We start from the raw sequence: 288,358 nt of genomic DNA, 5'->3' as shown, positions 1-288,358 counted from the left end.
AGGAAGGGATGGATACTTGGAGTACAGAAGACCGCAGGGGATATATCTCTTGAAACCAAGTTCACCCTCTTAGAAGTCGTTGGGACAGAAGACACTGCCAGTTTGATAGGCGGACAGGTCTGCGAATCAAAAATTGGTGTTGAAGCAAAGTTGAGGATTCAGAAATCAGACAGTGCCATGGTAGTGGGGGACTCCATTGTGAGAGTTACAGAAAGGGATTTCTGTGGCCACAGGCAGGATTTAAGGACCAATTACAGGGCATCCTCAAGGGTGAAGGTGAACAGTCGGAACTGGTAGTGCATGTTAGCACAAATGACACCAGGAAGAAGAGGAAAGAAATTCTGCAGAGTTACTTTAGAGAATTTAGAAAAAAGCTGAAAAGCAGGACCTCCAGGGTGATCATCTCTGGTTTGCTTCCAGTTTGTTGTGTTGGTGAAAGTCTCTTTGGCTCTGCTTCGCGGACGAAGATTTATGGAGTGGTAATGTCCACGTCAGCTGCAGGCTCGTTTGTGGCTGACAAGTCCGATGCTGGACAGGCAGACACGGTTACAGCGGTTGCAAGGGAAAATTGGTTGGTTGGGGTTGGGTGTTGGGTTTTTCCTCCTTTGTCTTTTGTTGGTGAGGTGGGCTCTGCGGTCTTCTTCAAAGGAGGTTGCTGCCCGCCGAACTGTGAGGCGCCAAGATGCACAGTTTGAGGCGAGATCAGCCCACTGGCGGTGGTCAATGGGGCAGGCACCAAGAGATTTCTTTAGGCAGTCCTTGTACTGCTTCTTTGGTGCACCTCTGTCTCAGTGGCCAGTGGAGAGCTCGCCATATAACACGATCTTGGGAAGGCGATGGTCCTCCATTCTGGAGACGTGACCTGCCCAGTGCAGTTGGATCTTCAGCAGCGTGGATTCAATGCTGTCGGCCTCTGCCATCTCGAGTACTTTGATGTTAGGGATGAAGTCGCTCCAATGAATGTTGAGGATGGAGCGGAGACAACGCTGGTGGAAGCGTTCTAGGAGTCATAGGTGATGCCGGTAGAGGACCCATGATTCGGAGCCGAACAGGAGTGTGGGAATGACAACGGCTCTGTATACGCTAATCTTTGTGAGGTTTTTCAGTTGGTTGTTTTTCCAGACTCTTTTGTGTAAAGTAGGAACAGGGAGATAGGGCATCTGAATGTGTGGCTGAGGAGCTGGTGCGGGAAGTAGAGATTTAGCTTCCACTGGGATCCACTGGGATCTGTTTTGGGGTACAAAAGAGACGGGTTGTCCCTGAACAGGCAGGGGACCAAAATTCTGGCAGGCAGGTTTGCCACTGCTACACAGGTGTATTTAAACTAAGTAGTGGAGGGGAGAAGATGAACTTGAAATATAAGGATGGAGTTAAAGGGAAAGAGAATAAGAAAAGTTAAGAAAGACAATAGAATTATCAGGGCAGAAAGCTCAGGAAGGGATCGGAGAGAATGCCCAAGTGCAATAGGAATCGATATGAAAGGGGAGGGGAGTAATGGTTTAAAAGTATTATAAATGAATGCATAAAGTATAACAAAGTGTTGAGCTTGAGGCACATTTGGAAATTGGCAAGTATCATGTTGTAGGAATAACAGACTTGGCTGCAAGAGGACCAAGGTTGGGAAATGAATATTCAAAGTTATACATCCTATCGAAAGGATAGACAGGTGGGCAGATGCGATGAGGTGGCTCTGTTTGTGAGGAATGAAATTCAGCCCCTTGCGAGGGGTGACGTAGAATCAGGAGATGTAGAGTCAGAATGGACAGAACTGAGAATTTGTAAGGGCAATAAGACCCTAATGGGAGTTATCTACAGGCCCCCAAACAGTAGACTGGATATAGGGTGAAAGTTGAATCAAGAGTTAAAATTGGCATGTTGTAAAGGTAATGCTATGGTTGTTAAAGGAGATTTCAACATGCAGGTAGACTGGGAAAATCAGGGTGGTAACATGATCGGTCCAAGTTAGCATGGATTTACGAAGGGTACATCATGCTTGACTAATATTCTGGAATTTTTTGAGGATGTAACTATGAAAATGGACAAGGGAGAGCCAGTGGTTGTAGGGTACCTGGACTTTGATAAGGTCCCACAAAGGAGATTGGTGGGTAAAATTAGAGCACATTGTATTAGGAATAGGGTAGAAAATTGGTTGGTAGACAGGAAACAAAGAGTAGGAATTGACAAGACCCTTTCAGAATGGTAGGCAGTGACTTGTGGGGTACCGCAAGGCTCAGTGCTGGGACTTCAGCTATTTACGATATACATTAATGATTCAAATGAAGGGATTAAAAGTAACATTAGCAAATTTGCAGATGATACAAAGTTGGGTGGCATTGTGAATTGTGAGGAGGATGTTATCAAAATGCAGGATGGCTTGGACAGGTTGGGTGACTGGGCAGATGCATGGCAGATGCAGTTTAATATGAAAAAATGTGAGGTGATCCACTTCGGTGGCAAGAACAGGAAGGCAGATTAATATTTGAATGGTGTAGGAAAAGGGGAAGAACAATGATATTGAGATGTTTTTGTTCATCAGTCACTGAAAGTAAGCATGCAGGTACAGGAGGCAGTGAAGAAAGCTAATGCATGTTGGCCTCCATAACAAGGGGAGTTGAGTTCAGGAGCAGAGAAGTCCTTCTGCAGTTGTAAAGGGCCCTGGTGAGAGCACACCAGGAGTATTGTGTACAGTTTAGGTCTCCAAATTTGAGGAAGGACATTCTTGCTATTGAGGGAGTGCAGCATAGATTCATGAGATTGGTTCCTGGGATGGTGGGACTGTCATATATTGAAAGATTGGAGTGATTGGGCTTGTATACACTTGAATTTAAAAGGATGAGAAGGCACTGGATTGAAACATATATGATTATTAAGGGGATGGGAAACATGTTCCCAATGTTGGGGGAGTCGAGAACCAGAGGCCCCAGTTTAAGAATAAGGGGTGGTCATTTAGAACAAAGTTGAGGAAAAACATTTTCACACAGAGAGTTGTGGATCTGTGGAATTCTCTGTCTCAGAAAGCAGTGGAGGGCAATTCTCTGGATGCTTTCAGGAAAGAGTTAGATGGAGCTGTTAAAGAGAGCGGAGTCGAGGGATATAGGGAGAAGCAGGAATGGGGTACTGATTGTGGATGATCAGCCATGATCATGAGGGAATTAAGAGAGTGACCTTTGTTATATATGAAAATTAAAATCTTTTCTGGGGGGGGCTGGGTGGGGAGGAGTTACGGTCACTGCGAAATCAGTTGACACTTGCGAGTGAATTCGCAAATCCAAATGGAGAGGGGAGATGTGGTTGCCCAACAAGGGATAAAGGGCAACTCAGGAAGGGGAGGGGATAGTGGGGTTAAAGAAATTTTAGATAGGAGAATAAGAGAAATGTTTGATCTTTTAGAAATGTTGTCTTATAAAGTGTTCAAAACAAGAAAGCAGAAATGGATAAGAAGGAAAGGTGATAATGACGAAACGGAAAGGAAAGATAAACAAAGTATGAAATGGCTATGTTGAACTATATGACTTTAAATATTAATGGAATACATAACCAAATCAAAAGGAAGAAACTGCTAAATTTACTGAAAAAAGAAAAAATTAATATAGCATTCGTGCAAGAAACACATTTAACTGAAATGGAGCACAAGAAATTAAAGAGAGATTGGATAGGACATGTAACAGCAGCGTCATATAATTCAAAAGCTAGAGGAGTAGCTATATTAATCAGTAAAAATGTACCAATTAAAATAGAAGAGGAAATAATAGATCCAGCAGGGAGATATGTAATGATAAAATGTCAGATATATTTGGAGTTTTGGAATTTACTCAATGTATATTCACCTAACGAAGAAGATCAAAAATTTATACAAGATATTTTTTTGAAGATAGCAGACACGCAAGGGAACATACTAATAGGAGGGGATTTCAACCTTAATTTGGATTCAAACATGGATAAAACTGGGGAAAAAACTAACAGAAAGAACAAAGTAACCAAATTTATAATTAAATCGATGCAAGAAATGCAACTTTTGGACATATGGAGGAAACAACACCCAGAGGAACAGGAATATTCATATTATTCGGGTAGACATAAAACATACTCAAGAATAGACCTATTCCTGTTATCAGCTCGCATGCAAGACAGAGTAAGAAAAACAGAATATAAAGCTAGAATATTATCGGACCACTCACCCCTGATATTGACAATAGAGTTAGAGGACATCCCTCCAAGAATGTATAGATGGAGATTAAACTCCATGCTATTTAAAAGGCAGGATTTTAGAGAATTCATTGAAAGACAAATTAAAATGTAGTTTGAAATAAATACAGAATCAGTGAAAGATAAGTTTATACTATGGGACACAATGAAAGCGTTCATCAGAGGGCAAATAATAAGTTATGTAACCAAGATGAAGAAGGACTACAATCAGGAAACAGAGCAGTTGGAAAGGGAAATAGCAAATATAGAAAAAGAATTAGCAATGAAGGAAGACACAACTAAAAGAAGAGAATTGGCAGATAAAAAAATAAAATCTGAAACACTACAAACATATAAGGTGGAGAAGAACATAATGAAGACAAAACAAATATTATGAACTAGGAGAAATAACGCACAAAATTCTAGCATGGCAGCTTAAGACAGAACAAACTAAGAGAATGGTATTGGCATCAAGGAAAAAAGACAAACAAATCACATATAATCCAACGGAGATTAATGAAAACTTCAGAGAATTCTATGAACAATTATACCAAACTGAAAACGAAGGGAAAGAAGACAAAATAGATGAATTTTTAACTAAAATTGAACTACCAAAATTACAAATAGAGGAACAATATAAATTAACAGAACCATTTGAAATAGTAGAAATACAAGAGATAATAAAAAAAAACTACCGAATAATAAAACACCAGGAGAGGATGGATTCCCAATAGAATTCTATAAAACATTTAAAGATTTATTAATTCCTCCCCTCCTGGAAGTAATCAGCCAGATTGATAAAACACAAAGCTTACCAGATTCATGCAAAACAGCAATAATTACAGTAATACCAAAGACAGGGAAAGATCCACTCGCACCAGCGTCATATAGACCAATATCTTTACTTAACACAGATTATAAGATAATAGCTAAACTATTAGCAAACAGATTAGCCGACTATGTACCAAAAATAGTAAATCTAGACCAAACTGGATTTATTAAAAAAAGACGAACAACAGACAATATTTGTAAATTTATTAACTTAATTCATGCAGTAGAAGGAAATAAAGCTCCAACAGTAGCAGTTGCTTTAGACGCAGAGAAGGCCTTTGACAGAGTAGAATGGAATTATTTATTCAAAATACTACAAAAATTCAGTTTACCAGAGAAATATATGAACTGGATTAAAGCATTATATAAGGGGCCATTGGCGAAAGTGACAGTAAATGGATATATATCAAAGCGATCAGCCATGATCACAATGAATGGCAGTACTGGCTCAAAGGGCCAAATGGCCTACTCCTGCACCTATTGTCTTTTGAGGTAGATAGGACCTTTTTCCACATTGGTAGTTTTACCCAGGCAGCGGGGGTTGTCGACTGAGTTGATGGATGGTAGGTTGATTTGCACGATGGCCTGAGCTGTGTTGAAGTTTATAATCATCTGACTGTACATATGCAACCAGACAAAGCAGCGTTTCTCCAAACCATGGTGTACAGACATGCGCACAATACATTTCTCACACTGCACATAATGATCAAAAACATACATATTTATGTATAAGTATTCTGGAATAATTTACTCAATTTCATTAATAAGAGACCCAAAGTTACAGCCTGCAAAAGTTATTTCCCAGCCTGGGAGGCCTAATTTTGATAATCCTGTACGTCCGACCTGATGGTAGGAGGTCAAAGATCTGTGTGATGGATGGTAGGGATCCTCGATAATTATTTGAGCTCTACAACATTCCCAATGAATGTCATCAAAAGAGGAAAAGAAGGCTGTTTTATGATCCTCTTTGTTGACTTTCAGGCTGATGCTTTTCAGCCACAACATCACACAAAGGTCCAGCCAGACAAGACACACTAATTTGTTCTCTAATAAAATGTTGTCAAGATGGGGGCTGGTAGCCTTGCCCTCCTCAAACTGTTACACCTTCCTGACTAATGAGGAGTTGTGGATCCAGGATAGGTTGTCCACTATATGTACACCATGGAACTTTGTGTTCTCAACTCTCTCCATAATGAAGCGTTGATCTGCAGTGGAGAGCGGTCAACCTTTATCCTGAAGTCCACAATCATCTCCTTTGTCTTACCCACATTGAGACTCAGGTTGTTGTTCTTGCACCATTTGATGAACTTACCAACCTCCTCTTTGTCGACTGACATTATTTTTGCCCATGAGGACAACTTGATTCTATTAGAACTGAATCTAGCAGTGCAGTCATGATTCAGCAGCATGAACCACAACCCAGCTCTGAGATGTGCCAGTGCTCAGTGTGATGGGACTTGAGATTTTGTTGCCAACCAGAAATGACTGGGGTCTTTTGGTCAAAAGTCCAAGATCCAGTTGCAGAGAGGGGTGTTGAGTTCCAGCGAGGACAGTTTATCCCCTTCTGCTCAGCCTCTGAGGTATGATCGTGTTGAAAGCTGAGTTGAAGTCAATGAATGTGGCATATGAGATTTCGTTCTCTATGTGGGTCAGGACAGAGTGGAGGGTCAAAGCTTTTGTATCATCTGTGGACCTGTTTGGACACTAGGCATACTGGAATGGGCCCAATGTGATCCATTACCAGGCGCTAAAAATACTTTATGATAGTTGAGGTCTCAACTCTCTGCTGTTTCTTGTGGTCTTGGGAGGAGTGGTTTCTTTAAATATAATTTGCTTGACTAATGTTCTTTTGCAGAAATTAGGATGGGATCCTAATATTTTATCCAAAAAAACCCATTCTGTTACAATGGTGTAAATAGGAATTTTATTTTGAAAGTTCAGAGTGATTTTTCAAAACATTTAAATCGTACAGTACATTTCCGATTATCCAAAAACCACTTACTGAAGTTCTCAGTTATTCGGAAAAAGATTTTGGCGGCAACATGGCGTCATAAGTCGGAAAAAAGTTGATTTATTTTCTACCTGCCTTGCTCAAGTGGGACGCTGACATGCTGATAGCACCATTTTGAATCCAACGGAATTCTCATGTACTCAAGTGGGACTCTGGTGCGCTGTTAGTGCCATTTTGAATGTTGCTACATTTATCTTATTTTTGTAAATAGAGATCACGTTGTGTTTTTTTTTTGGTAAGAATTACCTTTATTTCATGCTTGAAAAACCTTCCCTTATTTGTTGTTATTTTAACTGCTGATGCAAGTATTATGCTGTTGCTACTGGGCTGAGATTGGAGCAGAGACCTCGGGCTCCCGGTCAGGTTCAGCAAGAGCATTGGGAGATATAGGAGATAGGAGCAGGGACCTTGGGTTCCTGGGCAGGTTCGGCGATGGCAGTGGGGAAGTGTCGGGGCTTGGATCGGGGAACTCTCGCTCCCGAGCAGGTTTGGTGATGGCGGTGGGAGGTGTTGTGGCTCAGAGTGTGGAACTCTGGCTCCAGGGCAGGATTGGCGATGGTGGTGGCCGATAAAAGTATTCTGCTTAAACTGGGCTTCGTAGGGCCATTTCTCAGATATCTGGAATGTGCAGTTAACTGATAAACGTCCGTACCTGAGCATTTTAGATAATCAAAAATGTTCTGTAGTAGTAGTAATGACATTGGCACAAATGCAGTTTTTCTTGAATATTATTCTTGATCACACTTTGATTTTGGAGACATTTTCTCAAAATAAGTGCATGTGAATGAACATTTGAATGTGTTTTTTTTAAATTAGCTACTGAAATGTACAAGAATCATGTAGAGCTGTTACTGTTTGTCAAATGTGGTCCTTTATTCAGCACTGAATAATTGATGCAGTTAAATGAACACAAAAAAAGAGTGGGGTAATCTGATAGATCAGTGATTTTCAAACTTTCTTTCTAGTCACATACCACCTTAAGTAATCCCTATGTCATAGGTGCTCTGTGATTAGGGTTACGAGCCCAAAGAACCCCAAAACCCAGCAGCAATAGATATTCACCACGACAAATGGTTACTTAAACAAAAGTTGCTTTTAATTATCTTTAAACATGAAAACAGAATCAAATTTTAACTTATCTCTATTAACTTAACTAACTCAAATTAACCCCCTTCTAATTCTAAACGCAGGTGTATGATGTGTGTGTAAATTTAAGAAAAGTTCTTTGGTTCACAATTCAATCTCACTTCTTATTCTTCCAAATTCACTGGTTGCAGGCAATTCTTATACTGTGTACAGAATTTAACATGCATAAAGTTCACCGGGCTTTGGTGCTTGAAAGGTAAATGTTTACCGCTGAGGAAGGTTCTCGTAGGGTTTGCGGAGAGAGATTTATTGTTCCAGGATTTCCACCACTGAGGTACCACCATTAGTCACCTCAATGTCTTGCTGATGAAACTTGGCCCATCAGGGTTCTCCAGATGATAACCTCTTTCTTTCAGGCTAGCACAGAGTTCCTTTCTGTTCCCCTTATTCCAAGAGAAACATCAGACAGATAGCACTTCCAGCCATCTGCCGCTCTGGAGCTTTAGTCTTTTGCTCGCTCCCATCTGTTGTTTTAGGTAAACAAAAACCCAGAAGTGACCTTTCTGTGAACACTTTGTAGATCCTTGCAAACAGCCAAAGTGTCTCCAATCCAAGTCAATGGTCTACTCATTTTGTGACATCGTTTCAATTAGCACCGACATGTGAAAAGTGCATAGCATTCTCATGGTTTCTGTAAAATACACTGAATATGAATTCTTTAGTATTTCAAATAAGATCTGTTTTAAAATGTGTGTGTGTGTGTATGTAACCTACTCTAATTTTACCAATTTCTCCCAATATTTATCTACATTACATTAGTAAGGGATTACTTAAGGTGGTATGTGAGTGCAAAGAAATGTTTGAAAACTACTGCAATAGATGTTTATGTGGAAATAGTAATTGCAACCCCTTTGTCTTCTTTTCTAGAAAGATGAAGTGTACCTCAACTTGGTGCTAGACTATGTTCCGGAAACTGTGTATAGAGTTGCCAGACATTACAGTCGAGCCAAGCAGACACTCCCAACGATCTATGTAAAAGTAAGAAATTTAATGTTTATTAATTTGTGTCAAATTAACTTTGCGTTGGGGTGAATAACTTGATTGGTTTTCCCTGCAAGATGATGAGATATTCAGTTGCAGGTTGATCTATCTGGATATCCAGCAGGAACCCAAGTCTCTGAAAGATTGCAAGTTTTATTGTTGGTCAATGCTAGAAATGAAATGAAATTTCTGAACAAGTAAGTTCACTGGTTCTTGGGTAATGATATGTTCTGTCAATTTAATTTAAACTTGTTCTGCTTGCAATTCAATTCTCTTGAATACCTTTTCATCCCCCAATATTGATAATTTGTAACTGAAGAGTATAGATTTGAAAAGCAATTTAAAACTCTGGTTAAAAAAAATTGTTTTACTGCAATTGTGACATTATACACTTTGAAAATATAGAAACAGTTGCAGTTTTCATAATTTTTGTTATGCTTTCTGTAAAACTTGTGTCCTGCTTTTTTCACTGTAGTGAATTTTTGAATCCAACTGTAGCAAGCAATTGCATTATGTATACAGTAAAATTTGTGTATTTAAAACCATTGCATAATTGATCAATAAATTTGCAAAAATAATCAGTTAGTTTCTAGCTTTCATGGTTCTTCTCTCCTATTGTTGCTGGACTTTCCCTTGTGAACAGCAGTAGTTTTCTGATAATTGGTCAATGTTGCTAATCATCTTAGCATGCACTGCAGACATTTTTGTAAATGAGGTCAAAGCAGTCGAAAACAAAGCTTAAGTGGAAGAATGAAGGTTTTTACCAAAAATTTGGTTTCTAGCTTTTACCTGCCAATAAGAAAAATAAATTAAAAAAAATGCTGCTATTTTCAGTGTTTCTTTTCTGGGATCTAGTGCCAAAATAATGATATTTCTAGAAGTACTCAGTTCAAGCAGTATGGTTGAGGTTGTGTGTTTTATTGGGTTATATTTTTTTTTAATGAAAAGCTGCGGTAAAAAGACACTTGTCGGGCTATTTGTAAAAATATGTTGGTAATGTTTCAAGGAAGGGGTTTTCCTAAAAACAATGTCCCAAAAAGTAAGTGGACGAAAGGTGGGTTGTTGTATATAATGGCAATTAGATATTGTTTCATGCTGGGCAAGATGTGGGATGATTTGCATTTTTGTCTTTACGAATTAAGCTTTTAATTTAATTGAAATGATGCTTTTAAACTTAGCTTTGAATACTATGTCTAAACTTTAAAAACAATTATTTTTCAATTTGTGTAAATGTCAAAATGTCACAGTCATTCAGAATCTTTTGACAGCTTGTGTTTGAGGGTGTGATTTGCTAGATGTAAAAGGTATTTTTTTTGGGGTGGTGCAACACCATGTCACTCTAGACAAGAAAATAGTGTGTGTTGGTTTGCTACATGCTGAGGAAAACCAAAGAAAATATTTCCTGGACTATGTCTGCCTCCAGTGATGTATCTTGTTCACCATTGCAACAAAGAGATCTTGATTTAAAGGAAAACAATAGGTTTTGCTATTGAAATTACTTCTAAGGGAGGTCCTGAAGTAGAGAAAAATGGAGTTCTGGATTATGGGTACCTGGAATGCCTTGCCAGGGATGGTGGTGGAGGCTGAAACATTCTTAGACAGGCACATGGAGGGAAGAAAAATAGAAGGCTATGGGGTAGGTAGGGTTTAGTACTTTTTGTTTTAAGGAATATATAAGGCACAACATCGAGGGCCAAAGGGCCTGTATTGTGTTGTAGTGTTCTATGTTCTAATCAAATTCCTTTATGTAAACTATTAAAGTCCTGCATAAGAGGCTGTTACTAAAATTCAAGCTCATGGAACTGAAAAATCAATTTAGGAATTTGGCAATGGTATGCTGGATAAAATTGGCAGATTTTGATTAGTGACACCCAGAAAACAATATATCAACACTTCAACTCCTTGCTGCCTTGGGTTATGCTGTGTTTTTGTGACACAATGTAGCAGAATTGTATGCAGTACCAATAGAAACACAAAATTACAAAAATATTATTAATCAAGTCAATAAACAAGCTTTGAAAAGTGATTTTGGACCTAAAAAAAGCACAAGAAATGGTAAAAAATTGAAACAAAGGAAATCCAATGCAACTAAGATTATCAAAAATTCAATTGTTGACAATTCTATCGAGTGGATACAATTGTATAGAACTTGTTACAGCTGGTAAACTGAAATTCCATGAATACCACCTGGTCATGGATTTTGAAGGCCCTTCAGAAGGCTTTAAGTTCTTCAGAAAGTAATAGATTGTTGCTTTCTTGGCCATTAGAACTATATGATCATTAGTTATTCAGTGCTGTTCTATTCCCTTGGAATTATCGAGTGATGGGCTGAAATAGGCACATTTTACTTTTTAACTGAACAGTGATTAAATAGCATTCTTATTATTCCAGCTGAGATCATTTTACAACTCCCTGAAGATTAAACCTGGTATTTGACCTGTGACTCAACTCTCTGCCTTAACATGTAGCAAAAATTTGTAATGCTGGGTCAGGCACTTGAACATTTATTAATTACTTTAATCTGACATCTATATGCCATGCAAGTGATTGCATAAGATGCACATGTAGATACACACAATCTGGCTATTCAAAATTCACTTAGTTGATAGTAAACAAGATCCAATTGCCTGTGTGAAATTTCGTTTGATTTTGCTCATAGTGTTGCAGAACTTTCACGTTTAATCATTGCCTTTCAAGCATTTTTGAATGTTTTATTTCAAATATCAAGCTATAAATTAGAGTACATTGGGAATTATGTAGGCAAAGCTGATATTTATATTGCACACACGATTTTATTTACCAAATCGACCCTTTATCATAGTTTTTAGGACAGAATTCACTCACTTCATAAAAGCAATTAAGGGATTATTACCCAGACACAATTTTCATCTGAATTGTAAATGTAACTTCAGTTTAAATTATTCACTTGGTAGTTTTGCATTAATAACCCTGGAACGATTATGTTCCAATACCAGAAGTGGCATGAATCTGCAAGCCTTTTAATGAAGAAAGTGTACAATCGACAAAGGAATGAACTGCACGGTGCTTTAACTTGTCAATTAATTGTGCAATTGAAGCAGATCTGCCTGAGGTGCCCGTTTTGACATGTTAAATTGAGGCCTTATCTGCCATCCTGTATTAGAAGTAAAAAATGCATTTCTCTCATTTTAAAATTCTGTGCACAACCAGGATCTTCAAGAACAGATCAGCTGGCTAATCTTCAGTCATTAGTAGAATGAAGCACTTTTTTTTAAAAAATTGGCGGTCATATACTGTACATTTGATAATCAAGGATTTGCAGTACCATGAAAATACACATGTAGTTTTTCTAACCATTCCTAATTGGCCAATTCTGACTACAATTTTTTGAATTCATTTTGTATATAGTTGTATATGTATCAGCTGTTCCGGAGTTTAGCATACATCCATTCCTTTGGAATTTGCCACCGGGATATTAAACCACAGAATCTGCTGCTTGATCCTGACACAGCTGTGCTAAAACTTTGTGACTTTGGAAGGTGAGTGATTAAAATGCAGCTTTTATATCACTACATTACTGAACAAATTTTCAGCATTTTCTCCAAAATCCGTGAATCCTAATAACCACAAGTGGTATGCAAATTCTGTTTGTTTGAAAGAATTACTCCAAGTTTTACATTATCCTGAAGAAAACTGGTATAGTACTTTGCCACTGGGTTTAAGTACTCGAGAACTCCCTTTTCTATGCTAATGTGGAGAGGGAATACTCTCACCATAAATACTTAAATTGATTGTTCAGTGCTATCTTTTCAAAGATAATTAGATCGCCAATACATTCAGTCCTTTCCACCAAAATTCACCATTTGAATGAATAAAAATAGGGTTAGGGAATGATGCTTAGAAGAAGCCAGCCTTGGCTTCAATTTAATTTTTACGTTCACTAATAATTATAGTAAGTAAATGCATTAATTAATGTAGCAATGTTGCTTCAGATCGTAATTTTATTTTTCCTCAAGATATGTTTATTGCTGTCTGTAAGCCGTTGCATTGCTCTAGACTAAAGAATTTGATCTGCAGAAATAACTGCAGCATGTGCCTCCTGATGTACAATAGTATGATCACATTTCATCCCTTCTAGAGAGTTGTGTGGAATAGTGGTGAAATGGTGTTGAAAACAAAATCTCTATTGAGTTCGTCCTTGTATTTGTAAAAGTAACATTTATTTTTTTTTAAATCTTTTATATTTATAACTACAGGTACACGATCCTTTATCCGGAACCCTTGGGGGACAGTTTGTTCCGAATTTCGGATTTTTTCGGATTTCGGAAAGCCCACCTGAATTGTGCTGCCTTATCCACCCGCACCCCTTTCCATGCCCTTGGCCACCTCCCCCAACCGCCCAGCCGCCTCCCCCGACCGCAGTCCCTCGGCTGTCTCTCCCAACCACGGTTGCCCAGCCACCTTCCCCAACCGCAGTCCCTCGGCCGCCCGCCTGGCAGTCTCCCCCGACCGCCGGTCCTTTGGCTGCCCAGCCGCCTCCCCCAACTGCGGTCCCTCAGCCGCCTCCCCCAACCGTGGTCCCTCGGCCGCCCAGCCACCAGTCCCTCGGCCGCCTGGCCGCCTCCCCCAACCGAGGTCCCTCGGCCACCTCCCCCGACCACGGTCGCCCGGCCGCCTCCCCTGACCGCCGATCCCTCGGCTGCCTCCCCCAACTGCGGTCCCTCGGCCACCTCCCCCAACCGCCGGTCCCCACTTGCTGGATTTTGGAGCTTTCCAGATTTTAGTTGTCCGGATAAAGGATCGTGTACCTGTACCACAGATTATTTTGATTTTAATGTTTAATATTTGAAATATAAATTGTTTGATATTTTCATATTTCCATAAAGTTTTTTTCCCAAAATTTTTATTTCAGTGCAAAACAATTGGTGCGTGGTGAACCAAATGTTTCTTATATCTGCTCACGGTACTATCGGGCACCGGAGTTGATCTTTGGTGCCACGGACTATACCTCTAGTATAGGTAAGTTCTGTTATTTTATTAATGTTTATAATATTTGGTTCCTTGATTTGCAACATGAGAGAAATTTGTTTAAAGTTATGTTATTCTCCAATATATAGCAAATTATTGTTTGTTTTCCCAACTTGTATCGTGCACTTTGAAGGCATGATCTTTACAATGAGTAGCTTTGAAATTTTTGAAGGGATAAAAAGGCTAGATCCAAGAAATCTGAAATAAAAACAAAATATTCAGCTGTGGAGAAAGAAAAACAGTAAATGTTTGAGCCTTCCTTCATTAATTCACTAATTAAAATGTTATTTCTCGTTTCTTTCTCTACAGATGCTGCTTGACCATGCTATTTCCAGCATTTATTTTACTTTGAATTATCCTACTTTATGACTTTTTACTTTCTATATTGCCAATTTTAATAACAGTACCATGCTCCACATGTACAGTTATTTTGAGGAATAATGTATCATTTGCTGCTCAGAGTAAGTGGTAAATGGTGAGGGTGGTGTTCAGTGAACATTTAAGTTGTAGCAATGAGCAATCAGCTGTCAAGACAGTGTTATGCATATTGAAAATTAAGGCCAATACAAATTTAGTTTAGCTGGTCTGAAGAAGGAAAATTGATATATGATTCTCATTTGAACATTCAGAAATCAGTTTATTTAAAATATATTTGTCACATTTTATATAGAACAGTGAGAATAAGAATTCTTCTGTGAGGTTACTTCTTACATTCATATGGCTGTATAAAGTAGAAGAGCACAAATTACAGCTTTTAGAATGACAAGGGGGAAAAAGATCAATTAGCTTGATAGCCTCGTAGTGGGGTTCATTCAGAAACATGATAACTGCTGGGCAGAAACTGTCCTTAAGCCTGTTGGTGCACACTTTCACTCTCTTGAGCTATCTCCTGATGGAAAGGAGAAGAGAGCATGTCCAGGGTATAATAGTTCATCATTCTTCCTATTAAATGTGTGTGATTTGCAAAACACTTAAATTTCATCTATGTGTGCCCATTTTTCTAGTCAATTACTTTCTTACTCATTGTTTATTGCCTTATTCATTGTTTGAAATTATACTTTGTGCACAAAAGACTTTACTTTGTTCCAAGGAAGTGCCAATTGTGCATTAAGCCACCTTTTCACTTCATTGCGGGCAAGCATGAGAATAGCTCAGAGTATTTATCTGACACTTCTGAATTTTTGGTTTTTGGATTCTGTTAATATACTTGCCTTGCCTGGCAGTTTTAGATCCATTTAAAATATTGGTTCTAATCTTTGTCTGAAAAAGGGATATTAAGATATTTCTCCAATTCAGTTTTAATCCCAATTATCAAAATTGCTTTCATATTCAATAATATGGAATATAAGGCAGATATTATACCTTTATGAATGAATTGTAATTCAAAAGTTGATCAATAAAATTTGGATCTGGAAGAATTTGAAATGTTGAAAGCTTGGAACAAACTAAATGTCGAATTTGATAATACCTGAAAAAGTGTCTATTTGATAGATTAAATTTGATCATCAATTGTTGTAGAGATATGAAATGTTGTTGTATCAAAAGATCCTTAAAACTTTTAATGCCCAAAAGATTCCATTCTTGAAAACTACCATCTAAAATAGCAGGTTGAAATAAATGATTAGATAGGATAGGACTTGTGATTATAAATCCCATAATTCAAAAAAAATTTCTAACCTGACTCCAAATCTTCAGTGTATGTATCATTATTAAATTCTTTGACAATTTTCGAATAGAGAGAGAGATATAGGTGATCCAAAACTGCGCATAAAGAAGTGTTTTTAAGGGATTTCAATTCCATCTCAATCCAGTTAGGGCAGTCATCTGTCTTTTTACATTGCAACAACAATAACATATTCCTTATGTTCATAGCCCAGTAGTAAAATCTAAAATTGGGTAGCGCCAGCCCCCCATTAATTTTTGTCTTCTGGAGATATCTTTTATTTAGTCTTGGTTTCTTTTCTTGCCATATATATGACACAATGTATCAAAAAAAGGATGTAGAAATACATATTGGTAGTGATTGGAATAAATATAAAAATTTTGGTAAAATATTCATTTTAACCAAATCAATCTTAGTCAAAGAAAGAAAGTGAATTAATTGAGTTTGATTAACTAAGACTGTAAAATTTTCTTTGAAAAGATTTTTAAAGTTCTTGGTTATCATAATACCTAAATATTTAAATTGTTCATTCACTATTTAGAATGAATGGTTAAGAGTAGAAAACCAGTGGACTCTTCAATGGTAGTAGTTCGCTCTTAAGTAGGTTAGGTTTATAACCTGTGAATCTGCTAAAATGTGAAAGTTACCAACAATATGCTAGATATAGATATCTTGGGGATAGAAATAGAAAGTGGAAGATGATCCACATATAGTGATAGCCTATGTTCAATAGGTCCTCTAACAAACTCGTAAAATCTTGATTTGCTAGCAAAGCAATAGCTAGTAGTTCCCTCACTAAATCGAAAAGAAATGGGCTAAGGTGACCACCCACATTTGAGTTGTTGGGAATTCATGTGAATTGAGGCCATTGGAGATGAATATAAAAGTTTTATCCAATGGATAAAACCTGGTCCAAAATTAAATTTTATTAAAGTGGCGAATAAGTATTCCTATTCCACTCTGTTGAATGTTTTTTCAGCCTCTAAAGATAAAAAAAAAATACATTCATAATTATGAGTAGAGGGTGAATATATAATGTTCAATAATCTATGAATGTTGTTGTCAGAATGTCTGTTTATAATAAAACCTGTCTGTTCCAAATTAATTATTACTTGTAAGGTATTCTGTAACTGATATGTTAAAACTTTTGATATCTTAATATCTACATTAAGTAAAGAGATCGGTCCATAGGGTGCATTCTTCTGAATCTTTGACTTTTTTTAAAAATCACAGAAATATCTGCCTTGCTAAAAGGAGGTAGTTCCCCTTCTCAAAAAGAGTCATTCAATACCAAGCTTAGATGTGGGACAAGTTGTTTGGAAAATGTTTTGTAAAACTCCGCTGGATTTCCATCTGGGCCTGGGGCTTTACCTGGCTGTAACAAAGATATTGTCTTTTGCAATTCTTCTTGCATTATTGGAGCATCCAAGTTATCTTTGTTTTCCTGAGATATTGTTGGTAAATTTAAATGATCTAAAAAAAATCATTCAGTTTGGACTTCAATTTTGGGCTTGATTTACGACTCATCATTGGGTCGTAAAACATACATTTTTCCAAAGTTAAACTTGCTCGAATTTATCCAGATTATCAACTCGGACTGTGATAAATATTAAATTTACAGTATCTCTTTGATACATATATTTTGGTCAGGCCCTAAATTGCAAAAAGATTGAACTGATATTTTTAGAACTTTTTCGACCATTTTTGGGGTTAATTTGAATCCACGTCTGGTAATTGCAATGTTTGGCTTTTCCAGATTCCTAAACATAAAACTATTCACTAATCAAAGACAGGTTTTAGCATTCTTCACTTTTCTAGCAAGAGAGCGATATTGTTAAAACAGAAAGAGGAGTTTCTACCCACTCATAGACAGTGGTTATTATGTCCTTTTTAAATTTGCAGAAAATTAGGCATAATCTCACAGGTCAAGATTTCCTTTGATTAGGACCTGGAGTCCATTTGTGGCTTACTTCCACAATTGGATTAATTAGATGTGATGATGGTTGGTACTGGGTGTGCTTTGTTCAGATCTCCCGAGGCAGTTGCCTGATGTTATCTCTACTTACAATATGAATTATAAGCTTGGTTGGAATTTTTTTCTTCTTTCTTTTCCTTTTTTCTCTTTCTTTAATCCTTATAAAACTATAAATACATATTGGATTGGGATTTAAGTCCAAGTACTATTGTCTCTATAATATATGCTATTATCTTAAATGTGTAATCGTCTCAATGCAATTGACTTATATATTTGTTTTCTTTTCTGACAAAACTTAATAAAGATAACTTTAAAATAAAAGAAATATTGCTTCATTTTGCAATGGAGCCAAGGCAAGTAGCCATTAGGATTAACCCGACAGATGAGGATCTAAATTGTGGGTCTTTGTGATGAGATAATGAACAGAATTTTAGAATTAATTTGCCTGGGGCCTTGATTTCAGATAGAAATCTGAGAATGTGGATCCATGTGCTGCAATGTTCTATATTAATTTTTTATATTAATTCATTCCACATCTGTGATTGTTTTCTGCAGGAGAAAATAACTACAAGAAAACTCAGATAATCCAGAACTTTGGAACTCTTATGGTGCTAGACTGGCAGCTTTCTAGATATTTACTCTAACTAATGCACCAACATACTGTTAATTCATCTGATTTTATGTTGTTGTAGCATAACTTTTTTTAGCAAACAAAGTGAGTTTAAAGTAAGATTGAGAATGGGCCCCAATATGTTTAAAGTGAGCATGTGAATGGTGTCCTGGTGAACTGGTTGCTGAACTATTTGGAATTTCAAACAATGGGGTAGCAGATTATAGGAGTAGTACTCTATTTTGCTTAATATTCAATTTTGTGTATCTTAATCCCAAAACCACCTGGAAAATAATCTTATAAAAAGCAGTGAAGTGTCAATTTATCTGTACAAATGCAGACGTGTTTCCGAAATGAATATATTTGGCAAGATCAAATTTTTTAAAAAGAATCCTATTTGCTGTTCTGGATATTAACTGCATGACTTTTTTTTACACTTGCAGATGTATGGTCAGCGGGCTGTGTATTAGCAGAGCTATTGCTAGGGCAGCCCATCTTCCCTGGTGACAGTGGTGTTGATCAGTTGGTAGAAATTATAAAGGTATGTCATATGCTCTTCTTAAACCTTTGTGTAATTTCTAAATAGCCTGCTTTACCATTTTTCCCCTCTAGCTTGTATTCAATTCCACTACTCCAATGAAAGCTGGTTCAGTTTGATAATGGTGGATTGGAAATAATTTGATCTGAAATTCATTACTTTGTTTCTCATGACACATCTGGAGCCCAATGAAAGTTCTTAATTGGCTTGATGTTAAATGATTTATTTCATGCCCATGAATATACCCTTCATTATTTGAACATCTCTATCTAATTGTACCTTGTGAGATAAATCCAAGTTTTCTATTTAGAATTACTCTTTGTGTACCTTTTGAGTTCGAATTTACCAGGTGGAACATGGATAGTTGACAGATTATCCCAGACTCTTGAAGTTTCTATTTATACATGGTTGAATTTGTTTCAGAGAATGCAGTGATACCAATGATTGATTATTTAGAATACTTAAAACTCGATCCTTGCAACTTGGTGGCCTATGGTCATGTACTTGAGTGAGGATATGTTATGATCAACTTGCAAGTGATTGGATTCTTGTGCATTAATTCAGCGGATTATATAATGCATCTTGATTACATTTTTGCTTTCAGGTCCTGGGAACTCCAACAAGGGAGCAAATCAGAGAGATGAATCCCAACTACACTGAGTTCAAATTCCCACAGATCAAGGCACATCCTTGGACTAAGGTAAGCAAAAGAATATTTTCCCTGCACCACTGCAGAAATAGTTGGGTTCCATTTTCTGCCTAATATGTGAAAGAAATAACATTTTAGCCAAGCAATGTGCAGTTTTCACACAGTGAAAAGGTAAAATTTAGACTGTTTTGGCATTTAATTCCTGAACTATAAATTGTGACTTCCAGATATTTAAACTTAGTGGTTTCCTGTGAGTAATTTTTAAAAATCTACCAGTATTATAATAAAAAGAACTTTAGAAACAATTGCTGGGCATATTTTGAATCGTGTGCAAACATTTTACATGCAGTTTATGAAAGTAATGTTTTGTTGTTTTTCACTGCTGAGTGAAAAATGTCTTGGAATTTGGTGCCTGGCAGTGAATTTCCTTGCACCTCATCAACACTTGAGAATATGGGCTTTGAACAGCTAGTTATAATAACTTTAATCCCGTGCAAACTATTTTTTAACATAATTATTCTATTGCATTTTTCCATTTTGCAATTTGATAGAGTTAATAATTTTTGGATTAATATCACACCTAGAACTATGATAGAGGCCTGTACAGTATCGATTACGTCAGGAGACGACGGTTGTAGCAGCAACCTCTAAAGAGGTGACAGGTCTGAGGACTTGGAGAAGTGATCTGCAGCCATGGACCAGGTCACCTAGGGTTGAGCCAGAGGAACTTTGTTATTGGTGAGGCTTTGTGAGACCCACTGGGGTGCTGGAGGAATGGAGCTGGATTAGACTCCTCTACCTTGGGCTCAGTGGCCAAATACTTCCTGTCAGGCCACTGGGTAGAACCATAAAACAGCACAGAAAACAGGCCATTTGGCCCTTCTAGTCTGTGTTGAAAGCATCATACAACTAGTCCCACTGATCTGTACCATTCCATAACCCTCCAGACCTCTCCCATCCATGTATCCATCCAGTTTATTATAAAACTTAAAAGTGAGCCCGCATTTACGTCAGATGGCAACTCATTTCACACTCCCACCATTCTGAGTAAAAAAGTTCCCTCTAAATCTTTACCCTTCGACTATAAAGCCATGTCCTCTTGTATTTATCTCTCCTAATCTAAGTGGAAAGAGTCTTCTCATAATTACTTTGTCTATACCTTTCATAATTTTGTAAACCTCTATCAAATCTACCTTCATTGTTCTACACTCCAAGGAATAAAGTCCTAACCGTTTTAATCTTTCCCTGTAACTCAACTCCAGAAGACTCAGCAACATCCTAGTAAATCTTCTCTACACTCTTTCAATCTTACTGGTATCCTTCCTGTAGTTTGGTGACCAGAACTGCAAACAATACTCAAATTTTGCCTCACCAATGTCTGATACAACCTCACTATAACATCCCAACTCCTGTACTCTTTGATTTATGAAGTCCAAAATACCAAAAGATTTCTTCACCTCCCTGTCTACCTGTGACGCCACTTTCAGGGAATTATGTACCTGTATTCCAGATCCCTTTGTTCTTCTACACACCTAAGTGCCCTACCTTTTACTATGTATGTCCTACCTTTGTTGGTCCTTACAAAATACAACACCTAACACTTGTCTCCATTAAATTCCATCTGCCATTTCCTTCCCCATTTTTCCAGTTGGTCCAGATCTCTCTGCAAGCTCTGAAAGCCTTCCTCGTTGTCCACAATGTCTCCAATCTTAGTGTCATCAGCAAACCGTTGATCCAATTTACTACATTATCATCCACATCACGGATATAGACAACAAATAACAAAGGTCCCAGCACTGATCCTTGAGGCACACCACTAATACATGCCTCCAGTCTGAGAAACAATCGTCCACTACCACTCTCTGAATTCTCCCATTCAGCCATTTCAAATCCAGTTTACAACCTCTCCTAGTGTCTGAACCTTCTGAACTAGCATCCCATGTAGGGCCTTGTTAAAGGCCTTACTAGAGACCATATAGACAACATCCACAGCCTTTCCTTCATCTACTTTCTTTGTATCCTCTTCAAAAAACTCTACGATTCATTAAACATGATCTACCATGCATAAAGCCATGCTGACTATCCTTCATCAGCCCTTGGCTGTCCAGATCTCTCAGAATGCCCTCCAGTAATTTACCTACTACTGATGTCAGGCTCACGGCCTGTAATTGAGCTACCCTCCAATCCTCTGTCACCTCATCCGTGGCCAGTGACATTTTAAATATCTCTGCCAGGGCCCCTGGAATTTCTACATTAATCTCCCTCTCCATATCTGTAATGTACAAATCTCAGATTTCTGTCAATACATGCAGTCCTCTCATGGCCTTTGTCCTCCTTCACTTCACTATCTGCTCTAACACTCTAGTTTCTACCCTTCTGCCAATCTGGTTTAAACCCCCATGGAGAGCACTAGTGAACCTACCTGCTAGGATGTTAGTTCCCCTTCCAGTTCAGGTGCAAACCATCCAGTCGGAACAGGTCCCACCTTCCCTGGAGCAGAGAACAAATGTCCAGAAACCTGAAGCCCTCCATCCTTCACCATCTCTTTAGCCATGTATTTAGCTGCATTAACTTCCTATTTCTAGCCTCACTCACACGAGGCACAGGTAGCACTCCTGAGACTGCAACCCTGGAGGTACTGTCCTTCAACTTTCCACCTAACTCCTTAAACTCTCTTTGCAGGACCTCCTCATCCTTCGTACACATGTCATTGGTCCCTACGTGGACCACGACATCAGGCTGCTCACCCTCCCTCCTGAGAATATTGTGAACTCGATCTGAGATATCGTAGATCCTGGCACCAGGGAGGCAACAGACCATCCAGGATTTTCAATCTCTCCCACAGAACTTCTTATCTGTCCCCCTAACTATTGAATCCCCTATCGGTACTGCAGTCCTACTTTCCCTCCTTCCTTGCTGAGCTGAGTGTCCAGTCTCAGTGCCAGAGACCTGACCACTACAACTTTTGGGACCGGGGATTGCAAAGGTTTCATGTAAAGTAGCCTTCCTATAGGCTACAAGCACTGACAACAGTGTGGAAGAAGGGCTAGGTGTCTAGGAGGTCTGATGGATATCAGACAGCTTGAGCTCCACATCCGATAACAGTGAAGGGTTTGTCATATACATTGTCCAAGGTACATATGCACCAAAATTGTGGTTACAGCCGAACAGGTACCCTGTCAAGGATAATAAAACAATTACAAAAGTATGCCTTAAATTAAATCTAAAAAATAAATATGAAAGATTGTTAATAATTACTATAGAAAAAGAGTGGAGTTACAATAGTGCGGTAGCCCTTTTTGTGATGTTAGCCTGATAGCCTTTGGAAAGAAACTGTTCTTGAACCAAAAGATGATGGTCTTCAGGCACCTGAATCTATCTGGGGACAGGACTTCTTTGGAGGAAGCAGCGTGATCGTTTCTAAAGGTGCCATCCTTCCTTCATTTTAAAAAATGTCAATGCACGAGGTTGCAGCGGCCACTTCAGATCCTTACAACGATGAAATCCCTGACCTATTATGTAGTCTATGATTGTGAAGCCCTCGTAAAACTAAGAAATATGAATCAGACTTTCAGGTTAGTGGATTGAATTGCTGAGGGTTTTGACCTACTGAAGCAGGAAACAAAATCTGCAACAAACTGGAGACTTGAGGGAGATGGTTGGAGCCGTGGAAGACTGAGCGAGAAGGCAGAAACATGGGCAAGCAGGCTGGCATCAGGGTTAGACTGAGAATTGACCCCTTCAGACCTGCGCTCCCAATGATCTTACAAATGTAAGATCACTGGAGAAATAAATTGATTACCTGAGGTTGCATCCGAACCAGAAAGAACTGCTGTGCTCCGGTGATTACAGGACTCCATTCCAGACACAGCAATCCAGCTTGATGGCTTTATCTCCTACAGGGTAGACAGAGACTCTGCAGCTTCTGGCAAGATTTGGGGAGGGAGACTGTGCATTTGTATCAGTGAGAACTGGTGCATAAATGTCTTGTCAAAACTTTCTGCTCAGCAGAAGTAGTGTACTTATTGGTGAAATGCAAGCTCATCTACTTGCTTAGGGAATTTGCGGCCGTGCTGATTGCCACAAAATTCCATCTTCAGCTAATGAGGGTGAAGCCATGTATGAGATTTACAATGCCATCTCTGAAGCCCAGGCATCCCATCCTGACAGTTCCATGGTTGTACCGGGCAACTTCAACCACGCCAACCTGAAAACTGTCTTACCATGGTTTCAACACCATGTCATCTTCCCCACCAGAGGAGAGAACGCCCTGGATCGACTGTGCACCAATGTCCCTGGTGCGTATAGGGTTTCCCCTTGCTCCCACCTTGGATACTCTGATAGCATATCCATTCTGATAACCCCAACATACAGATCACTGACAAAATAAACTAAGCCAGTTCGCAGGGAGATCAGGACATGGCCAGGGTGGGGCCACAGCAGTGTTATTGAACTGCTTTGAGACCACGGACTGGAGCTGCTTCAGGGAGGCAGCCATCTGCCACAGTCGTATAAACATCGAGGAGTACACAAGCTCATGGCTAGATTCATGAACAAGTGCATTGCAATGTCCCAGAGATCCAATGCTTCACAACCAGGGCTAACTAAAACCCATAGTTGGAGGCAGAGTTCAGGGACTTGTAAGACCTTGTGATGCTGGATGGGGAGAAGATGGCACTAAGCTATCTAGTGAACTATCCTGTATAATCTGGAAGGCAAAGCATGGGTACACACAGAAGATCCATAAACAGCTGTGTGACACCATTGGCTTGGTGCGCATGTAGCAAGGGATCAAGACCATTACAGATCACAAGTCAACCTTGCAAGTTAAAGATAACGACACTTTCCTTTCAACAGTCTGATCATCTTTTATGTATGTTTCGATGAGGAAAAACATACTGATGTTGAAGAAAGCCCAATGTACCCCAGTGAATGGGTCCCCAGCATATTTTCAGCCGAATTTAGGAGAACCCTATCCAAAGGGAACCCACACTAGGCAGCGGGCAGTAGACCAACTGACGGAGGCCCTTACGGGCATCTTCAATACCTCACTGCAGCAGTCTATGATTCTCGCGGGTTTCAAGATCAACATTCACCATCATCCCAGTATCAAAGTGGGCAACAGTAATGGGCCTCAATGACTACTGCCCCATGGCACTGGCGTCCACCATTATGAAATGCTTTGAGAGTCTGGTGATGCATCAAAGAGCACTTCCCAGAGACTCTGGAGCTATTTCAATATGGCGCAAGACAAAACTATTCCTGATGATGCTGTAGCCTTGTCCCTCCAATCCATTCTGACCCACCTGGAGAATGACATCTCATACAGCAGACTACTGTACATCAACTTAAGCTCAGCGTTTAATATGATCATTCCCCAGTGGTTGGTGATAAAGCTGAGCTCGCTGGGACCATTTCAGTAACTGGATTCTGGACTACCGAATGGAAAGACCATAGACTTTCCAGGTCAGCAGCAGAATGTCGAGCACCGTCATGCTGAGCACTGGAGTATCTTGGGGCTGTGTTCTCAGCCTATTCCTTTTCATGCAACTGACTCATGATTGCATCATCACATACTGCTCCAACAGTGTCATCAAGTTTGCAGATGAAGCAACAGTTGTTGGTCTCGTTAACAATAACCATGAGTCGTACTACAGAGAAGAGGTGAAAATCCTTGTGATAGGGTGGTATAATAACAACAAGAGTCTGTGGCAAAGACAAAGGAGATGATTGGGGACTTCAGGTAGTCAAGGAACGACCACCCTCCACTACACATTGGTTACTTGGTAGTGGAGAGAGTAGAGCACACCAAGTTCCTCGGAGTTCACTTAATTAATGAATTACCCTGGATGCAACATCTCATCTCTTGTCAGGAAGACACAATAATGACTACACTTCCTGAGAAGACTGAGGCAGCAAGGTTACTGGCCACCATCCTGTCAACTTTCTCCAGGAGCTCCTTCAAGAGCTTCCTAGCTGACTGCATTACAGTGCTGCACAGTTGCTGTATTGGATTGGAGATCAATCCACAGGGTCATAGGAGCAGCAGAGAGAATCACTGGGGTCTCATTTGCTGACAGGAAAAAGATCCAGGAGGATCAGAGCCAGAACCACCAGGCTGAGGAACAGCTTCTTCCCACGGGCAATGAGAATGCTGAACGACTGAATGGACTGCTAATACAAACATTCTGAGACTATAATTTATTCAACAATATTTATTTTATTTCTGTACATATGGACTGCATATGTATTGTTTACCTTTCTGTGTGTTCTGGTTGGTTGTTTGCCTGTTTTTGCACCAAGGACCAGAAAATGTTATTTCATCAGGTTGTACTTGTACAATTTGATCATAATAATCTTGAACTTGGTACTTCCTGTTTTAGCAAAATTCTGAATCTTTGGTAGCTTTTGACATGCAAAGAAAGTTTTTACTGGAGTGGCAGGTTCGTGCCACGCAATTTCAATCCCCAGCAACCAGGATTCTTATCCAATGCTGTCTGTAATGAGTTTTGTACATTCTCCCTGTGTCTGCATGGGTTTTCCCTTGGTGCTCTGCTTTCCCCCCACATTACAAAGTACAGGGTTGGTAGGTTAATTGGGTGTAATTGGGCTGAGCATTTCGTGGGCCGGAGAGGCCTGTTATGATGCAGTATCTCTAAACTAAAATGAAAGATGAAAATGAAAAAACTGCATTAGTACACAACAATAAATTAATCTAATAGAAAAGGCTCCTGGTGTGTCCTTCTCTACATCAGAGAGTCAAGATGCAGATTGGGAGATCATTTCGTTGAGCCCCTATGCTCTTTCCGCAGCAACGTTGGGGATCTCCCAGTGACCAACCATTTCGATTCTACACCCCACTCCCGTGCTGACGTGTCTGTCCATAGTCTCGTACACTGCTAAACTGAGGCCACGCATAAATTGGAGGAGCAACACCTAATATTCAATCTGAGCACTCTCCACCAGATGATGTTAACATCAACATCTTGAGTTTCTGCAAGGCCACTCCCTTGTCTCCCCCTCCTCTTCTACATCCCCTGTGTCATTTCTTGCCAGCTCTCCATCCCCTGTCCTCTCCATTCAAAGAGCTATCCCCTCCCCCTCCACCTCAGTTTTTTTTCTCTTGTGCCCTCCCACCCATGTCCGTGTATGACCTCTTGCCTGTGGATTTGAGCTCCTCCCTGCCCCTCCCGCCACCATTTTATTTAGAAGCCTGCCAACTTTTTACTTATACCTTGATGAAGGCCACAGGCACAAAACATTGGTTATGTATCTTTATCTTTGCTACATAAAGAATGCTGTGTGACTTTGTTTTGTCAGAATTTAAAAATGGCATCTTGATTTTTCATTGCCTCGTTATATTGATCAAAGCAGAGGTGCACATGAGACATAAGTCATTGTTGGAGATGATGTTCTATCTTGTTATTGCCAATTTTTTGAAACCTAAATAAGAAAGATTAATGGAGTCTCTCGAGCTGTTCATGCCACATTTTATGTGGTCTTTGCTCTGTAGTTTACAGGCACTCAAATTGTGTTCTATTACTAAGGGATGAGGTAGCTGGTGAACAATCATTTTGCCCTGAAGTTCGTGGAATCTTGTATTGCATCTATACATTTTTCAAATTGTTATCAAGTTTGAATTTATTTCGGAATGCAATTCTCGTACAGCTCCCCAATTTTATGAGATCAAAATTCATATTTATCTTTTCATCTTGAAAATATGGAACCTTGAGTATGGTTGTTCTTTTTCTTTTGGTTTACTTTGTTATCTGTTGTAACATTGAGCTTCCCATTTTTCTATGCATTTCCCAAATTTAATTTTGAATAAAACTAAATTATGCACAATCAATAAGCAGGATAAAGGAAAGTATTTGTGAATTGAAAACGTTAAATCTTTGATCAAAATTCTGTGACTGAGCATACTTTAGCTCATTTCTGTCTCCAAATGCATAGCATATCTTGCCTTTCACACACCCAAACCACTATCTTCAGAATTCAAGAACTGCAAATGTTTCCTTTTTAGATGAACATCAACTACAGCTATTTGTATTTGTGGCATCTTTAATAAAATAAGATTTTTGGTCGAAAACTAGTTGACATTAAATCAAAAGAAAAGCTGGTTAGGAGAGATAAGGGAGCAATATGAAGAAAGGCTAGTGAAACCGTAGGAAATTCCAGAACTCAAGACACAGACCACTGTCGGCATGTCTGCCATTGGTGTATTAGAAGCAGCAGAGAGCTGCACAAGAAGCAAGTGTTGAAGGGTAGAAATATAGTTGGGTATGAACTTAAGGATTTTGGACCAAGAGCATCGAGGTGATGGATGAGTCTGGCTCAGTGAACGTTCAAGGAGGGCAAGAGAATTTTGTGCAGATTTTAGTTTATGCAGAGTAGAACACATGAAGCCAGCCAGTAAAGCGTTAAAATAATCAAATCCATCGGTGGATCCTGCAGCTGAAACAACATGACAAATAAGCAGTTCCTGAGACTTGGTGTTGGAAAATTTGCTTGGTCACCTTCGAAGCCAAGATAGTAATTCAGTTAAGCCTGAACCATTGGCCATGAAATGGGTAGAATCTGTAGCAAGGGGATAGAGAATTTGAAGCAGGAGCACAGGACAAATATTTTGGATTTCAGGATGTTTAATTGAAGGATTTCTTGACTCATTTGGGACTGGCAGCTTGTTAACAATTGCAGTGGAGGAGTTCACAAAATCTGTTTATAGCATAAGGCAGTGAATAATATAGAAAAGAAAATTGGTAGATCAGCAGTTGAACTTGTAAGCTGATTTTGAATCTTCTGGATAAAATGATCACTAAGAAAATCCTGAAATTAGTTTTAGGAAGGAAGAGCCCAGCACATTGGTGCAACAAGTTTTGAGCATGTAGATCAAGAAAGAAGAGCTCTGCCGGTTAATCATCATAATTTTTATGAACTGGAACCCATCATATTAACCTTCCAATTTGTTTTCTTGCATTACCAAGAAATTTAGCAGTTTTAATAGGAACAAGAGCATGAGATGTCGTGACTATGTTATTAAGCAAATTGAAAGCTGAAGGACAATTATGGTGAGTGGAATCTCAGAAGCTGGACTTCGCTAAGTTTTAATGTATAATTGCAAGTGGATGGAAATTACATTATCCATTAGTGCCAAATGCAAAAGAAATTACACCCCATTGTTTTTTGCCCCACTTCTAACTTGTTGATTCATTTGTGAAAGGTATGAAAAAGCAGTTGATCTTCTGTGAGGTCCTTTCCCAACCAGTTAGGAGATGAAGTATGCAAATATTTAACTGAGCTTTTATTATTAATTTTCCAGTAGTGTGTGTAAATTGAAGTTAAAAGTAGTAGAAACCTTGAATGACAATCTCATTTACGTTTTTGTTCTATTGAATTTTACACGGTGGAATCAACAAAAAAGCAGATTTTATGAAGAATGTGGTAGAAACATATATTTTTGACTAACTCTCAAGGATCTTCATCTTTCTTAACATTCAGATATCCAGAAAAACTTCTCATCAATAAAGCACTTTACAATGTAATCAGAAATGATTTGTGTGGTAGATAAAACCTGAATTTGTATAAAGTAAGCGGACAATTATTTACAATTATTGACTGTGAAAGCAGTCTGGCATACTTTTCATTTATAGCAAATGTAATAAATGCAAACAGTGAGGTAAATTTCCTTATTAGTGATCATATTTGCACTCTTGATCATATCCATAACTTATAATTACACAATTAAACTTCAATATTTTAAACGATAATAATTCTTTGGCCAACACCATACCATTTTTATAAATTGTTGAATCTACAGAGGCTTGTTTTAATCTAGACATTTTTAATGTAAATTAATTGGTTAGTTACAACATGAATAGGCCATCAAATAGAGAAGTTAATTCATGGTGACACTGAAAAAAATATAATTTTGAACTTGATCACAGATGAGAAAGTTCAAGGCTATTGTTAACTGATAAAAGTTAAGGGCTGACAAAAAGGCTTTCAGAATTGGTCTCAGTGCTCCACATACCAAGGATAAATTGTCTTAACTGCCTCTTGTCAAACACGAAATTCCAAGTTATCTTGGTATTTAAACAAAACATTGACCAGAGTGTTGGAACTTTGTCTGTGCATGAGCTTCTGCCTTCAGCAAAGGTACAGAGAACCTTGGATGAGGTAAAACTTAAAAAAAAACTGTTTGATTATTAAATACTTGATCTGGTTGTGCTGGTTGTTGACCTTGCATCAGGTGATAGTATATCTTTCTGATAGGATAAGTGTTCTTGAGGTTTTTACTTGTGATACTTTTACAGCAAGATGATAAAATTTAAGTATCCAATTGATGCAAATGGCATTTGGTTAAGTGACTTTTTTTTCTTCAATATTTATTTAAAATTTCGAATCTTCATAATTACTTCATAACCAGTAGAACATTTTGAAATTTGCTCATTGTTATGGACAAATGCTGACAGAACTGTTGCACAATGCAACATTGCAATAATTTCCTGGATAATCTGTTTTGTTTTGATGAAGTTATTGATGGTGAAATGGTTCAGAATGTACAGAATTCTCTGGCTCTTCCTGGATAGTGCCATATATTCATTGAGAAGATGGGAAGGCCTTGGAAGCATTTTGTGTTCCTTCAGTCCTGCACTTGTATTAAATAAAAACATGTATTCGAATGCCATTTGTTATATCAGATAACTGGAGAACAAGCGATCAAAGGATATAATGTATATGCAGACATTTTAAATTGTTTATTTTATTATTGTTTAAACCCTTTAATTTTTACAGGTCTTCCGACCCCGCACTCCCCCAGAAGCTATTGCGCTGTGTAGCCGACTGCTTGAATATACACCAACCGCCCGTCTGACACCTCTAGAGGCATGTGCACATACATTCTTCGATGAATTACGGGACCCAAATGTCAAATTACCAAATGGACGTGAGAAACCATTACTGTTCAATTTCACTACTCAAGGTGAGAATTTAAAAAAAAAACTGTCAGTCAAATCAGAAAAGTTTGTTTTATACATCTGCAAGCCACCCCATGTATATATACTCTCCAGTTTTTTTAAAAAAACAAAAAGTCCATTTGGGTTGAGCACAGGCTCAAATCCCTCGTGTTGGTGCCATTCAGTTCTGAGAAGAGGGGCTCCATGCCTGATGAATTCAGGCCATTGCTGGAAATTGACAATGCCTCCACCATGTCTATTGACAGATTACATGGGTTTGGTGGTCTCCCTCTCATGATATCCTGATCATTGTGGTGGACAATGCAGGCATCCCCTCTTTGTCTGCATCGCTCTGTGGTGGCTTGCACTTCTGTTACACTAAATGGTGTATACTCAACAGATTGTCAGCTCAAAACTTGTCATGTATGAAGCACAGTGAATCTTAAACCAAAGCAGAATGTAACCTCGTACATAATCAAATCAGTCACTTTACTATTACAATCGAGGCAGGAGATCAAGAGGTTTTAGTGAATAGTGAAGGGAATGTCAGGTGCAGCATCAATTACACAAAAATAAAGTGCCAATTTGGTGAACCTGTAACACAGGACTTGGTGCTTGGTTAACAGCTAATGGATCAGATCAAAGGTCTACACTCTAGTTATGTCAATCTGTGAAGTGGTGAACATTAAGGTAACTAAGTTGAGGTGGCTACAAGAACAAACCTGTCCTCAATGCTGGCTGTATTCCTAAGGTTCATAGTCATAGAGCATTTAAAACCAACCCTTTGTTCCAAATTGTCCATGCTAATCAAGTTGCTCATCAAAGTTGGTCCCCTTTACTTGTGCTAAAAGGCACATGTTTAAGTTGAGAAATCTAATGGAGATCTGATGGACAGGTTTTTCCTCTCAGAATAGTAGTTATCTGGAACAAACTGCCAGATGAAATGTTGGAGGTGGATACAGCTGCAATGTCTAAAAGGCATTTGAGGTTACTGGCAGGATGATGATGAGTTTAATGTCATGCACACAAGTACCATGTATACATGCTCCCAATTGTTGCTGCAGCCAAGCAGGTACTTTGTAAAGTATATAGCATGTCAAACTGCATGAGTTTTTCAAGCTTTGTTGGGACCAAGGAAAACTGCCTCAGGACTTTCGTGATGCCACCATCATCACCCTGTACAAAAACAAAGGCGAGAAATCAGACTGCTCAAACTACAGGGGAATCACGCTGCTCTCCATTGCAGGCAAAATCTTCGCTAGGATTCTCCTAAATAGAATAATACCTAGTTTCGCCGAGAATATTCTCCCAGAATCACAGTGCGGCTTTCGCGCAAACAGACATGGTCTTTGCCCTCAGACAGCTCCAAGAAAAGTGCAGAGAACAAAATAAAGGACTCTACATCACCTTTGTTGACCTCACCAAAGCCTTCAACACCGTGAGCAGGAAAGGGCTTTGGCAAATACTAGAGCGCATCGGATGCCCCCCAAAGTTCCTCAACATGGTTATCCAACTGCACGAAAACCAACAAGGTCGGGTCAGATACAGCAGTGAGCTCTCCGAACCCTTCTCCATTAACAATGGCGTGAAGCAAGGCTGTGTTCTCGCACCAACCCTCTTTTCAATCTTCTTCAGCATGATGCTGAACCAAGCCATGAAAGACCTCAACAATGAAGACGCTGTTTACGTCCGGTACCGCACGGATGGCAGTCTCTTCAATCTGAGGCGCCTGCAAGCTCACACCAAGACACAAGAGAAACTTGTCCGCGAACTACTCTTTGCAGACGATGCCGCTTTAGTTGCCCATTCAGAGCCAGCTCTTCAGCGCTTGACGTCCTGTTTTGCGGAAACTGCCAAAATGTTTGGCCCGGATGTCAGCCTGAAGAAAACTGAGGTCCTCCATCAGCCAGCTCCCCACCATGACTACCAGCCCCCCCACATCTCCATCGGGCACACAAAACTCAAAACGGTCAACCAGTTTACCTATCTCGGCTGCACCATATTATCAGATGCAAGGATCGACAACGAGATAGACAACAGACTCGCCAAGGCAAATAGCGCCTTTGGAAGACTACACAAAAGAGTCTGGAAAAACAACCAACTGAAAAACCTCACAAAGATAAGCGTGTACAGAGCCGTTGTCATACCCACACTCCTGTTCGGCTCCGAATCATGGGTCCTCTACCGGCATCACCTACGGCTCCTAGAACGCTTCCACCAGCGTTGTCTCCGCTCCATCCTCAACATTCATTGGAGCGCCTTCATCCCTAACGTCGAAGTACTCGAGATGGCAGAGGTCGACAGCATCGAGTCCACGCTGCTGAAGATCCAGCTGCGCTGGGTGGGTCACGTCTCCAGAATGGAGGACCGTCGCCTTCCCAAGATCGTGTTATATGGCGAGCTCTCCACTGGCCACCGTGACAGAGGTGCACCAAAGAAGAGGTACAAGGACTGCCTAAAGAAATCTCTTGGTGCCTGCCCCATTGACCACCGCCAGTGGGCTGATATCGCCTCAAACTGTGCATCTTGGCGCCTCACAGTTCGGCGGGCAGCAACCTCCTTTGAAGAAGACCGCAGAGCCCACCTCACTGACAAAAGGCAAAGGAGGAAAAACCCAACACCCACCCCCAACCCACCAATTTTCCCCTGCAACCGCTGCAACCGTGTCTGCCTGTCCCGCATCGGACTTGTCAGCCACAAACGAGCCTGCAGCTGACGTGGACCTTTACCCCCTCCATAAATCTTCGTCCGCGAAGCCAAGCCAAAGAAGAAGAAAAAGAAGTATGCATTAAATTACTGTACAGAAAAGGAGACAATAAGTATAAAAAGCAGATAATATTCACAATTACAGTGCAAGGAAAGTGGCATTTCAATAGTGTAGACAGAGCTTTTTGTGGAATAGGAGAAGTTTATAATTAAGGTAATAAGTGGATGTTCAAGAGCCTGGAACCAGTTGGAAAATGCTGTTCTTGAATCCAGAGACACAAAACTTCAGGCTTCTCTACCTTCTTCCCGAAGGTAGCAATGAGAAGAGGTTGTGACAGGAGAGATGTGAACTTTTATGAGACAGTGCTTCACACAGATTCTTCAGTGGATGGGAGTTTGATGAACAAGGCTATGTTTGCTCATTTCTGCAGCCTTTTGTGTTTCTGGGCATTTGTAATACCAACGCAGGCTGTGATGCAACCAGCCAATATAATTTCCATAGTTCACCTGTTTTGAGAGAGTATTCAACAGTGTGCAAAATGTCCTCAGACATAGAAAGGAGAGGAATCTGTGTGCTGTCTTCATGGTTGCCTTGATGAGCCAACTTCAAGAGATGGCCTGTGCTATTGTGGAATCCCAGGAACCTTAGTCCTATCGATGCAGACAGTTGCATGGTCCATCAGCCTAATGTACTAGAAAAAGTGAAATGGAACTCGGGCTGACTTAACCAAAGAAAGAAATATCTTAATCGAGATTTTTTTTTCTGGCGCTAAAACAGAAAATACAGGAAACACTCAGCAAATGATTTTCATTTTCAGTCTTTTTCTGATGATCCTTTTCATGAAACTCTTAAAATGAAATCAATTGTCGCCAACTCAGTTTTCTCGTTAATTTTAATTGTATCATAATTACTGAACTGTTCAACACGAAGCCCAGTCAGGGCTTCCACCCAGTCCTACTGACGGCTCTGTACAGGCTTTAAATGGCCTGTTAAAGGGGCCAGTGATATTTTAAAATCCTGCGACCATGGGATCTAGACCCAAGATGGTGGCACCTGTATTCGGCTACAGCCTCAAGGGTTGCTGACTCCAGGGGAGCAGTGGACGGTTGCAGGGCACCATTAACAAGAGAAAACTCTGTTAAGAAGGAGAAGCAGAGGAGACGACCCTAAGGAGGTGACCATGGTGGTGGTCCAGCGGGAGGGCTCTGCAGCCAAAGGACACACACAAGCAGCGAGCTGTTGGCAACTTGTGGGCAAGGAACTCACCTACGCAGGCTGCAGCTGCTAGGGACTTTTCCTCTTTCTCTGGCTGTAAGGTGCTAATGGTGAATCTTTCTCTGTCTCATGGCAGAATAAAGGCAATTTTGTCTAATATTGCATTTCTGTTTTATTCCTTCTTCTTTGGCTTGGTTTCGCGGACGAAGATTTATGGAGGGGTAAATGTCCACGTCAGCTGCAGGCCCGTTTGTGGCTGACGAGTCCGATGCGGGACAGGCAGACACGGTTGCAGCGGTTGCAAGGGAAAATTGGTTGGTTGGGGTTGGGTGTTGGGTTTTTCCTCCTTTGCCTTTTGTCAGTGAGGTGGGCTCTGCGGTCTTCTTCAAAGGAGGTTGCTGCCCGCCGAACTGTGAGGCGCCAAGATGCACAGTTTGAGGCGATATCAGCCCACTGGCGGTGGTCAATGGGGAAGGCACCAAGAGATTTCTTTAGGCAGTCCTTGTACCTCTTCTTTGGTGCACCTCTGTCTCGGTGGCCAGTGGAGAGCTCGCCATATAACACGATCTTGGGAAGGCGATGGTCCTCCATTCTGGAGACGTGACCCACCCAGCCTGTTTTATTACAGGACAATAAATAGATCGATCTATATCTGTTGTGAAAGGAACCTGGTGAATAAAATGCAATAACCACTTATCTGTGTTAACAGAACTGTCAAGTAACCCAACACTGGCAACAATCCTTATCCCTCCTCACATTCGGAATCAGGCTCCTGCTTCAACTCCAACGAATGCTTCCGCAGTGTCAGGTGTGTATCATTGAGCACATCATTCCATACATCAACATCATTAGTTGATGAGATTCTTCACCGTTCAAGTATTTCCTGAGAAAATATGAAAGAGAATGCATATAGAGGGTTATCGTTTTGAGGATTCCAGTGTTTTGTAAAAAAAATTCTCATCTTAGCTCCATGTTTAGAAGTAACATGAGGGGGGAACTTCTTCACAGAGAGTGGTGGCTGTATGGAATGAGCTTCCGGGAGCACTAGTGGCAACGGTCCATTTTGTCATTTACATAAAAATAGGATAGGTATGTGGATGGGTGGGGAATGGAGGGTTATGGGCAGGATGCAGGTAGGTGGGACTGGAGGAGAGGATTTGGTTCCGTGTGGGCTAGAAGGGTCGAGATGGCCTGTTTCCGCGCTGTAATTGTTACATGGTTATAATGCATATTAAAATGAAAATTAAACGATGCTAAATAGAATGATAATCTTGGGTGAAACTAGCAAAAAAATGCATAATTAGAATTCTGAAACCATTGAAGTTTAGAATAATCAGGTTTTCCTGCATTTGCATTGACCTTCCATAAATGTTTCTGGTTTACAAATTTGCTGCTTTATCTCAAGAACCATGGTTGGTGAATGTCTGTTTATTCAAAGTAGATTTCATTTGAAAAATAGTCTCATCAGAAATTTAAAATCCAATTGTTCAGATTCCAATGTGTCTTGATATATATTTTTATTGTTGTATTTTATTTACATAATTTCAACGTCGTAAAGTTGCACTCTGTTTCTACCAAGACTACATAAAACAATGAGATGAGGGTGAACTAGTTAATGGTAAATTTTATACTGCGAATTTTACAATAATGGTGCAGTTTTACAGTCTTTCTTAGCTACACTTTTAAGTGAATATATCAGCTGATATTAATAAAGATAAATGGGATATTTGGATTTGCTCATTGTATAATTAGGATTAAAACACAAAAGTTTGCAGACAGTGTTTGAACCAAATACTCAATGCTGGAGAAACCTAACGTTTCAGACTTGAGTTATTCATCGAGGTATGGACAAAATGTTGGCATGCACCAAAGAAAATGGTGGCGGGCGGGGCAGTGGGAGGAGCACAGTCCCACAGGTAGGAGGTAATAGGTGGTTAAGGGAGAGAGGAAGAGCACAGCAGCAAGTAGAGGGAGGGAGGATGGCTCTGTGAATGGAGATGGAAGGGGGTGGAGAGCTGGAAGAAAGATGGGGAAGAGAGGGAGAATGAGGAAGAATGAGGAAGAGAGGGAGAATGTGGAGGATGGGGAAGAGAAGGAGGATGGGGAAGAGAAGGAGGATAGGGAAGAGAAGGAGGATGGGGAAGAGAAGGAGGATGGGGAAGAGAAGGAGGATGGGAAGAGGGGGAGAATTGGGAGTAGGCTAGCAGAAACCAGAGAAATTGATGTAACACCATCCAGCTGGAGAGTGCCCAGATGGAAAATTAGGTATTGCTCCTCCAATTTACGGGTGGTCTTGGTTTGACAGTACCTGAGGCCATGGACTGGTGTGTAGAATTGATATGGATAGCCATTGGGTGATCCCTGACACTGATGCAGACAGAACAAAGGTGCTCAGCAAAGTGATCTCCCAGTCTGCGTCTAGTCTCTCTGATGTAGAGAAGGCCACAATAGGAGCACTGGATGCAGTAGTTGACTCCTGTTGATATATAAGTGAAGTGTTGCTTCACTTGGAAGAACTCTTTTGGGCCCTGAATGGTGGTGAGAAGGAGCTGTGGGCTCAAGTGTGGCACTTCCTGCGGTCGCAGGGGATGGTGCCAAGGGAGCGATTAATAGGAAGGAATGAGTGGACAAGCGAGTCACAGAGGGAGTGATCCCTACAGAAGGCGGAGAGGGGAAGATGTGTCTGGAGGTGGGATCATGTTGTAGGTGGCATAAATTATGGAGTTTGATGCTGAGGCTAGTGAGGTGATAAGTGAGGATAAGCGCGATCTTTTTTTTGTTGCGCCTGGGGGGGCAAAGGGGGTCAAGGCATATGAGTGGGAAATGGAGGAGATGAGGGTAAGGGCTGAGATGATGGTGGTGGAGGGAAAGCCACGTGTTTGGAAGAAGGAAGACATTTTGGATGATCAGGACTGGAAGACCTCATCTTGAGAACATAAACAATGGAGACTGAGAAATTGAGAGAAAGGAATTGAATCCTTGCAGAGGACTGGGTGTGAAGAAGTGTCGTCAAAGTAGTTGTGGGACTTGGTGGGTTTGTTTAAAAAAATGACTGGAAAGCTTGTCTCCTGAGATGGAGACAGAAATCAAAAGAGGGGAGTGTGTTGCTGGATAAGGACCACGTGAATTTGAAGTCGGGGTGAAAGTTGGCAGCAGAGTGAATGGAGTTGACAAGCTCATCACAGGTGCATGACGCAGCATTGATGTAGTCATCAGTATAATGGAGGAAGAGTTGAGGGGCATTGCCCATTGTATAATTGTACTCTATTTATATGTACACTTGAAGGAGCTATTCAATGCAATGCAACTCTCCTATAACCCTTGAAATTAGATGTTAGGAAGTTTATCCAATTATATGAGATGAGGTGAATTAATTTCACATCTATTTTATCTGACCTCTCATGTTGCATGTTGTTTGGAGGTGGTAGATTGAAGGGAATTCTCATTCCCTTCGAATAGCCCAATTATTTTAAACTTGGGTGTTTATCACCCACTTAATAGAGGCATCAGTGTTTTTTTTCCCCTACTTTACCATGGCCTCTCAATTTTGAAAGCTCTATTTAGTTCCTCATTAACATCTTTACTCTGAGATGGACAATTCCAATTTACGTGACTCTGGTGTATTGATCCTGGTAAATCTACCTTCTACATGACACAGATATTTTTCCAGAAGTGTGTTGATGCAAAGGTGTATCATGAGATGTATCCTGTAATCCATGGCGTTCAGGAATATTTCCTTATATTTTTTGCCTATAAATTCTACAGATTCCAAGGAGTTTTGTGACATCCTGTGTCCTGAATTGTGCTGTAGGGTGTTGTTTGCTGTTTTAAAAGCTAAAATGAAAGCTTGTTTGGAAAAAAAGCTGTATTCAATACAATAGTGAATTTGATTGGTCAGTTCTCTCTGTCAGCTACAGGTGTAGGCTATGTGGCACACTATGCTATGCACGTAATAATTTACAATTCATCAATTAAAGTCCTCATCAGGGAGCTCTAATAGCAATTCATTGCTCTATTGAGAAAAATTTTAAAGTATTCAGGGGATTTTAGAGCTAAGCTGTGCAAAAAGACAAAGTTCCATTCAACTGTCCTCTTGTTTTTCTGACCACCCCCCTTCTGGGTCCAGGGACATTCATGCAATTTAAAAATAATGGCTTCTCTCCAACTCACTAGCTGCAGCTCCTTACAGCAGTGATAGGAAACTGGAGCTGGATGTACTTTAGATCAGTTGAGAGGCAGAGGGCATGATAGAAGCTATAAGGAAACAGCTCCACCTTAGAGGTAAGAGATGGGTTACTGGGTGACTGTTAGGAGAAAGAAGGGGAATAGACAGTCAGTGCACAGCACCTCTGTGGCCATTCAACCAAACAACAAGTATACCACTTTGGATACTGCTGGGGTGGGGTGGGGGAATGCTGACCAGGCCAATAGCATTGTGGTTGACTCTGAGCCTCAGGAGGGAAAGATGAAGTCAGACAATAAATAGTCAAAGGGGACTCAATAAGGGAACAGATAGGAGAGCTCCAGGATAGTGTGTGGCCTCCTGGGTGCTTGGGTCCATATGTGTGTGCAGTTGCAGAATATTGTGAAGGGGGAAGAATGAACAACCAGAGATCATGGGATGTATTAGAACGTAGAACAAGGCAGCGCAGTGCAGGCCTTTCGACCCTTGATGATGTGCCAACCTATATATTCCTACCAAAAAAAATACAAAATGTTTCCTACTTTGTAACCCTCTATTTTTCTTTCATCCAAGTGCTCTTCTAAGAGTCTCTTAAATGCCCCTAATGTTTCACTCAGCCTCCATCACCATCCTTGTCAAGGCATTCCAGCTATCCACAACTCTTGTTGTGTTTTTTTAAAAAAAACACCCTGGTGTCTCCCCTAAACCTTCCTCCCTTCACTTTGTACATATGTCCCCTGGTGTTTGCTATTTCTTCCACCTTATCTATGCCTCTCAGAACCTTGTAGATCTCATCCTTCTTCGCGCCAAAAAGAAAAGTCCCAGCTTTGCTAACCTTGCCTCATCAGACTTATTTTCCAATCCAGCCAACATCCTGGTAATAATCCTTCCAATTAAATGACCAGAATTAACACCATAAGGGTATGCGCCACTTAACGTCCATTGGGTCACCGTCCAACTGCATGTGCGTCTATCATCCGTGGTCCCATAAGGTTATAATAGAGTTCAGAAATCCCGATCGGAGAACGGGACGTACTCAGCAACTTCCTGCATGTCTTTTATATATAAAGACCTGTATTCAAAGGCTTGTATGTAGGTACTGTACCTTCTATCCATCATGGCTCCCAAACAGCAAGACCAGTGCTAGTGATGGCAGCAGCAAGAGGCAAAGGAGAAGTATCGATTTGGAAGTGAAACAAAAGGTTATTAAACAGCACAAAGGTGGAAAAACAGTGAATGCTATTGCTCGCTATTTAGGCATGTTGCACTGGACAATCACGATTGTCAAAAACCAAGAAATAATTCTCCAAGTTGTTAAAGGATCGGTGAACATCTGGAATTTGCTGCCATGGGCAGCTGTGGAGGCCAGATTGTTGGGTGTATTTAAGGTATCTGAATAGTCAGGATATCAAAGGTTATGGGGAGATTGTGGGGAGAAGTAGGAGAATGGATTAGCTTATGATAGAATGGTGGAGTGAATTCAACAAGCCCAATGGACCTCTTTTGCTCCTATGTCCTATGGTCACCAATGTAAGTATTCTTCATAAATTGTTTCCTTCTATTCAGCATATCTGATTAATACAGATTTTATTCCATTTTGTATTTTTTTGTTTAAAAATGCTTTTATTGTTTCACAATTTCAAAGATTATTCTGTTTAATATATTTCTCAAACTTAATAACTATTAAATTTTTTAACACAATGTAACAGTTATGAAAAAACCACCCCCCCACCCAGCCTATATCCTGTGTTCAGAGTTCATACAACACAAGGCAGATTTGGTTGTTAAATTGTGCTGTGGCTTCCTTATTTAACTTAATGTTGATACTTTCGATATCCATTCATTTATTTAATTTGCTCCCTCTGCAGATCACTCCACATCAATGTGACCAGGCCACAAAACTGCACTGTTATACCTGCCATGTGTAGGTATACAGCATATCAGCAGAATGTGATAAATCTTGGCACCCACATTGAACCAATTGTACACTGTGTAATTAAAACATCCTGCTCTAGAGCAAATACTAATCAATTAGGTCTTCCAATTGGAGGGGGTTTGTATCATGGTGGAAAGCAAAGGGGAGATCTATAAAAGATTTTGGAGACTGGTCTCATCTCACTTTGTTTAAGGACCTATTTTTATTGAGAAAACCATAAAAGTGGCACATTCATATGGTCCACATGAATTTTAGCAAGGTGCTTATCAAGGTCCCACATAGTAGGCCAGGAAAGTCAAAAATTGAATTGAAAATTGAATTTTAAAAAAACTGGCTCAGTCAGAAAAGGTGAAGGCCAGTGTTCATGGGAATTTTATTGTTTGGAATACAGTGTGGAGTAGTGACTCGGCACTATGTTTTTGCTTTTTTGTGTTTATATTAATAATTTGGACTTGATTATGACGTCCTCATTTAAGAAGTTTGTCAATAGAACCAAAGTTGGTTGTGTTTGACTAAAAGAAATTCGTAGGCTGTATGAAGATGTAGTGGATGGAACAACTGCATATTGCATTCAATCTAGAGAAGAGAGGAAATAGACATTCTCTGTAGTGCACAGGATAGAATATCTTAAAGTACATGGATTACAAGGATGGCAGGATATATAGGCAAGGTGCTCAAGAAAGAAGTTTTTTGTAATATTGGCTATTCTGCAGAAACGTAGTACTAGATAATGGCTATAGCTTTGCCGGGGTGCTGCCTGGATTGGAGAACATTTTTTATAAAGAAATGGTGAGCGAGTTAGGCTTTACTCTTTGGAGTGATAGAAAGGCATCTTAATAGAGGTGTGTATGATTATGAGAGGCATAAGTGGAGTGGACAACCAGTACCTTGTGTCACAGGGCAGCAGTGTTTAATAACAGAGGACATTGCTTTTGGTGAGTGAAGGAAAATTTTGGGGAGATGTCCGAGATAAGATTTTTTTTTACACAGAGATAGTTGGGTGACTGGAAAGCATTGCAGTAAAGTAAGGACATTTAAAAAAAACTCCTGGATAGACACATATATGTGAAAAAAAATAGAGGGTTATGCCTATGGAGGGAAAGGGGGAGGGGTGCAGTGCTGCCAGAGCTCATTGGAGCGCTGATCCAGGCACCTCATGGGGCCGCTCCAGCTCCTCCTTGTCACCGTTTTTGGTGAGCTCCAGAACATAAAAAAATTAGCACCGCACCCCTGGCCATGGTGGGGGTTGGGGGGGGGGGTTGGTGTTAGGGAGTGAAATAGATTTACATTAGACAATACCACATACTGAGCCAAATAGCTGATACTGTGCTGTTCTGTTCTATGTTCTAACATGAGGCCATTGCAAGATTACTGTTGATAGTTCTTTCACCAAAGTGCAGAAAAGATGTGACTGTGAAGATATGGCAAAGATTTACAATGATGGTGTCAAGTGGAGTGACTCTGGGGCTTGACCTGCTTGCTTCAAAGGGGGTCGATAGATGAATTAATTGAGGTGTCTTAAGGTAGAGAGGTCAAAGCATGGTCAATCAGAAGGAACTTGGCGCAGGTCAGCAATCAAACAGCTGTAAGTTTAAGATAGAAAGATTTGTGGTAAGGAAGGATATTTGTGTTTAATATTCAAGGCTACAGATCAGGAGCTGGGAAGTTAAAACAGAATTCCATCATTGCCTCTCTCTCTCCCCCATCAGATGTTGATCCTTTGAATATTTCCATTATCTTCTGTTCATATTTCCAGCATCTGCTACACTTTTTGCAACATAAAATGCGCAATATTTTGGCTCTCACAATGGGCCAAATGGCTTCCATCTTACAGTAAACATTTCCATACTTCTGTTTAGGCACTCATTTAAATGAGTTTCTTCAATCTCTTTTGTAATGTTCGCTTGAAAATGTCATTAGGTCATGCACCAGGTTTTGCTGGGCTTGCTGACCAAGATTAAATGTTACCTTTTGCTAATTTAAATAATGTCCTGTCCCTGATGGTGGTAGCAAAGCACATCAAGAGGAACAAAGGTTTTGTTCTCATCACCCAGTTCAATTAAAATCATGGTGATGTTAATTTGCCAGTGTGGCCATGATGCTCTGTGGAATAATCTTAAACGTGTCTTCATTGGTTTGTGGTACAGACCTTATTGCATCACTGCACGTGTTCACCTACAGATTCTGTCATTAGATGTATTCTGTAAATGTACTGAAACTGTTGCAGATTATAGAGATAGATTGTGGGGGTTTAGTGTAGGTCGCTTCACAAACAGTAACACTTCACAAAAGACATCTCATTTAAAATGCAAAAGCTTTGCCGAAACCAGACATTAAGGTTTCGTTTGGCTATGCAGAAGCAGTAAAGAATGCTGATCTATTGTGTATGGTCAATAAAGTCCTGGCTCAAAGATGGTGACAAGAATGGGTTTGGAGCCTTTTAAGAAGTCATTTGATTTTTACAAGCAGAGAGAGGAAAAAGGAAACAGATGATTTCCCTTTTTGGAGAGAGAGTGGTCACTCTACAGTAGCAGTTGAGGCTGCAAAATGACAAGCTGGCAGCTTGTTGAAAGACCCCATTTTGAAATCAGGTCCTGAGTTCAGCCTGTTCAAAGCCCTTGTAGTCCTTACAAGAGGAAATGGCTGGCAAGAGTGTTTCTCCTGAAATAAGGGAAACAAGAGGAAATCTGTGGTGAGCTGGAAGAAGAGGTTATCATTTGGAAAACCCATGATGGGGCAAGTTTCTTTGGCAAGACGCTGAAGTGACCGATCAGAGGAAATCAGTTTGTATGTGTCCAACGTGCAACAAATCTCTCTATGAAACCAGGAATAACCTTCCTTAGCAGCAACCATTTAAATTTAAGCACCAGAGTCCAGTGAAATTCATAAATGTTAAATTCTGTGCATAGTATGAGAATTGCCTGATACCTTTAAACTTAGAGAAGAGAGAAATGAATGATTGGACTGTGAAACGAAGGACTTTCCTGGGGTTAAGTTAGCTGATGTTAATAGTAATAAGTTAAAGTTTGATCTTCTTTTCATGTTTGAAGGAAATTAAAAGCAATTTTTGTTTAAGTTACCATTGTCTTGGTGAAATTCTATTGCTGCTGGGTTTTGGAGTCCTCTGGGCTCGTAACAAAACACATTGATTATTGATGATGGCCTGTCTTACACACAATATTGCAGAGGTGAGCAGTGATGCAGCAATTTTCCATTGGTCTCGGTAGGAAAGTACCATTTGGGATAAGGCAGATTTCAATGTTGCAACAGACACATTAATATTTTCCCGATATTCATATTCATTTTAACAAATTCCTGAATTGGAAGAATCATTATTGCATTAACAGATGTTTCATTGTGATAATGTCATATATTATATAATGTACATCTGCACCAAAATTCTCACATGTTGCAGCCAAACAATTACATCATTAAAAAAAGTATATTGAAATTCATGAGATAATAAATACAAAAGAATATAAATATTCAATTATCTTAGCGCAAGAAAAAGGCGGCAGAACAATAATGCAGGCAGGCATTTTTCTGGTGTCAGAGTTGTTTATGGTTAATGTCATAAGAGGAGGTTCAAGAGACAGATCAGCGATGGAAAGAAACAGTTCTTGAATTTGGAGGCTCTGGTCGTCAGGCTTCTGTACCACCGTCCCAAAGGTGGCTGCGAGAAGATATGTCCAGAGTGATAGGGGTCTTGAATGATGTTAGCTGCCTTCTTCAAACAGTGCTTCACATTAATGTCTTCAATGGATAGGACGTGTCAGCCTCTGATGGGCTTGGCTATGATTGATACCTCCTCAAAAATGAAGTTTGGGTAGCATATCAAAATGAATTGCACAAATCAGCTGTTTTCTAAACTAGAATTTTTTCCCCACTTTCTTCCCTAGATACAAATGCTGCTGTGGACCGTGGACAGACAACCAATGCAGCTTCAGCGTCTGCATCCAACTCGACCTGAGAACGGGGAATCTCCACCTCATAGTTCCAGTCAGCTGTAACTGCTGGTCAAATGGAAAAACAATGTCATTACTGGTCATTTTATTTAATCTTGTTTTAAAAAAATATACAAATTAAATACAAACCAATCATTTATTCACTGAAGAGGGATTGAAAAGGAATGTGGGGCAAGGTTAACTCCTCCCTCGACAATCTTTTATTGAAGTCTGCCATAGCGTTTGATTTCCCTTACTTAGTCCAAACACATGAAACACCGAGGTGTGTTTCTCGCTGGTGTAGTGCAGGGTTTCAATTGGCAAAAAGGCTGCCATCAGATTCCTTTTTCAAGAATCTGAGAAAGAAATGGTAGAATTTTGGTAATGTTATTAGGCTTTATCTGTTCCAGCACAAATGGACAATACAGATCCACTCTCGTAATCACTGTTACAAAAATAATGGAGACTCTATGGTCATCATAATATTTCCCTGTATTGGCTGAGGTGAAGTTCAATCCACTCACTACCTATTTTGTCACTTGATTATTTCAGGGTTCAGGGCTAATGGTTATTTTTTTTGTGTGTGTGTGGTCCAGTGCACTCTGTACTGGTCTCATTTATTTAAAAAAAAAGACATTGCAAAATCATTGTCGTGTGTATACCCAAGTTAAATGTACAGGTAAATCCATAGATCTCAGTAAGTTTCTGAGCTACACCAACTGAAATACAGTCTTGAGTTCTTGAAGGTGTGTAAAGAAAAAAAAATGATCCAACTAATTTCAGACTTCTTCCCTCTTCTTCCCACCCTTTTTTATTTTTTTGTACATAAAGTATGTGGACCTGGGAACTGATGAGAGCAACAAACATTCAGGGCAAATTTTGTTAATTGTAGGAGAGCTTTTAAAGCCATAGTTTCAATTCTGTACTATAGATGTGGCTACAATGTAACAAGGAATTTAGTGCTGTATAGTATCTAGTTTGGAGTGCCTTTGCTTCCAACGTTTGAATTTTTTTTAATTGTCCCTAACTGAAGTATATTTGCTGTTTCTTTCATGTTTAACCCTTTATGTACCTTTTTAAGTTGACCTATTAATCAGAGAATTTTATTTTTATGGGTTATCAAATTCACCGCTGTTGGAAAAGAGTTGTACAGAATTGTTGAACACTTCAAAAGTTGCGTATTTTAGTTAAAATGTTTGGGCTCTCAACAGGTTATGACGATTTGAGATTTGAAGCTGGTGTATTCAACAAAAAAATAATTGTTTTCAGTTTATTTGGCAGAACTAATTTGAAAGAAATTTACAGTACAAATTTTAGTACATCATATACATGTATAACCAGCTATTTGAACATGTAATGTGCTATATCAACCCTTGTTTTACTCTGAAAGTTTGTGTAGGATATGAAATTAGGAATGAAAGTGAACCCGGCAAAGTCGCTACTAGTGAACCCGGCAAAGTCGCTACTAGTGAACCCGGCAAAGTCGCTACTAGTGAACCCGGCAAAGTCGCTACTAGTGAACCCGGCAGAGTCGCCACTAGTGCTGCATGAACTTAAAATTTTTAATGTACAAATGATATAATTATTTGACATTTTATAATGCAAATTTTGATTTTTTTTAATGAGTTTTGTTTTACCAAATGCTTTTATCTTGTGTGCACCGAGTTAACACTGGAGTGAGTGTCCCATTAGAAGGCTTATTTTATTTTGGAACTGTTGCCTTTATTTGGTCCAGTTGCAGCTTCTAAAGTTTCAAGTGGGATTTGTACTAAGGATGAGAGAACTATTAGGATCTGATTTAGTGCCTTTAAAGGAGGAAGTTCCTATTGCCAATTGAACTCTCCTTCCAAATTATCTTTCTGTGTTTAGAACAGTCATAGCCACAACTTCAATTAAAATACCACAGTGGAGATATTTTTGACAGTTTTCATATCCACACAAACTAGATGTATTGAATATGTAATGAGGAAATATAGCAGTGGAAAAAGTGGGCATTGAACTAGAAAGAAAGGGCTTATCTAATCAGAATAGTTCGGTCATCCTTAATGCACCTCTGGCTGCAGGTATATATCCTTTGCAAGCAACAAGGTATGGACTGGCTTCTGCATTGTACCAGGAGTGAATGATTCTCTGAGCTGAATCAAGCAGACTCCGCAGTTATTCCTGTCATGGGATGTACACTATCCACTTTGTCACTTTTTTTTATCCTTTGGAACTTGAATAGTATATCATAACAGTTCCATGCATTTTCAGGTGATTAAATATAATACTTAGTCTCAAGCTTTTATGGACTTCATTTTTTGAGATCCTGCATTACTATTAGGAAGAAAATATTTTTTCTCGCCATTTGTTATCGTGACACCCATTGAATGTAGTGGGCGGATGAAAAGTTTGGAAAGTGATGGCAAAGAAATTGCTTGAATTTGATGTTTCAAAACCTTTCAAATTATTTAATGTCTTTCAGTTCAGTTCGTTTTTTTTCTTACTAGGACCTAAGGCTCTGAGTCGACCATTAATGAGAAGATGAGATATTGAATTTTGTTTGAGGGTATGATCAAAATAAACAATTAAAGTCTCCACGTTCAGGAAGATAACTGAAAGTTCTTGTATTAATTTTATTTAAAATAAAATACATTGGGAAACTTGTTTCTAAGCCATGTTCCACTCTTGAGCATTATCCAGTACAAACTACAGAATCTGTTGAAAAGATGTGGAGCACGAGAAGAGTCCTGGTAGTTGGAACAGTTATTTTAGATTAGTTTAAATAAAGCGGTAATAGGTAGCGGTATGATTCTTTATAGTAGATGTAGCTGGGTTCTGCAGGAGAAGTGTTGTGCAGACCTGACTATTGACTTTGTATCCTGGACTGGCATGTACACAGAACCTTTGAGCTCTGGCAAGTTTGATGGCATCCCAAATTATAAAAAAGCTTTTGAGATTGGTTTATAGTGTTTTTGTTTATGTCTAAATCATTTTTAATAGCACCAAATATTTTGACAATATGGAAATGAATATTCAAACAGATTTATTGCATTTTTGAAAATAAAAACTTAATATTCCCCTGTTGTGAGCCACAAAAGGCTTAACAGGTCCTTGTCATTTTAGCCCAACAGTTATAAAATTCTAAATGGACCCATTAAAAATTTGGGATGCAGGAAGCAAAAGTCAAAGCAGATAATGAGTGAGTTATCATTGAAGTGTAAAGATATTTTCACTGGGATATTATTTATTCCACCACCAGTACCCATCTCCAAATACAAGTACAGGTACTGTACCCTGTATCCGAAATGCTTGAGATCAGACGTTTTTCCGATTTTGGGAGAATGGAACTAAGCACAGTAGCATCAGCAGAATCCCTGTATCAGTGGTTGAACAACATCACCGACGCTGAAGACTTGGACCCAGCTCCGTTTGGCATCTTCCCGGCTAGAAGCAAGGATTTTGGTTTTGTTTTACTGTTATTGTAATCAAACTGGCGCCAACAGAGCATCAGAGCCCCACATGGGCAAGTCAAGGTGTTGGGTTTTTTCCCCACTTGTGATGTTGCCATTGAAAAAAAGTTTGGTCTTTGGATCTTTCGGTTCTCGGATCTTCAGATATGGGGCACTCGACTGTATTAGTGCTCTTAATATTCCTATAGGGAGAGAAGGGAAGGAGAATGAGCAGACATGAAACTTGAGGCAATTTACTGAGAAAATTATTTTGAAATGTAGACATTAATGAAGCAATTAGTTCTTCATAAGCATTTTGCTAGCCAGCTGGAAATAAATTCAAGTCCAATTCTTTGGCTCCAATGATGTTTCAGTCCTTTTTTTTTAGTTATTGGGAGTATTGTCCAGTTCTCTGGTCCTGAATAGATTCAGATAGTGGAATTGAGAGAAGTACAGGAAGTGACATCAGAGTTGGCAGAATTTAGCTAAACATCGATTCAGTTTTGAGTTTGAGCTTTTATTTTTCCAGAAGTGGTGGGACCGGTTTCCAGTTGCTGCCTGTCCAGGTTGGATCACTAGAATGAAATGAATGATTACAATGTTGTAAAGACCAACCAAATCTTTGAAATTGTCCAAGGGTATATGTTGACGTCCTTGCCTATATCCTTGATTTTTATGTTGCAATTGGTACACAAAGGGTTAAAAGTGGTAATTTACTTGTGTGACTACCTGCTTGCCTGTATAATCCGCTTAGAGATGTTTTGCTATGCTTCACACAGCCTGTACACAAAAGCGTGACCACCTCTGTCAAAAAGGACTGTGGATACGATACAACCTTTGCATCACTTGTGAACTGTCTTGGTTTTAAAAAAAACAAAAGCAAAAAAAAAAATCTGTTTAACATTATTACTTGAAATGCTTCTGTTTGTGACTGAAGTTTTATTTCATTTTAATATAAATTTTTGTGACGTATGCTTGATGTTTATCCCTGTAAATACAATCGTTCTATGTGACTCAGTTCCGAATAGATACTGGTACTGTAATTTGCATTAAATAAAAAGTAGGATAAGGCCACAAACAATTCATAGTCCCTTCCTGTCTAATTTTGTAAGTCTTCCTTTTTAATGTGCAGTTGATTTTGATCAAGTAAAAATGGTTGATCCTTTCACAGGGATTAACCAGTAATGTAGGATTGCAATGTAGTCTGCCTTTTTGCGTATTTAATAAAATGTCTTAATTGTTAGCATTTTATGAAATAAATACATGTGAAACATAATTTTATCACAAGTAAAGAGCTACTGCAATAGCAACATTATGAAAGGTATACTTCAATGTAAACATGCCCATTTTATGGTCATCAAGCACTCAACCCAACTGCTTGAACCTCTTGGAGATGTCCACTTAGAGAAGTACAATTCGAATCATGTTTTCAAGACCAGTTTGGTGAGCAGTACAAGTGCTCACCCTTGACAGATACAAATGTTAGTGGCAAGAGAATTAACTCCATCCCTGATACCATGATCCACATTAATGACCCTGACAAGTTCACTGCTCAGTACTTAACTGCAGTTCAATATTCCTACATAAAAAGTATTCCTTCCCAACACTACCCCCATAGAATTTATCATGAATCAGCCTTAAAGTAGTACTGAAGTTGAAAGCTATTTGTTTCTTTTTAATCTTAAATATGATTCATTTTATTATATAATATGGTTTAGAGCCAATATTATCCATCTAAAATTGATCTATAATATTTTAAAGTGACCTTGACAAATACCAAGGTATCTTTTGCATTTTCTTCTGAAGTATTCAAGGTGAACCACTTTACAATGCAATTATTGTGAATTTAATCATTTTACTCAATATTTTATTGATACTGTGCATTCAGATGGAGATGTGATTATTGCATCTGACTGGTTAAACAATGTGAAGCTGAACTGCAAAATATATGGTTGTATATCGATACAAGTGAGCTACCAGAGAAAATAATAGAAATTGCTGCTGTTCTTGTTTTCCTCAAAGTGTTACTTGGCTTAAAACAATAAAATTATACCTAAATTGAAACATTGGTCTGAAAAATATCAGTTCCAGTGTCATGTAAACGTAATGCTTTTTTTTTGTCTCTGCATGACAAAAACCTTGGGTGATGGTGGGATGGAGAACGCTGTTAAGGGCTGTTAAAATTTGGTGTTAGGATTTTTTTTTAAAAACCGGTATATAAAAAGGATTCCTCAGAAGAACCGGCTGAGTTTTTTTAAACAATTTAAAAATGTCTTAATTTTTACGTAAAAGATAAAGGTGCTTAATTATTTGAATTGTATTATTCGCCATATATAGTTTAAGTAAAAGTGCTGCGAAAATATGGAGGTAATTTTTATTTCTATTGAATTTTCATCATGTTTTTCTGACTTTCCCTTACACAATTTTTGGTTCTACCTTTCATACATATTTGTACATTATTACAATAAAGTATGGTTTAGCAGCCAGTCCAGTGTTTAAAACTAAAAGTTCTTAATACAGAAAAGCTAATAATGGAATGTAATTTGAAACTTTTCAACCATTGTAATGAAAACAATTAAATTGCTTTTATAAAATGGCAGTAAGATGTTCAAAGAATTGTCTAATAATGTTAGTTGTACATGATGCTGAACTAGGCTAACTTTTAAATGCAGTTGAAAATAGATGTCCTCTTTTTGTTATTATAATTGAATATGCATTATTTATGAGACAAGTAAGAGTTTGTAATTGTTTACTACAGTCACCTTTCCATTGGCTCCAATCCCAAGTGATAGCTTGAAATAAGGGATGAGTTAAGGGCATTCCATGAAGTGGTGAGAAGCAGCAGTGTGTCAATAGTTGGCTGTACCATGAGCTTCAGTCTGGGGAAATTGAATGGAACCCAAGCATGAGAACGAGTCTCCTTGCCTTCTGGGAAGATCATTTTTGGATTGTTGTGAAGGAGAAAAATACATGAAGCTCCTTTGATACTCCCCAAGCAGATAGTAATCCAGAATTGGTTAACACAGATCTAAATTACAAGCTTTTTTTTAAAAAAATGGAGAATAAAACATGCAAATATGAGTTAAAATGTTATATTTTAAGTGGTAAAACATAATTTGTAGAGACAATTCTGTCAAGTGGAGAAAAAAATAGGTAATGCCAACAGTGGCAGAATGGACAATTGAAATGCAGGGCTGTGGAAGACTTGTGACTAGAAAGGCTTGTAAGGGCGTAGGGTAGCCTGAAGTTATATAGATCAATGTGAGGATGATGATTAGATAAGTCAAGTACTAGTAACTTGCCTTCAAATGTTTATATAAAGAAATATTGGCAAATTTCACTCTTGATATGCGGAGTAAAGCAGTCAACAATGTGGAAGAAAATCTGCCAAATGTGGAAACACTCAGCTGGTCAGGCAGCACCCGTGGCAAGAAAAACAGCAAAGTTCTTGTGTGTCCCATCGTCAGATACAGTACAGTTTGAGACAAAGGGACCAGGACCTGAATAAGTGAACTGTATCTCTTTCCAGAAATCCTGCCTGGCCTGCCGAATATTTCCCATCAATGTGGATGAGGTATCCAGTCCGAACCAAAGTGCAGTCCATTTATACCTCCATTAGGCAGTAGCACGGGCTGTTGCCCTTTGCTTGTAAGGAAACCCAACCAGTCCCCATTCGTGTACTTTCATGTACATGAACTTCCAAATGTGCCATTATTTTTTCAAAACTTGTTTGGGTGTTTATATTGCTTTTTTTTAAATGGGTGCATAAAAATCTTTGCAATGCCCAAAAGTGCTGGAGAAACTCATCAGGTCACAGCATCGTCCCTGACAAAGGGCTCTACTGAAATGTTGACTGCCTTTTACTTAGGCATGTGAGTGGCTACCTGCTTTTCTCCAGCACTTGTGTATTGCACTAGATGCCAGTATCTGCAGATTTTCTTTTTTAATTCCAAAGATAGTTGCCACAACCTAGAAAATTCATTCAATTTGCTTCCAATTTTCAACTTGTCTTTGAATTCCAGCTCTTTCACTACAATTTCTATTTCTCGGTTTCTGGGGATGACCTGCTTATGACTGTTTACTGTCTGCTTTTGCATGTTGAACTCCAACCTAATGCAACCCACCTTCTATTATAAACTCCTGCATTAGGACTTTCTCTATCCTGGCTGTTCTGATAAACCTATCTTCAGTATTGTTTTCTCTGGTTTTTTTCCAGTCCAAGGATATGCTGTGATCATTCCATTTCCTGTGCATCTGCACCTCTACCCATTTGTCCAGAACCATCATAGTATTCCCTTTCATCATCCATTCTCCATTGAATATTATGCCGCCACCATCTTTTGCTCCCATTTTGGCATTGAGAGAAACTTCCTTGTCTGGTACTTGGTCTATTTTATCACTCAGACTCAGTCCTATACAAGTGCAGGTGATGCTAAACCTAATCACCTCCTCTCTTCCTTTCATCTAAGGCCCTGAAATCTGAACAGATTTAGTCTCAATTTGGCATCTGCCATTTGCGTTGCAATCGTGTGGGCAAACCAAATTAGTTTGGTTAGTTGATTGACAGCACGCCTCTAAATACCTGGTTGATAATCATTTTAATTTCCATTCTAATCTTCCCATCCTTGGTTTCAAATATTTAACCAGATAAACAGAAATTCGCAAAGCAGCCAAAACTCCTTTTGATAGGACATGTGCATTCTGGAGGCTCAATGTTGAGTTCAGTTTTAAAACATAACCAATTTTTATGGGAATATGGTGGTACAGATTGTGCCATTACTTTTCAAGATCTTTTGGGTCTGCCTTTATATTTAGGTTTGCAGCAGCATCTCTTCTGTCATTTGGTAATGACCACCCTATCAGAGTTCTTTATGCTTGTTCTCTCCTGCTCTATTTCTTGTCCCTACTTCTGAACTTGAGGACTAGAACATCAAACATTATGAATTTTGATGAATAGCCGTCCACCTACATTATTAAAATCTCCACGAGTACTTCCAAAGCAAAGTATTTTGATTGTTTTTAATTTTCCTCCAATATCAAGGTATTTTATATATGTTTCTAATCAATGCTGTATTCCTAGGGATGGGAATATGGAATCTAATGGTCAAATATGGGTCTTGCAATATTTTTCACACATGATTCAATCAGCATTACACAGCAAAGGTGAGATAGGAAGGAAAATAACAAATCTGTCCTATTCATGTTTCAAAATTCAAATCTCATTTCTAAATTCTGAAATTGATTTCTGGGCTAGCATTGCTCATGTAACAATAAAAGTTTTGTGTAACACTTGTCAGGTTCAAGCACGTACTTAATAAAATCTTCTTGACTGGAGGCCCGTATGGTTCCATTCCCACTGACAGATGAGGGCAGCTGGAGACAAACACTAACTCCACTTTTATCCATTTCTTGATAAATAACTTGCAATTTGTGGTAACCTCTGCCAACAAAGTTGTAGTTAAATGAAATGTAGACACGGTAGATATTATAACGATTGTAATTAACCTTTTTCTTGAACCACCAGCCAGAATATGTGAGGAGGGAGCCAAGGACTGATTTTGAACTTGTGTTGATTATGTCGGCAAAAAAATATCAGAGAAGCTGTAAGGATGTGTTGTGTCATGCAGAAAAGGGATTGAGTAGCATAATCCAGACTCTTATGTAATGGGCTCAAATACTGTAGAAAACATACACTGGGCAGTCAGTGTCGCGTGTCATCCTGAGGGAAAGTTTCACTAAATGTGGCATGGTAAATAGATACTGTATTTTATCTTGTAATTACTAAAGAGAGCATGTGAAGAAAAAAGTAAAAATGCTGCAAATAAAGGATTTGACAAGATTATTGGAGTATTCATTCTGATTAATGCAAGTGCTGTATATGTATGGATCGACTGTGGCTCTGCAGCTTGTCAGACTTCCTGATACAGCATCTCATGTACTGTCACTGGATTCTGTTGATCTGTTTATTGATCCTTTGATTAGAGAGCCCATTAGCTTAAATTCACAACAAAACTATGCAATGGGTATAGTGGGGTTTTTTTAAAAAGTTTATCATGTTATTTGTATATAAATGTCTTTTCATTATTGAACTCAGTTTTAATAGAATTCTCTTGAAGAAATGGGCATTGAGATTAGACATCTTCCCCAGCAGTCAAGTACATGCTGGGAGACGTGAAAAATTACCTTAGCTAATAAGAAAAATGTCCAGAACTCCCTTCTCTCAATGGTTTCCAGGTAGTTTTCAAATGCCTCAAAGTATTTGACGTGTAATATTAATCAACTTGAGAAAAAAAATTTAAATGAATGTGAAAGTGTGCAGGCAGGATTTTTTGGCAGATGTTCAGTGAATAATTTGTACTTTCCAACAATTGAATTTCTGATAAATGATAAAACTGAAGTCAGAAACTGAATTTTGTTCATTCAAATGCTTGGCCCTGCTCAAGGGGCTGATCCAACAGCATCAGAATGTATCTGCTTTCGTACTGGTGTATATTTAAATCCATTTGTTCATATTAACCATGTGACATTATAATTCATCTAGTTTGCAAACCAGGCAACATTTTGTCCTCATGGAATACCACTTGCCCAGATGTATCTGGCAAAATGTGTCACACACAGATTTTGATATCAGCATTGATAAGAATGTAGCATATCTAAGTTAAACATTGGCAGTTTTGATGTATGTAACTTGCTGGAATCAATAGACTGTGAGAATGTGACATTTCTATTGCCAAAGCAGTGTTGACTGATGAATTAAAACTTAAAATAAACCAGTTGGAAATAGAGATGAATAGACTTGAGTTTGGAGATGCACAAACCTAATTGTCCTGGCAGACCCATCATTTCTGCATGCTACTACCCCACCGAACTAGTGTCTGCTTATCTGACTCCGTTTTGTCCCCCTAGTCCAGTCCGTTCCCACCTACATCCGTGATACTTCACGTGCTCTGCTTATCTGACTCCGTTTTGTCCCCCTAGTCCAGTCCGTTCCCACCTACATCCGTGATACTTCACGTGCTCTCCATCGTTTGAACAACTTCCAGTTCCCTGAGCTTGACCACCTTTATCATTTCCATGGATCCAATCACTATACACCTCCATTCCCAATATCGAATGCTTCAAAGCCCTTGGTTTCTTTCTTGACAACAGACCCAAGCAGTCCCCCTGGCTGGCAGAACTTGTACTCATCCTATTTTCTCCAGTGTAAAGGGGTAGCCTGCCCCTTTTTGCCTGCCTTTTTGTTGGCTACATGGACCAATCCATGGTACAAATTCTTCAGAGGCAAGATCATCAAAACTTCCTCCCCTACATCAATGACCACTTTGTTATCAAGCACCCATAATGAGCTTGTTGACTTTATCCCTTTTGCTGCCAACTTCCACCTTGACTTCACATTCACTTGGTCCATCTCTAGCAATGCTCTCCCTTTCTTTGATCTCTGCCTCCATCTTGGGAGATTGGCTCTCGATAGACATCCTCCATAAAGCCAGCAGCTCCCACAGGTATTTTTACACCTCTCACACCCTGTCACCTGTTTCCATTGTTTTCTCTCAATTCCTCTATCTCTATTGCATCTACTCCCAGGATGTGGTCTTTCACACCAGGCCATCAGAGATATCCTTCAAACAACTTGGCTTTCCCCTACCACCAGCCATGGCCCTCACCTGTATATTCTCCATATCTGCCCTAGGCCCCTCTGCCCCATGTCTCCTTGTTTTCACCAGCCTCTACATCCAACATAACATTTCTGCCACCTACTACTTGATCCCACCACCAGATGTATGTATATTCCCCTTCTGTAGGAACTGTTCCCTGTGTGACTCCCTTATCTATACCACTATTCACCCCAACCACCGGCACCTACCCGTATGAGGTGTTCCACTTGCACCCCCACCTCCTATCTTGCTGCCATTTGGGAATCCCTCACTTCATTTGTGAATTGGCATGGGTCATCTATTTAATCTGGTGCTCCCACTGTGGTCTCCTCTACATTGGAAAAACTGGATGCAGACTGGGAGATTGCTTTGTTGAGCACCACTACTCTGTCTGCTGCAACAGTATGAATCTCCTAGTGGCCACCCATTTCAGTTCCCTGCCCCATTCCCTCGCTGACATGACTGTTCATGGTCTCATGTACTGACACACCCACAAATTGGAGGAACAACACCTCATCTATCTGGGCACCCTCCAATGGCATTAATGCTGATTTCTCCAGTTTCTATTTGTTGCCCTACCCCATATTTCCCTGTCTTCTTCCACAAAGCCAAAAACAATCCCCCTCTCCCAATCAATTGTCACCTTTCCTTTTCTGTTAATTTTATCATTTCCAATTAACACCTTCTATCTTGGTCTGTACTCCTCCCCTGCCATTCTTCATTTTTCCCCCATCTTTTAATACAGACGCCTGCCTGATATTTTACTTGTACCTTGAAGAAGGGCTCAGGCCTGAAACATGAGTAATACATATTTACCTCCTACGGACACTGCAAGACCTGTTGACTTCCTCCAGCTTTTCTGCGTTTTTACTATAATCACAGGGACTGCGTTTCACCTTTTCTACTCTACAGCTGCATCTTTCTCCTTTTACCCCTCTCAAGTCACATATCTTGAAGGAGACTTGGGAGTGTGAACCTCATAGCTGCGACAAATATTTAGTAACTTGTTGGATAGGAAATTATCCACCTTTTTCCCTCAGACAAGAGTTTCAGTTTGGGAAATTGTGAGATATTGGTGAACCTCAGAAAAAGTGGAATCCAGGCAGCTTGGGCTTTTGTTACAACATTCTGACTGGTTATTATGAACAAAAGCGATCTCAAGCATTAAACTTGCATTTTTAAATTTATATGCCTGTAAAATGCATTCAGATCAAGTTTAACTGGTTTCATCTTTGTGTTCAAAAGGATGTAGTATTCAACTGAAATTTCCAAAATCCATTATATTAACTTAATGGATTTCCATTACTTTTCTAGATCAGTTTTGTGCAATAATACTTGGAAATGAACAGTATTTCTAGGTACTAGTACTTTAATTACTAAAAATAACGGTTGATTAATTGGTGCAACAACCTTTTCCATTAAATTTGATTTTTTTTTCAATTTAGGTAACAGGCCATTCTGGCCCATGAGCCCTTGCTCACCAATGAACCTACAAACCCCACATTTTTGAAGGGTGGGAGGAAACTGGAGCCCCGGGAAGATGCCCTCACAGGGATGGGGAGAACATGCAAACTCCTTACAGACAACACACTATTCAAACCCAGATTTCTGGTGCTTAATACTGGTGCACGAACTGTGCTACCCACAAACCACTCAAAATATTTCATATTTCCACTATTCCATTAATTCATACCTTAAATGTATGCAGAGTTTAACTTTATATATATTTTTAGTGACGTGTTGATGAATAATTTACATTGAGAAACAGAATTGATTTGCAGCCCATATTTCTATTTGCTACTACAGGTACCAAGGTTGGCACCAGACTCTCCACTCACATTTTCAATCATCCACAAGTTGCAAAGAGACTTAAAACATTTGTGGACAAAATAATAATGATTCTCATTGATCCTATAAACTGAATTGGTAAAAATAATCAATGGTGGACAAGCCAAGCATTTAAATTGGTTGATTAATAGAAAATGAAGCCAATGCAAAAAAATGAGAAATATAATACAATTTTTCATGACTGTGGGATCCAAGAATTCAATAGAATCAAAACATAGCAAATTCGATCAATTCAAATGGCATTTGTAAATCCAAAAGTATGTTAAATTACTTCACTAAAACAAAATAAGATCCATTTTAAAATGATCTGTGCTGTGTAGACTGGCTCTGCAAACTCGCTGCACTCTGTGGATATCCTTTTGGGAACCTATGGGATAAAACAAGCTCCAAACTTGGTAGTGAGATCCTCCGTTGTGACCGAATCCTATCACGACGAGTTGAATAAGCACTACAAAGTCATTGCTCCCCTGTTAATTTATTAAAATATAATTAAGCAATTAAAATGTAAAGATTTATATTTTAAAAAACCCAGAAAAACAAGTCTACATTTTGAAAAACAATGCCTCTTGTGGAGAGAGGACAAAAATTTAAACTAGAACAAAAGTGTCAGTTAAAATTGTGGAGTCATATAAGGTGGTTCCAGACAGAAGAATTTGCTTATATAATGTGATTAAATCAGATTTCTTATCTATTCTGCAATTAGACAAATATTTCCCATGTTGAACATTGTACAGTATTAAGTTCAGCAATACTTGTTGTTAAATGTTTAGTTTTACTTGGTCAACTTATTTTTCAAGGAGTGTTGCAAACTAACAACCTTTTTAATTTTTGTTTTGGGACTAAAGGGACTTTGTTCGCACTAACACAGGAACAGCGATGGAAAACTCACCAGACAACGGTAAATACAAATAGTTTTTATTAAACTATTAATAATATAACATTTCTTATCTCTGAACCAGAAAAGTCGATGTTGATGCCATCTGTTCAGAGCGTGCCCAGATGGAAAATCAGGTGGTGTTCCTCCAATTTGCGGGTGCATATGGTGGGTCAGTACATAAGGCCATGGACAGACATGAGAGAGTGACCCACAACTGAAATGGTTGACTACTGGAAGGTCTATGTTACTGGTGTGGACGGGGCATAGAAGCTCAGCCTCACCGATGTAGAGAAGGCCACAAAGAGAGATCTGGATGCAGTAAATCAGTCCTGCAGATATACAAGATAAGTGTTGCTTCACTTGAAAGGCGTGTTTGGGGCCCTGGACCATGGTAAGGGGAGGTGTGAACTCATGTGGCACCTCCTGTGGCCACAGGGAAAGGATGAGTGCATGAGGGAGTCACAGAGGGAGGGGAGATGTGTCTGGCGGTGGGATCCTGTTGTAAGTGCCGGAAATGCCGGAGGATAATGGGTTGTATGTGAAGGAAATGAAACAAGTTGAAGGTGTGACAGAGTATTTAGAGGTGGTTTCGGAAGAATTGTTAGAGAAGCTTACACACACACACACACACACACATTTTAAAACAGAATATTTGCAGGAGGCCACAAAGTATGGCAGCAGCTTGCATGGAAGAGCATGTGAGTTTTGCAGGCAGAGGAGAACTGTTTTGCTCTCAGAGGGGAGGGTGTGAAACAGAGAGAGGAGTCACAGAAATGATTTTCAGAAGGACAAAGCTGCCAAACTTTGGAAGGCTGTCTGGTCAAAGGAGAAGACTGGCGATCTGAAAGGTGACCTGAAAGAAAGAGACCCGAAGGGAGAAAGTTTCGACAGCAAGACTGATTGAGAAGGAATCAGTTGCGGATGTCCTGGAAAAGGAATCTCTCTGAAAACCAACAAGAACCCTCCTGAGTGGTAACCATTTGCCTGTTAAGCACCAAAGACTGGTGAACTTTGTTAATGCTAACTTCTGTGCACAGTACAAGAACTGCCTGCAACCAGTGAGATTGGACTGTGATCCAAAGAACTTTTCTAATCTTAAATTTACATTACACACACTTGCGGTTAGTATTAGAGGGGGGATTAAGTAGTTAGGTTAAGTTAAAGTTTGATTGTTTTCTTGTTCAAATATAATTAAAAACTCCTTTTGTTGAAGTGACCCTGTGTTGTGGGGCGTATCTAATGCTCCTGGTTTTGGGGTCCTCTGGACAAAGGAGAAATTGTTTAAAATTATGACAAGTTCTGCCAGGTGGAGGAGGGTGGTGGTAGAGTCTTTGGTTGGGTCTTTGGTCCAGAAAGAAGCAAAGTGCTTTCAGATCTGTGTGGGGGATGGAGGTGTAAAGGGACTGGACATCCATCGTGAAGATGAGGCAGTTCGGTTCAGAGAATCTGAAGTCATTGAGGAGAATGAGGACATGTGAGATGTGGATGTAGGTGGGGAGGGATTAAACCAGGGGATAAAATTCGTTTGTGGGACGAGGGCAGGTTAAAAACAATGGGTCTACCCAGGTGGTTGGTTTATTTCTCTTCATAAATAACAGTAACTTGTTAATATTATCTTAACCTAACTTAACCCCCTTCTAATTCTAAGCACACATGTGTGTAATGCGTATGTGTTCAGGAAAGTTTTTTGTTTCACTGTCCAATCACTTTTCACTTCTTCAAGTTCACTGGTCTCAGGCAATTTTCCAAACTGTGCACAGAATGTAACACTTATGATCTTCACCAGGCTCTGGTACTTTAATTTAAATTATTATCGCAAAGAAAGGTCTTTGTTGGTTTCAGAGAGAGAGATATTCATTGTTCGTTGGACACAAACTGATCTCCTTCAATCAGCCACTTCAGTGTCTTGCAAAAGAAACTTGCCCCCTCATGGGTTTTTCCAAAAGATATCCTCTTCTTCCAGGTTACCACAGAGAGTTCTTCTTTTTCCCCTATTTCAGGAGAAACGCATTAACCAGCTTCAGTGTCTGTAATTGACTACAAGGGTTTAGAATAGGCTGAACTCAGAACTCAAAACCCATCTTCAAATGGGATCTTAGACCAGGTCTTCCAACAAAAACTCCTGCTGTAAACTGACTTTTCTCTCTCTCTCTCTCTCACACACCAAAGAGGATAGCATATTTTTTCTCTCTCTCTGTTTGCAAAACCACATGACCCCTCTTAGAACAGCAAACTTCAACCAGACTTGGATCGCTGGCACTGAAAAACAGTTTCTAAGCCTGGACATCTGTTCCTTTAAAAGACACTAGTCCATCTCCATTCCACAACATCAGTTCAATTAACACCTACTTGTGAAGTCTTCATAAGCACCTCTTCAAAGTCTATGATTAGGCAATATCTCTTGCATTTCAGATGAGATGTCTTTTGTGAAATGTTAATGACTGTGAAGTGACCTAAACTAAAGCCCCCACAATCTATACCTTTTTAAGATATATTTTATCATAATTTTATTAACCCATTCCATAACATAGGTACTGAAAATAACTTGTGAATATATTGTATTAAAAAAATTAGAACCATAGAAAACTACATCATTCCACTAGTCCCAGTGCCCTGCGCCCATTCCTTAAACCTCCATACCTCTCCCATCCATGTATCTATCCAATTTATTCTTAAAAAAAGAGCGAGCCCGCATTCACCACATCAAATGGCAGCTCATTCCACTTTCCCACCACTCTCTGAGTGAAGAAGTTCCTTAAACCTTTCACCCTAAACCCATGTCCTCTTGTATTTTTCTCTCCTAATCTAAGAGATGACTCGCATTTACTCTCTCTATACCCCTCGAGATTTTGTAAATTTCCTTCATTCTTGTATGTTCCAAGGAATAAAGTCCTAACCTGTAACTCAACTCCTGAAAACCCAGCAACATCCTAGTATATCTTCTCTGCACTCTTTCAGTCTTACCGATATTATTCCTGAGGTTGGCGCCTAGAACTGCACATAATATTCCAGATTTGGTCTCACAACATCACCATAACATCCCAACTCCTGTACTCAGTACTTTGATTTAGGAAGGCCATGATACCAATAGCTTTCTTTACAACCCTGTCTACCTGTGATGCCACTCCCAGGGAATTTTGTTTCTGTATTCCCAAATCCCTTTATTCCTCTACACTCCTCGCTGCCCTACCATTTACTATGTGTTTCCTACCTTGGTTTGTCCTTCCAAAATGCAACACCTCAAACTTTTCTGCATTAAATTCCATTTTCTCCAGTTGGTTGAAAGCCTTCCTTGTTGTCCACAATGTCTCCAATCTTTGTGTCATCAGCAAACTTGCTGATTCAATTTCCCACATTATCATCCACATCACGGATATAGACAACAATGGACCCAGCACCGATCATTGAGGTACCTCACTAATCACAGGCCTTCAGTCTGAGAAGCAGTATCTACTATCACTCACTGTCTTCTCCCATTCAGCCAATTTCAAATCCAGTTTGCAACCTCCCCACGAATACCTAGTGTCTGAACCTTCAGAACTAGCCTCCCATGTGGGACCTTGTCAAAGGAATTAAAGACTATGTAGACAACATTCACAGCCTTTCCATCATCTACTCAAAAAACTCTACAAGATTCATTAAACATGACCTACCATGCATAAAGCCATGACTATCTTTCATCAGCCCTTGGCTGTCCAAATACTCGTATACCCAATCTCTCAGAATGCCCTCCAGTAATTTACCTACTATTGACGTCAGGCTCATGGCCTGTAATTTCCTGGTTTACTTGGAGTCTTTTTTAAACAATGGAACAACATGAGTTACCCTCCAATCCTCCGACACCTCACCCGTGGATAAGGACATTTTAATTATCTCTGCCAGGGCCCCTGCAATTTCTACATTCATCTCCCTCAAGGTCCAAGGGAATATCATGTTAGGCCCAGGGGATTTATCTACCTTTATTCACTGTATTCATCCTCTTTAATCTCCCTATATGTTCCTTGCCATTAGTGCTTGATTCCCTTTCTTCCTTATGCACTAAGCCAGTTTCCTGAGTAAATACTGATGCAAAAAAAACTGTTTAACTCTTTCCCATTCCTCAGCTTATCTACATGGGCTCTGTAGATGAGCTCTCTGGGCTGTCCTGTCCAAGCACGGCTGTGATAATCCCATGTGCCAATCCATGTCCTAATCGTCTGCCTTTCTGACAATATTTGCATTAAAATAAATATACCTGAGAACATACAAACCTTAGATTTCTGTCTATACTTGCAGTCCCTCAAGTCACCTTTATCCTTCTCTACCTCACAATCTGCTCTAACACTCTGGTTCCCATCCCATGACACACTGTGAGCACCAAACACTGTCTTCGCCACACAATGTGATAACTACACAATGCTGTCACTGGACACTGATCGATACACACTATTATACCATCTAAATTAAAGCTCCCGGGGCAGCACTAGCAAACCTACCTGCTAGGATGTTAGTTTCCCCTCCAGTTTAGGTGCAAACCATCCCGTCAGAACTGGTCCCACCTTCCAATTGTCCAGAAACCTGAAGCCCTCCTTCCTTCACCATCTCTTTAGCCATGTATTTAGCTGCATTAACTTCCTATTTCTAGCCTCACTCGCACGAGGCACGGGTACCACTCCAGAGATCGCAAACATGGAGGTCCTGTCCTTCAACTATGCTCCTAAATCCCTAAACTCTCTTTGCATGACCTCCTCATTCTTCCTTCCCACATCATTGGTCCCTACTACATGGACCAAGACATCTGGCTGCTCACCCTCCCTCCTGAGAATACCAAGATCTTGGTCATTGATATCGCAAACCTGATACCAGGGAGGCAATAGACCACCCAGGATTCTCGATCCCTCCAACAGAACCTTTTATCTGTCCCCCTAACTATCGAATTCTCCCATCACTATTCCACTCATTTCCCTCATTCCTTTCTGAGCTGAGGTTCCAGTCTTGGTACCCGAAACATGACCTCTAAACTTGTCCCTGGTTGGTTGTCCCCAGTATCCAAAATGGTATACAATTGCCTAATCTTTTATCTGGGATCATCGGGACTGGACATCTACCAAAGTTCAGAATCTTTCGGATTTTGGAATCATTTTGATTTTTGTCCCTTTAAGCCCGCCAGAGTTGCACTGCCACAGCCACCCCCCCCCCCCCCCCACCCGAGTTGTGCTGCTGCCTCTCTCGCTCCCCCGCACCCCCCACCCCTGTACCAGCACCAGGAGAACAGCCCTTTCTCAGTTCCTCTGCCCTGGCACAGCAGTTTCAGCTCTTTTGGTGATTATAGGTAGCGATGATGGCCATTGCGCCACCGCCACTGGAAGCGCATCAGTATAGGCAATTCAGAGTTGCTTATGAAGTAGCGGAACGCGACAGGATACACAGGAGTTGAGCAAGGGTTGCGTCAGGTCACGTTTGGTGCCAAACTCCAACTTTGATGAGCAGATGTCATCTACTGAAAGAAGTGACAGTTTTTGAAGGTTTCCAGTTTTCAGAATTCCGGATAAAAGGTTAGACACCTGTACTTATTATTGATGCGTACAGCCACAGGAATGCTCTGCTCTCTGTCTATTCCCCTTCCCTGCTCTGACAGTCACCCAGCTACCTGCTTCCTGACCTTTGAGGGTGACTGTCTCCCTGAAAGTCCTCTCAAATGATCCAGAGTTCATCCGGTTCCCTAACTTGGTTTATCAGGAGCTGCAGCTGGATGCACCTTTTGCAAGTGTAGTCCTCAGGGGCAATTATGCTGTCCCAGATCCTGCAATTGGAGCAGTCCACTGCCCTAGCTGACTCCATTACACACTCCTTATTTACCTAAAGGATTAAATTACCTCACCTGGCCTTACCTCTCTGGAAGCAAGCTCATCCTCAGCTCGCCGACATCTCTCGAGCCAAAGCTTCAAAGCTCCACTCCCACATTTCTTATTCTCATTGCCAAAATATCAAAAATTGAACTTCCCTTCATTGCTACTCCACCAAGCCTCACCGAAGGCTGCTCTGCCAAAGGCTGCCCTGCTACCTGCTCAGAGAACCTCCCATTTTGCTCAAATGTAAACATTTCATAAAAATTACTTTCCAATTTTGCCAGATTTCTTCCTTTCTTAAATATTCAAATATCACAGTAAATACCTGAAAGAAACAAAAAATAATTAAAAATTATCAAACCAATAAAACATGTATGGCTTGAAATACTCATATCTGATAATATAATGACTCACCAGAACCTGGAAAAGACAGGTAAAATAAGCTTCAGGTTTGACATGTGGTGGGAGGAGTGCAAGGAAGCAAGATGCAGTAACGTGTTTGTTAGGTGCAGGGACAAGAGATTAACTGACAACTGGGATGACAACTCAGTGAAAGAATAGCAAAAGGTACACTCGAACGATATGGAAATTAGATAAGGAAATTATCTACAATGACCAGAAAATAATAAGAATAAAAATCGTGAAATGTAAGATAAGAGGTGGTCATTCAACATCAAATCCAAAATATTGTCATGAAGAGCCGATTTCCTCAGGCCCATTAGCATTTAGGAACCTGTTGGAAAAGGTCAGCAAGAGGGTAGGTCAGAAAGCTGAAATGAAACTGAAAGATTTGGGACTGAAGAGATGTTGTGCAGATTGCTCAGGTAACATTTGATTTGTTCAAAAGGTCATTTTGTATAAACAAAAAGGCAGAATGTACATAAATGTCTCTCTTTTAATTCAATTATGTATACTGTTCATCTGCACCAAGTAAAAATTTTGGCAGATAAGTACATTGTACAATGTACATGACAATAAACTCACTATTATCATGTCCCTGATATAGAGGCAAACAGTTTATAAGCAGTAAACAAAATGTGCTAAACTGGAAGAAATATAATTAAATCATTAATTCCTTTGGAGACGATTGAGAAGAACTGAATAAGAGGATGGGCAGTGGGAAAGGTAGTAGATATTGGTGAAGATGGAGTTGGTAACCAGGAGGGAATGCTGAAAGGGGTAAATGGGTCTTCGGGTGGCATTGAATGAATGTGCAGATGGGAAGGGTAGAAGGTGAAATAACAGGTGCTCTACCTTTGTAGTGGGAGACAACAGGAGTCAGAGCAAATGTGAAGGAACTAAATACCATTGATAGTACTAGATCACTGGTTCTTAACCTTTTTCTTTCCACTTTCCACATAAGTATTCCCTATGGCATCTGTGATTAGTAAGGGAGTTAAGGTGGCATGTGGGTGTAAAGAAAAAGTTTGAAAACCACTGTTTTAATCGTACCTAATTGACTCGTTATGTGCACGAACTCCAAAGGAAATGGGCCAATGGCAATTTTTCTCAAGCAAAATATTTCAGTAACAATTGGGTCTAGAGCAAATGATTCTCACCCTTCCCTTCCCACTCACATACCAACTTAAGCAATCCCTTACTAATCACAGAGCACCGATGGCATAGGGATTACTTAAAGTGGTATGTGAGTGGAAAGAAAAAGGTTGAGAACCACTGTCCTAGATTATTAAATAGCTGAAAGTGTGCAGCATCTGAACAAACAAAATAACCTTTTTATAGAATATTTATTTTTAAAGTCTAGCAAAACCTGTATTTTTTTAAATCAAAGCTTATAAAGCTCTGATCTAGTGTTTGAATCAATGTTGCCTTCACGGGTGTAGAATTCATTTTTGTGAACTTCCTGGTACAATGTATGCTTGCCAAAAATATGTTGAGTTGCCACGTATCCAGTCAGTGATATCAATCCTTGTGTCTTTCAGGTTTGACAATTGTCCTACCATATTGGGCTAAATAAATGCAGCTAACATTTTGTGTGAACAATGCAAAGGAAATCTGGTCCACAGACACAATATGTGACCCATATACAGGAAACCTGGTCCCCATACACAATGTTTAAACTGTGCACAGGAAATCTTGTCTGAGTAGCGGTCATCCACTCCCTTTCCTCACCTAGCACTATTTAAAGAGCTTGTTGAGTAGGTGTGAGAGGAGAACCAAGCAGTAGAATGTTATGTAATTTCTGAAGGAAAATTCAAGTTGAGAAAGGGTGCTATGTTTCTGCTTTAAGGGAGCTTTAGTTAGAGTTAAACTCAGGAGCAGAAGAGGATGGCCAGGAGGAAGAAGATTCCTGGACAAAAGACATCCATGAGTAGCAATCCTTTATTTAGGTAGCCAGGTGTATTTTATTTATAAGATGAAATTACTCCATAGTTGATCACGAAGGTAGAGTCCAGCTGCCTGGATCACTGCTTTTCACAAAATGGGATCATGGTGACTGTCCACTCTCTCCTCTCCCAATAGGAGGGCAAATGGGTATTGTCCACCCCACGAGTTAGCTAAAAAGAATGTCAAAGGTGAGGTTGTGGCCATATGCACGGTCTCTTCATAACACTAGGACTCTCACGAATATCCATTCAAAAGTTAGCAAATTTAAATTTCGGTGCTGATGTCTACAATATGTTTCATTCTGCAGTGCAATGCTACATGAAGACATTCAATGCTGATTCAGGGAAAAAAATAAAGCATCTCCACTTTAGAGCAGTAACCAATGCTAGCTTAACATGAACTTTTGTGCTCATAGTATGATAAACTGTACCCAGCTGGTTCAAGGGTGACATAGACAAATGTTAACCTACTTGGGCAAAAAGGTATAATAACCAATTTTTAGAAAATTTACTTTTTTTAATGCACTACAGATCAAGACTTCATAGAACATTTGGTTTCACTGAAGTCAATATTCATCATAACATAGTACATTTTGCAAATTTTTATAAGATGATGATTAAGGTAGAAGAGTGTGCTGTGAACATTTGTTGGTCTTTCGGTTTAGTTGAGGAGCCCATTCTATTTAACTGTAGCTCAACTAGGCTCTCTATCGCCCCTCAGTGTCATGGGCAATGTTCCCCTTGGAATATTTTAGAACTGTATCATGCAAGTTCCAGGCAAAGACCATTTCGCTTTAAATCCAACAACAACCAGAATGCCAAACTCCCCATTATCTACTGACTGGGGATCAGCATCAAGCAATGGCCAGAAGGCAACATGCAAACAATGAGACTCTGGCTGCAACAATTCTGAAATAAATGAAGAATATGCTAGAAATACAAACTAGGTTTAGCAGCACCTTTCATTTTTGAGGCTGCAAGTTCATGTTGGAGACTTTGGCACTGCAATGAGAAGCTGAATTCATGACACACAAAGCCTTTCCACTGACTGAAAGGTGCATATTTGCCTTTGCCATCCTTTCAGAGTTCTTCTCCTAAGATACTGATATTTTTTATTTGGAACTGTGGCCTCAATTGGATCATCTGCTATGTGATTGTTGAATGTGCTCATGTAAAGGACTGAATTAATGAACTAAGTCTATTTAATGTTGATCACATGAATAATAAGTGGAGTTCCAAAATTCTTCCATGTGTGCACAAGAAGAAATTAGCTTTGTAGTTCTAGACATGTTGAAAGAAAAGGTGACAGAACATTGGAGTTGTTAAGTAGCATTCAACAAGTCGATTTCTATGAATAATGCTAACATCAGGAGTGGGAAAATTACTAAGACAAAAATGCCTGAAGGAAAATCTAAATTCTTTTCAGAAATGCAGGTCAAGAATACAATAGACTAATTTGACTGAATTTCTTGGTGGTCGGGGGGGGGGGGGGGGGGGGGGGGGGGGCGGGGGGTGGTAGTCTTTATGTAACTCTTAAGAATTTACCAAGGTATTGCAAAGTCAACTGATCAGAAAACGTAAAGCCTACCTGACCCCAGGGTAATTGGCTCAGCAGCTGGAAGCAATGGGCAATATTCAATAGGCTGTTTAGTACTGATTGAAGTAGAGTTCTGCAAGGGCTGATTTGGACTTCAAATGTAGGGAGTTTGAGAAGTTTTCCAATAGTAAAATTGCCAATGTGGGTAACAGGAGGTGGGAGAGTATATAATTACATGTCAGGGTATTAAGAAGTGAAGGTCCACTGATCATAAATACATCAAGTTCCTTCTTTGTTGAAAAATAAAACACAAGACTACAGAAGTTGTACAGGACCCTGGTGAGACCACACCTGGAGTATTGTGTGCAGTTTTGGTCTCCAAGTTTGAGGAAAGACATTCTTGCTATTGTAGAATGCAGTGAGGATTCATGAGTTGGTTCCTGGGATGATGGGACTGTCATATATTGAAAGATTGGAGCAATTGGACTTGTATACACTTAAATTTAAAAGGATGAGAAGGCATCGGATTGAAACATATATGATTATTAAGGGAATGGACATGCTAGAGGCAGGAAACCTGTTCCCTATGTTGTGGGAGTCTAGAACCAGAGGCCACAGTTTAAGAATAATGAATAGGCCACTTAGAATAGAGTTGAGGAAAAACTTTTTCACCCAGAGAGTTGTGGATCTGTGGAATAGTCTGCCTCAGAAAGCAGTGGAGGTCAATTCTCTGGATGCTTTTAAGAGTTAGATAGAGCTGTTAAAGAGAGCAGAGTTGAAGGATATGGGGAGAAGCCAGGAATGTGGAACTGATTGTGAATGATTAGCCATGATCACAGTGAAGAGTGGTGCTGGCTCGAAGGGCCTACTCTTATTGTCTATTATTTTCAGAGAACGCTCATTAGGTCACGCTTGAAGGATATACACTTATGGAAACTACATTAAAATAAATATGATAGGCCAAGGAGAGGAGAGGAGAAGTAATTTTAGGTTTTCCCGGGGTGATTTGGAGATTGGCCACTCTGGTATTTTCGTTGAAAGAATTGGAAAAGGTGCATAAAATTTTGAAAGGCTGAGAAGGGGGTTCCTTGAAGGAGAAATCTTGAATAAGGGAAAGATTTTAATGGATTTGAGGAAATTTTTTTTCTTTTACTGAGAGTACTACAGGATCAGAAGTTTGTTCTTTGAAAAGGCAGTTGAGACCGTAATCGATCCTATTGTAAGTACCTTAAGTGTCATAGTGTAAACTATAATTGATTGAGAGCTAAAAGTGGTATAATTTGTAAATGCACTTTCAGGAAACATGATGATGAAACCAGTTAGCCTTTTTCTCCGCAAAAAAATGAAACCTGGTCATCATCTGCCTTCACGATGTAAAATGTTCATTGCATCATTTGGAACAAAATCTTTACTCTTTGCAATATTGTGATTGAAAAGAGATGGGGTAAGAAATGAGTTACTGCTCTTCATACTCAGGAAGAATAAAAGTGTCTCAGTGGCTGATGAATAATCATAATCCTAGATCACGGTTTCAGGAGTACGATCTTCAGCTGCTTGATAAAATATTCTTTTATCTTCACAGATTGGGATATTATATTGTGAACAGTTTAATTTTTCCATGCTGGCATTTGATGAGATCTTGACACCTTTCAGGCTTGGGCTGATAATATGGTTTCCTGAAAGTGCATTTACAAATTGTACCACTTTTAGCTCTCAATCAATTATAGTTTACACTATGACACTTAAGGTACTTAAAATAGGATCGATTACTGTCTCAACTGCCTTTTCAAAGAACAAACTTCTGATCCTGTAGTACTCTCAGTAAAAGAAAAAAAAATTCCTCAAATCCATTAAAATCTTTCCCTTATTCAAGATTTCTCCTTCAAGGAACCCCCTTCTCAGCCTTTCAATTTTTTTGCACCTTTTCCAATTCTTTCAACGAAAATACCAGAGTGGCCAATCTCCAAATCACCCTGGGAACATCCTAAAATTACTTCTGCCCACTTCCTTGGCCTGGACCATCTCCAAAGAGGATTAGTCTAATCATCTACCCTTCACAATAAACAATACTTTGAACATCGTAATCAGAGTCTGGGATGTCTGAGCGGCCGAGAGGGTGAACAACGACAATAATCTAATAAGTAATAAAGCGAAGATAGTTTACAAAAGTAAACTTGGCACAAAATATAAAAACAGAGCCAACATTTTTATAATTGTACAAAATGGAATATGATGACTAAAGATATCGAAAGTCCCTTGAAAGATGAGCAGGGGGAACTAATATTGTACACTGCAGAAATAGCTGTGGCTTTGAACAATTATTTTGTCTTCACAGTAAATAACAAGTCTAAAGAGCCAAAGAGAAATGGTATGGATTCAATGGGAGACAGGGATCTCCATAAATTACTAACATTAAAGAGGTGGAGGTGAGTAAACTGAAGTGTCTAAAGGTTGACAAGTCCCCTGGACCAGATGGAATGCATCCTAGCATTCTGAAGGACACAGTGGAAGTGACTGTAAAGTAATATCTGTTCATTTTCCAAAATTGTCCAGGTTCTGATTAGATTCTGGTGGATTGGAAGACTGTGAATGTCATGGCAGTATTTTAAAAAGGATGCAAACAAAAGGCCAGTTAACTTAATATTTCTTGCCAGGGAAATGCAAGAACTTATTATTGGGGATGAAATAGAGCTTCTTATATCAGGCATACATAGCATCAAGAAGGGCAGGTGATGTTTGACAAATTTACTGGTGTTAACCATATAACATTTTACTGTACGGAAACAGGTCATATTGGCCCTTCTAGTCCGCACCGATTTACGTGAAACGCCACTAGTTCCACCTATCCACTCTGTTGCCCATAACCCTCCAACCCCCTATTATCCATGTACTCATCTAACCTTTTAAATGACAGAATTGACCCTGCCACAACTACTTCTCACGGTAGATGATTCCACTCAGCCATCACTCTCTGAGTGAAGAAGCATCCTCTTATATTATGATCTAGGACTATTACTAGCTGGAATTCAGAAGAATGAGAGGGGATCTTATAGAAACAGATAAAATTATGAAGGGGATAGACAAGATACACGTTGAAAAGGTGTTTCTGCTGGTAGGTGAGACAAGAGCTCGGGAACATAAACTCAACATTCAGGGGAGTAAAGAGCTGAGGAGGAACTGTTTTTTCCAGAGAGAAGCAAATCTGTGGAATTCTCTGCCCAAAAAAGCAGAAGAGGCTACATCATTAAATACAATATATTTAATTAGTGGAATTGAGGGTTATGGGGAAAAGTCAGGTAGGTGGAGCCAAGTCCATAGCCAGATCAGCAAATATCTTATTGAATGGTGAAACAGGCTTGATGAGTCACATGGCCTACTCCTATTTGTTATGTAGCTCATGTGCTACATTTACTAAGTAAATCCAAATATCCATGCACTACCGCAGGAAAAAAGAATCTCAGGGTTGTATGTGATGTATGAACTCTGACAATAAATCTGAAATCTGATGGCAAAAAGATATTTGCTTCTCCTTGAGATGAATGGACGACAGGCTGAGCTGCCTGTCATTAGAATCTGAATGTAAAGAAATTGAGATGTACTGCGATTTCCACCGCTTCAAACTGAGCAATAAAGATCTGGTTCTGTGGATGCTACTTAGAGTGCAACGGGCTCAGTTAATGATTATAACCTGAAAGAAACTTGCCCTCTAGACATACTGTTTCCCTGTTAGGTAAATGAGATGCTTCCTGGAGGTTAGTTGTTCCTTTACTTAATTAATTGTCATTTAAGGGAAATTACTGAAGAATATCCTGAGGAATAGGATATTTCTACCTTTTGGTAAGGTGGCAGCTGATTTGGGAGAGCCAACAAGGTTTTGTAATAAGGGAAATCCTGGTTCACAATCTGAGTTTTTGAGCAGCTAACTAAGAAGATTAAAAGCAGGATGAAAGACGTTCAACAAGATCTCACATTGTAGGCTGGTCCAGAGGTTTAGAAATATGGGATCTGAGGCAAGCTGGTTAACAGGATCCAAAATTAGTTTGGTGCTTCTCTGATTGGAAGTCTGTGATCTGTGGTGCATCCCGGAGACTGGTGTTGGGACCCTTATTTTTAATACTCATTAACAACTTGTATGTGAATTAAGAGGTGATTTGTAAATTTGTGGATGACACAAGAGTTGGTGAGGAAGATTGTCAAAGGCTTCAGCGGGATGTAAATCAGATGGGAAGCTGGCCGGGGAATTGGTAAATGGAATTTTATCCCAAAGTGACGTATTTTGTGAAATCAAATAGGGATAGGACATAAATAGTAGGAATGTTGACCAGGTCAAAATTAAACTGTTCACAATATAATATCCCAATCTGTGAATGTTGCTGTGAACTTAAATCTAGAATTCTGAAGTAGCAGAATGCTGAAGAAGGCACGTGGCATGCTTTCCTTCATAGACCAGGGATAGAAAATAAAAGTTGGAACATTACATTGGAACTTTACCACACACTGGTTAGACCAGTGGTTCTCAACCTTTTTCTTTCCACTCACGTACCACTTTAAGTATTCCCTATGCCATAGGTACTCTCTGATTAGTAAGGGATTGATTAAGGTGGGATGTGGGTGGAAAGAAAACATTTGAAAACCACTGTTTTAATCGTCCCTCATGGACTCGTTATGTGCATAGTTTCAGAACTCCAAAGGAAATGGGCCAATGACAATTTTTCCTCAAAACAAAATATTTCAGTAACACTTCGGTCTAACCTTCCTTTCCCACTCACATCCCACCTTAAGCAATCTCTTACTAATCACAGAGCACCGATGGCATAAGGAATACTTAAAGTGGGATGTGAGTAGGAAGGAAAAGTTGAGAACTACTGGTTAGACCACACTTGAAGTATTGTGTGCAGTTCTAGTTGCCACACTGCAGAAAGGATGTGGTTGCATCAGGTTGTTCCCTGACTTGGATACTTTCAATTAATGCTTTTCCTGCAGAGAATGACCTAAGAGACATGTATAAAAGTAATTGACAGGGCAAGTAGTCAGAATCTTTTTCCTATGGTAGGAGTTCTTAAAACAAGAGGACATAGGTTTAAGGAAGCTTGTGGAAAGAGAACCCAGTTCTGATGAAGGGTCTTTGACCTGCAACATTAACTGACTTTTCTCCTTCCACGGATGCTGCTTGCCTGGCCGAGATCCTCTTGCAATTGTTTTTGCTGCAATTTACGAGGTCTCTTCAAATAATGTAGGAGGATGGCATTTCTTCATAGTGGCAAGACTCTATTGTGATGTGTGGTTCACACTGTGTTAACTGAATAGATGTGGTCTAATTTGTCAAGGCTAGCATCAAAAAGCTTCCAACTGAGCAAAAGGGATGAAAGATTATGAGGATAGGCAAGGAATGGGGAGTTACACACACAATCCAATCACCCATGATCTTATTTAATGGTAGAGCAGGCTCTGGGGTGTGGCTTGCTCCTGTTCTTAATTCAAATTTTATGTGTCATGAAATAACTGCATACTTTACCATGTTATTCAATTTGACATGCAGTGTGAGACTTGCCACAACTGTGCAATTGTGATTTGTAAATTAAATTATAAACAAGTTTCTCCCATCAGCTCCAATAAAAATGGCACCATGCAATTCACCCCTTGCCCTTTTCGGAAAGGAAGGAGAGAAATAATGAAGGTAATTTTTTTTTAAAGTAAGAAACTTAGGTGGGGTCTATTTATGATCTGCAGATTTGCAGATGACACCAAAATTAATGGGACAGTGTAGTGAAGAAGGTCATCCAAGATTGCAGCATGGTCGAGATGAACTGGGAAAGTGGGCATAGTGAATGGTGAGACCCAGAGAGACCCAGAACAACTGTTCGGGATGATGGTTGATGAGACCACATTGGGAGTATATTGCGCAGATTTTTAATCACCCAACTACAGGAAGGACATCAAGCTGGAAAGAGTGCAGAAAAGATTCACAAGAATTTTACTGGACTGGTGGACTTGAATTATAAGGGTAGGCTGGGACTTTTCTCCCTTGACCATAGGAGGCTGAGAGTGGACTTTGTGGAGATTTCTAAAATCCTGAAGAGGATAGATAAGGTAAATTGTCAGTCTTTTCCCTAGTGCAGATGAATCTAATACTTCAGGTAAGAGGGGAAAGACTTAAAAGGGACTGGAAGGGCACCTTTTCACACACAGGATGGTGGATATATGGAATGAGCTTCCAGAGGAAATGGTTGCGATGGGAACAATTATAACACTTAAAGGACATTTATGTAGGTATATGGATAGGAAAGGTTTAAAGGGGTATGGGCTGAACACAGGCAAATAGGATAGCTTGAGCAGACAATTTGGTCATCTTGGACAAGGTGGACTGAAGGGCCTGTTTCCATGCTGTAAACTCCATAACTCTAACTTTACAATTTCAATATGGCTAAAGTTGTGGACAAAACAGAAGTTCTATCCTCGTAGACAATGACCTCCACTCTGCTCAACTACAACTCCCCCCACCCCACAGTAGCCTTTTCTAATCACATAGGCAGATTTAAAACCTGCTGGATTCTCACTTTATGATTCATCCATCTGTTTCATCATTTCTTCAGACTCTGTGACTGCATTGTTCATCACATCTGCTGCAGCTTTGCTTGATGCCGATTCTGATGATGTCATGGCTATAATTTGTTCACCCTCATTATGAATGATGCGGTGCGCAGCATGTCGATGCCTACTTTGGAATAGTCTTACTGTTAGTGGAAAAGAAAAATTATTGTGAATGAATTTCCATGTACAGCTGAAGAGACTAATGCACAATGAAAGACATTTTTAAAATGAAAACTTTTAAGCAATTGGATTTGCTTAAAAAGTTTTTTGATGAAATGAGAAAATTCAATTTCTTTCACTCATGATATTTTACCGATTCGTGAACATGAATGCAACAGTACAACTCGATTATCAGAAATGGTCAGGACCAGGTCTATGTTGGATAAATGGTTTTTTTGGAAAACTGGTCAACTTTTAAAAACAGCCCAGTAGCAAAAGCAAATCAGTTGTATCAATGTTTAAACAACAACAAATAACAAGGGAAGGCTTCTTAAGCCTTAAAGTAGTTTAATTCTCACCAAATAAATGCTGGCCGCAACCCTGCCGCTGATCACCGAAATCTCCCAACCGCTTCCGCCGATTCCTGGGCTGGTGGAACACTCACCGGCGAGTCAGCAGGCTCCTATCTCCTTGGTCACCAAAGCTCTTGACTCCTGACTCCAAATCGTCCCCCAAGCCTACTGCACACGCACACCGGGGAGTCTGGTGTGCATGTGCAGTAGTAGGCCAAGGGGAGGGTTTGGCGTCAGGAGCTCAGTTATGCTGAGGAGGGAGGGAGGGAGGGAGGGAATGCCATGGAGCTCGAGGTTCCGCTCCTGCCTGGGAGGCTGCTCTCCTTGATGACACCGGGGGAAGGGATTCTTTGGACTGCTTGCAGCTGGGAGAGAATGGTGGGCAGGTAAAGAGGAAATGGCAAAAGAGAGGAGGGAGTTACCTGAAACAAGGATAATTGTCATTCTAATTTCATGTCGAATGAATTTTTTTTCTCCAACCTGTGAGGTCAGTTCGGCTCTGAAAAAATATTCGGATACATGAGGATTTCGGAGAATCCTATCTCAGATAATCGAAGTTGTACTGTAGTTTGTGAACTTTAATCTCTGTCTAGAAGATGGTATTGGTTTCAATATAAAACAACAGAAACATAAAATCTTATCTGGATTTTCATTGCATATCAATTCTTATTGATTCTGGTTGAACCAACATGCCAGCTTTTTAAAAATAAAATAACCCCCCACCCTAACCCCCCCCCCACCCCCTGAAAATGATCTGACTCATAAATAATGGCTCCTTAGACTCTTGTCACTTGCTTTTGGATTTTGTTTTATTCCATCAATAGGTTTTTTAATCTGGGGTTGATAGAGAGAGCTCAAGAGGATTAGGAATACTGATTCAAATGCTTTGCCTTCCCAGAGTTACCGGAAAGAGGCATTAACCCTAGTGGTGACTCTCACAGCTTGACAACACAGTGAGACATGCAAGAGCATGTGTAACACGCCTTGGCCAAGTTGCAAGTGCGAGCCAATCTCCTCCTAAAGCAAAATCTGGAAGTTGCTGGAAATGTAGAACATCTCTCCACAGATGCTGCCTGATGGCTGAGTTTTCTGTCCTTTCCTCTCTTGTTGTCACCATGGCAACACCAGTATGATCCCAACCACCTGTTGTGGAGTTTGCATGTTCTCCCTATGTTCACTGGGTGCTCCAGTTTCCTCTCACGACCCAAACTTGGTTTGGTGGGTTAAGTGGCCACTAAATCATCACTCTGCAATTAATATCCATTTGAGTCTATAAATCATGGGTTTACAATGCACAAGAGGGATGTAAACATAGTCTCGAACCTGAATCCAACCTGTCTTGAATTTGCTGACCCTTTAACTTTGGAAATACAAGCATCTAATCTACTCCAAGGAGATGAACCTTATATTTTCTTATTTCACCTTTAAAGTTGGAACAACTATATGTTTTAAAACCTTAACTGCTGTATTGAACAACTAAGTAGTTCTTGAACACTGACTAGGAAACCAGTTATCACCCCTTGCTATCAGGCACTGGGATTCCAAACCTATCCAAAGAAATCCCACTCATATCCATTATTCCACAATCTAATAGCAAAATAATAAAATTGTTGGAAATATAAAATAAACAGCATGTCAGGCATTGTGTATTGAAAAAGCTGACCCATGTTTTCCCAGTATCTTCCCAATGCCACTATCAACTCCTGCCTGCCAACCATCTCTTTGCAGTCTTCCTATTTTTTTTACAATCCTTCCATGAAACTTTTCTTGATCACATTGGTGATCTATATGTATGCTTTGACCTGTCCAGTTTTTCCTATCCATCTGTCTTTTTAACACTTGATCTTTTCTGGCTTGCCTCACCCCACAATATTTTTGCTCCTGCTACTGATCATCTCCCTGCTCCACAATCTCTCTCATTCTCCCGTGTCCCCAATGAAGGCTGTTGTTACAGGATGACCCATCCAAAGCAGAGCCGCCAGGGATGGGTTGTAAAATGCAAAATAATTACAGAGTTGTGTCTTAGATTCAGGAAGAATGGGGCAAGTATAATTTTTCAGGTAGCTCAACTGTAAAACTGTCCTCAATTTCTTTCCTTCACCGTTAATTCTCATTGTTTACATTTTAATGTTTCTTACCTCTGTCCCTCATTATCATTTTGTGCGCTTCTGGAATTAGGAAGCTATGGACCAATTCGGAAACAATCTCTTCTGATTGTAGATTAGTCCGACTAATGAGAAAATGAACAGTGTTAGAGCAGCAGAATTAAATTCCTACATTGCTTAGCAATTACATTATATACTGGAACAGGAATTGGCCCCTTAGCATTTTGATTCCACAGGTCATGGTTGAAATTCTACACCATCTTTGACTGTGGAACCTCAAAAGTCTATTGATTGCATTATTAAATATTTTTGACTGTGCATACAAACTGCCAAGATTCAAAGTCCAATGACTGTGGAAAATTCTAATCTTTTGTAAGATAGCAATTCCAGTTTTGAATTCTCCAACTGATAGCCAGAGCTTCCCAGTGTCAAACATTTAAGACTTTTAAATGTTCCAATAAGTTCAGGTAGCATTATTCTAAATGTGAGAATACAGAATGATTGTGCCTGACACCTTAAAGTACACAGACTGCTCTTAGGAACGTTTGTAACTACCCCTTAAAGGAAAATGTGTCCAAATTGGGACAGAAATTTCCAGGTGTAGACTTGCTCAAGTGCTGTAGATTTAAGCAAGATGTATTTCACCTTGCTAATATTTCTATTAACTTTTTAATGATACGACCTCCCAAATTAATCTGAACTTTTCCATTCTTAAGTGGATAAATTTCATATCTGGTCAGGTTATGTTCCTTTGACCATTTTCCTGCCTCTTCACATGAGTGCATGAGTTCTTATTTCTTGGTAGCCTCTTTTTGTTTTCAGTTTACTTTCTCATTCACTATTTTGTACCACTAGCAAACTTGTCACATGCACTTGGTTTTCAATTGAGGTCATGGATAGAGATTGACAATTGCATGGATACTGGTACTCATGTATTAATCAATCCTCAGTGATTGCTCAGACATAAACTCCAACCCTGATTTGTTCTACGCATTTTAGTGTGTCACCTAATTGCACAGCTTATGAAAATCTGAATTGGTTCCATCCATTGACTTAATTCAGAAATCTCTCCTCTCTTGTATCTAAAGATTTCAGTACAGTCAAAAGTCATCACAGGTTAGTAGAATTAGGTAGTTGTAGAACAGCTACATACTGTTGTTCAATTTCATAAACAACATCATTGATTTCATCTGCCATTTTAAGGATGTCTTGGCGAGCTTGATCTTCTGCTGTACTTTGCATGGATTTCAATAGGATATCCTCTAAATAAGAGTCCACTGTAGTCTGATGCACTTTAATAACCTGTACCAGAGAAGGATGATGGAACAAAAATAATCCAATTAGCTAAGAAGAGACCAAAATATTAATAAAATTTCTTATTTAATCACTGAGGTTCTCACCAAGCAACTTTCCTGATGTTGGAAATCTGAAATAAAATCAAAGTGCTGGAAACACCCAGCAGATCAATCACCCCTCTGAAGAAAGAGAAACAGATTTGATGTTTCAGGTCAAACGCCTTTTATCAGAACTTGAACTGTAAAATTGTTAATAATTCTAATGTCACTTCAGAGCACACTTGGGTTAGATGTCACAAGCAGTCTTCCTTCATCTCAATCCCATTCTAATGTCACTTCAGAGCACACTTGGGTTAGATGTCACAAGCAGTCTTCCTTCATCTCAATCCCATTCTAATGTCACTTCAGAGCACACTTGGGTTAGATGTCACAAGCAGTCTTCCTTCATCTCAATCCCATTCTAATGTCACTTCAGAGCACACTTGGGTTAGATGTCACAAGCAGTCTTCCTTCATCTCAATCCCATTCTTTCCTCTCCTATTTCGTCAAAGACTGAATCGCAAGTTTGATGATTGCAACGTTACAATGATCCTTTAACTCATGAAAACATTTTCAGTTAATAATCTGTAATACCTGTTGTAAACAAAATAATTAACTTAAAATAAGACAAGCCTGAATTCCATCAATCCAATCACAATATTTTTTATCAATAATTAGCATTTTTCAATGTCATTCTTCAGTGATATAAAAATAATGAGGCCAGACATTGGTTGTTCATGGAATCCTGCGATACGCCACAGCAAATGAATTTGTTCATGCATGCAAGGGTTTTTAAAAATCTCTACCAAGATGTTGAAATTAAGGGGTGATAAAACTAAAATAAACAAAATTGACAGCAAATTAAACTGGCTGAGTTCATTTCAAGTCACATACAACAAGAGGTGAATTAGAAAGAAAGATGGAATGTAAAAAATGACAAATTATGACAGTTATTTCAAATCATATGAAGTGTGTACAAATTCAAATTTCTTAATCATAATTTACAATGTAAAGAAAATCCACTTTTATAATTCTACTTTCTGGCAGTGCAGGCAAAATTAGGTCTGAGAAAAACACAGAAGAGGCTTAAAAAAAGGTTACGCTGCAGTAACGGACGTGCTGTCGCTGGCACAGACCTGTGGAGAGTGAGGAGAGAAGACACAGTGCCTCCTCAGGGTTCTACTACTCAGTCCAATCAGTCCAACTACTGATAGCTTTGTACAAGCTTTAAATGGCATTTTAAAGGAGCCAGTGGTGGTTTATTTTAAAATCCTGTGACTACAGGTTCTGGAATGAAGATGGAGACATCTATGATTGGTAGCAGCCACAATGGGTTGCAGATTTTGGGGAAGTAGAGGACTGGTGCAGGGGACCAGAAAACGGGGAGACCACTCTCCTGTTTGAGAAGGAGAAGCAGAGGAGACGACCCATAGTACCGTGACCACAGTGGAGGACTAGTGAGGGGCTCTGTGGCTGAGGAGCACGCAGGCTGTTGGTGACTTGAGGAGAGGTACCCACGCAAGCTGCGGGCTGCTGGAGACTCCAGTCAAAGGATTCACGCTAGGCTGAGGCTACCTGCAAACAGCTGGAGACTGGCTGAAGCGGGACCAGGATTCAAAACCAGGATAAGAGAGGGTGCTGAGGGCACTGAAACCTTCCTGAGGTTTGGATCTAGGGCTTGGGTTGCTGGTGGTTTGGACTGAAGGCTGTGCGGCTTCAGAGCTGTGGGAGCACTGGAGGACACTCAGTGACTCTGGGGGAAAACTCTTTTGCTTCTCTTTCTCACGCGCCTGATCATTTCTACTGACAGTGAATCATCCAGGGTTGCCTAATTTTGCGATTCACTCTAACAAGAACATGCTTTCTGAGAACTTTCTTTCTTTTAAAAGCCTCACTTGACCATTGCTCCTTTACCTGCAAAAAGTCCCTCCCAATCAATCTTTGCAAGATTTTAAACACCATCAAAATTTGCCTTGCCCCAATCAAGTACTTTAACTTAACTTGCCATTTAAAACAAATGGAACTGTGCTCATTGGTCCCAAAGTGCTCTCCTACTAATACCTCATTCACTTGCCCTACCATGTTTCTCAAGAGAAGGGCAAGTGGTGCCCCCTCTCTCGTGACAGTTTGAGAAAAATTTATTTGACACATTAATTTCACCCCATCAAAGCCCTGGACGGTGAGAAGCCCAGTCAATGAGGCAAGTTGGTGTAACCTATTATGATGGTCCTGTTATTCCCCCAGGTGTCTGTGATTTCCCTGCTGACTATTGGGGGTCTATAATACAACTCTGAGTAATAATTCCCTTATTTTTAAGCTTCACCTATAGAGCCTCATGATATCCACCAGATGCATCTTTTCTCAGTACTGATCTGTTGTTCTCTCTAATAAAAAATGCAATACTCCACCCACCTTTCTCATCTCTACCTATATTGAAGTTGTCTGAAAATTCCCCATGCTCTTTCTGCTCCTTCTGCCAACTGAATACATCCAAGTTGATCTCAGCTTGCTCACCTGCTACACCTATGCTTTGAATCTCAGTCTCCTGTCACACTAGATTATATCTCCCCACTAGGAATATTGGGCCCCTTCAGCTGGGGTGCAAATTGTGCCTTGTGTCCAGGCCCTATCTTCCCTGGAAAAGACCCAATGGTCCAAGATTCTGAAGCCCTCCCTCTTGAACTAGTCTCTGAGCCACACATTTAACAGTGCAATCTTTCTATTCCTTGCCTTGCTAGCCCAGGGAATAATATTGGCATTACAACCAAAAGGCTTTAACTTTCTACCTAGGCTTTACAGGACTTCTTCTCTCTTCCTGTTGCAAGATCATTGTTGTTCATATCCATTCCAATTTCAGATGCCTCTTCAATCCACATCATTCCAAAGATGTATGGAGTTGATTGGGTGTATTTGGGCAGTGTGGGCTCGTGGGCTGGAAGGGCTTGTTACCGAGCTATGTCTTGAAATTAAAATTAAATTGCCTTCTTTAAACTATCCCCTTTACCTTTGGCAACAGTTTATCAAACAGATATAACCAGCATTCTAATTCCAATCCCGAAATTCTATACTCCCTTTAACTGACTAAAAACGAAACTTGGAATCTGTTTAAGTACCACAAAACAATTTTCTGCTTTAAAAGCACTATATAAAAATGCTGCAGACACTTTAATTACAATCAGTGAAACAAACATGATAATTAGTGGTTTGGAAATTCAACTAAAATAAAACTGGGAAGAACACAGACTCATCATAATTGGGTTAACTGTTGTTGGGAGCTAGAATGTTTACATTTACAATTACAGTAATAATTAAATAATGATCTTATTTCAAAATTGATATAATTTATTCTTCAAAATAGCTAAAACAGGCAATTAAAAAAAATCCTCTGGTTTTTTTCTGTATTTAGAAATGATACTAATTAGTAACATCAGGTGAAAATTAAATTCAAATGCTTCATAATCCAACAAAGTACCTGAGGGCTAAAATTACCAATTTCTTTGGACTCCTTTTTACACTGGTCAGCCCCCTATTGATCAAACAACTCATCAAACTGGTTGACTTTTATGACTTGGCCCACATAAATCAGATTTTCCTTCATGACCAGTTGTAGCCTGTGTTCTCTCCATTCTTCATTGAATATTCAATTTTATACAACTCCAACAATACACAAAAATGAAACCTGCAAGTCCTCTCCTGTCCATCCTCCTAGCTATATCTAAATATTGTCTGTTGGCCTGTGCTCCACCTGACCTTTCTTCACTTCTCCTCCAGCTTTTTTTATTCAGGCACCTGCCTGGTTTTCACACATACCTTGAAGAAGAGCTCTGGCCCAAAATGTCAGATATATCTTTACCTCCTGTGGATGCTGCGACACCTGCTGAGTTCCTCCAGCATCTGTTTTTTTTACTGCAAAAATGCTGGAGGAACTCAGCAGGTCTTGCAGCATCCATGGAAACCAATAGGCAATTGACATTTCAGGGATGCTAAAGATTAGGTAAATGTCTGAATGAGAAGGTAATGCGGGGTGGATGGCAGGTGGGGGGGGGGGGGGTAGGGAGGTGATAGGTGAATCCCAGAGAAAGTGAAAATAAATAGAGGGAGGGAGGGAGCAGAGGGCTAAGAAAGTTGCTGTCTGATAGGAGGAAGGAAGGTAATAGATGATGGAAAGGAGTCAGAGGGATGAGCAAAAGCAAGGGAGTGGGTGAAGAGAATTGGAGAATGAAGAGGGAAACTTCTTCAGGGTAGGTATACCTCAAAGAGACTTTGTAGTGGAGCAGACTTCTTGCTTTACCACTTCAATTGTTCACTTGAGAATAAAATCAGGTCTAGGACCTAATATCAGTCTTTTCTATCAAAATCAACCATTGTTCCCTTAATAGAAACCATTCATTTATCTTGACCATATGCCAAGCTTATTCACTTTTCAGCTAATTACAAACTACTTGATTAGTAAGAGCAAACAGTATTAAAATCTCCTTCAAAAGATCAAGCTCAAATTTCTCTGTCCATGCAAACTCCCACCCTATTTTACTTGTATCTAAATATTTAAGTTTATCCTTCAAGTTTCCATCTCCTGTACCAATGAAACACACTAAGCATCATCATAAACAATAATTGATTTAAAGCGATAAAAATGCTGTAATGAGAAGATGAGACAATTCATCAGTAGCTGTTAAATATGAAATAATATTTTGTGGCCATTGCTAAATAACTAATCCATTTGTCTATAAACAATGTTTTAAATTATGAAAATGATATTTAAAGATATTCTACTGTTATATCCATTTTGTAAAAGTATTTAAACATTATATTGGTTTTGAATACATATTGTCAACAGTGAAAAGTGCTTTCTCTCTATGACTTGCTCACTGGATGCCAAGTTTGGGTTTCTCCAGCTCCAATTTCTCCTGGTTGATCCAAATATGAACTGAATTTCAGAGGTGAAGCGAGAGTGACTCCTCGATACCAAGGCATCATTTCACCAATTATGGCACCAAAGAGCATTTGGGGAAAACACCTAAATGGTTGAAGTTGTAGCTGTTGGAGATCATTGGCGATACCCTAGATTGATTTATCAATGACCTTCCATCATCACAAGGTCATAAGTGGACAGAGATGCTGATTTTTGCATAATATTCAATTCCATTTGCAACTTCTCTGCAAATGAAACCATCCATACCTATGTGCAACAACACCAGGCTTGGTCTGATCAGTGAAAAGTAACGTTTGAGTCCTAGGGTACCAGGATATGATCATTCAACTATGGAGCATGTAAAAAAAATTCCTGTCTCTGTCCCACATTTGAAGCATATCTTTGAAATTTCGGCTTTTGATCTCTGTAACTTCAGTGGAGTACGATATAATTGGTGCAGAAAATTATACTGGACAAATCCATACCTTGCATTTATAAATGATGTCATACTGTCTGTACACTAATCTGACCAGCTTCTTTCTGAGATTACTACACCCAAATCCAACTCCCATTTTTCTCTTGACCTCTGTAAACCTGTAGTAATAGCATTTGAGAATGATTCCGGGAGGGCCTGTGTGTCTGCTGTTTGTTCCAGAACATCCATTAATAGAAGCATTAGTAATTCTTTGTCAGTAAAATGTGGGAGGGAATCAATCCTCCCCAGGTGATTTATTAGCCTGTAGGTTACCTAGGGCTTTTTCAATTTCTTCTCTTGTAGTTCTATCTTTTCTCTCCCTTCTAGGTTTGGAAGTTCAACATTTGACAGAAATTCTTCCATTTCATTCTCCTCTCCTAGTAATTCTGATTTGTATAATTTTATGTAAGATTGTCTAAAGATATCATTGATTTCCTTTTGTTTATATGTTAGAGTATGTCTCTATTTTTATAGCATTTATTATTCTTGATGAATCTTCTGTTTTATCTTGCCAAGACCTTCTGTGCCTGTTTGCCTAACTCATAATATTTTTGTTTAAATTTTAATATAGCTTTTTCTGTTCTGTATGTTTGTAATGTATTGTATCTTAGCTTTTTATTCTCCAATAGTCTATATTCTTCTTGTAGTCCTGTTCTTTGATTTTTTTCTAATTCAGTAATATCTTTCTCCAAACTGTTTACTTCTACCAAATATTCTCTCTCAAGATTTTTTGTATAGGATATAATTTGTCCCATATAAAAAAAAATTATTAGTAGATGGCTGAGTTGTTTCACAAAATATTTCTCTCTCAATAAACTTGCAGAAATCTGTTCTTTTGAGTAATGTGGCATTGAAATGCCATCTGTATACATTTTCTTGCATTTCCATTATTGTGATAGTTAATGTTAGTGGTGAGTGATCTGATAAAAAGTCTCACTGTTTTTATCACTCTACTTTTTAGCTGGACAAACATTAAAAATAAATCAAGCCTTGTCTATGAATCATGTAGCCTTGAGTAAATGGAATAGTCTCCCTCTTTGTGGGATTTAATTGCCTCCATATAATCAATAAGATTTATATTCTTCATATATGAAATTGTGGTTTTTGCTGCTTTCACCTTCGTTACTGTTCTAGCAGATTTATCTAGTATTGGGTCCAAGCAAAAATTAAATCTCCTCTGTCTTCCTTATTTTGTCTTCCTTCTGCTGTTTTTAAGATATCCTTCATAAAGGCTTCATCATCATAATTTGAGGCAGATATTCATAAACATCCCTGCTTCATAAATTTTACAATGTGCCATTACATACCTTGCGGCCCAGTCAATTGATGTGCCTTCTACTAACACTCATGTATTTTTATTCATTAGAATCACTACCCCTCTTGCCTTTGAACCAAAATAAGATGATATCATTTTTCTACCCATCCTCTTTTCAATTTATCATGTTCAAATTTAGTCAGATGCATTTCCTCCAGAAAGATTAGATCTACTTTTAATTATGCCAAGACCCATTTTCTTTTCACTTTAACCCGTTAATATTAAGACTAATAAACTTTAGTGTTTTATCCGTAACATTTTTCAAACAAATATTGTTTTTGACTTTTTAAATTACACTGCAGCATTTCTCTTTTAAGGAACATTTCCCTTTAAAAAAAACACATCCCTAGCTCTGATGGTGATGTAAATGGAGCCCAGAAGCCCGTGAGAAAAGCCCAAGTAATGTTCCAAAGAAGAACCCCTCCTGTAGCGCCACCTTTTAAAACCGGTCCTCTCCCAGTGCCATTTTCCTCCTTAGATCAGAGTCCCCACCCTGCCCCTTGCCTCTCCATTTTCTTTCTATCCAGAGCTCTCCATGTATTAGGCACAGTGATGTTTTTCCCTTTTAGCAGTAAAAATAAGACAGTTCATAACTACAAGATTGAAAAAAGATACATTTTTCAGTTAGTCCTGTTTTAAAACAATCTCCTTATCTGGCAACTTTAATCTTTTCACAGCTTTTGTAAAAATTCTTTCACTTCTTCCTTATTCTTGAAAATTCTTCGATTACTTCTGAGACATCGACCCTCAGCATCGCTGGGTTAATCATCGAATATTCTATGTTTTTGGATCACAGTTGTCTCTTTACCTTGACCAAGGCAGGGCTAAAATTTTGGAAAAACATTACTTTTTCGTTGTCCACCAAAAATGGGCCATTGTGATTTTTTGAATATTCGTATGCTGCTCCTTAGATCGCATCCCACTCCTGGTAAACTTAAAAGTCTTACCAGGACTAGTTGTGATTGTTGATCGCCAGTTCTTCTGGGTCCCAGTGACCCTTTCAATTTGCAGCTTTGTTTTTAACTTGTTTTTGTCCCAGCATCTGCGGGATCCATGTTTCAAAGAAGCTCACCGCGTCTTTTCCCTCGATTCTTTCTCTCAGTCTAATGATTCTTACAATGTTACGTCAGCTGAAATTTTCCATATGATTGATCTTGTCCATCATTCCTTTTCTGTCTGTGTCCCATGTTTTTGCTTTTTCTTCCAGAATCTTTAGCCTGTCTTTTGTCTTGTACAGCTCAGCCTCCACTTGTGTCATTTGTTCCGTGAAGTCTTCCATGCTTTCTTTAATTTCCGATATCTCTCTTTGCTGATTCAAGGCTCCTAAAGCGAGTGCACAAAGTTTCTATCTTGTTCAAGATACTGGTTATATCTTGGGCTGACCCCCCAGCTCTGTCAGGCTCAGCTGGTCCCAAGGCCCTCCTGAGCCGCTCCTCATCAGCCTTTCACTCGATGTTCCTGGCTGAGCTGCTGTTTCTTCACTTTTGGTTTTTTGGTTGCCTTGGTCGTTTAGTACTAGTTTTATACATTTGTGACGATGAAATTTGGCTTTTCAACTTTCAAACCATCTTTTTTATATTTTTCCCAGAGAGCTCTTTCAGAACACATCTGCTCAGATCCTCTGCTTGGCCACGCGCCTCCCCAAATCACTGGATTTTAACGTTTGAACTATATTTTGATCATTATTGTCTGAGTGCTTGCAGCAGGTTCACAGAACTTGATAACCTTGCCAAGAACAATTAATGATAAGCAATAAATACTGGTCCTGCAACACAGTCTGAAATAATTACAGAAAAGTGCAGCAACAGTAATGTTAAAGCTTCAAATAAAGGTTATTAGTAGGACTTGAATAGGTTTATATTTTAAACTTCACATTATGATACTACACTATAAATGGAGTATTTAAAGCACTGAACATGATGCCAAGATTTAATACAACACCTTTGTAGTACCAAGAGACCAGGGTAATGCAAGGGGTGACCTATTTAGAAATGAAATGTTTTATTTTTTAAAATGGATGTGCATGTTGTTCCTGGTGTCCTGGTCAATATCACAATGACTTGTTCCAGAACAGCTTAACTGCTGTCTTTCATGAATTATTACAGCAAACATCCATTCATAAGTACTTTGAATGCAAAGCATTATACAAATACATTCTTGTTTTGGCATGAATTATTTATGTGACATGAAAAGTGTATCAAATATGTTAAGATTGCAATGCAATTTGGACGCATCTGACCTGTTTGAAAATTTCATCCTCCTCCCTTCTGCGCCTCTCCTCAACTTGACGTAAACCACTCTCCTCTGCCTCTCTGATTCGACGACGACGCTCAGCTAACATCACTATTGCATGAACGCGTCGTTCCTCCTGTAATCGCAGAAGCTCCTTATTCAGGAAGTCAAACATGTCTGCAAGCACACGACTTTCCAAGTGTGAGAGATAGTCTTCCATTACAGAATGCTGTGAAAAGAAAGTAGTCTATTATAATCTGTATCTTTTTTGCCATTGGCAAAATATATTTACAATGTGAACCATGCAAAAATTAGAAAAATAGACGCAAAACATTTGAAGTATGCCTATATTTTAAATTGCAAGTGCTCTGAACTTTAATTGTTAGTGCTTATCTGGACCTCCAGAAACAAAATGGATTAGAAACTTGATGTGCAGCATCCATTCTGTAATAGAATCATAATCTGTTATAAAAGAACTTCAGGACCCACATGTGAAGTATGTTGCAAGTTCACAGAAGTTCCCAGCCTATTTGATGACTCCTATATTAAGCTGGTTAGTCTTGGTGAAAATTAGCTCTCGGCCAACAACATTCAGAAAAAAAAACAGACCAACTTGTATTCTGAGCAAGCATCCTTAAAAAGATTACTACAAGAAACAGCTTTAAAAAAAATACTTAGCAGAACGCAAAGCATTTTTTATTCTCAGTCACAATTTGAAGGAGTTACCAAACAAATCCATTAAAAATTGGCCATTTTTTTCAAAACTTGATCTAGCATTAATGTAAGCAAATATAATGATTCAATAAAAGTAACTTCTATTAAATATTACACATCCTTTGTTGTACCTTTTGTTGCTGAAAGTCTCGCTCCTGTTGCAAGGCTAATATTGCCTGCTTTTCTGCTTCTTTCATTAGCTGTCTGTCCTCCTGGAGTGCATGAGTGGTGCGGAGTTCATGGAGAAGCTCGATACGCTTCTCCTTGCCTTCAAACATCTATAGAAATATTGATACATTGATGTTCTCCCAAAATTACCATTATTTTCCTTCATAAAGTGTAATTTAAGTGAGATGAACTAAATTTTCTTTTCAGTTTGTAATAATAGTTCCCCAAATTTGCCCAAAGTACAGAACAGTACATGGTGATAAATTTCAACGCTTGATTGCAGTAGATCAATATTTTATAATCCATAATCCCCCTATTAAACTTACCATATTCTGAATAGCTCTTCCTCTTATTAATTTCTGCAGGTAAATGACAGCTAGTTCCTTTTCTTCCTCTCCCTGAAAGAATGACAAATTTGAACAGATAATGTGACTGTAATGTTTGAATTTCTTAAAAAGTAAACTGCATTTTTAAAAAAGCTCAAAGGAGAGAAATTCAATAATGTACGAAAGCAGATGATAAATTGCCAGTGTATTTAAGGACCTATATCAAGTTCCATGGGTGCCATTCTTGTAACATTTTCACGTACAAGATTTTGTTGCCCTTAAATAGGCCAAAGGGGTTCTTTCTCACATTAGTGCTTATTAAGTGTAAATCATATCTCAATTCATGTGAATCTTAAATGAATTTGTGCAATTAAACTTCACATCTACAGCTCTTGCAGGGAAGGTGATCTCGCATTAAATTGCTGTGAATTAATTATGCAGCTGGGGATGAACATTTTCAATGGCTCGAGATGCAAAACGAATGTTGGCATTATTTCACCACCACTAACCTCAAGATCACAAAGAGGTTCTGTGTGTGAGGACTGAAACACCCTCCAGGAAAGAAATGATAAGGCATGATGTATGGTGTGCTAAAAGGATAGGAATGCTTTCAGTATTTCTCCTAGGACCTGCTTCCAGTGTCACCAAGTTCCATGACTTCATCCATGTTGTCAAAGTCAATAGAAGCAAATCCTACTGCATTTACACACAGCAGTCTGCTTTTGTTACTGATCTAATAGCCTCTTATCAACAAACATTTCTACCTATATTTCCTCATATCACACTTGTATATTTTTCCTGACAAGATTTTTGTCTCTTCAAAGTTATTTCTTACTTCAGACCCAATTTTTTTGGATTTTCATAAATGTACTTCACCTTGTCAGGTGGATCTGTCCATGAAAGCATTGGTCGAAGTAACCACTGTGCAGTTCTTATGAAGTCAAAGAAATGACTTCATATCAAGAACACTCTTCATTGAACTGTGTAGCACTAACCCTAAATGGGATTGATTCAGAACAAATCTAACAGCTCAAGATTGGATCTCCTTGATGCAATAATAGGAGAAATGTACACCACTACAACTTTTATCTTCATGGCTCACCATATTTCTCAAATCTAGCATTACCATTATGACAGGAGTGTCGAAAAACAACACTGAGACAACTCAAAAATTCAGCCCAGTGAAGATACACCACAATTCAGCTGCATGTATGCTAAACAGCAATTAAAATACAGTGCTAAGCAACTGCATAACCAATGGATCAGACGGAAGCATTGTCACAATTGGTCATGAATGCTGAAAGGAAATTGCAAGGATATCCCTATCCTCAACAACAGCTGGAATCAGCATGTGGGTACAACAGACAAGACTGGAGCATTTGCAATCATATTTGACTGGGTCTTCTTGGATTCTTCCTGATATCTCACCATCACAGAAGCCAGTCTTCAGCCAATTCAATTCATCGAAACATAGAACATTACAGTACAGCAACAGGCCCTTCGGCTCCTCTATCATTCTGCTGAGCCCCACTGACCTGCAGCTAGTATCCTCCATACCCCTCCCATCCAAGAATTTCCCCTTAACGTTCCCCCTAAACTTCTCACCCAACCTCAGTTGAAAGAGCCTAGTTGTATTTATTCTATCTGTTTCCATCATAACTTTATATACATCTATCATATTTCCACTCATTCTTCTATGCTCCAGGGAATAAAGTCCTAATCTAATGGTTCTCAACCTTTTTCTTTCCACTCACATCCCACTTTAGGTAATCCCTATGCCATTAGTGCTCTGTGATTAGTAAGGGATGGCTTAAAGTGGGATGTGAGTGGGAAGGGAAAGTTGAAAATCACTGCTCTAGACCTAATTGTTACTGAAATATCTTGCTTGAGAAAAATTGTCACTGGCCCATTTCCTTTGGTGTTTCCTTATTAATCACAGAGCACCTATGGTATGGGGAATACTTGAAGTAGTATGTGAGTGGAAAGAAAAAGGCTGAGAACCACTGCCCTAACCTGTTTAACCTTTCCCTGTGACTCATTCCTGAAGACCCCGCAACCTCCTTAGAAATCGTCTCGGCACCCTTTCAATCTTATTGATATTTTTCCTGTAGTTAGGTGACCAAAATTGCACACGTATCTCCAAATTTGTCCTCACCAACTTTACCATAACAGTCTAACTCCTATACTCAATACTTTGAGGCCAATATGGCAAAAGCTCTCTTTACCACCCTATCGACCTGTGACACCACTCAGGGAATTGTGTATCTGTATTCCCAGATCCCTCTGTTCTAACACACTCCTTCATGCCCTACCATTTACCATGCATGTCCTATCTTGGTTTATCCTTCCAAAATGCAACACCTCACACTCGTCTGCATTAAATTTCATCTGCCATTTTGCAACCCATTTTTCCAGCTGGTCCAGATCCTCCTGCAAGCTTTTAAAGCCTTCTTCACTGTTCACTACACCACCAATCTTTATGCCATCTGCAAATTTCCTGATAATTTAAATGACAAACAACAGTGATCCCTGAGGCACACCACTAGTCACAGGCTTCCAATCAGAGAGGCAATAATCCACGACCACTCTCTGGATTCTCCCACAAAAGTCAACGTCAAATCCAGTTTACTTTTTCACTAGGAAGTGGCTGAACCTTCCTGACTAACCTCCCTTGTGGGACCTTGTCAAAGGCCTTACTAAAGTCGATGTAGACAATATCAACAGCCCTTCCTTATTCAGCTTTCCTGGTAACCTCCTTGAAAAACTTTACAATATTTGTTAAACATGTTCTGGATCAGTTTGTCTCACATTAACTTCTAAAGTTAATGTTTCCATGCTATCCCAAAATTTGTGTATCTGATCTCTTGGAAACACCTTCCAAGAAGTGTCTGATAGAATGACTCTATTAGACCAGTTGACATCCTTATTGTTGTTCTGAATATCTGTGCTCCAGGGCTTCTCTAGCCATGGTAGTCTAGCACAACATTGGCATCCATCCAACTCTCTGAAAATTTGCCCAGGAATGTTCTGTTCACAAAAACAGGATATTTCCAATTAGGCTCTAATGACTAGTCCGTCAGCAGCAAAGTGATAGAAGATGTGATTGTCAGGAAATTACCAATAACCTGCTTGCCAATTCTCAGTTTAGGTTTGCTGAACCACTCAGTTCCAGATCTCATCTTAAAAAACTGAATGCCAGAGGTCAGCATTTAACAGAGTGTGACATCACAAGGCCCTGGTAAAACCAAAGTTAATGGGCAGATAGAAAGCACTCCAAAGGCAAAAAGATTTAGAGGTAAATCATCACAGCCAAGGATATTTTCATCTGCCTCATCAATAACAGAAATGGGAACATTTGCAAATGAAGCTGTGCAAGCTGTCATGCAGCAAGATGGGTCTCCTGACGATGGCGCTATCAGCCAATATTTTGTGAAGTAATACTGGTCAGCAGTGATTTGTTCAACTGCCAACATTACCCCACCAATCATCCGGAATGTCAGAATTCCATTTGACTACAGAACTCCACAAATTTCTACCAACTCTTCATGGCATTTCTCAACCAATGCTTGAGGCAGTAGTCTGACTGAACCACAGAAAATAACTTTCAGGGAACTCTAATTAGATTTCTTATATACATTTTATTTTTCTCTCTTTATAAAAGAGTTCATTTTTTAAAACATATTATAATCATTTTAAAGACATTAACAGTTCAACAATGTGCAATAGTCTTCTAAAGTTAATGTTTCTGATGAAGTAGAATGTGGTCTTGCAACAGCACTGATGCCATAAAAGCCCTCAACACTGTGTCGAAATGGAACAGCTCCTCTTACTAAAATCCTGCTGACAATTCTACTGGACACAAATACTAAATATTATAAACCTGTGCCAAGCATAGCTTGCGAATTCTGGACCTATAATTCACAGCACATCCATAAATACACTTATGGATTCAACCTTTCATGAAACAATACTGCATTAAAAAAATGGTTCTTAAATTTCTCTGCATTTTTTCATAATTTCTAACACAGAATGTGGAAAATTTCAAATGCAAATGACAAAACACCAGCAATATGTAGCTAACCAGTCAACTTCATACTTCCACATTTCCACAGGAATCCTGAATTCCATGACACCCATGAAGAGGAATGCCAGCAGTTTTACACAGAAGTCGCAGCATTTTCAGCATACATTTTTTTGTGCATTTGTATTGTCTTTACCCTCATTGGTGGTTTAATTGTAGGTGTTGGAGGTCGAGGAACAGGTTTAATAATCTTGAACAGAAAACGAAGAGGCTTTTCCAGCTTTTGTCCTTTACATTTTGCCTCATTTATGGCCTGAATTTTACAGATAAAGTCTCCGTTAGTATATTACATTTGAATCATACAGTCCATCTCTATAAGTGCAAAGTACATTTTTTTTAAAAATCAAGCCTACCTAGATTTAAGGTTAATGATAATGAGTTTATTGTCATATACATTGTACAATATACACATGCACCAAAATTCTTTCTTGCTGCAGCCAAACACACATTTCAAATAAAGCCACAATACTATAAATTAAAAGATAATAAATGTTAAATATTAAAGTTACCATGATAAACAAATGGTATTACAATAGTGCAGACAGTCCCTTTTGTGATGTTGGAATATTTTATGATTAGTGTGGTAAGGGGAGGTTCAAGAGCCAGAGAGCCATTGGAAAGAAACTGTTCTGGATCAGTTTGTCTCACACCTATATTCAGGAAGGAGGTACTGGACATCAGGCTTCTCTACCTCCTTCCCAAAGATAGTTTAAGACAAGGCTGTGTCCAGGGTGAAGGGGTCCTTTATAATGTTGGTTGCTTTCTCACGTGGATATCTTCATTAAATGGGAGTTTGGACCCCATGATGGACTTGCCTATATTTGCTATGTTCTGTAGCCTTTTGCATTCCTAGGCACTCAAATAATCAAACAAGACAGTGATTCAACCAGTCAGTGTACTTTCCATAGTGTACTTCTAGAAGTTTGATGTAGGATTTTAGTATTTGATGACATGCCAAATCTCCTCAGATATCTTAGAAAGGGAATTTTGGTGCCTTCTTTATGGTGGTCTCAATATACAAGCTTGAGGAGAGATCTTCTGATACATGTACTCCCAGGATCTTGAAGGTACAAACCCTCTTTTCGTCTGTCTCATCAATGTGGACAGATGTATGGTCTCTTACCCTCCCTTCTTAAAATCGACAATAAGCTGCTTGGTCTTGGTGACGCAGAGAACCAAATTGTTGTTGAAGCACTGCCCAACCAGGGCTTAAGGTCAGAATTCTTCTCAGTGGAGTAAATGAGGAGGATGGCTATGAGAAGTAAATTGTTTGAGGTTGGTGGTGGGGAAGAAGAAACAAAATACCTCAAAAGATGATGGTTTGGAATCATAAAAAGTCTACTAATTGGTAACAGAAGTTTTGTCAATCTACAGGGAAAAAATAAATAACACTACCAAAGAATGAAATAGTGAATTCTTTGCTTTCTAGGAGTTATAGTCACACTTAATATCATAATTGTTGTAAAGTAGTTTGGACATCTTATCACAAAATGGATCAAGCTTTGCTTTTTTTCCCCTATTCATTGTTTCTCATTGAAATTTATAATTTCCTCTCTTTCTGGACATTTCAACTTCAGTTTGACTTCTTCAGTTGATCTTTCAGCTTTCATCTACAGATTCCATGTTAATGAACTTCTCCCATAATGGTAGATCTGTAGCGATGGCTACGCTGCTAACTGAAGGATCGCACAACCAGACAGGTTGAGTTCAGTGAGCAAGAACTGATTATACTCCCAGTTATACTCCCACCCCAGACCTGGCTGAGAAATGCGTTGGGGGGCCCCGACGTCACCAGGGCGTCACGTGGGTCCCCAAGCATGGGCTTCTGAGCCCAGTGCCGACGGCACCATTTTGGCCGGCTGCATGCGTGACAAGCAGGGCCGGTTTGCCTGCCTAATCGTGTACCGCCACACAGCATTCCCCCCCCCCACCCAGAACCGGTGCCAATGTCCTTTTTTGCCGAGCAACCTCGCCTCTTGGGTTGGGCCTCAACTACTGATTTGGTGGGGTCCAGGTGGGGCTGGCTTTAACCTGTCCACCGTAAACAGTTCCCTCTTATTACCGATGTCCAGTGTGAAAGTGGATCCTGAACGCTGGACGACTTTGTATGACCCTTTGTATGGTCTTTGTAGAGGTGCTGTGGATGGGCCCCACGTGATAAAAATGTACTCTGCGGAGTACAGTTCACTGGGGATGCAAGAGTGTGCCATGTCTGGGTGGCGGTGGGGGTGTGAAGGAGTCCAAATGGGCTCAGAGGCAGGGAAGTAGACCATGCAGTGACTGCTGGGGGTTGTGAGGTGCGTTGACGAACTCACTGGGTAGGGCTAGCAGTGCATCGTAGACCAGCTCAACTGATGACGCCTGTAGATCTTCTTTGGATGTCGAGTGGATGCCCAGGAGCACCCAAGGCAGCTCGTCCACCCAGCTGGGGCCGGTGAAGCAGGCCATAAGTGCCGACTTAAGGTGGCAGTGTAATCGCTCGACTAGCCCATTGGCCTGTGGGTAATAGGCCGTGGTGGGATGTAGCTCGATCCCAAGCCTGTTGGCGAGCTGTGCCCAGGGCGCAGAGGTGAAATGGGCACCACAATCACTGGTGAGGTGGTTCAGGATGCCGGACCGGGCAACTCAACTGTTCAAAAGCGCTTGGGAGCAGGAGTCCATGGAGGCATCTGATATCAGGATCGCTTCGGGCCTGTGAAAAGGTAATGGTTACCTCGGGAAACGGGTAAGGGTCCGACGATGTCCACATGTATGTGGCTGAACCGTTTCCGGACGAGTTCGAGATCTTGTACGGGCACTCTGTTGTGCCTGTGTACCTTGCAAAGCTGGCAATGGTTGCAGGTTCTGGCCCAGTCCACAAACTGCTTCCGAAGCCCGTGCCAGACGAAATGTTCTGCCACCATACGGACCGTGGACTTGATGGAAGGGTGGGAAAGGCCATGGATATGGTGGAAGACTTGCTTGCACCACTGCTGGGGAACCACCAGTCGCGGGGTGCCCATGGAGTCATTGCACAGGACGGTGCCCTCACCGTGAGGAGTCGGGAGGTCCTGAAACCGCAGGCCCATGATGGCAGTCCTGAAGGCCCGCGTCTCCTCGTCAAGACTTCTGGTCCCAGCCGAGCTAATCGCAGTCAAAGCCGGGTGTCAGCGCGCAAATGGCCAGTCGTGAGAGTGCTTTGGCGACCATGTTGTCTTTCCCCGCCTTGTACCAAATGTCGGTGGTGAACTCCGACACGAAGGAGAGGTGACGTTGTTGGCAGGCCAACCAGGGATCTCTTGCCATAAGCGAGCGCCTGAGTGAGGGGTTTGTGGTTGGCAAAAATGGTGAAAGGCCTCCCCTCCAAGAAATAGCAGAAATGATGCACCACCAGGTACATGCCCACTAACACACGATCAAATGCATTATACTTGCGCTCTGGTGGGCAAAGAAGTCGGCTAAAGAATGCCAGTGGTTTCCACTGTCCATTCACCTGCTGCTCCAGGACTGCGCCGATGGCTGTGATAGAGGCATTGACAGAGAGCCATATGCAGGTTGGTGTGTGGGTGGACAAGCAGGGTAGCCTTCGTGAGGGCATCTTTCGTGGCTTCAAATGCCCTGCTGGCTTCTGGAGTCCAGGCAAGTGTCTTGTCTTTGGCCACGATGAGGGCAAAGAGTGGCTGTATGATGCGGGCAGCACTTGGAATGAAGCGGTTATAGAAATTGACCATACCCGCGAACTCCTGTAGCCCCTTGAGGTTGTCCGGGCGTGGGAACTTCATGATTGCAGCAACCTTCATAGTGGCAGGTGTGGCTCCTTCGGGTGTGATGGTATGGCCCAGGAACTGCATGGACTCTTTCCCGAACTGGCACTTGGCCGGATTGGTCGTTAGGCCAAAGTCGGCCAGTCGGGAGAAGAGGGTGCGCAGGTGAGACTTGTGTTGTGCCTGGTCTCTGCTGGCAACAAGGATGTCGTCCAGGTAAATAAATACGAAATTCAAATCCTTGCCCACTGTGTCCATAAGGCGCTGGAAGGTCTGGGAGGCGTTCTTGTGCCCAAACAACATGTGTAGGAACTCGAACAAGCCGAAGGGGGTGATGATGGCCATTTTGGGTATGACCTCGGGGTGCACCGGGATTTGGTGATACCCGCACACCAGGTCAACCTTGGAGAATACCCTTGCGCCATGCAGGTTGCCCGTAAAGTCCCGGATGTGAGGGATCGGGTAACGGTCAGGTGTCGTGTCGTTAAGTCATTGATAATCTCCGCAGGGGCACCAGCCGCCGGAGGCTTTTGGGACCAGGTGGAGTGGCGAGGCCCAAGGACTGTCGGAGCATCAAATGATCCCCAGCTCCTGCAGATGCGAGAACTCTTGCTTCGCTATCTGGAGCTTATCCGGCGGAAGCCGACTGGCCTTGGGTGGGGATGTAATGAAACACCCCGTGGCATGGTGAGGCGGCAGAGAACTGCAGCTTGAGAGGGACGGGAACTCGTCCAGGATACGCTGAAACTCTTCCTTGGGCGTGCTGACCGTGGCCATCTGCAGCTGCTCTGTGCAGGAGGCGTTGAGGTGAACGGATTGGAAGGTACAGACATCTACCAGTCGCCTACCTCGAATGTTGACCAGGAGTCCGTGGGCGAGGAGGAAAATGACACCCAGGATGGGGGTTGGAAGGGATGAAACGGTGAACCTCCATGAGTACTTCTGCTGGCCGATCTGGAAGTGGATAGTCTTGTCTCCATAAGTTTGGATCTCCGTCGAATTGGCTACACGGAGGGGAGGTCCTCGAGGCCGGTTCCGGGACTTGATGGCTGTGGCTGGGATGAGGCGGATCTGGGCCCTGGTGTCGACGAGGAAGCGTCGGCCGCTGACTGAATCCCGCAGGTAGAGAAGGCTGTGTTCTTGGCCAGCTGCCACAGCCATTAACAGCGGCTGACCTGCTTGTTTCCCTGGAATGAGCAGGGCTGAACACACTTCCGAGCCTTGGCTCCCTAGCGCTGGTGGAAGAAGCAGAGGCCTGAAGTGCTTCTGGCTATTCTCTTTGAGGCCCCTGCAGGGGCCGGGTGTTCCACCGCAGTGTTATAGAAGGCTTGGTGTGAGCATGCTCGTAACTCGTAACCTGCTGGACTGAGGAGCCCTCCGGGAATCGTTAGAGCCATAGCTCCTGAGCCTTTTGAGCGACCTTCCTGGGACAGTAACGGCCAGATGTCTTCAGGCAGATGGTTGATGAAGATGTGCTCGAAGAGTGGGCAGTTGGTGTGATCGCCCACGAGCGTAAGCATCTTGTCATCAACTTGATTGGAGTTCTGTCCCCCAAGGTGTCGAGGCGCAGCATCCAAGTAGCACACTGGTGCCTGGAGAGGCAGAGGGAACCAGTGAGCACCCGCTTGATGGTCCCGTACTTATCTTCTGTGGGTGGGTGCTGAACGAGGTGCAGCACTCATTTGGCAGTGGCCTGGTCCAGGGCGGCAACCACATGGTAAAACTTGGTCGAATCTGATGAAATCTGGCGGAGGTGAAACTGAGCCTCTGCTTGGCTGAACCAGGTCTACGGCTCCTGAACCCAGAAGTCAGGAAGCATGATGGCTATAGCGTTGATTGAAGGGTCGTTCACGTTGGGTTCAAAGACGTTTGAACCTGTCGGGGTCACCAATTGTAGTGGCGGCTACACTGCTCACTGAAGGATCGCACAACCAGACGGGTTGAGTTCAGTGAGCAAAAACTGATTTATTGCAGGCTGCCTGGCTGGTCTTATATTCCCAGCCCGGACCTGTTTGAGAACCGCGCTGGGGGGCCCAACGTCACCAAGGCATCACGTGGGTCCCCAAGTGTGGTCTTCTGAGCCCGGTACCAAGGTCAGGAGGAAACCCCCGACGGCGCCATTTTGGCCGGCTGCCCCGCCATGTGCGTGACAAGCGGGGCCAGTTCACCTGTCTGATGGCATACCGCCACAGACCTATCAATTAACATCAGAGTAAGCAGGTTAAACACTGGTGGCTGCAATAGCCAACCTTAAAAAAATGTTCTCCCATTCTCACCTGAATCTCATTTTTAATCACGCTCTTAAGAAAAGAGCTTTTGCTTGTTTATAAATCCCCAGTACTTTGATTTCTCTATTACTGGGTTTTAAGTGTTAACCATATAACCATATATCTAGTTGATGAATAGCACAAACCAGGAAACTGAACCTATATTAGATGCCATCATGGATTAGTTCTTTTAAAGGGGAGTGCACCACTATCTCAGTCTACCCCTGTGTCACATCAGCTGGGCAGGGAGTAGGTTATAAGATTTTACAATGGCTCAAATATCTTGGTTGATGAAGTCAAAAGTACAGGGAGGTACCAAATGATCCCACCATACCAAACTAGAACTGGCATGAAGTGGAAAGATTGAGGGGTACCATGATTACACTGCTGTCGAACTAGTTGCAGCACCTCACTGGTTTAGTCAAGTAATATCTATCAATATCATTAGATTTCTTCTCCTACAACTTCTCACACACTCTCTCTCGTCAACTCATAACAGTTACTTACCTTCTATCTGCACAATAATGTTTCAAGGAAGAGTCAATGGAGTCAACAAACAGGAGGGTTCCCTTTCCAAACACAATGCATTAATTAGCTAGAGTTATCAATCACAGGCTCTGATCGCAAAGATTCAGCAACCACCAAAAAGGTCAGACATCATGGTAGCTAGAGAGGTGGACTTAGATGATTTTTTTTTTTACAGATCACTCCTCCTTTTATCACACTGCAAGTTTGACACTGTATATTTGAAGTGTAAGTGTCTCTTTGCTTTTCCTTCACTGTGACCGTGTCCTCTTGCTTTTATTAGGAGTAACACACTTGGTGGGATTAATAAGATACTCATGGCAGGAGTGAAAAAAGCTTTCGCCACTCACCCAAAGTTCAAAATTGTGGTGCCAGTGAGCTTCCAAGCTGATCTGCAAATGACTCCAAAGCGCAGGCAAAAAATGTTTGATTGCCATTTCAAGCAGTGTAAGTGCACTGCATGGGGAGAAGAATTTCTTGAGTTAACTATAGTACTTCTCAATCCAAAAGATATGTTGCACTTTCAATGGGGAAGTGGGAAAGTGCACTGTTCCTCTTGACATCATCAAGATGAATTGGTTTATCACATCTATGCGAGTTGTAGTAAATATTCTGAATACAGTGTGAAACAATTGTTTTGCAGAGCTAATATAGAGATCATCAGTTGAACATCACTTAAGAAATAAGTACCATATATTAAAAATCCATTTTGAAGGGGGTCAAGGTCTAGGCCAATCTCTGTGTCTGTGTGCAGATTAATGGGCATGGAGTTGGTCTGATTGAGGCATGGATCAACATTTTTCCTTTACGCGGCTAACAAAGGAATCAGATTTTTGTGTATATTGTGATCATGTCAAGAAAAGGAATCTTGATTCAGAAGTCATCGTCCTAAAAACTGCGTCTTTTCATTAAATGTACCTTATGAAGATTAGCCAATTCCATTTCCTTTCGAGCAGAATACTTTAAGAAGCCATCCTTTGTCGTCTGTTTTGGTCTCTGAATTCGTATACGAGGCTGAGTAACAAAATCCGGCAGCGAATCCTCCAAATCTAGTAGACCTAAAACATTTTTAAAATGTTCGCTACAAGTCTGAAGCAGCTTTAAACCATTTGTGAACAATAAATAGCCTCTTCATCTTATCTTCTGAAGAGGAACTTAATTTTATAAATGGTATTTATATAGGTAGGCACAACATTCTGGGCCAAAGAGCCTGCACTGTTCCATTACATATTTTCTTTCTTTGCACCTTTCCTTATTTGGCCTGTAGAACTTTACAGTGGAGGAATCAGGACATTGAGATCTTTCACATCAACACTGCAGGTATACACATTTTGCTTCCCCCCCCCCCCCCCCCCCATACAGTGAATGATAAGAAAGTAATGTGCCACTTTTTCATGTTTTTCCTCATAATTGTTTTTAACAATTGAAAATCAGCTGCTGGAGATGTACAACTTACTATTATGTACACTTAATGCAGGCCAGGAGTTTTCAAATTTAAATCTTTCCTTACCACCCAGGAGATGTTATCAACAGGTAAAAAGTGGAAGTGTTGCAGATAGATCCTTTTTGAAGGGGTGTAACAGAATGCAAAAATGAAAATACATTGTGCTAATATCCAATTGATTGTTTGGAGAACATCTTAAAAGGTCTTTAAACATAAAATACAAGAGGAGAAAAATGGACTTGCTCCACCAACTTATTCCCATGAGCCCAGCACTGATCTCTCATCACCCATGATCCTGCAAGGCTCCAGGCCTGATCTGCCAGAGGTATACGATCTAGTAACAATTGGGAGATCAGAGGTTGGGAGGGTGAGCAAATTTAAATTCCTGGAAGTCACCATCTCTGAAGACCTTGCCTGGTCCCAACACATTAATGTAATCATGAAGAAAGCCCATAAATATATCTAAATATATCTGTCTTAAATATAATTAATGAGGTAGCCTCTGTTGCTTCATTGGGCAGAGAATTGTAGATTCATTACTCTCTGGGGCATCATGGTTGGCGTAGCAGTTAGCACAATGCCTTTACAGCGCCAGCGATTGGGATAGGGGTTCAAATCCTGCGCTGTCAGTAAGGACTTTGTACCTTCTCACCATAACTGCATGGGTTTTCCCCGGGGGCTCTGGTTTCCTCTCACTATTTGAAATGTACCAGGGTGCAGGTCAATTGGGTGTCAATTGGTTGTAAATTGGGCAGCACAGACTTGTAGGCTGAAATGGCCACTTTTGTGCTGTATGTCTAAATATAACATTTTTTTTAATTTAAAAAGCAATTCCTACACATCTACATTAGAAATCTACTCCACCAAATCTTCAATTTATGCCCCCGAGATATGCCGGTGGAAATAACTTTCCTTCCTTTACCCTTCAATATATTTAAAACTTTCTGTAAGATATCCTGAATTCCTGTGAGTATAATCCAAGGCTACTCAATAGCCTTGATTAACAGCATAGGTTAATCTCTCATCTCTCGAATCAACCTGGTGAACCTCCTCTGCACCCACCCATAAAGCTAGTCCATCTTTTCTCAAGCAAGGAGACCAGAATTATATGCAGTACTTCAGGTGCAACCTCACCAGTATCTTGTATAGTTGGATCAGAACTTCTCTGCTCCTAGATTCAATCCCTCTCACAATAAAGGCCAAAACTCCATTTGCCTTTTGGATAACCTGTTGCAGCTACAAACCAACCTTTTGCAAGACATGCACAGGCACTCCTAGTTCCAAGCCACAGCAGCATGCAATCTTTCACTATTTCATAGTTTGATCTTCCATTTTTCCTTCCAAACTGCACATTATAATGTGAGGCTTTGTTCATATTTTTGTAAAATGACTATAAAATGAAAGTTTTGTCATTCAGATTAAATGGACTCCAAAACAAATTAAAAGTTATACACAACCTATGCCTTACCATTTCAATGACTTACCATCATATGTGGATAGAAAATGGCTTTTCACAACAAATCGCTCTGAGTTCTGGTCTGCAAACTGGCCAATTCGAGAAATAGGAGCATAAACCTGTGAAGCATAATTTGCATAGTCCTTTATGAGGCTACGTCGTTCAAACTTCCCTTCCACATTTCTTCTCTTAGTTGTTAATTTTCTTATTTCTAGAATCAAAAACAAATAATAAAATCTCAGAACACAAATTTTCACTTAATTTAAAATTTAATTCTTGATACCAAGAATGTTTTTTTGAGAGATAAATGAATTGATAAATGGACTCAACATTCCTCATCCTGAAGACAAAAATGTCACTATGTTTGGATTGTAGAATTTGTGATCCTCCTTTGTATTCAACAAGTGATTTACTGGAAATAATAGGTCAGACAGCATCTATGGGAAAAGAGTCAACATTGCAGGACTGAGACCTTCAAAAATTATGACTTGCAAACTCATTTCTTTTCTCCCTTCACGTTCTTGCAAATGGATTAAAACACAAGAATGTAAGAAATAGGAGCAGGAGTTAGCCATCTGGCCCATCATGTGTGCTCTGCCATTCAATAGGATCATAGTTGATCTGGCCATGGACTCCAGTCAACCTATCTGCCTTTCCCCATAACTCTTAATTACCTTACAATGAAAGAAATCTAACTGTTTCTAATTTTTGTATCAATGTCCTCACTTCCATATGCATCTATAACATCTCTCTCTGGCATATTAGACATGATTTCCACCATGAAGACAAACAATGGTTTTTGTAAGCCTTGGATATTTCCACATTACCCAATATTAATTCCCTTTTCTCATCTTCCAAGGGACCTATGTTTACTTTAGCCACCCTTTTCTACTTTATATAATTCTACCAATTTATACTGTCTTTCAATATTTTGTGCTATCTTCCTTTCATAAGATATCTTCCCTTTCTTTAAAAAACAAATAGCCACCAAGCAAGCAATAAAGTTTTCCCACTCAAGCTTACAGTTTTTTTTTAAAATCTGCAGATTCTGGAAATCTGAAAGTAAAACAGAAACTATTGGAAATACTCGGTCAATGTGTGCAGAGAGATATAAATCAGAAATATTAATTCTGTTTCTCTCTTGAGAGAAATTACCTGTCTTAGTGAGTTATTCCAACAGGATAAACCTTTTAGTGTTAAGTAATACTTTGGAATCAATATTCCCACCTATATGGATTGATATTAGTCTCATAAAGTCTGAAACTTAACTAAAGATGACATTATATATGCTATGAGAGATATTAAAGTGATTTTAATAAATCACAAAGTCAGGTTTTTTTTTTAAAAGAGATCGCCTCTGCATGGCGGCACTGCCGGAACTACTGTAACGGCAATGATGCCTCTGGCATGGACCCGGGCGAATAGAGACACAGCGCTCCTCCAAAGGGTTAAGCCACCTGAACTTAATGCTGGCAGCTCTGTACAGGCATTAAACAGCCTGTTAGAGGAGCCAATGGCATTTTTGAAATAAAATCCTGCAACAATGGATCTGTGTCCAAAATGGCAGATTCTGTACTCAGCAGCAACAATGAGGGGTTGCAGACTCCAGGAGAGTAGTGGACTGGCGCAGGGCACCAGGAGCTGGGAGAAGGAGAACCAGAGGAGACCGCGGCACAGGACCAGCAAAGGGCTCAGTGGCTCAGGGGCCCACTCAAGCAGTGGGTGACTTGTGGTTGAGAGACCTGCATGGGCTGCTGGAAGCTGGGTCATGGGAACTAGGTAACAGTGCTGGGATTCGGGAGGGTGTTGAGGGCAAGAAGGGCTCCTGAAGGCTTGGATCTAGAGATTGGGTTGCCGAATGATCAAATAGAAGTCTGCAGCTGCGGAGGCTTCGGGTGCTCTGGAGGAGAATCCACAGACATTCAACGACTCTGAAAGGACCCTCTCTTGTTTCTCTTTCTCTCAAACTGTAAGGGGCACCGGACGTCACTAATGGCAACTCTTACAACAGGGAGAAGCCAACTTCATGTGATATTACATGTTGTGTCCTATTACATGACAATAAAGGAATTTTGAAGAGTCCAGCAAGATAGGAATAAGGTGTGGCTAAGATCTATGACAGGATATTTGTTTTCCTCAACATTTGCACATTATAAACATAAAAAAGGGTTAATGACCTTTGATGTGCTCCAACCTTATCTTCTTTATCATTGTTGCTTTCTTTTGTTGAAGTTTGGACCATTGTACATCAATCAATTTCACATTTATTTCCTGTTGTTTTGCTTCTCGTTGCTTTAACAAGTTCTTCAGAACATCTAGTCGAATTTCCTGAAGCCTCAAGAAAGTATAATAGACAAAATAAATCATATTGCAAGGCTGTCTTTTCAATCTCATAGAATTGCTGATAAAGAAGGGCAAGGAATTCAATTTTCCCTTCCCAATTCTCCTTTGAAAACTACTGCTGAATCGGACTCCTTAACCCTTTTAGGCAATGGATTTTAAATAATAAGCCCCTGCTTATTATTTTATCCCCAATAAAAAAACCCACTATCCTTTGTGTATCTTTTTACACAATTACTGCAAATCGACATCTGCTCGTTACAATCCATTTGCCACTGAATTAGATACTTTGGTGTATTTTTATAAACAATGAATAATGCTAAAGTATAGCGATGATCCTTTAACAAATTTAGATCTTCAAATTTCAGATTTATTGTCAAACATGACATCACATAACACCCCAAGGTTCTTTTTCCTGTGGGTGAGGCAGAATTACCACTTATTGAGGTCAGTGCAAAAAAAACTGACTCAATGTACACATGTAAATAAATAAAGAAATGTAAACAACCTAATTGTGCAATAGGGAGAGAGAGAGAAAAAATCAATATAATGCACAATTGAGAGTCCTCAAATGAGTCCCTGATTGAGTTTGTTGTTGAGGAGTCTGATGGTGAAGGGGGAGCAGCTGTTCCTGAACCTGGTGGTGGAAATTTGTAGCACTGAGACCTCTTTCCTGAGGGTAGCAGCAAGAACAGAGCATACGCTGGGTGGTGCGGATCCTTGATGATTGCTGCTGCTCTCCGAGGGCACCATTCCATGTAGGTGTTCTCGATGGTGGTGAGGTTTTATCTGTGATCCATTACCTTAGGCTCAGGGATATTGGTGTCCCATGCCAGACTGTGATACATTTTCCACCTCACATTTGTATAAATTTACCAGGGTTTCCAACGTCATGCCAAACTTCTGCAAACTCCTGAGAAAGTAGAGGCACTGATGCCATTAGTGTACTAGGTCCAGGAAAGATCCTCCAAGGTAATGACTCCAAAGAACTTCAAATTTGCTCACCTTCTCCACCTCTGATCCCCAATGACCACTGGATTGTTATTATATTTTCTCCATCCGCCTTTTTAAATATTCTCATTTAAATGAAACAATTTACTGTGTTAATTCCTCCAATGTGAAAGTAGGAAACAAGAATTTTTCTGATAAAAAACATCCTGTTTTAAAAAAGTTTCATAGCACACGCAATCAGATGACAGGGCACTGGTAAGAAAGAGGGTGGAGTTAGGGGGAAAGGCTCCGAAAGATGATACTTGGTGGAGCAGATCAAGGGCAAAAACAAAAATGGAGCTACCCCTCATATACACTAAGCAATTTTTCCAAATTGCTGCTGAGTTGTAAATATCATTATTTTCATTGAAACATTTCTCCGTGGGAATCAGAACAAGCTAATTGAATGGTATTGTGAATAAATGAAGAACTAAAAGAAGATTTAATCTAATATAAAAGATTCAGCACAGGCATTTAGATTTTGATGGACATAAGGAGGAATGCAGGAAAGATTAAGAAAAATGAAAGGCAAAGCAAAATTGCAAAAACAAATTATTAAAATGTAATCCATTCCAAGTATACATAAATAATAAAACATAAAGGATAGGCCCAAAAAAATAACTATAGATGATTATTTCTTTTTTTTTCTTTGGCTTGGCTTCGCGGACGAAGATTTATGGAGGGGGTAAATGTCCACGTCAGCTGCAGGCTCGTTTGTGGCTGACAAGTCCGATGCGGGACAGGCAGGCACGGTTGCAGCGGTTGCAGGGGAAAATTGGTTGGTTGGGGTTGGGTGTTGGGTTTTTCCTCCTTTGCCTTTTGTCAGTGAGGTGGGCTCTGCGGTCTTCTTCAAAGGAGGTTGCTGCCCGCCGAACTGTGAGGCGCCAAGATGCACGGTTTGAGGCGATATCAGCCCACTGGCGGTGGTCAATGTGGCAGGCACCAAGAGATTTCTTTAGGCAGTCCTTGTACCTCTTCTTTGGTGCACCTCTGTCATGGTGGCCAGTGGAGAGCTCGCCATATAACACGATCTTGGGAAGGCGATGGTCCTCCATTCTGGAGACGTGACCCACCCAGTGCAGCTGGATCTTCAGCAGCGTGGACTCGATGCTGTCGACCTCTGCCATCTCGAGTACTTCGATTTTAGGGATGAAAGCGCTCCAATGAATGTTGAGGATGGAGCGGAGACAACGCTGGTGGAAGCGTTCTAGGAGCCGTAGGTGATGCCGGTAGAGGACCCATGATTCGGAGCCGAACAGGAGTGTGGGTATGACAACGGCTCTGTATACGCTTATCTTTGTGAGGTTTTTCAGTTGGTTGTTTTTCCAGACTCTTTTGTGTAGTCTTCCAAAGGCGCTATTTGCCTTGGCGAGTCTGTTGTCTATCTCGTTGTCGATCCTTGCATCTGATGAAATGGTGCAGCCATTTCGCACTTTGTATCGCACTTTTATATCACACATCACAAAGGCATCATGAAATAAACGCTGACCCTGAACCACAAAATGAGATCAAGGCTGTTGACTAAGGTGAAAAGCAGTCTGTCTTAAATAGTCTTAGACAGAAAAGGAAGTTAGAGAGCTAGAAAAATTTAGAACAAGGATAAGCATGCAAACTCACTGTGTAATGACAGAACTGGCAGAATCCTTTGTCTACACTTGTAATAAACTGTATCATGAAATGAACTCATTAATCTAGAAAATAGGACCCTGTGGGATTACATTTTGTGCACTTTGTAATCCAACTGCAATTGCAATAATTCTAGACTTTGTACTCGTTCTTCTGAACATCTAATGCCTGTGTTAATGCAAAACAAACTTGTGTCATTAGTATTTGCATCTTACTATGCACAATATACATATTGATATGGGTATAGTACTCATACCCCTTCATAAATCTTCGTCCGCGAAGCCAAGCCAGAGTAAAGAAAGAAAGTACTCTGTTTTTGTGGATTCTAAGCAACTTCTGTCATTGGAAGCTTTTTGCTTTCTATACCTATGCACTATCACTCATGATGCAAAAATGCACCAAAACACTTCCAACTAGAAAAGTCATAATGCAGGAAACATAGCAGATAATATACATTCAGCAAAGTCCTCCAAACAATCATGAAATAAATGAATGATCAATTATTTTTAGGTACGTAATAGCTCAAAGATAAATTTTGGGAAAACCAGTAAGAGAACTCCCAAGTTCCATTCTGAATTTTATTATTATACTACTTTAAGTGAGAGAGACGTCAGACAAAACTTCAATTAAACCTTATTCAAAAGTCAATACAAATGACTGTCCAATTCTCCTTCAATACTGAAGTACTAATCTACAAAAAGATCAGTTAGAATAATCTAATTTCCAAGTTGCTGCTTCCTTTTATCTATTGTTGTCTCCCAATAAACTTATTCTTACTTAACACATGTTCAAAGTAAACTTATATCATATTCCATTAACTTCTCATTCAAACTAAATGAATCCTTTCTTTTTTTTTTGGCTTGGCACATAGAACACATCAGCCCATAAAGTTGTGTTAATCTTTGTAAACCAACTCCACAATAATCTAATATTTCCCCACTTCACACCCAAAAGCCTCTATTTTTCTTACATCCATGTGCCCAAGAGCATTTTGAATGTCCTTAATGTACCAGCCTTAATGCATACTTTTCAATTTCTTGCTCCCGGAAAGTCCACTCATTTCTCTCCATCTCCTCCATCATCTTTTTCCTCTTCTCAAATTGCCAGCGGTCACTCAGTGGAGGTAGAGAAGCTTCCCAAACCCTCTTTGCTCGTGCACGTTGTATCATTTCCACTTCCGCTAAACCTGCTGGCAAACCTCGGCCTGCAGTCACGTGGAAGAAATGGAATATTCAAGGAATTGAGAAAGGGTCTAGAATGTGCTTTAAGAAAACAATTATTTCTTTGAAACATAAATTCTCAAAGATTGTAAAAGGACTGCTTTTTATTTTTTCTCAAGCCCACTCTATATCTATTGATACAAATCAAATATATACAAGTTATCCTTCAATGTTTTGAATTACGCACAGGAAAACCATGTACAATTGCATCCTATTTTCAAATAAGATGCATCTCACATAGTGTTCAGGATGCCTTCCCAGGAATGAGAACATGAGTGGAGTCAGTGATAAAAGGGGTCATTACAGCTTTATACAAGGAAGAGCATACTGATGATGCAGTTGTGCCTGGGAACAAGTTAAAGGCTTAGCCCTCTGCTGACACACCTGCAACAATGACACTGTAAACTTCATCTCATCATTACGTGACTTGATGCAATTGGTTCCTTTAAGTGTTGGAATTGGACAGGCTGGGGAAGGTGTGCAGCCACTCAGCTGGCCTTTAAGCCTGTTACCATAGAAATAAAATCTCCAGGTAGGGACGAGCTCTCATCTGCTGCTATCTGAAAGGAGTTTGTATATGGATGGCCCCATGATTTGCATGGATTTACAAACCGAGTTGGTAGGTTAATTGGGTGGCATGGGTTTCAATAGCCAGAATCCATTTCTACCATGCTGTATCATGTTCTTGGGAAAACAGCATCTTCCTTCACATCAACGGGAGAGATTACATCATCTGGGCAGACAGTCAATTTACTAATTTAGTAATGGTACACATTCATGCTAGCCAATCTGTCTATAGCCTCATGTACTGTCAAACCAAGACCACACGCATATTTGAGGAGCAAACACCTAATTTTCCGTGTTTTCTGGCATTGTCATTGACATCTCCAGTTTCTGCTCATCTACTCACTGTTCTTCCTCGCTCTTCTCCGTCCCTTTGTCTTCTTTCCTCCAGCTCTCCACCCCCTTCTCTCTCCATTCACAGAGCCATCTTCTCTCCCCCTTTTTGCTGGTGTGCCCTCCCTCCCTTATCCACTCATTACCTACTGCCTTAGGGACTGTGTTCCTCCCCCTGCCCCTCACCACATCTATTTTTTTGGGCACCTGCCCACATTTTGTCCATATCTTTATGAAGGGCTGAAGCCTGATAATGGTTATGTATCTTTATCTGTAGCGATTATCTTCCTGTATAGTTGCCTGAAGAGCTTGGAATGTCCTTGTTTATGACTCGTTCATCAAAAAAAGATTCATGACAAAGTTGAATAGAGTTTTTCCTGGTTTATTAGATTTAATATGGGTTATTACTTATCAACATTGATATCTGAGTAAAAGATACTTAAAACTATACTTAATACATTACTTAACACATTATTTGAAACAGTCAATAAAGTTCAGGTCTATTCCAAGAGCATCCATCTTCTCAGAACAATTCAAAACTGACCATCTTATCTCAACCTTGGTCTCACAGGCTGCAACTCAGAAGCATTCAAACAAATTCAGGCTGCCACAGAGTGGCAGCCCAAGTATACAAGTGAATTTAAATCATTTTAACCCTTACAATACCGGCCCCTAATTATAACTTTAAAAAAATTACCACTACAAAGAAAATCAAATATAGTAATGCATCAGGTAAATATCAAAGTGAAAGTCAATCATTAAATCTTTCTGCTTCTTGTAAAAGACATATTTTAGTAATCGTTCTGTTCAGAAAGTTAGTTTTAATTTCCAAGGTATTCACTTTCTTGAGGGCACGAGGAGACTTCTTTCTCCTTTTCTTTTTCTCCTGCAGCCTGTTTTAGAAAAGGTAGGACCTGAATAACATTGGTCCACTCTGGCTGTTATTGTTTTTCCTGTAATTCCGGATTCAATTTTGTAACTTCCAATTCAGTCGCATTTTCTGATAATTTATCATGAAGTATTTTTAAAATCAGATTCTCTCTCTATATTTATTATCTGGGTCTTCAACAATGTAATATTTCCTTTTTGCATATTCAAGGAACATTCTCCATTGTTTAATAACACAATACAACTGACTATGGAAAGCAATGACTTGTTCTCTTTCAAAAACTGAATCTCCTCCTCCAACCTTCTACATCTTGATAATGCTGAATCCCTTTCTTCAATAACTGCATTCAATTTTTTAAGCAGCTATTCTATTCTTCCTCTTAGTTTTATGAATTCTCATTACAATTAATTCTCCATTCTTGTCAACTGCTCTCTGAGCTTCTCTTTTCGTTACTTCCAAAACTGAAGAATCTCAGAGCAGTTTCGTTTCCAAGTACAAAGTTAAAATATTTTTAGTTACTCCTTTCTGGATCATCCAATATTTCAAAGTTTTTTTTCAACATTTTGTATTCTGAAGGCAGTTGCACCTTATTGTCACATTTGTTCCCAAACATTTGTTTCATTCCTGCCCTTGATTTAATTTCACAGGAATAATCACCAGCAATACTTACAGAATCTTCTAATGCTTTATTTTCATCCATTTTTGATGAAAACAATTTCTTATTTACTGATTTAGATGCTCTTGACTTATTTTCATCAGTAAAATTCTCTAAGAACTGTATTCTTCTGAAGGTTCTTTGAGTTTCACAACAGATATATTGACCCTTGTTGACTGTTTCTGAGCAATATCATTCTAATGGTCCATTAATAGGGCATGATCCATCTCTCACACTAGGGATTACTTCTATTGGTTCCAGAGCCTTTGATATATTTAAATTAATTAGCAGCTTGATCTCATGGTATATCCACCTTCTTCAGATATGGTCACTGATCCACATCACTTTGATGTGGGATGCTTCCTTTATGCACAGGCTTAGTTTTCTCTGTCTATATGCTGGGAAGATCACAAAAATTGTCACAGTGTTTTCTAGCAACCTCTAATCCTAAAACCACGTTAGTGTAAACGTCCTTTCTTTGCCCCATGGTTTTCAATAGAATCTTTGTCTTTTTTCCTTCAAGCCTTTTCATAAGGCCCACAGTGCAAAATGATGCATTGCTTCCTGGGTCAAGAAATGCACAAGTAGTACTGTTGCATTCCCATCCTTGGCCTTAATTTGGACAGGCACTATCGAGAGTTTGCAGTTATCTGCACCGACTCCAATAAGACCACTTGTCAATACAGAAGTTTCATACATCACAGCTGAATCGCTTTTTGAAGTCTTTGCTGAGGTGTCCTTTACACAGACATGCAAAACACACTCCATTTTCCTTCAAAAAAGTAATTCTTTCACTCTGCAACTTCTTTTCCATCCGTGCACATTTTTCAAAATCGTGTTTATCATTACATGATAAACATTTCTTCTCAACAGGGAACTTTCCCTTTTCCTTAATTTCTTTATTCACCCTGTCAGAGATGTGGCAAATGTACCTTTTCTTCAATTTTGGTTGAGGATATGATTTGGACTTTTCAACTTCTTTACTCATTGTTTGAGTATTCTTAATTCCTTACACTGGATCTGTGATAACATCCACTTGTCCTTAAATGAAATCCACCAAATCCATAAAAGTATTCAACAACTTATCTTTTCCATAATTCTCTCATCCAGTTGAGTAATATATCTACAATGTTTACCATATTCTGAGGTACATCAAGCTCTCAACTACAGCCAATCTCCATCATGACATTACAACATCCTCTGAGAAAGAGGGCGTAAGCTTGGAAACCATTCGCATCCTCTGGTCTTATTGACCCTTCTGTACATAAGCTCTAGAAATTCTATGCTTGTCACTAAAGTGTTTCTCTAGCCATTTTGATTTGGAGCCATATGTTGGCAACTCTTTACAAGTTCTCTTGATCGTCCACTTGTGAATTGAAGCAAATACTCTAAACAATCCTCCGAGCTGTGACTTTTAATTTTAATACCACGTTCAAAGCTTTTTATAAACCTTTGAAATTGAAGTGGGTTACCATCAAAAATTTTGGGAAGAGTGTGTCTGTAACTGAATTAACAATGCAGCCATTTCATCCTGCTTTGTCATGCCTAGTTTTACCTGGATTGTCCACCTGGATTTCTGATCCTTGCCAGGAGCTCCTGGTATGACCCTATATGAGATGGCATTGGACTCCCATTTTTGTCCAATGCAGCCATCATCTGGGTTTGATCTCTGGATCTTTGGATCCACCTCATTAATTCGGGATCTCACTTATCTCGCATTCGCCGCACTGGCTCAGCCTCTCCACTGCCTCTTTCAAGACCAAGTCCAAATTGTGGCTGTTACACTGGCTCTGCACCAAGTTTTTAAAAATATTTTATTTAAAATTTTACATCCAAGTAATCACATACTTTTACATAAGCAAAATTTGATTAGATTTGAAATTAAAGTCATTATATGGTGATTTTTACCCTCTCATCCTTTGCCCTCCCCCCTCCCTCTTATACCCCCTTGCCACTGAAAAACATAATAGAAATAGATATAACATATAGTTATATGGAAAAAAATAGAAAAAGAGAAAGATAATATTATTCTGGATTGCACAAAGGATCAGCTCACACATTAAGAGGCCAGAAATACATTTTTACATATTTATGCCTAAACTTTGGATATACAGGATCCAAATTTGTAAGAAAGTAGAATATTTATTTCTTAAATTACATGTAATTTTCTCCAAAGGTACATAACTTAGAATTTCCATATTCCATCTCTCCATACCTAAAATTTGCACCAAGTCATAATTTGCGCGCTTCTTGTGGTTTAACACTAGTTCATCTTTGTACCTCGACCTGTCTCTTCCAAGACCAGACCAATATTGTGGATCTAACGTTGACTCAGCTTGGAGTTCTTCATCAAAATTTTATGTTTTCAATCATTTACTTTGAGCACCAGATATGAACTTTCCAGTGCCTGTAACCTGGCCTCAATAATAGCAATTTCTTTTGTCCACTTCTAGTTGCTTCCTTTGCTTTTTTAGCTCCATTTCCTCCATTCTTAGCTGCTTCTCCTCAGCTCCTTTTCTCTTGTTGTTGCCGCACCCATGCCCATCTTATCTGCTCCTCCTTATCTTCTAAGTTCAATTCAAACAGAAACATTTTCTTTTCCACTTTAAGAGTTGCTGCGCCTGCTTGCATCTTTAAAAGCTTGAAACTCTGGATCCTGCTCTAGAGCTCCTCCTGCTGGAAATATTTGATGCACTTTTGCTAGGTCCAATTAGGTCTTGTGTGTTAGGTGATGCTTTAATCTCTGACCATGTCTCCATTTTGGATTGGCCATCCTCCACACCACCATCTTGTGGCATAGCTTCAGCCACTATTAAGAATTTGGTCTCAACCTCTATTAATGATTTTTGCCGTAATTTTAGATGTTTTATTTTCTTTATCTATATTCTCCCTCAGTCTTGCTTGAACAGTCATTTTATTTCCTTTTGTATCTAATTGCCCCCTTTGCAATTCTTCCATAAGCTGTTACTTTCATCTTGACACGGTTCCTTAGCAGCTGCTGTGTTTTCATCGCAGATTTTAAACATGCACAACAATTTTTTCAAAACCAAAACAATCCTAATCAGACAAGCAGCTCCAAATCCCCAAAACTGTATTCTATTCTGTGATAAACACAGAAGGCTTACCGCTTCAAACAATGGTGTCGAATGTTGCTCATCAAGCTGCTCTCAACAGAGTCCTCAATCATCTTTCTAAATAGTTGCCTGGAGAGCTTGGAATATCCTTGTTTATGACTCGTTCATTGAAAAATATTTATGAGAAAGTTGAATAGCGTTTTCCAGGTTTATTAGGCCTTATATGGGCTATTACTTATCAACTTTGATATCCAATTAAAAGATAATTAATACTATACTTGAGACCATAATACTTGCATGTTACTTGAAATGGTCAATAAAGTTCAGGTCTATTTCAAGACCCTCCATCTTCTCAGAACAATTAAAAACTGGCCGTCTTATCTCAAAACCATTGAGTTTGACCTTGGTCTCACAGGCTTCAACCACAGAAGCATTCAAAGGAATGCAAAACAAATGCCGGCTGCCACAGACTGGCAGCCCAAGAATACATATGATTTTAAGTTATTTTAATCCTTACATTTTTGATATATAAAGTACATTGTCTGACCAGCTGAGTTTCTCCAGCATTGTGTTTTTACTTCAACCATGGTGTCTGAGGACTTTCATGTTTTCTTATGTAACCCTCTCCATACTGAACTGCAGCACCATTGACCCCTACCCACCCAACAATTGACCTCACAAAGCAGGCTCTGCACACTCCATTATTGTCCCACTCCAGAGCCGTGTGATGCAGAGTCCATTGCTTCTTTGCTTCCAAAACACCAGAGAGCAAGGAATTGAACCAGGATCACATACACACGTATATTTATTCAGATTCCAAGACTAAGAGGGCTATATCAATTCAGCATTCTGTAAAGTAGGGCAAGCCAAACAACCAGTGTATACCTCAACCTTTATGGCATATTCAGTAAAGTTCTGAGCAGAGAAAATTATATTATTGGAATGTTCAGTATATGCCCTCAATTCCTCTTGAATTAATCTTCATGCAAGTGAAACAACAATACAGAAATGACTTGCATCACCTGGGACAGCAGTGGAAAGAAATGGTTATTTACACTTGAACAGAAAAGACAAAGTTAATAAGCCGCCACGTTTTTAATGGTTATGAAATTAAAGACAACAAAATTCATTTTAAAAAATACATTGTGGGGGTGCATAATTACTAAACATTAATGAATAAATCCTCACTGAAATAAACTTGATGCCTGCAAGCCTGTTGATGTTCCCAATCCTTTATTGCCACATTCCTGTTAACCTGGTTGAAAATTTTATCAAGAGAACACTTAAGTGGAATTATTTTATTTTTATAAATTACAAGAAAAGCACTGTAAGAGGTATTCCATAACACATCAGTTATTAGCATTACATTACTTGAATCGTCATCAAATTGCTAATTCACTAATTATTTTTCCACACTTCTGAAGCTTACACGGAACTCACCAAATTTCAATGCAGCAAGTGTGAGGAGCTCAGGTGCCGACCCAGGACGCACAGCATATTCTGGAGAGTATGGGTCAGTTTGTGTTTCACTGTCCCTGTAATCTGTCTGAACTCCCACTGTCTGTCTGTCTGGGGTCTGAAAATCAAAATCCTCATAATTTGTCAGAGAGCCAGCCCTAAAAATAGAAAACAAACACATTTTGGAATACAAAAACAAAACAAATACCACCTCTAGAAATTTAGATGTACACTGTACAAGGCAAGTACTTAAATCAAAACGACATTTGCAAAGGATTTACAGTTAGCTATCTAGATGTAACTGACGAGGACAAATTCTTACAGAATTCAACAAGAAAAGTATTTTTCACAACCTCAGGGTATTCAAAAGTTTGGGAATATAGTGATGGCTGAATATAGTGTCCATTTATTCACATACTGTGATGTAGAAATAAATAACCAGACAAGAAATTATATTTAAAACCATAAATATTATTGGCTGAGAGATCATTCTAATCACGATACAGGAATAGCTCCACTTTTCCATCTTCATCTGTTCCAGTCATTTTGTCTAAAAGAGAACATTGTGTCTCTGTTCTTTATATCTCAATACTCCAGAACCTCATGAGAACGCCAATTAATCCTGCATTTATGTACTCAACTCTCAAAAACCCAAGATTTCTGCCAAAAGTATCAACATTTGGATTGGTATATTCATACAAGGTCAATGAGCAATATTCATTAATAGGGCTCTATTAAATTCACTCAAGGGATATTGTTTCATTAAAATATTGTCGACACTCTGCTTCCTTCATTCCATTCATCTTATAGCTACATTAACAATATTTCTTGAAGCATTCCATTGCCAAGATTTCATATTAATTCTGTTAAATTTATATTTATTTAAACAAATCTTTCAACGCCTTGTCCCTATTTAACATAATGAAACCCAGATTTGCAGAATTAAATGAATGAACTGGCTTCTTAAATTTGTTTTCAATTCCTAATTGCAAACTTTGTTCTACCTAAGTAACAGAATAAGTTAATATGTTTTAAAGCCCAAACAGATATAGAGGCAAAAACAGAGACAGGCAAAAAACAGAAGCAGAAATTGAAACAGAGAGAGAGAGAGAGAGAGAGAGAGAAGTTCCAGCAGTCAGTGCAAGGCTGCAGAGGGAGAGGCACCAGTCAGTAAAAGGCTGCAAAGTGAAAAGTCTGCTAATGAACCCATTTCAAGACAGGTTTTGAGTTCCGTTCAACCTATTTGAAATCTCTGTAGGCTGATTGCTGGGTTTCTCCTGAAATAAGGGAAAAGAAGAACTCTTTGCGATAACCTGGAAGAAGGCACGTTTCTTTGGAAAGACCCTTCATGTGCCGATTGAAGGAAATCAGTTTGTGTGTCCAATGAACAAAGAACCCTCCAAAGATCTTCCTGACAGGTAACAACTAGATAAGGCACCACAGCCTGTTGAATGTAATAACTGTTTAACTCTGTGCACAGTAACTGAAAACTGCCTGATACCAGTAAACTTGGAGAAGTGAACAGTAAATAACTGGACAGTGAAAAAGAACCAACTTGAACACACAGACACTTAGAATTAGGAAGGGGCCTAAGTAAGTTAAATATTGATATTATTCTGTTAAGAAAATAAAACCAATTTTGTTTAAGTAGATTGGTGAATTTCTGTTACTGCTGGTTTTTGAGTCCTTAGGGCTTGTTACACCTATTACAGCTGGTAGTGATCTGGTCAAACTAGTTTATTATAAATTTGATGAGAATAAAGTAGGTTTTAAAAATACATTGAGGAAGTGAATAAATGAATAAAACTTCTCTGAAATAAGGTTGTTGAGATGCCTGCAAGCCTGCTGATGTTCCCATTATTACACTCCAGGTGCTTACCAGCAATGAAATTATACCTACAATACTCAATGACATGCAGCAATGGAAAGGAAGATACTGCCATTTTTACACAAAGGAAAATGTAAAAAAAAAATTTGGTCCCATTCATCATAGTTGGTTGTTGGAGATAGGTGGCTCAATATGGAGAATATTAGGCTGGAATGGGTCGCAGACATTGATTCTCTTGACCTGATAATGGATTTAAAGGATTTTTCAGAAACCACAATAGTGATACTTTGCTACTCCTTTGAGGTGCCTGCTAGATGTTCATACTTTGAAACATAAGCAAGTGTGGGGGTAGTAGATTATGAGGTTTGTGCCAGGTTTAAGGCCCTCGTCTTCAAACATCCTCAGAATGCAAATTTTGTGCTTATTCATTAGAAACAATGATAAATTTCATTGTCAATCGCTGCCTTCATCAAGATGCATCTCCTACAATCCTACAATCACATATTTCTAGCTAGTCAGCTGCTGTATACAAAACACTTGCATTACAATGCTCTGACTAGTGTTCTTCCTTGTCTTTCCAAGAGAATTTGACACACAATGGCTCAACTGGGAGGACCCTAGAGATGTCATTGCTTACCACAGAAAGGGTGATCCCAATCAGTGGCTCGATCAAAATACAGTCCACGCCCAGAAGATGATCAGTGAATGAGAGTGAATGTGCACAGATTATGGATATACTACGCTTCTTCTGAGCATAGTATATCCATAATCTACAATCTCTCCTGCTTTTAAGATTCAAATGGTTTCATGGTTTACTTAAGGGATGTTAACCTAGCCAACTCTCATTTCTGTCACTAAAGTGAGCTAAACAATTGTGATGTTTTTGGTTGGAAATAGTACCAGTGCTATTATTATTTAGTAACAAAAGATTATCCACATCAAGACAACATGTGACTTGGAGGGAACTTGGCAGGTAGGGATATTCCCATGCATTGGATGCCGTCAAACATCTAGGTGGTATAGAGGTGATGGGTTTGGATGCTGTTGTCAAATCTTTGGTAAGTTGCTGGAGTACATTTTACAGGTAATAGGTGCTGCAATCATAATGCAATAATGGTGAAAGGTTTGAAATTTTAGTCAGTGGATGTTGTGCCAAATATGTAGACAGCTTTTTAGATGGTGGAAAGGCTTAGGGCAACTAGAAGATGAGTCACACTGTGCAAGATGCCTAGCCTCTGACTAACCATGGTGTTTACATGATTGGCCCATTGAATTTTCTATTCAGTGACTGTCAGCCTATTAAAGACTTATGCCAGGGGACTTAAAGGTTAAATGATGTAGACGGTAACGTTCTCTCATTTGAAGCCGGCTATTTTTGTGCTAAAGTTACCCAAAAGATCTTGCAAGTCTTCTTACAGAAATACAATTGGAAAACCAAAAGCAGCAGATGTGTTATCCAAATTAATTTCTAGGCTGTGCTGTTAAATGTTAGTAAAAAGCACTCATAAAAGTTGGTTGTAAAGCATAAGCATACATCTTAAATATGATGAAAAGCACTTTACAAATGCAACCATCTTCTGAAACTGTATAAATCTATTCTCAGAAGGGCTCAAGCCTGAAACTTCGGTTCTGTATTTTTACCTTTGCTATATAAAAGACACTGCTTGACCTGCTGAGTTTCTCCAGCCTTGTGTTTTTATTTTTAATTCTAGTCTCATGTTGCTTTTGTCAAAATGCCATTTTTAAATTAAACTTTTCAAATTCCTTACCCTCATTAAACTTCCTATTTAGCATTGCAACCCACATGAAAATTTAACTGGTTGGTCAGTTAGTTCCCTTCCTACTAACTCCTTCAATGAATAATGAAAAAGTTGTCAAGATATCACACCATACAAATCAAAATCTGCATTAAAAGATTATGAACTTACTTGGATATCTCCAGAATTACATTCACAGGCAACTGTTGTACAAAGGGTATAATAGGTCTGTATTACAAATAGAAAATAAAAATATTATAAATTGCTAAACAAGATTGTTATTATCATCCAAAATTTACTAACAACCAAAGACAAAAATACTTCAAATAGATTTCCTTCATTTCATTAAATACCAACTGTTGCTTCCTTCTACCTAATATATGTTCTCAATCTGGTGCTGGTCTTAATTAGATGAGGGAGTTCAAGAGCTGCAAGGTAATGTCACAGCTCAATAAAACGCTGGTGAAACCACACTTTGAGATTGATGTTCAATTTTAGTTGCTTCATGGAAACTTTAGAGAGGGTGCAGAGGTGATTTAGCAGGCAGCTATCTAGATTGGAGAGCGTGTCTTATGAAGAAAGGCTGAATGAGATAAAGCTTTTCCCTTCAGAGCAATAGAGGATGAGAGGCAACAGAAAATACAGGTTGTCAAGGTTATGAGAGACATAGATAGAGTAGACATTAGCCCCTTTTTTCCAGGGTGGAAAATGCCTAATACCAGGGGAATGTTGAAGGACCCACACGGGTGATGGGACATTGGTGACTCAAGGTGAGTAGCTGTGGGCTACTGGAGACTATAGTCAAGGATCTTGCTGGAGACTGGCTTGAAACTGCTGAAGAGGTACCAGGTATCAGAACTGGGATGCAAGAGGGTGCCAAGGGCGCTGAAGGGTTCCTAATTGTATTGGAGGTTCAGATCTGGTTGCTAATATTTTAGACTGGACTCTGTGTGGCTGTGGAGGAATCTACGGACACTCCTTGACTCAGGGTGGAGCTCTCTTTTGCTTCTCTTTCTCTGCCTTTAAGAGAAAGAGGCAATTTCTGCTAATGGCAAATCTGCCTGCCTTCCAGGAGACAAAAAAGCAATTTCATGTAATTTTTATTACATAACAATAAATTGAATCTTGAATCATCCATTTAAAATGAGTGCAGGAAAGTTTAGGGATAAGTCAGACATCAGAGGGAGGTTTTGTTTTTAAACAGAGTGGTGGTAATTTAAGTCTTGTATATGGGCACATGGATGCAAGAAAAAAAGGAGGGTTATGGCTACGAGGGAGTGAAAAGTTAGATTGATGTTGTGTAGGTTTATATAGGTCAACACAACATCATGGTCTGAAGAGCACATACAATGTCTTAGGTTTTAAAACAGAGCTTCTTTCTAACACCAGTCAACTCTCCAAGAGATAACTTGATGTAAAATTAGATTTCAGATTTTTAATGTCAGAGTACATACATGACATCATATACCACCCTGAGATTCTTTATCCTAAGGAGGAGGCAGAATTACCATTTACTGGTAGTTTAAAAACTGCACACAGCGCATGCATGTAAACAAACAAATAACTGTAAACAGATAATGAATGCAAAAAAACCAACAACAATAATTAGAGAATTAAAAAAATCAATAAAGTGCACAAGTAAGAGTCCTTAAGTGAGTTCCTGATTGAATTTGTTGTTGAAGTCTGAAGATGGAAGGGTAGCAGCTGTTCCTGAACCTAGTGGTGGAAATTTGTGGCACCTAGACCTCTTTCCTAATGGTAGCAGAGAGAACAGAGAACAGAGAATGTGCTGGGTTGTGTGGATTCTTGATGATTGCTGCTGCTCTCCGACAGCATGCTCTTGATAGTGGGGAGGGTTTTGCCTGTGATGTCCTGGGCAATATCCACTACATTTTGCAGGGTTTTATGCTCAAAGGTATTGCTATACTCATACTAGGGGGTGATGTAGCCAGTCAGCACTTTCCACAACACCTATAAAAATATGCCAGTGTTTCTGGAGTCATATCAAACCTCCGCAAACTCATGAGGAAGTAGAGACGCTGTTGTGCTTTCTTCACGATGCCATTAATGTGTTTGGTTCAGGAAATATCCTCTGAGATAGTTACTCCCAAGAACTTAAATTTGTTCACCCTCTCCACCTCTGATCCCCCAGTGATCATTCAATTGTACACCTCTGGCTTTTCCTTCCTGGTTAACAATCAGCTCCTTAGTTTTGTTGATAAAACTGATCAGTTTCCATCTTCCTATCTTTCAAAACTTTTGAAAGTAGAATGTTCCATTGCCTTGGTGGCAAATTAGAAATACATTGAGGGTTTATATGTATCAATTTATGTTCAATAATTTGAGATTTTCACCAATCTCAGCAATCTATTAGAAAACAGCAGACACCATTCCATCAAAGATAATTTTGGTCTATAGAATATTCATATATTTTGATTGTTAATACACAGTGAGTGGATATACAGGTATGTAGCTTTTTCACAGATAAAATAAAACTTTGCATGTTCAACCATGATCATAATGTTGCAAATTTGAGCACCTCACCAGGAGTTTGGAATGAAGAATCTGTCAAACAAAAAATCATTGTGCTTCATTTCCAGTGGATGTTTTTCAATTTAATACCTTTCGAACAACTACATAAAAAAGTTATCATAGCAAGTGATGGGCTGGATTTGAAATAAAACCTCTTAATGAAGGAAGAAAGCATACAAGTACTCTGGAAACTGCTGAATGGTAAGACTAAGACAAATAATAGAGATGAAACAACACAAAATCCTACATATAGCAGAATGCAGAATTACAAAGTATCATAGTGTGGCATTATCTAAATATAAACTTTTAATTCATTTTCAGATCCTTCAAACTGTATCCATTATTTCATCAATTTTGCAGTTACACCGTACATGGAACACAATAGAGAAGTCCTACCGCAGACCTCCACCGCCTAAAATGACAGGAGAAGAAGACGAAATGAACTGACCCAGTATGTAAAAGTAGAAGACACAATTTCTTGTTTATTTTCATTGTGTGACGACATTGTTTAATGGGTTTAACGTATCATATATGTTGAACGTTGAGTGAGTGGGGAGGGAAGGGAGGGGGGAAAAAGGGGAGAAAATGACACTGTGTATATTCAAGAGGGAAATGTTTGTGTGTATTTTGGTCAATATGGTTCATAGTGTGAAAAATTTAAAAAATTTTAAAAAATTTGCAGTTACCAATTGCAGTGAAAAAATACCTGGCGAATTGATTATTAATTCATTATTTAATGAAAATTAATAACAACAATTAGATATCATATCAAAAAGTATGTTGTATGCATTTTAAAAGAAAATGTTAAATACCCATTACAAAATAAAAATGAGACCATGAAATTCCATCATCTTTAAAATGAAGGGGTGGTATTCACAAAAAATCAAAAGGACCATTGAGAAATAACTTGAAGAGTCTTATTTATACTGGTGAGGACATTATTACAAATATATTTAGAGTACAAAAACTCTGTAATATTACATTGTAGAAGAACCTTTCAACAGGTTCCACTTAGGATTTGGCATGATCCTAAACTTAGCAAAACTTCAATTTGCTTGGAACATGTAACAGTTTCATTGATTCCTCATCTACAATCTTTATACTTGCAATTTCCCAAACTTGCCTAATTTGCAGTCATTGTTTATCTCTTTTAACAAGTCCAGATGATTCTGCAACTCATGGCCCAATGACAAAAAAAAATCACAGTTTTTCTGAACAGACAGTTGATATTAGGCCATTCTCAGAACTCAACCTAATCCCAGGTTCTCTCTCTCACCTAGTCTCATGAGCCATTTCTGATTTGGTGAATGGTAAATGCTATTGTGTTATTTAATTTTTTTTAATATAAATTTTGACATACACCACAGTAAGATGCCATTTTGGCCCATGGGGTCGTGCCGCCCAATTGCACCCAACTGACCTACAACTCCTGGTACATTTCAAACATTGGAAGGAAACCAGAGCCCTTGGAGGAAATCCACGCAGATATGGGGAGAATGTACAAACTCTTTACAGACAGTGTGGGATTCGAATCCCAATCGTTGGCGCTGTAACAGCATCATGCCAACCTCTAAACTAACTGTGCCTGAGCTTTAAAAATGTTTATTTGTAGGAAGTGTGGGCCAGAGAAATACAATAGTTAGAAATTGCTATCAGCATTAGACAGTAAACAGTAGTGGTGTTGGGATTTGGGAACATGGCCCAGATGTGCAGCTGGAGATGGCAGAAGCATTGGATACTCCAAGTTAAAAGAAACCAGACACGTGCAATTTATGCTCCATCATAAGGGATTTTGAAAATGAGGTGTCAGAACTCTCACAGACAATCCCAACACTGGCAGTCCTGATTGCCTCCTTGCTTTGTAGCTAGATGACAAAAACATTTTGACATCAACTGCTGAAAGAACATGGTGGTCTTATAGAATGACATGGCTTACATAGCGGTTAGCGCTTTGCCTTTACAGCGCCAGCGACTGGGACCGGGGTTTGAATCCTGCACTGTCTATAAAAGTTTGTAACGTTCTGGGGATGTAAACTGGGCAGCACAGTCTCGTTGGCCAAAATGGCCTGTTACCATGCTGTATGTCTAATTTTTAAAAAATTTAAGCAGAAAGGTCTTGGTGCAAAATTTTATGACTTTGGTCAAACCACAGCTGGAACATTGGGTGCAGTTTTACATTACACAAAATAAAAAACAAACATATACTACACAATAATTAAGTGAAAAATTGCTGTGTAAGTGTACAACCAGTGTGGACACACACCATTCAATGAAGCAAATAGCACAATATGTGCTTTGTTGCAACCAACAATTAAAACTGTGGCTACAACTTTCCGAACTATAAAATTTAGAAAGACCAAAATTTCATCTGGTTCATCACAATAAACTAAACATCTGATTAGACAACTTGGAAAAATTGATTTATACAACAAACTCAAAATTAAAATTAAATTACTTTTTTTAATATAACACATGAATAAATGAGAAAAACTATTGGAGTAGAAGAGAGTAGTGCTAAAAGAGAAAAAAAGGGATCATTCTGTAATTTGAATAGTGGAGCATGTAGTGGGTCGAGCGACTGCGCAGTTAGATGGGTCGAATTGGTGCCCCAGTTGGTCGAGATAAGATGGCGCAGGCCCCCTTCCCTTCTCAAGAGAAGCACGCGTTTGGCGTCATGCATTGCCCAGGAGATGACGCCACTTCCTGGTTGTGTGTCGTTGGACTGGCAGTGACTCCTGACGCGCTGACATCACTCCCTCAGACAAGTGCACCCCTGACAGGAAGTCCCCTTAAAACAGCGCAAGAGATTCAAATAAAGCTTTTTTTCTGGTTCACTCTCATGATGTGTGGACGTGCTTCTTTTCACTTGCGCTGCCATGAACAACCGCGACAAGCAAAGAAATTTCCATCATGCAATTTCAATTTAAATTATTAACAATTCAAACCAAAACAGCTTTGTTTACACTATGTTTATAATCCCATTGGCAACCAAAAGGAATCTTTAGTTACCCTACCTTGTGAAATACTTATACCGGTCTCTGCCTTTCACTTCAGGAACTTGTGATGCTTGCATCTGCATTTTAAAAGACGTATCATATCTGAGAATAAAAATGTAATTTTAACATGGTTTTCAATTACAAATTGAATTCAAGCAAAAGTATTCTCAATTATAAATCTTGTTAAAATGTTTACTTATGTAAAATATTCCTGCTGAATTGCTCTTTATATTCCGAACTGCCAATTCTCCCAGAAACTTTGGAAGGCAATGGGAGTTTCATATAAATCTTTGTCCCAGACACAAAAAAATGTGCTAAACCATTCTAGCCAGCGTAATTTAACAGTTTGAACAGTTTGTCAAAACAATGTGTCACCTTGGCTGAACATCTAATTTAATCTTCTCATTCTTATTGAAAGGCTGGGGTTTTCCTAACAAGCCACTGTATTTTGTAAGATTGGGGAGACACCCTCTCCTAACAACATCACAGACCAAATAAGGAAAGGCCTTTCATAAATGTCATTTGTGAGTGAGCTTTATTGGTAAAAAATTGAATTCTTTTTAAATTTAAATTTAGACACAGAGCACATTAACAGGCCCATGAGCCAGTGCTGCCTCTTTTCTTTTTCTTTGGCTTGGCTTCGTGGACGAAGATTTATGGAGGGATATATCCACGTCTGCTGCAGGCTCGTTGGTGACTGACAAGTCCGATGCGGGACAGGCAGGCACAGTTGCAGCGGTTCCAAGGGAAAATTGGTGGGTTGGGGTTGGGTGTTGGGTTTTTCCTCCTTTGTCTTTTGTCAGTGAGGTGGGCTCTGCGTCTTTTTCAAAGGAGGTTGCTGCCCGCCGAACTGTGAGGCGCCAAGATGCACGGTTGGAGGCGATATCAGCCCACTGGTGGTAGTCAATGTGGCAGTTAACCTATAACCTCCCCTATATATCTTTGGAGGATGGAGGAAACTGGAGCATTCGGGGAAAACCCACGCAGACATAGAGAGAAAGTACAAACTCCTTATAAACAGTGTTGGATTCTAACTCGGGTCGTTGGCGTTATAACAGTGTGGCATTAATCACTATACTATTTATAGAGGAGCTTTGAAAAAATACTGGAGTAATCAGCCACAACTATTTCATCAAAATCATAATGGTTTGCAATTTAAAAGAAATGCATAATAAGAACAGAAATATAATACTGAAACACTGTGATAATTTTTTTAAGTGATTTAAGATTTATACTTGTTGGTTAGCCTGTTTGGATTATTTTCCAAAGTAGCAATTACCTTGCCAGCTGCTTGATGGCTTCTTGTCTTTTCTCTTCATATCCTCTCCAGCACTGATCAATAAACTTTGGGACCTGGTTTTTGTGGTCCAATTGCAGAACATATCTTGGGTAATGCTGCAAATTACTGAACATGGCCTGATAATGAGGTATTTTCTTCTGTGTTAAAGAAAGGTACAGAATTTGTTAAATCTATATATCAATAGAACAATTTAAATCACATACAAATATATATAATTAAACAATTATGATGTTTCTTAGTGCAAATACAAGTTAGTAGAGCAGTTGACAGGGTTGACTCTATGCTTTACAATATCTCCATATTTGCAAAGCCTATTGCTAACAATTAGTGTTTTCTGTTGCTTAAATTATTCAGCTTAGGATCAAAGAGTGAATAATTTGTGACATCAAATCATTCAGGATCTTATTTTAATTTTAAATTTAGTCATACAGCATGGTGACAGGCCATTTCGGCCCACGAGTCCATACTGCCCAATTTTTACACCCAATTAACCTACACTCCTGCTATGTTTTGAAGGGTGGGAGGAAACTGGAGCAGACACAGACACAGGGAGGAAGTACAAACTGTAGCATGCGCGCTACCGTGAAGTTTGGAAAGAATGACACACACTCAAGAAGTTGAAGACTGGTTTATTGCACTGGCAACTCGGCTTATATTCTTTCCCTGCCACTGATGACAGGAGTGACATCACTGCAGTGCCAGCCTTGGATTGGTCGACATTCCACCTTTGCTTGTTGTTTCCTGCCATGTGGGTGGTCACCTGGGATGAAGGTCTTTAGCCCCTGCGGGGTCTGCGCAGTCGCTGCATTCATCGGCCATCTTGTGTACCAGGTCGCGTCCCAGTTAGCAGGCCAGTATAAAATTCCTTATAGACAGTGCAGGATTCGAAAATAGGAGAAGCTAGGTCAGAGAATTTTATACATGATGCTTTTTGTTGGAAATACTTAAAGTGGAATGTGAGTGGAAAGAAAAAGGTTGAGAACCACTGCTCTAAACTGTAGTCTTTGCATGCCTGTATGAATGTTAGAGATAACCTGTTAGACAGCTCACAGAAGAACCCTTCTTACTATATTAGGTATTTTGTGACAAATAAACAGAAAATTAAGAAATGTTGAATGATCCTTTCAGTTCAGAGGTGGATGCTGGTCAATAATATACATGAAAAATTGTAGTTTGAATTACCATCCATATCAATTTCATTAAAATATCCCAGTGTATCCATCTTCATAACATCAGAATATTTAATTAAAGTATATTAGTGAGTACTCACTAATTTGTTTGTGGATGTGAATGCTTTCATGGACATCTTGGCATGGTCCTTTTCACTAGACAACACATATAGAGGATCTATGGCAGACAATACATTTTACTATTCAATGACTTCTTTCCCCAAACTTGATTAGAAATATTGCTGAGCACAAATTAAAAATGGCAGTTTTATACAAGTATCAAAATCTTCAAGTTAATTTTTCAATAATTGCGGCATGCCAGAATTTCTGGCTTATATCTACCTCAGTGCTAACCTGTTTAGAAGTCTCACCTCAAGCTCATTTGTACAAATAAGATAGTTTGGGTAACTAAAGACACTCTTTAAAATGGCCTCTCCTTACATGACCGTACTTACGGCTTTGGATATGTGGGATTGGAACATAGACTAAAGTTCCATAAGAATTCATCATAATGTGTTCCTTTATGTTATTGCCATTTTCAGAAGAAACATTCAATCCTTCTTAAAAGTTGAATGCCAACTTTAAATGACCTTGTGAGCCCCATTTACATTGCTTTTCAACATTTGAAAAACCATCTATTTCTTAGCAGAAGATATAAAATTCCATACATTTGTAACAGCTCATATTATGACATCACAATGAAGCAAATTAGCATCCACCAGTGAAACTAGTTCACTTCAAAGGACAATAAAGGCAACTTTGCTCAATCATAGGTTAGAAATCAGATTATGAACTTTATGCACCAATAGTTGGGAGACAAGTGCTTGAATGACAATCCTATTATCAATTTTATGCACAAATTAACCTACAGCCATGAGATGGTAATAGTCCTCAACAAGAATTTTTTTTTTCCATCAAGGTACCTTTGGTCTCAAAAGAGGGTCCAGCCTGAAAGATTTAACTGTTCAGTTCTCTCCATGAATGCTACCGGACCTGCTGATTCCCTCCAGCTTCTCAATATTTAATCAAGTTTAAGCGATGCCAATGAGTAACACAGACTATACAGAATTTAAAAAAGAATCACCATTTAAATGGCAAGCACAAGCCATCCGATACCTAGGGATCAGGTGAGATAATAACTTAAGCCCCTTGTACAAACTAAATTATCAGCCACGAATAAAGAAATTGCAGGAAGACTTAGAACATTGGAAAGAATTACTGCTTACATTGATGGGGAGGGCGAACTGCATTAAAATGAACATATTCCCAAGGATACAATACTTATTTCAAACATTACCAATTCCTTTAACAGAAAAATTCTTTAATGAACTAAATAATAAGGAAATTCTTGTGGAAAGGGAGGAATCCAAGGGTAGCGTTAGATAAATTAGCAGAGAGGTATAATCAAGGTGGTTTACAGTTACCAAATTTTAGAAATTATTATAGAGCCGCACAATTAAGGTACTTATCAGATTTTTACCAGACAAGGGAAAAATGAGACTAGACTAAGATAGAACTAGATAAAATAGGGGAGAAGGTATCGGAACATATACTTTATAAGTGGGATGAAAAGCTAGTGCAATATAAAAACTCACTAGTACTGCATCATTTACTTAATACATGGAAGAAAATCCGCATAGAAAGGAAAACAAAATGAATGATCAAATACCAAAATTATTATTGATGCAAAATCCGCTAATCCCTTTTACAAAAGACAACCTTTCCTTTAGAGAATGGGAGAGAAAAGGAATCAAAAGAATAGAAAATTGTTTTTTGGGAAACTATTTATTAATATTTGAACAGTTGAAGTACAAATATGGAATAACTCATGATACAATGTTTGCATATCATCAATTGAAAGCTTAATTAAAGGATAAATTGGGAAACAGCTTGAGATTACCTGAAGGAAGCAGCTTTGTATATGTGATTACAGACACAATGATAATTAAAAGATTTATAACCAACATGTACATTAAACTGCAAGATAAGGAAAATGAAATAAACTATAAACCTAAGCAGAAGTGGGAAAAGGATCTAAACATAAAGATAAAAAATGAAGTATGAGAAAAGTTATGTTCTGGAACTATGAAGAATACAATAATCACAAGGTTACGCATGATACAGTATAATTGGTTACACAGGGTATATAGTACTCCTCAAAAATTAAAAAAATGGGATTCAACATTATCGGATAGATGTTTTCGTTGTAAGAAGGAAATGGGAACAACATTACATGCAACCTGGGCGTGTATGAGAGTAAATACATTTCGGGAAGAATTAAATCAGATACTAAATAAAATTACAAAAAATAACATACCAAAAAAACCAGAAATATTTCTTTTAAGTAACATAGGAAGTAGAGAATTAGGCCTCAAATTGGATAAAGTGCAAAAAAAATTCATTATGATAGCCTTAGCGTTAGCAAAAAAATGTATAATGTCAACTTGGAAAATGGAAGAGAGCATGAGTATACAGCAATGGTACATGGATATGAATAAATGTATTCCATTGGAAAAAATAACATATAATTTAAAAAATAAAGTCACAATGTTTGAACAAATTTGGGAATCGTACACGGAACATATCAGAGAGAGCTTGCCTACGACCTCCATCCCCTAAAATGAGAATGAAAATGATAAGAAGACAAATCGACTAGATTAAGTGCGTAATAAATAGATGACGCATTTTTCTTGTTTATTTTCATTTGTGTGAAGATATTGTTTTATGGTTTTATTGTATTGTATATGTCGAATATGGGTTTTGGAGAGGGGTGGGTAGAGGAGAGGGAAAGAAAGAGGGGAAAAAAAGGGGAGAAAAGACCACTGTGTAAATTTAATGAGAAACATTTGTAAATATTTTGATTGATATGGTTCATAGTGTGAAAAATAAAAAAAAGGGTTACAGCATCTGCAGTTTCTTATGTCTCTACTTATTCCATTAATTATCCAAGTTCTAGATCTCACACTCCAAAGAAAAATGACCAATGTCGTTACAAATTTACCAAATGACTGATTGTAGTCAAGTTGATTGTCATCTTTTACAAGTAAAACCTGATGAAACAGCATTCTCCAGTCCTCAGTACAAAACATGCAACCATAAATAACACACATACAGACAATATATATGCAGGACACAAATTCATAAATACAAATATATAAATAAATATTAATTCATGAATATGAAAGTCTCGGATGGTTAGTGTGAGCACTTCCTTTGGTCGTTTAGCATTCTCACTGCCCATGGGAAGAAGCTGTTCCTCAGCCAGATGGTGCAGGCTCTGATAATCCTGTATCTCTTTCCCAATGGGAGCAGCTGCAAGATGCTATAAGCAGGATGGAAGGAGTGAAACACGAAAGTCTGAAGATGCTATGATTGTAATAAAAACATCCAGAAATGCTGTAGGAACTCAGCCAGTCTTTTTAGTGTCTATGGGAGGCAATATATTGCTGTTGTTTTGGGACTGAGCCCTACTTCAAGGAATAAGGTGGAAGGAGTCCACAATGATTTTGCGTGCCCTCTTCAGATAACGATCCTGGCAGATCACATTGATGAGAAGGAGGGAAGACCATAAGCCATTCTTATGGTCCTGTGAATTGACCTCTGATCCATTGCTCTGCCGCAACCGTGTCACACTGTGATACAGTTGGCCAGAACAGTCTTAATAGAGCTCCTGTAGAAGATTGGCATAATCATGGCTGGTTGCCTTGCCCACTTCAGTCTTCTCAGGAAGTGCAGTCACTGTTGTGCCCTTCCTGACAAGTGAGATGTTGTGTGTGTCCATGATAGGTCACTAGTTAACTCCAAGGAACTTGGTGCACTCCATTACAGAGTCGTTGAAGTGTGGTGGTTGGTGGTAGTTTCTGGTCCTCCTAATGTTCACGATCATCCCTTTGTTTGTCCACATTGAGACCCCGGTTGTTTATTCTCACACCAAATCACGAGATTTTCCATCTCTTCTCTGTAGTGTGACTCATCAGTTGCCGATGAGGCCATCTACTGTTGTGTCATCTGCAAACTGGATGACACTATTGGAGCTGGATCTGGTGAAGCAGTCGTGGATCAGTAGTGTGAACAGAAGTGGGCTAAGCACACAGTCCTGAGGTGCGCCAGTCTCAGCATTACGATGCTTGACACTCGTCGCTACCGACCCAGACAGACTATGGTCTTTCCGTTAGGAAGTCTAGAAATCAGTTACAGAGAGGGGTGTTGAGTCCCAGCAAGGACAGCTTCTCCAGCTGTCTCTGGGGAATGAAAAGCCTACCATACAACATGCTGACAAGAAAATTACCTGCAATTAACACAAGAATTCCATCAGCATGTTAATATGCAGAAAATTCCTGTTCATAAGTAATAAATTAGCATTGCAATTCATTTTTAAAGCTCTTATTTATGTTGGCTCAGTTCCTATAAAAATGAGTTGTGAGGAACTCCAGACATTGCATCACCAACTGAGCATTTTCTTTTTTTTGGTTCATATCTTTAGCAAACCAAGAAAAAAAATTTAAATGGCAACCGAATGTAAAATATTACTTTGTCAATAATCATTACAACCTATAAAAATAGGTCATAACTTTCATCACATTCTCTGTCTTCTGGTCCTACTACCAGGTACTGATCATGTGCCTGACCAATAAAGTAATCCAGCTTCCTATCTCATGGTGATATCCAGCAACTATCCCTATTGTCCTGAAGTTTCTATTGATTGGTCAGCATTAAGCCCTGTCTTTCCAATCCTTAACCTTGCACCCACTTAGACTCAATGGATTTGGTTCTAACTTACGCAAATCCTTGACACATTCCATAATTATGGAGAGCACAGAGGGCCGGCCTCGAGTCTACAAGACCCACTGCAAACAGTATGACTAATCCGCTCACCCAACCTATTCTTGTATTGCCAAGGCAGTTCTTCTCAACTACTCCTATTACCAGACAATTGCAAGAATAGAAATAGATAAATAATTCAGCAGGATTTATGGCATTAAAAAGCTGATAAAAATAAACAGGCCTTCCCAAATAGAACTGCTCAGCAGTTAGAGAGAGCACTGATCTTATAAACCAGATGTCACTAGTTCATTCCTTGCTGGGGCCTCATTTCTGTGAGGGGTGCTTGACAAAGTGACAACTCTCTGTCTTCCTTACGGTCGACAAAGTTAAAGAATTTCATGCATGTTACATTCTAAATGTAGTATTACATGACAACAATGGAACTTTCATTTATTTTATTATATTTGTTAAGGGCGAGTTAACATTCTCTTTAGGTAGTTAGAAAATCCCTCACAATTGAGGACAACACAATTCCATGCCAGTTTTGTCAGTTCCAAGATAGTTGAAACCACACAAAACTTCAGTTTTGTGAACGCTGCTCAGGCCAATACACAAATGAATCACTCATCCATCTTCACCTCCCTCTGCCTTGGAAAATAGCCACATATTAAAGGGCATATCCCATCCATGATATCATTCACTTTTGTTTCATTGTAACTCTATCCATTATACTTTTGCTTTCATTCTTCCATTACCTGTTGTACTATGGATAGCACACACAGCACCTTAGTATTCACGACATTAAACTATTCAATTACTGAAGCCAACATATGAACCACAACCTTTTTTACAGATGTGGGTATTTTGTGAAGTAGTGCACTACTTCTGAGGCTCAATCAGGGCTTCCACTGCACGGTCTTGGGGTTTTAATCCTGAACGCTCCTCCTCTTCAAGCAGTCATGGGACCTAACACTTTGAGCATGTCCTTGAATCTTTATATCTGCCTGCCTGATAATCATTGGTCATGAAATAAAGTGTTTGTTTTCAAAATTTGGTGTTATCACAGAGTCACAGACACCTTCACACTGATCATCAAACACCCATCAACACAACTTTCATTTACCTGTCCACACCCTAGTATACCTGCATATTGGTGATTCAAATGCTGAGTCCTAAATCTTTTAAGATTATCCTGCATCTACAGAGCTAAACATGTAGAAAGACTCCCCTACAGTATTATTTATAGTTTGTTAGTAACCACAACTAGTTGATATCACTGCTCCCCTTTAAAGCTTTTATACAGTACAGGCCAGTTTTACTACTGCTGACCACTCAAGACATACATTGACCCTCTGTTGATCTGACTGACTAGACATACAAAAAATAAATCAGAAATTAAAGTTGGTGATTCAATTATTGCAGGTTAATCAGACATGATAACTAGCAGGTTATCTAATTTAGCCTCCATTAAGATCGACAGGCAAGTAGAATGAATAAGCATTTGGCAGATGAAATTCGACACAGAAAACAGAGATCATTGTTGTTAGGAGAGTGGGAAAAGATTTCACAAATCAAACAGAACAATTGAAAAGGAGCACAAGAACAGAGACCAGTATTCTGTTTTCAAATTTATTGAAAGTGGCATCCCCAAGATCATCCAAGTGAACTTTTTCTGACCACCTCCAATTAAATACATTTTCTTATTAATTTTATAATATAAAATTGTTTCTGTTATTCAAATATGGTCTTACTGGTGTACTGTTGCAATAAGGCTTCCCTACTTTATACTCCTATCACAATGAAACAAGGGCCAACACCCCACAACAAGATTTGCATATTTCTTATACAAGAACCCCGATATCCTACTATTCATTGGCTTACGACAGTATCTTTCTCCATTCTGATCTTTCCTCCCTCCAAATAAATAATTCACATTTTCCCATATCATATTCCATTTGCAGTGTTTTTCCCCAACTCACCTAACAAATCAATATCTTTCTGCAAACTGTATCATTCTTGAAACTAGCAACTATATATATATATATATATATATATATAATATATAGATATCTATAGATATATACACACACACACATACATATCTATATCCATATATATATAGATATAGATATCTATAGACAGCATTTCTGTCCCAGCCCCGATCTCTGCCTTACCCAACTGGTCACAGATTGACAATTGAAAATAACCAATATGAGCATATTGATGTCCCCAAGGTACTCTGGTTTCTTCACACATCCCAAAGTCACATGGTTGATTGACTACCACTGCTCACTCCTATAACTCCTAGGATGAAAGCAAATGATGCAAAATATTTAACTCTTCTGCCATTTACTTGAACCACATAAATACAGTATTTCCCCCAATTTCATTTTCCCATGGATAAATGTTTTTCTCTTCTTTTTTGAACAAAGGAAACTCTGAGATTGTTTTTATATTTTGTGATATTTTGCCTTTGATTTTAATTTGCCTTCACTCAAATAGCATGGAATAGATCCATCAGCCCAATTTATCCATGCCTATCAAACACCTATCTATGCTAATTTGAGTGTGTTTGGACCAAATACCTCTAAACCTTTCCTCTCCTTGTATCTGTCCAAATGTCTTAAACTTTATAACTGTTGCTGCCTCCTCCACTTTCTGCGCAGCTTGTTCCATAGATCCACCACCCTCTCTACAGAAAAACCTGCCCATCAGATCCCATTTAAATCTCTTCCCTCTCTCCTTCAACATATATCTAGTTTTGGACACCATATGCTGTAGAGAGACTGTGACTACCCAACCTCTGCCCCTCAGTATTTTAAAACCTCCACAATGACATCCCTCAGGCTTCTTCACTCCAAGGAGGAGAGTACCAGTCTATCCTCCTTTTGACTCGAGCTCCCCAGTCCACACAATATCCACGCAAATCTTTTCTGCACCCTCGCTAGCTTAATCGCATCGTGACCAGAAGTGCACAATACTGCAAGAGTGGTCCAACCAACAGTTGGCACAGCTATAACATGAGATCCAAATTATTTAACAAAATGCCTTGACTGATGAAGGCCCTTGTGTTTTTTTTTAAACCAGCCGTGACACTGTTTTCAAGAAACCATATCTCCAAATAGTTCCTTCCGAGGGCACTGTGCGCCTACTTTACTGGATTCTGAATTTATCTATTCTCATGTTTAAAAAGCAAAACATGTGGCCCAAGGAAGGAATTTTGGATTTATTGGATAAAAAATGCCACAGTTTAATTCCTATGACAGGAAACTGAACCTGAGAATGGCCCAATTCGCTTCCTTGGGCACTGAGCATTTGACATGGGCATGTTTGCAGAGAAGGGTGAATTAGATGCAATAGCCGCACATGCCCCCATAAAAAAAGCCTGCTAAACTTTGCAGCTTCGCAAACGCCAAATGGGCCACAATAATCAGAGCTTCCGCGCCAGCAACAGAAGGAAAGAAGGGCTAGCACGTTCTCAGCAGCGCCAGAATGGAGCGGCCTGGTTCACCGTAAACGTGGTCATGGGGCCGCTCCGCCTTGAACCGATGCTGCTCCCGCACGCTCTGGCTCACGGTGGAGCTCATGGCCGTTCGTGGCGCCCGGCGGTTCCTTCCCTTTCCTTCCTCCTTCCCACACGCCTCAGTGATGCCCGACCGCCGAGTTCGTGGAGGACGGTAACCATAGCAACAGGACAAGCGCTTGGAAACGGAAGTGATGCGCCTGCGCAGCCATCACCCTCCCCCACGCAGCGCCCCCTAACCGCCGGGCGGCGTCGTTACCGTCTCTGGTCAACTAAAAATGAACGGCTTGGAATAGAAAATACAACCTTGAAAACGACATTATTCTGGTTCTTTGTTTCAAGTGGAGGAAAAACTTACCAATTGACCAATTTAATGGCCAACAACAAAATGATCCAGCTGGCCAGAGAAACTCCCCCAATGGCAGCTGGAAGTAATTTAAAAGAAAGCCCCAGAGGATATTTAAATGTTTCGTAAGGCCTTGTTTGGCAAAGCACCTTTCCAAAATGGGTAACAACTTTTCATCCTCCCAGTTTTGCTGGGAAACTTGAGGTCAAGGTTGATTTTTCGGTAGATTTTTACTGCACTCCCTGGAGAAAATAATTTTGTATAACCAGACTGGATGGAAGGTCACCAGTTAACCAGGACTGCAGCTTACAGAACTTAGACAATGTGGGAAAGTTCAACTTATTACAACATGCTTAAAGTACCAATATCATTCCTGTAGTGAGTCCCGCATTGGACTTGTCAGCCACAATCGAGCCTGCAGCTGACGTGGACTTTTACCCCCTCCATAAATCTTCGTCCGCGAAGCCAAGCCAAAGAAAAGAAAGTCATATATAATTCCTAATTAAATATTGTGGGAACGAGCTACAAGGCTGTCAAAAGTTATGCTGACAAAAATCAATGTTAAAGGTTCCTTTATTGTACGTAAATACACAAAATTTGATTATTTCTGTTGGCCTATGTTTACTGCAACTGAGAAAGTATTAGTACATCACATCACTCTGCTTCTTTTGTCTTTTTGTTTTATTGGTTGAGTTGGAACATGAATTTCAGCTCTAAACTGCATCCACTTGAGGAGGCTTTAGAAAGAAAAATGAAAAGAAAAATTTCCACGACAGACACCTGCACATACTTCTCTAGAATCTATAAATACCTTTTTTCAAAAATATATTTATTAAACATCAAAAACAACTTTGTGCACATTATTACAGAGGTACATGGTGCTCCTTTTTTAAACAGTAAAATCAACATGCATGTACACAAATGTTCACATACACCCTCAGATCTATGTCTGGGCCACCCACTCTCTGACCACCTTAACCGATTTTACTAGTACAAACATCTCACGGTTAATCTTTTACTCCAAAAACACTTGTAATTCAGAGAAATAGCCCATAAATGGTTGCCATTTAAGGATAAATGTTATGGTGAATGTTTTTTTGTAATATTTTATTTATTATTTTAAATATATTTAACAATCAATAATCATACCAAATACAAAACATCAGGAGAACCCCTCCCTCCAACCCCCCTCCCCTCTATCTATCCTATTAAACAGAGAAAGTATGAAGAAAAAAATAAAAGATCATCCCATTGTCTGTGCATACAGTAAAGCATATGGAGACATGATAATACCAGTGTTAAAATCTTTATAGAGGTCTACTGGATAGCCAGTAGCAATCATAACCCTAGATTGGTGCCAGTGAGGTACCTATATACACTAAATAGGGCTGCCATATCTTTAGGAAGGTGTTATATCCCTTCCTGAGATTGTATTTTCAAGTGGGATGCAGCTGTTCATCTCCAAAGACTACCTATCCATGAGTAGATGAGAATCAGACTTCCATGTTACTGCTATGCACTTTTTTTGTGAATTTAATTTGAGAATTAGTTAGTGATCTAACCGTGGTAAAGTTCCCCAGAAAACAAAGCTCTGGGTCTACTGGGAAGGTGACTTCTATGATCTCAGTTAGGGTGTCACAGAGGTCATACCAGAAGGGCCTCACCTTCATGCAAAGCCAGGTGGAATGTAAAAAGGAACCAACCTCCACACCACACCTAAAACACGTCTCTGATAATTCAAGTTTATATTGGTGTAATTTCTGTGGGGTGAGGTATAGTTGATGGAGAAAGCATTGATAGTAATCTGGTGAATATTCTTAATATGTATTTCATTTTCTCCAGTTTAATAAAGAAACTGATATTCTTAATCAAAAATATTTTAAACTTCTCCCTGTCTATCCTCTCTTCCCTTTTTATGACTGTCTTTAAAATCAAGTCATCTGTCCTGTTATCTCCTGATGTCCTTTTCTCCAAAGTTTTCTTTGATAATGCTCCTATGAAGGGCATAATTTGCTATATTAAAGTTATAGCAAAAATAACTTACTTAATTTTATTCTAAAATTATAATTTTAGATGAAGCTCCATAAAAAAGCAAATAATAATTCTCAGCAGATCACCCTTAATCTATAGAAAGGGAAACAGTCATGTTTCAAGAGTAAGACCTTTCTTTAGAACTGAGAAAGAAATAAAATAAATTAGATTTGTATAATTGAAAAGGTGGAGGTGAGATGGAAAGGACAAAGGATATATCAGTTACTTAATCAGACCTGAATAATTTGTAGAAATCAATAGTTGTTGTGTTAATAGGGGAAGTTACAAAGAATACAAAGGAATATAAAATATTGTGAATTGTTGGGCATGACCATAGATCGGGCTGTATTTATTGGACTTGAATGTCTCTCCATCTTTTTGTTGTTTCCTATATCTCTCTTGAAGGAGGGTGAGTGAAGCTTCATATTCATTCTTTTCAGTTCTTTATTTTATTTTCAGTTCTATATAATGTGCAGAATGATCAATTGTTGAATAGGAAAAAAGGCTCTAGCAGATAATCACTGATTTATATTTGAAATAGCAAGGTTTCTACTGAATTTATATAGGCGAAAATAGTTTAATGTTAGAATTTTTATTTAATAAAATAACTAAGGTGATCATCTGTTTGTACTTATTGTTTCTGCAATATGGTTTAAATTTTATTTAAAAAATGTTTTTGAAACACTATATATGGTAACCTATGACCATATCCTCAGGGCCAGCACAAAGAGGGCATTTGTAGGCATCACCCTCAAGACAGCACTAGTACCAGCACACGCGTTTGTGTGTTCCGTCGGAGGGAATGTAAGTGTGATGGCGGCATGCGGAGGTTCATGGGAGGTAAGGCACCTGCACCCCCCCGGCCCCTGCTGAGAGGGAATGTCAATTTGTGCCCCCCACCCCACCTGTTACCCTAATGACCCCTTATTGTGCTTGTTCTGACAACTACCCTGCATATCCTCCTTTTTGGAAATTTGAATCCCACTGTCTCTACAGTCTCCCTGTCGTGGTCAGAAGATCACTACAGTTGGTAATGTAGCGCTGGGTGCTGTGAGACTGGCCATGTTCCTCCAACAACTCTGTGTGTTTTATGTGATCTACGTTCTAGGGTGGCCATTGCAAAGGAGGACATGGTCATAACACAAATACATTGTGTTTGCATGTGTTTATATATGTGTGTGTGGTAACCTATGACCATGTCCTTCTTTGCAATGCCTGCACGTGTACAGTGGTTGGGAAGTTTCTTCTTTGGCTTGGCTTCGCGGACGAAGATTTATGGAGGGGGTAAATGTCCACGTCAGCTGCAGGCTCGTTTGTGGCTGACAAGTCCGATGCGGGACAGGCAGACACGGTTGCAGCGGAAAATTTGTTGGTTGGGGTTGGGTGTTGGGTTTTTCCTCCTTTGTCTTTTGTCAGTGAGGTGGGCTCTGCGGTCTTCTTCAAAGGAGGTTGCTGCCCGCCGAATTGTGAGGCGCCAAGATGTACGGTTTGAGGCGAGATCAGCCCACTGGCGGTGGTCAATGTGGCAGGCACCAAGAGATTTCTTTAGGCAGTCCTTGTACCTCTTCTTTGGTGCACCTCTGTCACGGTGGCCAGTGGAGAGCTCGCCATATAACACGATCTTGGGAAGGTGATGGTCCTCCATTCTGGAGACGTGACCCACCCAGCGCAGCTGGATCTTCAGCAGCGTGGACTCGATGCTGTTGGCCTCTGCCATCTCGAGTACTTCGACATTAGGGATGAAGGCGCTCCAATGAATGTTGAGGATGGAGCGGAGACAACGCTGGTGGAAGCGTTCTAGGAGTCGTAGGTGATGCCGGTAGAGGACCCATGATTCGGAGCCGAACAGGAGTGTGGGTATGACAACGGCTCTGTATATGCTTATCTTTGTGAGGTTTTTCAGTTGGTTGTTTTTCCAGACTCTTTTGTGTAGTTTTCCAAAGGCGCTATTTGCCTTGGCGAGTCTGTTGTCTATCTCGTTGTCGATCCTTGCATCTGATGAAATGGTGCAGCCGAGATAGGTAAACTGGTTGACCGTTTTGAGTTTTGTGTGCCCGATGGAGATGCGGGGGGGCTGGTAGTCATGGTGGGGAGCTGGCTGATGGAGGACCTCAGTTTTCTTCAGGCTGACTTCCAGGCCAAACATTTTGGCAGTTTCCGCAAAGCAGGACGTCAAGCGCTGAAGAGCTGGCTCTGAATGGGCAACTAAAGCGGCATCGTCTGCAAAGAGTAGTTCACGGACAAGTTTCTCTTGTGTCTTGGTGTGAGCTTGCAGGCGCCTCAGTGGTAAAAACAAAATGACCTTGTTTCAGCCCTTGGAAAAAAAAAACACATAAATGCTGGAGAAACTCAGCAGGTCAAACAGTGCCTTGATGTAGCAACAGTGAAGAGACATCACCAACTTCTCGGGCAGGACCCCTTCATCAAGGTGTGAGGGTACATGAGAGATGTCCTGTTTGACCTGCGAAGTTTCTCCAGCATTTGGGTGTTTTACCCATGTTTTAGCACTTTTATGTTTGTGAGAAATTAATGAAATTGGTTGTACGCAACGGGTTGGGTGAATGTATGCTGGACCAGCAGATGTCACGGCCGCAGATGTTCATCGCCGGGGCAGCGTGCTCCGGATGGGGCAGTCCGGCCGTGCTCCGGATGGGGCAGTCCGGCCGTGCTCCGGATGGGGCAGTCCGGCCGTGCTCCGGATGGTGCAGTCCGACCGTGCTCCGGATGGGGCAGTCCGACCGTGCTCCGGATGGGGCAGTCCGACCGTGCTCCGGATGGGGCAGTCCGGTCGTGCTCCGGATGGGGCAGTCCGGTCGTGCTCCGGATGGGGCAGTCCGGTCGTGCTCCGGATGGGGCAGTCCGGTCGTGCTCCGGATGGGGCAGTCCGGTCGTGCTCCGGATGGGGCAGTCCGATCGTGCTCCGGATGGTGTAGTCCGGTCGCCGGCGCAGCGTGCTCCGGATCGCCACTTCCTCTCGACGCGAGGTTTCACGCGAACTCCAAGTCCCAGGGAGCCTGTGAGGCGGCCGGAGCCGCTGCGTCGAGTTGCAACTTTGCGGACGGAGCGATTGAAGGTGGAAAGCGCGGATCGTCAATTCGTGCACAAAAGAAGGAAGGCGATTAAACCATAATTATGTCCGAGTTAACAGCGGCTCCATCGGTGGGGACGATGCCTTCTGGACACGCCGAGGAAAAGAAACCTTTGAAACCGTGCTGTGCATGTCCTGAAACCAAGAAAGTCAGGGATGCCTGGTACTGTGACACCTTTACTTCCTCCCCCTCGCTGCCTTCAAAATGTTCCGAACCGGTCTAATTTGGCAGCAGGAGTGGAGTCGGGTTTCACGTTCCTGCCTGGGGTTAATTCCTCACCAATTTTAAAAACTGCGGGAGCTATTTCCAACCTCGGCGTAGGACAAGGGGATAAATGGGGGCGGGGGGGGGGGGGGTCCCAAAGACGAGGCGTGTGGAAGCTCCCTCCTGCAGATGACCACCCCGGAAGTTGCTGTGACACAGGCTGCCCCCGCCGCAGCGCTGGCAACCAGCACGTTGGCATTGCAGAGCCTGTTCAGCCGCTCAGCTCGGAGGAGGACCCCGTGCTCCTTGGGTCAAGGAAGCCAAGGGGGAGGCGGACAGGAAAGGAGGTGGCAATGGGATTCCGTGGAGAGAAGGCACCTTTTCTTTAGCGCCTTGGGGGTGGGGGGAAAAGTCGAGTGGGGCCAAGACATGAGGGTTAACAAGCAGCCCAGTGGGGCCAAGACACTAGGGTTAACAAGCAGCCCAGTGGGGCCAAGACACTAGGGTTAACAAGCAGCCCAGTGGGGCCAAGACACTAGGGTTAACAAGCAGCCCAGTGGGGCCAACACACTAGGGTTAACAAGCAGCCCAGTGGGGCCAAGACACTAGGGTTAACAAGCAGCCCAGTGGGGCCAAGACACCAGGGTTAACAAGCAGCCGAGTGGTGCCAAGACACTAGGGTTAACAAGCAGCCCAGTGGGGCCAAGACACCAGGGTTAACAAGCAGCCGAGTGGTGCCAAGACACCAGGGTTAACAAGCAGCCGAGTGGTGCCAAGACACCAGGGTTAACAAGCAGCCGAGTGGTGCCAAGACACTAGGGTTAACAAGCAGCCGAGTGGGGCCAAGACATCAGGGTTAACAAGCAGCCGAGTGGGGCCAAGACATCAGGGTTAACAAGCAGCCGAGTGGTGCCAAGACACTAAGGTTAACAAGCAGATGCTTGTTATGTTAACAAGCAGCTGACGAGGCCTAAAGTGAAAGGAGAGGCCAGTTATTGAGGGAGTAGCCCAAAATTGGAGTGAAAGAGAAAGACGAGAGGTTGGAGGAAGGACATAAACAGAAGATGCTGTGCAGTTTTGGATTGCAGTGTGAAGTAGTGTGGATTTGAACCAATGACCTTTTGTGATTGTGAAGTCTCTGTCAGAGTTGCAGTTTTGAGGTGGGTTGAAATGTTATTTCACTAACTTGTCAGCCAGCAACATCCCCGTATCATAATGTACCATCTGGGTTTTTTTTACACAAGGAAAAATTTATTTCTGTGATGGGTTTAAACTTTAACTTCAACAATGTTGACTACTCAAAATGAAGCAGATGCCTAAAAAAAAATACTGCTTACTTTGTAAATAAAATGAAAAAAATTTAAGCATACAGCACGGTATTACGAGTCCAGAGAACTCCAAAACCCAGGAGCAATAGAAATTCACCAAGACGATGGTTACTTAAACAAAAGTTGCTTTTAATTTTCTTTAAACATGAAAACAGGATCAAACTTCAACTTATTACTATTAAATTAACTTAACCCCCTTCTAATTCTAAGCATATGTGTATGTAATGTGTCTTATGTGCAGGAAAGTTCTTTGATTCACAGTCCAATCTCACTTCTCCAAGTTCACCAGTATCAGGCAATTCTTATATTGTGCACAGAATTTAACATTTATGAATTTCACCAGTCTCTGGTGCTTAAAGTTAAATTGTTACCACTCAGGAAGGTTCTAGTTGGTTTCAGGGAGAGAGATTTGTTGCTTGTTGAACACCTAAATTGATTTCCTCCAATCAGTGACTTCACTGTCTGCTGAAGAAAACTGCCCCATTATGGATTTTCCCATAATGATAACCTCTTCTTCCAGGTCACCCCACTCTTATTTCCCTTATTTCGGGTGAAACACTTTAGCCAGCCATTTCCTCTTGTAAGGACTACAAGGGTTTGAACAGGCTGAACTTCGAATTCCGAACCCCTCTTCAAAATGGGGTCTTTCAATAAGCTTGCCATTTTGCAGTCTCAGCTGCTTCTGTAGAACTGATCTCTCTCTCTCCCCAAAAGAGAAATCACCTATCTGTTTTTTCTCTCTCTGCTTGTAAAAAAACGATATGATTTCTTACAGGGCTCCAAACCCAATCTTTGAAAGATCAGTATCTGAGCCTGTACTTTGTTCCATTTGCACCTCCTTTTGAAGTCCTTTCCAATGCAGTTCCATTGTCTCTGCAAAGTCACTGGTGACACAATGTCTCACTTCAGCAAAGCTCTTGCTCTTCCATTTTAAATGAGATGTCTTTTGTGAAGTGTTACTCTGTTTGTGAAGTGTAACCTAAACTAAACCAGGCCCTTCTGGACCATGAGCCCGAGCTGCCCAGTTCACCAATTAAAATCAACAAACCCCTTAGGTTTTTGGAGGGTGGGAGGAAACTGCAGCACCTGGAGGAAACCCACGTGGTCACGGGGAGAATTTACAGACTCCTTAGTGACAGCATCAGATTCCAACCCGCATGGAACTGGCACTGTAATATCATTGCGCTAACTGCAATGCCCTAATTGTCCTAATATAATTTTTTTTTTAAATTACTTATAGTTTCACAGACTCATGTTGTACAAGCATTGTAGGGGAACACTTGTCCGCTTGTACAGTTATTCTTTGTTGAGTCCTCTCTTTCCCCCTCCTCCTCCCCCATCTTTCACCCTCCCTCCTTCTTGAACATTAATAAAGACATGAAAATCAATTACTAAAAGTAGCAGTACCAATACATGGCAAAAATAAGGGGAGGGGGAGAGGGAAAGGCTAGCAGGACCTCCTAATATCAGACTTGATGTAATTTTCCTTTTGAGCCATAGGATTTATGGGCTTCCATTCCTCTCTCCAAACTTGAGCATCATGTTTATATTTAGAATTGTTTCTTACATTCACCATGAAATATAGTGACCCTTCCCATTGTTTCTGCCTGTTCTTTCCCACAGAACTTATCTCATATCTTGACGCCAGTCTCTTCCCATCTACATCTAAGATACCTAAAAAAACCTTCACTGCTTTGACAACTTCTGATTCCATGCTCCCCACAATCATCTTCACCATGGATGTCCAGTCTCTGTAACTTACATCCCCCAACAGGAAGATCTCAAAGCCCTCAGCTTTTTCCTGGTACAATGTTCTAATTAGCTTCCCACCACTAACAATTCATCTGCCTGCTCTTGCCCTTAATAACTTCTCTTGTGATGCCTCTCATTTCCTTCAAATCAAAGGTGCAGCCATGGGACCCAGCGCTGCCTGACTTTTTATTGGCTACCTGGAATATTCTTTGTTCAGAACCTACCTACTCTGTCAGAGCATCTTAACTTTTTTACATAGACTTTGTGGGATTTTACTGTTAGGAAGAGTCTCCCAACATCCCGGCAGTGGTCATTCACACAGGAACGACCAAAACGGCAAATCTCCGTTCTGACCACGGGTTTTGATAGCATACTGGCAGTGTATCATCGCTACATTGTATTCATTAGCCCTTTGGTCATGGAATGCCTGCAGTTCAGTTTAGATTTTAGGCATTCTGGGAAAATGACTAGGGATCTAGGAGGTAAAATGTGGGAACGGGAATGGCTCCCTTATTCCCGTTCCGAGGTTTTTACACAGCATGCGTTCCAGGAAAATGGGAATAATTTCTTGGAACGCAGCGGTTGTGTAAAAAAAAAAAAAAATGTAATTGATGCTGTTTCCTACACTTGTACAGAACAAATCAATTTTATTAACTTTGGCACCAGCCGCCTCCCTACTCTGAACTTCACAAGGACTATTTCTGACCCTTCTCTCCCTTTTCCAGATCTCTTTAGCTCCATCTTGGGAGACAAGCTATGTATTGACATTAACGAAAACCAACTGAATCTTTCTTAAATTACTCGTTGTCCCACCCAATTCCTGTAAAGGATGGTATCCCCTTTTCCTAGGTTTTGAGTCTTCACTGCATCTGTTCTCAGGAAATCTGAAATGTCGTCCTTTTTCAAGCAACGCTCTTTGTGGTCATTAGAGACATCTCCAGCATTTCCTCCATTTCTCATCCCCTCCCACCCCACCTCGATCCAAACGGAACAAGGCTATATTTTGTCATGTTCTCTGTGGTGAAAGGCATTTGTATAGATGTATGGACTGGCCAGTCCAAACCTACCTGATCTTCCATAACCCCTCCCTTGGCTCCTCCCCGGATTTCCCAATAAAGGCTGGCGTGCCGGGACTTTCCCCCTCTTGCTCCTGTAGCTGGAACCTGGCCAATTCATGTATCAGTAATGCTCAGGTTTTTGGTTATTAAAGCCGTTTAATCACTCCATCATTTCGACGTGATTGTTGTGCACACCACATCCTCTCCTTTCACCCATCAGCTTTTGCATTTAGCACATCATCCTCTGTCATTTCCACCAGCTGCAACTTGACTCCACCACCAGACACCTTTCCTAGGCATTGCTGCCTCTGTGATTGTCTTGCCCCTCATCCCATCCAATTCATCTCTCATGTTACACCTGGTGCTTTCCCCTGCAATTGCAGGAAGTGTAATACCAGCTCTTGCCTTTTCTCTCTCACTACCATCCAGAGTCCCAAACAGCTCTTCCATGTGAAGCAAAAATTTCACATGCACCTCCTCTTATGTTATCTACTGCATTCAGTGTTCCTGATACACCCTCCATCTATTGTTATGAGCCCAGAGGACCCCAAAACCCAGCAGCAATAGAAATTCACCAAGACAAATGGTTATTTAAACAAAAGTTGCTTTTAATTTTCTTTAAACATAAAAACAGGATCAAACTTCAACTTATTATTATTAACTTAACCCCCTTGTAATTCTAAGCGCATGTGTATGTAATTGTATTATTTAAGAAAAGGTTGGACAGGTATATGGATGAGAAGAAGATGGAGGGTTATGGGCATTGTGCAGGGAGGTGGGACTAGAAAGGGGTGTTTGGTTCGGTGCGGACTAGAAGGGCCTAATGGCCTGTTTCCGTGCTGTAATTGTTATGTTATGTTATGTGTATATGTTCAGGAAAGTTCTTTGCTTTAATAGTGCAATCATTCAAATTTTCTTTCCTCTCCCTCTCTCTCTGCTTGTAAAAACCAGAACTCCTCCCAAGGCTCCAAATCCAATCCTTGAAAGATCTTTATCAGCACTTGAGCCTGGACTTTTACATTTGCACCTGCTTTAGAATATCCTTCCAAAACAGTTTCATTGTCTTTTGCAAAGCCAACTGGTGCCTGAATGTCTGGCTTCAGCAAAGTTCTTCCTTTTAAATGAGATGTAATGTAAGTATCTGTGAAGTGACCTACACTAAACCCCCACAATCTATCTCTTTTTATTAAAAACATTTATATATAATATAACCCTGAACACTGTGAAGCTAAATGCAGACTTGGGGACAGTTTTGCAGAGCATCAATGCTCTTTCTGCAATGGCCACTCTGAGGCCCAACCCAAACTAGAGGAACAAAACCTCCCATTCTGCCCAATGGTATGAAGTTTTATCATGTCAGTTAATGAGCCCCTTCTCTCTTCCCTTCTGCTCTTCCCTTTTTGTCCTCCTTCCCAACCAGCCCTCTACCCAATCTTATCCCTGGACCCCCTACCCCTGTTCAGTTCTATCTGGTCTTTTTTTATACCTGTACCACCATATGAGATTCCACTCCACTGTATGCTTCATATTTCTTCACCTGACCTGTTTGTTTTTCTTGCCTCTCTCCCCCTTTGGCACCTTCTTCCTCTGTTGTATGTTGTCTGGCATGCAGGATTGGCCCCCTGTCTGAGTTGGCCAATCTGGTGCGCATCCCCTGCCTCAGCCGTCCATCCTGTCTTCTTTACACGACCTCTGTAATAACTGACCCAAGTCCTGCTGAAGAGTTTCGGTTTTAAACCTAGCCTTTTTTTATCCCACTGTTGCTGCTCGAGCTGCCGAGTTTCTCCAACAGATTGTGTTTGGCTTCAAATTCGAGCATCTGCAGTCTCCTGTGTCTCTCTGCAGTGACCCACTCAGCTGTTTTAATTTATGATATTCATTCCTGTATCTCAATCACTGCAATACACATTTCCAAATATGCTAATTCAAGCAGTAATGTCAATTTTTGAGCAATTCATCTACTTAAAAATAAATAGAAACGTTATTTTGATGATGTCAGTATTTCTTTACGCTTTTGTATGTCTCAATGCTGGTTAAAGAAGAATGTTGCTATCTCCAAGAATGTTGCCAGGAGTGAAAAGTTGTAACTAGGATGGAAAAAAATGGATAAGTAAGGCTTGTTTCTTTCAGAAAGTAAAGAAGCTGAAGGGAACCTGAAATGATTTCTCTACAAGTCTATATTAATCTTTGTATATAATTGTTGACCTGTTTTTAAAAACACCATTGTTTCTGTGAGTGTAGTTTGCTAATAAACCCTATGCAATTTAGTACTTCTGAAAATGATCTGTGGTGGCCATTTTACAATGAAGAAAATAACGGAAAAATATTGTAAAATACATGTATAATTAGTGTACGTCGTTGTATTCCACAGGATATTTCTCACAGGAGAAGATGAAAAGAATAATTAACTTACTCTATGGAACTTCTTTTCCCATTAAATTCCCTGTTCCCAAAGTCAGCTCTGTGATGCTTTGATTTGTAAGATTAACCTCTGAATTGACCCCATAAATGTTTACTCTTGCTATCCTTGTTTGAGGACACTTCTTACTGTCATTGAGTTCTACGGCATAGAACTTGGGCCAAACTTGTCCATTACCAACCAAGCAAGTCCCATTTACTTGTGTTCAACTCATCTTTTTCCTTGACTCTATAACCCTCACTGATTTCTCCCTGCAATTTTCAATATCCCCTCTTGTGGTCTGATTTAAAATTGAGTGTGATCAATTTCCATTCCAGTCCATACTCACTGCTTTTCCATTGCCCATTTACAGTACTTAACCCACTCTGCAATGCATAGTTATAACTGTTTTTAAAAATAAAAATAAAAATGAAACATTTAAATGTGAGTTGGGGGTTTTCATTCTGAAATGCATTTTGGCTGCATGTGGTAGTTTTTCTATTGTAATTGAACTGTTATTTCTTTGCAGTATCATTGAGAAAGGGGAGGAAAACTGCAAAGACTTAATTGAGGCTCACAAAGAATGCATGAGGGCGTTGGGGTTTAAGATCTGATGTGACAACGTTTTGGAGGTGGGGTGAGTATTCAAATAATTCTTGCCTAAACTTAGAAATTTATTTTGTTTTCTGTCTGAACAATTAATATCGTGCCGCTCAAGCATGATCTAGTCTTTATTTGAATCTGAGTACCTTAATCAACCATCAAATAGGCATGAACACCTTCACCGTACCACCAGGCTTGGGTACTAGCCAACAATTAGGTGTGCAAATTTAAATGAGTGGCACATAAGTCTTTTTGTTTTGCATAAATATTGATGGGCTTGAGCCTGATGAAGTTCATAAGGATTTCCTGGCCTCCTGCACTGTTTTGATTCTGTGATTCCTTGGTTGGAAGAGTGTACAAAAAGATCCAGCCAAACTGAAGTATTTCAACTCAGTCTATTATAGGTTTACACGGTACAATAAATTTTAGTTTCTGCATGACACTCTTTATGAATGTTGAAATATTCAGTGAAGATCATCTTGTGTGCTTTCAAATTGAAATGCCATTCCCATGACCTGAATGTCAGAAACAAATTTCAAGTCTTTTTTTTTAGCATTTTGCTCAAGTCATACCCCAGTTCTCAGGTGACATCCTTCTGAGAAGGATAAACATTACAGCCTTCAAGTGCCAGATTGCACTTGAGTTGGAAGTTAATGGGATCAAGTGGTTTGCAAATACTTGAATTAAATCATACATGATTCAGTACTGACAGAAATGTTGAGGGATTTGTGTAACATATTCAACTCTTATTAATGAACATTATATTGACTTTTTCTTATATTTATGTTTTTATTCACTAAACAGGATTGTGACTGGAATTTAAATATGCTATACTGCCTGCTTGGAAGTGAATGAAGATGAAATGTAGTGAATTGTTGTAACAAAGGCTGAAACCAAGAACTCTTATTAGTGATTTATTTTTCCAAAAATAGTCAGATAATTGTGATTATTTCTGATTTTGATTGTCCAGAGTTTCTTACATCCAGAGGTACCTGCAAATTTGTATGATCCACCATGAATAAAAGTTTTCTATAAAGTCAGTTCCTGCTTCAATTTGTACAGTAAAGATAAAATTCTGATCAATAAACTGGGAATTTATTTTCAAGTTTCACATTCCATGAAAAGCCATGAATTGAAAAACATATCTCTATCTAGTTTCGGGGTCTTTATTTGTTCATCGGACGTGAGGTTTCATTTATTTAGTGTCATTGGCAAAGTTAGGTACCTTGCACTCTGTCCTCTTTCAGGAAATTACCATAACCATAACCATATCACCATTTACGGAGCGGAAACAGGCCATGTTGGCCTTTCGAGTCCGCACCGGTTCACTGATTTTGTGCACCCTCTTCAGGCATTGGTGATTTTAAGTGTTGTGTATCTTTGAGAGTTTTAACCTCTATCCATAGGTTCTCTGTACTTTGGATGTGAAATCTCATATTAAAATATTCAAAAACATTGGCTTTGTGGGAATATAAATTGCAAATTAATTGAAGGCCAAGAACTGATCCTTCCAGTCTGTAAAATGGACTGTTTATTCTTCAAATCTTGCCAATACATTTCCCTGAACACCATAAGCATCAACCTTTTATGTAGTACCTTGTGAAATGTCTTGTGAAAATCAAAATGCACTACATCCACAGATTTCCCATTTGTCAACCCTACATCCTTAAAGAACTCTGGCAAGCTTGTCAAATATGGCATCTTTAATAAATATATGTTGGCTTGGTCCTCTAAATGACTAACTGTTTATTTCTCTAACGTTGAATCCAGTACCTTATTAACAAAAAATATTTGGCTAATAACTCTATAGTTGCCTGCTTTTGTCATCCTTCCTTCTGGAGCATTGAAGCCACATTGCAGATCAGTTCTTTCCTGGAAAAAATTTGTCATATTTCATACCATTTGAAGATGGCAACTTGTCTACCTTGTACAAATGCCTATTCGAACACCTAGTACTTCGTGATGGTAATTGATACCTTCTACACTGAAACAAGTCCATCAGAAATCTTTGGGATATTTGCAGTGTCCTCTGCTATAAAGGACTGTGGAAATGTATTGTTGTTCCTGTTAAGACACCTGTCTCCCTTTTTTGAGGTCCCACATTTGCTCTGGCTCTGTTTTCATGTGTTTATTGAAGCAATTGCTGTTTCTTTTGAGGTTATCTGCTAGTTTTCCCATGCCATCAATTTTCTCCTTTTGATCTTAATAAAATTTCCAGTCCCATGGTTTCCCACTAGCATGTGATATTTTATGTGCTTTAGTCTTTAATTTAATGTTTTCTTGATCTCCTTTGTTACCTATGTTCATATTTTTCCTAGGATTCCACTTTCTAGTTGTGATAAATGTCTGATATGATTGTTAAATCGCTGTGAATGAAGAACACAGCAGAGAGCCACAGAACCAGTTTAAAATACAAACAGTTTATTCCTTCAACTGCATTAACGCTACCGGGAGTGAGGGAGTACAAGGAAGAGTTCAGTAACTCTTTCTCTGTACTGAGCACCCACTCAGCTTGCACATTTTTCTAACATGATTTGTATAGTAAACTGCGACCAATGTCTACGTGCGGTTCTATAAACTTTTGGCTCAAGATGCTCACTAATTGACACAAATGATTGACTAATTGGCAATTTAATATTTCACTTGTCCTGTCAGCTTTTTGATTAACCAAGTACATCATGAAACTTTCTGTTCCTGCATATCTTAGCTTATCTTCCTGTCACAATGAAATATTATCAGCTACTGTCTGTTCCAAAGATAGTCTTGAAGACTTCTATTGTTTGACTATATTTCTGTGTGTAACAAAATGTTTTAGTTGAATAATGTATTTTAATTATGGTGTTACATATACTGCAGTGTTGTGATTAATGTGACTTTCCTTATCAACAGAAATATGCTTTCTATGGTATCTCTGGAGCTACAATCCATGTAAAAGTATTCTCAAAGCTTAACTTTGTAGTCAGCTAGTTTACTAAAGGTCCTTACTGAAGTTCTACACTAAAGCTTTTTATTAAAGCATTAACTCTTTGTTAATGAATTTAATTACTATTTTGTTAGCCTGCTTGCTACGGCAAGAGCCCCATGATTCTCTATATCATGAATTAGCTGTTTAAATATCTGCCATTGTGCACCCATTGACCCAAGTCTGATAATCCAGTCCACTGTAGGCAACTATACCTTCACAGCATTATAATTGGTTATAACCCTCAAACTACATGAATTTTTACCATGTTGTGATCATCACTCTCTTGGGAATCTTTAAACTTGTACCCATCTTATTAATTATTATTATTTTTTAAATCAAATCTTTTAAAAAATCCTCTTCCTGGGAAAGTTCTGAGATTTAGAAAATCAACCATCTTCTTACTGAACAAAGGAGCAGCTACAAAGGTCAGTGGTGAATGTCCCTCTCTTTTTTGTGTTGATTCAAAAGGAAAAAAAAATGCAATTGCTGTATGTACAAATGTGTATCCATAAAGGAAAAGTTAGCTTGTGATTTTTCATATATACATCCTCTGTCAGAATTCATCTAGTTGTCTCAAAACAGTTTGTGTTTTTGGAATGGCAAGGCATTGACGTAATTGTTTGATACCCTTCTGCAGCACAAGAAGCAGTTTTACATATCTAAAAGAACACATAAAAATATATTTTGCTTTGTCACAGATGCTGAATGTTTTGTGTCTTGCCAACATTCACTACTTTTGGTCAGTTAATTTGGCTTGGGAAGTTTTCAACATTCACATTCTTTACCAAACAGTAATTTTAGCCCACATTGTTGAAAAGAGCAAGTTCATTTATCACAAATGCACTTGGCTATACATATTTGTTACTAATAAATGTTTGATACTATTAAGAATAGTTTGATGTATATTTAGTCAGCACCAATTAGGAATCTTTCGACGCGATTAAATAGCCAAAAAATTGTTTGGTTCCAATGTAAAGTTCAATACAAAATATTCATCTTTTAAAGATGGAGAATAGTGGTCAGAATTATAAAAAGAAAATGCACATACTTGAAATCTGGAATAAATTGAATTTCAGTCAAGCTGTAGTGTTTGTATGAGAACAGTCCAGTTCTGATGCAAGGTCATTTATTAATATAACACCACTCAGTTTTTCTTTCTCCATGGATTCTATCTAATCAGCTACGTATTTCCAGCATTCTTTTAATAGCATGCAACAGGCACTTAAGCACACTATGCCGAATGTGATGCCAAATTAAACTAAAATTGTACACTTGCACTCTTATCCCCTGCATATTCACATGTCTATCAAGAAAGCTCTCATTAAACACGACTGCTATTTTTGCTTTCAGCTCTCCAGAGAAAACAACCCAGATTTGTCCAACCTCTCCTCATAACTCATACCCTCCAATCCAGGCAGCTTCCTGGTTTCTTCTGCATCCTTTCCTAAGCCTTCACATCCTTCCAGTACAAGTATGGCCTCACCAAAGTTTTATATAGCTGCATTCCCTGTATGACTTGTTTACTCTTATACTCATTGCCATATCCATTCTTGACAACAGTATCTACTTGTATGGCCACATTCAAGGAGCTATGGACTTGGCCCCCTAGATCTCAAAGAGCCACGCCATTAACTGTATGCTTTCCCCTTACATTTAACCTCCCATTGCACAAGTGCAACACTTCACCCTCAAACTCCATTTTCCATTTCTATGCTCATATCTGGAACTTCCATATTTTGCTGTATTCTTTTACAGCCCTTTACATTGTCTATACCACCATTCTTTGTCTCATTTGCAAAATTAATTACCTACCCATCTACCTTTTCATCCAAGTCATTTCTATATATATCACAAACAACCAAGATCCCAACATTGATCTCTGCAGAACATAATTGGTCACAGGCCTCCAGCCAGAGTAACACCCTTCCATTACCACATTACTTCCATTTAGATTTGAGATCTTTGGATCACATACATCTCTTCCTTCTGGAGTAGCCTACTATGAGCAACCTTGCCAAATACTTTACTCAAAAGTCCAAGCAGATGATATAACTTGTTCCCCCCGCACACCCCCCCCCCCCCCCCGCCATCCTCACCAACCACCTTCATCTCAAAAAACAATCAGATTTTAAAAACTTGTCCTACCCCACACAAAGCCATGTTTACTGTTCCTATTTCTGATCAGGCCTTTTAAATCTGTGCAAATCCTATCTCTAAGTATCTTTTCCAATAGCTTCTCTGCCATTTTAAGGCTCGTGAGCCTATAATTTCCTAGATTTCTTGAACACCACCTCATTCTTGATCTCAAAATCTCATCATACTGCTCTCACTATCCTTCATGTCCTCCTGACTGAATCCATGCATTTAGTATCTTGCCCACATCCTCTGACTCTAAGCACAACCCACATAATGTCCTCTTCTTTGCCAATGGATGCAAGGAGGTAGTGAATTTGTAGATATATAATTGAATAACTAAACTGTGATGACCCCCATAATGTCCTTTTCTTTGCCAAAGGATGTGAGGAGGTAATGAATTTGTAGATATATAATTGAATAACTAAACTGTGATGAAGATCAAATTAAGTAAAGGAATTTACAACGGAGACCCTTTAATGGATATCCAGATATTATTTGGAGAAGACAACTCAACATGTGGTTTACTGGTACAAATCCAGTCTTAACCATGACATTTCAAGGATATTTTAAACATTTACAAGGTGAGCTTAAGAAAGAAGACAATTCAGTACATTTACACAAACAATATTTCTTTTTCCTATACCTCTCAGCATTGTAATTAATTTGGTACCCTTTAAATAATTTATATTTGAATACATTTTTTAAAGGAATCTGTTACATAATGATTTTGTTACAGGTTATATATTATATACATATATGTTTCTAAAAGAGATCGATTGTGTGAGGTTTAGTGTAGGTCACTTCACAAACAGGTACTTACACTTCACATCTCATTTAAAATGCAAGAGCTTTGTTGAAACTAGACATGCAGACACCATGTGGCTTTGCAAACGATCTTTCAAGGATTGGATTTGGAGCCTTGGGAGGGGTTCTGGTTTTTACAAGCAGAGAGAAAGGGGAAATAAAACAGGATTCTTCTCTTCGAGAGAGAAGTCAGTTCTACAGTGGCTTTTTGAGGCTGCAACATGGCAAGCTGGCAGGCTTGTTTAAAAACCCCATTTTGTAGACCTTACAAGAGGAAATGGGTGGCTAGAGTATTTCTCCTGAAATAAGGGAAACAAGAGGAACTTTATGGTGACCTGGAAGAAGAGGTTATCATTTGGAAAGCCCATGATGGGGCAAGTTTCTTCAGCAAGACACTGAAGTGGCTGATTGGAGGAAATCAGTTTATGTGTGTGTCCAGCAAGTGACAAATATCTCTCTGATACCAACAAAAACCTTCCTGAGCAGTAACTATTTAATTTTAAGCACCAGAGCCTGGTGAAAATTCATAAATGTTAAATTCTGTGCATACTGTAAGAATTGCCTGATACCGGTGAACTTGGAGAAGTGAGAAATGATTGGACTATTAAAGCAAAGAACTTTCCTGAACATATACACATTACATGCATGTGCACTTAGAATTAGAAGGGGGTTAAGTAAAGTTTGATCCTGATTTTATGTTTAAAAAAAAAAGCAACTTTTAAGTAACCACTTGTCTTGGTGAATTTCTATTGCTGTTGGGTTTTGTGGACCTCTGGGCTCGTAACAATTTACTTAACATTTTTTTGGACAAAAATGCAGAAGTTAATTTGCTTGAGCTCTGTGGCTACTCAATTGAAGGTAAATATTTCAGAAAAGGTTTAAAACAGTGCAATAGTGCACTTAATGTCTTGCTGAACCACTGGCACCATGGAACTTTGGTTTAACATCTTGTCCAAGGGAAAATATCACCAACAGTTTTATACACCTTCGGTACTGGACTAGAGTCTTGATAAATAATCCAGCCTTTAGTTTCCCAATAATCTAGCCAATGGTGTCACAACATGTCTGTTTATTCATTTATTTTTGTTTTTTGAGTTTGTGGACTTGTGAAGGACTTTTCTAAATTAAAGGATCGTTGACTGCTGCATGAGATAAATTAATGGAAACAATTACTTAAATAATCTGCATAATTCCATGACGTACTCCATTGCAACTCCTTCAACAAAGCATTTGGTTGCCCCTCTGATAGATTAGTATTTTCATTTCTCAGGTGAGATTTGAGTCAGGCTTTGATTCACAGGGAAGAGTACCACCAAGCAAAGCTGATACTTGTAAATACTTACGGGATTAATATTTTTGTGGGAAAACAAAATATGAGGGCATATCTATGATATCTATGTTGTAAATCTTGATATGTGTGTCTTTTAAAAATTGTGAATCAGTGTTGAATTTTTACAGGTCAAGATGTAATTTTGGTGGAACACACAAAAGCACTGGAGAAACTCAGCAGGTCCACAGTATCTACAGGATTGCCCCCTCAGCACCTACCCCTATGACCACAAGAAATGCTACATTAACGTAGACATCACCTCTCTCACGACCTTTATGAGGCCCCAAACAGTCCTTTCAAATGAAGCAACACTTCATTTGTGAATCTGCAGGAGTTGTCTACTGCATCCGGTGCTCCCGTTGAGGCCTCCTCTTCATCGGAGAAACGAGATGCGGACTGGGAGACCGCTTTGTTGAGCACCTTCATTCTGTCTGCTGCAATAACTGGAACCTACTAGTGGCTAATTATTTTAATTCCTCACACCATTTCCACACTGGCATGCCCATTCATGGCCTCATGCACTGACAAAAACTGAGGCTACCTGCAAATTGGAGGAACAACACCTATTATTCCGTCTGGGCACTCTCCAACCAGACGGAATAAACATCAACCTCCAGTTTCTGTTAAAACCATCCCCCGAGTCACTCTTTTACACTATCCCTCTGTCTCTTTTCCACCAGCTCCCCATCTCCTACCCTCCCTCTCCATTCGGAGAGCTACCCCCTCCCCCTATCATTTCTCAGCTGTTTTTCTCTTTCACCCTCTCACCTATATCAACCTATGATCTCTTACCTTTTAGTTTGTACTCCTCCCCCGCCCCTTCCTCCCTCCTCCCCTGCCCCTTCCTCCTTTCTCTCCTCCCCTGCCCCTTCCTCCCCCCTTTTTTTCAGACATCTGTCTGTATTTTGCTTGAACCTTGATGAAATGTTGGCTACCCTTTACTTCCTATAGACGCTGCATGACCTGCTGAGTTTCTCCAGCACTTTTATATTGCACTACATCACAGCATCTGCAGACTTTCCTGTTTAATGTTGTTTTAGTTTAATGTTATTTTTGTACCTGTTTGATGTCCTATATTAGACTACACTCTAAATCTGAATTCAGTTAACTTTTCCCATGATATAGAGTGGATATTTTTTCTTCCATTTAATTGATTTCTGTTTCTAAGTGTACTTGTAACTTTTATGTGAGTTCTATTATCATGGCCCCTGATGTAAATTGTGGTGTACAATCATATTTAGGTTTCCGACCTCAAAATTTACTAAGTTTCAGTAGTTCTGAAAAGTGCTGAATGATAACATTGAACAACAAATTTTTTCAAAAGGTTTGCTTCCTGAAAAAAAATGGGGATTATGATAGACAATTTAAACCTGAATACAAAAATAATTTCAGATTTGTTGTATCATGTAGAAACATTAAATTATCTTTTATTGAATGTAGCATGTTTAATCGCATGATGTACTTCTGAGCCAAGCTCTCAGGTTGACTGCACATGTTGCACAACAAATGTGAGGAGCTCAGGTTTGCCTTGGTCACCAATTTTACAACCGAAGTAGAGCTCATAGGCTTTCCTAATAAGTGCAGTCATGCTGCTTCTTTGAGCTTTGAGCATATGCTCGCCACAAATGTAACAGAATATATCGCAGCTGTGGCGACATTAATGAGTCATTTCTGCTGTATTCAGTCTTCATGAAGACATTACATGCTATTGTTAAGTACACTCACTATGCTTTTGCCTGAAGAATATGTGCATCAACATGTATTCGATCTATATCAATGTAATGCACAGCTTCTGTATAAGTGAGCTGCTTTTATAGCCTGTCTGCATCGATCCTGACTTAGCATGTCCAGGGGGAGAGGGATGGCTCTTGGAATGAAGAGGGAAGCAGTGGAGAGCTGGAGAAAAGAAGACAGAGGAGGCAAACCCCTCCCCCTGTTTGCTGGTGTGCCCTCTCTCAGCAGATATTAACTCTGCCTGTGAGCCTGTGCTCCTCCCCCCCTCTCCCACCATTTTGTTCAGGCACCTGCCTACATCTTGCTCATACCTCGATGAAAGGCTCAAGCCTGAAATGTTGGTGATGGACCTTTATCTTTGGTATATAAAGTACACTGTTTGACCTGCTGATTTTCTTCAGCCTTGTGTTTTTACTTGAAGTTGACCATGGAAGTGTATCGTGTGCTTAATTAAAAGTTGATATACTGAAACAGTGCAGAAGTTTAAAATCAAAATAGGAATTAAGCAAACAACTACATTGGATGTGACTGAAACCCCAGCGTAAAACAATGGAATATAGTTTACTGAAAAAGCAAGATATTCTTCTTTCACCTTGCAAAAGTTTGGGTTGCATCAATCACACTCAGAGAGAAAGGTGACCTGGGATGAGGACGAGATGGAAGAGCAGAATGGGCTCCTTTAAATAGAGTGAATGGTAGAGTTAAGGATGAAGATAAGTAACCTAATATTGGTTATGGAGTTCATAACCAGACAAAGATTTGGTACTGATATTTGGAAACTAAATGAACAAAGTTCCAGATCTGGTCAATCACATTTGTAGGAAGATGAGAATCTGTTGAAAGTTCTCATGTGAAATGTGGCATTGCAAGAACAGATGTGCAGAGGGGCAAGAGTAAATAACTTGAATAGAATCTTTACAAAATATAGGGGTGGAGGAATGGAATTGGGGAAGTGAGGGGGGGGTAAAGATATATTATCGTCACTTGGTAATTGGGAGTGAGTGAGAGATTGGATAAAGGATGGTGGTCACCTGCACAAATGGAGATAGAGAAATTGAAGGTGAGGATATGCTGGAATTAGACATCTCACTGGTGATGGAAATTTGAAAAAGAAATTGCCTCACATCTTAGCTACTGGTAATCACTGAATATGCTAATATTCCAATGAAGGAACTTGTTATCTTATATAATTTTGTTGAATTTAGGTACTTAGAGACCATTAAAGAGTATAATTGCTCAAATATACATAAAATTGACCCACATTTTTCCAGCTATATTAATATATCAATTATAGGCCAGGTATATACAGTAGTTTTAGCCTAATAGGTAATTTTAGCTGAGTGACCTTCAAACAAGATTTTTATTAAATTACAAAACAATTTTAGTATTTCAAAACTGCTGGCAATTATTGACTATCCATGACACTTCTTCTGACCATTTCATTTGTGAATGTTTCTTGCAACCCTTTTATATTTATTTATCACACTTTCCATGCTGTGAACAATCTGGGGTGTTCCTGTGATGCAATTTTGGGCATATTTTCAATGTTCATCTTTTTGCTTTAATACTCTAGTGTATGGTTTAATTTAATCTTGATTCAATTTAGAGATACAGCACAGTAACAGATCCTTCCATCCCATGCCTCCCAAATACACTCATGAAACTAATTAACCTACTAACCCCGTATTACATGAAAGGAAACCAGAGGAAACTTGTGGATGCAAGGTGAACATAATAACGCCTTGCAGATCAGCAGACTTGAACTCGGATCGCTGTGCTAACTGTGTCGCCTGGTATTGCTGGGATATGTAACAAACTGGCAGCATCCTGGACAAGAGGGAGAACCTCTGCTCACTTTCTACATTATAATATTTATGAACTGATTTGCAAAGGAGGATCAGAGTGTAAACGTTAAGCAAAGCCTTATTTATACTGCAGAATTTGAATTAAAATCCAAAATATTCAAATGTAAATCTGAACGAACATCTAGGACAATAAATGCTATTTGCAAAAAAATTCAAAAATTTCATATAAACCTCAAGACATTAATGAGGTGTTTACAGAATTTTATAAGAAGTTGTAGACTTCAGGAGTTGAGCAGGACCAAGATAAAACTGATAGATTTTTAAGTAAACTGCAGCTACCCATTTTAAATGATTAGATAAGAGAGGAATTGGAGAAGCCAATAGATCTTAAGGAAGTATCTTTAACTCTTAAATCAATGCCAAATGGTAAATCTCCAGGAGAGGATGGGTTTACTACAGAATTATATTAAAAATTCAGAAGTTATTACCACTGTTTAGTGAAGTTTTAGAACAAGCTAGAGAAACACAATCTTTACCAGATTCTTTTTCATAAGCTATTATTACAGTTATACTTAAGAACGATAGAGACCTTTTGAATACAGGATCTTATAGACCAATTTCATTGTTAAATGTTGATTATAAACTTGTGACTAAGGTTCTATGCAATAGATAAGCTCAATTTTTACCAATGCTGATTCATATTTACCAAGTGGGATATATTAAAAACCGTTATTCTGCTGACAATATCATTGTTAATCAGTTTAATTTATGTTTTACAACTTGCCAATGGGCTTATCAATAGATGCTGAAATAAGCATTTGATAGAGTTCAATGGTGTTTTTTATTTATGGTATTGGAAAAGTTTTGATTTGGACCAATATTTTTAAATTGGATTAAGGCCTATAGCTAGAGTTATGACAAATGGACTTTATCTGAATCTTTTAAGTTAGAGAGATCAATTAGGCAAGATTGTCCTTTGTCACCTGCATTATTTGCATTGGTGACAGAACTTTTAGCACAGTTAATATGGCAAACTAGTGAGTTAAAGGGTATTACAACAGATCTGGATGAATTTAAGATTAATCTATTTGCTGATGATGTGTTGATGTATTTAACTAAACCAAGAAAGTCACTAAAAGTTTTACAGGATAGATTAAGGGAATATGGGGAATTATTTGAGACAAAGTTAATTGGGAGAAAAGTGAATTTATGCCATTGACCGATGCAGATTATTCTTCTTGTAAAGATGTTGTACGATTTAAATGGACTAATCAAATTAAATATTTAGTTATCAAAATACATAGACATATAAATAAATTCTTGGCATTAAATTATTTACCGTTATTTTCTAAAATTAAAAATGATTAACTTAGATGGAAAGATTTACCGATAATCTTAATAGGAAGAGTGAATTGTATTAAAATGAATATATCCCTAAGACTTCAATACATTTTTCAATCTATCCCATGTAAAGTACCTAAGAAATTTTTTAAAGATTTGAATGTAATAGTGAGAAATTTTTTATAGAAATTTTAAATGGTGAGTATCTATTCAGAAATTAATGTGGAAATATGAATTAGGAGGTTTATAACTTTCAAATTTTCAAAATTATTATGAAGCTGCTCAATTAAAATTTGTTAATAGAATGTTTGACTGATAATTTGTTGACATGGCAGATATAGAGTTAAAATTAATTAATGAAAATAGAAGGGATCAATTTGTATATAAATGGAACAAAAGTTGTTATATTTGCATAAGTCACCAATATTGTCTCGTTTGATAGGAATATGGGAGAAAGTGAATAAGGAAATTGGTACCCAAGGTAAAATATCAAGATATCCTTTGTATCAGAATAAGCTTTTTCCTTTTATGATTAATAATCAACTTCTTAAGGTTTGGGATCAGAAAGGTATTAAGACAGTGAATAATAGTTATGAATGAAGTCAATATCTTTTGCTTGAGAGAATTAAAGAAAGATATCGAATACCAACCCATACACCTTTTTGTTATTATCAAATTAAATTGTTGCTATATGATTTTTATGGGAGAAATTTGGATCTTCCAAAGGAATCAAAATTTGAAATGATTTTCGGGAAGGTAGAAAGAAAGGATTTATATCTTAAATGTATAAATTACTGCAACAAAAAATGTTTAAGATAGATTCACATAAGTCAAGATTTAAATGGGAAAAGGACTTAAGGATGGAATTTAGTTTAAACCATTGGCAAACTATTTGTAAAAATAGTTTGACAAAGATTATTAATGTTAGATATAGACTTGTTCATTATTATTTTAAACATCAATTATATATAACTCTGGAACGATTAAAGAGATATAATCTGATATCCTCTGATTTACGTTTTTGATGTCAGAAGGAGAAGGGGACCTTTTTGCATTTAGTATGGTCACGTGAAAAAATTAAACATTTTTGGCCTAGGGTTAGAGAATTTCTACAAAATGTTTTTAAAATTAAAATTTTTTTTGAACCCATTAATTTTTTTAAAATTAGTGACATAAGTACAATTTGTTTGAAATTAGGTCTGGACAAATTTCAAGTAGCTTTTTTTAGATTAGCGTTGGTAGTAGCGAGGAAGTATATTGCAATTACATGGAAAGATCAAATAGACCTTAATTTACAAAGGTGGCATTCAGAATTGAGATCTTGTATTCCTTTGGGAAAAAAATAACATATAATCTGAGAGATAAATATTTTGTTTTTAGGAAGGTTTGGAGCCTTTATTTGGATTATATGGATTTAAAACTTTAAAGACCTGATGATGATTAGTTATTGTGTTATTCCTGGTCATTTCTCCTCAACTACCTTTTTTTTAATCTTTTCTTTCTTTTCTTTTTATGGGTTAGTAAGGTTATTAGAGGTTTAAGGGTTTGGATGTTGGGAAAGGGGGTGATTAGTTTAAGGGGTTAGGGAAGTATAGGTTTTTTTGTTTTTTATTATTTGATGATATATTTTGTCTTAATTACTCTGTATGATCATGGTGGTTAAATTTTAAATAAAATATTCAGTATTTTCACTCATGAACATGAATATGTGTTATAGCTATCATCCAGTATTTGACAATTGGTCATGAAGCCAATATTATTGATAGGATGTCCCTTATGAAAGGGATTAATCTATTCCATCCATGGAAGTTGGTGTCTGTTACAAGTCATCAATAAGAGTAGTTTGTTGGCCTGAATATTTATAAGAAATCAGCTATTCCAATGTATATTGTAAAGGTATCTATGGGCATTCTTGGAACATGTTTAAATTCTTCCTATTGCAGGAAACTGATTTTTATTTTATTGTTGGCTTTTCCTTTCTGCAGAGCTCGTGCATGTTTCATTTCTGGAGAGCTCTGTTTAAGTGTGTGATTTTTTTTCTTTATTAGATTTAGTAGAATGTTTCTCTTTGGGAATTAATCCTTCAACATTTGAAATGGTCTTCACTTGAAAATTATACTATGGTTAAACTTGAACCTGAAGTTAGTTCTGTTTCAGAACTACCAGACCTACTAGAACATGCTATAACTGAGAGCTTCAATGTAACGTCCTGTTTGCACAAACAATGACAGCTAAATGTCTGTATTAAGTTACAAGTATGGTGTATATTTTTATTTTTTAAGGAATCATTTTGCTCTTGGTCTTATTCAATGACAGTAACAGCTGCTGGAAGATTTCATGTCCTGAATATTAAAGCTATTTTAAGAAAGTAAAGATTGTGTTCTTCTGTATAGGCGACATACTATTAGTATCTCAGATATAGCTTGAGTTAATAAGTTATGGACGTTGCTATTCCTTTTTTTTCCTATTTTGGTTCAATTTTCTTAGTAGGGAAGCTCTATTAATACAACAAACCCTGAACTTCCTTACCCTCTTTATACTTTTCAATTGGTTGGAATAAAATATGTCTCGAATATACTCTTTCTTGCTGCTGTTGGTAAGATAACTACAAACTGTTTAATAGTGGATCCCTTTTAAATAGTACCAGTATAGAGTACAAATCTTGCTGGCATGATCACATGTCCTGGTCTTCCTCTATCCTAAATTACCTGTTTCAGATGATGAGAGCAAATCTTGTTGGTCTGTGGCATCCACAGGTCTTGTAACATGGTCTCAGTGAATAGGCTCTTTCTCCACATTGGCAGTGTTAAAAACTGTGAGGAATTTTTAATTGTTTTACAGAAAATCAAAATTGAAATGAATCATTAAAAACAACTAAAATTAGTAAAAGTATTAAAATAAAATAAAGTTAACTAAAACACTTAAAAGTACATTAAAAAAATTAAAAACATGGAACTAAACATTAGAGTGACACATTAGAGCAGCAGGTAAGTTGTTTAAGGATCTGAATCCAATTCTGACTTTGAGTGCTGTCTGCATAGAGTTGTATTTTCTCCCCGTGACACTGCAGAATGCTTAGGTTTCCTCTCACATCTCAAAGACAAGACCGTTGACTAATTGGTCACTATAGAATGGCTGCTTCATGTAAGTAGTAGCAATAATAGAATCAAAGGAGAGTCGTAAAACATGAAGGTCCGCATACACTGTGGTTGAATTAAAAACACAGTGCTGGAGAAACTCAGCAGGTCGAACAGTGTATTTTATTTAGCAGAGATAGATAGATAACCAAGGGGTTGAAGCCTTCATCCTACAAAGTTTCAGGCTTGAGCCCTTCATCAAAGGGCATGTAAGAGAATATGTTGCAGGACTGCAGGAAAACGAGGGGGAATTTGGGTGATAGGAATTCTCTGCTGGGACCTGGCACAGACTCAGGGCCAAATGGTGGTGAGTGAGGAGGTGTGGGTGCAAGTGTAGCACTTCTTGTGTCATAGTAGTTCATAAGTAAATAAATCAAAAATAATTGATATAAAGGACCTCCTTTTTGCTTTTTAATCCAAAATTGCACAATCCTTATTAAAATTAAAGGCAGCTTGGCAGGGGTGCAAAGCTAATTTTTGAGGTGTCAGAACTTACCAAAAACGATCAAATATCCTAATGTTATTAGTGGTAGTTTTCACCTGCCAGCCACCACGCCCTCCCCATTCCCCACCCCAACACCCACTTCTGTAAAATCCCCTGTAGTCAGAACAAATCTAATAGAGGGGCATTAGGGTAACTGGAGGTGGGGAGAGAGGGAAACTGGTGTATCTATGCAAAATAGCGCCTATGGCATTAGGGGTGGCCAATGTATCAAAATAAACGGCAACAAGGACGTCTTGCGAGACCTGGCCTTGGTGGTTGCCATGTTGTATTAGGCTTTGTATAATTGAGAGCGAATGGTAGGACGAGGAAGGAGGATGAGTGATCCGGTCGTGGAAGAAACAGATTCCTTAGGTGTCCAGCGCTCAACGGGGAGGGGCGCCCTATGACACCAACCCTGCCTGTATTTAATGTGCGGCCACAGTTAAATTCCCCACTAGTTAAAATTCCCCACTTGTTTATTTTGGTTCTTTTTTACAAAGGTACTGGAGCTCCACCTGCACTGCACCCCTGACTTGGATTTTGTACCAGAAGTAAGTTGATCAATTCAGCATCAAAAATCTGTCAAAACATCTAAGAGTTATACAATTGGCAGCCATGCACAACATTTTGTGATGAGTTGCTTGATTAAATAGCAATGCACTGACATTACCAGTGAGTTTCAGCCCTATTAGTTTTAAATGTTTTGCTGCGGAAATCATTGATCCTAAATTAATTTTCTAAGTTCATTTTATTGGTGAATACTTCATTGTTACCAATTTAAAGTCTCAACTACAACCTCATAGCTCCTCTATTTTACTTTTAAGATAAGTCTAATTCCTCTTTGGATTATTATATTCTTTAGTGATCAATTCAGACACATAGTTATTACAAAGTGTGAGCATTATTACACATACCTATTCTAGAAGTTGTTTTCGTGAACCTCTTTCTTGAACCTGCTGTCCTTGTTTTGGGAAAGATAATGCAGTTGGGTAGGATTTAGTCTCAATGACTATAAGAGGGTGGTGACATTTCCAGTCAGACTGGTATGCAATTGGAATGTAAAACGCACACTTGAAGACCTTCTTTGAAATAGAGGCTGTGAATTTAGTTGATGACTAATTTAGGTGAATAACTGCATTTTATAGCATTGCAATTTTGTACAGGTGGTGGAGGGAAGGAATATTTTGGATGGTAGATTTGGTGCTAGTCTTGGATGCTGTTGAGTTGCTTGAAAGTTGGAGTTGTTTTATCCAATCAAGGCACAGGCATTTAATCACACGACTGACATGTGACTTGTAGAAAAGCTTTGGAGTTTTTTAATCTGCTCTTGTATCTGTTACATTTGTATTTCTAGGCAATGATGATCTCCCTGACTGTTGGTAGTAGAGAAATATGAAGGTAGCTCATAGATTGTCTTTTGTTGGTGAGGGCCAACACCTGGCATAAATATTACTTGCCACTTATCAGCCATGCCAGAGACTTCTATAAAGTCTTACTGCAAGTCGTAATGGAATGCTTCATTTGCTTTAGTGTTGCAAATGGAATTGAATATTATAAAATCATCAAGATCAAGTTTATTATCATCTGACTGTTTCTAGACAACCAGACGAAACAGCCATATTGGGTGGGTATGCTCGCGCGCACGCACACACACACAAAACCTTTCTCTCAAAGCACATAATAATCATATATATATATATATATATAATACAGAAAATATATATGTATAAATATTCTGGAATAATTTACTCAAAGTTTCACTTCTAAGTTCCAGGATACCATTCACCAGTCTCACAGTCTGCAGGAAGAAGCTATTTCCCAACATGGCCGTCCTGATCAAGATGCTCCTGTATATCCTGTGTGGTGGATGATAGGGGTCCTCAATAATTCTCCTCGTGAATGTCAATAATAGAGGAAAGGCAGACCCCAGTGATCTTCTTGGCCACTTTAATGATCCTCTGTTTTGACTCCAATTGGAGGTTTTCGAGCTCGTGTTCCACAAGTTGCATATGGATTTCTAGGTACTGCATATAAATCATTTGAGTGCTATGTTTGTAGATGTGTTTGCTCGTTTTTACACTGAGGACTGAAGAACACTGTTTTGTCCAGTTGTACTTAAACAATTAGATGATAATAATAAACTTGAACACAATGAAGTAGCCAGGCAAGCCGCCCTCAATTGAGCTCCTGTAAAATGTTGTCAAGATTGGGGGCTGCTCTCCTCAGCCTCCTTCGGAAGTGTAGGTGCTGCTGCCCCTTCCTGACGCACGAAGAGGTGTGGGTTCAGGGTAGGTCAGCGAACATCCTCCCTCGTGATCTTAAAAAGATTGGAGGCCATTGATGAAGCAGCTGAAAATGATGTGTCCGAGGACACTGGCCTAAGAAATTCCTGCAATAATATCCTGAGGCTGAGATCACTGACCAAGAACCACAACTAGTTTAATGCCCCACTTCGTCAACTGCTGCTTGCTGCTAAAGACAATTATCATCACCCCACCTCTGGAATTCAGCTCTTTGGTCTATATTTGGATCAAGGATGTGATCGGGTGTGGAGCTAAATGATTCTGGTGAACTCCAAACTGGGCAAGAGTGAGCATATTATTCATAAGAATCCCAATTAATTTGTTGAATGCCAAAATCCGTCAGTTTACAAAAAATGTACAGGAAAAAAGCTGGTATCTTCAACAATGCAGCAATTGTGGAGTGAGGCTTTTACACAGAACCTTGCTCAGTCATCCGACCCACTCGGGCTACATTTTAGTGAGGCTTGCCTGTCGATGTGGTCCGCACGAAGTCATGTCGGGATCGTTCACGTTGAAGGGAACAATTGCTGAGAATTTGAGCTGCGGAATAAGTTCCACAGATTATGTTGCTGACGGTCTCTTCTGTATTAGATTGGGTGTCATCTGAAGTTTGAGGAAGCGTTTATCAGCGGTGCCATCTGTGTCCCGTCCCCCCACCCCCCCCCCCCCTACTCCTCCTTGCGCTTCAACTCCAAACATGGTAACCTTTTCTCTGCAACTTCGCTCTGTTGCCAAGACAAATTCGCTCTCTCCTCGCCCACACGCTGCTTTGTCTTTGGCCGCTCGATCAGTTGGCGAACTTGAAGCCCCCGAGTGTGGCTTTTGAGGAACAATGTTGAGGGCCAATTCAAGTTTCCTGCAGACGATTTTGTTCGACGGCTTCGACTGCCAGGTTCTGCAGAATGGAAGTGAAGGGGCCATTTTCCACTTAGCCAATGTCATTTTCACACTGGGCTACATGAGCGGCAGCGGGTTTTGCGGACTCGTTTATATTTTCAGCCTTTTGGCCATTGGCTTTTTCATCCAGTCTCTGTGGGGCTGGGTCGATGCCTGCGGGCTGGACCTCTTCCTGTGGAGCCTGTTCCTTTCTCTGATCTGCTTGCTTCAACTCGCCCACGTTGGCTACCGGCTCCGGAAAGTCACTTTCGAGGAGGACTTCACGAGTCTTTATAAAAACATGTTCCGGCCGTTGGAGGTGCCTCTTCATGTCTACAAGGAGATCGTGAGTTGCTGCGACGCCGAGGTGATGAGTCTAGCCGGCGACCAGAACTATGCGGTGGAGGGGAAAACGGCGATCGACCGCCTGTCGCTGCTGCTCTCGGGCAGGTAGGAGGGCGGCAGACGTGCTCCCACTTTTGCTTCCTCGCTGCTTTCATTGACTTCGTGCAACTGCGCAAAGGTGGTTCTTTGCTAAATTCCCTCGTTCAACTCTTGCTCTGTATTGTGAAGGTTGAAACGATGCAACGGGGGGGGGGGGGGGGCAAAGTAAAACGAGAACCAGGAATTTCCAGATAGGTCAAATTCAGTAGGTGAGACAACATCATCAGGGCAAAGGGGTGAAGTGAAAGAACACACAAATGCTGGAGAAACTCAGCAGGTCAAACAGTGCCTCGATGTAGCAAAGGTGAAGAGACATCACCCACGTTTCGGGCTGGAGCCCTTCATCAAGGTGTGGCGGAACATAAGGGATGTCCGAACAAAAGGGGGAAGAGGGTGGGAGATGATAGATGGAGGTGGGGGGGTGAAGGGATCTAATCTAGGTGAAAGAGAAAAGAAGTAGGAACTGGAATAACGAGTTAAGGGGGGGGGGGGGGGGAACCGGTGAACTCAATGTTCATGCCCTGGGGTTGCAGGGTGCCTAGACTAAATATGAGGTGTTGTTCCTCCCATCTGCGGATGGTCAGGGTGGGGTAGTGTGAAAGGCCATGGATAGACAGGCGAGTTTGAGAGTGTGACTCACCTACCACCTCACCAGCCTCTGCATCCAACAAATTATCCACCAGAATTTCTGGTACTTACTACAGGACCCCTCCACCAGACACATTTTTCCTTCTCCACACCCCATTCTTCCCTAGGGGCTGCTCCCTCCGCACCCATCGTGCCCCCGGCACCTTCCACTGTGGTCGTAGGAGGTGTAATACCTGCATCCACACCTCCTCCCTTACCATGGTCCGAGGTCCCAAACAGAGCTTTCAGATGAAGCAACCCGTCGCCTGTCCCTCCAAATAACTCATTTACTGCATCCGGTGCACCCTCTGTGGCCTTCTCAACACCAGAGAGACCAATCGCAGATTAAGAGATCACTTCGCCCAGCATCTCCTTCGTCGCCAACCATTTCAATTCTGAGTCACACTCTCAAGCTCACACGTCTGTCCGTGGCTTTTCACACGACCCCACCCTGACCACCTGCAGATTGGAGAAGCAACCCCTCATTTTTCATCTGGGCACCCTCCAACCCCAGGGCATGAACACTGAGTTCATTCCAATCCACTAATACACTTGCTTTTCCCACTCTCCCCTTTTAACTAGTTATTCTAGTTCCTTCTTCCTTTCTCCACCTAGCCTAGACTCTTCACCCACTTCCTCCCGTGTGTGTCACCCCGCATCTATCATCTCCCACCCTTACCACCGCCCCTCCCCCTTTTGTTCAGACATCTCTCATATTCCCCCACACCTTGATGAAGGGCTCAAGCCCAAAATGTTGGTGATGTATCTTCACTGTTGCTACATAAAGGCACTGTTTGATCTGTTGAGTTTCTCCAGCATTTGAGTGTCTTTTCACATCATCAGGAAAGATCATCATCAGAAAGACTCACAGTCTTGTAGTAATGTCCAGTCAACATTTTGGGTCTGGACCCTTTATCAAGACTACAGGGAATGGGGGCGTGTGTGTGCGTGCACCCTTCGCCCCAGGCAGACCAAGGACCTCACTATCCAGCTCACCAGTCTCCACAGCAGACACAAGTTACGTCAGCGTGCAGGAAGCAGCATCAATGCAGTGGTGACTGAACCAGATAGTTGAGGGAGGCTCCCAAACAGCACTGAAGTTCTTGGGTATGTTGCAGCCTTCTAGAATCAGTACCAAGTTTTCCAACTTTGGGAAACTTGTTACCTCTGCCTGTATCAGAACTGGGTTAGTTCTGCTGTAAGACAGTCATTGTGATACTGGCTGAGTTATTCTCTCTCTATTAGTGTACCCCTATGTGCTTGACACATCCCATAATCTTGCTATTATCAACAAGGAAAAACCCAACATCCAACCCCAACCAACCAATTCTCCCCTGCAGCCGCTGCAACCGTGTCTGCCTGTCCCGCATCGGACTGGTCAGCCACCAACGAGCCTGCAGCTGACGTGGACTTTTACCCCCTCCATAAATCTTCGTCCGCGAAGCCAAGCCAAAGAAAAGATCAACAATAATACAGAGAACTGTAATAAACCTATAATTTACTTCATTCCCTATATGAACGAGCCTCTATTATGTCCATATCCATTCCTCCCACCACCTTCGCTGCAATTTAAAATCACTTCTATTCCACAGTTCTGACAAAGGGGCTCCGATCTAAAACATTAACTCTTCCCACAGATGCTGTCTGACTGGCTGGGTGTTAGAACTGTTTCAGATTTACAGCATTTGCAGTCTTTCTTTTATTTTGTTTACAATACAGTGCTGCATCCAAATTACACTGTTAGATTCCGTTTTATTGTCACAGTACAGACATGTCATCACATACAACCCTGAGATTCTTTTTACTGCGGTTGAGGCAGAATCACCACTTACTGGTAGTGCAAAACAAACAATAAAGTGAAAAAGTGTCCTTACGCAAGTCCCTGAATGAGTTTATCGTTGAGGAGTCTGATGATGGAGGGGTAGCAGCTGTTTGTGTCTCAGAAACATTAGATTCAAGATTTATTTTATTGTCATTTAATAAAAAATGTCATATTACACAAAATTGCCTTTCCTCTGCTGTAAAGCATAAGATTGCTCATCAGCAAAAATTGCCTGAAGCACCTCTTACAGTCAGAGTATGAGAAGCAAAAGAGAATTCCTCCCCCAATACGCCATTCAGTGCAAGTCTTCCGCCCAGTAATGTGGTTGGTTATCCACTTTTACACAAACGAGTCAGTATTATTTCAATCAAGGTGTGTTCTGACCCATAATTTGAAAGGCAAGTCCCCAATCAACTATTTACCCTTTCACTATTCAATTTTTTTTATAACTCTGATACTGTTTCTACCAACTATTATCTCTACCTCTTCTCCTGCCTTTTCATCTCTCTGTGATCCATAGTCCCAGCTGAACTTTGCCTTTGTTTGGATCTTTGTCTCCTCTGGATGTTGAAAGACTGGCTGTGTTCTTCCAGCATTTTCGTGTCTTTTTACTACATTCACAGCATCTGCAGACTTTTGTGTTTTCCCCACCCGAACTAAGCCTGTCCTATTGGTGCATAATGCTTTCAACTGATGGCAAATAATCTGGTACAAAACTGCTGTGTAAATGCCTCACAAAGCTGCCTTCATGAACCTTTTAAGGCATTGCACAATTTCTAGTCTACGTTATTAAAGTTGGGGAATGGATGGAAAAGTTTTGTGCCCTTTTTTACAAACACCAATAATCATTCTAGGGAAACTCATTTGATTATGTTACCCGTCTTCAGCCATGCAAAAGATCATTTTAAATAGATGCCAACAAGCTCAACCCAGTTACCGAGCCCACCATATATTACAGGTCACTTTTGCTGCAATTCTCGATTTTTCCATACAGGGTACAGATATAATTTATAGTCAAATAGGATCTTGCTCCAATCAACTACTTTTGCAGCTATTTTGGTTCCTCAAACAATTTTGCTCTATCTATTAATGCAACAAAGGTTGAATATTCATTAACTAAATGATCATAATTTTTTTTTTCTGAGAATGCTGTGCTTGTACAAAAATGTATCAGTAATTCTGATTCAGATGGACCAACATCATCATTTCCCCAGACCTGATTAGCGTATTATCATCTGCTAACCTAAATTAGTGATTCCTTTCAAAAATACATTTTGAAAAGCAGGAGCAAAGGAACTGATTTTGGATCATATTTCAAAGGTGACCTAGAAAAGTAATGGAACATGGATCAAGTTTTAAAATAGCTTAGAAAAGCAAGAATCACGATGTAAACCTAAATGGTTTTGTATTGCGATTTCTTACTTTTTGTTTAATACTTGAGAAACCAAACTGAAACCAATGTTGAAAAGTCCTACTTTAGAAATATAGATCGATTTTGGTTGAGCTAAGGAGATACAATACTTGTGTACTATCTGCATATTCTGCTTGAAATGGAGAGACGATTTGAAAAACAACTTCCAAATAAACTTACTTTCATTAAAATACATATTTTCTGAAGACAACCATTAACATCTTGTGTTTTATAGGGTTCGTGTTTCTCATGATCAACAGTTTCTGCACTATATCTTTCCCTATCAGTTCCTTGACTCACCAGAATGGGAATCCCTGCGGCCAAATGAAGAAGGCAGTTTTCAAGTAATACAAATTTCTTCATTTAAAAAAATCTTGTTTGATGCTTAACGTGAATCACGAACATATTAACCAAAGTTTTGGACAAATCTATATATTTTAATAGACATGAATTTTATACTAGCAGTTTTCATTATGTGTAGACATAGGAGTATATAATGGAAAAATAAACAGTGCCAAATAATCTCTTCGAAGTTGATTTTCCCAACAGGAAAAACATTCTCTTGTGCTCCTGTTCTCATAGAAACCTAAAGCAGACTACCAGAGGAACTCAGTGGGTCAAGTAGCTCCATAGTCAGCATCTACAGTCACTTTGTGTCTTAATAGTCATACAGTCAGAGTCATAGAGCACAATATCAAGGCCCTTCAGCCCAACTTCATGCATATCAAGCTCCTACCTGAGCGAGTTCCATTCGACTGTACTTGGCCCATTTCCCTTTGAACCATTCCAATCCATTGTAATTGTATCTGCATTTTCCACTTCCTCTGGTAGCTCATTTCATGTACCCATATCAAAAAGTTGCCCCTCAGGTTCCTTTTAAATGTCTCTCCATTCACCTTGTAACACTGCCTTTTAGTTTTAGACTCCTCTGCAAGATGAAAAAGACTGCAACCATTTATCTTGTGATTTTATATAAAGGTCACCCCTCAGCCTCCTATTCTTCAGGGAAGAGATGCTGCAGCTTATCCTGCATCTCCTTGTAAATCAAGCCCTTAAGTTTCGTAACATCATTGTGGGTCCTTTTTGTGCCCTTTCCAGTTACTTACAATCTTCCTATAGCAAGACAATACTGAACTGTACACAATACTGCACACAATCTGGTTGCACCAAGATTTTGTACAGTTGCACCATGATGTACCAATTCAATTCCCATGTTGGTGAAGGCAATCAGGTTGGCCGTGTTGCCACTTTCAGGCTGCTCTATTCGACAACACTCATCAGGCTGCCATTTACTATGCCAGTCTTGGCTTGTTTTAACTTAGCAAAATGCAACACCACACTCCTCTGATTTAAATTTCATCAACAATTTTTGACCCTCTTTCCCAGTTGATTTTGATCCTACCTGTATTATAATCTTGGATAACCTTCACCACAGTTCACCTCACCACTAATTTTTGGTGTCACTTGCGAACTTACTAACCATGCCAACTACATTCTCATTCAAATTATTAATATAGATGAATAACAGGAATGATCCCTGCAGCACACTGCTGTTCATGGTCCTGCACTACCTGTCTTCCATTCCTGGTGGTCACCCAACGACCTAACTGAACCTTTGATGTGATCACCATCATGAACCTCCGGCTCGTAAGATTCTCTGAAAGCTCCTCTGTCACTCCAGTTGATTCATGCAGTCTGGGAGGAGATGCAGTTTCCTTAAAACATAATCATTAGGGACATTTGCTTCCTTAAATGGAATTATTCTGGACACTAGACTGGTCCCTGATCTTCACATCCAACACTGCTCCTTTGAATAATCCAAGAGAAATAAAAAAAACTCTACCATGCCAAACCTTGTTGCTGCACACCCTTCTCGTCAACGACCACATTTTGCCTTCAACAGCAGCACATTGAACCTCAACACAGGCTTTCTCAAAGTGTCCATTTGAAAATGGCTAATCAGTAGATCTTCCCTTCCTTATATTTGCTGCTAGGCCTCACAGTAACCAAATGATTGATTTTCTAGATATCGTTAGGCAAAACTCCATAGATGAATGAATTTGTGAAAATAATGCAACAGTAAATAGAATATATAACTTGTCCACAGACCATGATCCTGAAAATTTGTATTTGGTGATACCAGGAATTTGTACTGTATATATTTTAGTAATTCTGATGCGACAATTAAGTATTTCAATGTTATTGGACTGTATTATTGTTGATTTCAAAGTATTTCTATTTTTCAGGTGACACTGACAGCAGAAACAGACTGTTGCTATGTAACATGGAAGAGAAGGAAGTTATATCTGCTGTTGGCCAAACATCACTACATTGCACGCCTATTCACTGTTTTGCTAGGAAATGACATCGCAGATAAACTTTACTCACTTATTGACAAGCTCTACTGCAGGGGTGGAGTCCGTTATGACATCCGTCTACCAAGTCTTTACCATGTATTAGCGCCATCTGTGGAATCTGAGAAAGAGAAGATCGCAGAAAATCCCCATCATTTTCCTCAGAGCCCATTTAATCCTCAAGAATCTCCCTTAAAAAAATCGTCTTTGGATCACAGTGAACTTATTGGTGAGGATTCAACCAGCCTAGTTCTGGAAGACTTTGCAGATATGACTGGATCATTTATGGAATATACCAGTGAAAAAGAGTACATGAAATAATGATCCAGTAAATCTGATAAAACCTTGTGTCTGTCCATTCATGTGTAAGTACACTGCTGCTTCAAAGCTTACCACTACATCTAAAAAAACTAACCTGGCAACTGATTCTGCTGGACCACAATAATGTGGTAAGTGGAAAAACTATCCTTGATCAGTTGGGGTGTTCTGATGCTTGTACACGTACAGTATTAATTTGGAATTGTTTCCTTTTAATCCTCTGAATTGAAACTTGCTCTTATATTGGCTAGTTTTGTCTACCAAATGCAGATACATTTAAAATAAATTAATAAGCAATGTAATCCAAGGGATTATTAAATGGTCACATTAATTTATTACAACTTCTGACTGCAATGGAAGTCTGATGAAGAAACTTCAACCTGAAACATTAACTGTTCTCTCTCCACAGATTCTATTTTATTTCAGATTTTCAACATCTGCCATACTTTAATTTTCAGTTGACAACGAGGTTCTTTTCTCATTTTAGGAAGACGTTCACTTCAACAGGATAGTCATCTAATATCTCCGTAAATATATTAAAAAGTTTTAACCAGATACAGAATTTCTATTCTATTGCAGTATTTGAAGTAAATTCAGTGTTTCTGCTCTGATGCCAGGATAAGTGCCAATACTTTCAGGTATTCCATCAGTGGTATAGGTCAAAACCGGCAATGGCATTTTCTGTTTGGTTTTTGCCGGCTTTGGCTGCCCCATGATGTTGTGGTGGACTTCCCAGGAAATCTAATTGCCCAGCACATCTTCTCCAAGCTCTCAGGCTGGGAAATGCACCCAGTGAGCTTTAAATCGTGCTCCCCATTCAAATCAATGGAAGACATTAGCTCCCGGAAGAAGTGTAAATGGTTGTTTTTATTATTTGTTTGTTTTGGAAATTTAATTCATTTTAGTGTGTGGAGATGTTTTTTCAGACTTCTAAAAAATTTTTTTTCTTGCATGTCCCTACGATGAAATTGCCCCAATCGCACTTATAACTATGAGAGCCTGGGAGTGAGTGTAAGGTGCAGAGACCTATTGGCTATCAGCGAGTTCAGATGGCTGTTTGTGCCAAGGCAGCCTCAAAGCCAAACGTGGAGAATTGAGCTCCCGCAGTGGTCATGCTGAAAAATGTGAACAGCACAGGGACTGGGGGGGGACGCTGATTTTGGGGGAATAGAAGATGTCTTCCATTATTAAACTATGTTTAAATTGGCCCTCCATAAATACATACACATTGATGTTAAATATTTATCTTTGGTATATAATGCATTTGCTTTTAATCAAGAACAGGCTAGATTGCTGTTTTGTACATTTTCACAGCTTTACCACTTTGAAATGTTGGAAACAAAATCTAGTCGGCATCAGTTCATAAAACATACGGATCAGTGTACCAACGATGAACTGTTTGCCAATCACATAATTTCGTTACTTTTTATGGAAAATTCAGGATGCCGTATCTTGCAGTTTTGCTCCTGAACACAGCAGTGGAGCATTCATATATTAAAATAGTCATTATTCTATGTCCAAGTACAACACGAGTATTGGCAGATAGGTTTGCAATGCTCATTTTTATTTCCCATTAATTTCACCTGCTAAGAAAATGTTTTCAAGAGACAAAGTGTGGCTTTATGTTCGACTTACAGCACATACATCCCTATAACCTCCACCAGGTAGGACAAATGAACCACAATGTGGGGAAGACATAATCACTTATCATTGTTATCAGGTACTAAGAACTTTGCTGAATCATGATCTAAGGACTGCAGCTCCACAAAGATTACTGTCTTTGGACATTTAGGAATTGGCCATAAATGCAGCTTTATAACCAATGCTCTCCAACAGTAAATTAAAAGGTGGCAGTAATGGTTCCTGCACTGCATGATAGGAGAATTATTGTGTAGACTCCATGATTACACAGGAATTTGGGCTCAGTAATATGACTCAAGTTTATCTGCAAGCTTCTGCTATATGAAGTCCTGAGACAAAAGCAGTCAGAATATAATGCTTGTAAGATGAGCTCAGGATAGTTTTTGAATTAATCCAGGTGACGTTTCAACAAATACAGTAAAGGTTTGTCACAAGTCCTTATCAATAAATTTAAAATTCTAATACATCAAAGGACCAAATTTCCCCTGGCCTAGCTCTGCCACCATAAACATACTAGTGGGATTTTCTTCTACATTTTCTTTGTGTATCTTTACCTGATATACTTTCTAGGATCAATAAAAAAATCAATTTTAAGTGTGTTCTGGTGACAGTAATTGCCATCTGTAAGATGGGGAACAGGGGTGCTTCACCTTAGATTGTCATGCTTTAATCCAAAGGAAAAACATCTCCTTCATAGTTCTGCAAACTCCTTTCAAGTATTCCACATTTCTGTGGAATGTTATAGTTCCTGCTTTTTTAATTCACAAGGCTGGGTAATCATATTTCATTCCTCTGCCAAATTATATTCAATTATCTGTAATATGAATAAATTTTGTCCCAGAGCATAGAAATTTACTTTAGTCTTAGGACAATACTGATAGTTTTGTGTGTGAACATGACCAAAAATACAGATTCAATGAAGAAAATGCCAATTTCATTATTGAATTTCTATGCTTTGATTCACATCTTCTGCAGACATGGCACCTTTTTCTGTTCAATGAAGCTTTGTCTGTACATCTATCTTAGTGGTCAAAAGTCAGAATAAACAAATAGTAATGTATCTTCTCAATGTATCTGTCTTGGGGGGGTCTGGGTAAATATGGTATGGGGGCTTAAGAGTATTGAAAAGACTCAGAAGTGGAAATTCGTAAATTTGGCCTTGTGACAGTGGCACCACCTTTTGTGTCTAGTTTCAGAATGCTTTTAAGGTAAAGCAGTACTTAAATGCAATTTAATCTTTTTTTGAAAAATTACCTGCATTCTCAATTTGTCTAGGATGGCAACTGAAAAGACAATAAACCACCCAATATTGGATGGAATGGCTCAAGTGACCAAAGATTCTATCATAATGTTGCCATCATTGGATATAATTATAGAGCTTTGTATCCTACTGTTGAAACTGAATGAAACTTTCCTATAAAACTGTTGCAGTTATATATTTTTTAATCTATCTTTCATATATAGACACAACATACTGCATTATCTGTAATTGGACAATATTCTTTTTAGGTAAAGGTCTTTATGAATGTTTGGTAAATGTGATAATGTTGAATTGCAATTCTTCAGTGCTGGGAAACAAAATTTCAGTTATCTGTAGCAATATGGATTAGTGCAATGTAAATGACATATTAAACTAATTTAACTGAAGACAAGTGCAGATGAACACCCCATACTGCAACAAGGTGACTTTTCCATTTTCTTACACATCTGAAATTATTCAAATGTGACTGGCACATGAATGCTAACCAGTATTGTCTTTAATTGTAGTCTCTTGCTGTTAATTTAGTTACATGGTAGAATGGATTTATTCCTCATTTTGATTGCATAGAAACTGTCAGATGGATACTTGCATCTTGGAATCGTGGGTTTGTGGAACAAGATTAAGTAGTCTTGACCGTTACTTTTTATAAAAAATTTACAATGATGAGAGATGATCTCATTGGAACCTGCAAAGTTGGTGAGGTTTCAACATACTAAGATGCTTAGAACCAGGAATTACATTTTTAAAATAAGGACTGACAAGAAGTAATGACTTCACCCATAGAAAAATTAATATTTTATCCAGGAAGGTTGTGAACATATAGTTGTCATGTTTATTCAAAAAACTGATACATTTTTTAGATACAAGGTAATCGATGGATATAAAGTCATTTTGGAAAGTGGTACTGATCTGACAAAAATGGAAGAGCAGGCTCAAAGGGCTGAATAACCCTCCCTTCTTGTATTGTCATTTTACAATCTTTGTTTAGTAAGTTTTCTATTTCTAGTTACATCATATTAATGATAAAGAGCAATTCAATTCTACTTGAAGATTAAGTGGATGATTCATCCACTTGTAGGAAATTCTAGATTCGTTTTTAAAAGTAATCCAGAAATTGGTTAAGTAAATTCTATTCATCTGATTGTCCAATTCCATGTTTACTATAGTCAAGCTGCTCTTCGTAGCAAGGGCTACATGGTTAACTGTTATAATACTGTATACATTTTTAGATACTCATGAATATTAAAATTCTTCTTGGTTTCCTGATGTCCTACTAATTTATCACATTTTAATTAGATTGTTCATAAAGGACATACTGGGATTAATTTATTGGCTCTGTTTTTATACAATGCACTGAAATTGTGGACTGAATAAAAATTAGGGAGTAAGCATCCCAACAACTTCATTTAGCTGGTTTTCAGTTTCTATTAGCTAGACCAACTTTAGGCAATCCTAAAAGCAGCAAATTCCTGCAATACAAAGGATGGACACTAAATCTGAACTTAGAAAGTTTGTAGTTTAGCTTGGGGGTGCAATTGGTGGACATGATGGAAGGCTAAATATAGCTGTTTAGGCTTTCATGTCATTTGAAGTTCTCCAAATTTACTGATATTTTACATGTAGATCATAGTATAAACAAAAACTGTATGAGCTTCTTGGACCCCCTAGCTGCAATAAATACCAATACATCAAGTAAACTTTCATTTTGAACCCCTACAGTGAGATTTAAAGACGCAGTTGCTTTCTAATCTAAAAATTCAATTCATTTTTTGTGCCAAACATAAATACATTTTTGTTTGGAAGTGTTCTTACATGGCTCTGCTCACTGTTTCTCCTACATTCCAGTTTGGCCTCCTTGTACTTCCTGTGCATCACAACTGGAACGGTACTAATTCTGCAGGAATGGCAGCTGCTTCAACATAAACAAAGATGGGTGTTATCTATTCAGGAATTAATATAAAAAATATCTGTAAGAGAGAAAGATTATTTATAATATTAATACTGTAATGAACTTTATCAAGTACCTAGCATCTATAGTAATCAATGGAAAGTAGTATGCTGTTCAAGTTGAAACAAACTCACCACTCAAACTCATACATGCATTAATCTGGACATCCACCAATGAAAAAAGTGGACAATAATCAGTAATGTTATGGTCACCCTTAAAAAAATACCCAATCTGTTATTTCAAAAATAGCATGCCGATTTCATTTAAAATAAGTTTGAATTCTTTATTTATCGATACTGTTAATTTCACATTAAAATGTAAGGACTATGAAAATGTATTAAATTTAAAAGAAACTTAACTACTGTTGGCAAAATGTAAAATACCTTGTCTTGGTCTTATTTCTATTGTGTTTTTTCCCCTGCAGGTATAAACAATTCTTGGAGCAGTGCTCGCAAGAAGTATGCTCCATTGGCTCCTACTCAAACCCCAGAACTCTGAACACTATTTTGCGATGAATATCAGGATTTTAAAAGTTCACTTATTGTCATGCATCTGCAATCCAAAATAAATACTGGATTGTATTATTTCAGAAACTTGCATCTGATTCATCATCTGCAGCAGGTCAGTGAGGTCACTGGGATTAATAGAACGAGGATAATAAAACTGAATAAAATGTTATTCATTTTTCATTTATTCAACATGTTGTATAAAATTAATTTTTTAAACAAGCAAACGGATAGAATCCCCTTGTACAATCTACTTTGATGGTGCCAATATTCAATTTTAGATTGAAAGTTTATTAGTCAGAAAGTACAAGTTAAAGTAATCTTGACACTGTACATATTACAAAGAACAAGTGTAAAATTAAGGGTCACAAAACAGTAATAAACCACAATGTGAACAATATTTTGAATGGTTTTTTTTAAAAATCATTATCCAGGGCCAAAATTCATAGATATTAAAATACAATCAAAGCAACTCCAAAAGAAATCTCTATCAAATTTGGTAATCTAGTGCAATTCTCCAATGAAGTGCATTGTGATGTTTTGCTTTGTATCTTTATGCAAATATTGCCAATGTACATTTCCTGACAACATTACATATTAAATTGTTCACATTTGTAATGAAAACTTTATAAACTTGTCAAACTATCTTTGCACTTTATCCCAGACATGGTGCTACAGCATTACTTGCAGGCGGGTGTAATGACTGCAAGACAAATTTAGTTGTAACTTGCTATTGCAAAATGCATACAAATTATACTATGGACAGAATTTATAATTTTAATTTGGGTAGATCTTATTTCTGAACCTCTGCTCCAATTATTTCTTGCTCTCCAATTGTACTTCACTTGAATTAAAACCAAAACATCAGGTTTATATAATATTGACTATTATAAAACAGGCCAAATTAACATGTAGAGTTCTATGTACTTTTTCCTGATATGTACCCAAAATTTGTTAAAGGCAGGCTACAAGAATTTCTTCATTCAAAAATAATGTTTACATTGCATAAAAAAAGTAAAGAAATCTGCATATCTCTGCCAAACTGCAGCCATGTTGAACTTTACTCTTCCGTCTTATATTTGTAGTAGGAACTTGAGTGAAATTGTGCTTCAAGTACATTTCAAAGAAAGCCAATTCTGAGTTACCATATCTGCTCTTTGATTTGGAAACTTCTAAGAGCCATAATTAGCTTCATCAAAAGCTTTCCTGGCACGTTTCAATTCTTCATTCATTGTCAGTAGATCTTTCACTCTTGCAAACTTCCTGGGATCTTTACGAATGAGAAAGACAATATCTTCTACTTGAACTCGGCCCTGACGTCCTATTGACATGGCCTTGTGTGTCTATGTAAGAAAAAAAATTTCAAGTAATCGTTTTGTTTAAAATATCACAAAACAATACACTGCTGTACAATGACCATCTATTTGGACACATCTCCATCAAATGATATACAGCCCAAAGATAGAAGAACCTGTAATTCATGAAGGCAATAATAGAAATTTGATGTATCTAATTTGAAGTTTATGGTAAATTAACAATTTTTGACTCAATTTTTTTGAATATTGACACTGTAAACCTAGAAATGAAGAACAAAAAAAAAATCCCATTGCTTAGTTTAATAAAACTGGGTAGATACGAAATCCACATTGATTGCATTAGTTCACCGAAAAAGAGTAGAGACTCTTTTAGGGTCATGTCTAACTGTGTCACCGAACCCAATATCAATTTCACTCCTGGAGATGCATGTCAATCAGGTTGGCTGGTCAATTCACACAGCTCTGGTGTGTTGCAAATCTCCCCCATTTAGCAGCAATTATAGGTGTCTCAAGTTTTCCATTGGGGGCTATATTTATCTCAATATTAATAAAATCAGTTAGGAGCTACCTGGACACTAAATAGACTTCGATGACCCCAATATCAAAAAATCATTGGTTGGTTCTTATATAAACCTTCAAATGTGGTTTGGAGTCTTCATTATGCAGGAAACAGATATCATGAACTCATTGTGCAGGACACAGTCACCAGTGCAGCTCAATTATTAAAGCATCCTTGCAAATAGAGAAGATTCTTGAAAGCATTAAGAATTCTGGGGATTCAGGATATCAAATATAATACAATATAAATATCTATACTCTGTCACCAGATTTGAAATAATTGGCAAAAGAAGAACCAGGCAAGCAAAATTTATTTTATGAAATTAATTGTTATGATCTTCTGTCGTGCACTGTCTGAAAGACAATACAAAAATAACTCTAAAGAGTGAATTGGTCATAGGACTAATCAGAGGGTGCTGCCAAAAAGCTGCAAATCAATTAAGGGCTCAGGCCCAAAACATCAGTTATATATCTCTACCTCCTATAGATACACTGCGAGACCTACTGAGTTCCTCCAGCATTTCAGTGTTCCCCTTACCTTTTTGTTCAGAGGCTTGCTGGCATTTTTCCATACCTTGATGAAGGGCTCAAGCCCAAAATATCAGTTCTGTACCTTCATCTTTGCTGTTTATGGCCAATTTCGTCATTTAAGAAAGAGTTGGATAAGTATATGGATGGGAGGGGGGGTGGAGGGATATGGGCAGAGTGCTGGTAAGTGGGATTAGAGAAGGGTACTTGGACCAGTGCGGACTAGAAGGGCCAATTAGGCCTGTTTCCGTGTTGTAATTGTCCTATGGTATAAAGGACACTGTTTGACCTGCTGAGTTTCTCCAGCTGTGTGTTTTTACTTCAACCATGGTGTCTGCAGACTCTCGGTTTTATTTCTTTCAGTGCTTTTACTAAGGTCTGAATAGTCTTTTTCAAATCTGTGTCCCTATATCCATTGGCAATTTTGACTCACTAATCATACATCTGTTTTGACAGCACAAAAGGACTGCCTGGACTATTGCAAGTCAATTTTTTGCATTAGGATGACTGTGAATATTTATTTTATAATCCTATGGTTTTATTATCTCTTTTAATTTAATTAATTTACTCTAAATTTTTTGTTTACAAGTACATGTTTGGCTGCACATGTACAATGTGTATGACAATAAACTCATCATTATCATCATCTGACAAGGTTTCTTATGGCAGGCTCATCCAGAAAATCATGAGGCATGGGATCCATAGAAACTTGTGGCTTCGGATTTGGTTAGTCTGCAGAAGATGGAGGATGGTAGCATTTGGACTGTATTCTGACTGAAGATCAGTGACCAGAGGTGTTCCGCAGGGATACATTCTTGGACTGTGATCTTTATAAATGACAGATAAGGGAGTGGAGGGGTGGATTAGCAAGTCTGCAGATGACACAAAGGTTGGAGGTGTTGTGGATAGTGTAGAGGATTGTCGTAGATTATCCCAGGATGTAGACAGGAAGGAGAACAGCAAGAGAAGGTTAGATTACAAACAGAAAACTTGTAGATAATGTTTGGGGGTGGATAGGCAGGTGTTAGAGAAGAGAGATGATAGAAAAATAACATAATAGAGTTGTTTGTGAAGATAAGAGCAAACAGAGAATAAGTAGTGGGAAATCTGAAATGCATATACTTTAATGCTAGGAGCATTTTAAGGAAGGTGGATGAGGGTGTGAAGAGACACTTGGCAGTATGACATGGTAGCGATTAGTGAAACATGGTTGCAGGAGGGATGAGATTGGTAGCTAAATATTCCTGGATTTCATTGCTTTAGGTGTGATAGAATTTGAGGGGCAAGAGGAGGTGGGGTTGCATTGCTTGTCAGGGAAAATATTGTAGCAGTGCTTAGGCAGGATAGATTAGAGGGCTCATCCAGGGAGGCTGTATGGGTGGAATTGAGGAATGGGAAAGGGGCAGTCACACTTAGAGGTGACCATCTAATGGGGAGCAAGAACTAGAAGAGCAAATTTGTAGGGAGATAGCAGATATTTGTAATAAGCACAGGGTAGTGATAGTGGGAGATTTTAATTTTTCAAATATAGATTGGGAAACCCATTCTGTGAAAGGGCTGGATGGATTAGAATTTGTAAAATGTGTGCAGGATAGTTTTTTTAGAGCAATATGTAGAGGTACCAACTAGAGAAGGGGCAGTATTGGATCTACTGTGGGGAATGAGATAGGTCAGGTAAAGGAGGTATGTGTTGGGGAGCACTTTGGATCCACTGATCATTAGCTTCAATGTAATAATGGAAAGGAATAGGTCAGGACCTAAGATTGCGGTTTTTGAGTGGGGGAAAAGCTAGATTTGAGGAGACGAGAAAAGATTTACGAGGAGCAGATTGGGACAATTTGTTTTATGGGAAGGATGCAGTAGAGAAATGGAGGTCTTTTCAAGGTGTTTTTTTTGTAATTCTTTATTTATCGCACTATGAAGCACATCAACCAAAATATTTACAGATGTATCTCATTAAATATGCACAGTGACATTTTCTCTCTTTTCTCCCCCATCCCTCCCTCTCCCCTAAAGGTGAGATTTTGAGGGTACAAAATCTTTATATTCCTGTCAGGGATAAAAAGCAGAGTGAAAAGTTTGAGAGCCATGGTTTTCAAGGGATATTGGAAACTTGGTTCGTAAAAAGAGGGAGACCTACAATAAATATAAGAAACAAGGAAAAATGGAGATGTGTGGAGAATACATCGAATATAAAAAGAATCTTAAGAAATAAGAAAGCTAAAAGAAGGTGCGAGGTGGCTTTAGCAAACAGGGTGAAAATAAATCCGAAAGGTTTCTATAAATATGTTAACAGCAAAAGAAGAGCGAGGGATAAAATTTGTCCATTAGAAAAGCAGAGCGGACAACTGTGTGAGGAGTCAAATGAGATCAGGGAGATTTTGAACAAGTTTTTTCTTCGGTATTCACTAAGAATAAGGATATTGAATTGTGCGGGGTAAAGAAAGCAGAGGGTAATGATGGAAAAATGTAGTGATTAAGAAAGAGGAAGTACTGGAGATTTTGAAGCATATAAAGGTGGATAAGTCTCTAGGACCCGACGGGATTTTCCCCAGGGCTTTGAGAGAAGTTCTTGAGGAAATGGCAGAAACTCTGACAGTGATTTTCCAAATGTCATTAGAGATGGGTAGAGTGCCAGAGAATTGGCTTATTGCTAATGCGATTCCTTTGTTTAAAAAGGGTTCTAGGAGCAAGCCTAGCAATTATAGGCCTGCAGGTTTGACGTTTATGGTAGGTAAGTTAATGGAAAGCGTTCTTAGAGATAATATACAAAAGTATCTGGAGACAGGGTCTGATCATGAATACTCAACATGGGTTTGTGTGTGGAAGGTCATGTTGGATCAATCTTGTTGAATTTTTTGAAGAGGTGACTAGGAATGTAGATGAAGGGAAAGCAGTGGATGCTGTCTATTTGGACTTCAGTAAGGCCTTCGGTAAGGTTCCGCATGGAAGGTTAGTTAAAAAGGTTCAGGCGCTAGGTATTAACTTTGAGATAGTCAAATAGATTCAACAGGGGCTGGAAGGTAGATGCCAGAGAGTTGTAGTGGATAACTGCTTGTCAGGCTGGAAGACAATAACAAGTGGTTTGCCTCAGGATTCTGTTTTGGGACCCTTGCTATTTGTCATTTACATTAATGATCTGGATGATGGTGTGGTAAATATGCAGATGATATTAAAATAGATGGAATTGTGGATAATGAAGAAGATTTTCAAAGATTCCAAAAAGATTTGAACTGCTTAGAAGAGTGAGCTGAAAGGTGGCAGATGGAGTTTAATGCTGAGAAGTGTAAAGAGCTTCATTTTGGAAGGAATAATCAAAACAGGACATACATAGTAAATGGGAGGGCATTGAGGAATGCAGTGGAGCAGAAAGATCTAGGAATAACGGTGTATCATTCCCTGAAGGTAGAACCTCTTGTGGATAGGGTGGAGAAGGCTTTTAGTATGCTGGCCTTTATAAATCAAAGCATAGAATACAGGAGTTGGGAAGTGATGTTGAGACTATTGAATGCATTGGTGAGGCCAAATTTGGAATACTGTGTGCAGTTCTGGTCCTTGAATTATAGGAAGGATGTTAACAAGGTAAAGAGAGTGCAGAGAAGATTTATGAGCATGTTACCTGGGTTTCAGAATCTAGATTACAAAGAAAGATTGAGCAGATTAGGTCTTTATTCCTTGGAGCATAGAAGGTTGAGGGAAGATTTGCTAGAGGTATTTAAGATTATGAGGGGGATAGAAAGGAAATGGATAGGCTTTTTTCTCTTGAGGGTAGGAGAGATTGAAACATGAGGTCAAGAGTTAAGAATTATGGGGCAAAGGTTTAGAACCAACATGAGGGGAAACTGATTTACTCAGAGAGTGGTGGCTGTATCTGCTCAAACTACAGGGGAATCACCATTGCAGGCAAAATCTTCACTAGGATTCTCCTTAATAGACTAATACCTAGTGTCGCCGAAAATGTCCTCCCAGAATCACAGTGTGGCTTTCGCGCAAACAGAGGAACTACTGACATGGTCTTTGCCCTCAGACGGCTCCAAGAAAAATGCAGAGAACAAAACAAATGACTCTACATCACCTTTGTTGACCTCACCAAAGCCTTCGACACCATGAGCAGGAAAGGGCTTTGGCAAATACTAGAGTGCCTCGGATGCCCCCCCAAGTCCCTCAACATGGTTATCCAACTGCACGAAAACCAACAAGATCGGGTCAGATACAGCAATGTGCTCTCCGAACCCTTCTCCATTGACAACGGCGTGAAGCAAGGCTGCGTCCTCACACCAACCCTCTTTACTATCTTCTTCAGCATGATGCTGAAACAAGCCATGAAAGACCACAACAATGAAGACGCTGTTTACATCCTGTACCGCACGGATGGCAGTCTCTTCAATCTGAGGCACCTGCAAGCTCACACCAAGACACAAGAGCAACTTGTCCGTGAACTACTCTTTGCAGAAGATGCCACTTTAGTTGCCCATTCAGAGCCAGCTCTCCAGCGCATGACGTCCTGTTTTGCGGAAACTGCCAAAATGTTTGGCCTGGAAATCAGCCTGAAGAAAACTGAGGTCCTCCATCAGCCAGCTCCCCACCATGACCACCAGCCCCCCCCACATCTCCATCGGGCACACTGAACTCAAAAAGGTCAACCAGTTTACCTACCTCGGCTGCACCATTTCATCTGATGCAAGGATCGACAACGAGATAGACAATAGACTCGCCAAGGCAAATAGCGCCTTTGGAAGACTACACAAAAGAGTCTGGAAAAACAACCACCTGAAGAAACACACAAAGATCAGCGTGTACAGAGCCGTTGTCATACCCACGCTCCTGTTTGGCTCCAAAACATGGGTCCTCTACCGGCATCACTTACAGCTCCTAGAATGCTTCCATCAGCGTTGTCTCCGCTCCATCCTCAACATTCATTGGAGTGACTTCATCACCAACATCGAAGTACTCGAGCTGGCAGAGTCCGCAATCATCGAATCCACGCTGCTGAAGACCCAACTGCGCTGGGTGGGTCATGTCTCCAGAATGTAGGACCATCGCCTTCCCAAGATCATGTTATATGGCGAGCTCTCCACTAGCCACCGAGACAGAGGTGCACCAAAGAAGAGGTACAAGGACTGCTTAAAGAAATCTCTTGGTGCCTGCCACATTGACCACCGCCAGTGGGCTGATATCGCCTCCAACCATGCATCTTGGCGCCTCACAGTTTGGCGGGCAGCAACCTCCTTTGAAGAAGACCGCAGAGCCCACCTCACTGACAAAAGACAAAGGAGGAAAAACCCAACACCCAACCCCAACCAACCAATTTTCCCTTGCAACCGTGTCTGACAGTCCCGCATCGGACTTGTCAGTCACCAACAAGCCTGCAGCAGACGTGGACATACCCCTCCAAAAATCTTCGTCCGCAAAGCCAAGCCAAAGAAAGAAGGTGGCTGTTTGGAATGAACTTCCAGGAGAAGTAGTGGTGGCAGGTGGTTTATGGTGTGTTAGTCTTCATTAGTCGGTGCTTTGAGTTCAAGAGCCACAAAGTAATGTTGCAGTTCTACAAAACTCTGTTTAGACCATTCTTAGAGTATTCTGTTCCATCCTGGTCACCTCACAAGAGGAATGATGTGGAATCATTGGAAAAGGTGCAAAAGAGATTTACCAGGAAGCTGCTTAGATTGAAGACTATGGCTTGTGAGGAAAGATTGAGCAAGCTAGAGCTTTTCTCTTTGAAGAAATAGAAGATGAGAGGTGACTTAATAGAGGTTTGTAAAATAAAGAGAGGTCAGCCAACATCTTTTTCTCAGGGCGGGCAGCAATGACCACACAAGAGGGCAACTTTTAAGGTGAGTGGAGGAAAATTTAGGGGACGTGCCAAGAGTAGATTCCCCCCCACCCCCCCCACCCCCCCCACCACAGAGAGTGGTGGGTACGTAGAGTGCACTGCTGAGGGTAGTGGTTGAGGCCTTTGCACAACAGGAACATTTAAAAAGACTAGATAGGCATACGGATGCAAGAATAAAATTAAAAATCAGGGGTTACAGACTGTGAGGAATGGAAAGGTTAGATTGATAATGAAATAAATTTATATGGATTGGCACATTCTGGGCTGAGGGGCCTGTACTCTGCTATGTTCTAACAATTTAAATTAAACAATGAATGGCTTTTATGGACTTAATTATGAAATGTTGTAACAAATGCTTTGAAAAAGACTTTCTAGCAGCATATTCTCACATTTAAACTTTACTTGACACTTGTGTATAATTATTTCCAGATGACAATTTGTGTAATTTATCTCACCATTTCAGTGATAAATTCTATGACGAGATCTTCCAGGATGTCCACTGATTCAGTATAAGGATTCTGGTCATCGCCAAAACCATACATCATACATCTCACTGTTTAGAAAGAACAGGCAATTCAAAATGTTCAACTGTTATAATTTAATAAGCTTTCATTATCAACTGTAAGTGCCTAAAACTAACCTTTGCTTGGAAATGTGATCAATTGTAATCTGTACTAAAGTTACATTAATGCAATTAATCTATCTTCAGTAGATTAATCCACTAAAAATTAAGGAGTATTCAATAATTATTGGCAGAAAGGAGGAGCTGCAACCATGATTCTGTTGAAATCCACGTCACATTTTAAATGTTTGTAACAAGCACTTGATGTACTGACACAACTCCAAATGACAAGTTGGGAAGTGGGTTTAGACTTGATGCCTCTTTTTTGCCTGACATGAATGTAGTCAGTCCAAGGGCCTGTTCCAAACATTTTTCTTCACAGCAAAGTAAAGACACAATGAAAACATAAAAGGAAACATGCAATATAAATTTTTATTCAGACTGTTTTCTCAAACATTCCATTGGGTGTCGTAATAACAGAGTTTGCAATAAACAAAATTATAGGAAAATTTTGTTAAGATTTTGCATGATTGTCACTGCCTTTCCTTGGGAAAATAAAAAGATCACAACTACTGATCATTCAAAACACATCTCTCAAAATCAATAATAAATAAAAATGTAACTATGAGGAATCAGTTGGTGAATTAGTGAAAATGGAATAACGTGGAGTTGAATTTTAACTGTATTCAATGTGTTTAATTTTACATATATTATTGGCCTAGAAATGGATTATTGATTTCCATTACTTCAGACCGTGGTTTTTGCCCCCCTAAACTAACATTCCACCTTAAGCAATCCCTACACGATAAGTGATTGCTTAAAGTGGAATGTGAATTTAGGGAGGAAGTTTGAAAACCACTGCTTTAGCAGAATTGACTTACATTCCTTAGAAAATAATCTTTTTCTCCTTCCTTGTCCACCCTCTGCACCACTTCCACTTTCTTCCACATCTTCATCAAACTATAATGCAAAAAAAAACCTCAGATTACACTTTCCCTTGGCTCTTGCAACCATATAAGTATGGAGACATTGCTAAAGTACTTTATGAAATAATTGTTTTGCATTTCCTAGAGCTGCAACTATGAGAGGTCATATAGATTACTCACCAAAATATAGCTGAAAATCAAGATATGGATTTGCAAACATTTACGAGAAACATTTTTTGGGTCAAGTTCATCCAATGCTGCACATTTATAGCACCACACTACTATAGCACACTTTTTCATCCCCAGTAGTTCAAGATCCATTAAATATGGATCTATACAGAGCAGCAAGGAGAAACTCCTCCAACTATCCAGGAGTTTCCTAGTCCACACTTTGCCACACAAATCCTAACATATACCATAACTGAAGATGCTGGGATCTTGAGCAAACGATGAGAAGTTGGAGGGACTCAGCAGATCAAGCAGCATCCATGGATAGAAATGGTTGGGAACCCTTTAATCAATAATTCAGGCACATTAAAAAAAAGACTGTGACCATCAAATCCATTCCCTATATTTCAAAAACAGATAGCTGTTTTGGACTGCACGTTACCTGACTATAAACTCGATGCAGATTCCAACCTTCACAGCAAAGAATGACCCAAATGTCTTGTTCATAAAAAAACCAGGACAAATCCATTCAACTAACCACCACCAATCAAAATACTCTCAAAATAATGGAAGATGTCATTGCAGTGCTCACAAGTCATTTTAAACTGAAAAGTAGTGAATCTCTAGAACTCTCTATCCTCAGATGATGCAGTCCAGATCATTACAAATATTTAAGCTAGAGATAGATAAATATTTGAAAGATCATGAAACAGAGGTCTATGAAGAAATGGCAGAAAATAGGAGAAATAGAGATCAGCTATGATTATATTGAATGGCAGAGAATGCTGAAAGGAGTCTGGTGGCCTACTCCTACCTCTATTTTCTTACATCCTTGTGTGACTGCATCCAACAGTTCACAGAGATAACTATATCATCCAGAGGAAAACCTTCTTCTTGAATGATACCCCATCCACCAGTCTAAACTTTCATTCTCAACACCAGCACTCAGTGGTTTCATTTACCACACGCACAATAGTTACTTTAGTGGTTCTCAACCTTTTTCTTTCCACACACATACCATGTTAAGTAATCCCTATGCCATTAGTGCTCTGTGATGAGTAAGGGTTTGCTTAAGGGGGTATGTGAGTGGGAAGGGAAGGTCGAGAATCACTGCTCTAGACCCAATTGTTACTGAAATATTTTGCTTGAGAAAAATTGTCATTGGCCCATTTCCTTTGGAGTGATGAAACTGTGCATATTACGAGTCAATGAGGGACGATTAAAACAGTGGGTTTCAAACTTTTTATTTCCATCCACATCCCACCTTAAGCAATCCTTTAATCACAGAACACCTATGGCATAGGTGGTAAGTGAGTGGAAAGAAAAAGGTTGAGAACCACTGAGTTACTTGCCTAGTGGACTGCAATAGTATGCTGGAGAAAGTGGCTGCCTTACAGTAGCCAAAAGTTAAAAAGTATTTCATGCATGTTACATTGTAAATCAGTGGTTTTCAAACTGTTCCCCCCCCCCCCCCCCACCTAACTCACCTATGCCATAGATGCTCTGTGATTAGTAAGGGATGGCTTAAGGTGGGAGGTGAGTGGGAAGAGAAAGTTGAGAATCACTGGTCCAGACCCCATTGTTATTGAAATATTTTGCTTGAGAAACATAATCATTGACTTTGGAGATTCACATAAAATTATCTGAGGGGAACCAGAAACAGGTACTGTTTGTGGTGGGTGGGTGGGGTGGGGGGGGTAGAGGGGGGGGCACGTCGACAACACTTTCCCCTGTTGGAGCCGCCCTTGCTGTCTCTGGGCACTGCAGCGGCCGCCGCCTCCATCACAGCGCTCTCTGAACGGCCCCTGACTCACCGCCGGCTCCTCGTCCTCATCGGCCATCTTCCTCGGGGACGGGTCTCGCTCCATCGACAAATACGTCACTCACCCGCGCGTCAGCCCGAGCGCCGCGATCTCCTCGGTGACCGTGGCGTCAGGTCACGTGAGGGCCCCCCCCCGGCAGGTGGGGGGGGAGGGCGCGTCAGGCAGCCAATCACAGTTGGCGCTGGACGTCGGACGCGCGCCCGAAATGGCGGGTCTGGCCGGTCGAGCTCGCCTGGGTGTTCGCGGTGTCTCATCGGCCCGGAGGCCGCCAAAGGCGAAAGCGCAGCCGAGGCAGGGCCACTTGCTGGTAAAACTCCATCCCGTCCTCCCACTAACAATCTCAACCAAAGGGAGGGGGCAGCAACTTCAGCCCCTGCTGGGCTCAGCCTCTTGCAGCTGCTCCTCTCAGGGCAAGAGAGAGAATCCAGGGGCACCAAGGCTGAGCAACAGCTTCTTCCCACGGGCACTGAGATTGCTGGACGCCCGAAGGAACGGCTCACACTCCCCCTCCGAGACCCTTCTATTTATTAAACAATATTACTCGTTCTCTCTCTCTCTCTCTCAAAAAGCGTAGATTATACATGCAAAGCCATACCTCCTTTCCACTCATTGCTGCTGTCCCCTCCCTCCTTTCTCCACCTACCATCTCCTCCTGCCTTTCCCACCCCTCTTACCCCCCACCTCCCTAACTCTTTGTTTGGACGCCTGCTGGTATTCTCTCATACTTTGAAAGGCTTAAGCCTGAAACGTCAGTTCTGTCTCTTTACCTTTGCTGCACTGTCTGACCTGCTGAGCTCCTCCAGCATTTTGTGGTTTTACTTCAATCACGGTGTCTCCAGAATGGTATGATTTACTAGTGTCGCCGAAAATGTTCTCCCAGAATCACAGTGCGGCTTTCGCGCAAACAGAGGAACTACTGACATGGTCTTTGCAATCAGACAGCTCCAAGAAAAGAGCAGGGAACAAAACAAAGGACTCTACATCACCTTTGTTGACCTCACCAAAGCCTTCGACACTGTGAGCAGGAAAGGGCTTTGGCAAATACTAGAGCGCATCGGATGCCCCCCCCCCCCCCCCCAAGTTCTTCACCATGGTTATCCAACTGCACGAAAACCAACAAGGTCAGGTCAGATACAGCAATGAGCTCTCCGAACCCTTCTCCATTAACAATGGCGTGAAGCAAGGCTGCGTTCTCGCACCAACCCTCTTTTCAATCTTCTTCAGCATGATGCTGAAACAAGCCATGAAAGACCTCAACAATGAAGACGCTGTTTACATCCGGTACCGCACGGATGGCAGTCTCTTCAATCTGAGGCGCCTGCAAGCTCACACCAAGACACAAGAGCAACTTGTCCGTGAACTACTCTTTGCAGACGATGCCACTTTAGTTGCCCATTCAGAGCCAGCTCTCCAGCTCATGACGCCCTGTTTTGCGGAAACTGCCAAAATGTTTGGCCTGGAAGTCAGCCTGAAGAAAACTGAGATCCTCCATCAGACAGCTCCCCACCATGACAACCAGCCCCCCCCACATCTCCATCGGGCACACAAAACTCAAAAAGGTCAACCAGTTTACCTACCTCGGCTGCACCATTTCATCGGATGCAAGGATCGACAACGAGATAGACAATAGACTTGCCAAGGCAAATAGCGCCTTTGGAAGACTACACAAATGAGTGGAAAAACAACCAACTGAAAAACCTCACAAAAATTAGTGTATACAGAGCCGTTGTCATACCCACGCTCCTGTTGGGATCCGAATCATGGGTCCTCTACCGGCATCACCTATGGCTCCTAGAACGCTTCCACCAGCGTTGTCTCCACTCCATCCTCAACATTCATTGGAGCGACTTCATCACCAACATAGAAGTACTCGAGATGGCAGAGGCCGACAGCATCGAATCCACGCTGCTGAAGATCTAACTGCGCTAACTGACAGCATCGAATCCACGCTGCTGAAGATCCAACTGCGCTAACTGTACTGGTCACGTCTCCAGAATGGAGGACCATCGCCTTCCCAAGATCGTGTTATATGGCGAACTCTCCACTGGCCACCGAGACAGAGGTGCACCAAAGAAGAGGTACAAGGACTGCCTCAAGAAATCTCTTTGTGCCTACCACATTGACCACCGCCAGTGGGCTGATATCACCTCAAACCGTGCATCTTGGCGCCTCACAGTTCGGCGGGCAGCAACCTCCTTTGAAGAAGACCGCAGAGCCCACCTCACTGACAAAAGACAAAGGAGGAAAAACCCAACACCCAACCCAACCAACCAATTTTCCCTTGCAACCGCTGCAACCGTGTCTGCCTGTCCCGCATCGGACTTGTCAGCCACAAACAAGCCTGCAGCTGACGTGGACATTACCTCTCCATAAATCTTCATCCGCGAAGCCAAGCCAAAGAGATATATTGTACCAAACTCTAGCTGATCTGATCTTGGCCAAAGGTCTGCTTTCTTACTTGTTCTCCATAGCTCCTATGGAACAAAAAAATAGTTTGTCCTGTCCTTGAATAATCTAGTTCAACAATTACATTACCACACATCTCATGTGGAGAACATGCAACCTCTGAGATAGAGGGGGGGGAATAAAAAAAAAATATTTGCTGGCTTAAATAGGTGGCTTTGTCCAGTACAGGTGTTATGAAACTGCTTTGTGGCTTTAGATGCCCTCAAAAGGAAATAAGCCCTTGATATTTATCATTGTCTCAATATCTATTTGTAATTTTTTTGCCTCAATTTTCTCCTTATTGCAGGTTCCATATTCTCACTAATCTCTTGGTAGAAAGGTTTCCTTTGACCCTCGCTTGTCATTTTACTTTCTTGAGGATCTTACTAACATAAGTAATAGGAAAAGCTGTGGACCATATGGCCCTTTCAGCTTGCTCTGCCATTCAAGAGGTCTGTGAATGATCCGATACATCCAGTGGTTCTAAACTGGTGGGCCCTGGCCCACTGGTGGGCCACAGAATATGGGGAGATTTGATAGAAGTATTTAAGATTATGAGGGGGATAGATAGAGTTGATGTGGATAGGTTTTTCCCTTCAGGGTAGGAGAGATTGAAACAAGAGGTCATGAGGTAAGAGTTAAGGGGCAAAAATTTAGAAGTAACGTCGTAATTGTATGGAATGTGCTTCCGGGAGAAGTAGTCGTGACAGGGTCTATTTTGTCATTTAAAGAATAATTGGATAGGTATATGGATGGGAGGGGAATGGAGGGTTATGGGCAAGGTGCAGGTAGGTGGGACTAGAGGAGAGGACTGGGTTCGGTGTGGGCGAAAAGAGCCAAAATGGCCTGTTTTTGTGCTGTAATTGTTAGATGCTAATTATATTCTGTTGATGGAAATAAAAATAAGGTACTGCAAATCTAAATTAACAGAAAATGTTTGAAATGCTCAGCACGTCAGACTGCATCTGTGGGGAGGGATAAAAGAGCTTAAAAAGTTGATTTTAATTGAGTGATCTGATAAAGAAATTTCAGCCTGAAACATTAACTCAGTTTCTTTCCCCACATGCAGACTGAATTTTTCTGGGATTTTCTGATAAATTGTCAATATCCCATTCTTTGTCTTAGCAACACCAAAATGTCAGCATAATAAAATTACCCTAAATTACCTCTAAAGTGGAAAAAACTAGTTCATCTAGTCCCATTACCTTTAAGCAAAAAAAATTTAAAGCACCGTTTTTATACCTGTGACAGAGAATGCCATGGTTCTTTGTAGACATAAATTGAGAGAGACCAAAATTAATATATGCACATACATTTACACATGTCCCGAGGTGATTTTTAAAAAATTGTGGTTAGAATGTAGAATACCACAATTGTAGAAGTGTTTGTAATCTATGTGGGAGTATTAAAGGGAATGGAAGCGAGCAAGAGAGATTTGACAGGTGTCTGGAGATAAATATAAATATGGATGTTGACTCAGGAAGTACATTTCTGTCTTCCAAGTGTCTGCAATAGGAGCATTTTGAATGGCTATGGGAGGACTACATAAACGGAGACCACGAGGGAATAAAAACTCCAGCGATAACCTGTCTAAATGACTAACAACCATTGGCACTAAAGGTGACTCATCACCTACTCATACACAGTGATTACATGATGTAATGTACTATTTAAGCTTGGAAAAATTAGATACAATATTAAATATAGAAAGTTTCAATTTGAAAAGATGTGGGGTCCATTCATAGGATACTATCATGATCGGAAGATTTAAGAAGTTTCGTTGTTCTGGTGATTCACTTTCTAGTTTCTGAAGGTCACAATTTGATCCATATCTTTACATCTTTTTCTGTAAGGTAAACCTTGATTACAGGGAGGTGATAGAGTTGATCTAGTTTTAGGTTTTTTTCTCTTTTTGCATTCTATTTATTTATTTTTAACTATGGAATGCTTCACAAATTTGCGTGTCATCCTTGTGCAGGGGCCATGCTAAACTTCTCTGTATCATTCCAATTTTAGTCTATGTGCCGCTGAAGTGAGCACATTCTTTTTTTAGATTAACTTGTTAATATGGGTTTAATTATGGTTGTCATAGATCATACGAAGTTAGACAGAATTTACCCTTTGTTTAGACTAGTGGTTTTCAAACTGTCCCCAAATTCACATTGCACCTTAATCAATCCTATGCCAGAGGTGCTCTATGATTAGTAAGGGATTACTTAAAGTAGTATGTGAGTGGAAAAAAAAAGTTTGAAAGCCACTGTTTTAATCGTACCTCATTGACTCGTTATGTGCACAGTTACATAATGCCAAATGAAATGGATTAATGACAATTTTTTCAAGCAAAATATTTCAGTAACTATTAACTGTAGAGCAGTGATTCTCAACCTTCCCTTCCCTCTCACATACCACCTTCAGCAATCCCTTACTAATCACAGAGCACTTGTGGCATACTTAAAGTGGTATGTGAGTGGAAAGAAAAAGGTTGAGAACCACTGTAGTTCACCTGAATTTTATTGAGAATTATTTTTAAGAAATATTGTTAAATAAATAAATATGGATAGGTTTTTTTGATTTACATTTATATTAATTTGTGATATGTATATGATGTGAACTATTATTTGTTTTATTAGAGGACTTTGAATTTAGGATTTATGTTAAACTCAATAAAAATATTTTAGAAAGAAAGAACCAGTCATATCCACAGCCATGAAGTGTTTTGAGAGGCTCATGTTGATGCATATCAGCTCTATCTGAGCAGAGACATGGAACCATTCCAGTTTGCCTACCGCAGTAACTGGTCTAAAGCAGATGCCACCTCACTGGCTCTAGACAAAGCCCTGGAACACCTGGCCACCAAAGAAGCATATATCAGGATCCTTATTGGTTACAGTTTGGCATTCAACATAATTATCCCCCCAAAACTGATCAGCAAACACCAAGACCTGGAGCTTGTGTAATTGGATCCTGGATTTCCTCACCTCCAGACCACAATCAGTGTGGATTGCCAAGAACATCTCCACAATCTCCATCAGCACTGTACTTAACCCCGTGCTCTTTTCACTTTGCACCAATGACCATGAGGCACGGTATGACAACGCCACCATATACAAATTTGCTGTCAATACCATAGTAATGGGCTGAATAAAAATGGAGTATGAGTCACCAGACAGGAGGGAGATTGAATTCAATGTTACCAAGACCAAGGAGCTGGTTGTAGACTTTAGAAAGAGAAAACCAGGCATAAACTACCCGCTGATCATTGGGGATCAGGTGGAAAGGGTGAGCAAATTTAAATTACTGAATGAATGTTACTATATTGGAGGACCTTTCCTGGACCTATCATACTAATGCCATCATGAAGAAAGCACATCAGTGCCTCTACTTCCTCAGTAGTTTGCAGAGGTTCAGCGTGTCATTGGAAACCTTGACAAACCTAAAGTTGCATAGTGGAAAGTGTGCTGACCAACTGCATCATGGCCTGGTATGGAGGCACCAAAATCTCTTGAGCGCAAAGCCATGAAGGAGGTATTGGACATAGTCCAGTACATTACAGGCAAAACTCTTCCCACTATTGAGAACATCTACATGGAACATTACTATCGGAGAGCAGCAGCGATCATCATTGATCTACAACACCCAGGATATGCTCTGTTCTAGCTGCTGTCATCAGGAAAGAGGTACAAGTACCACAGGACTCATACCTCCAGATTCAGCTGCTACCCCTAAACTATTTGACTCCTGAACAACAGACTCAATCTAAGACTCACTTAAGAACTCTTACAGTACTCATTATTATTAGTGAATATTTTTATGTAGTTGCACAGTTTGTTTACATTTCTTTCTTTAGTGTATATTTCTTTCTTCTTGAGTAGTTTACAGTTTACAGTTACTTGTAATTAGAAATTCTGCCTGGCCTACAGGAAAAAGAATCTCAGGTTGAATGTTCTGTACTTTTGACAATAAATTTGAACTTTGAACTTTAACTTAATCTGCAAAGAAAGAGACTGTGAGCATTATGGTGGCTGAGACTTATATTTTTTAAAGTAAGTACTTTATTGTCATTGGGAAAGAAAACACTGAAATTAAAAACACAACCCACGGTACTCACAAATACAACATATAAGAGCATATAAAAACAAAAGAAAAAAAGCAGTACCATTAAAACACTACAAAATACAATTGGCAGAGTTTAATTCTTGAATGGCTCTGAAATAGAAACTATTCTTGAGTCTTCACCCATGATTTAATGGGCCCACATCGTCTCCCCGAGGATAATGGGTCAAACAAATGATGGCCTGGGTGAGTAGAGTCCTTAAGGATATTGGCTGGTTTCCAATACTGCAAGATCGAAATAAATCCTCCAAAGCGAACAAGCAGCACCTAATGATCTTCTGGGCCATTTTGATAACCCTTTGAAGATCCCTCTTATCTGCTGCTGACAAACCACACAGGAATGCAGTACGTTAGCACACTTTCAATAGAGCAGCGATAGAAGGACATCAATAACTTCTCCTGTAGATTGATTTTCCTGAGTGTTCTCAGGAAATGGAGATGTTGATGTACGTTCTTGACTATAGCGGTGGCATTAATAATCCAAGAAAGATCCTCAGCCAAATATGTTCCCAGAAACTTAAAAGTCGTGACCTTTTCCACACAGTCCCCATTAATATACAACAGAGCTGGGGCCACACTGTTCCTTCTAAAATCCTTTAAGAGCTCTCTCATCTTCAAGGAATTCAATACCAGATTGTTTTCCAAGCACCATACTGACAGTCTGTGGACTTCATCCCTATAGCTTGACTCATCACCCCTTGAAATGAGCCCAGCGACAGTCATGTTATCTGCAAATTTTATGATGGAATTAGAGGAATACTCTGAGACACCGTCGCAGGTATAAAGGGAATACAACGTTGGGCTCAACACATAGCCCTGTGGGGAACCAGTGCTAAGTGTGAGAGTAGGGGGATAATGAGTGTCTATTTTTTAAAGTCTGGGAACGGTTTGTTAAAAAGTCCTTGATACATAGACAAATTGATCTGGAAAATTCTAAGTCAGTGAGTTTACCAACCAGTTTGCCTGGAATAACAGTATTAAAAGAAGAACTAAAGTCTATGAATAACAACCTCGTATAGCTTCCCTGTTCTAAGCTGGTCAATGCTTAGTGAAGAAGAGTGGCAACAGTATCCACAGTAGACCTATTAGCCCTGTAAGCAAACTGATATGGATGGGAGACTGGCTTTAATGTGCTGCAAAACCAGCCTCTCAAAGCACTTCATAATAACCTGTGTTAAAGTATCCGGACGATAATCGTTGAGACGTTTGATAACCTTCTTCTTGGGCAGTAGAATGATTGTAGCAACCTTTAGGCATGGTGGGATGATAGATTTTGGCAGGGACTTGTTGAAAATCTTTGTGAAGACCTCAGAGAGATGGTTCAAACACTCCTTCAGCAACCTGTCCGCCATGCCATCGGGGCCAACAGCTTTCCTTGGGTTCACCACCCTTGCTCTTACACAGTGAGGACATGACTGTTAGGGGCCAATGAGTGTGTGCTTCCACCTCAAATCGAGAGAAGAAACGGTCAGCCTAACATCATCATCGACAGTCGTGCCGTTGTTGTTTTTATAAATGGTGAATTGCTAGATGCCCTGCCACATTTGCCGTGATTACCAGGCAATTAAAAGAAAACCATATAAACTAAAAATCGACAAACCTCTTCCAAATGTTTAAAAGCAAAATGCTATGTTTTAATTACTTGGTAAGCTATATTAAAGAGATGGCAAAAAGCAGCAGGACCTAATTTATGATACATCAGAAGCAAGAACCTGTCTTTCTAATTTTCCTGTACTTGTATTGTTTCTTTTCTCTAGCTCAAGTTCACGATGCTACTGAAAAAAAAGAATCAAGACATTAGCAAATTAGATGAGAAGATCAGCATGGGAAGGGCTAGTGAAACAGCATAGAAACAATTCTGGAAAATATCAAAATATTTGCATTTCACCGAAAAAATGATTTGGCCTGCTGATATAGTCGTGAGGCTGATGAAACAAATTATTTGGAAGTATTGAATATACCAACATGAAGTATAAACAAAGCAATTTACCAAAAGAAAAGAAAATATCCACAAGTTACTAATCAGAAAATGTGATGGTTAAATATTTCTCCATCAAACACCATTCCGAGAGAATATTGTTTAAATGCACTTTGTGGTATAGAGTGCAACAACTACACACTTTCAACTGGCAACCAATCTCTACAGCTAAAGAGGACAAGGACAGAACTCCAAGGGAGTAACATAATCTCTAAATTTTCCTTCAAATCACACAGATCAGTTCAGAAACCTGCAAAAAGATCATCATTGTTCATCTTTGCTGGGAAAAAATTCTAGACCTCCCTCCATAATATTACAAGTCCCACAGGGGGATTGATGTAGGGGTGGAGAACGTTATTAAGGATTTGTTGGCAGCAAGGATAGTGGCTAGACAAAACAGCCTCCTTATGAACAGTCAAATAGTGCCAGAGATGGATTATGAGGACATGGAATGCTTTCTATGTGTAAATTATTTCATTATAGGTTAATTGTGTTAAACTAATTAACAATAAAGAATATAATTTCACTGCAATTTGCTGATCGTCGCAATCACTCCACAGCAAATGCAATATCACTCACTGGCTCTCCACTCAGGTTTGGATCAACTCAAAAACAGCAACTCATACATATGGCTGCTCTTCATAGACTACAGCTCAGCCTTCTACACTATTATTCCCTCAGTGCTGGTCAAGAAGCTCCAAACCATGGGCCTTTGCGCCCCCGCTCTATAAATAAATCCTTAACTTTCTGAATGGAAGACCACAGTCAGTATGAATTAGAAATAGTGTCTCCTCCTTACTGACTATCAACACAGGTGCACCTCAAGGATGCATGCTTAGCCAACTGCTCTACTCACTATACACCTGTGACTGTGTGGCCAGCCACAATTCCAATGCTATCTACAAAGTTGCCAATGACACCACGGTTGTTGGCAGAATCACAAATGGCAAAGTGGAAGATAGATCAGCTTGTCGAGTGGTGACACAAAAACAACCTTGTGTTCAACGTTAGCAAAACCAAGGAGATGATGGTGGACATCAGGAGGTAGTCAGGTGAGCTTGATCCTGTCCTCTTCAAGGGTTCAGAAGTGGAGAGGGTCAAGAACTTCAAATTCTTGGCTGTCAAAATCTCCGAGCATCTGTCCTGAAGTCTCCAAGTTGATGCATCAAGAAGAAGTATATGTGTGAAAAAGAAAAAGTGTATATCATGGCTAATGTGATTTATGGTGTGAAAAAAAAAAAATTAAAAAAAAAGAAGGCTTGCCAGTGGCAAAAATTTGTGAGCTATTTGAGGAGATTCGGTATGTCACCAAAGATTCTCAAAGACTTCTAGAGATGTACCATGGAGAGCATTTTGGGTGGTTGCTTCACCCTCTGGTATGGAGGTGCCAATGCTCAGGACAAGAAAAAATGCCAGAGGGTTGTTAACTTGGCCTGCGAACCACAGGCACCATTCACTCCATCGAGGACATTTACAAGAGGCAGTGTCTTCAGAGAGCAGCCTCTATTCTCAAGGACCCCCACCACCCAGACCATGCCTTCTTCATTCTGGTACAGAAGCCTAAAGGTGAGCACACAGCGGCACAAGGACAGCTTCTTCCCTGCTGCCATCAGATTCCTGAATGACCAATGAACCAAAAACACTGCCTCACTTTGACCTTTCATACACAATATTTATTTCTTGTCAGGTGGTTTCTCTGAATGTTTGCACTTTAACGCTGCTGCAAAACAACACATTCGTGACTTGTTCATGACAATAAATCCTGATTCTGAAGTTCAGTTTTACACAATATTACTGTGTTGTTGTCATGAACCTGAAGTATTCTTAATTAACTCTTTCTCTCTCTCCAACAATGCTGCCTGATCTAAGGGTATTCCAGCACATTCTTTTTTTATTTTTTTCCAGTTTCCACACTCTTGATTTTTTTTAACTATGTTAATTTTAGTCTTAATGTGAATGCTTTCATTTGCTGTAATATTGTGACCTTTTCCTGTAACCTTAAAGTAGTGGTGGAAGCAGTAGATCAGATTTGTAACATGATAGAATGAACCTGACAGCTGGCCTCATAGTTAAACAAAATAAAAGTTTGTTTTATAACTGGCTCTTCTTTATGTGTATGGAAATTATTTGCATTCTGTTTTCTGGAATATATTAATTGGTTTTCAAAGGGTTTGACATTTATTTGCCTAATACCTCTTACATTGTTGCTTGAAAACCAAAAGTATTCTATGTATGGAAATACCTTTAGCATACCAGTTAGATTGGATAATGACTAAGAAGGTGTGTCATAATTTACCAATCTAAAACCTTGCAGTTTTGGTCATTAATGAACTGTTGCCTTTGGATGTATTCCAAATATCAGAGCTCATTCCAGAGCTCAAATTTAGGTTATTTTTAATAGCGTACACATTTATCTAAATATAAATATGACCTCTTTGTGAGCCAGACGTGCATGATATTCAGATCTGAACTGGGTGGACTAAACAACAAAATTGTTCTCTGTATGATGAAAGGCAAGTTTGGATTTACTTCAAGCATTACTTAGCTCATTTTGTTTTTGTGAAGGATAAATTTAAAAGCATGTGCTATATATTAAGTTTGTTGTTCAGAAATCGTAAGGCCTGTGATTAGTACTGAATCAATTAGATCTTGTCTGGAAATAAAACTCAATAATAAAACACAAGGCACACTTTCGAAGAAAAAACTTTATTCTGACTAAACATTTACAAGTTTTAAATTAAAAAAATAAAAAGACAATTTTGACTAAACTATATTCTTACTTCCAAGGTTAAACTAAGATGTGTTGTTTACATGTTTTGATAAGATGGCTCATGTTTTCTTCAACAGTCCAATTATTAGAATGGTGGAAGAAATAATGTTCATTGCTTTGGCTTAAAAAGATTTTCAGCTTGATTGATGTGGGAAAACTTAGCATTTAGTTAATCCTCTTCAATGGAAGCTTGTTTACTGCTGCAGGATTTAATATCCTGAAGCAGCTTAAAGGGCCTGAAGGTTTTAAGTACCAAACAAAAAGTTTTCTCTTTACTGCCGTCAGATAATTGAAATTAGTATCAGAGTACAGATGAGCCTGTCTCAGGTTTGCTGATCTCATTTTGATGACAAAACTTATATTTCTGCAGATGACTAATCATGTTGCTATAGGTATTACTTGAATATTTTCTACTGAAAATAGGAATTTCTCAATTTAACTTTTCTGATGCTGTTTTAAGCAGCTGTTTTTATGTGTATTTTATGTTGCATGGTCTGCCTTCTCTCGTGAATTCCTGTATGAGGAAGGAACATAAGATATAAGAACATAGAAAATTACTGCACAGTGCAGACCCTTCAATCCATGATATTGTGCTGACCTATATAAACCTACTCAACAAACTCTACCTTCCCTCACACCCATATCCCTCTATTTTTCTTGCACCCACGTGCATGCTTAAGAGTCTTTTAAGTGTCCATATTGAACCAGCCTCCACCACCATCCATCGGAATGCATTCCAGGCACCAACTACTCTCTGTGTATATAAAAAAAACTTAACCCTGGCATCTCCCCTAAACTTTCCTTCCCTCACATTGTACAGATGGCCTCTGGTGTTTGCTTGTATCGCCCCAGGAGAAAGTGCTGGATGTCCACCCTATCTATGCCACTTATAATCTAGTAGACCTCCATTAAGTCACCTCTCACCCTTCTTTGCTCCAAAGAGAAAAGCCTGAGCTTTGTTAACCTTGCCTCATAAGACACATTCTCCAATCCAGGCAACATCCTGGTAAACCTCCTCTGCACCCTCCCCATAGCTTCTACATCATTCCTGTAATGAGGCAACCAGAACTGAGCACAATATCTCAAGTGTGGTCTAACCAGAGTTTTATAGAGCTGCAACATTACCTCATAACTCTTGAACTTAATCCCCCGACTAATGAAGGCCAGCATAACATAAGCCTTCTTAACTACCCTATCAGCCTGCACGGCAACCTTGAGAGATTATGGATTTAACTCTCGGCCCCCTCTGTTCTTCCACACTGCAAAGAATTCTTCCATTAACTATGTACTCTGCCTTTAAGTTTGACCTTTCAAATGCATCACCACACTTATCTGGATTGAACTCCCATCTGCACCTTTTCTGCCTATCCTGTCTATATACTGTTGTGACCTATGACAACCTGCTCCACTGTCCACAACACCTCCAACCTTCATATCATCTGCAAACTTACTGACGCATCCCTCTCCCTTCATTCAAGTCATTTATAAAAATCACAAAGAGCAGGGGTCTCAGAACAGATCCCTGCAGAACTCCACTAGTCATTGACCTCCAAGCAGAGTACATTCCGTCTACTATTACCCTTTCCTTTCTGCTGTAAAAAAAGAAACACTTTGAGCTGCCTGCTTTTGTAGAATATAAAATCATAGAAACAGAAATAATTGAAATGCAAAACACATGAGCTGTTTGTTTTGTCACATCAACGCATGCTTTTTAAATAGCTCACCACTGCTCTACCTATCCTCATGTTCTCTCATGTATGAGAAACACAGGAATTTTTGCCATAAAGATTGAAACCACCCATTCAGGTACCCCTGTCACTTCCCTCTCTTCCTTTTGGTGATTTGTTTCTTGAAAGTTTCTTGAAACGGTTTGAATTCAGTGCAGTTTCTAACCTTTCTTTAGGTTTATTGGCTGATCCTGTCATGAAACATCCCAGTTCATGATCTTAGTTGATAAACAGAGAAGTTTTCAAATTCGGTGATTGTAGTGCAGTACCTGCTGGAGAAACTCAGCAGGTCACACAGCATCTTTAGGAAGTAAAAGGATAAGAAATGTTTCGGGGCTGAGCCCTTCAAAGTATGAAGAAAAAGTAGGCAGGTGCCTGATTAAAAAGGTGGGGGAGGAGAGGGGAAGGGGCAGGGGCAGGGGAAGGAGCACAGGCTAACAGCAGTCATAGGTGGGTAAAAGAGAACAAGGCTGATAGGGGAGGGGTATCTCTGAATAGAAAAGGAAGGGAAAGGGGTGGGGTGGCATGGAACTTGAGGATAGGAGACAGAGGGATAGAGAAAGAGAGAGAGACTCAGTGGAGGAGTATAGCACAAACTGGAGAATTTGATGTTAATGCTATATGATTGGAGAGTGCCCAGACAGAATATTAGATATTGTTTCTCCAATGTGTGGCTAACCTCGGTCTGAGACTGCATGAGGCCATGGATAGACATGTCAGTGTGGGAATGGTCTTTGAATTAAAATGGTTGGTCACTGGTAGCTCCCTTGTTATTGCAGCAGACAGAGCACATGTGCTCAATGAAATGATCTCCCAGTTTGTATCCAATTTCTCCAATGTAGAGGAAGCTACAATGGGTAAACTGGATGCAGTAGATGACTTGGAAGGACAGTTTGGTGCTCCAAATGGTGGTGAGTGAAGACGTAAGGGCGCAAGTATAGCGCTGATAGTGGGGTGGTAGGTAAAGACAATCAGAATCCTGTTCTTGTTGCATCTTGGGGCAGAGGAGGGCAGGGCAGATATGGGGGAAAGAGAGGATATGTGAGTAAGGGGCTGAGTTGAAGGCAGTAGAGGGGAAGTCACTTTTCTTTTAAAAGAAGGAGGATATCTCTAATGTTCTGGAATGGAGGATCTTGTCCTGAAAGCAGATGCGATGAAGGAATAGAAAGAAGAGAATAGAATCCTTACAGGGTCAGGGTGTGATGAGAAGTTTTCGAGGTATCTTGGTGGTGAGGAATTATAATCTTGGAGGAGAGGAAGGCAAAGATACAAAAATGAATATTAAATCAGTTGCTAGAAGTGAAAAAAGTACCTAAATTGACTGAAAAATAAACATTCTCTTTAAAATAGTGTGTGGTTCAGGTGCAGTGATGCAGGAGTCATAGCTTTTGGCCTTGTCAAAGAGATATGAGGAAATAATAACCATGAAGGAATGGAAGAGAGGTAATATAATTTGATTATAACTCCACAACGGAGGAATCTATTGATGTGGATTGAACCAAAAGGAATGTGGTAATGATGGGGGAATAGTATAGTCAGTAAAATAAACACTCTTGACTGCGCCAGTGACTGGGAACCCTGATGACTCAGTTGCCTGCTGAAATAGAACTTATGGAAGGATGGAGGTTTGGGAGGAGGGAGGGGGGGGGGGTTGGTGGTGGCAGGAATCAGATCAAAATGGGAAGCAACAGGACAAATAGAACAAGGAAAAAAAGTCACCGGTAAGGGAATTTAACAATCAAGAGAGCAAATTAAAATATCTGGATTACTGCCTGAGCCATGAATAAATTGGCAGAAAATAAAGATGTAAATGTGTGTCTGGAAGGGCGATGTGGGAGGTGGGCATTTCTGTTCATGGTTCAAGAGCACTTATTGTAGGTGAAGTAGAAGCTTTTCCAGTGGGACAAGAGCAGACCAGGCAAATCAAAAGTTTAAGGTTGTAGGTGGGACTTTAAGCTAATATGGGAAAGGAAGAGTTCAGTCAAGATAAATTTAAAAAATATTAATATATTGACAAGACTGCAAAACAAAGCAATGTAGCTTAATAGAAGAGGCTGTAGTTAAATAGTGTGGGCATTTATAAATGATGGATGAATTCAGGGAATAAGTTTCTGAATCAGGATTTATTGTCATGAACATGTCACAAAATGTGTTATTTTGCAGCCGCGTTAAAGTGCAAACATTCAGAGAAACCACCTGACAACAAGAAATAAAAATAATGGATGAAAAGTCAAAGTAAAGCAGCATGTTTGCTTCATTGATCATTGAGGAATCTGATGACAGAGGGGAAGAAGCTGTCCTTGTGGCACTGGGTGCTCATCTTCAGGCTCCTGTACCTCCTCACAGTGTGAAGAGGGAATGACTGGATGGTGAGGGTAAGAGGATAAGACACTGCCTCTTGTAGACGTCCTTGATGAAATGAAGACTGATGCCTGTGATGTTACTTGCCAAGTTCACAACTCTCTGTAGTCTTTTCTTGTCGTGTGCATTGGCACCTCCACACCAGTGATGCAAACAGTCAGAAGGCTCTCTACAATACACCTGTAGAAATTTGTGAGAGTCTTTGGAGACATACCAAATCTCCTCAAACTCCTCACAAAGTATAGATGCTGGAAAGCCTTCTTTGTGATTGCCTCGACCTGGAGACACCAAGACAGATCTCGGAGATGTTGACACCCAGGAATTTGAAGTACTTGACCCTCTCCACTTCTGACCCCTCGATGAGGAGTGGTTCGTGTTCTCCTGGCTTCCTCCTGAAGTCCACAATCATCTCCCTGATTTTGCTAACGTTGAGTGCAAAGTTGTTGGTGTGACACCACTCAATGAGCTGATCTATCTTCCTCCTGTGCGCTTCCCTATTGCCATTTATAATTCTGCATTCAACTGTGGTGTCGTCGGCAAACTTGTAGATAGCATTGGAATTGTGCCTGGTCACAGTCATGGGTGAAGAGTGAGGACATTTAGATTTTCTCTCTTTACTTTTCTCCTATTTTCTTTCTTTTTAACTGATCATGAAATAGTCCTGACGCTAAATCAGAGGGGGAAGGTGTCTGCTTTACAAAGTAAGATCCTCTTCCAGCACTCATTGTGTGTGTGCCAGGTACAGCAGACATGTATGAAGACACCGGAATCTAAGAAGCAGAACTTCATTGCCTTTTTGGATGGTTAAATGAAGAATGTTTTATGGCATTTCTCACTTCCTAATATCTTAAGTATACTTTCTTGGAGGCAAACATTTTGGCCAGCTTATCTCCACTCTTTTTTTCAATTAAGTGTATTTTTTTGACAGTTGAGATATTTTTTTCCATCATAACAAGTTTTAAACTATCTTCTGGACATCAGAAGATTGAAAATAATTCCAATGATTTTTTTTCTAAAAATGTCCAGTATAACATTAATTTAGCTACTTTATATTAGTGAAATTCGGAATAAAATGTATGAAATCAGCATGTCACATTGTTGATGTTGTGTCAAGATATTGAGAGGATGTGCTGGAGCTCTATAATGGATCCTCAACTTATTCTGTAAATGAGAAGAATTAATCCTATTCAAAGAATAATTAACAATTTCTTCTCATCATATCGCATCATACACTCTGCATGACCCATACCTACCATACATAATTGTACTCTATGAAAGTCACTTTTAAACACTTTAAAACTATTGTGATAAAACTTTTTTGTAAAATTATTATCCTCAAATATTTTATTTATTCTTTCAGCTGAGAAGGCGGATTAACCAAAATGGTAAGAAATTTCAATATTAACTTGATCGTCAGTGTAGAAATAATTGAACAAAATTTCTAGAAGGCAAAAAGAAATAACATTTCTTTCCTTGTTACCTTACAGTTTTTTTGATTACCTTTAGGCACTTAAACCTTTAAATCTTTCAACACCAATGCAAGTGATTATGCAGGTGGCTCTTATCATCAGATTTCACCTTTATCTCTTCCCCATCACTCTTCTGCTTCCTTCTGCTGTGAGAATCACCCTTACTAACTCTCCTTTTTAAATTCTCATTTGTTATTGTTATCAAGAGGTTATCTGAGATGAAATGATGATTTCAGGATGAGATTTTTTTTGTAACTGAGAAAAAGGAGAGAAAGAGAGACCATATGCTAATTTTCAAGGTTTTGGGGGTTGAAGGGTTTGCTTAATAGAAGAGAGTAGGGGGAGAGACATGCACTAAAGTGAGTGGGCAGAAGTAGTAAATGGAGTACTCTGCACAAACGTTGCAGAAATAATAAATAAGCAGAATATCATTCAATTGATGTTACCGATCTAAATATTAGAGCTCAGAGAGATCTGGGTGGTCTTGAAAAAGAGAAAGAGAAAGTCAGCACACAGGTAAACTAGTAATTCGGAAGGCAAATGGAATATTGACCTTAATTGCAAGAATGATGGGACACACGAGTAAGGTAAAAACACAAAGCTGGAGAAACTCAGCAGGTTTCTCCAGCTTTGTGTTTTTACTTCAACCATGGTGCCTGGAGATTTTCGTGTTTTACTTCCCACATGAGAAAGATATTCTTGATGTATCTTGAATGAGACTATATCTATAAATTATAAATATTGTCTATTTATTGAAAAAAGAATAAACATGACTTGGAAGTGCAATTATGGAGTAAAGGTTCACTATGTTAATTCCTGTGGTGAAGGAGTTGGTTGCAGAGTGCAGGTCTACTCAGTCGTACAGCATAGAACCAAACCCTCTGACCCCCCCCTCACCTTCACCCCGATCCATGTCACCCATTACACTTACTACACTAATCCTATTTAATCTCATTAAGTCCATAATCTTTAAATTAATTTAGACATAGAGCATGGTAACAGGACATTTCGGACCTACGATTCCATGCCACCCAAATTAACCCCAGTATGTTCTTGAATGGTGGGAGGCCCCAGAGAAATCCCACGTAGACACGGGGAAAACGTATAAACTCCTTATAGACAGCATGGGATTTGAACCTAGGTGCAGTCCCGATTGCTGGCACTGTAAAGGTGTTGCACTAACTGTTATGCCAACCATGCTGCCCTCTCTCTGCCCTGATAAGTAAAGAATTTCTCCAAATGCTTCTTAAATGCATAGAGTTACTCTACCACCTCGGCAGGAAGAATATTCCACATTCCAACCAGATTTTTTCAGATTTATTGTCAGATTACATACACGATATCATGTACAACCCTGAGGTCCTTTTTACTGTGGACTAGGCAGAATTACCACTTATTGATATGCAAATAAAACTGTACAAAATATGCACATGTAAAGAAATGTAAAAAACAGACTGCAATACAGAGAGGAAACAAAACAAATAATAAAGCTCAAAAGTACGAGTCCTTAAATGAGACCCTGATTGAGTTTGTTGTTGAGGAGTCTGATGGTGGAGGGGAGCAGCTGTTCTTGAACCTGGGGGTACGAGTCTTTCCTGTTGGTACCATTGAGAACAGAGTGTGCTCTGGGTGATATGGATCCTTGATGATTGCTGCTGCTCTCCAATGGCAGCATTCCCTGCACATGTTCTTGATGGTGGGGAAGGTTTTGCCTGTGATGTTCTGGGCTGTGTCCACTACCTTTTGGAGCATTTACACTCAGGAATATTGATGTTCCCATACCAGACCATGATGCAACTGGTCAGCACACCTTCCACCACAGCTGTAGAAATTTGCCAGGGTTTCCAATGTCATACCAAACCTCCGCAAACTCCTGACCACTATCTGCCACGACAATAGAAATATTTTGATAGTCTGCTCCATGCATCCTTCTCATAATTTTATATGCTTATATCAGAAGGGTGGTATGGTTGACATAGCGGCACTGGACATAAGTTTGAATCCCGCGCTGTCTGTAAGGAGTTTGTACGCTTTCCGGTTTCCTCCTACCCTTCAAAATGTACCAGGGGTGTAGGTTAAAGGGATGTAAATTGAGCGACATGGACTTGTAGGTCTGAATTGACCTGTTACAGTGCTGTGTGTCTAAATTAAATTAAAATCAGGTCACTCCTCAAAATCAATTTATCTTGTCTCTCTTTATAACTGTAATTCTTCAATCCAGGCAAAATTCAGGTGAATCCTCTGTACCTTTTCCAGAACAAACACAACCTTCTTATGGTAGTGTGATGAGAAATTTAGACAATACTTCAGGTATCATAAAATAGTAATTTACCCACTGAGAAAAACTTGAACAGAGTGGGCTGTACTCATGAATTTAGAAGAATGAGAGGTAGTCTCCTTGTAACATAAGATCCTGAAAGAGATAGTTGCTTTGAGGATGTTTACTCTGCAATAGGAAGTCTACAACTAGGGTGCATAATTTCAGAATATATAATTGTCCACTTAAGGCAGATGAAAAAGAATTTAAACTGTCAGAGGATGTGAATCTTGGGACTGTGGTGGATTCTGAATTATTCTGAATTAAGGTGGATCGAATTTTGCTGCTGGGGAAAGCAAGGCCTATATGTTTATCAACCTGAAAATGGAATTGAGGCAAAATATCAGATCATCATAATCTTATTAAATGGTATGACACGAGGCGCACTCTGATTCCTATGTATGCTAGCTTCAGGAAACATAGGAATATAACAATAATTTAAATAAGGAATATGGTGTGGTGGAACATGGTGATGCGGGCACATTCCCCATTGAGCTGGGCAGGCTGGCCCACCTGCTGAACTAGTAGCCCCTCCCCCAAGACCCCTAATAAAGGCTGAGAGCTCGTCTTCTCCCTCATACCTACCCTTGAACTTGAGCCAGCAGAATGCTGAGGCAGGCTTGGATCTTTAGATCAAAAAAGCCTTTGGCCCTTACTTCGTGTATGTGAGTGGTCATTGACCATGTTACATATGGTAAACAGGAGTAGCTCCTTTCTTTCCACTGTCCAAGCTCCCCTCTGCACTGACTCACATTTATTATCCTCTTATTCTCATCAACTCTCCCAGACACTACCACTACTATGTGGATTATGGGCAATTCACTGTGGCCAATTAACTGACATACCTGCATGTCACAGAGAGAACAAGGAAACTACACATAGACAGCAGCACAAAGGCCAGAATTGAACCTAGCTCTCTTGAGCTTTCAAGCACTCTCTCTATATTAGCTGTGCTATGGTATCTTTAATTCATAATGTTGTCTGCAGGTTACGAGACGGTTGTCTGCAGAAAATATGGACGCAGTGGGCTAAAGGTCTGCTTCCATGCTGTGTGACACTGGACCCCAATTTCTGGTCTGTTACTGTAGGCTGGACTTGATGCACTTCTCCATATAAAGCAAAAATTAAATTCCTTCTGACCTCAAAGGCTGTTACTTGCTCTTTTTGAGGCAATTCTTAGGATCAAGATTTGAGGTTTGAAATAACTATGAGATATCCACAGAGTGTCACAAGTTGGATACATGATGTGTTGTTGGGTAGGTAATTAATATTATGCATTGTTTAACATTATTTGTGCATGATCTTATGGTCTCTGCATGCTCCCTTTGTAGAGTGAACTGAGGTGTTCAGTGCCTTCATGGACATTCATTTTTTTAAAAATTTAGTCATGTATCACAGTAACAGTCCCTTTCAGCCCACGAGCCTGTGCCGCCCAATTGCACCCAATTAACCTACAATCCCCAGTACGTTTTGAACAGTGGGAGGAAACTGGAGCACCCGGAGGAAACCCACGCAGATATGAAGAGAAGGTATAAACTCCTTACTGAGAGTGTGGGATTCAAACCCTGATCACTGGTGCTGTAACAGCCTTGCACTAACTGCTATACTAACAGTGCCACCCCTTTCTTTCTCTATTTTGAACAGGGATGGGCCAGGAATTCCGATGAGTTGAAGGTGATGATATGTTTTTTTAAAAGGGCTAAGAGAATCCTTGAAATGTTTGGTTTGTCTACCTGGAGATCTCTTGCCTCACTGGAGATTAAGATAATTGTTTTGGGAATCTGGTGTCAGACAAGCAGACAATGGTGGCTGACCTACTGGAGTTACTGAGCATGACCAGCATCCTAGTGCTGGGGATGAAGGAGAGGCATTTTCTAGTACTTTGCAGTGCCTTCTCCAACTTGTCCATGTCTCAAATGCATATAAGGGGGCTGGAATCAATCAAGGTTTAGTCATGGGAATGAGGTCTTGCTGTTTGAAAAATCTTTTCCTCAGTAGGTTAATTGTTTTGTTGGCACACTGATGAATTTTATCATTGAGAAGAGGTAGATCTTGCACACAAAGTTATTTACATTTTTTCTGGAAGTTACCGATAAATATTAATGAAATATCTTTTGCTTTTGTAGATCAGAAATAGAAGTTTAGCTTCTCGATTGCATGTGCATTGTGAAAGATGTTACAGTCGTCACTGTAAAAAGTCGTTTGAACCTTCAGTTTCTTGTTTGGTGATCAGTTGTCCTTCCAAGTGTGGTGCTGTTTTTCACCAGTGTAAGGAGGATGAGCACTCAGTATTGTGTCCTCTGGAATATGTTCCCTGCATTAACTCAGCCTTTGGCTGCCCCTTTTCCATGGCACGTTACAAGCTTTCCAAACACCTTCGTATCTGTCCTGCAAGCATTGTGTGTTGCTCAATGCAATGGAATCGCTGGCCAGCTCATGAAGATGATGTAACATTAATGAACAACGTGGTCAAAGAATCCTTGAATCCAGAGAATTTGGAGTTGAGCACTGCAATGAGGGATCAAAGAATAGTTTTCAATGCAGTGAGGATGGTTGAACTTTTTCCAGAGCTGGCAGAGATTGTTGATGAGAATGATTTGGATTCAGAAGAAACAGGGGCAATAGGAGGATCGCTTGTGGGTTCAGCATGTTTGGAAGGCAATGATCTCAAAACAGGATCTGAAATGCATCAAAATGGAATTGACAATATTTGTACTAATGCAGTAGACATGGTTGAACTAATTCAGGAAGAAAAAACAGCAGAATCTGAGGAAGGGATCAATTTTGCACAGTATTGTTCTTGGGAGAGCATTTTCAGTAAGGATAAAGGGGGCTGTAGGACTGAAGAGACAAAGCAAAAAGTTATAAATAAGAGTGAGAAAGAAAACAGTGGACATAAGAAGAAAAATATGACTGAAAGTAAAACCAATTCATCAGATTCAACTTTGTTAACAGCAATAGAAGAGTCAGGTGAAGCTCCTTGGCAAGAAGGTGTGCTGGATAGACTAGAATCTCGAATGGATAGAAAACATTTCAATATGTATTTGTTACATCATGGCAGTATGCTTATTCGATTCGGTCAGATGAGTGCATGTACACCCAAAGAGAAAGATTTTGTTTACGGAAATCTGGAGGCCCAGGAAGTTAGAACTGTCAATACGTTTAAGGTTCCAACTAGTTACCGAATCAATCGTGAACATTTTGGAGACTATTCACTACGGAAAGTAAAAAAGGAAACCAAATCAGTGGACACTTCTGACCTGGAAACAGTGAGTCATCAAAATGATGAAATAACTATTTCATTGCTTTGTTATTTGGAAAAGATGCTAAAAGGCCACAGCATATCAGAAACAAAGACCACTGATCGACTAGTAACAGACGTTGCAACTCAGACTTATTCTTTTCCCTCTGCTCCTTTTGGCCACGATGTGGTTTTAGCTGATGTCGCAGCAGAGAAAGCCTCTTGCCTCTATTTGCAACTTCAGACAGAGTGCATCACAAAAAGATACAGCAAATCAACTTCTGTCTTCACATTTATGTGCCACCACTTTTTGAGACGAGATGAGTTTTCATCACACTTTAGGAATGTACATGCTGATATTCAGTCATCCTTGAATGGATGGATGGTACAGAAATGTCCTTTAGCTTATCTCGGCTGTACCTACTCTCAACAGAGATTCCGTCCCTCCACACAGAAGGCAAAGATTATCTACAATCAACAACAAAGTGCATTTGCAATTAAACCAGATGTTTCTCCATTTTTGTGTCAGAACTGCAATGGGGGTACTAATGAATGGGGAAAAAGGAAGAATTTATTAAGTCTAACTCGTCTTCCATCAGAGATACTGAGGCACATTGCAAGCTTCTTGGACAGCTATAGCCTCACACAGTTATCTCAAGTGTCTGTATTGCTGCATGAGATCTCCTCTAGTTTACTACAAGAGCGTGGCATGGTCCATCTTGTCTGGGAAAAGAAAAATTACTCTCACGGAAGTTTTTCTTGGAGAGCTCGAAAAAGGGCAAGTATATTTTATGTTAAATATTATCTTTTTATTTTAAACTTTTAAATTAAAAAAAAACTTTAAAAAAAATTCAATTGACCTACACCCCTGGTACGTTTTTGAAGGGTGGGACGAAACCCAGAGCACCCAAAAGAAACCCACGCAGACATGGGGAGGATGTACAAATGCCTTACAGAAAATGCCGGATTTGAAACCTGGTTGCTGGTGCTATAACGGCATTGCATCTATCCCTACGCTAACCGTGCCACCCCCCAGGTTCTTACCTGTTACAGGATCCTTCAGAAAATCTGAGATGAAAGTATGAGGCATTTTGCTAAATGTATTATTCCTCTCCCAATTTCAGCACTGGCTCCCTATCCACTCCAAAGCAGTAAACTGCTAGTGGCAAGTTTGGAACTGTTGTTTTCGCATGCACAGAATTTGCAAAGTTAATGTTGCTGTTCATGTTTCCCTGTCAATATCTCTTTGTGTGGTTTGATGCTGCCTGTATAAAACAGCTTAGGATGTTTTGATACATTCCTGGCTATTCATTAATTTCTGTTGTTTTCCCATTATGAAAATACCAGCAATTATTTGAACAATTATTACCTCCAAAAAAGTCAAGGGTGCCAATTTGCTATTTTTCCATTACCAGAGTAAATGTTGATGGTATGTTGACCTTCATTTAATTCTCCTCTATCCCTAATCTCTGACCATTTAAAAATAACCAGACTTGATTGTAATGTTACTAAATCTGGGGAAAGCAATTTGTGGCATTCATATTGTTGATTACATGCAAATCTCCCAGTCTGTTTAACTCAGACTTAGTGATTAGAAAGAAAAAACTTTGCTGATAATACAAAGAAAGTAACTGAATAATACAATGTATTGGCCCACTGTCTTTCAAAAACATGGAATCAAATATGTGCTGACATTGTTTCATTGCCTCTGGCATATTAGAAAGGCAAGAGATTAACATATTACAGCTCAAGGTCAATAAGCAGCATATTTTTCTGGAGTCTCTGCTTTTACACCTTTATGTTGATGTATATCAGAGAGCATCTGCCATGCAGAGTAAAAATAAAAGATCAAATTATACTGTCTATTTAACTTGTTCCTTCATAGTTCAAAGTTCAGATTTATTGTCAGAGTACATACAACGCTGAGAATTTTTTTTCTCTGTGGGCCAGGCAGAATTTTTTTTACTTATCGGTAGTGGAAAAAAAATCTACCCAAGGAAAGATATGTATACAAAAGAGAGAAATCTAAAGAAAGAAGGAAGTGCAATGAAACTGACTGTGAAGTGCAGAAAATAAATATTTAATAATATAATAATAAGCAAAATAAGGGTCCTTAAATGAGTCTCTGATGGAGTTTGTTGTTGAGGGGTCTGATGGTGGCGGGGTAGCAGCTGTTCCTGAACCTCGTGGTGCAAGTCCTTTGGTACTTCTACCTCTTCTCTGATGGCAGCAGCGAGAACAGAGCATGACCTGGGTGGAGTGGATCCTTGATGATTGCTGCCGATCTCTGACAGCAGCGTTCCCTGTAGATGTTCTCGATGGTGGGGAAAGATTTTCCCATGATATATTGGGCTGTGTCCACTACCGTTTGCAGAACTTTCCATTCAGAGGTATTGGTGCCCCCATACCAGGCCATGATGCAGCTGGTCAGCACATTTTCCATGACACATCTGTAGGTTTTCCAGTGTTTTTGATATTATACCAAACCTCTGCAACGTCCTGAGAAATTAGAGGCGCTGACATGCTCTTCATAATGACATTCTTGTGTTGGTGAACCGGTGTGGACTTGAAAGGCCAACATGGCCTGTTTCCGCTCCGTAAATGGTTATATGGTTATATGGGTCCAGGAAAAGATCTCCGAGATAGTGACTCCCAGGAATTTAAATTTTCTTACCTTCTCCACCTCTGATCTACCAATAATAACTGGATTGTTTCTCTTTGGTTTTCCCCTCCTAAAATCCACACTTAGCTCCTTAGTTTTGGAGACATTGAATGCTGGGTTTTCAGTCTCTCCCCTGTATGCTGCCTCATCAACCCACTACTGTGGTGTCATGGTATTTTTGTCGTACCAAGCCACACAGTCATAGGTGTAAAGTGACTAGAGCAGGGGGGACTAAGAAAGCAGCCCTGTGATGCTCTGGTACTGATGGAGGTTGGGGAGCAGATTTTTCTTTATTAATGCTCACTGATAGTGGGTATGGAGGTGAGGCTCAGGTCTTAGAATGGCTGATGGTGTTAAATGCTGAAATGCAGTTGATAAAGAGCATCCTGATGAATGCATCTTTGCTGTCCAGATGTTCCAGGGCTTTATGTAGAGCCAGTGAGATGGTATCTGCTGAAGACCTGTTGCTGTGATAAGCAAATCAGAATGGACCCATATTGCAGCTCAGACATGAGCTGATATGCTTCAATACCAGCCTCTCAAAGCACTTCATTACTGTGGATGTGAGTGCCACTGATCAGTAGTCATTTAGGCAGGTTACCACCCTCTTCTTGGGCACCAGTGCGATTGAGGCCTGTTTGAAATAGGTGGGTACCACGCCTTGCTGGAGTGGGATGTGGAAGATATCCGTGAATACATTGACAAGTTGGTTCGCACAGAATTTCAGTACTTGGCTGTGTTATGTGGTACCTTGATACACTGAACTACGTACGAATCTCTTTGCAATATTTACCCACTGGATATCCACTTAACATCCCAGAACTACCTTGTCTATTCAAGTGTAATGTGTTTTAATAAACTGATAGGTTTTGATTGCTACAAAACAAATATCCTGGGAATGAAAATTGATTTATGTAAGAGTGGTTCAATTCTTGTCTGTTTCCTTCTTGTCTTTCCCTCTTTGTTATTTTTGGATTTCTTTATTGGATTTTATATTTTTTAATTAAACATTCTAGTTTTGTCTTTCTGGTTTGGGCTCTGTCTGTCTCAATGAAAATTCTTAATTCTGAGTGGTTGAAATCATGCTCTTACCTTTTTTCCCATTGGTCTCGATCCTCTGTTCAGTGGTTCAGTAAACATGATACCATTCAAGTGCCCACAGTCAGCAATAACTGTAAAATCTGTTAGTGTCACATCTACTACTAACCCTGAAAAAATGAATGATTGTTAAGTTATTTCAAAGAAAGTTAAGAACCAACCGAAAATAGAAACTGTTTGAATCATTCAGCAGGCCAGATAGTAACATAAGGGAGAGAAGCAGAGCCTACATTTTGGGTCAAGACCTTTCATTAAATTTGAATTAGATTAGATTCAACTTTATTGTCATTGTACCAAGTACAGATACAAAGCCAATTAAATGCAATTAGTATCTAGCCAGAAGTACAAAGAATAGTTCAACTGACATGTAACTTCGAATAAAAGCAAGTGCTCCAGCAAACAAACAAGCATAAAAGTACTGACAGTACAATATGCACTGTGATTTAGTATTCAGCAGGGCCATAGGCCCAGGAAAGAAATTCTTCGTGAGCCTGCTGTTTCGAGAGTGGTGGCTCCTGTTGAGCCTACTGGATGGAAAGAGAGGAGAGTCCATAGTTAGGGTGAGATGCATCCTTGATGATGCTTTTTGCCCTGCCCAGGCAGTGTTTCTGATAGATGTTCTCAATAGTGGGGAATTGAGTTATGATAATTCCCTGGGCAGTTTTTACCACCTGCAGGAGTGCTTTACGGTCTGATATGGGACAGGTGCTATACCACACTGAGATGCCGTAGGTGAGTATGCTCTCAATGGTACAACAGTAAAAATCTATCAGTATCCTGGGACAGAGGTGAGCTTTCTTGATGCTCCACAGGAAATATAGGTTTGAAGAAGAGAGATGAGCCTGAGAGAGGGAGATGTCTGTGATAAAGTGCAGGCTGAAGTTGTCAAGATAACAATTACTTTAGAAACTGGCAGTTAGAACAAAATGTGAAAGAGACAAAGTGAATCAAATTTACTGGCAGAACAATAAAAAACAAGGGTTTCCCTGAAATTGTTAAACTCAGTACTAAGTTGCGAAGGCTGTCATGTGTCCAGTCTAAAGATGAGTACCTTTTATCCCGTGTAACAATCAGGTTCCATTTTTAATGCTTGTCCATAAGTCAGAAAATACACAAAAATCACTTGGTTCTGCAATTGTGTCTTCAGAACACTAATAAATGGCATCAAAAGCACACGAGATTGATAAGAATGACTAATTACTACAAGTGGAAAGAGGAAAGTAGTTCCGCCATTTGTTGGATAGAACATATACATCATATGTATGTTGAATTTTTGAATTTAGTGAAATGACATACTCAGGGATATTTATATTTGGTGCTGATAACCTGGGGACAGCCTATCAGTATTGTATATCATTAGAGCTATATATGGGGGCAAGGACACAGAGGTCAGACTGTGGGTGGGATGTCGATTTAATGTGGTGGATGGATCAAAAGAAGCTGTTCTGCATTGTTGCACCAAATCTATATCTGGTTTCTCAAATTAAATGACCATATCATGAACATCAAAAGCAGTACACTAAATTGGAAGAAGTGTAAATGAATTGCTGCTTCAACTGTTTGCATCCCTGATTGGTGGGAAGGGAAGAGCTAAACTGCCATAGCTTCTGTCTCCCATAGTTTCATAGGAAAGTGTCATGAGAAGGGATGTAGTGGATGGAGATGGGATCAACAAGCCATAGAAGGAATAATCCCTTCATAATGCTGAAAGGAGAGCCAACTGTGTGAATCTAGACTGGAGAGGTTAAGATTTTCTTCCCTGGGGAACCATAATGAACAAGTTAGGTTTATGAATCTTGTGAACTTCACAATCACTTTTATTGGTGATGGCATGTAATTCCTTATATTAAGAAAAACTGGAATTCAAATTAAAAAAACTGCAATGATGGGATTAGATCTTGTGATTGCATTTTGCCCAGGCCTCTGGATAATTAACAATTCCAAAAACAAAAGTACTACTCGGCCTCTAAGTAGGCAGAACTCAATGAATGCAATTGTTATAGAGGTTTGTTCCATTTAAAATGGATGATAAATGTATGATAAATGTACCAATATATACTACTCATGTAAGACAATGTTATTTCTGAATCAATCTTATTCATATTCCTTGAGGAATTTCAGTATCTTGTATTCAAGCACAAGCAGGCACCAAAGTCATTTTAAGGAATTTTGATAATTTCTCACAATATAATTTCTGTTTGGATATTTAAGGTGTTCATTAGTCTTCCCACAAAGAGGCCTCAGATGTTGTCAACTCGGTTACCTGTAGAGTGAAGATTTCAAAGCAAGCCCCTAGGTTTTCTCTCATCCTCCCCCTTCTGTACCAGGTAGTAGTTCAGGAGTGCCTCAAACCAACTGACCAGCTACTTAGAGTTTGTTTATGAATTCCAAATGTGGATGCGTGGAGGAGCTGAGACCCAAACCAAAATGGTATGTCATCTGGTGTTCTCAAGCCTTAGTTTTGCACATGTAATCAATCAAGAGCTTAGCAGCAGAAGTTCAATTAATATAAGAATTGGAAAGATGATGAGTAAACAATTTTATCCAATGCGTGGTCCAGACTTGGATCTTACAAGTTGAAAGAATGAGAGAGAGTGGCAGAAGCTCTCATGATATTTAAACAGTACTTGGAGATGCATTTAAAGCCTCATGACCTTCATGGACCATAGAGGAAAGGGGGATTAAGTCGAGTAGCTGCTTCTTTTGACTGACCTGGACACCATAGGGTGAACAGACTCCTATCATATGTTCTCTATGATTCTGAGCTGTCAAAGGATTGTTAGGTTTAATTGACCACTGTAAATTGCCATTGGGTATAAATGAGAAGTAGAATTTGGAGGGGCGAGAAGGTTGTTGGGAGTGTGGGAAAAATAAAATGGATTAGGATAAGATTTGTGTAATAATGGGTGTTTGGTATTTGGTGTGAAATTTGCTGTTTCATGCTGTATCTTTTTGTGACTCTGAGACATCAAATGGAGGAGAAATAAATGTTAGGAACTGCTCAAGATCACCAGTTATATTTTGAGATTTCTTACCGGAACATGGTTTCCATTAGTTAATTAGTGTGAATGCTGCACAAGCTCTGGGGATAACTGTTCTGGTACATTCACAATGCGAACATTTGAAACAGTAGAACAGTTTTGCTTTTGTGAGAATTCTAAACTTGTGAGAGTAGAATTTCTATTTTTGGTGCAATTTTCATGACTTGAAATTGCCTGGACTGATGTCAAGTCCAAACTTTTTAAACATGCCTGTGAGCGAAAGAAAATGACCATAATTTGAAGACTGTTGTGAAACACTACAATTAGCAGAATCACGTAGTAACCATTTGCTTGCAGTTTTTTCAGAGGCTCTGCTCGGGGAAATTAAATCACGAACTAGCAAAAATTATACTGAAAAATATCTGCTTGTTGCGACCTGTGGCCTACTCCGTGGCCCAACACAAGTAGCAACATCCAAATATGATGATTGAGCAGGCAGCACGGGCCGAGATAGCCTTCTTCCATAGGGCATAATAGCAACAGAGGAAAAGGACCAATCAGCAATTGGCAGATCGTAAAGCCACCAATCAACGATTGGCAGAGCGTAGGCCACACCCACTGATGATGACGTAGCAGCAAGATTCAGCTGTCCTACAAAATGCAGAGTGAATGACCCAATAAATCAGTACTGTTTGTACTCTTATGTGCGTCCTCTCTCATGCTCTACTCCAGAGCTATAACCGCACCCAATAGCGTGAGGTTTGCGTGTAGTTTGTTGCTAAAATTTCCCAAACTTTGGAGCTCCTTTGACTAATTCTTCCCTTTTGTGTTTCTTCTTACTTCAGAATCAGAATTATTGTCATGAACATGTTCAAAATTTGTTAATTTGCAGCATCAATACAGGTGGAAATATTGCTATAAATTACAATTTAAAATATAAAATTAGTGCAAAGAAGAGAAGGTGAGGTCATACCTCTGGTTCTTTGATCATTCCAGAATCTGATGTCGGAGGGGAAGAAGCTGTTCTTGTGCTACTGGGTGCTCATCTTCAAGCTCCTGTACCTCCTCGCAGTGTGAAGAGGGAATGGCCTGGGTGGAGGGGGCCCTTTGTTGTTTCCTCAAGACACTGCTTTTTGTAGACAGTCCTTGATGGAATGAAGACATGATGTTGCTGCCCAAGTTCACAACTCTCTGTAGTCTTGTCTTTTTCTGTCCTGTGCATTGGCAGCTCCATACCAGTGATTCAACCATTCAGAATACTCTCTACAGTACACCTGTAGAAATTTGCAAAAGTCTTTGCGAAGTGGTTAGTACAACACCTCTACAGCACTAGAGATCAGGACTGGACTTGGGTTCAAATCCTGCACTGTCTGTAAGGAATTTGTACGTTCTCCCCACGTCTGCGTCAGTTTTCTCCGGGGGCTCTGGTTTCCTCCCACCGTTGAAAAACACACCAGGAGTGTAGGTTAATTGGGGGTACGCTCGGGGTAAATTGGGTGTCATTGGTAAATTTGTAGATGGCATTTGATTTCATGAAAGTAAATAGAAACTCAACTCTAAGGTATGAAAATTGGGTGTAATTGTCTCTAAGTTATGTCCTCTATGGAATCTCATTTGGCTCTTATTATTTTCTTAAATCAGCTGTAAAATGTTAGTCCAGTAAACAACCAAAGTAGTTGTATCTGACATAAGAATGATCACCTTGGTTCAAAGATGGATTAACTTCTTTACACAAACTTCTTTACAACATACATGTATCTTTAACTTCTATAATTTGATTTTGCAAACTGAACCTTAGGACTAAACCCAAATAGTATCAATAACTTTGAATTAACAAGACTGTGATTTTCTTTTATTTACAGAAGTGGCAATTCAGCTCTTTCTTTTCCACAATTGAAGACTGGAATTTTAATGACAACCCCAGCATGGCAGAACATCTGAAAACCTGTTCATACTATGTGACAGAGTGTAGGTCAAAGCCCGTGCCTCTCATCAGCATGTGTAGGACTCAGAAATCAGAAGAGAAGAGTCTTATTCATATTTTTAATAGGAAAAAAACATTAAATAGATTTTCCCATCTGACTGCATGAAGTTTTAGTGTCTTGAACCTGATTTTGTTAGTTCATTCAGTTCTCGGAAGTGGTAAATTTATTGAGCAGTTGATATTTAGGACATCAAAAATGCAGCTATTTTAAATGTGTGCATAAAAATCATTAGATACATTATTCTCTTTGTCATGTAAACTTCGGAGAGGGCAATGTTGAAGGAAAATAAATGCTTTATTACAAAAGTATACAAAATGGTTTTGTAATAATAATCAATGCATTAAAAAATCATGTTAAGCCAGGCTTAAATATGAGTTATTTCATGTGGGTGCAACAACAGGAACAAATAGGAGCATTGCCACAACCCATTTCTATACAATGTTTGTTTTTAGAATGAGAATCTGACTTTCTCATACGTCAGAAATGTACTCTTTTTCTGCGGTACAAGGATCTGCCAACAGGCTTCACTTTTGCATTGCAGGCTACAGGCTCCAGGCTACAGTTACTGAGGCAGATTTTTAGCAATATGTCAGAAACATCCAGAGTTGAGCTTGGATTTCAACGACAGAAGAAGTCAATCTGATTTGTTTCTATGCTTTAATTGTAGTTAAGCTGCAGAATAATATGGACTGAATGAAGAATTATTTTTTAATAAAGTTTTGGTGTCAATGGAAAATAGGACAACTCTGCTTCTTTTTTTTAACTTTATTAGTATTTTTTCAATAAAAATAAGTATTTTTAATATTTTTTCAATAAAAATAATAATAAAACAGTAAACAAAACTATCCCCTCCCCCCTTCCCACAACAGATCCCTAAAGGGAAGCATTAAAAATAAACAAAAACATTCAGTAATTTACAATATGACTACATTCATATTCTTCATATATGGTGTCCACATCTTAACAAAAAAAATCATAATTATTATGTAAATTGTTATTTTCTCAATATAGATGCTTCAATTCATGATGCCATCGAACTACATTTAACTCCGCTTCATCTTTCCAAGACACAGCAATACGTTTACGATCAACTGTCAATGTTAGATGAATAAATGCTGTCTGAAACTTATCCAACCCCAAGTCCACTAATGGAGTAAAATAACCTAACAAAAAATTTTTGGATCTCAAGGAAATTGAATTTTAAACAAATTTTGAAAAAAAATTCCTAATTTTAAACCTGAAATGATGAACTTTATCACAAGACCAAACAGAATGTATAAATGTTCCAACACATCATCCAAACCTAAAACCCAAATCTGAATTACTAAATCCATATTTTTTCAATTTTTCACGGGTTAAATATAACTGATGCAAAAAATTATAATTAACCATACTATCGACAACTTTGCTTCTTAAGAGAAATGCATTTGTCACAGACCCCCTGAGATATTGCGACTTTGGCTGGGTTTTAAGGTGTTCAAAATGAATCCTTTTTTGCCTCAAAAACATTGCTATAATCACAAAAGGTCATTATGGATAAAGAAATTTAGAGAAATTTAATCACCCCACCCCCCAACTCCATCCCTCCCTTTAGCCAAATTCTACCCCACCTACCCCCTAAAGAAAAAAGAAACTAAGAAAGGAAGAGATAAGGAGAATAACTTAAGTCATTCATTTATTATATGATACGGAGATTATGCTGCACGCACGACCAGTCTCAAATTTTCAAATTAGAATAGTCCAAATATGGGCTCCAAATTTTTTTGAATACATAATATTTATCCCAAAATTGATACGTTACCTTTTCCATTAGTATACAAGTCCTCATTTCTGAATGCCATCTTTGTAAATTAAGCTCCATTTGATCTTTCCATGAAACAGCTATACATTTTCTTGCCACACCTAAAGCTAATCACAAGAACGCCTTTTCAAATTTATCCAACTTATTAAGCAAAGCCATTTCAGTGACTTCCCCAATTAAAAAGATCTTTGGGTCTAGAGAAAATTTTATTTTCAGGATTTCTTGCAAACAGTCTCTTAATCTAGCCCAAAAACCCTTAACTTTCTCACAAGATCAAACTGAATGCAAAAATGTACCTTTTTGCTCATTACATCGAAAACACACATCTGAAGCACTCAGTTTATATCTTTTCAAATGTTCTGGAGTTAAATATAATTGGTGCATAAAATTATAAGTTACCAATCTATACCTAACATTGATTAATTTGTCATAGTATCTCTATGAATCTTCTTCCAACAATCCATGTCAAATTGAACTCCCAAAACTTTCTCCCATTTAAGCCTCAATTTATGCAATTCAATCTTAGGCATTTTTTGTTGCAGCAATTTATACATTTCTGAAATAAACCCTTTCTTTCCTCCATCTTGGATCAAATCTTCAAATGTCGTTTCTTTAGGCAAATCTAAATGTCTCCCTAAACAATCATACAACATAGACTTAAGTTGATAATAACAAAAAAGAGTTCTAGCAGGGATTTGGTATTTTTCCTTCATCCCGTCAGATGTTAAAACATTCAATGATAAGACTGGTCCATAAGACCCTGGGTTTAATGGATTTTTATCTTTTTTTAAGAATCACCATAATAATTGCTTGAGAAAATGATTCTGGAACTGATTGTGTATCCGATACTTGTTGAAGAACCTCCTCAAATACTGGGAAAACTAAACTTTGAAACTTTTTTATAAAATTCTACTATAAACCCATCTTCCCCTGGAGATTTACCATTTGGCATAGAGTTTAAAGCTGATCTATTTTCTCTCAAACCAATTGGCCTCTCCAACTGATCCCTACTCCAGTCATTTAATCTTGGCAACTGCAGTCTACTTAAAAACTCCTCTATTTTGCTCTCATCATGTCTTATATAATAGGTATACAATTTCCTTTAAAATTCCAAAGTAAAAATAAATTATTAAGAATTAAAATTGCGACCCCTCTCACTTTTGAATTGAAAGAAGAATAAATTACTTGACCTAACCAATTCCTTTGTAATTTTTGGTGTTTACTATCCATTAAATGTGTTTCTTGCAAAAAAGCAACATCTACTTTAAATTTCTTTATATAACACTTTCTTACACTTAATTGTATTATTGAGCCCCTTCACATTAAATGTAGCAAATTTTAGATTAGCCATCCAATTTATCCTCTCCATAGTCTATACAGTTGGATCTCCACCCCAACATGTCAAAACAAATCACCCCCTTAAAGAAAGAGAAAGAAAAAAACATATTTATATATATTTAGAAAAAACCCTACTCCCTCTTAACCCCCCCCCAAATGACAAATACTAACTCCCCCAAAAACATGGGTAGTGGCCCAAGCCACTAAGCGAGTGATGAGTTCGGCCGAGTTACAATGTTTTCACATTCCCCCACAAATATATTTATCACAACTTTAAAATTCACATTTCAAGTATGGTAAGTTTCCTCCAATTCTTTGTTCTTCTTCTTCCCCTTCAAAGACTCCTCTCCACTTCCATTCTTTCTCATTTGAGGTGGGGAAGACCTTTTCCTATTTTGATATCTCAGGCAACGAATCAAGACCGATCAGGGTTGCTGACCAGGCTTTGGTTTATGTCCTAAAGCTCTATGTACTCTGTCCAATTCCGAGCCTTTTGAAAACATTTCAGCGCCCAACATCTTTGGTATCCATTCACGAAAAAATTTCACTGGATATGATCCTTCAAACTATCTTCACATTATTCCTACGGCTCTGATTCTCCAGGGTATCAATTTTTTTCAATAAATCTTCCTTATCAACTCTCCATTCTTTATCATCCATTTTCTTCACCTTTTCTTGCACTTTATCCACCACCTTTGCAGTTTCACCAATTCTGCCTTAAGTATCATCTCTAATATTAGCCAGTTGTTGATTAACAGAGTTAAAACCCACTGACGTGTTGTAACATAACTTGAAATTGTCCATCAAAATATTCTTTGTATTCAGTAAAAGGCCTACCCTGACCAGTCTTAAGTCCTTCAGGCTCTTCTTCTGGGTCACTGATCAGCTCTTCTCCAGAGCTGTGTCCTCTCCCCCTTCTGCTGTCTCTTTCAGTCTTCTCAGCTCCCCTCTCCCCCTCCCCTTGTGTATGTGGCCTACTCTCAGTCAATCCAGACTCGCTGGATCGACGAGTAGCAGCCCCCCCGGGGTTAAAAATTCTTGGTATTGTGCACATGCACCGTCTCGTCGGCTTTGGGAGGGGAGCTCCGGATGTCATCTTTCCTGGGGCTCCTCAGCACAAGCGGCAGTGCTGCCGACAACACTGCTGGCAGTCGTCACTGTCCCCGGGTGGAAGGACTAATTGAGGTTGCAGGCTCCACTTCCAAGGTAGGCCGAACATCTTCCAAACTTGCTGCTGGTCTAGAAGTCGTTTTTTTCATAGTTTGATCTATAGTTTTCTTTATAGTTGTAACTGATTGCTTATTAAATCACAATGTAATTACTTTAATGTAGTTTTAGGTCACTCCAACACGGGCTTTTATTCAAACCTGCTGGGAGAGATATTTCAACATGTCTCTCTTCTACGTCATCACGCCACGCCCCCCACAAATATTGGCTTCTTGGTGTTAATATTTCAGAGAAGGTCAACTTAATTCTATTAATACCTGCATGGGACCATTGTCCTTGAGTTTGAATATTGTGCTTTTTAAATTTGTAGTTAAAGTCAAATTATAGCTGCAACACTACTGCCATCTTGAGGGTACCAAGAAGTCTCTTACAATTTAGCTGAAAGTTATTGTTAAGGTAAAAAAATACATTGAACATTCTCTGACTTTCTAACAGTATTCCTTTCAAGATGTATCTGCAAAATTCAAATTATTTGGTCCTATGAATACTGCATAGCCTGCTGAGTTTCTCCAACACAATTGTGTATTGCACTTGACCATCTGCACTTTCTTGTTTAAGTGGTCTATCAGCTTGGCTATTTTTAGGATACTGATGTGTTTTGTCTACATTACAATAGTTCCTCCAAATGAAAAAAAAACATTATTTACAATGCTTCAATATACCAAAGCACTACAAAATACTGTGTGGTGAGATGTAATTCCACCACTAGGTCATCAGGGGTCATCCCGGTGACCTTGTATATAAAGCAGTCCAGAGCTACAGTCTAGCCTTCCAGGTTTGTCTTGCAGAGAGACAAGACCTCTTAGTGTCCATATTAGTTTATTCAAGCTGTCTTATACTCACACTACTGGTGTGGTTATTGTCAGTACATACTGCCATTGAAAGTATGTCATTTATTGATGTCAGAAATCTCGGCATTTTTGGGCATCATTTATGTTTTGTTGATCAGTTGAGTATTCAATGTGAAGTACTAGCTGATGACGCTGAAATTCTTGGATTTGTTGTCGTAAAGATGACTAAATGCTTAAAACTATTGGTTATACTAGATGTAAAATGAAGAGGGATTAGATTGGAAATGTTGCAATTAAGAGGTTTGGTCAACTGCTCTACACTGGTATTGGCAATCAAACTCTTTTGTTTCCAATACTGGTACACAAAAGTGCTGGAGAAAATCAGCAGGTCATGCAGCATCCTTAGGAATGTAAAATCCTTGAACTGCAAACTGGCCGACCCGGTTACTCCTATGACATCAGCCCTTAGCGCTGGTGTCACAGGGGAAACCCTGGCTGAAGTGTCTGCAGTGATCAGGGGGAGTGAGGTCGCTGCCATGGGGGGGTCAATGTTGCGGGGGAGGTGGGGGGAGGGGGTGCTGCAATCAGCAGGAGAAGGGTTGATTGCTGTTGGGGGGGGGAGGGGTTTGGCTGCCATTGGGGATGGAGAGAAGAGGGGTTGGCTACCAGTGGTGGGGGAGAGGAGAGGGGTCGCTGCTGCAAGGGCAGAGGGGTCAGCTGCCGCAGGGTGGAGGGGGAGGGAGGGAGACTGACAGCTGGTGGGGGGGGGGGGGGGGACAGGGGAGACTAGTTTGGGTGACGCGTCATCGCGGGGGGGGGGGGGGAGGATCCCCCTTAAATCGCTGGATTGGTGATTTACTGGGGCTATCTCCCTCAGAGTTTAGGGTGCATCTTTGCCTCACTAATCTCACCTGGGTCCCAAGAGGGCTGGTGATGAGAACATAGCACACTACAGGTCCTTCGGCCCCTCTATATTCCTTAAAGAAGGTACTAAACCCTCTCCAGCCCGTCACCTTCTGGAATAATGGAACCGTTACGACATCAAGGGCATTGCTTGCCCTGGCAAACTTCTGCAGCGTTGGGTGTCTGTGCTCGGGGCTGAGAGAGTGTCCGGGCGGCACGAGGCGCCGGGGACGTTTATAGCGGCGGACCGGGTTCCGGTTCCGGGTCCCACTTCCGGTTCCGGCTTGTCCGTCGCCCATGGCGGGCAGTTTGAAGTTGTCCAAGTGGGTAACGTCAGACGCTGCAGCGCCACAGGCTGAGGGTAACGGGCAATATAAGGGGCAAGCGTTCGAGGAGTTCGCGTCTGTTCATGGGAATCAGGGGAACAGTTGGGGAGAACCGATGTGCGGGGTTTCGTTGAATTCAAAGCCATTCAATGTCGTTTAACCAGAAGGAACATTGAAACGTGACGAGGTAACAACTGAAAACGATCCAGAGATTGGCTTCAAAATGTTGCATTAAATAAGGTGTGAACCTGAGGATGAAATGCGGAAAAATGACGAATGAAGAGGCCGCCCCAGCCATCAAACCCCAGAAAAGATATATGGGCCAACGTCGGGTATCTGACAGGAAGCCAAGGTAACACGCGCCCAGGCTTCGTGGGAATGTGGTCGGGCACAGGCCAATCAATTGCCAATTAATAAGATCAACAAGAAGCTGCAAAACGAGAGCAACACACAAAGAAAGACCTGAGGAACGAGCTGTATCCACAGAAGGCAATAAGCAAGTGGATGATTTGGGTCTGTTCGGTCCCTGCTCTTCTTTGTCAGGACTTTTCGGCCCTAAATGTCGACTTTCCATTGTTTTCTATGGATGCTGCCCGCCCTGCACTTCCTTTGTGTGGCCAAGGATGAACTGGTTGTGTGTGAAGTTGTACATAAGTAACATAAACTCAGCATTTTAGGGAATGACATGCTTTCTTGCTAAATTATACGAAAAGAACCCTTCCCTCACCCACCCCCCATTCACACAACTACCTAATACATTACCAAATATTTCAAACTGACTTCGAGGCCATTTGATGATGTACTTTCTGGATTATTAGTCAAGACCTTTTGAGTTATTAGTCCAATTGCTATTTCATCTTCACTGGATGATATTTTGTATAAATCACAAGATATTTGCATATGTGATCATTAAGATAACTTTGCATAATTTTTTTGACATTTTGAATTCCTATTCCTTCCTTATAAATATATTACAAAAATCATAACCCAACAAGAAGTAAGCCTGCAGACACCTTGGTGAAGTAAAAACACAATGCTGGAGAAACTCGGCAGGTCAAGCAGTTTCCTTATCGTCAACTTCTCTGGTTTCTGCTAATCAGCTCTCCTTTTGCCCTCCCTTCCCTTCCCCCTTGTCTTCTTTCCCTCAGCTCTCCACCTCCTTCCCTCTCTATTCACCCAGTCATTCCTCCTCCCCTTGCTGCTATGCTCTCCCTCCCGTTTCCACCTATTACCTCCTGACTTTGCAACCATGTTCCTCCTCCCCTTACCTTTTTTATTCAAGTCCCTAGCAACATTTTTCCATACCTTGATTAAGCCTGAAACATTGGTTATGTATTTTTATCTTTGCTATATAAAGGACACTGTTTGGCCTGCTGAGTTTCTCCAGCACGGTGTTCCTACTTAACCCAAGCAAACATGCTTACCAGAAGGTGCACTCTTACAAAGGAGCGGTATGCCAATCAGAAATACACTTTTCCATATATGCTGGTGTAAAGGACGAACCAAACTTTAAAATGTCACCATAGGATCGGGGTTGTCTTGTACGCCAGGTCTAATATCTGAACTTTAGCAGAGAAGTCTTAACACCATCTGTCATCTTCCCGTTGGTTCTGATGCAATCTTGAGCATGACCTGTTAGTTATGCGTGAACTCAGCACTCTCCTACTGGGCGCATCTGCTGGTGTATAGGACGAACCAAACTTTAAAATGTCACCATAGGATCGGGGTTGTCTTGTATCCCAGGTCTAATATCTGAACCTTAGCAGAGAAGTCTTAACATCATCTGTCATCTTCCCATTGGTTCTGATACAATCTTGCGCATGACCTATTAGTTATGTGTGAACTCAGCACTCTCCTATTGGGCGCATCTGCCCAGTTCGACTGTTGTTGGCTCCGTAATAGCTTTAAACGATCTGTTACAGGAGCTGAGGGAGGTTTATTTTAAAATATGCCAATAAAATTAAAATCTATTCTGGGTAATTTGGTATTAAAATATTGTGTTTTGCTTTTAACAGCATCCACTGGTTGGCGGTAAGTGCCAGATTTGGGGATTACCTTGTACAATGGGTATTGCTTAAAACCTACATTTTAGGTGGAAATTCCTGGCTTGTCCTATACACAAGTCATCCTATACACCAGCATATACGGTATTTAATGCAAGGATAATGGGTAAGGCAGATGGTCTTCAAGATTGGACTAGAACATAGAAGTATGACAATGTAGCCATTGCAGACACTTTGTTAAAAGAAGGGTAGAACTTGCAGTTCATTGTTCTCAAGTTTACATGTTTCAGATGTGATAGAGAAGGATATATTAAAAAAAATGTGGAGACATTCTTAACTGATTAGGCAGAATACACTTTGAGGAATCATCCAGTGAGGCTGATTGATAGAACTCAGGAATAAAAAAGGTACAGTCACTTTGATGGGGCCATAGAGAAAAAGATATGTTGGCAGATCTTGGAACAATGTAAACAAAAAATGATGGCTGGTGTCACGGATAATTTTTAACTTCCCTAATATTGACTGAGACCCTCCTATTGACCAGAATGTAGATGTGGCAAAATTTGTTAGGTGCATGAGAAGGGTTTTTTGAAAGCTGTAGATAGTTCAATGAGGAAATGATGAAGATTAATGAGGTTAGGGCATCATGGCAGATTGGTCAGAAGATTAAGACACCTGGCAAGTTGGTAAATTGGATCCAAAATTGACGGTCATAAAAGATGGAGTATTGATGGAGGAATATTGACTGGAGGTTAACGTCCAGCAGTGTTCTGTACGATTCAGTGCTGGAAACTGTTGTTTGTTATATGTATAAATAATTTGGATGAAAATGTAACTGGTCTGAGGATAATGCAGGATTTAGATCAGATGGAAATTTGTGTGTTGAAATGGTAAATAGTGTTTGATTTGGACAAATCTGAAGTGATGTGCATTGTGAGGTCAAATGAAAGAAGAAAGGATGCAGAAAGTAGCGGGACCTTGGGGTTCAAGTCTATTGGTCCCTTAAAGTCGCAACACATGATAGTGTGATAAAGATATGTGCACCTTCAAGAGCAATTATATAATATAACCATATAACAATTACAGCTCAGAAATAGGCCAGCTCACTGTTCACACCACCAATTTAGTATTATCTGCATATTTACTAATCCAATTTACCACCCTATTATCCAGATCATTAATATATATGACAAACAACAATGGATCCCTAAAGCACTCTATAGGCCTTCAAGTTGACAAACAGTTTTCCACCACTCTGGCATATCCCATCCAACCATTGTTGAATCCATTTCACTACTTCAACATTAATACCTAATGATTGAACCTTTCTAACTAACCTTTTATGCAGAATCTTGTCAAAGGCCTTACTAAAGTCCATAAAGACAACATCCACAGCCTTCCCTTCATCAACCTTCTTTGTAACCCCCTCAAAAAATTCGATAAAATTTGTTAAACATGATCTAGCACACACAAAACCATGTTGACTACTCCTGATCAGTCCCTGGTTATCCAAATAATTGTTAATTCATCCCTAAGAACATTCTCCATTAATTACTCATTTTACTTTTAGAGCCTTTTTTAAACAGTGGAACAACATGAGCTACCCTCCAATCCTCCGGCATCTCACCCATGGCTAGTGACATTTAAAATATTTCTGTCAGAGCCTCTGCTATTTCTACACTAACTTCCCTTAAGGTCCTAGGGAATATCTTGTCAGGACCTGGAGATTTATCCACCTTGATTCTCTTTAAAATAGCCAGAACTACCTCCTCATTAATCTATATATTTTCATTGATCTCACTACTAGTTTTCCTTACTTCATCTGAGTCAATATTCCTTTCCTTTGTGAATACAGAAGAAAAACTATAATTTAAAATTTCCCCCCTCTCTTCTGACTCCTCACGTAGCATATCTCTCTGATCCTCAAGGGGCCCAATTTTATTCTTCACTATTCTTTTACTTTTAATGTACCTGTAGAAACCCTTTGGATTTTTTTTCATTTACCTTGCCTGCCAAAGCAGCCTCATATCTCCTTTTAGCCTTTTTAATTTATTTCTTAAGATCTTTTTTGTACACTTCATATTCCTCAAGCACCTCAATATTTATTGTACACATCTCTCTTCCTCTGAATAAATTTCCCAATATCCCTTGAAAACCTATTTACTAATCTTTCCTTTAGTCTTCACAGAGACATACCGATTCTGTACTCTCATAATTTTTCCTTTGAATCTCCTCCATTTACCTATTGCATTCTTCTCAGAAAATAAATTTTCCCAATACACATCTTCTAAATCCTTTCACATGTCCTCAAAATTGGCCTTGTTCCTATCAAGAATCTCAACCTTAAGTCCATACCTTTCCTTCTCCATTATTATCCTAAAACTAACAGTATTATGATCACTAGACCCAATGTGTTCCCCAACACAAACCTCTGTCACCTGACCTATCTCATTCCCTAATAGGAGATCCAATATGGCCCCCTCTATAGTCGGTTCTTCCATGTATTGATTTAGAAAACTTTCCTGAACACATTTGACAAACACCAACCCATCCAGCTCTTTTGGGCGTCCCAGCCAATATGTGGAAAGTTAAAATCTGCAATCACCACCTTATGTTTATGACACATATATGCTATCTCCTTACAAATTTGCTCCTCTAATTCCCTCTGCCCATTAGGGGGTCTATAATACAGGGGTTAGTGTTTTCATGCCTTTTTCCTTCCTCCCTCCCAAATGGCCTCACTGGATGAGCCTTCCAATTTATCCTGCCATAGGACCGCTGTAATGTTTTCTCTAACAAGCAATGCTTCACCTTTTATCCCCCTTGTTCTATCATACCTAAACAGAGGAATCCTGGAATATTTAGCTGCCAATCATCCCCTCCTGCAACCAAGTTTCACTAATGGCTACAATATCATATTTCAATGTGTCAATCCACGCTCTAAGCATCTGGCTTTCTTGCTGTTCCTTGCATTGAAATATATACACTTGAGAGAATGTCCCCCACATCCACTCCTTTGATTACCATCTACTTTTACTACCCCCCTCTCTTTCATTAATTTTACCCATCTGATTCCTCTCTCCCTTCAAATCTAGTTGTCCTTCTACCCTAATCTCCATACTCCCACCCCCCCTGCCAAACTGGTTTAAACCCTTCCCAACAGATCTAGCAAACCTTCCTGCCAGGATATTGGTTCCCCTCCAGTTCAGGTGCAGCCCATCCTTTTTGTAGAGGTCAGACCTTCCCCAGAAGGGTTCCCAATGATCCCCAAATTGAACCCCTGTCCCCTGCACCAACACTTTAGCCACACATTCGTCCGCCACATCTTCCTATTCCTACGCTCTCTAGCGCGTGGCACAGGCAGCAATCCCGAGATTACCACCCTTGAGGTCCTGCTTTTTATCCTCTTCCCCAGCTCCCTATAATCTTCCTTCCAGACCTCAATCTATGTCATTGGACTCCATGTGGATCACAGCACATGGCTGCTTGCCCCTCCCCCTCCAGAATGCTGTGTACTCGATTGGAGACATCCCTGACCCTGGCACCAGGGAGGCTTTCATACCAACTGGGAGTCCCAATCTCGTCCTGCAAACCTCCTTTCCACTTGTCTAACCAATGAGTCCCCAATCACTATTGCTCTCCTCTTCTCCTCCCTTCCCTCCTGAGCCAGGGGACTAGCCTCTGCACTGGAAATATGACCACTGCTACAATATGTCCACGTTATGAATGTAATTAAAAGAAAATTGAATCAGCAATGATGATGTTCATGTTATTTGAAGGAGTGCAGATGATGTACCACTCATTTAGATCTTAATACAGGTCGTATTGTAACCTTAACCCTAATGTGCTTCCAGTTTTATCCCATTAGCACTTGCTACAGTTTCTCAAGTGGATTTTAAAATTAAAGGAAGAGTCTTGTCCATGAATGAGCAGGTGATGTTCATTGGGATTCTGCATTTTGCCCTGATGATGAATGAATCTTTAAGTCCTTGTTAATGGGTTGGTGCAATCATTAATTAGTGATTTTTGTGTGACCTTTTTTCCTCTATACAAGCAGTATGATGGTTTCACATTCCCCAACCCTTCGACGATCAAGTCGCTTACTGCAGCAAAACCCCATGGAAGATTCCAGAGGCAAGGAAAATCAAGCTAATGGGACCTGCCCTAAGGTGGGTTTTACTACAAGGATGACTGAAGAGCATTTAACTGATTTTAGATAGAGCTGAAAAAAAAATTCCTTTGTTGTCAGTTTGTAGATCATAGCCTAATCTATCAATTTTATAGTGGTTAATCCTGTATGTTCTATCAGGTAGCAGTAGTTCGCTAAGCTTAATATGAAATGTGCAAAAGGAAACTTAAGGCTTTAAAGAAAAGTGAATGTGCAGTTAGGCAGGAGTATACCAATATAGTGACTTCCGATTTTTTTTCTTCTAAGATCTCTCAAATGAATTGTACATATATTTGATGTTTAATGTCTCATGGTAAAAATATGTCAACTAATGTTTGTAAAGCTCCTCGTGCATGTCAATGCATAGAAACTGGACAATTTAATAATTGTACAAATAAACAACTAGATTTCAGGGAATACCAATAAAAAGAGAACTGATTTCAAATTCTGACGAGATTCCAAGGTCATTCAATGCATAAATTTCAAAGAGTTATGCGTACGGTTAAACCATCAGTACTCTTGCTAGTACACATAGAAATATTTTGCATTTCTAGTCAGGGAAATATTTGGATCAGGCCTTAAAGTAAATCCCTGAGCACAGGAGATTTACTCACAGAATGAAGAATAAAGCAATGCCTTTGTATATTTCTTTTATTCAGGTTTCTTCTAAGGTAGATTCAGTCATTGCGAATTGTGGTTTCATGTCTGACTCATCGTTATCACTGGATGATGAACTTGAGAAAAGTTGGAGTGGTGGAATTCTGAAAGAAGATGCTTTAAAGGTCGTATATTTGAACAGCTGTAAAGCAGCTTCCAATTCTAACGGAAATGTGTCAGAAGGAGTAAAGCAAGGTGAACTTTTAAATGCTGACAAGAAGAGGTCAAAATTAAGTTCTGAAGCAAGAGAATGTTATAATAGCAGTTTGCGCCAAACATCGTTGCAGAACAGAGCACCTACTGTACGGACAAATACTTTGTCAGAAATAACACGTGCTACCTGTGACTTGATCAATAACCCTTTGCTGAATGACTCTAAGGAAGTGGACAGAAGTTCTGTGGAGGACCATAGATCTGTGGGTATCTGTGTTTCAAAGACTGGTGAAAGAACATTACTTCCGGTCAGCAGACACAAGAGGGAAAGGCCCTCATCTATTAACAGTCCAGATTCATGTACCTCAGCCTATCCTACTGCGAAGAAAATTATGATTTCTCCTGGGTGTTCATTAGCATTTAATGAAGCCCCACAGAAGTTTCGAAAAGTAAAACCTGTGTTTAAAAGGCAGGCTCAAAACTTGCACAAGCTGGATATGAGTTTAAACACTTCGAGGAGATGCATCACGCTTAGCCCCAACCACCAGAAGTTGTTGCAAGCGAAGAAACGTTCTGATTCTAACCGTTCCTTGCCAGTACTGACACCTCCTCCTGGCCTCAGTCAAAGTTTATTAGAAGGTAGCAAACTCAATGAGTCCTTGACAAAAACAGGTACAATCCATTTCATGTGAGCAAATGTTATCCTGTTTTCCAATAACTCTCATAGAAAATAACATTGCATGGTATTTTGGAAGTTAAACTGTAGACACCTTTTGCAGTTGCAGTGTACGATTACTTGCCTCTATTTCAGTCTTGGTCTGTTTGCTAAAGTTTGTACTTAAGATTCCATTAATTTCTTATTTTAGAGAGAATGTTGGAAGGAAGAAAAAGTTATGAATTTCTGTTTTTACATTCTATATGTTGCCCCATCAGTACAATTTTTCTCCATGTTCAATCCATAGACCCAGACATTCTATTCATGAACTTGAGTAACAGTTCTGTAACAATTAATGATTATGGATACAGGGAAAGTATGAGTGCAAATGTTACACAGCTTGATGAGTGTACAATTCACCTGGTTGGAATGTGCTCTATTGGTTTAGTCACTCCATCATTTGCAATATTTTCATTTTTTCTAGAGTTGAGCATTAAATCTAATAATTACAAAGTGCATGTGTTTTGTAGATCACCCATGGGTAATCTCTTTTAACTAATAATTGAACAGCAAAATTACTGCAATTATTCTTTTCAAACATTTCTGTCTGTAACGAGGGCAGTTTGCGCGACATTGTTGATATGCCTGATTAATGCCATGCAGAGGAACCTGCAGACTCAGCAGGGTTATTTTCATTTTATTTCAGATCAAGGAGAACAAAAGGAGATGCTGCTGCTATCGAATTGGGGCATACCCAAAGAGGTTCTGGAGAAGTATCGGAGCATGGGGGTTGTGAGCATTTTTGAATGGCAAGCTGAATGTCTTATGCAGCATCATGTTTTGGAGGGAAGAAACTTGGTCTATTCCGGTAGTTTTTCCATTTAAAATCAGTATTCTGGTGTGCAAAATCAGCCTGATAATACCACCTTGCACAAAGTATTGATGTCCTGCATTATTTTTATAGAAGAAAATATCTTGCAGGATAAAAAGATGACCTACCATATTCTACCTGGTCCATCAGAGAAATATTCTAGTCACACAAGATGGCCTTCAGCAGAAGTGGTGCTGTGCCTTCATTTGCTAATGCTTGAAGATGTGATGCAAGCGTTTCCGTTATCAAGATTCACTAGAATGAAAATTAGTTGGTTGTGTGATTTTTGTCACATCACATCAAAATTAAATTTATAATAGAAAACCTTCAAAGAAAATGTTACTGAAAGTATCATCCAGTAAAAAAAAAAGTACAATCTTAATTAGTTGGTCCTCCAGAAGTTTGACATTTTTGAAAGTGGATTAATATACAGGATTGGGCAAAGTATTATCAAGGGATATTGAAAGAAGCAGTGAAGGAAATTTCAGAATCTTGAATATCATTTTTTACTCATTGGATTCTGATGGACCTGTCAGTAAAGTACAGTTATTAGTTGTTTAGATGACATTACCATGGATGAGATAAAATTTCTTCTAAATGACAAAATGTCTTTCCATATTGAGAGGGTGTGGTAAAATAGATGTATAACTTGCCTGCTAAAATTTTGCAATGAGCTATAAAATTGTATAATTTAATTCTGGGAGTGAGGTAATTTTGCTGAACTTGATATATTTGGTTACTTTCCCAAAAAAAGTAATATTGAAATTTTCTGGCTGTAGGACTAATTGGTTTGATGAGTTGAATATATTTTTCTTGTCCTAGCTTTTCCATTTTCCTTTGAATGTTTCATTAAATAAAAACAGTTGCATACTGTATTTTCTACTAGCAGATGCCACATTATTCATGCACACATACACACTAGGTTTCATTCTCTTTTTCATTCTGGGCTTGTTTGAGTTTGGTTTCTAAGTTCAGTGTTTTCACCAGTCATCAAAACTTCTCTGTCACGCAATCTTAGTGTTCGGAATAAATTTGATCACGGAAACTCTTTATTCGGTAACTTTGGAATAAATGTTTAATATTTCTCTGTCACGCAATCTTAGTGTTCGGAATAAATTTGATCACGGAAATTATTTATATAGTAACTTTGGAATAAATGTTTAATATTTCTCTGTCACGCAATCTTAGTGTTCGGAATAAATTTGATCACGGAAACTCTTTATTCAATAACTTTGGAATAGATGTTTAATATTGAACAATATTGAACACTTGTTTAATAACTTCATTCATAGTATTTCTGCAATTACCCAGTGATTAAATTTTAGAATTAAAATTAAGAAAAAAGTTGGTTTATACAAGAACTATTGCTTTTTCCATTGGAACCCAACCAGTAAAATCTAGAGATATATATGTGACAATAATTCCTGGCGCAACTGCAACAGATTTCTTTGTGTTATAGCCCCGACTAGTGCTGGAAAGACACTTATTGCAGAATTGCTAATTCTAAAGAGAGCTCTGGAAAAGAAAAAGAAGGCACTGTTCATTTTGCCCTTTGTGTCTGTGGCAAAAGAAAAAATGTATTATCTGCAGGTGAGTGCAGATCCTGGTGATGTGACACATGTTTAAAAAATAATTTTAATCCAGTATGTGCATTTATGACCATTATTGGAGGTCAGCTGAAAAGCACAAATTGAAATTTAACAAGAGAATTCGTTGTAATGCTATATGGAAATGTTCATGTTTGCGCATCACGGATGGTTAGGGTAAGTAATGGCTGAGGCTGCAAAGAGGATATTAACAAATAAAGAAAGTTTGGACACCTTCGTGAAATCAACACCTTAAACTCTTAAATGAGTCAAATTGCAGGGGTGGGGGGCGGGGTTGTCTCCTTCTCAGTTGAAACAAAATGCTAGCACTGTTTCTTTACCCACAGTTGACCTGCTAAATATTTCCAGCATTTTCTGGTTTTTTTATTTTAAATTTCTGGAATCTTGTCTCCATATAGATTCCAGGTCAATAAAGTTAAAGGATTTGAAGGTATCCTTCAACTTTATTATCCTGAAATCTATTATGAGATGAATTGATGATCTACTAACACCGAGCATGGAGAATTCCAAAGATTTACAGCCTCTTACTGAACAAATTTGCCATCCCAGAAACCAGTCTGGTGAGTCCTCACTGCACTCCTTCTGTGGCATGTGGTTGTATATTTATTGTTTTTCTGCATACTAGTCTAATATTTTAACTTCAACAGCACTGTCGCCATTCTGGTTCTCCAAGAGCCGCAATTTCTTCATAATTCTTTCACACAATGAATCAAGGTCTATCATTTCTGAATATCCATTTCTTCCTGACATGTTTTAGTTGATATGGTGGATGATTTGTTATTTATTTGCCTCTGGACTCTATGTAAAATTGAGTCAAATGTGATGAGATGAAAGTTTTATCTGATTGTAACAGTTCAGTATGTACCAAGTCGGTCTCAGTCTTGTTCCCCATTAGAATGCTTTACTAAAACAAAACAGATGGAATTGAATAGTGATGGGACTGAAATCCATTGCATGTACATAATTTTGTATCACATTGGATAGGAACACTTGGAGAAGTGATGTAGAACTTGGTCAATATAATTTACCATGTTTGTATCATAATCAATTGCCAAAAATTACCTGAATTGGGGGGGGGGGGGGGTGAGAGGAAGGGGAGAAAAATGTGATGTATGAATATCCTTGGTCTCTGTCTCAGAACTTGTTCCAAGAGGTGATGGTGAGAGTAGAGGGATATATGGGGAGCACCTCACCTGGCGGTGGATTTTCATCGTTGGATGTGGCTGTGTGTACAATTGAGAAAGCAAATGGACTCGTCAACAGAATTATTGAAGAGGAGAAAGTACACCAGCTCGGTGAGAACCCAAAATTATTCTGATGAACGGTCAGTGATTTGAAACATTAAATCTGTTTCTCTCTACGTAGATGTTGCTCTGGTCCTTAGTATTTCCACCAGTTTAAGATTTATTGTGGGTTTCAAGCATTTACAGCAGCATTTTTTAATGCTTTTTAACGAGCTAGAACAGGTCTCTTATCTGGCCTTTTACTTTAGCTTGTTTCTGTCTATATTGACATCACACATGGTGTGTGATTCTAGCTGCTTATCATCATGGCGTTCTGATTTTTTTCTTTGTTTCTTTGTCCCCATAGGAATAATAGTTGTAGATGAGTTGCATATGTTGGGGGACTCTCACAGAGGATACTTGCTGGAACTTCTCTTAACCAAGATATTATACGTCACTAAAAAGAGAGAAAAAAGGTAAATGTTTACAGTAGCACACAAAAAATTCCACTGTTCTTTTAATGTCAGACATTTCTCACTTGTGGCAGAGATTTGCTCCTGACCTTGCATGTATCAAATAATTGGGCAACACAGATGTTCCCATTTTGACCACTACAATTCTGTGGTTTGAAGAAAGTACAGTTATTTAATTCATTCCACTCCCCCCAACTCTTTGATTTGTTCTATAAATGTATTGAAAGGTCAGATCAAATGATTAATTCCTAACTAATTGTACATTCTTGCTCTGAACCTTAGATGACATACCTCTTTTGTCACACACTGTAATTCAAGAAATGATTGAAGTTTATGGCATAATTGGGTAACATTCAGAAGCATGTCAATATTCTGATTTTAAAAATTGGCCCATAGAATATGTGATTCTATTTCATGGCAGATTAATAAACATTAATCTGCATATTTTGTGGAAGAACAGAGGTACAAAGGAGCATTAAAAGGCTGGGAAGATTCAGCAAGAATAAATAGTATTGGTAGATGTGAATTGAATAAGTTTGAATTGTTGTCCTGTGGACTTTTCCCATGATGTTGGCTGAACACTAAATAGGTGTTTGTTAAATGTAATTTCATTTTGGTGTCTGTAGAAAAAAATGTATGTGAATACATTTGACATTGCAATCATCGTCACAGAGTAGCACAGCTCAGAAATGGGACCTTTGATTCACCTTCTCTGTATCTCTGATTTCTCAACCTATTTCCCAGCATTTGGCCTGTAGCCTTCTTGAGCGAGGCATTTCAAGTGCTCATCTAATTGTGACTTAAATGTAAGACCATCTGCATCCAATCTTTTTTCAGTGCATTCCAAATTTCAGTCACCTATTTGATGAAAAAGATCTTCCGAATTCTCCCGTCTCTTCAATTTTCTGTCTCTTCAATCCATGGCCTCTGTTGTAGACATCTCTGTTAAAAGGAGAAGCTTCTTCTGTAACCAAAGTCTACCCTCCTCACTGTAAGCAACACTACTGATTTTTCATGTCCAATGTATAGTTTCTCTTGTATTCTTCAAACTTGTACTCCTACTTTCACATCAGGATTATTTATTTTGATTGGAAGTGTGCCAGCATCAACCTCTGTGATACACTACCAGTCAAAGGCTTGCAATCACAAAAATTGTTGCCCTCTGCCTCCTCTCGCTAAGTCATTTTCCGACTCAATTTGCCAACGTCTCTTCGACAGTCTCCCACGTGGAACCCTGTTAAAGGCCTCATTGAAGTTGAGCCAGACCACAGCATCCCCCTCATCAGTGAATAATTAATTTGAGATCTTGTTCTTCACAAAACTTGCCACTTTGGTCCCTAATAGGCCCAACTCTTTCAACGCTTACCCTCGTGCCTTTAATTTGTTGAGAAAATGCCTTTGAATTTCCCTTAATTTTGTTGATTATTGCAATTTATTTCCTAATTCGTCGACTAAACTTTCTCTCTTTCAGTTCTTTAACTAACGTAAATTACTTTTTGTTTAAAATCCACCCCTTAATGTCCTGGATTTGTCTTTCATCATTATTGTAAGGTGCTTCATGTTTGAATGTCTCCCCGTAGTCCGATGTTGAGTTGGAAGTTGGGCGGTCCTGATGCTAATGGAGATGTCTGAATTTCAGCAGTAGGATTTCGTCAGAAGAATGGAAACTTCGTGATGGAATACAGATTGTGGGGATGAGTGCCACTCTTCCAAACCTTGGGACTGTAGCAACTTGGCTCAATGCAGAACTGTATTGCACAGATTTCAGGCCCGTGCCTTTAATGGAGCAGTTAAAGATCGGGAATAAAATTTATGATTCATCAATGACAATGATCCGAGAATTTCAACCTGCTCTTCAGGTAAAGGTAAGGATTGGAGTTTCCTTATCGTAATTATGATTAGCAACTTGAAATTTTCTATTTTGAATTATAGAATTGGAAATAGGACTCCTCAATTCTTGATGCAAATCTAAAGAACTTTGGTCTGATTACACTGGTATACACTGCTGCCTTCTCTTCACCTAAACACCAGGGACAACTTACAGTAGTCAATTAACCTATGTAGGAGGGGAGGAACTGGAGCATGTGGAGGAAGCCTGCACAGTCACAGGGAGAGCATACAAACTTCACATAGCACAGGGTCAGGATTGAATTTGGCTCAGTGGCACCGGAGGGTGGGGGGGGTGCCATGCCATTGGCTGTGCCACTGTCCCACAGAGGATCAAAGGTTGACCATTTAGAACATCTTTAATGAGGTCAACTTTTTGAATTTTCCGCACCAAAATGTAATGCCAGATCATTTAAGTGTATTTTCAAGATTGAGATTTGTAGGGGTCTTGATGGAATTGTGGGAAATTTAGAAGATCTGTTCGAGTTGTATGATCATGTTATGAATGAAGCCTTGGACAAAATTTGTATGGCCCAATTCTGCTTCCATTCAGGTATACTTCTAAATCAAACAATAATTTGGATGTGGGCAATATCATAAATTTGATCAATTTTACACGGACAAGTGTTGCACTGGGAAGTAAAATAGGGATAGCAATAATATTCATGTGTTCCCTTGTGAGCAATAATTTTCACGTGTTCCCTTGTCAGCAATAATTTTCACGTGTTCCCTTGTCAGCAATAATTTTCACGTGTTCCCTTGTCAGCAATAATTTTCACGTGTTCCCTTGTCAGCAATAATTTTCACGTGTTCCCTTGTCAGCAATAATTTTCACGTGTTCCCTTGTGAGCAATTATTTTCACGTGTTCCCTTGTGAGCAATTATTTTCACGTGTTCCCTTGTCAGCAATAATTTTCACGTGTTCCCTTGTCAGCAATAATTTTCACGTGTTCCCTTGTCAGCAATAATTTTCACGTGTTCCCTTGTCAGCAATAATTTTCACGTGTTCCCTTGTCAGCAATAATTTTCACGTGTTCCCTTGTGAGCAATTATTTTCACGTGTTCCCTTGTGAGCAATTATTTTCACGTGTTCCCTTGTCAGCAATTATTTTCACGTGTTCCCTTGTCAGCAATAATTTTCACGTGTTCCCTTGTCAGCAATAATTTTCACGTGTTCCCTTGTCAGCAATAATTTTCACGTGTTCCCTTGTCAGCAATAATTTTCACGTGTTCCCTTGTCAGCAATAATTTTCACGTGTTCCCTTGTCAGCAATAATTTTCACGTGTTCCCTTGTCAGCAATAATTTTCACGTGTTCCCTTGTCAGCAATAATTTTCACGTGTTCCCTTGTCAGCAATAATTTTCACGTGTTCCCTTGTGAGCAATTATTTTCACGTGTTCCCTTGTGAGCAATTATTTTCACGTGTTCCCTTGTCAGCAATAATTTTCACGTGTTCCCTTGTCAGCAATAATTTTCACGTGTTCCCTTGTCAGCAATAATTTTCACGTGTTCCCTTGTCAGCAATAATTTTCACGTGTTCCCTTGTCAGCAATTATTTTCACGTGTTCCCTTGTGAGCAATTATTTTCACGTGTTCCCTTGTCAGCAATAATTTTCACGTGTTCCCTTGTCAGCAATAATTTTCACGTGTTCCCTTGTCAGCAATAATTTTCACGTGTTCCCTTGTCAGCAATAATTTTCACGTGTTCCCTTGTCAGCAATAATTTTCACGTGTTCCCTTGTCAGCAATAATTTTCACGTGTTCCCTTGTCAGCAATAATTTTCACGTGTTCCCTTGTCAGCAATTATTTTCACGTGTTCCCTTGTGAGCAATTATTTTCATGTGTTCCCTTGTCAGCAATAATTTTCACGTGTTCCCTTGTCAGCAATTATTTTCACGTGTTCCCTTGTCAGCAATGCTAGCAAGTATTGGACAAGAAATAATGGGACTTTTCAAAACAGCATTTCTGTTGTGGAAACAATTTAATGATGTAAATGGACACAACATAGCACATAATATGATGAAAAGTACAAAAACCCTTGGGGTAAGGAGAAATTCACAGGTAACGTGATTCAGCTTTATCCTCTCATAAATATTTTTAAATCTGTGGACCCTGACTGAAACCTCAATATTTAGCTTTGAAATGAAAGACCAAATTGTGCTCTCATAGTGTTAAATGTGTATATTTTTTCAGCACCTATTCACCAATGGATTAAGGAATTAAGGAATAGTTGGGCTTGGAACTGACGGGCTCACATTTGAGCAGACAGCTAATGTTTAGCTGGTCATAGAAACAACCTTTAATGAAAAGCATCAGTGGTTTTACATGAACTAAATAAAACATGAACTGAACTAAAAATAAATGGTTTTTCCATTTTATGAAGAGGTTAGTTAGAAATCTTGAAGCTCTGCTCTGACTTGATAAACATTTGAGAGCATAAAAGAATTCTCTCTCAGGGAAGAATTTATTTGAAGTGAATTTTGAATAAATTAGCCATGACAAAATATTTGAGTTTCTTCCCATATAGAAAGTTTTTGAGATGCACTTTGAAAGATTCTCCGTGAAGGCAGAGAGAACATCTTTGTTGCATATTTGACCCTTGGTTTCTGTTTGTAAATGGTTGAAAAATCTTTGAGTTAATGGAGTATTTTCAAAATCAAAATTGTAATTTTCTTTAACTGGTAGAAACAAGGCAATTTTAGATTCTGAATATTTGGGTATTTTTCTTGTCTCATGCTTTAGTCCTTCTCAAAAGTTACCTTGAAACCTTCCCCAAAAGATTTAAAACTATGCACAAATTGGAGCAAGTTTTCCTGATTATTTGACGGAAACTACATGTACCTGTTGGTTTGATTCTCATAGAAATGCTAGAATTATCATTACTGATGAAAAGAGGATTTTATAGTTTGTAATTGTCATTGCACAGGGGGATGAAGATAATATAGTTGGTCTTTGCTACGAGACGATATACGATGGCCATTCTGTCCTTGTCTTCTGTCCTTCTAAGAATTGGTGCGAAAAGCTGTCTGAGACCATAGCCAGGGAGTTCTGCCAGGTGCACCGAAGGGCTGTTGTTGGCACAGATAGTGAGTACCCTCGTTGCTCTTTAATTGAAACTCCAGTTAAATGAGAATTATTCTAGTTTGCCTTCTGAAGTTGATCATTTGGATGCTCCGATTTACTGAGATTTACTTATTTTAAATTTGTTTTTGAGAGACATTTTGGGGGAAAAAAAAATCAGATCTAACGTTCTGATATAGCATCACACAAAAATAAATGAAAATAAAAATATCACGAATGCAATCACACAATCAGAATCACACAAAGTGAAAGATCCAAAATAATGTTAATGAACATCAAACCCTCAATAATTGGGAATACAACTGATAATATTGGAATAGAATTAATTTACTATTTTGTATAATAGATTCCTATAATAATTTTTTCATAAACATAATGGGATGTTTATGTGATAGGTTCATTTTTCTTCTCTCTATCTTCCACCTGTATCTACCTCTCTCCTGTTGGCCTGTGGTCCTCTCCCTCCTCTCATCCTCCTCACCGTCCCCCATCTCTTTATTCATGTATCTGCCTGTTTTTTTCTTATTCCTGACAAAGGGCTTGGGTGGTTTTACTTCATATGGATCCTGCATGACCTGCTGAGTTTCACCAGCATATTGCAATGGATCCCAGCATTTGCAGATTTTCTTATTCAACTCAACAGTTATTATTGGAGCAATGTCAGACAAAACAGATTTCTGATGATCGGTAAAAGAAATAAAAACACAATGAGGAAAACTATATTTTTCTAGTACATATGTATAATCTGGAGTTCAGAGACTGAAACATCCATGGATGCATATTTAATTGTGGCTTTCAAAGAAGAGTATTAAGCATTTGGGAAGGGTGGGGAAAATGTAAGGGCTATTGTAACAAGAATATTATTTTGCTGTTACAAAAAGCAGCATGAATTCAAATGGTTGAATGGTTCATTTCTGTTTCCCAACAATTCTGTGATTCAATAGGGTCATTTCAAGCGTATATCAGAAACTATTTACCATTGTGGAAATCAAACAATGAGGCAATAGTTTGAGCTGACTATAAATAATGTTAATAATTTAGAAAAACAGTTAATTATTTCTGACATCTTATACACAATTATGTTACTGAAAATGTAGCAATCAATCATCCATGAGATTTTCGTAGCACTTGAGTAATTATAAAACGTTAATTGTCAATAAATGATCACATTTCTTCTACATGAGAAAACTACACTGCTAACGATGCAGGGCCAATTTGTTCGTAGGACATGATGCTAAAAATGAAAAGCAACCCATATTATCCAGAAGAATTTAAAGTATTAGATGTACAAAAAGGACTGACCTAAATAAGATCAATTGTTTGAAAGTCAGGTATATGTCCATCAGCAATAATAAATCAGGAATTTAGCATCAGAAAGGAGATAATTTCTCATTTCAAGATCTATTGTAAACTGGGCATTTTTTCCATATTGTGTTTGTTTAAGGTATTGACTAGTTTTATCTTCATTGCATTTAACACATTTCATTTACAATTTTGATGAGTTTGCCACAAAACATCTATATTTCCCAGCATCCTAAATTAACAAGAGTAATTCAGTAAATAACTTCTAAAAGAGAACTGAATACTTCTCGAAAGGGGGAAATAAATGATCATTTCTGGCATAAAAATAGAAAAGTAGGGACGAGTTGGATGCTTTTTTCTGAAGAGCTAATCCAGGCACAAAACGTATATTTGACGAGTGCTTTGATTTGGGTTAGTGATTATCCTATGGCATTGTGTGTTATCAATGTAATCGAATTTTGTAGTTCATATTTTTCACAATACATTTTGTTTGTGTTTTAATTTAGGATTTGTAAAAGCATCTAAATTGCTTCCTTTTGGACTGCTCAGCGATGAACTTAAGGAAGTTGTGGATCAATTAAAGCGATCACCAACGGGACTTGATGCAGTGCTGGGTCGCACTGTACCTCAGGGAGTGGGCTTTCACCATGCTGGTATTATATTAATTTCAGTGTAAAATATAATTTACAGCCATCTTTCTGAATGATAGCATTTTTATAAAATATTGAGATGTAAAGCAGTTTGAAGGTTTTTTTTTTGTTGCACTCAACTAATTGCTTTAGTTTATTTTCAGGCTACATGTAATTTTTAGGCCCTTTCAGATGGACCCTCTGTCTTGAGGGCAGCGGCAGATGTGGATCTTAACTTGTGGATTCACCTTTCAGGTGGCAGCCTGAAAGGCTGCTGCAGCGTTGCCTTGTCCACCTCGCCTCGTAGTGGCTCCAGATCTGATGGAGACGGGGCGACTGGTGCCACAGTGCCACCCGTCATAAATATGCAACATAGCAATGGCCGTCTTCCCACAGTAGTTTCAGCTGCATGGGGGATTATGGGTAGGGAAGACCATTATTACTATGCCATGTTTTGAGCCGTAGAGAGCGGCCCCGGTGCAGGAGCGGCCCCGTCCGCTGATGTCCCCCGCCAGCCGCCCCTGCCCCGACCACCCCAGCTGGCCGCCTCTGCCCCAATGGGCGCCCCTGCCCCGATGACCAACTCTGCCTTGACGGCCCCTGCCAACCTCCTTTCCCCAGCGGGGTGGGGGTGGGGGCTGTCAGGTAGTGGGGAAGGGGTGGGGGCTGTCGTAGCAGGGTGGGAGGGCTGTCAGGTAGTGGAGCAGGGGGGCGGTTAGGCAGCAGGGAATTGGGTCACCGGCTGAATTGGGCCCGGCCCCCAGGCAGTCACTCCCAGCACTTCCACAGCCTCCACACCCACAGAATCCAGTCAAAACCATTGGCGACCTGAACTCCAGATCCGAACCTCTGACAGGAACCCTTCAGCAGCCTCGGCACCTCCTCGCATCTCGGTGCCGATATTTGGTACCCCTCCAGTCAGTTCAAGAGGTCTCCAGCAGTCTGCAGCCCAGCGCAAGACTCCCTACATTAGTCTCCAGCAGCCCACAGTTTCCATGGGTTCCTTGCCACGAGTCACCAGCACCCCCCCATATGTGCTAGTCCCTCAGCCACAGAGCCCCCAACGGATCATTATCTCTGCTTCTCCCTCTCAGATAGTACGTGATCTTCCTGTGCTCTGGTGCCCTGCTCCAGTCCTCCGCTTCCTCAGAGTCTGCAGACCCTTGTGGCTTCTGCCGATTAATAGGCGCCATCATCTTGGGTGCAGACCTGCAGTTACGGGTTTTCAAATGAATTAAAACGATGAGCCAGTGTTTTGTGTTTATTGACAAAAGTCCTGATTTTGAAACATTGACAGACTTCAGCTTCTGCAGTTTATGAGTTGCTCTACTTCCTTTAAGTCCTCCTTGGATTAGTTTCACTGTCAGATTTGTAGTCACACCCAACAATGTTGGACCATTGACTAATCTACAGTACTAACTCAGGGGTACATTTGCTTCCTAGTACAATGCAACCTGATAAATGTCTCCCTTCCGGAATGTATCAGTGTCTAAAGCTCGGACTCAGTTCATTGAGAATCAAATTTCCTTGAGCTGTAGGTATGGCCTGCATAAAATTTCACTGATCTTCACAAACCTCCAAATATTAACACATCTCTATCTGTTTTATTTAGCTTTCTTTGAAATGTTATTATTCAGTCTACATGTTATTTTTAATTTGGTTATAATTTTTAGTTTTACTGTAATTTTGGCAACAATTTTAATATTGTAATGTTTTTAATAAAGATATTTATTTTAATATTGCTAATAACTTCCCCATTAAATCATATGTCCACTCACCAAATTCTTTACCTTTTCACATTGGACTATGCTCAGATGAAAGTCACTCTGTGGGTCAGTAGACATCAGTTGCAAATATACTCCTAAATTCCCAAGTATAGATTTAACCTCTGGTGATGTAATTACCATAGTCATACAGCATGGAACAGACCCTTTGGGCTAATTCGCTAAGTCGACCAACTTAGCGTTCTGGACTAGTCCCTTTTCCTGCATTTGGTCCATATCTTTCCAAACACATCCTATCTATCTGTCCAAATATTTTTTTGAAAACTGTTATTGCAAGCTTCCTCTCACAGTTTGTTCCTGATACTGATTTTTCTCTGAGTGGAACATATTCCTCTCTTAAATCTCTCCCTTCTCCCTTAAACGTATACACTCTGGTTCTAGAATAATAATGTAGAATTATTTCCCCGGGATAAAGATTGTGAACATTCACTCATGATTTTATAAGCATCTGTAAGATCACCTCTCAGCCTCCTCTGCTCTGGGGAGTAAAGATGCAGCATATTCAGGCCTCTAATCTTGGCACAGCCTGGTGAATCTCCACTGCACCCTCTCCAATTTACCAATCTCCATAATTAACCAGTTCTGGACAGGAAGATTGCTTACCATTGACAAATCATAAAAGAATTTAGAAGTTAAGGTTTAATTTCTTGCAATTTCTATAATAATGAAATTCCTGACCCTTGCACTCAGTAGAACATGTGTTCCATATGGTGTTTTTTAGCTGTTTTGCAAGGAGGATGTGAGCGATGTTTTTCCCAAAATTGGTATTGAATTGTGCAACGTCTACATTAGTAATTGTTGAGCTTCAACACTTTACCCATTTGTGCTTTTTTTCCTTTTCTCCTTGTTAGGATTGACTTTCGATGAACGGGATATTATTGAGGGGGCTTTTCGTCGGGGTTTAATCCGGGTTCTTGTTGCTACCTCCACCCTCTCCTCTGGTGTGAATTTACCAGCTCGCCGTGTGATTGTGAGATCACCAGTGTTTAATGGTCGACTTCTTGATGTTATTACATACAAGCAAATGTCTGGGAGAGCTGGGAGAAAAGGAGTGGATACCTTGGGTTAGCATGGCCTGCTATTATTTGAAGTAATTGTATAATGTATGAAACTCGCCTTTCGGTAGCAATTCAAACAGTGCAAGAGGTATTGATGGTGTTTCCTAGAGTACAGACCTCATTACTCATCACTAACTTGCTTGGATTTAAAACTTACTGCAATACACCAGGAATTGGAGCCACCAAGACTTCTTTTTCTCTAAAGAATAGTTGAATACCTAATGCCAATCTACCAGTATATGACTTCATTGAATTTGCAGTGGACATTGACATTTATTTAAAAAGATTGATCTGTCAAGAAATTTATTATTAACTTTATATTGGGTGCTATTTTAATGGATTGCATATTTAAGGATAAATTATTCAGACTTTGAATACATTTCTTGACATCAGCTTCTACAAGAGGTGACAGGGGATCCATCAACAGGATAATATTCCTGATATATTGTGATGATGAGAGCTTTTCATTTCCAGTTCTTTGATTTAGGATAATTTTCTTCATTGATGTATAGTCATTGTTAAGAACAGTCATTCCCAAAATGAGTGGTGCCCCCCCCCCCCCCCCCAAAGCGAATGGTGAAAAGATCCAAGGGGGCAGTGAAGAAAAAGGGGGCGGTTGGAACTTTTCCAGCAAACTCAGCCTGTAACACTCATCGTGCGCTCTCCATCAGGTGAGGAGGGGGTGGGGGTGACTGGTCAGGGACGGTGAGAGAGAACTTTCCCCTGGAAAGTGTTCTACCCTTGGATATCCTGAGCCCTTAGAGTATTCTAACTGGAAAATCAGGAACTTTCATACATATTTAACTTTGTAATTGTGTAATTAAGTAATATGGAACTTCGAACTGAATTGATATCCTCTACCAAATTATATTTGAAGAAGTAAAATTTAAATGTACATGGATTGTGTTCTAATCCAATATGTAAAATTGAGATAATTGGAATTGATTTAGTCCAGCCATTCTGGCATTTATCTCACGTCAGTGTGATGTACTATTCAACTTGTTTTTGTTCATCATTCTAAACCATGACTATACATCGATGAAGAAAATGATTTTGTATGAAAGAACTGGAAATTAAAAAGCTCTCAATATCATGATAGATCAGGAATATTATCCATTATTGATGGATCTCCTGCCACCCCTTGTAGAACTGGTGTAAAGAAATGTATTCAAAGTCTGAATATTTTAAACTTCTGTAATAATTTATGATGGTGAAATAGAGAGTGAAGATCGTGAGTTCATCCCTATTTTAGATAATGGAGGAAGAAAACGTAACATTTAACTAGAAGATACTAAAATGTTCAATTCTTTGTCGAAGGTGAAAGTATATTGGTGTGTAAAAATTCAGAAAGATCAAAAGGAATGAGCCTATTACAAGGCTCTCTTAAACCTGTGCACAGCTGCCTTGTGAGGAAGGAAGGAGAGGGAGTCACCACCAACATGATTCGAGCTATCCTTGAGGTTAGATTTAAAAGCTATGGAACTTGTTTCAACCCAATGTGTTTATAGGTCTTGGCTGAACAATTTTGGTTCAATGGAGCCCAGTGTTGTTTATTTCCATTTCATTGTTAATAATAAGGACCAAATCAAACTTGTTCATTAAGTGTTAAATTATCTTTCATGTCTGCAGATATCCTTTTTAAAAATATCTTGCAATTGTTGGATTTTAAAATGAGGTGAAAGTAATTTTTTTTAGCTACAATCTTGGTTTGTAATTGATGACTACATATTCTTCCCCAACTAATTTACTGATCCAAGCACACCAGTCAATCAATTGGGAAGAATATTTCTGATGAGGGGAAGTTCAGGACAAAGGGTCACAGTTTAAGATAAGTAAACCATTTTAGTCTGAGATGAGTTGTGGCACTGCCTACCACAGAAAGCAGTTGAAGGCAGTTCATTAGATGTATTTGTAAAGAAGTTGAATGTGGCCTTGTGGCTAAAGGGACATGTAGAGAAAATCGTATGATCAGCCATAATTGTATTGAATGGTGGTGCCGGCTCAGAGGAATGAATGGCCTTCTCTTACACCCTATTTTTCACGATTCGACGATCATTTATGATTACTCCAGATGTCCAGGTGGTTCCTGGTCAAAAGATTAGTCCCCATGTGAATATTTTTGCTGGTTTTTTTAACTGCATCTGACATATTAAGGCACATAAATGCATGTTCAAGCAGTTTCAGAAGGGGTCATGTTATATAATTGATTAGTAAATAACATTTAAGATATTATTTGACATGGTTGGGAAGTGGAGTTGTTTCAGAATTCTGTGATTGCATGTAGCTTGGATTATTAATGAAGATAATCAAATGAAACATTCTGGTCATTGTCAAATTTAAGGTTGTATTTATTCTGGTATTAGATAATAGTAAATGGTGTGGCCAGCACTCCAGAAGATGTACGTGTTTACACTTCATACACATTGTTGGCTGCCAGTGCATTTGAAAGAGAAGTAACATTAATCCAGGGCAACGCCATTGAGGATTCTATTGAGTACTTAATGGAGAATGAGCTCATTCAGATATTGGAAGAGGACCGAGAAGGAGATAAAGGTAATTCTATTTTATTCTTAACCCATTCTAGTGTTTGTCCAAGTTGTCCAATTTATAGTGTTCTAAAGCTTGTTCCATATTGCACACCATTTTTGAGAAACATTAGTGTTTCTTTGAATTTGATTTTTATACAGATCAATCTGTTTTTACATTAATATGTTGTAAATTCCTTTTGTCTTTCCTTTCCCCAGTTTGTTTAATACCCTATATCCAATATAATAACTAGTGAACAATGACATTTTTTTGAAGTTTTCAAAAGTGACATTGTTTTATTTTGTACATTTATGGACCACCAGTAAAATTTGTTTTTATTTTCTGATTGATCATTTATAAATAATTTTCTTTGTACCTTGATTGTGCTTCTCAGACCTTACTCCCAGAGCTCACTGTACATCTGGAAAGCTGCATTTTATTTTCTTCTCCCTTCACCATATTAATGTGGTGAATTCTGCAATCCCGTAGATCCAATTTTTAAAAAAAACATTTACTCAATGCTGTGGACAAGGCCACCAATTCTCAGTTTAACTACCCTTGAGAAAGTGGTGATAAGATGTTGCCTTCAGTTGTTGCATTTTGTGAAGTGAAGCTGTTATTCCCACAGTAATTATCTGGTAGATAATTGTGGATTTTGACCCGTCGAAGGAATGGTTACGTGACTGGATTTGGTTGTATTATTATGCACCTACTTGTCAAGGAGTTTGGGAGGTGATATTGAGGTCTTGGCAGATTGCTGCAGTTAGAGCTGATGAATGGTGTGCACTAGAGCTGTGATGCTTTGATAGTGGAGGAAGTGAATATTGGTGAATTCGACAGCTGGATACTCCTGATCTTATATTGCAACTGCGTGCATCCAGGCAAGTCATGAGAATGTAGGTGGTGGAAAGGCCTTGAATCACCCTGCATAAGTTGTTGCATACCTTTGAGGCTGATCAAAGGTAGTGAAATGCAGAAGTCTGCAGATGCTGTGATTGGAGAAACTCAGCTAGTCTTGCAGCATTTATAGGAGACAAAGATTTATTTCTGACGTTTTGGGCCTGAGCCCTTCAAGGAATAAGCAGAATGAGCCAGAAGCAGGAAATCTCATAAGGTCTCAGAATTCAGACAGTGCTGGCTGGGGGAGGGATCCAGACCAACAAAAGGGGTTACTTGGATATGAGACGGGGTCAAATTTATCATGTGTACACAAAAGGAGACAGGACGAGGGGAAGGCGACAGGAGAAGAAGGGAGGGGGTTTTAATGAAAGCCAGAGAAGTCGATGTTAATGCCATCTGGTTGGAGGGTGCCCAGTTGGAAGATGAAATCCTGTTCCTTAATTTTATCTACTGTATCTAGTGCTCCTGTTGTGTCCTCTACGTCAGAGAGACTAGACGCAAAGTGGGAGATCGCTGTGTTGAGCACCTCAGCTGTGTCCAATGCAATAGCTTGGATCTCCCAGTGGCCACCCATTTCAATTCTCCATCACAATCCATTGCTGACATATCTGTCCATGGTCTCATGCACGGCCAGACTGAAACCATCTGCAAATTGAAGGAACAGTTCCTCATCTTCCGACTGGGCACACTGCAACCGGATGGTATTGATATCGACTTCTCTGGGTTTGGTTAAAACCTTTCTCTCCACCTTCCCCCCACTCCCCCTCCCCAGCTCTGTTTCTCCCTTTCATCTCCTTTTGTATAAACATGATAAATTGTACCTCGTCCCTTATTATATCCAATTAACACCTTTTGTTGGTCTGGATTCCTCCCCCAGCCGGCACTGTCTGAATTCTGAGACTTTCCAAGATTTTCTGCTTCTGGTTCATTCTGCTTATTCCTTGAAGTAGGGCTCATGCCCGAAACCTCAGCAATATATCCTTGTCTCCTCTAGACACTGAAAAGACCGGCTGAGTTCCTCCAGTATTTTGGTGTGTTTTTTTCCAAATACATTTCTTTCTTTTTATTCTTTTAAATATTTTTATTGAGTTAATATAATAAGCAGACATAATAAATGACAATTACATAATGAATCAATTGAATGCAAGCAAACACGTACCAAAGGGAGAGGAAACATAAACAAGTAATAAAATGTGCCTATCTACATCAATAGTTACATAATTTTCTTCTTTGGCTTGGCTTTGTGGACGAAGATTAATGGAGGGGTAATGTCCACGTCAGCTGCAGGCTCGTTTGTGGCTGACAAGTCCGATGCGGGACAGGCAGACACGGTTGCAGCGGCTGCAAGGGAAAATTGGTGGGTTGGGGTTGGGTGTTGGGTTTTTCCTCCTTTTGTCTTGTCAGTGAGGTGGGCTCTGCGGTCTTCTTCAAAGGAGGTTGCTGCCCGCCGAACTGTGAGGCGCCAAGATGCACGGTTTGAGGCGATATCAGCCCACTGCCGGTGGTCAATGTGGCAGGCACCAAGAGATTTCTTTAGGCAGTCCTTGTACCTCTTCTTTGGTGCACCTCTGTCTCGGTGGCCAGTGGAGTCTTTGCCCTCAGACAGCTCCAAGAAAAGTGCAGAGAACAAAACAAAGGACTCTACATCACCTTTGTTGACCTCACCAAAGCCTTCAACACCATGAGTAGGAAAGGGCTTTGGCAAATACTAGAGCGCCTCGGATGCCCCCCAAAGTTCCTCAACATGGTTATCCAACTGCATGAAAACCAACAAAGTTGGGTCAGATACAGCAATGAGCTCTCTGAACCCTTCTCCATTAACAATGGCGTGAAGCAAGGCTGCGTTCTCGCACCAACCCTCTTTTCAATCTTCTTCAGCATGATGCTGAAACAAGCCATGAAAGACCTCAACAATGAAGACACTGTTTACATCCGGTACCACACAGATGGCAGTCTCTTCAATCTGAGGCGCCTGCAAGCTCACACCAAGACACAAGAGAAACTTGTCCGTGAACTACTCTTTGCAGACGATGCCGCTTTAGTTGCCCATTCAGAGCCAGCTCTTCAGCGCTTGATGTTTTGTGGAAACTGCCAAAATGTTTGGCCTGGAAGTAAGCCTGAAGAAAACTGAGGTCATCCATCAGCCAGCTCCCCACCATGACTACCGGCCCCCCCCACATCTCCATCGGGCACACTGAACTCAAAACGGTCAACCAGTTTACCTATCTCGGCTGCACCATTTCATCGGATGCAAGGATCGACAAAGAGATAGACAACAGACTCGCCAAGGCAAATAGCGCCTTTGGAAGACTACACAAAAGAGTCTGGAAAAACAACCACCGGAAAGTTACATAATGATTACATTAATAATAAACATAATGAATGCAAGCTTGTCAGACCCATTATTAGACTGTTATATTAAAATAATAAGGATTTTTTTCCAAAAAAAATAACCTAAAGGATTAAAACTAATCTAATCCCCTCCATCTAATCAAGGTTGTACTTTTTTTTGGAAGAAAAAGAAATCAATAATGCTGTGGAATCACTGGTGACCTGCGGAAAACGAAGAATTCTCGGAACGTATAATAATTATTGACTCTTTCAATTATAAAAATATTCTAAGAATGGGCCCCATGACTTAATAAATTGAAACTTTAATATTATATCTGATTTTCTCTAAACTTAAATAGGATATTACATCATATAAACCACTGTACATCTCCTTTCTTAGTAAACTATAATTTAATGTCATTTTTTTTAAGATAGGCTTACATTTCTTATCTGTGATGACCCACAATGTTCTTTCTGGTGAGCTTGTTGTTGGTAATGCTATTGAATGTTAAATGACGGTTGTTCAGGATGGACTTTGCTTAGTAATTTTATTGTAAAAACGTTACATGCCTCTAACTAGCTCAAGTCTAAACGTTGTAGAGGTCTTGCTGTACCTTTTCTTGCAACAATTCTTATTGGTCATTTCCACTCTGGTTGTGTGAAGTCCAAGGTAGCTGGTTAGACTGTTAGTCGCTTCCACTCTGGTCATGTGAAGTCCAAGGTAGCTTGATCTGAAATCTTTAAGCTTTGCAATATTCACCATAGACCTGTTTTATTTTCATGCACAAAATAATGAACAATAAAACATTGGATTGTGAAGTTCCACTCCATGTCAAAGGTAATTTCTTTGAGGAACCAATGCAGTACTTTAATAGGACAAGAAGTGGGAGTGTGAAACTACATTGGACAGTTTATTCAGTGAATCACTGGGCTAATTGGCTTCCATGTGCACCACCTTATTCTAATATACTTAATATGTTCAATTTTTTTTCAGTTCAGCTGTATCGCCCCACACAACTGGGAGCTGCCACACTTGCCTCTTCCCTGTCTCCCCCAGATGCACTGAGAATCTTTGCAGACTTGCAAAAAGCAATGAAAGGATTTGTTTTGGAGAATGATCTTCATATTCTCTATCAAGTATGTTAATCATTAATCCCACTTCACATTAATCTTGTTTTACGGACATCAGAGTTGTATCTAAACTTCACAATCAGGAGACTGCAAATACTGGGATCTTTTAACTTTATAAAAATTTAGACATATAGCATGGTAACAGGCCATTTCGACCCACAAGCCCATGCTACCCAATTACAGCCAATTGATTTACAACCCTGGTACGTTTCAAACGGTGGAGGAAACCTGCGCAGAAAACTCATGCAGACACAGGGAGAACATAAGAACTCCTTACAGACAAACGTGGGATTCAAATCCCCGGTCCAGATCACTGGCGCCATAACAGTGTTGCGCTAATCACTCTGCTAACAATCTGAGGCTAAACTCTTTCAGCTGGAGGAACTCGTGATCAAGCAGGATCAGTAGGGGAAAAAAGAATGGTCAATGTGGGCTGGAACCCTTCTTCAGGACAGTGTGGAGAAGATGCAGCAGGTACAAAAAGGTCAGGGTGAGAGCGGTAGGACCAGGGTCAGTGGGGGACTGGAAAACCAGGAAGAGGTAAAGGATGGTGGACAGAAGCAGTTAACTGTCAGATGCCAGATTGACTGAGAGGGAAACATGAGAAGGAAAGGGGTGAGGTAAAAGAAGATAAGTTGTACAGGGTTGGGTGGGGATGAGTAGGAGCAAAGGGTTCTAGTACTGGAATCTGATAAGAGGTGACACAAGTGGTATAACTGTCACTTTCCAGATTCCAGTACTGGCAGTCTTTGTCCCTAGTTATTGCAAGTACAAAGCTGATTGGGATTGGTAGAATGATATCATCTTCAAAAATAAGATATGGGATCATCGGTAAATCAAATTGAGACGCTTGGAGGAAGAACAGTATGGGAAAAAAAGGTGAAGGAGATCTATTCCTGTGGAGAGCCACAATATGTACACAGCAATTTCACTGCCGTCTAAACAATCTGTGACCTGAGCAGTCGGGAATCTCCAAAAATGGAAGTGATCTGATTAAAGACAGTTAAAATCTTCAACACTCATTGGAAGGTGAATTTAGAATTTCTTTTCAGAGTTCTGTTGACCAGAAGGTTCTGAGGTGAGGTGCTTGATATCTTGAGGAAGGGTGCTAAATTAAGATGACGGTATCTATCACAAAGAAAAACTTTTGCAGAAGTCTTCAAGCTCATTATGAGGACCTGGGATGCTGAGAAATTCCCAGAAAACCTTAGAGATGTTACAGGTAATAATCTTTCATGAAAGAAGCCTAATGTTGGATAAAGCTGGTTAAATGGAAAGCTGGCATTGTGACAACCCTTCACCTTAAAATCTCTTAAAGATGTATGCATTTCCAAATGTTAATATGTAGAATTCACAAATATGTTAAAAATTATTAGATTATGTCTTATTAATATTGATATCTTTACGCTTCTAGAATTATTGATTGTCTCCCTTTAAAGATTGCCAGTCTGTTCCAACAATTTGATCCCTTAACCTCTCCTTCTGCTTGAGTCTTTTCTGTCTCCTAATTAAGCCACATTTTCTAATTTGGAATGTGATGGAATGCTACCGCAGATTGTGTGTGTGTTTTAGGTGGGGGAATTCGGACTACAATTCTGTAAATCTGAAATTAATAAATATTGGAAATATCTGGGAAATTATGCAGTGTCTGTGGAGAGAGATGAGTGCTATTAATGTTTTGGGTGAATGGCATTTCAACAAAATCTTTGAGACTACAGAATCCATCTAGAAACTTTCCAGAAACAGAATGCCAAAATTGATTATGCTTTTCCTTGGAAATGCTGTGCATTCTGGTATGATGAGTTTTAAATTTTAATTTAGTCATACAACATGGGAACAGGCTCTTTTGGCCCATGTGTTCATTCCCCCCCTCCCCCCCTCCATATACCAATCAGCCTACAACGAATGCTTTGAAAGGTGGGAGGAAACCCATGCAGAAACTGAGAATGTACAAACTCATTATAGACAGTGTCGGATTTGAACCTGGGTCACTGGCGCTGTAATCTTCTTTTCTTTGGCTTGGCTTCACGGACGAAGATTTATGGAGGGGTATGTCCACGTCTGCTGCAGGCTCGTTGGTGACTGACAAGTCCAATGTGGGACAGGCAGGCACGGTTTCAGCGGTTGCAAGGGAAAATTGGTTGGTTGGGTGTTGGGTTTTTCCTCCTTTGTCTTTTGTCAGTGAGGTGGGCTCTGCTAAACACTACTCTGACCATGCCACTCTCGCTTTTCTACCTTGTATGTTTAAAACCACTTCTCTGAACGTCACAACTCCACATCTTGGAGCATTACCATAATTTATCTGATGGTGTAGTTGAAGTGGATGTACTAAATACATGAATGATGCTACCCATCTAAATAAAATGTTGCATTAGTGGAAAGCTTTGAATGTGGCAACAAGCAAACATAGTTTTATCTTTCTCTACTGACTTTAGATCACACCAGTTTATGAAGAGTGGGTAACCATTGACTGGTATCAGTTCTATTGCTTGTGGGAAAACCTGTCAGCCTCATTGAAGAGAGTAGCAGAGTTGGTTGGAGTCGAGGAAGGTTTTTTGGCTCGTTCAATTAAAGGGAAACTTATTCCAAAGACTGGCAAGCAGCACAGACAAATGGCCATCCACAAAAGGTATCAGTGAAATATTAACATTTACTTATCTATTTGTTTTATCACTGTTTCATTTCTCCTCTCTGTAAAGTGTGTTTTATTGCTGAGTTACGAATTCATAGAAACTGATCTGGTTCTGTGATGTAGTAAAGTAAAACAAAATTCTTGAAGAAACTTTCAGTGCCAATGGGAATGATTTTAAAAAGCTCACCAAAAACATGATGGATGTGAACTTTGATCGTGGGTCTATTTGATGTTTTAAGAAAGTTCAGTCATCTTTAGATAATTGAATGCAATTACAGTACAACTCCGATTATCCAAAAAAGGTCAGATAAACGGTTTTTTTCTGAGAACTGGTCAATTGGCCAATGGCAGGACTTGTTTCTTGCATTTTTATGCTCTTAAACAATAGCATTGCATTGGAATTGGTAAGAGGAGAAATATGTTAGGGATGACCTGTGAATGAGAGGGGTTAGAGTGCCTTGATAAATTAAAGTTTCCGAATAAAGTATGGTTCAGTATTATGGTTATAACTAATGTAATAGCCATCTTCAACAATAGAACACTGAAATTATTTATTCAAACTGACAAATGCCAGAACAAGGGGGTTTTCTATAATGGGTTACTGAAGTTTTTTGAAACTGGCTTCATTTTAGTCAGTTGGTGAGGAACTCATTCTGCAAAAAGAGTTTGAACTGAATTTTGAAAATCATGAAACCTTGAGAGAAGGATCCTTGGATCATGTTGATGTAGGATTTATCTGATGTCCTTTTAATGTAAACATTCTAAATATTTACCCATGGGAATTTGTGTAAATCTGCATATCTGGTTTTGTTCCCTCAATTATTCCAGGTTTTTTACCAGTCTTGTGCTACTGGACCTAATCAATGAAGTTCCTCTTGGAATTGTTGCTAAAAAGTACCATTGCAGTCGTGGGCAACTTCAGTCACTGCAGCAATCTGCAGCCACTTACGCAGGTGAAGTGTAAATATTGACAGAAAACAACTGGAACTAACCAAGATATACTTTTTAAAAATAGAATTGAAAACTTCCTTTTTTTCAGTTTGCATGATATGTTTCATATTTTTATATTTCGAAGTCAGAGACTGATCTCTCTTTAACTTGCACAGGCATGGTAACAGTGTTCAGTAACAGGCTTGGCTGGCACAACATGGAACTACTCCTCTCACAGTTTCAGAGCCGTCTTTGTTTTGGTATTCAACGGCAACTCTGTGATCTGGTGCGGATTTCCTTACTGAATGCACAGCGTGCTCGAGCCCTGTATAATGCTGGATTTGGCACTATTTCTGAGCTGGCACAAGGGAATCCTTCTGATGTGGAAACAGCTCTGAGAAATTCAGTCCCATTTAAAAGGTACAAATTTAACTATATGTTAAATTAAGGCTTGAATGATCTATAAAACTTTCACATATGGAACATTTTTTTAGACATACATTTTGGCCCACGAACCCGTGGCACCCAGTTAACCTACAAGCCCTGGTATGTTTCGAACAGTGGGAGGAAACCAGAGCCTCCATCAAAAACACACAGACATGGGGAGAATGTACTAAGTCATATTACAGTCAGCGCGGATTCGAATCCCAGCTGGTGCTGTAATGCCATCTGTGGAACTTGTTTTGTGTTGGTTTGAAAATAATGTACAATGTAGCAACATTTCAATGTAATGATGCATTGTTGATGGTTCAATACAATTTCTCAACTTCATATTTCTATTTAGGAAAAAAATATTTTATTCTATAAGTGAAAAAATTATTACACTTATACCCTTAAGAGATTTGACGTTGCCACTCTGATTAAATAATTACTTGATGGAATGTGCTGACTTAGGCTGAAGGGAAAACATTTAACATTTTAATAAATGATTTGCAGCAAAAGTTTATGAATTGAGTGCAAGAGTAGGTCATTAAGCGTCTTGAACATGCTCTGCTATTCATTGTGACCATTAATGATCTCATTATAATCTCAAGTAACTTTTTAACCCTCTCTCGAGAAATCTGTCATCCTTTGCGTTACCCACATTCTAACTCTCTGCTTCCATAGTATAGACCTTTTTTCCTTTCCCACATTCTAACTCTCTGCTTCCATAGTATAGACCTTTTTGCTTTACCCACATTCTAACTCTCTGCTTCCATAGTATAGACCTTTTTGCCTTACCCACATTCTAACTCTCTGCTTCCATAGAATAGACCTTTTTCCTTTACCCACATTCTAACTCTCTGCTTCCATAGTATAGACCTTTTTGCTTTACCCACATTCTAACTCTCTGCTTCCATAGAATAGACCTTTTTCCTTTACCCACATTCTAACTCTCTGCTTCCATAGTATAGACCTTTTTGCCTTACCCACATTCTAACTCTCTGCTTCCATAGTATAGACCTTTTTCCTTTACCCACATTCTAACTCTCTGCTTCCATAGTATAGACCTTTTTGCTTTACCCACATTCTAACTCTCTGCTTCCATAGAATAGACCTTTTTCCTTTACCCACATTCTAACTCTCTGCTTCCATAGTATAGACCTTTTTGCCTTACCCACATTCTAACTCTCTGCTTCCATAGAATAGACCTTTTTCCTTTACCCACATTCTAACTCTCTGCTTCCATAGTATAGACCTTTTTGCTTTACCCACATTCTAACTCTCTGCTTCCATAGTATAGACCTTTTTGCCTTACCCACATTCTAACTCTCTGCTTCCATAGAATAGACCTTTTTCCTTTACCCACATTCTAACTCTCTGCTTCCATAGTATAGACCTTTTTGCTTTACCCACATTCTAACTCTCTGCTTCCATAGAATAGACCTTTTTCCTTTACCCACATTCTAACTCTCTGCTTCCATAGTATAGACCTTTTTGCCTTACCCACATTCTAACTCTCTGCTTCCATAGTATAGACCTTTTTGCTTTACCCACATTCTAACTCTCTGCTTCCATAGTATAGACCTTTTTCCTTTACCCACATTCTAACTCTCTGCTTCCATAGTATAGACCTTTTTGCTTTACCCACATTCTAACTCTCTGCTTCCACAGTATAGACCTTTTTGCCTTACCCACATTCTAACTCTCTGCTTCCATAGAATAGACCTTTTTGCCTTACCCACATTCTAACTCTCTGCTTCCATAGAATAGACCTTTTTCCTTTACCCACATTCTAACTCTCTGCTTCCATAGTATAGACCTTTTTGCTTTACCCACATTCTAACTCTCTGCTTCCATAGTATAGACCTTTTTGCTTTACCCACATTCTAACTCTCTGCTTCCATAGTATAGACCTTTTTGCTTTACCCACATTCTAACTCTCTGCTTCCATAGTATAGACCTTTTTGCCTTACCCACATTCTAACTCTCTGCTTCCATAGAATAGACCTTTTTGCCTTACCCACATTCTAACTCTCTGCTTCCATAGAATAGACCTTTTTCCTTTACCCACATTCTAACTCTCTGCTTCCATAGTATAGACCTTTTTGCTTTACCCACATTCTAACTCTCTGCTTCCATAGTATAGACCTTTTTGCTTTACCCACATTCTAACTCTCTGCTTCCATAGTATAGACCTTTTTGCTTTACCCACATTCTAACTCTCTGCTTCCATAGTATAGACCTTTTTGCCTTACCCACATTCTAACTCTCTGCTTCCATAGAATAGACCTTTTTCCTTTACCCACATTCTAACTCTCTGCTTCCATAGTATAGACCTTTTTGCCTTACCCACATTCTAACTCTCTGCTTCCATAGAATAGACCTTTTTCCTTTACCCACATTCTAACTCTCTGCTTCCATAGTATAGACCTTTTTCCTTTACCCACATTCTAACTCTCTGCTTCCATAGTATAGACCTTTTTGCTTTACCCACATTCTAACTCTCTGCTTCCATAGTATAGACCTTTTTCCTTTACCCACATTCTAACTCTCTGCTTCCATAATATAGACCTTTTTGCTTTACCCACATTCTAACTCTCTGCTTCCACAGTATAGACCTTTTTGCCTTACCCACATTCTAACTCTCTGCTTCCATAGTATAGACCTTTTTGCCTTACCCACATTCTAACTCTCTGCTTCCATAGAATAGACCTTTTTGCTTTACCCACATTCTAACTCTATGCTTGAAGAAAATAAATCAAAGAATTATAACCTGAAAGAAAAGATTTCATTTTATTTTTGTCTTAAGTGAGTGACCCATACTCTCACCTAATTTTATGGCAATCCCTAGTTATAGATTCTTCTGCAAACAACCTCTGCAAATCCATCTTGTCAAGATCGCTCAAATTCTTGTGTTTCAATCAAGATACTCTTCAGCACACTCCACTTCATCCTGGTCAATACAACTTTTCTTTCTAAAACAGTTTCTGAACTGTTTCCAAAGCATTTACATTTTCCCTTTAAATTGGGAGGCCAACACTCTATAACCCAAGCACAAACCAGGCTGATTATGCTTCATGAATCTCTCTTCATCTTAAAAATAAAACTTGGTAATAATCTTTATGTGCTGCCAACAAAATTAATGTAATCTTCATTAAAGAAAACCATAAGCTTAAGTGGCAAAGTAATTCAATAAATCATTTCCTCTTTCATTAGCTCTAGGAGAGCGGTTGATGAGACAGAATTTGAAGTTCAAGAGCGCAGGAAGACACGATGTATCTGGGTGAGTGGAAGGAAAGGGCTAACGGAGAGAGAAGCTGCAGTGTTGATTGTACAAGAGGCCAGAAATCTTCTTCAACGAGATTTAGCTTCAATGGGTATTGAATGGAACCATGATCAGCTGTTGACTGGCACACAGCAGGAGCCTGCTGAGAGCAGTGAAGGTCATGATAATGGTATCTCTGCAAGTCAGAAAACAGCTTTGGCTGAGGAGACTCTCCGATCACTACAAGTTTCAGCTGTGGAACCTTTGAAGCCTGCTGCTGAAGTAACTTGTGTGAGGAACGCAGAATGCCTGGATCTAATTTCCAACAGAGGAACTATCAATGAGCAGCCATCAGATGGTTTTCCGAAAGAAAATATAAATATCATAGTTGATGGGGATTGTAAGGCAATCAGTGTGGATCAATCAAATGTCAGAGAGTGTTCTCTGAGTGACATCAAAGATGAAAGAAATAACATTGGAAGACGTTTTGTTCTGGACAAAAATAGTAATGTGAACCAAGAGATGACTATTGCAGAAAATACAGGTCAAACTTTGCACAAAATGCAGTTTGAAAATGACTGTCATAAACTAAAGAATAAAGAATGCATTGTTACTGGGAATGAAGCATACAATTTATATGTTACTGGCTCCAAGTCATCTATGACAAAAGAATTTGATGAGAGCTTTCAGCTGGATTCACAAATTGAGAAGATCATTGAACACGCAGCGAGAGTGTTGGCTCCCTCCGAATCCCAACAGGAAGCTGAAAGCACAATGGAAGTCCAAAATGGGACAGAAAATGGTGAGCATTTAGTTTGTGTTCAATCAAAAATTGACCAGACTGGTAGTGACACTTCAAATGAAGTTGAGATGGTGAAAAATGAGCCTGCTGTGAAACAGAAAAGTCTGCATTTAACCAATTCTCGTACTATAGTTGGAAAGGAAACATCATCTCAGTTGATTACATCCATGAGAATATCTCCCAACAGTGTTCCTGCTGCATCTTCTCCAAAAGTTCATCCTCAACCGAAAACCAATGATTTATCTTTAATTGATACTCAACTAGAGAACTTCATGCTGGATTACAAGACTCCAGCCTCTCTTGAAGAAACCATCCCAACTGTACAAATACCGAATGGAACAGCGAATAATACAAGTTCTGATGGCGTAATACTTGATCTTCAAGAACATAGAGGCTATTGTATTACTGACAATGAGAAGACACTGAACATGAGTGATAGTCTATTTGATAGTTTCACTGAATTGTCTTCAAATGACGACATGAATGCACAGGAATTTCCACCTGGTCAACAGCTCATCCCGAAAGCAGAACGGTACTCTGAAAACTCGACTTCCTTTAGTCTGTTTGCAGAAGATGCAATTCAAGATCACAGAATCACTGAAACTCCTGAAGACAGTTTGCAATGGAATGACTTGTCCTTTATTCCATCCGATTTTAGGGGTTCCGGCCAAAATGACAATTCTCTAATTTACAGCTCGAAGGAGTTACATATGCAGAATCTGAGTGGAAGTAAATCTAATGTGACTGATTGTGCCAAACTACAAGAAGAGAAAATAGTGAATGATCAGACAAAAAAGAAGCCAAAGCCAAGCATATTAACTCGAGAGCTATCTGAATCTTGGGGGGAAAGTAAGGTGGTAGATAGCAATGCCTGGATGTGGTCAGAAATGACACTTGAGCTAAATTCAGAGATGAAGGATTTGTTAAATCAGCTGCCAGCTTCCTCAAGACTGAGATGTTCAAGTTTAAATGACCAAACCATTAAAGAAGGAAAAAACCTGACGAACGAACACTGTTTGGGGAAATTTACAGAAAATGATAGCTTTTATAACCATGCAATGGAAACTTCTGATTGTCCAAACCAACAGCATGCTCTGGTGTTGGGTCAAACAGACAAAGCTCTTAATAATGTGACATTAAATCAAAACATTAATTTAGATGCATTTAATCAGTCACCAGTTTTAGGATTGGAAAAACAGCATGAATCTAGGTATGACAGTCGGAACGAAGTTCCTCCAACACCTCCCAATGAACCTGTGACTCCCAAAATCAAAATGGCATTGACAGCTTCAATTGAAAAGGGTAAAAAGCAATTGTTGACCAAATTGACCCCTGTTTGCTCATCTCAAAATCCTGTTTTTGGAGAAGTGGGAACAGGAATTTCTCATAATGTTGACTATAGTTCTGTGATAAATTGTAATGCTGACGCTGAAGGCTCTTTCATAGATCAAGAGTTTTTGCTTCAACTTTCTCAAGACAACTTGGCATCGCCACCTGGGCCCTGCAGTACAGAGACGTTCACAATTATTGATGTGGCGAGCAGTCGAGTTCTTTTCCAGACCTTCATAAATGAGTGGAAAACTAAGCGAAGATTTGCACTTGCTGTAGCTTGTGAGAAAAAGGATCATGTTCTGTCACCTCGCTCAGAGATAGGTGGAAGATTTAAACAAGGTGGGTAAAGTTGTTCTGAGTGACATTACGCACTAGACTGGCAGACTCGTATACGTATATCCTTGATTAATTGTTCTATTTTGTTTAATGGATTTTCTACTGTTTCTGGGATGGCCTTTGTTTTAAAATTAGTAATTCCTCTGGATGAAAAGAAAGTTGAAATAACTACAACCCTTTTTCTGGAATAAAGTTGAATACCTTTCTCTCAATCACACCCTTGCCTAAAAAGGAACACCTACTTATGAGATATGGTGGTGAAACAGCAAGCAATCAGTGCTCTGGGCTAACAGTCCACCACCATAGCAGCAGTGTGAATTAAATTCAATGTAAAATAAAAAGTCACCAGTTTCAATTGCCACAAAACAACAGGATTGTCATTACAAAGCCATAAAGTTCACCAAGGACTTCAGGGGATGAAATTTGCCATCTTTGCTGCACAATGCCTTTATGTGGCTCGAGATCAACGAGCATGGTTGATTCTTGAATGCCCTCCAAGTCACATACCATCATGACCTGGAAATATTTTGCTGTTCATTCATTGTTTCCGAGTTCAAGGTTCCTTTTACTATCTCTTAACAATACCTAAAAATATATATGATGTACTTCAATTTTTGTCTGCAGTAAGGCAAACAGAATCTCCGTGAGCAATGCCCGGTGTCCCTAACAATAAGAGAAAGATGAACAAGAGAGTCCTTTCAGAATAATTGAGTGCCTGTGGATTTGCCTCCAGCGCTCCAACAACCTTTGCAAGTGCACAGACTCCTGTTCAAACCATTGGCAGCCCGAGGTCCAGGTCCAAACCTCCGATAGAATCAGGATCTCTTCGGTGCATGAGGCCCTTCAGGAGCCCTTCTTGCCCTCAGCACCCTCTCAAACCTGGTTCCGATACCTTTTTCCCACAAGCCAAATCCTGCAGCTTGCGTGTGTCCATTTCAACCTCAAATCACCTGCAACCTGTGTGGGTCCTTCAGTCACTAAACCTTTTACTGGTCCACTGCTGTGGTCACCTTCCTGGTAGGGCCATCTCCCAACAGGAGGACTCTGCGGAGCAGTACTGCATCTCTGCTCCCTGCTCTGGGTCTGCTGTTATGGTTTTTTTTCAAATTTGGATATTTCCTAACAGCATTGTGAAAGTACCTTCTTCAGAAGGACACAGCATTTGAAGGTGACTCATCTCAACCTTCTCATGGGCTAATTAGGGTTGAGCAATAAATGAAATTAAAAAATAATTTTTTTCTCAATTTTCACTTCCTACAACACCCAAGTTGTTTCTCAGAGGCGGCCCATAGTGGCCAATTAAAATCTGTCTTGTGGGGATGAGTATAAGTTGGTACAACTTATCCCTTGTCAGAGGATGACTTTATTGTAATTGAGCTGAGGTTTTCATGGACCTGCACAGAGCTCCTAACATTTAATTTGCTACCACATAATCAAAAACCAAAGATGTGAGGGTTTGAAATCTGGGGAGTGGTAAATTTTTGGGGATTAACCGATGTGGTTACAAATGTTAGCTGTCCTTCATCTCTCAAACAAATTCAAGCTGGTTTACTATTAAAAGACTTGAACAGAATGCCGAGGACAGAAAAAGGCTACAGATGGGTGTGAACATGGCCATCACCATCATGGCCATCGATAAGAGATGGTACCTTGTCCTTGTCCTCTCTGCTACCATCAGGAAGGAGGTACAGAAGACAAAACCCAACTTTACATCAGATTTCTGTATGGACAATGAAGCACAGACACAACTTCTCTTTTTTTCCCCCTTCTTTTGTATTTATTTATTTTTTAATAAGAGTATTTATGGAAATGTAATTCGTAGCAAGTTTGCACCTGTAATGCACAATAGTGGCTGCTGCAAAACAACAAATTTCATGTTAAGTTCATGGCAGTAAAGCCGATTCTGATTCCGAAAAGTTTGTATGTAGTAAAAGCTTTTTTGTTCCTTTTGACCAATAATTAACTTTTTACTCTTTTTAATCCTTTCATTTGTTTTCTAGCTCAGCCTGTGAAGGTCCAAACCAAATCTAATGGCTTTGAAACAAGTAGTCGTAAAGACCTGGTAGTAATTGGATTATGTGTATGTTGGGGAGGAAAGGATGCTTATTACATCTCATTCCAGGAGGGGCAGCTGTCTGCTGGTAAGAAAAGCTTCATTCAGTCAAACACATTCCAGAATATCCATCCTTCGCCTTCAATTTATTTGAACTTTCATCTGCATCAACAAACTGCTTCTTAATCTAGTCAGGTGGAGGACCAAATTGTAACTCAAGTTCGAATGCACAAATATACTTGCCCATACTTTGTTTAATATGGTGGTTCAAAACATTTTGTTATTGCCCTTCTTTAACTCATTTAATTTTTTTTCAAGGTAATATAAGCAGCAGTTTGGCCCCTCCGCCTCTAGACCCAGAGCTTTCTGTGAAAGAGCGGCTGCTCCATGTGCGCTCGTGCTTACAACAGGGTGCAACTGCTGAGACACAGCGTTCAGTTATTGCGTATGACTTGAAGCAATACTACAAAATTGTCCTTGAGGCCTGCAGCATTTCTGTGGAGGGTAATTATGAAGATCCAAAGGTAACATCTTGCTGAAATTCTGAGTCAGTTTTGAGATCTTCCTTCCACTCAATCTGTTCGTTGCCATTTAGAAAGAAAACTGATTGTAAATGTTTGTTTGCTGTTCTAGGTCGCTTGTTGGCTGCTGGATTCTAGTTCCAAAGAAAGGACCCTTCATAACATGGTGACCAACTTTCTCCCCCAACAACTTGCACTGTTAGAAGGGGTGAAAACAAGCCATGGGGTTCAGAGTCTTGGGCTGGACACACAAGCAGATGTCTCAGGGCGTCACAGAGCCTCGATAGAGTCTGTATTGGTTTTTAATGTAATGGATCAACTTAAGATTCTCCTTGAGAAAGAAAATCTTCAAGGTATAGTGCATAGAGAATAATTTGGGTGAAAACTTAGATCAAAATAGGTTTATCTGCTTCAAGAAACTGGTAGATGGATCGATGATTCTAGTTGTGTATCTTTGTTTTTGATGTATCTTCATTAAGATGAATAAGGTGTTTGGGCTGGGTTTGAACCTTTAGGAGGAAAATCTATCTCGACGTAGCCTACACCATTACCTCACACTGTATCTACAATAGTTCCCTACACTCGCTAAGAATGAAATTCCTTAAAGGGATTCAAAATACCAGAATATTACTGATGGATTTGAAGGCCAGCTTGTGGAACTAGGACTTTCATTGGAAAACTAAATATTCTATGGGCTTCTGGCTGAGGTGGGGTATAAATTCATTACAAAATCCCCCCAAATTTTGTTGAGGGGGATGCTTGTATTTGTTAAAAAAACAAGATGTAGAAAATAGGCACACTTTAAAAAAGTAAAAATTTCTAAAGGAGTGAGGACTAGGAAGGATCAGTTGACCTGAGTGTATATTTGTTGGTGCTGGACATTTTCTGTCCCTGATTCAAAACTCATGAAAAGATTTTATTTGAATGCATTACTAACCACGTGTAATGGTTTTTGGAGTCATTCTTTTCAACACTGACCTGAATATTTTTTAAATTTAAAAATTAACATCATCCATCTGCCACTCATCAATCTTCCATCAGAGAGCAGGAAATTGCAATAATGGGGGAGGGTTCTAGCAGGGTTATGAAGGACCTCCTCGTTTGTGGTTGGGTATTTCTGCTGTGTTACTTGCTCTGTTCTATTACAGATGTGTTTTGCAATGTTGAAATGAAGACTCAGTATTGTTTAGCATTGTTGGAGCTGAATGGAATAGGATTCAGTGCAGCCGAATGTGAGAACCAGAAATATATAATGCAGGCTAAACTAACAGACATAGAAGCACAAGCTTATCAGTTAGTGGGCCACAGTTTCTCTCTGACCAGCCCAGATGACATTGCCAAGGTAAGATTGCATTTATCGATTTTTAAAAAAAATTTATTTACATGGAATTCAATCATTTCATTGAAGATGTTTTTTCCCTATTGGTTGCAGTGCAATTATTCAAAATCAATCATTTTCAGGATTAGGTTTCCATTCCAATGCTTTGGGCATAACATGGCTTTTATATATCTTTGTGGAACTGAGCCCTGATGGAAAGATTAGCCTATTCTGCCCTTCCTTTTGCCATCATCTCAAACTCGTGCAATCCTTGTGTTGAATGTGTTCATAGGGTGCTACAGGGTCTGAAGTTCCAGGATATTTAATCACTGGCAATCAAGGACTGGTTATATATTTCCAGATCAGGTCATAGAGTAGAACATGCGTAATTGTGGTATTTAGGAACACAGCTCGTTAGACATTAAAGCATTTTCCTCCGCATAGTGAAAGTAAACATGTAGGAGCCAGCAGGTGGATAAGGTGGGCAAACAGGTTGGTGTTTCATAGTGAGAGGAATTGGGAACCTTACTGCAATTGTATGTGTCCTTGATTAGACCACATCATGAGTAATGAATGCAGATTTGGTTCCTTTATCTGTGGAGGGAGTTCAGTGGAGTTTCACCAGATTGATGTATAGAGAGAGATTTGGACAATTGAGCATGTATTAACTCAACTTTAAAAGAATGAGAGAGGACCTGTATGAAACATTTAAAATCTTGATTAGTCAGATAAGATGCAGGAATGATGTTATCACAACTTTAGGATATAGAGAAGGCTATTCAGAACTGGGTTAGGAAAAAATTCTTCCCCCAAAAAGTGGTGAACCTTTAGAATTAGAACATAATTGAGGCTAAATAATTAAATATATTGAAGGAGAAGTTAGATACTGATGGTTAAAGAGAGATGGAAATAAATTGAATGATCAACTTTGATAATGGCAAAGTAAATTCAAAGGGGCAAATGGCTTATTTGTTCTCCTAGTTTCTGCTGTACCTACTCTTTTCTAATTCTTTCTGGCTGTTACTCAGCCGTGGAGACTTCTGCTGTAACCTCAGTATTATTGGGTCTACGTGCTAAATCTGTTGAATTTGAGTATTAGTCACCACATCAACTGCAGTGATTGAAGTATGTGACTCACCAGTCCTCAAGGAATATAGATATTGACATCTAATGAAATAATAATAAAACAGATTTGTCTACAGATCTTTTTCTTTCTTTCACTTTTCATGCACTAGAACACCTGTACTTCACTCACTCCATTGTGACCTGCAACATTTTCTGATTGAAAGGCAGTTCTTTATTGTTATTTTAGTGAGTCCTTGACCCTAACTGAACATTGGTTTCCCTTATGTCTAGATTGTTTTTATCTTGGTCTTTTAAAATACTGGTACAAAATGACATTTACCAAAGGGATTTCTTTGGATTTCCAATTGATAGATTTTGTGTGGGTTTTGCTTTTTCTGGTATGGTTGGCCTTTGAGATTTTTTTCCCCCCTGTAATAGGACTGTCGTCAGTGAACTCTCACTCACCAGTTCCTCATTGCCCCACTAGTTTTACTTGTGTTTTGACATCAAGGATAATTACTCTCACCTCACCTCATCCTTGGGATTTCACCCCTTTTCTCCATATTTGGGCGGAAGTGGTCAGGACCTGGTGGAGCAGCCTTGATGATTTACATTGTTCTCATTTGTTGATGTTTCTTTAAAACTTTTGGATAGCTTTCCCAATTTTGTGATAGTGATTTATTGGGTCAATGTTAGTTGATCCATCCTGCTATTGAACTGGGTGGGTTCTGACAACAATCTGATGATTTCTAAGCCATCACTGCGGATACCAGCATTTTAGTTCACATTCGTGTAATTAACTAAATGCCCTAGTCACTTGAACCCTTGAGTCCACTGGATTACTGCACTGCTTGGGGTAAAGATCCAGGCATGTGATGCTGCAACTTTCATGTTCATTTTATAAGATGGAAATATTATGTCAGGACAGTCTATATGAAATAATATGTCCATGTTAAATATCAGATATACCTAATTGTGAGAGGCATAGATTGTTGATATTCGGAATCTTTTTCCCATGCTAGGGAGCATTAAAAATGAGAGGGTTGAGAGAAAGACTATTTGAGGGGAAAGTTTATACAGAGTGGGTACAATTACTATGTTTAACACAGGCAACTAACGAGGTGAGCGTAGAAGAATGCTGATCTAATGAGAGCATGGGGTTAGTGCAGATGGCCAAAAAGGTCAACATTGGATGTGGATGTGGAAGCCCATTTCTGTGCTAAAACAAGCACAATAAAATATTTCTAAAGCCTCTCAAATATGATTGACTTGATATTCCAGGTTCTGTTTTTGGAGCTCAAACTTCCTCCTAATGGAGATGCCTACCCAAAAGGTAAGAGGACACTTGGTGCCACAAGGAGGACTGCACCCATGGGAGGATGTTGCAGGTTGTCCAAACAATTCAGTACAAACAAGGTAAATGCCACATATTGTTCAAATCTTTGTTTTAATTTTAATCACTGAAAATAACAAGGAACTGATTTTCAAATGGAAGTTTGAATATTTGGGAGATGATGTGTGTGAACAATAGAAATAATTCTGATCAGTTTGCTAGGAAAATGGAAACATGAAAATGAGCAAAAAATATGGTAGGTGAGACCAGAACTAGGGGACACCGCCTCAAGATTCAGGGGAGTAGATTTAAGACAGAGAGGAGGGAAATTTTTTTCCCCAGAGAGTAGGGAATTTGTGGAAGCAGTTGAGGCGACTTCATTAAACATATGTAAGGTTCAGTTAGATATATTTTTTTACATAAAAAAAGGAATTGAGGGATATGGGGAAAAGGCAGGTCGGTAGAGCTGAGTCAATGATCAGATCAGCCACGATCTTATTGAAGGAGGAGCAGGTCGATGGGCTGGATGGCCGACTCCTGCTCCTATTTCTTATGTTCAGATGGAATTTAAGTTTGACAATTGAAGTAATGCATTTTTGAAAGTTAAACCAGGCAGGACTTGCACAGTGAATGACAGGGTCAGAGAAACAGGTGTACAAGCACATAGATTTAAAGGTCTGAAATAAGTAGACATGCTTGTCTACATGACTAGTCATAAAATATTGAGTAGCTGTAACTACTTTACTATAAGAAGGATGAGCTTGGGCTAGAGAGGGTGCAGAAAGAATTCACAGGGATGGTGCCTTCTTGTAGGGCTTGAGTTATGAGGAGAAACTGCACAGGCTGGGGGTGTTTCCATGGAGTGAAGGAGGATTATTAAATCATGAGAACCACAGATAAGGTGGATGTTCACAATCTTTTTCTTGGGTTAGGAGAATCTAAAACTAAAGAACATAGGTTTAAGATGAGAGGGAAAAGATTTAAAGAAGGTGTGAGTGGGTGTTTTTCACATTGAGGGTAGTTGGTATATGATTGAGCTGCCAGAGGAAGTGTTGGAGGCTGGTACAATTGGAATATTTAAAAGCTATCTGGACAGATGTTTGGATAGAAAGGTTTACTGGCAGTACACCTTGGTAGGCAGAGGTGAATTGGGCTGATGTGCCTGTTTCCAACAAGTACAACTCTGTCTATGAAATAGTAATATGGTCTTGAAAATAGGTGGTGATCACAACCTTTCAGGATTGGCACAGAAGGCAGCATCTGTTGGTAGCAAGTGCTTCATCAAACAAATTATTATGGGGAAATAGCCTGGAAGAATGTTGTGTTATCAATTACTTAACATGGCATAGCAATCTGTTTCTATTCCATTATCAACACGAGCTAAATTAGATTTACTTGGAATTTAAATTCAATGGTGTATATACAAAGATAGAGCTCTTTCTAAAAACTTTATATTGGTGTGAACTATATTAGAATGGAAGCAAATTGGTATTGAGCTGTATAATATTTGCTTTTACGTTGCTTATAAAAGCAACCTCTCCAAAAATAGAAAGATTTATTTTCTTTCACTTATTTTGTTTCAGGAGGTATTGGAGAAATTGAAGCCACTTCATCCTTTACCAGGCTTAATCTTGGAATGGCGGAGAATTACGAATGCATTGACCAAAATGGTGCTTCCTCTACAGCGGGGGAAGCAGCTCCATGCTTGGCTGGGCATGGAAAGGATCTACTCCATTTCACAGACCCACAGTGCCACAGGTAAATGCTGCTTTCACTTTGACCCGGTTAGTCTTTGTGTTTCGTAGTACAAGGAACAGAATCAAAAGGGAAATAGATTTAAATATGCTTGAAATAAAGTATCAGAAATCCAGTAGCCGAGCCACCTGACTTCTTGGAGTGGGTCACCGGGCACAGACTTCTGGTGGAATGTCATATTTACTAAACAGAAAAATGTTGCTAGGTGTGACATTTTATGACAATAATTTATATTAAATTACATTTCTGATGCACTTTATTTTTGTGAATGCACATTGTGCCATTATTTTGATTAGGCCGAGTCAGTTTCACTGAGCCAAATCTACAAAACATACCAAAAGATTTTGAAATTGAAATGGCATCAATGATCAAGGAGGAGAGTCCCCCTTTCCAGGGAACAAGCAGCGTCGTACTTACACGATCCAGGTATTTCCTCCATATGAAATGTTATAAATACTAACTGATGTGAGGAAACCCAGTTATTTTTCAATTTAGACTTTGAAGTGCTTGTGGAAAAAATCAGATCACAAACAAAGTAAATATTTGGGTAAAGCCACTTGGTTACTAGTGAATGCTTAGAAAAAAAATACCATGGGAGATCATTAATTGCCTCTATCTATCTATGCTAAAAGCATGTTTATCAAAATGCTTTGTATTTAACAGTATCTGTAATACATGACAAAAATCACTGGAGTTTTCTTTCAAAAAACTGAAATGCTCTTCTTGGGTTGTTGTGAATACAGAGCTATTGTGAGATTATGGTCCTGCTTTCTTTCCACGGCATGGCACTCTAATACTTACAAGGTTTTCCTCATTCCTGTGGTTTTTCTCAGCTACCGCTGGAAGAAGTGACACATTTCTCGGATTGATTCTTGGGATTAGAGTATCTTTATTATTCATCCAATATTTTTTTATATATGTTTGAAAGACTTGTCATCTTAATTTGTCTGTGTGTTGGGAAAAATGTTAGAACAAATGGTAGAGCTGAATATCTGTGCATAAATTGATAACTTCTGGCAGGACACTCTTTAGTTTGTCATCAACATTACCTCTGTAACTCACTTCTTTCAGTGGATTAAGTATATACATAGAGGCATTGTACAATAATTAAAGCAATACAATAAGACCTTGAGATAGTTTTGCAACACATTTATGTTTAACTTCATACGTTTGTATTTAGAAGGCAAGGTCACAGCATAATCCCGTCATCTGGAAAGGCCATGATGGGCAATGGGAAGACTGGGAAAGGCTCGCCATTTGTTGTCAGTGTAAGGCATGCTTTTATAGCCTTCTCAGGTAAATTGGATTCGCTCCTCAAATGTTACATTATTATGAGATTAATTAAAGTCTGTAACAAATGATCAGGAACAAAACCTGAAGGAATTTCCACGGATCTGATGCAGTTCTACAGTGAAATGACATTGGGTCAATTTTAGCAGAATATTGTTTACCATTTCTTGCATCAGCTATTAACCTCACAAAGTGATTTAGCTTCTTTTTGCTGAACATTGCAGTGGGTTGCCTTGCAGTATCATTGCATCTACAAAGGGATCTGGTGGATTAGATTGGTTGTTTCTTAATGACAACTAAGACTTGTGCATTGGTCTCTTTAGATGAATTATTTCACAAAGTTGTTATCAACCAATGTTGGCATTCATGAAAGGGTCCTGGATTAAATTTATCTGTAAATAATTATTTTTTCCTTGAAGGTGGCCTGATTCTGGCAGCAGATTACTCCCAACTAGAGCTACGAATTCTGGCTCATCTTTCCAAGGATAACAGCCTTATTCAGATCCTAAACAGTGGGGAGGATGTGTTTAAGAGCATTGCTGCAGAATGGAAAATGGTGGATCCAGCAGCAGTGGATGACACATTGCGACAACAGGCCAAGCAGGTCCGTTTAAAAAAATAATTAAAAAAAAAAAAAATATATATATATATATATTTATATATATTTTGCTTGTAAATTCTCACAACATAAAAGCAAATGTATATACTTTCTAAGAAAAATGTAAATTTGAATGAATTTGAGTGCAGAACATCCCTCATTTTAGGGAGGAATGTTTAGAGACTCTTGGACTGTATTTGTTGGAATATAGAAGAATGAGAGGGGATCTAATAGAAACATTTTGAATGGTGAAAGGTTTGGACAAAGTAGATGAGAATGTTTTCCTTGTTGGGGGAATCCAGGATAAGAGGGCATGGTCTCAGAATCAGAAAGGACCATGTAAAACTGAGATGGAGAAATTTCTTTAGCCAGAGGGTCATGGAAATCATTGCCTGATCATTGGGGGAGACGGACAGGTATCTCATGAGTGAAGATATCATGGCATGTGTTTGCAATTTTTCAGTCTGCATTATATGACAATACTGTCCATTCTTTTACATTTTATCATTGTAACTATACTCCCTTCAGTGCTCCAGCTTCCACTCACATCCCACTTTAAGTCATCCCTCTGCCATCAGTGCTCTGTGATTAGTAAGGGATGACTTAAAGTGGGATGGGAAGGTTGAGAATCACTGCTCTAGACCCAATTGTTACTGAAACATTTTACTTGAGAAAAATTGTCACTGGCCCAATTCCTTTGGAGTGATGAAACCCTGCACATAATGAGTCAATGAGGGACGATTAAAGCAGTGGTTTTCAAACTTTTTTCCTATGGCATAGGAAATACTTAAAGTGGTATGTGAGTGGAAAGTAAAAGGTTGAGAACCACTGCTCTATATAATGAAAAGTGATGAAATTTTTCCATTAGTAATTATTTTAGCTTTTGACTGATGGTAAAGTGCTTTTATCCAATTAATAAATATTTGGCCTAAACCCAATTTCTCTATTGTTTTAAATTTAAAAAATCCCATTCAAAGCCGCTGCTCATTTGTGTCAACATTTTATCTAGTGTATTCTTGCTATTTGCTTCCTGATCTCTAATGTGTGACATGCTTTTTCCTCTAGATCTGCTATGGTATAATTTATGGGATTGGAGCCAAGTCTCTTGGTGAGCAAATGGGCCTCGATGAGAATGATGCAAGTCGTTATTTAGAAACATTCAAATTGCAATACAGAGGTAAAAAAAATCTGCTACTTCTCTCACCAGTGGTTGAACTTGAGAATTAAATGAATGATTAGTGGGGAAGATCATTATTTATATCAGAAATCCAAGCAGCTAAAGCAAACACCTACCACTTACAAGACTTATTTATTCATTCTTGGGACCTGGATGTCATTGACAAGTCTAGGATTTATTGCTTGTGCTTGCTTGCCCTTGAGAACCATAGAATGCCAAGTCATTTTAGAAAGTACACAGAGGGCAACGAGGATTGCTGAATGGCACCTGCTTCCTGAAAGGACATTGAAAAATCCAAAGGCTCTGGATGACAATCCAGAAGTTTGATTGTTGCCACTACTGATGAAGCTTTTTATACTTGATTCATTTAACGTCTGTAGCTGGGAAATTTGTATTTGACGTCTCCATGTAATTATTGCAGTTGAATTAATCAGTTAAAGCCACTGTTCTATAATGTGCCATAAATCTGAGAATATGCAGCTTCTATTCCTTAATTTGAAAACATTTTTAGAGTGAACATTTTATAATTAACCATTTTCTACAGGGATTCAGACATTTCTGCAGGAAACAATAAAAAACTGTCAGGAAAATGGATTTGTTCAAACAATTCTTGGCAGGAAACGGTACCTTCCAGCAATAAAAGATCACAATCCTCATGTTAAAGCTCACGTATGTATTTTAATTTACTGAGCCTGACTTCAAAGTTGTATGGATAAACTTTGTTCAGTGGAGACTAGTTTACCTCCAATTATGGGGTCAATGCTGTAGTCACACTAACACTTTCTATTTTCATTTGAAATGTTCCTGTATAGATCATTTAACAAAATGTGTACTTCATTGTGCTATGTAAAGTACTTCCTGTGTTTTGAAGGGTCACTTTTAAGTAGGTGTACAGTTTGATTGATAATTATGATTTAAAGGGTGAGAATTTTCGGTTCTAAATAAAAGTTCTGCTGATGTGGATATTTATAATTGTATTTTGTCCATGAGCTAGTGCCCAGATATTAAATGGCTTATTGTCCTTTCAGCACCAGTAACATCCAAATTCTTTAAATTTTTAGTTAAATCAACTAGAGTAGGAGGCCAGTTGTGTTTCCTCAAAAATTTATTCTTATATATATAGGCAAAGACTCGGAACTTAAAAAGTCAGTTACCAATCTTTTTAAGGAAAACAGCCCGATGGCCATAACAAATCCTATCAAACAAAGGATTTCACTTCAAGTATACTAAATTTAATAAATTAACACATTTGCTTTAAAGTTCAAATTCAGCTGTTTGTTTATGTGACAACAATATTTTCTTGAACAGAGTATCTGGATGTAGAACCCACAAGCCCGTCAACAGTAAGCTTGCAGTCTAGACAAAATCATGTATACTTACAGATTTTAATTTGATTATTGTATCCCAAAAGGCTCAGCGACAAGCAGTGAACACCACTGTACAAGGTTCAGCAGCTGATCTGGTTAAATTAGCAACTGTTAATATTCAGAAACGATTAGAAGAAACCTTTCCCTCTGTTGCCAAATCACACGGTCACTGGATGTGTCAGAATCAGAAAGACAGAAGACGAGGTGAGGGCCAAGTTTTATCTTTCTTTATTGTTCCACTGAACTAAATTACTGATGTGCTCATTGGAGGAATGATGGCTTTTAAATAGAAAGGGCATCAATCTACCATAAAACAACATTTTTGCACCAACGATGCCTCGAACCCCTCTGCCCCAATTCTTGCTCATTTTAGTTGGTAAATACTGTACAAACAAAAAGACATTTTCTGGCCAAACCATCTCTTAAAATTCATCTTGGATTTTGAATGTAAAAAAAAGAACTATTTTCTTGTATTGTCTTTTTATTTGTTGAGACCATGTTGAATTGAGAAAATGTGTGACCCAATTGAGGAGTTCAGTGGCTTCATAATTGGAGACTAACTTAAATTTACATTGGTTTGTAGGTGTCACCGAAAGGAAGCAGCAGCAAGAAAGAGGAGGATTTTTCATTTTGCAGATGCACGATGAACTGCTTTACGAAGTTGCAATGAATGATGTTATACAGGTGGGATGAAGAAAACACTTGTCATATCTCCAAATAATGCTCACTTCACACTCAGCATACGAATAGGACAATTAGGAAACAAAAGCACTGGCTTTGTAAATTGTGCCTTAAATGCAGAAACAAAATTAAGAGATGGATCCTTCGTGAAGTTGTGCAAGGTTTGGCCCATCTCATTGTAGAAATTATAGAGGGTGCAAAATCACTGAGCACATATCAGGAATAACTGATTTCCACAGCACAGAAAAATGCCAGCCAAGGTAGTCCCATTGGCCTGCATTTGGCCCTCTAGACCTTAACTATCCATGCACCTGTCTAAATGTCTTTGGTAGTCCCAAGGTAGTCCCATTGGCCTGCATTCGGCCCTCTAGACCTTAACTATCCATGCACCTGTCTAAATGTCTTTGGTAGTCCCAAGGTAGTCCCATTGGCCTGCATTCGGCCCTCTAGACCTTAACTATCCATGCACCTGTCTAAATGTCTTTGGTAGTCCCAAGGTAGTCCCATTGGCCTGCATTCGGCCCTCTAGACCTTAACTATCCATGCACCTGTCTAAATGTCTTTGGTAGTCCCAAGGTAGTCCCATTGGCCTGCATTCGGCCCTCTAGACCTTAACTATCCATGCACCTGTCTAAATGTCTTTGGTAGTCCCAAGGTAGTCCCATTGGCCTGCATTCGGCCCTCCAGACCTTAACTATCCATGCACCTGTCTAAATGTCTTTGGTAGTCCCAAGGTAGTCCCATTGGCCTGCATTCGGCCCTCTAGACCTTAACTATCCATGCACCTGTCTAAATGTCTTTGGTAGTCCCAAGGTAGTCCCATTGGCCTGCATTCAGCCCTCCAGACCTTAACTATCCATGCACCTGTCTAAATGTCTTTGGTAGTCCCAAGGTAGTCCCATTGGCCTGCATTCGGCCCTCTAGACCTTAACTATCCATGCACCTGTCTAAATGTCTTTGGTAGTCCCAAGGTAGTCCCATTGGCCTGCATTCGGCCCTCTAGACCTTAACTATCCATGCACCTGTCTAAATGTCTTTGGTAGTCCCAAGGTAGTCCCATTGGCCTGCATTCGGCCCTCTAGACCTTAACTATCCATGCACCTGTCTAAATGTCTTTGGTAGTCCCAAGGTAGTCCCATTGGCCTGCATTCGGCCCTCTAGACCTCAACTATCCATGTACCTGTCCAAATGTCTTTGGAACATTTTAGTTTTTCCTGCCTCTACTATCTAGTAGCTTCTTCCATACATCCACCACCCCCTGTGTGAAGAAGGTTCCTCTCAGGTCCATTTTAAATCTTTTCTCTCTCTTAAATTATGCCCTTTAATTCTAGATTCCCCTACCCTGGGAAAAAGACTATCACTTATCTATGCCCCTCATAATTTTATAGACCTCCAGAAGATTTCCCCCTCAGAAAGAAGTCTTGGCCTTCCTCGCTTATTATACAGGTGTACTAGTCCAATAACATTCTTGTGAATCTTTTCTGCACTCTTTCAAGATTAATACCTTTCCAAAATTGCTTATATAATACTCCACAAGTAAGAGTCATGTAACATGTCCCTGCTCCTGTACTCAGAAAAGCATCAATTTTTTTTAAATGGATAAGATTTGATCCAATAGAAATGCTCAAAGTGATCACTTACAGTAAAACATTTGGTATCTGGCACTTATGGGGATTGGTAGACGGGTAAAGTGTATTTTCCGATTGTTTGAGACTTACTTTTACAATGCTTAACTAATTCACCTGCATTAAAAATAAACAGTTAAAAAAATATATACTGTACTTACACTGAACCAAATTCACTTGCATGAATTTATAAACCTTAAAGCATTTTACTTTATTTTCAGTCGCATTCTTTGAAAACTTTTAAACGTCACTGCATCTATAGGTTCATCAACTTCCACCCCTCCCACAATTTTACAGATAAAGCCTCTGACCGTAGCGACTCTTACTAAGCAGGGATAAGGAGACACTTTGAGAGTTAACCCAATGGCGAGAGGCATCAACTAACTCTTTATCCTGGGTGATGCCATTGCTGTTTCACACAACTGAGCAAAGTACAACCAAGTCACTCCACTGGTTGAATATTTGCTCCCATCTTCAAAAGTTTATGTAACTTCAGAGAACATTTACTTTTACAATTTTAAACTAGCATATTTTTAACCTATTATTTTTATTCTTCTTTATTTATTTATTTTTTGTTATTTTCCTCAATTTTTTTAGCTGGCTGCTTGAATTCTGGATACCAGGGGTTTTAATGTATTTATACCACTGTTTTAACTGTACTTAATTGACTTGTTATGTGCATGGTTTCATAACTCCAAAGGAAATGGGCCAATGACAATTTTTTTCAAGCAAAATATTTCAGTAACAATTGGGCCTAGAGCAGTGACTCTCAACCTTCCCCTCCCACCTTAAGCAATCCCTTACTAATCACAGAGCACCTATGGCATAGGGATACTTAAAATGGATGTGAGTGGAAAGTAAAAGATTGAGAACCACTGCTCTATATCCAAAGAAAATTGAAAGAGTAAATAGCTTTGCAATATTTCTCCTGTATTTTCCTACAGATCCTGAGAAGTTAACTATAAAGTTTGGCTAAATTATCTAATACTTCCATGCTTATAACCGATTCATTGCCTTAATTACCACCTTATTTTTCTTTGAACATACCCTCTTCCCTGCTGACGTCAGAGGCAAAATATTCATTCAGTACCTTAATTGAGCCTTCAGTATCCACGTGGAACAACTTTTATGTTCTTAATAGATCGCGTTTCTCCATGTATCTTTTTATTGTTCATAGTGTAAATGCCAGCGTAAATCATGGTACTTTAACTTTAAAAAATACCACCCCAAAACCAAGGGTCATCTTGTATGCCAAGTATAAAATCCGAACCTTAACAGCAAAGTCTCAGCGCTCTCTTCTCCACCCACCCCCCCTCCAATTTTCAGTTCAGATTAGATCATTGTTAATTACATTGAGGTTGCTCTTCATTTTTCTGCTCCTCAGGTTGCTCAGATAATGAAAAATGAAATGGAAAATGCCATGAAACTTCTGGTAAAACTCTCTGTCAAAGTAAAGTTTGGTCCCAGTTGGGGGAATCTTCAAGACCTGGCCTTGCCCTGAATAATTTAGCACATTTAAAAATCTATTTATTTATTTAATACTGGTTAATGTATAAGTAATATTGTTAAGAAAATGCAAACCGATGCCAAATTGACCAACGAGAACATGTTTTTAATGAAATCAGTTCTCAATGAATTATTGGTTTAGTCGATATGGTTCAGATTGATAGATTTTTGTGTATGTCAGTTTAAATTCACCACAAAGAATCATTGCTTATATTAGAAAAATGAACATTTTGGAATTTTTCCAGAACTTCTGGAATTAAAAAAAAATTAATGGCATTCTCTCGTGGTCATTACAATCTCAAATACTAATCATTGGTAAGTTTAACTACAATACAACTCCGATTATCCAAAATGGTCGAGACGGCGTCTATATCGGATAAACTTTTTTTTTGAGAACTGGTCATTTTTTAAAATGCCCAGTAGCAACAGCAAATCACTTGTAACAGTGTTGAAAGAACAAAGCATTAAAATGATGTTAATTCTCATAAAAAGAAGCTGTCTGCTGCCTATCAGCAACACCTCCCCAGCAAGGCCCCACTCCCAGCAAGGCCCCACTCCCAGCAAGGCCCCACTCCCAGCAAGGCCCCACTCCCAGCAAGGCCCCACCTCCCACTTGGGAGCCTGATGTCCCCGGTCAGTTTGGGATAAATAAGGATTTATGATTTTATTTTGGATCATTGGAGTTGTACTGTAAATGGAAAGTCATTTTCAAATATGCAAGACTAACCTTTCAAAGCATGTTGCTGAGATACCAGCTTGTCATGTTGGACAACTTCATGTATTTAATGAGATAAACCACAAAATTATCATAATTTTTAGGGTTTAGATAAATTGAAGTTAGAAGTTAAAAACAAACTAATTAGCAAGTTAACCTAACTCTGGGATAAAACTTTGTATTAAAAGATTGAAGGTGTACACTACCCCATTTCTAAAATATTTTCTAAGAATAGAACTCTGAATGAGAGGTAAATGTATTCCAGTGGAATGTACTTGTCTATGGGTGGCTATTAAATAATAGCAAGATTCTGAACTTGTGGATAACTTAATGTATATAAATTTCAACTTGAATTCAGGTTATGCCTTGGAGTATTATTGCTTTGGATTAGATTTGTTTAACAAAAAAAATTAGGTAATTGTAAAGTTGATCAAATGATGAAAATAATGCAATACTGTATTTAAAAACTCCAGTTCTAATGGCAAATATAATAAAATCAAAACTTCAACTGGTTGTTTCAAGCTGGATATTTTTGTTACACATTTTCCAGTGAAGCATATCGTAAATATAGCATTCTCTGCTCAAAATCCACTGTCCTACAATGAACAATCTGTCATCTTTCAGGCTGGTATATTTCCCCATTCTTATTTATTTACTTGAAATTAATGTCTTCAAGTCTGCTTTTTAACCTATTCTTTGAAAACATTACATTCAAACACTGCATACAAAAGTTTTTCCTACCTGATTAAGCTGCAGTAACCTTTCACTGACCAAGCACTCCCAGATTTCACACCAGGGTAAAACTCCAGTTCTATGTAGGTTGCTAAACAACTGAATGCAATCTGTTAGAACTTTCCTTGATGGGAAAATAAGGAAGGATTCAGTGACAAAAATCACACATCTTTTAACCACTCTTCACAAAATGCATGAACTTTATCCTGTTCTACCCCACCCACCAAGGGGATGCATTGTGGTATGGTGTAGGAAAGTGGCAGTAGGCTAAACAAGAATCAAGTAGGAGTTTACTGAATTGAAAAGCAGGCACAAGGGACTGGATGACATTTCTGCTTACGTTAACGAGCCTGCAGCTGACGTGGACTTTTTACCCCCTCCATAAATCTTCGTCCGTGAAGCCAAGCCAAAGAAAAGAAAGTCATTTGGCATAGAAACCCATCCTATTATATCAGACATGACAATAATATCTTCCTCAACCAAACAAAACACCATATTAGAATTCTTCAAACACAAAGTGGCTTCCCTTTATTACCTTCAACTCAGCCCTTACCAGCATCTCTTTTTCCCACACCTCAGCCCGAAACAGAACAAGGACAGGATTTCCCCCTTGTCCTTACCTATCACTTTTCACATCCAACATATTATCCTCTGCAATTTCCACCAGCTACAATGTGATCCCACCACAAGACACAATTTCTCTGCTTTACACAGGGTCCACTCCCTCTATGACTTCTGCTCATCCCTTCCCACTAATTGGCACCTTCCTCTGTGGCCGCAGGAAGTGCTAGACTTGCGCCCACACCTCCTCCCTCATCACCATTTGGGGCCCAAAACAGTTCTTCCAAGTGAAGCAACACTTTACTTGTGAATCTGTAGGGGCCAACTGGTGCTCCTATTGTGGCCTCCTCTACTTCAGAGTCTGGGACATCATTTTGTTGTGCCTTTTAGCTCTGTTCACCAATAACAGGGAACTCCCAGACACCAAACATTTCAAATTCACACCCCATGCACTGCCAAACCCTGGCCACCTGCAAATTAGAGGATCAATACTGAATATTCCATCTGGGCACTCCAACCAGATAGCATTAATATAGACTTCTTCAGTTCCCCACCTTCTAAATTCAGAGATATATACCCCACCCCCCCTCCAATCACTCGGCTTTTTTCTCTCCTGTTCTCCCAGCCATATGATGTTTTGTGTGTTGGGCTGTCCTTTCTTCCCTTCTCTCCCCACCTTTTTAATTCAGGCACCTGCCGGCTTTCTGCCCAGGCCTGAAATTGTTGGTTTGGTAACTTCCTATGGATGCTGTGTGACCTGCTGAGTTTCTGCAGCACTGTACTCTGTTAAGAGTATTATTTTATACGGCCGTACTGGTATGTTATAAAAAAAGATGTCATTTCCACCAACTTATCTATATTAATCCACATTTTAATTATCAATGCTATTTTTCCAATATAAATGAGATTTATTCCATGAACACCTCATATCCCAATAAAAAGCATCAACATTATACACTAACACATTACATACAGAACATTATATATACAACCATATACAGTTTTAATTCTAAAACCTACAGAAATGTCAGATGATTGAAGAAGCATTTGAAAATAAAACACTGAAATAACTGCATCAGTTATAACTGGCAATTTTCACTGGCAGATTGTTTGTTGGAGTCTGCCCTTTAAATGTTGCATTAAAATATCGTATGAATTCATGCTAAATTACAGCTATGATTAATAGAATACAACTTTCAATACAAAAATCGCAGACCACCTTCTTTCCCTTTTTTTGGCTTTAGCTGTTAAAATAGCAACAATCAAAATATCAAAAAATGACAAGAAATTATTTGAAATGCTAAATAAAAAAATCTCCAGTAACAATATATATCTTTTAAAAATAAACAGTATTAATCACAATCAAAGAAAATCTTAGCAACCACTTCGAAGTATCTATAAAAGGCATTTCTTATATTGCTAGGTTTAGTTTTGTGATGTGGCACTCATATTTCCAAACCCTAAATGTGCAAATATCGATAGCTACTCAAATCTGGATCGTGGAACATCTTGTGATATCAGAAAGAATAAAAAAAACTTAGAATAGCACTTGAGAGACCAACATTTTCTGCCTGGAACACACCTCAAATGAATAAAGCCTTGTAGGATTACATTAAAAAAATTCAAATTTTAAATGGGAAAATGAACAACCACCCAACACCACTGATGTTTTCAAGTCATAGAGAAAACTGCTTTTACGGTTCAGCACGGTATTCAGTTGCTGTATAAAGGAGAGGAAGCTGTAGGCCAACTGTTCACAAAATCACCATTTCTCCACCCTGCTATTTCTGATATACTGTTCCTTACCTCAGTCATCAGTAAATGGAGACACACATCCTTCCAGCAGATCTGAAGCAACATGGCACCTGTTTTATTACACTATTGTTGATACAAATCTCATACTATTTAATCAGCCCAACTGAATATAGATAGCACATTCTCTCTGAGCATTGCTTCAGTGTTCAATATAATGCTAGATGAAATGCTATACAAAAGCAACATCACTGAGTGTCCTTGAATGTAAACACTCACTGGTGATGCATACGACAATCTAAACTGAAAATGAATCACTTCAACAGAGTTTTAAGGTAAAAAATGTAATTCTTTCTCATGATGCATTTCAAAAATTTCCACAACAACCCTTTTGAAGAACGATTAGTGATAACTGCTTAAGGAGGAAAAAGCTTGAAATAGAATTAAAGAAGCAAGTCTAGCATTGAGCCACTACAGTCACTTACAGACAGTTAACCATAGCCTTAGATATACTACATGTACTTCAAATAACTATTCAACCATCCTAACTTTGCTCACTTGTTGTTGACCACAACATATACTTAAGAGCATAACAGAGTACTGGAGGACTCAATGACACGGGACCTTGGAAGGATCTGTTCACCTTCACTATAAATAGAAATGCAATAAACATACTCAGAATTCCTTCTATGTTAAACCCGCTTGGGAATAAAAGTGGAGAGCGAAATCTTCAAAGAAAGGCAATGTCGTGCGTTTATGATTGACTGATTTCCGAGCCGTGTGCTACTCTTCGTATAAATGATTTAAAGAGAGAGAGTGATGGCAATGCCGATGGCCTGATTGTCATATTTGTGTTGGAAATTTGGACAACAATTGGATTCAAAATAAAACTTACCGCTACATTGGCAATTATTCCAAATTTTGCAGCAGATTTGTTTCTTGTTGGCTGGTATATCCTGTCAGAATCAGATGACATCACACAAATGTGTACTGTTCTCTTGACATTTTGTTTTATTTCCTTGTGTCTGATTCCATTCATAAACTATAGTTAAATGGATATTGATCATTTCTGTATTAAAATGAAAATCAAATAAGCATTTGCTAACTCGAAAAGGAGGCCAATTAACATGCAGAAGGAAAACTGTCTTTCACTACTTATAAAAGGCAATCGACCATATTCCCATGAACAAAAAGACTTTTAAGAATGCACATCTAAAAATAACAAATTAGATTCAGGGTTATGACAGATTTATTCTGAAGCTATCACAAAAACCTATATGATTAGAGTACATAATCCTCCACATTCCACATCAAACAATGGAACTACTCAGATGATCACTACATGGAGAAATCAATTGATAACATCTGTATAAATCTACACAGATACCTAAATGAATCCACTTCAGATATTTTCGAAGGTTAAAAAAAATTATCTTTCATTCTTAGTAGTAGAAATTAACTCAATCAAAAATGGTCATATCCAATCCAAAATGAACATAAAGGAGACTTATGAGTGAACTCATCCTCAATGATTGTTTTCTTTCTTTATTATTGAATCACTCTAGTCATG

General features: G+C 39.4%; 7 protein-coding genes, 2 long non-coding RNA genes and 1 other non-coding gene across 26 annotated transcripts in view; 7 read left to right on the top strand and 3 right to left on the bottom strand.

Annotated features, from left to right (window-relative positions):
* gsk3ba (glycogen synthase kinase 3 beta, genome duplicate a) overlaps window positions 1-50,031 on the top strand; it is a 154,172-nt gene extending 104,141 nt beyond the window's left edge. For all 5 annotated transcript variants that reach the window (XM_069888495.1, XM_069888499.1, XM_069888498.1 and 2 more), the window contains 8 exons: window positions 9,041-9,151; window positions 12,542-12,672; window positions 14,046-14,152; window positions 18,853-18,950; window positions 19,552-19,647; window positions 30,391-30,577; window positions 35,183-35,281; window positions 44,492-50,031. In XM_069888495.1, coding sequence (XP_069744596.1) covers window positions 9,041-9,151; window positions 12,542-12,672; window positions 14,046-14,152; window positions 18,853-18,950; window positions 19,552-19,647; window positions 30,391-30,577; window positions 35,183-35,281; window positions 44,492-44,562 — 900 coding nt within the window. In that variant the 3' untranslated portion in view covers window positions 44,563-50,031. The remainder of the gene's footprint in view (window positions 1-9,040; window positions 9,152-12,541; window positions 12,673-14,045; window positions 14,153-18,852; window positions 18,951-19,551; window positions 19,648-30,390; window positions 30,578-35,182; window positions 35,282-44,491) is intronic.
* A 16,483-nt stretch (window positions 50,032-66,514) lies between these two features.
* Window positions 66,515-135,441, bottom strand: cfap91 (cilia and flagella associated protein 91). 7 transcript variants are annotated; one of them, XM_069888477.1, is made up of 18 exons: window positions 135,264-135,441; window positions 127,090-127,166; window positions 125,799-125,956; window positions 124,538-124,621; window positions 119,163-119,219; window positions 115,389-115,564; window positions 108,240-108,417; window positions 104,435-104,592; window positions 102,286-102,468; window positions 100,276-100,415; window positions 92,959-93,075; window positions 88,742-88,813; window positions 88,379-88,525; window positions 87,541-87,762; window positions 78,419-78,567; window positions 77,299-77,390; window positions 74,615-74,791; window positions 66,515-66,691 (listed from the first exon to the last, which is right to left on the bottom strand). In XM_069888477.1, exons 1-17 carry the CDS (start codon window positions 135,337-135,339, stop codon window positions 74,616-74,618), a joined length of 2,262 nt encoding a protein of 753 aa, XP_069744578.1. In that variant the 5' UTR covers window positions 135,340-135,441; the 3' UTR covers window positions 66,515-66,691; window position 74,615. The 7 variants fall into 7 exon arrangements, with proteins under 7 accessions (XP_069744578.1, XP_069744580.1, XP_069744579.1 ...); XM_069888479.1 differs by lacking the exon at window positions 135,264-135,441 and adding an exon at window positions 132,595-132,756; XM_069888478.1 differs by lacking the exon at window positions 135,264-135,441 and adding an exon at window positions 127,444-127,629.
* On the top strand, window positions 116,550-131,262 carry LOC138738393 (uncharacterized). 2 transcript variants are annotated; one of them, XR_011341526.1, is made up of 5 exons: window positions 116,550-116,824; window positions 121,592-121,724; window positions 121,845-121,974; window positions 127,908-128,115; window positions 130,953-131,262. It is a non-coding gene; the product is annotated as an uncharacterized lncRNA (long non-coding RNA). The 2 variants fall into 2 exon arrangements; XR_011341525.1 differs by lacking the exon at window positions 130,953-131,262 and having other exon boundaries at window positions 127,908-129,878.
* A 5,049-nt stretch (window positions 135,442-140,490) lies between the features above and the next one.
* Window positions 140,491-149,124, top strand: LOC138738390 (cytochrome c oxidase copper chaperone-like). 2 transcript variants are annotated; one of them, XM_069888476.1, is made up of 3 exons: window positions 140,491-140,903; window positions 148,011-148,113; window positions 148,889-149,124. In XM_069888476.1, the coding sequence occupies exons 1-2, from the start codon at window positions 140,785-140,787 to the stop codon at window positions 148,093-148,095; spliced, it is 204 nt and encodes a 67-aa protein (XP_069744577.1). In that variant the 5' UTR covers window positions 140,491-140,784; the 3' UTR covers window positions 148,096-148,113; window positions 148,889-149,124. The 2 variants fall into 2 exon arrangements, with proteins under 2 accessions (XP_069744577.1, XP_069744576.1); XM_069888475.1 differs by having other exon boundaries at window positions 140,494-140,903; window positions 148,011-148,118.
* A 17,665-nt stretch (window positions 149,125-166,789) lies between these two features.
* On the top strand, window positions 166,790-179,731 carry LOC138738388 (popeye domain-containing 2-like). Of its 2 annotated transcripts, none has more exons than XM_069888470.1 (4): window positions 166,790-167,449; window positions 171,539-171,647; window positions 173,550-174,022; window positions 179,250-179,338. In XM_069888470.1, exons 1-3 carry the CDS (start codon window positions 166,956-166,958, stop codon window positions 173,976-173,978), a joined length of 1,032 nt encoding a protein of 343 aa, XP_069744571.1. In that variant the 5' UTR covers window positions 166,790-166,955; the 3' UTR covers window positions 173,979-174,022; window positions 179,250-179,338. The 2 variants fall into 2 exon arrangements, with proteins under 2 accessions (XP_069744571.1, XP_069744572.1); XM_069888471.1 differs by having other exon boundaries at window positions 166,791-167,449; window positions 173,550-173,886; window positions 179,250-179,731.
* On the bottom strand, window positions 178,566-191,187 carry LOC138738389 (transcription initiation factor TFIID subunit 13). 2 transcript variants are annotated; one of them, XM_069888474.1, is made up of 5 exons: window positions 191,037-191,187; window positions 189,010-189,088; window positions 188,022-188,119; window positions 180,477-180,674; window positions 178,566-178,789 (listed from the first exon to the last, which is right to left on the bottom strand). In XM_069888474.1, exons 1-4 carry the CDS (start codon window positions 191,088-191,090, stop codon window positions 180,504-180,506), a joined length of 402 nt encoding a protein of 133 aa, XP_069744575.1. In that variant the 5' UTR covers window positions 191,091-191,187; the 3' UTR covers window positions 178,566-178,789; window positions 180,477-180,503. The 2 variants fall into 2 exon arrangements, with proteins under 2 accessions (XP_069744575.1, XP_069744574.1); XM_069888473.1 differs by having other exon boundaries at window positions 178,566-178,786.
* A 76-nt stretch (window positions 191,188-191,263) lies between these two features.
* LOC138738391 (uncharacterized) lies at window positions 191,264-201,678 on the top strand. Its single transcript, XR_011341524.1, has 2 exons — window positions 191,264-191,352; window positions 199,361-201,678. It is a non-coding gene; the product is annotated as an uncharacterized lncRNA (long non-coding RNA).
* LOC138740202 (U6 spliceosomal RNA) lies at window positions 195,424-195,530 on the bottom strand. Its single transcript, XR_011342741.1, has one exon. It is a non-coding gene; the product is annotated as a U6 spliceosomal RNA (small nuclear RNA).
* Window positions 201,679-206,244: 4,566 nt separating the features above from the next.
* Window positions 206,245-222,916, top strand: LOC138738387 (F-box only protein 40-like). Of its 2 annotated transcripts, XM_069888469.1 has the most exons (5): window positions 206,245-206,453; window positions 207,800-207,824; window positions 212,352-214,244; window positions 222,070-222,175; window positions 222,734-222,916. In XM_069888469.1, exons 2-5 carry the CDS (start codon window positions 207,822-207,824, stop codon window positions 222,772-222,774), a joined length of 2,043 nt encoding a protein of 680 aa, XP_069744570.1. In that variant the 5' UTR covers window positions 206,245-206,453; window positions 207,800-207,821; the 3' UTR covers window positions 222,775-222,916. The 2 variants fall into 2 exon arrangements, with proteins under 2 accessions (XP_069744570.1, XP_069744569.1); XM_069888468.1 differs by lacking the exon at window positions 222,734-222,916 and having other exon boundaries at window positions 206,246-206,453; window positions 222,070-222,298.
* A 5,641-nt stretch (window positions 222,917-228,557) lies between these two features.
* On the top strand, window positions 228,558-284,251 carry polq (polymerase (DNA directed), theta). 2 transcript variants are annotated; one of them, XM_069888467.1, is made up of 32 exons: window positions 228,558-228,930; window positions 234,639-234,750; window positions 235,409-236,231; window positions 236,921-237,082; window positions 238,545-238,675; window positions 239,831-239,987; window positions 240,283-240,391; window positions 242,028-242,253; window positions 245,204-245,363; window positions 247,167-247,313; window positions 249,925-250,137; window positions 251,449-251,591; window positions 252,495-252,684; window positions 256,883-257,025; window positions 259,455-259,648; window positions 260,480-260,604; window positions 260,758-261,001; window positions 264,221-266,742; window positions 268,740-268,880; window positions 269,111-269,316; window positions 269,426-269,666; window positions 270,462-270,655; window positions 272,978-273,112; window positions 274,613-274,787; window positions 275,081-275,210; window positions 275,965-276,080; window positions 276,494-276,678; window positions 277,738-277,849; window positions 278,394-278,518; window positions 279,261-279,420; window positions 279,800-279,900; window positions 282,907-284,251. In XM_069888467.1, exons 1-32 carry the CDS (start codon window positions 228,833-228,835, stop codon window positions 283,021-283,023), a joined length of 8,037 nt encoding a protein of 2,678 aa, XP_069744568.1. In that variant the 5' UTR covers window positions 228,558-228,832; the 3' UTR covers window positions 283,024-284,251. The 2 variants fall into 2 exon arrangements, with proteins under 2 accessions (XP_069744568.1, XP_069744567.1); XM_069888466.1 differs by having other exon boundaries at window positions 234,636-234,750.
* The last annotated feature ends 4,107 nt before the right edge of the window (window positions 284,252-288,358 follow it).

The sequence above is a fragment of the Narcine bancroftii genome, chromosome 7 (genome assembly GCF_036971445.1).
Source record: "Narcine bancroftii isolate sNarBan1 chromosome 7, sNarBan1.hap1, whole genome shotgun sequence".
Classification (NCBI taxonomy): domain Eukaryota; kingdom Metazoa; phylum Chordata; class Chondrichthyes; order Torpediniformes; family Narcinidae; genus Narcine; species Narcine bancroftii.
Note: the sequence above shows the minus strand (reverse complement) of the source record. Positions and strands in the feature narration are given on the sequence as shown.

Excerpts from the sequence above, each read along its gene's own strand:
- cfap91 (XM_069888477.1), bottom strand. The coding sequence starts at position 135,339 with ATGAGCTCCACCGTGAGCCAGAGCGTGCGGGAGCAGCATCGGTTCAAG. Across the intron at positions 102,469-104,434 it reads AAGGTTGGAGCACATCAAAG|AAATAAGAAAATTAACAACT; the intron begins GTCATTAACCCT and ends TTTTGATTCTAG. Across the intron at positions 88,526-88,741 it reads GAAGAGCTATTCAGAATATG|ATGTTTGAAGGCAAGGAGAA; the intron begins GTAAGTTTAATA and ends ATATTTCTATAG.
- LOC138738390 (XM_069888476.1), top strand. The coding sequence starts at position 140,785 with ATGTCCGAGTTAACAGCGGCTCCATCGGTGGGGACGATGCCTTCTGGA. Across the intron at positions 140,904-148,010 it reads AAGAAAGTCAGGGATGCCTG|TATCATTGAGAAAGGGGAGG; the intron begins GTACTGTGACAC and ends ATTTCTTTGCAG.
- LOC138738388 (XM_069888470.1), top strand. The coding sequence starts at position 166,956 with ATGTTGAGGGCCAATTCAAGTTTCCTGCAGACGATTTTGTTCGACGGC. Across the intron at positions 167,450-171,538 it reads TCGCTGCTGCTCTCGGGCAG|GGTTCGTGTTTCTCATGATC; the intron begins GTAGGAGGGCGG and ends TGTGTTTTATAG. Across the intron at positions 171,648-173,549 it reads ATGAAGAAGGCAGTTTTCAA|GTGACACTGACAGCAGAAAC; the intron begins GTAATACAAATT and ends TCTATTTTTCAG.
- LOC138738389 (XM_069888474.1), bottom strand. The coding sequence starts at position 191,090 with ATGGAGCGAGACCCGTCCCCGAGGAAGATGGCCGATGAGGACGAGGAG. Across the intron at positions 188,120-189,009 it reads AAGATTATTTTCTAAGGAAT|TGAGATGTATGATGTATGGT; the intron begins GTAAGTCAATTC and ends CTTTCTAAACAG. Across the intron at positions 180,675-188,021 it reads TAGAATTTATCACTGAAATG|ACACACAAGGCCATGTCAAT; the intron begins GTGAGATAAATT and ends TTTCTTACATAG.
- LOC138738387 (XM_069888468.1), top strand. Across the intron at positions 214,245-222,069 it reads CTTGGAGAGCTCGAAAAAGG|AAGTGGCAATTCAGCTCTTT; the intron begins GCAAGTATATTT and ends TTTTATTTACAG.
- polq (XM_069888466.1), top strand. The coding sequence starts at position 228,833 with ATGAAATGCGGAAAAATGACGAATGAAGAGGCCGCCCCAGCCATCAAA. Across the intron at positions 242,254-245,203 it reads AACCTGCTCTTCAGGTAAAG|GGGGATGAAGATAATATAGT; the intron begins GTAAGGATTGGA and ends GTCATTGCACAG. Across the intron at positions 268,881-269,110 it reads GGAGGGGCAGCTGTCTGCTG|GTAATATAAGCAGCAGTTTG; the intron begins GTAAGAAAAGCT and ends TTTTTTTTCAAG.